The sequence below is a fragment of the Hippopotamus amphibius genome, chromosome 5, assembly GCF_030028045.1.
Source record: "Hippopotamus amphibius kiboko isolate mHipAmp2 chromosome 5, mHipAmp2.hap2, whole genome shotgun sequence".
Classification (NCBI taxonomy): domain Eukaryota; kingdom Metazoa; phylum Chordata; class Mammalia; order Artiodactyla; family Hippopotamidae; genus Hippopotamus; species Hippopotamus amphibius.
Genome location: NC_080190.1, coordinates 35,084,882 through 35,337,007, shown reverse-complemented (window position 1 = coordinate 35,337,007; position 252,126 = coordinate 35,084,882). Strand labels below are relative to the sequence as shown.

The 252,126-nt window shown below is 41.0% G+C and overlaps 5 protein-coding genes across 8 annotated transcripts; 3 read left to right on the top strand and 2 right to left on the bottom strand.

Annotated features, from left to right (window-relative positions):
• The first annotated feature begins 2,798 nt into the window (after positions 1-2,798).
• FFAR4 (free fatty acid receptor 4) lies at positions 2,799-27,845 on the top strand. Of its 2 annotated transcripts, none has more exons than XM_057736360.1 (3): positions 2,799-3,400; positions 12,100-12,228; positions 27,182-27,845. In XM_057736360.1, exons 1-3 carry the CDS (start codon positions 2,834-2,836, stop codon positions 27,569-27,571), a joined length of 1,086 nt encoding a protein of 361 aa, XP_057592343.1. In that variant the 5' UTR covers positions 2,799-2,833; the 3' UTR covers positions 27,572-27,845. The 2 variants fall into 2 exon arrangements, with proteins under 2 accessions (XP_057592343.1, XP_057592342.1); XM_057736359.1 differs by having other exon boundaries at positions 2,823-3,400; positions 12,100-12,272; positions 27,166-27,571.
• A 2,835-nt stretch (positions 27,846-30,680) lies between these two features.
• On the bottom strand, positions 30,681-36,995 carry RBP4 (retinol binding protein 4). The gene is made up of 6 exons (XM_057735568.1): positions 36,428-36,995; positions 36,143-36,271; positions 35,911-36,047; positions 35,650-35,756; positions 32,457-32,669; positions 30,681-31,005 (listed from the first exon to the last, which is right to left on the bottom strand). The coding sequence occupies exons 2-6, from the start codon at positions 36,251-36,253 to the stop codon at positions 30,968-30,970; spliced, it is 606 nt and encodes a 201-aa protein (XP_057591551.1). The 5' UTR covers positions 36,254-36,271; positions 36,428-36,995; the 3' UTR covers positions 30,681-30,967.
• Positions 36,996-45,407: 8,412 nt separating this feature from the next.
• PDE6C (phosphodiesterase 6C) lies at positions 45,408-107,144 on the top strand. Its single transcript, XM_057735387.1, has 22 exons — positions 45,408-45,908; positions 51,823-51,975; positions 52,082-52,171; positions 53,128-53,268; positions 57,830-57,904; positions 58,918-58,982; positions 59,087-59,153; positions 63,312-63,359; positions 67,626-67,775; positions 68,372-68,515; positions 69,704-69,772; positions 74,779-74,925; positions 75,166-75,273; positions 75,672-75,781; positions 82,768-82,855; positions 97,679-97,779; positions 101,581-101,688; positions 101,772-101,835; positions 103,989-104,063; positions 104,179-104,262; positions 104,649-104,802; positions 106,813-107,144. The coding sequence occupies exons 1-22, from the start codon at positions 45,429-45,431 to the stop codon at positions 106,872-106,874; spliced, it is 2,583 nt and encodes an 860-aa protein (XP_057591370.1). The 5' UTR covers positions 45,408-45,428; the 3' UTR covers positions 106,875-107,144.
• A 3,573-nt stretch (positions 107,145-110,717) lies between these two features.
• Positions 110,718-205,063, bottom strand: LOC130853265 (protein FRA10AC1). Of its 3 annotated transcripts, none has more exons than XM_057734900.1 (14): positions 204,931-205,063; positions 203,812-204,042; positions 154,343-154,419; positions 152,923-153,018; positions 152,771-152,816; positions 149,738-149,814; positions 148,588-148,671; positions 147,912-147,996; positions 132,808-132,853; positions 130,736-130,849; positions 129,574-129,616; positions 127,659-127,777; positions 113,094-113,172; positions 110,718-110,887 (listed from the first exon to the last, which is right to left on the bottom strand). In XM_057734900.1, exons 2-14 carry the CDS (start codon positions 203,830-203,832, stop codon positions 110,845-110,847), a joined length of 930 nt encoding a protein of 309 aa, XP_057590883.1. In that variant the 5' UTR covers positions 203,833-204,042; positions 204,931-205,063; the 3' UTR covers positions 110,718-110,844. The 3 variants fall into 3 exon arrangements, 2 of the variants coding, with proteins under 2 accessions (XP_057590883.1, XP_057590886.1); XM_057734903.1 differs by lacking the exons at positions 203,812-204,042; positions 204,931-205,063 and adding exons at positions 156,192-156,261; positions 156,448-156,597; XR_009053708.1 differs by lacking the exons at positions 129,574-129,616; positions 203,812-204,042; positions 204,931-205,063 and adding an exon at positions 156,192-156,597 and having other exon boundaries at positions 110,831-110,887; positions 152,923-153,020; positions 154,344-154,419.
• A 58-nt stretch (positions 205,064-205,121) lies between these two features.
• Positions 205,122-239,600, top strand: LGI1 (leucine rich glioma inactivated 1). The gene is given in 9 exon segments (XM_057734899.1): positions 205,122-205,244; positions 205,246-205,808; positions 206,210-206,281; positions 223,162-223,233; positions 223,339-223,410; positions 232,055-232,126; positions 234,680-234,849; positions 235,125-235,289; positions 238,422-239,600. Coding segments are annotated over 9 exon segments (2,145 nt in total). The 3' UTR covers positions 239,258-239,600.
• Positions 239,601-252,126: the final 12,526 nt, after the last annotated feature.

The window sequence follows — 252,126 nt, the reverse complement described above, 5'->3', positions numbered from 1 at the left end:
AGTGTCCCCTGGATGACTACTGTGCTAAGTGTGTTACAGGTAGGAATTTCACTTAATCCTCCCAAACCCTGTGAGATGGTACTATTATTATGCCCTTTTGATACATGGGAAAATTGAAACATTTAAAGCTAAAATAACTTGCCCAAGGTCACACAGTAAGTAGTACAGTCAGGATTCTGGTCCTGGCAGGCAAGTTTCCAAGCCTGTGTTCTTAACCACTGCCCATGTGTACTTGGCGGGGGCGGGCGGGGGGGGGGTCCCAGGGAATACAGTGCTACTCGACATTCACTGAACTCCACATGGACTACTGAAACAGGAGGGAAGGGGGCAGGGTACAACCTTTAAAAGAATGACATAGCTCAAGGACATGACATAAACTGATTAGAACCAAATAGGTCCAAGATGGTGGACAAGTCGACTTCCACTAGACCTTATGCTCATTGTAACGCATCAGCAAGCTAAACGACACACCCACAGGTGCCATGACAGTTCCAAGGCTAATCACAAAGGTAAAAAAGTAGGTGGTGGCTCAATTTCTGGAAATCCCCACCCCTTTCCCAGTATAGCTGGAATACTCTCATTCATTAGCCTATGAAATTACCCACCCCTATAAAAACTGACGACCCCATACCCTGGTGCCACTCTCACCTTCTCAGATGGCCCACACTCTGTCTATGGAGTGTGTTTCTCTCTAAATAAATCCATTTCTTACCTATCACTTTATGTCTCCCTGAATTCTTTCTGTGATGAGACATCAAGAACCTGAGCTTCATTAAGTCCTGAGACAAGGTGTGTGATCTCAGTTAAAAGACCGTGGGTTCAAGTCCCAATCTGACTTACAGGGTTTCACTACCAGCTGTGGGTTATTCATAGTTTCAACATTAAACCCATTGACAAATCTGGGTTGTCAGGGGTTCCTGTGATGCAAAGCAGATCCATGAAGATCAATGTGGAGCAGGAGATGAGAGCGGTGGTGTCCTATCCAATTCCCAGCTTGGTAGAGTTCAACAGGGGCACCCATCCCATTAGGAAGTCATTATTTAAGAAAGAAATGAAACTTTTATATTTTAAATTCACTGATTTATTGTTTTACCAGATGGCTACTAAGTTGTTAGGACATAAAGTCTTGTTAAGTCTTTGGACCCAGCTGCTTAATAAATGGAACTACTAGGTTTTTTGTTTTTTTGTTTTTTGTTTTGGCCTACAGATGCCATGAAGGTGATGTGAAAGGAGAAAGTGTGGGAACTTCTGTACTCACCATCTTGCCATCGGGAGGACTCTGGAGGATAATAATGGAGAAGGCTTTCTAGCGCAGAGAGCCCACTCCGGTTATCCTCTCTGGGGAAACCTCTTCCTGTCTCCATGGTGCGCACACACACACAGCTCTCCTTTCCCTCCCACAAAAGCTAATGTACCCTGGCTCCAATCAGACAGTTGCCAAATCCCACTTGTGTTCCCTTTATTTCAATCTCTTGCCCCATTTCAACTGTGTCAGAAAGCAAACTGCTTCTCTTTTGCTACCTGAATGTAGTCAAGGTTCAAGTTGAACATCTCCCACTGACATGCAATCTGCCCTTCAGGTCAGAGGTCACATTGTCATCTCAGACCCTGAATGCCACAAATGCACCCCGCCCCTGTGCCAGAGAGCACTTCAGGCTGGTGCATCAAATTTTTACTAAATACACAGATATGATTACAAGACAGATGGCCTGGTAGTATGGCAAAGGGGAAGAGGGTGAGGGTGTGGGTGGTGGGATGGTGTCTGGCCAGGGAAGTGGTCACTGGGTCCAGGGCCACAAGCACACTTTCATTTTCTAATTTACTATAACAGAAAACTAGACAGCAGAGGTGTGGCAGAAACGTCTGGTTCAGGGCTTTTATTACTAACCGGGGCCACTCTGGACAAGTCACTTCTTGCTGTGCCTCAGTTTCCTCACCTGTAATGAGGGGATTGGATATCCAGTGCTTTTCAAATAGGAGTGCCTAAGGCACATTCACCACCTGTGTGTGCACTTGGAGTGTTTGTCTTTCTGGGGTGCCAAGTTTATTCAAGAGTTTGGGGGGCCCACTCTTTTTACATTAAAGCATTTTATATCTTTGTTCAGACACAGAATTAACATGGATTTTAATTATGGTAACTAATAATTGATGATGTTTCATGAGCAATTACTGTATGCCAAGTGTGAATCCCTTTATATGATCCTTACAATTACCGAATGAAAGATTATCTCCATTTACAGATTTTAAAAAAAACTAGAGCACAGAGAGATGAACTAATCTACCCAGTCACACATTACTAAGCAATGATAAACAACCACTTCCCTCCCCGCAAAGATCTGGGTCCACTGCAAGGTGCTTTGGGATTTATCCCCAGAACCCTGAGACTTCTCTGGTGAAGCCTGAAAAGCACAGTCCAAAATGATCTCCAAAGTCCAGCTCCAGCACTCCCAAATCAGTTTCAGCTAAATTAGTGGATTAAGGTTATTTTCCGGGTGCCCCTGGAGGATGAAGTGGGCTGGTGAGAAGTCGCGGGGTTTCTGGGGGTTCGCTAGGTGGGCTTTCCCGGCCCTCGGGCACTCCTACTCCTCCCGAGGGCGGCCTCCGCCTGGGCTGCCGCCTCCCTCCCAGCCTGGGTGTTTCCAGCCGGCGTCGCCCGCACTTCCTCGTTCCCGTGCGCCCCAGGCTTAGCTCGCAACGCCCAGCGCCGGCGCTGCTCAGGCGGGAGGGGGGTCAGAGGGGAGATGTCGCAACCGTTTCCCTCCCTCTTTCCCCGCCTTGGCACTCAGTCGCCTCCCAGATGAGCCCGCTCGCAGACGGCTGCGGGGTGCCGGGCATGTCCCCTGAGTGCGCGCAGGCGGCGGGCACTGGGCTCGCGCGCAGCCCAGAGAGGGCCAACCGCACCCGTTTTCCGTTCTTCTCCGATGTCAAGGGCGACCACCGGCTGGTGCTGAGCTCCGTGGAGACCGCGGTGCTGGCACTCATCTTCGCGGTGTCGCTGCTGGGCAACGTGTGCGCCTTGGTGCTGGTAGCGCGCCGACGGCGCCGCGGCACCACCTCCAGCCTGGTGCTCAACCTTTTCTGCGCGGACCTGCTTTTCACCTGCGCCATCCCTCCCGTGCTGGCCGTGCGCTGGACCGAGGCCTGGCTGCTGGGCCCGGTTGCCTGCCACCTGCTCTTCTACGTGATGACCCTGAGCGGCAGCGTCACCATCCTCACGCTGGCAGCAGTCAGCTTGGAGCGCATGGTGTGCATCGTGCACCTGCAGCGTGGCGTGCGGGGCCCGGGGCGGCGGGCGCGGGCCGCCCTGCTCGCGCTTATCTGGGGCTACGCGACGATCGCCGCGCTGCCCCTCTGCATCTTCTTCCGCGTCGTCCCGCAGCGGTTCCCCGGTGCGGACCAGGTGAGCGCCGGGGTGTGCGCGCCCGGCAGATGTCCGGGAAGGGCTGACAGGCTGGATGTGCCGGAAATGGTGATCTGGGATGGTCATTAACAAAAACAACAAAACAATAATAGGACATTTGTTGCATTTAATCGTTGTGTCACCATGCCCGGCACTATTAAGTTTTATCTGTGAAATTCACTATAACCCTACGATGTAGACAGATCTCATAAACGCCCTCCAAAACGTTGTAAGTGGAGTCCCCAAAATGCCTGCAAAGTGCACTATTGAGAGGTTAATGGAGTAACGAGGGCTTAGCAGCCAGACAGACGGAACCTTGGGGACCCGGAATGACTGATCACGTTATTGTAAATTCTGCTTTCTCGTAGTGCTCTTATTATCACACCTGTTTACAAATGAGGAAGCTAAGGTACTCTTGCTCAGTGTATCTCACTTTCAGTGCAAGGAGGAGCTGAGATCGTGCTCAGCAGATTCAGTGCAGGCTGGATGAGGGTCCTGCTTTGAAAATAGCGGACAGGTGTGTGTGAATGGGCCGCGGAGAAAGGGCATTGGAGACCCAGAGACCCCGGACCTAGTGTTGCCTCTAGGGGGCTTGTGACTTCCTCTCCGGAGCCTCAGTTTTTTCAACTGCAAGACGGCAAGATTAGACTAGACCACGGGATCTTACCCTGGGAGCTTTGGATGAAGAGTGGCTTCAGAATATCTTGGGCGCTCGAAATGTTCGGAAGATTCCAGAGGCTAAGCCCATGAGCTTTATTCTGGGCAGCACACCCAGAGTTGTCATAATAATCATTGCGGGGGTCGAGGATCTAAAAAAGATTCTGCAGACAGTTCATGACATTGGCTCAAGTCTATTCCAGTTCCAGTGTCCAAAATCGCGAGCGCAGGTCTGTTCTCTTTGCTTCCTTGCGCCGCTGCAGGGTTTGTGCGCGGAGATTCACCCGGAACACCGAACCTGGACAGTGGCCGGCGGTTCTGGCTGTTATCCTGGTGTTAGGTTCTGTGAGCCTCGCGGGGAGGGCCAGGGACAGAGGTCTGTACGCCCTAAGGGAAGGTGCGAGTCTCAGGGCCTCAGCCTCCCAGAGTGTCTGCCCGAGGCTGGGTTCTCCGCCCCCTTCCTTTTCCCTACGGAGGTCTTTGGTTTTCTGGCCGAGGGACACAAAAGCTCAACCTTGGCCGTAGGAGGGAGTGTGGGGCCTCCCCGCAGAAAATCACAGCCCCAAAGAGAGCCCTGCGCAGTAACCAGAAGGGGAGGGAACGCCGGCAAGGAGGGGGGAAGGTTTCTAGCTATGAAGTCTAACTGTGGAGGTGAACACAGGCTGACCACGGGACGTGAGCGCAGAAGTGAGCTTATCTGGACTTTCCCAGACTGGTCTCTCACATTGGCTTTTCACTGGGGAGAGAAATCTGCATCCTGTGTGATATGCATATGTTTTCTTTTCAACACAAATCGGACCTAAAAGTCGCTGGGGGGGCTGGGATTCTGCCATTAGTCTTTTGATTTTTTTTAAGTTATTTTCTCACTGAGTTACAGTGTTTCTGTATTTTTCACAGACTTGAGGGATTTCACAGAACTCAAACCATTAAAAATAAATAGAACATATCTTAAAGGTATCTTATGTTTCCAGACAGGTATCTTTGTGCCTCCCCCTTTTACAACTGTTTTTAATAGACTCTTACTTAACTGGCAAATAACACTAAAAAATAGGACTCTTGTCACCTCCCAGCCAAAAACCAAGACTAAAACTTCTTGCTGATGTGGACACCGGGATTGTTTGAGTGAGAAGGCCTTCACACAGATACCTTCTGTGCCTTGCCACTTTGTGTTTTACCCCAGGTAGGGCATCTATGGAGATTGGAGCCCTTCGCAGCACTTGTGGAATGGCTAAAGTCCATACCATAAGGTGCTTCTGTGGAGATCTGTGTTGTGGTGGCCTTCCCTCAGTCCCACGTGGGGCTTGGCACACAGACCCCTCTTGTTTCAATGCAGAAACACCTCCTTGGTCTTAAGAGCATTTGGAGAGGGATTTGGGCAAAGCTGCTGGGAGAGAATGGGTTGGCACAGCATCACAGAAGATTAGGGGCCAGGTGAGCTGGCTGCAGGAGCCCTATTCCCTGAAATTAGTAGAAGTGGGGCGAGGGAGCTTGTAATGAAAAACTGGGACAGTCCTTTCCAGCTCTCCATCCTCTGTCTTTTCCCCTACCTGCGCCTTACCCCCAACACACACATACCCACAACTGCCAGTAAGCCAACAAGCAGAAGACTCCTCGTTCCTCAAGGGCTATGACCTGAACATGCAGAAAACATCTTATTTTATAGGTGGGCAAAGTGAGGCTCTGCAATTAAAGAAATAAGTTGAAAAGAATGAGAAATGGGGCGGGAGGGAGGGAATGGGACCATTAAAAAAAGAGACAGAGAAGGATCTAGTCTAGACTGAATTGAGACTCACATTTAAAATTAGCAAAAGCTTGTTTTCTCAGTCCTCTACTCCAAGCTTCCTGGCTGTAGATTCTGCCTTCCCCCTCCTACTTGGGCACTAAATATGGAGGTTTTGGATGGGGGACATTTTCCTACCCAAACCACCAGCCTAGAGAACTAACTAAACCCAGGCACATGCTGGCTCCCTCCCCTCAAGGAGCACCGGCCAGGGAAACAGTGCCTTTCAGAGTTTTCTGCTCATCTGAGCTCCCTCCCTCCCCCAAAACAGACAGACAAACAAACAAACAAACAAACAAAAAAACCAAGATTACCTTTGTCCATTTGGGCAGTAGGTGCCAAGCAGTCAAGGTGACCAGACTCTCTAAAACTTAGATGAAATGATAGACATGCTAGAAAATGCTAGATAATTTGGTACTAGGAGTGCAGGCTTTGGAGTCAAATGTTCTGAGTTTGAATCCCATCTCTGCCATTTAGGAGCTTTAAGACAGAGGCAAGTGGTCTCATCTCTCTATACCTCACTTTCCTCATCTGCCAAATGGGCATGATAACGGTACTCACTTTATAGGATTATTGTGGGGACTAATGTTCAGTAAATGAACTAACAGCTGGCACATACACAGTTAAGTGCATCAGAGTTACCAGCTATTATTAGTTTCCTTATCTTTGGTTATAAATATTTTAAACATTTTTCAAACAGTATAATTCTTCTGATTGCTATAAAATAGAAGACTGCCATTTTAAGATGGTGTACACATTGTAGCAACTTAGACATTTCAGCCAGGTCAGCTCTGCCTCTTCCAACGGGATTCCTGCCTGTGTGTGCTGTGGCCCTAGTGGGGCGTGACCCTCATTGGCAGGTGGGGAGGACTGTCCACCCTGGTCAGAGTGTGCTGCCCATTTATTCTGCAAACATTTACTGAGCAACCCTCCCTCCTGCCCTGCCATGAGTCACATGACCAAGTCACTGTCCTCTTCAAGGAGGTGCCTGTGGATCACACAGATCCTGGTCCCAGACCCTGGCACAATTCGGTAACCCCACAGTAACCCCATGAGCTGGTGTTCTCTTGTTTATTTTCTGAAGGAGAAGATGCCTAAAGTTACAGAGCGGGCAAAGGATGGAACTGGAAGTCAGCTGAGGTCTGTCTGTTCCTCCTGGTACCTCTCCCATGAGGTTACACTCGAGAGGAGTGCTTGGTCCCATTGCTCTTCCCTGCCCCAGTGTAATACCAGGCCTACAGTGCCATGGTGTCTCTACTGAACGTGGATTGGCTGAGGAGACACACAAGTTTGCTTACATGTGTTAATATTAGAGGACACTTTTAAGATATAGGAAAGTAAGTCCATCTCTTGCGTGGGTATGTTCCTTCTTCTCTGCTGGGAAGCTGATAGGAGAGGAGATATAGAATTAGAATTCCTAGTTCTTTAAAATGACCTTGAAGTCTTCCATTTTGTTTGAAGAGGTGGGGCAGGGAGAACTGTTTACAAAGGGGTCCTCAAGGGTACTTCAGGAAGAGTCATTAGAGAAGCTGACAGGAAACAGCTGGAATCAGGTGGCATTTGCAAATGAGTCAGCCAGTGGGGGGAGGGTCAGCCCTTGAGCAGTGCCTGTAGATAGATGTCCCCCCGTCTGAAGGAAAGTCTTCCTGGAAAAGAACGGGTGACGTGGGGGCCTGGAGGGACATTACAGGTGGAGGAAATAGCCCACGTCAGCCAGAGACGGTGCTGAAAGGGTTGATGGGGCCAACTAGAGAAGGGCCAGTTTACACATGCTTTAGGGCATTGGGACTGATGAGGTGAGAGATGGCTTGGTCTGGGGGGCGGGGGGGTGGGGGTGGGCCGTGAGAAGGAGCTTGTGGTGGGTTGGATAGCTATTAAGGCAGAACCTAGGAATCCCCTCCGAGTGGAGAGGGAAGATGATAGAAGGCCAGCACTCAGGTATCTGACAGCTCGCAACATGGCAGCTCCGTGCCCAGAGTCGATGATGCAGGAGGTGGAATCTCTGGGGTGGAGCGTGGGAGGCTAGACGTGCCTGTGAGGCATCCTGCAGAGACCCCCTCAGGGCGGTGGGGCCAGTCTGGAGTTTAGGAGAAGACTGGGCTGGAAAGAGTAGATCGCAGCAGCATCTGTAAAAAGCCACCGTGGAAATGCATGAGATTGCCAGGGAGAACTGAAGCTTGGGACGAGCATACACACAGTCGACAACAGACAGCCACACTTCACACCATTGTACGTGGCCTGCCATCTACATCCCTTCTGGTCTGGACACGGAGCTCCAGCTTCCCCGTTCCCTTGACGGAAGCCCCATCCTTCCAGGCCCAGCTGACACAACCCGTCCTGAATGCTGCTTTCCCAGTGACTCCACAATTCCATCACCTGAAGCTCTCTGGGCACTTCCGGCTCACGGCTCTGTACTGAGGTTTCCGAGTGCTTTTCTCCCTCCCTGACTGCACTGTAGCCTCCTTATCCATCCCCACTGTGGCCCCGAGTGCCTCAGCCACCATGGCTTGAGTCAGCAAGTGGTTGGACGAATAGACTAAAGGACACTGTCATCGGCTCAGCCAGCTCTCCTTCTCTAGCTCAGTAACAAAGCAGGCCCAACACTTTTGGTTTTCAAATTTCCTTTTTAAAATCAGGAAACGTTTCAAATATGCAGGAAAGGTACAGAGAATATTATAACACTCACGCCCCGACCTTCCAGATTTGACTCACTGCCAAGCTCCTTCTACAAGTCGTAGCGTATGAGAATACCTAGAAGCAAAATGACTTATGTCAAATGGATTCTCCCACAGAAACAAAATTATAACACTAGGTTAGATCTTGGAGTGTGGGCCTGATGCCTGTTTTGTTTTTTTTTTTTTAGATGAGAATAAACACTGCATGTAACCAATGATACCATATAAAGCCTTCTAAAGAACATATAGTTACTCACTGAGTCCATGTAAGCCACCCACACTGTCTCTTAGTTCATGTATGGGAGTGCTGGGCAGAGTTCTTATCTCACTTCCTTACATACTCCTACCTGGAATGAGAGCCACAAATCAAAAGGTGAAGAGCATCTCCATCAGTGTCATGGAATTTGAGAGGCTTCCTGGGATGGGTTCATTGTCTTTGTTGGAAAAAATAGCTGTTGAGGTTTCCCAAACTATCGCGGTAATTTGTGTTTCATATTTGATCATCATTTCTCTTAAAAATTAACTTTTACTGCCCTTTTTTTCCTCTTAGAAAAGTAACATAGACCACACTATAGAAAATTTAGAAAATTCAGATAAGCCAAAAGAGTAAATATAACTTGAGTCCCACCTAGAAATAGACACAATTTTCTAGAGTGTATCTTTCCAGTCTTTTCTCTGCCTGTGTGTGTGGGTGTGTGGGTAGCTACCTGTTCATTCACACCTACACATTTTCTTCAACAATATGAGGCTAATACAGGTATATTATTTAAGGATCTATACTTTTGTCCCTAATGTGGAGGGAACACCTTTCTCTATCATTACACATTTTTCTACAAAGGGGGTTGGGCAACCATTCTGCAGAGGGTTTCTAGAAAAAGTTGGGGTCTTTTGGGGGTTTTAAGAAATGGTTCTGTGGTCATCTATTTCTCTGCCCTCCTTCCCTGTACATTTTTCCCATCACGAGCATAAAGATTAGAGACTAAGTTACACTCAGGGCTGGAATCTGTTTCTTCTGGTTGCTGCTTCAACATATCTGCTGATTAGTGTTGCCCATCAATGTACTGGAATGAGGGGGTCCTTGGTGGGTGGAGCTCTGAGTACAAGCAAAGGCTGCGTGGATTTCCCAAGAGCTTGGTCACTGCACTGCCAATATTCAGAAGATCCTCCAGAGACACAAATTTCTTTCCAATCACCAAAATCTATTGCGTTGACCAAAAGTTTGTTTGGTTAGTGACTATATTGTTCAATAAAATTCTTGGTGAAAACGAAAAATATGTCTTGTATTTTTACTTAAAACAGAACAAACTTTTTGGCTAACCCAATAGAAAGCTCTAATAAACTTTCTTCCATCAGGTGTGCACAGTGGGGATGGGGATGGAGGAGCACGTTTTTAGAATGTCCAGTGCATTGTGAACCTTCTAAACAAAATAGGAAAAGGAAGCAACATTCTCACCCCCAGCCCTGCCTCAAGGTACAAATATAGCTAAAACATCCTTTCCTGCCTGACTTGCCTTAAAGTTTTCTTGTAGGTCCCTGGATATCCTTTATAACCACTCAGCTCCTTGGAGATGATTAAAAAGGATTACATCTTTAGTGTTTTAGACTATTTTAGGAGGATGTTTCTAAGCCTTAGTTTCCTCCTCTGTGTAATGTGAAAAATAACTATGCATTTCAATAAGGTTGTGATGAACATTCAGTGAGATAATGTATGTAAAGTGCTTCCTGGCAAAGAATAAATGCTCAGTGAATTTTAGATACTGAAGAGGAAAAGGAGTGATTATTTGACTGTATTTTGAGTTCAACCATACAATTATGATACGTTGGGAAATGATAAAAATTCTTTGCCTTTGCTTAGTGTAGCACTCAATAAACACTGGTTAAATGAATGAATGAATGAATGAACGATGCTATGGCTAATGATACTGCTTCTGGACAGTGGTTAAGATGCCTTGTCCACCAAAAATCAATAACATGGTCTTTTTACACAGAACGTGCTCTTAAAAATCTGTTTTATGTGTCCCGAAGTATGTAGGTCTCTTGTTTTCTAAACAGTTTCATCCTATAGTCAAGCAGGTGCTGGAGATTTGTGTTTGGGAGGATAGGTAGATCTCTTTTCATTAACCTATTTATTCATTGGAAGACATTGTTACAGCAGCTCTTGGTAACCATCCAGTTAGGTCCCAACATGTTTCGAGGTTTGTATGAAGGTGAGTCAAAAATTATCTGCACTCTGGTTATATTAAAACTTCTGTTGGCCGCACTGCCTTCTCAGTGCTTTCTGTTCAAGGCTACTGTCTCCCCTGTCACTGTTGTGCAGGTGTGAACATGCACAGTTCATTTGTACATTAGTTACATCAGTTCATTTGTACCTGTGGTGCGAGCAAAAATGGATGCCGCACTTGTGATTTGCACAAAAGAGGAGCAGCGTGCAGTGATTTGTTTTTTGTGGTCTGAGGGTGTGCACGTCCGCATACTTCTGCCCACACTGTCTACATGCTGCAAAAACTTCATTTTGAGGTGTTAAAGTATCCTGCCTGTAGTAATGATCTTGCTGCATCAGACTTTCATCTGTTTGGTCCCCTGAAAGCAGCCCTACAAGGACGAAGATTCACTTCTGATGAAGAAGTGAAGACAGCGGTGCATTTGTGGCTGGCAGCTCAGCCTAAAACATTTTTAATGAGGGAACACGAAAGCTTGTTGACAGATGGACAAAGTGTATTGAAAAGCAAAGAGATTATGTCGAAAAATGATGTATTTGTCTTTTCTAAAAGTTAATTACATTCTACAGCCAGAGTGTGGATAATTTTTGACTCACCCTCATAGTGAGTGTCAAACATTTGCATTCAACACAATATAGTGATAGCAGCAAGATCACAAACCTGTAAGCTCTTCTGCCCCATCCCAGGGGTTATATATCTTGAACTGATGGCCGTGGCTGCACCTTTGCTCTGGGGCTGTCGCGCGCTCCCCTGGAGGAGAGGCACACAAGGACAGGGTTCCCGAGTCTGGACACCAGCATTCTTCTGGAGTAAGCCATGGCCGCCTTGAAGCAGCTTGACATGGTTCAGACATTTGAACATCCCCCAGATGAACACTTAATGCCCTAATGGGGACCCTGTTGCCTTCAGCAGCATAACTGCACTGAAACCTCGCTCCTGGTTTTACATGTTTGCGTTTAGCACATCACTTTCAATCTATGTAAACTTTCAGGGGTCAGATTTTTCTCCTGTAAAATGAAGGACTTGGAAGGGAAGGCTCAAGACCTCTTTGCAGCTCAGTCTAGGAAAATGGAAAAAGCACTGGACCTGGAGTCATGCCTGGGAACTGACTCTAGGTCTTCCCAGCCTGGGACCCTGAGGCCCATGTGGAGAATGGGAATAATACTTATGGTGATTCTGACGGTCAGCGGGGAATGACTTGTAAGTGGGGTTGTGTGAGCAGTGGAACGGATTCTGGGGTTTCCTGTCATGCCAGCTGTATAACAGCAAAGCACAACACAGCAGTGTAACAGTGCCAGATAACCCCAACTGAGACTGAGTCAGATAATAAGCCGGCATTAAATGACCTTCTTTTCCTTTTGTAACCAGGAAATTCTGATTTGCACCCTGATTTGGCCCAGCGTTGCTGGAGAAATATCCTGGGATGTGTCGTTTGTTACTTTGAACTTCTTGGTACCAGGATTGCTTATTGTGATCAGTTACTCCAAAATTTTACAGGTATGTTTGCTTCAAGCACCGTGGCTGAACTTCACTCAGGCTTGGGGTATTTTAGATGGAATCTTAGCATTTCCAGGTCAGAAGTTACCTTAGAATTCACACCAGCCCGATCCTAGTTTGGTATTTTTTAAAAAGTTCTATCTTCGTTATTATTGTTTGTTTTTGCTGATCACTAAAGTAATATAAACTCGTTATAAAAAATTAAAGACAGAAATGTGTAACACAGATACTAAAAATCTGGTCTACCCCCACTGTTGACAATTTAAAGTACATTTTTTCAGGTTCTTTTTCTTATAAATTTATATATATATATATGTACATACTTCTATGCAATGTGAGTACATATAAACACACACATACACACACACATATATATATAATGAACCATATAAAAAGGTCAGCTATAAAACATCAACTGTTACCATGGTTCAACTCAATTTTTTTTTTCAGATTTGAGATAATGCTATCTGCTTTGTAACTTCCTTTTTTCGATTAGCACTGTATCGTAACATCTTTCCATATTGGTTCCTATATCTCTGCCTCATTATTTTTAATGGTTTCATGGTCCTCCATCATACAGTGGTGACATAATTTATTTTATGGGCTTTTGGGTTGTGTCCATTGTTTCCCCATCACAAACAGCAATGTGGTGATAAAGAATGTACACTTTTAAAAACTTTTATTGAAGTACAATATAAACAGAAAAGCACACCCTGCATACACGCACAGCTCACAAGCTGACCACACTCCCAGAAGCAGCTCCCAGAAACCGAATGAGAAACAGAGCATTACCAGAACCCCTCCTCTATCCCTCTAATTGCTGCCTCCCACTCCCAGGGCATGTGCCTTTCAAAAGTGCACTGAAACAGGAAATGATCTCTGCCTTCAATGTGACGATGTCCAGGGACATAAAAAAGACCTGCCGGCCTGTTTCTCACTCCTTGAGGCAGTATATTTGCATGTGAGGTGCTGGCCCGCAGACAGCATCTACATGTATTCATGCTCATTTTAGAAGGTTTAATCCAAAACCTCTGAGTCCTCTGCGAGGTTTACCATTGTTGAATCTTGGTTTTATAGCATATAATGGGTCATGTGGCAAACGAGCATATTGAATGGGGCCCTTAGGTCCTGCTTGCTGTCTGGCCACTTTTATGGCCCTTTCGTTGTAGCTAAAGCTCTGTGAATTTCTTACATGCTTAGAATCCAAAACCAGGCCAACCTCCATCCAAGTCTTCTAATCCCTGGATCCTGTGTGAGCTGAGGTCTGTAAACTGCTTTGCAAGGGAAGCCTGGCATGTGTAAATGCTATGTAAGCATTAGTTACTATCATTATGTTAAAAGAAAAGAAGCGAGGAAAAAAGGAAGAGAAATGTAGCATGCATTTGTAAAAAATTATTTAACAAATATTTATATGGTGTTTTACAATGTGTCAGGAACTCATTTAATCCTAACCAGAATTACAGATGCGGAAACAAGGCACAGAGAGGTTAGGTAACTTATGAAAGGTCACACAGTTCATAAGCAGCAGCATCAGGACTGAAACCCAGGCAGTCTGGCTCCAGAGTCCCAAGCACTTTAATTCCTCAGACATTTGTTAAGGATTTGCTGTATGCAAAGTGTTGCTGGGGAGTAGAGATTGGTCAAGAGTGAGCAAGTCACATTCTCCTTCTCTATCTAGAAGGAGGTTTAACACAAGAAAGGGAAGGGGGAGACAGACAAAGGTGCTGCTATTCAATGCAGTGAAACCCTGAAGTTAAGGAGTGATGCTGAGGCTAAGTGTGAAAACATTTTGCGAATTGTTAAAAGAGAAAAAAGAGGGAAAAGGGAGAAAAGCAAAGGGCCATAAAAGACATGGAGATCTGAAAGGATTATTTTAATAACCTGGCTTTGAGTCCTGAATCTGCCCCTTACTTGCTGTGTGCCCTTGGCAAGTTACTTACCTTCTCTGAACCTTAGTTCCCGCATCTGCAAAATAATGATCAAAAGTCCAACAGTTTAAGATTTTTGTGAGATACGTAGGAGATACTCCTGGTGGAACAATGGTGAATGTTATGCCTCCCTGTAGCAGGGGATGAACAAACTACAGCTGTTGTTATTTGTTAGGCAAGGCTGTTCCTCTAACCCTCTCACAGCATGCTGGGAAGAGGTACCGCTGAGATTTTTGAGAGAATAAACAGCAGGACCCAGATTTGGAGCATGGCAAGAACAAGGAACTGGCACTAGAGCAGGGCTGGCTGGCTAGAGGAGGGCTGGGCAGAAGCTGGCAGTGGCATCCGACCTTTCCTGCTTGGGCGGCCCCACTTCTGAGTCTCTTAGAGGCCAAGAGGGCTCTGACCTGCCCCTTTCTGCTCGTGCCTCATACTTCTCAGCCGCCTTCTGAGGAAGGGCTGACTTATTCTAGGGAAAGGTTTCCCACCCCCTTTATCTTTTCCTCAGGCCAGGGCCCTCCTGGAAACATCCTAAGAATCCTCAAGCCCTGATGAGTTGGGGGAGGTGTCCTCTTATCCATCTATCTCTACCTGCAGTTCCAGACACTTTGCATATAAACTCTTGGCCAGCCTTCTGTTCTTCCCACCACAGACCCCAGGACAGCTCCTGGATGAGTCAGCATGTCCATCATGACTCACAGTTATGAAACGGTGCTCTAAGCAATGAGTCAAAGATATAATTTAGAACCCATCACTTCCCTCACACATGGAGGAAAAGCTCAAACCCTCACCGTAAGGCCCTGCCTGCCCCCCTCGCCTCATCTTCTCCCTCTGCTCGTGTCCTTGGGGCTGTTCCTCACACAAGACGACACACTGCTGCCTCAGGGCCTTTGCATCTGCCATTTCCTCTCCTGGAGCTCTCTCCCCCAGACTTCTGGGTGGGCCACTCCCACACTTCATTTAGGTCTCTGCTCAAAAGGCTCGTCTCCGGAGAGATTCCGCATCATTCTCTAGTCCCTGACCCTGGTTTATTTCTTGTCAAAGCACTTCCAACCCCTGTCATATTCCACATGTGTGTATTTATCTGCTTATCATCTGTCTTGCCCACTAGAATGCAAGCTCCCCGAAGGCAGAGACTTCGTTTTGTTCACTGCCATAGTCCTGTGCCTAAAACAGAGCCTGGCTTATTTACTGTAGGGTCTCAATAAACATTCATTGAATGAGTAAGACACAAACCTGCACCGCATTGCAAGGGCCAACAGCATCTTCTTCGGGGCAGTGGGAAAACCACTGGGCGAAGAGTCATAAGACCTGGATTCTAATCCAAGCTTTATTACTGTGTGACCTTAGGCAAGTTGTTTAATGAATATGGGCCTCAGTGGATAATTTAACACAATAAAATGAGAGTGCGGGTATGATAATGTTTTGAACAGACTTCTAGACTGTAATATGAAAGAGATCTAATGTGATTTTGAAAATTATAACATTAAAGCAAATATAACACTTTCAGAAAATTACTTTCCACTTTACTGGCAAAACTGACTATTGCCCATTTCCCAGGAGGACTATGACATCTGTCCTCACTCTGTAGCTGTGGGTAACTTGGAAGCAAGTAAGCTGCCAGGTGGAGAGCCTGGGCAGGGCCTCCTAGCTTGCGTCTCTCTTCCTCTGAAGACATTCGTAATTCAGAGACACTGAATCAGCCTTTCTGCAGAGCTTTTTCTGTCAAGAGCATAACTCTGTAAAATCAAGTGAACATCAATGTTAATTGGCTATTTTCATAGAGACACAATTAGCAAGTCATTTGAATCCATAGGACAGGTAACCACACCACCCACCCCTTTCCCACCAGCCCCACCTCTCACCTGTCACTGCTGCCTCTAACTTGGGTACCATCTCGAGGCCTGAGAAGTGTCTCTTTCAGATCACCCTGACTTTTATTCCTCACAAGCATAGTCTCCCCTAAAGCGTTCTCTAGAACTCCATGGGATGTTAGATGTTAGAAAAGTTTCCATGATCAAAGAAGTCTGGAAAATGCTGGGTTAATCAAAGTTAAATGGGTTTCTTTGCTGCAGGCATTCTTAGAGCCTTTATTATGCTAACAAACTTCGAGAATCTCCAACTCCAAGAGTAGGCAGTGTTGGTAAATCTGACTGCAGACCACCTTTTCCCCATAGAGCTCTCTCTGGGCTGGCGGCCCACAGACTCTCCTTTAGCAACCACTGCTCTCAAGTCCCCACCCTGGGTGCTGGCTCTGCCCTGGGTGAGCGCTGAGAGCAGGTTTCACGGGGGCTCTTCCTTTCTGGGGCTGCTTCAGTTGCTCAGGGCAATGGCCTTTTCCACCCTCTGCCTTCCCTGCTACCTCTTTCCTCCTGACTCAGGCTTTCTGTACATCTCCAGTGGCTTTTTCCAGTCAACAGTTTCCCAGGGTAATAGTCTCCAGGCCACTCCCCAGTGCCTTCGATCAGGCTGACCATGCTCACTGGTGGGGCTTGGTTTACACTGTCACCCAGTAACCATCACCATGGCAGGCTTTGCGACAGCTGGTAGGTTTCTTGGTCCCTCTCTCCCTTAGCCCCCACGCCTCTCCCCCCAAACACTAGAATGGAAGTGCTGGGTGCGCAGTGCTACCTTGTTTCTTGCTGTGCATCCAGCACCTATAAGAGTGCTGGCCACATAGTAGGGGCGCAATAAATATATGTTGAATGAGAGAGTGAGGGTCTGGACTGAAGTTGGAAAACTTTCACCTATCTCAGGGCTTAACTGAGAAATGAAATCCTTTTCAACTAAACGTGAAGGTGTCAGGTAGTGATCATACAGCCCTTCCTTTCTCCATGCCTGGCCCTTGTTCCCCAGCTTTGGAGTCTGCTTGCTGGTGACGGAAGGGGAGGTGAGTCCTCTGGAGAGTTGGAGTCTGTTGTCTGATGATTCTAATTTGGAGGTTGCAGATTGAGCAAACGGTCCCCAGAGGAGACCCAACCCCAGGGGCCAGAGATGGGTCCGTGGGAGTGACCTCTCCCCACACGCACCTGTCCACAGTTGTGGTCTGGTGGTGTGGTGTGGCAGAGGGGTGTGGGGTGGGGAGAAGCATCGCTCGTAGCCTTCAGATTCTCACGTGAATGTGAAGACAGTGTCTCAGACAATTTAAATGACTCTTCAAAGGACTGGGGGGGAAAACTCCAAGCCTGTTGTCCTAGATGAGTAGTTCTTATATTTTATTGACCGAAAATCACCTGAGGAGTTTATGAAAAGTGTGGATTCCTAGGCCCACTCAGACCCACAGAACCTAAGTGTCTGAAGGTGGGTCCAAGCATTTGCATTTTATCGAGTGCCAGTGACCCTGATGGTGGTAGTTGTGGACCACATTCCCAGGAGTTCTGTCCTCTGTTCTGGCAGTGGCCATGCTGTGCGTGGTGGTAAAGAGCATACTCCCTGAGGTGCCCTTCCCCTACTTGACCATGAGACCTTGAGCAAGTCACTTCACCTCTCAGAGCCTCCATCTCTCCTCCCCAAAATGACGGAGCATACCCCCATAGGCTTGTTTTAGGGATTAAAGTTAATCCTCAGAAATTAATCAGGCATTTAATTTGATCTAAAAGCACAACAAGCATTTAGCGCAATGCCAGAGACACTTTAAACCCAGAACAACAGTTGACTAGTCTTGTCATCTAATGTGGGGAAGGGTGCAGGGAAGGAGCTACGTTTAATTATAATGGGCCCATTTTCCTTCTCACTCCCTCAAAGCTGTGGGAACTGCAGAAGGAAGGAAATGGTAGCATCAGTCAGTGCTAAAAAAAGAGCCAACCACATATTCACTTGGCCCATGAGTCAGTCTGTTTCGCTGAGAGCTTACAGTCATTGTCAGGCACTTGCCAGAGCCCTGGACCACAGAAACCACAGGGCTGCCCAGCCCCCAGGGAGCTTCAGTCTGGTGGGAATCAGAGGTAAGAATGATGCTTCAACATCTACTGTAGGATATGTGGCAAGTGCCACATGAGTACCTGAAATAAAGCGCCATAGGATGTCAACAGGGGATGAACCAGGATGGCTTCTCGGAATTCCTGGCATTAGAGCTTGGAGTTACAGGCTGGACAGAAGGATTTCCACTGACAGAGATATTAGAGGGTAGGAAGGAATTAGTCTAAGATTAAGCATGGACAGCAGTCAGAGTGCCAAGGTTTGAAGCCCGGCTCTGCTAGTTACTGTTGGGCAACTTCCTTAACCTTTTTGAGCCTCAGTTTCCTCCTCTGTAAAATGGAGATCATCAAAATACATATGTAACAGAATCGTTGGGAGAATTTAAAGAGATAAGCCAAGTGATATGTACAAGGGCTTGGCACATAGTAAGTGTTCAATAAACATGAACTTCAGTCATTCAAAAAATATCTAGGGAATTCCCTGGAGGTCCAGTGGTTAGGACTCCACACTTTTACTGCCAAGGGCCCAGGTTCAATCCCTGGTCAGGGAACTAAGATCTTGCAAGCCGTGCGGTATGACCAACACAAAAACAAAAACAAAAGAAAAAACAGAAACAGTGGAAAGATGGCGGTGAAGCAGAAGGACATGGGATGCATCCCTCTCCACAGATGCATCAGAAATACATCAAAAGATGCAATAATTCCCACAGAGAACCAGCTGAACACCAGCAGACGACCTTGGACACCAGAAAGTACTGCAAAGATCCTGACATAACTGGTATTTGTTTGACTCAACACTCTGCAATTAGTCTGGGGCTTGGACAGTCTTCTTTAAACCCCTTTATTGCAGGGACAAGCAACCTCTGAAGTCTGGACTACTCCATCAGAAGTCAAGTAGGAGGTTCTGAGGAGGGAACACTGAATCCAGGATGTTAGACTACTAGGGAGTCCTCAGACACAAGAAAGATTAATTGCAGAGAACTCTCATGGAGCCCTGTATCAGAGTCTAAGACTCAGGTTCATCTGACTGTCTGCAACTGCCAATGCTGGACACCTCACACCAAACTACAAACAAGACAGGAACACAAACTCACCCATCAGCACACAGACTACCTAAAGCCATATTAACCTCACAGATACCCTAAAATATACCACCTGACACGGCCCTGCTCAGAGAGAAAAGACACAGAGCCACACATCAGAAAGCAGACACCAGACCCCCCCCACCAGGAAGCCTACTAATGACACTGGACAAACCCCACCACAGGGTGCAGAGAGCAGAAATAAGTGGAATTACTACTAGGCAGCATAGGGAAGGGAGACAGCAAATTCTATAAATTAGACAAAATGAGAAAACAAAGAAACACCATGCAGGCAAAGGATCAGGAGAAAAACCCACAAGACCAAATAAATGAAGAGGAAATAGGAAAATTGCCTGAAAAAGAATTCAGAGTAATGATAGTAAAGATGATCCAAAATCTCGACAACAAAATAGAGAAAATATAAGAAACAGTTAATGAGGACTCAGAAGAACTAAAGAGCAAACAAACAGTAATGGGCAACAAAAGAACTGAAATTAAAAATATTCTAGATGGTGTAAACAGCAGAATAACTGAAGCAGAAGAACGAATAAGTGAGATGGAAGATAGAATGGGGGAAATAACGGCCACAGAGCAGGAAAGAGAAAAAAGAATAAAAAGAATGGAAGACAGTCTCAGAGACCTTGGTGACAACATTAAGAACACCAATATTTGAATCATAGGAATCCAGAAGAAAAAGAAGAAAAGAAAGGGTCTGAGAAAATATCTGAAGAGGTTATAGTGGAAAACTTCCCCAACATGGGAAAGGAAATAATTAATCAAGCCCAAGAAGCGCAGAGAATCCCATACAGAATAAACCCAAGGAGAAATACACCGAGGCACATATTAATCAAACTAATGAAAATTAAACACAAAAAAATATTAAAAGCAGCAAGAGAAAAGGAACAAATAACACATAAAGAAAACCCATAAGGATAACAGCTGATCTTTCTTCAGAAACTCTACAGGACAGAAGGGAATGGCAGGATATACTGAAAGTCCTGAGAGAGAAAAACCTACCGCCAAGAATACTCTACCCAGCAAGAACCTCATTCAAATTTGATGGAGAAATCAAAAGCTTTACCGACAAGCAAAAGTTAAGAGAATTCAGCACCACCAAACCAGCCTTACAACAATTGCTAAAGGAACTTTTCTAAGTAGGAAGCACAAGATAAGGAAAAGACCTGCAAAAACAGACCCAAAACAATTAAGAAAATGGTAATAGGAACATACATGTCAATCATCACCTTAAATGTAAATGGATTAAATGCTCCAACCAAAAGACACAGACTGGCTGAATGGATACAAGAACAAGACCCTTCTGTATGCTGCCTACAGGAAACCCACTGCAGACCAAGGGACACATATAGACTGAAAGTAAAGGGATGGGAAAAGATATTCCATGCAAATGGAAGTCAAAAGAAAGCTAGAGTAGCAATACTTTTATCAGACAAATTAGACTTTAAAGTAAAGACTATTACAAGAGACAAGGAAGGGCACTACATAATGATCAAGGGATCCATCCAAGAAAAAGATATAACAATTGTAAATATCTATGCACCCAACATAGGAGCACCTCAGTACATAAGGCAAATGCTAACAGCCATAAAAGGGGACATCGACAGTAACACAATAATAGTAGGAGACTTTACACCCCACTTACATCAATGGACAGATCATCCAAGCAGAAAATAAATAAGGACACACAAGCTTTAAATGACAGATTAGACCATCTCGACTTAATTGATATTTATAGGACATTCCATCCAAAAACTACAGAATACACTTTCTTCTCAAGTGCACATGGAACATTTTCCAAGATAGATCACATCTTGGGTCACAAATCAAGCCTCGGTAAATTGAAGAAAATTGAAATCATATCAAGCATCTTCTCAGACCACAACGCCATGAGACCAGATATCAATTACAGGAAACAAACTGTGAAAAATACAAACACATGGAGGCTAAACAATACTCTGTTAAACAACCAAGAAATCATTAAAGAAATCAAAGAGGAAATCAAAAAATATCTAGAAACAAATGACAATGAAAACACAACAACCCAAAACCTATGGGACACAGCAAAAGCAGTTCTAAGAGGGAAGTTTATAGCAATACACACCTACCTCAAGAAACAAGAAAAATATCGAATAAACAACCTAGCCTTACACCTAAAACAATTAGAGAAAGAAGAACAAAGAAACCCCAAAGTGAGCAGAAGGAAAGAAATCATAAAGATCAGAGCAGAAGTAAATGAAAAAGAAAGGAAGGAAACAATAGCAAAGATCAATGAAACTAAAAGCTGGTTCTTTGAGAAGATAAACAAAATTGATAAACCATTAGCCAGACTCATCAGGAAAAAAAGGGACAAGATGCAAATCAATAGAATTAGAAATGAAAAAGGGGAAGTAACAACGGACACCTCAGAAATACAAAAGATCATGAGAGACCACTATAAGCAACTATATGCCAATAAATTGGATAACCTGGAAGAAATGCATACATTCTTAGAAGAATACAATCTTCCAAGACTGAGCCAGGAAGATATGGAAAATATGAACAGACCAATCACAAGTATGGAAATTGAGACTGTGATTAAAAATCTCCCAATAAACAAAAGCCCAGGGCCAGATGGCTCTACAGGCAAATTCTATCAAACATTTAGAGAAGAGCTAACACCTAACCTTCCCAAACTCTTCCAAACTCTCCCAAACTCATTCTACAAGGCCACCATCTTCTGATACCAAAACCAGGCAAAGATGTCACAAAAAAAGAACATTACAGGCCAATATCACTGATGAATATAGATGCAAAAATCCTCAACAAAATACTAGCTAACAGAATCCAACAGCACATTAAAAAGATCATACACCATGATCAAGTGGGGTTTATCTCTGGGATGCAAGAATTCTTCAATATACGCAAATCAATCAACATCATATCAACAAATTGAAGGATAAAAACCATATGATCATCTCAATAGATGTGGAAAAAGCTTTTGACAAAAGTCAACATCCATTTATGATAAAAACTCTCCAGAAAATGGACATAGAAGGAAATTACCTCAACATAATAAAAGCCATATATGAGAAACCAAAAGCCAACGTCATTCTAAATGGTGAAAAACTAAAAGCATTCCCTCTAAGAACAGGAACAAGACAAGGGTGTCCACTCTCACCATTATTATTCAATATAGTTTTGGAAGTTTTAGGCACAGCAATCAGAGAAGAAAAGGAAATAAAAGGAATCCAAATTGGAAAAGAAGTAAAATTGTCACCCTTTGCAGATGACATATTATACATAGAAAACCCTAAAGACTCTACCAGAAAACTGCTAGCACTAATCGATGAATTTAGTAAAGCAGCAGGATACAAAATTAATGCACAGAAATCTCTTGCATTCCTATACACTAACAACGAAAGAGCAGAAAGAGAAATTAAGGGAACTCTCCCATTTACCATTGCAACAGAAAGAATAAAATACCTAGGAATAAACCTGCCTAAGGAGGCAAAAGACCGGTATGCAGAAAACTATAAGACAGTGATGAAAGAAATCAAAGACAATACAAACAGATGGAGAGACATACCATGTTCTTGGATTGGAAGAATCAACATAGTGAAAATGACTGTACTACCCAAAGAAATTTACAGATTCAACACAATCCCTATCAAATTACCAACGGCATTTTTCACAGAACTAGAACAAGAAATCTTACGATTTGTATGGAAATGCAAAAGACCCCAAATAGCCAAAGCAATCTTGAGAAGGAAAGACGGAGTTGGTGGAATTAGGCTTCCTGACTTCAAACTATACTACAAGGCCCCAGTGGTCAAGACAGACACAAAAGACACAAAAATAGAAAGGAAGATCAGTGGAACAGAACAGAGAACCCAGAAGTAAACCCAAGCACACATGGGCACCTCATCTCTGACAAAGGAGGCAAGAATATACAATGGAAAAAAGACAGCCTCTTCAATAAGTGGTGCTGGGAAAACTGGACAGCAACATGTAAAAGAATGAAATTAGAACACTTCCTAACACCATACACAAAAATAAACTCGAAATGGATTAAAGACCTAAATGTAAGGCCAGACACTATAAAACTCCTAGAGGAAAACATAGGAAGAACACTCTATGACATCCATCAAAGAAAGATACTTTTTGACCCTTTTCCTAGAATCATGGAAATAAAATCAAGAATAAACAAATGGGACCTCATGAAACTTAAAAGCTTTTGCACAGCAAAAGAAACCATAAACAAGACCAAAAGACAACCCTCGGAACAGGAGAAAATACTTGCCAATGAAGCAACGGACAAATGATTAATCTCCAAAATATACAAGCAGCTCATGCAGCTTAATACCAAAAAAGCAAATAACCCAATCCACAAATGGACGGAAGACCTAAATAGACATTTCTCCAAAGAAGACATACAGATGGCCAACAAGCACATGAGAAAATGCTCAACGTCACTTATTATTAGAGAAATGCAAGTCAAAGCCACAATGAGGTATCACCTCACACTGGTCAGAATGGCCATCATCAAAATATCTAGAAACAATAAATGTTGGAGAGGGTGTGGAGAAAAGGGAACTCTCCTGCACTGTTGGTGGGAATGTAAGTTGGTACAGCCACTATGGAAAACAGTTTGGAGGTTCCTTAAAAAACTACGAATAGAACTACCATATGATCCAGTAATCCCACTCCTGGGCATATATCCAGAGAAAACGATAATCCCAAAAGAAACGTGTCCCATAATGTTCATTGCAGCACTATTTACAATAGCCAGGACATGGAAGCAACCTAAATGCCCATCAACAGATGAATGGATAAAGAAGATGTGGCACATATATACAATGGAATATTATTCAGCCATAAAAAGGAATGAAATGGAGCTATATGTAATGAGGTGGATAGACCTAGAGTCTGTCATACGGAGTGAAGTAAGCCAGAAAGAGAAAAACAAATACTGTATGCTAACTCATATATATGGAATCAAAAAAAAAAAAATGGTACTGATGAACCCAGTGACAGGGCAAGAATAAGGATGCAGATGCAGAGAATGGACTGGAGGACACGGGGTTGGGGTGGCGGGGGTCGAAGGGGAGGCTGGGACGAAGTGAGAGAGTAGCATAAACATATATACACTACCAACTGTGAAACAGATAGCTAGTGGGAAGTTGCTGTATAACAAAGGGAGATCAACTTGATGATGGGTGATGCCTTAGAGGGCCAGGACAGGGAGGGTGGGAGGAAACAGTGGGAGGGAGGGGATATGGGGATATGTGTATAAATACAGCTGATTCACTTTGGTGTACCTCAAAAGCTGGTAGAAGAGTATAAAGCAATTATATTCCAAGAAAAAGCTTAAAAAAAATGTTGGTAGTTATTAGACCAATCACTTAATCTTGGTATTTAATGTATTAATAAAGAATCATATATTTTAAAAAAAAGATCTAAAAGACACTGTACCAGGGACTCCATCCTTCTTGGCAGAGCACTGTGGACAGCACTAACAATGAGGCTGCTGCTGGAATCATCCTCAGGTGCCCTCCAGGCTGCACTTAGGCTACTCAGGAGCGGTGCCGTTTCCCCTGCAAGCCTACCCCCCTGCCCTGGGCAGCTGTTACGCTCCCAGGTCTCAGGTTAACCAGCTTTCACCTGAACACATATTCTAACTTTCATTCTAGCTTGGATGTGCCAGTGTGACTTCTAGCATATGCGTCTGAGATGGTGGGTCATGTCTCCTGAGCAACAGTCCCGCTGCAGAGCAGGAGGGCTGAAGAGCAAGGCAACCCTGTTGGAGCACTTGTGATATCACTAATCTTCAGCTCAACCAGGCTGGATTTTCACAGATGGGGGCTTTGACCATTTATCATCAGTAGAGTGACCTTCAACAAGCTACTCAAATTTCCTGAGATTCAATTGCCTCATTTCTGAAGTGCAGATAATAATAGCACAAATCCAAAGAGCAGTTTTGAAGATTAAATGTGACAATTTATAAAACAAATGCATAGTACAGTGCCTAGCACACAGGGAGCCATCCATGAAGCTCAGTGATCCCGTTCCAGTTGTTCTTGGTGGGGAGTAGCTGGGGAGGAAGGGGTTCTGTTTGTGCAGCGTCTGTTGCCTGGGTCTCCGTCACCTAGAGGTGGACCGAAACTACTACACAGAAGCAACTGCATTTAATCATAAGACGATTAAACAGCTATCCTCTAATTAGCTAATTAGAAGTATTCTTAAGAGAATATTTTAAGCCATTCAGATCTTAGAATTAATCTTGCCCAAAATTTGAATGATTCTGATTTCTTTCTAATTGCTTCATCTCTTGAGATTCAAGAATCTTAGGGGAATGGTCCTAGGAAGGCCCGGGCAGAGCTAACGATAAGACTTTTGGCTACTGAAATCTCCAGATATGTAAGCACTCATTGTGTGGCCAGCGGTCTGCTCCTGCAGAAAAAGCAGAAGGACGCAGGGCCAGACTAAGCAAAGGAAAGTTAGCAAGCACCACGTATGTGGCAAGACATTCGGCATTGGATCTCTTCCTTGGGACAGAGGTCACAGGCTGGAACAAAGCATCAGGCTAGTGAGTACAGGGACCCATCACATCCCGGGCTAACTGTGTAGCAGTCTGCCCCCTCCCCCCATGCCACACCCATCCTCATCCCCCCAACTCCCCACCTCTTGGCTCTATTAAAGCTGAGCAGGTGATAGGGGACAACAGGCCTTCTGCCTTCTCGCTGTGCTTAGAGGAAAATTAGAATTAGGCATAAGGACAGGATTCTGTATGTATCCCCAGGGCAGCCTGAGCCTGAGCACTGGGGTCTTTAGAGCCTCTGAGGAGGCCCCACCTTCTCTCTCAGAGACTCAGCTTCTGTGGGACTTTTGCTCTCTGATGTGAACAGTTCCGAGGCTCCTGTTTTCAAAGTACTTTGGCTAAACCCTCTCTTGGGGGGCCTGTTTCCTCACCTGTAGAATGAATGGGCGGAGTAAGCCATGGCTACTCAAAGTGTGATCCTTGGGCCATGCAAAATTAGAATCTACATTTAAATAAAATAGTGCAGAATGCCTCACAGGCAGAGTGAAGTCTGAGAAGTGCTGCTTCAACCATGCATGGGCCTGTCTAGCTCCAACACTCTGGTTCTGAGATATTATGAAGCATTTGTCTGTTCAAAAAGTACTGTTTTTATGTGGGGCAGTGGGGTGAGAGGACATACAGGGCTTTATTTTAATCTGGTTAGCCTGCCTCAGTTGATGGGCCGTTTCCATGTCCAAGGCTACCCATTGCCAACTAGTAACCAGCCTCCCTAACTGACGAAGCAAAACCTTCTCACTGAACAGAACAGGCTGGGCAAAAGACTCAGAGAGCAATGCCTGCAAGGGCTCCTGAAAGAAGAGTCCAGAATGCCCTTCTGAACCGATATCATCAGAGCTGCCTCCTTGGCCGCCAGCTCTCTGCTTTAGTGTTGACCCTGCCCATTGGTACAAAATATTAGAGGTGCTTGCAGTTCCACTGTTGGGAATTTATTCTACTGATATGCTCATCTAGGCGTGGGAAGATATGCACGAGGATGTTTATCCTACCAGTTGTCACCTCTCACCTGGGGCATAAATAGGAAATGATTTCTAGCAGTGCTCTGACCTTTATCTTACTGGGAAGGGGAATCTTGAATGACACCTAAATCTGTGTTCACACATCTCTCTTCCAGACCATCCCATTCTGGCTTTTCGCTTCCCCTCATCAACCCTGTTCACAGCATGGATGATCTTCTGCCTTATTTCTCAGGAGGCCAGCTGCCCCACTTCTTCAGCTCATCCCCAGCGCACACGTGGGGCGGGGTGGGGGCGGGGTGAGCCAGGCCTCTGAGAAGGGAGCTCCCTCCACACAAAGCTCCAAAGCCAAATAGTCCCAGTGCAGGGAGGATGGCGGGTTCCAACTCCCAGGCCTCCTTGGCCCCCCTAGGTCACCCCCCCACACCCCCAACGTCGTGCCATAAACTGTGGCTCCGGCTCTTGTGTGTTTCTGCAGATCACGAAGGCGTCGAGGAGGAGGCTCACGATGAGCCTGGCGTACTCGGAGAGCCACCAGCTGCGCGTGTCCCAGCAGGACGTGCGGCTCTTCCGCACCCTCTTCCTGCTCATGGTCTCCTTCTTCATCATGTGGAGCCCCATCATCATCACCATCCTCCTCATCCTGGTCCAGAACTTCAACCAGAACCTGGTCATCTGGCCGTCCCTCTTCTTCTGGGTGGTGGCCTTCACCTTCGCCAACTCGGCCGTCAACCCCATCCTCTACAACATGTCCCTGTTTAGGAACGAATTGAGGAAATTTTTTCACTGCTTCTTCTTCTCGGAAAAGGGAGCCATGTTTACAGACACCTCTGTCAGAAGAAACGACCTGTCTATTATTTCCAGCTAGTTAATTTTTCTCTAGAGGCATCTGTTTGTCACTCTATGGCAAGCCCTGGTGTGTTTTCAAACGGAGTTCCTTTCCAGGACCCGTGTACCAGGGTACCTGCTTTAAGAAAATGTAACCTATGCAAGTGCACATTTACAGCACCAGTAAATTAAGGGGTGATCATTCAGTATAACAATTTTATCCTTTATAAAAGGATTTGCTGTGGGTTCCTTTTTAATATGAATTTTTTCAGTGTGTAATATGATTAAATTGAATAATTTTTATTTGTAACTGTAGAGCAAACTCATCTCCTACATGTAAAGCCACACCTTGCTGGTTCCTGAAGTGAGTCTTGAAACTGGTCCAGGACCCAGATTTTTCCTCTGAAGAGTCATGGCCACTCTAGCTCCCCAGTCTGGACTTGCAAAGCTGCAGGAGCACTGATTAATGTCAAGAGCACTTGAGGAGTTTCCAGGCACAAGGATTTAATTTCCAAGGAATTAAAGGTGACTTTATTTTTCATTTACAAAGAAGTGCCATGGACCCCTTTAGGAGAAGCTTTGCCATGAAGTCAGAGAGGAGGTCGGATGACTCCAAATGTTTGAAAGTGAGAACAAGAGTGATTCCCTTCAGGTGCCTCTTAAGCACGTGCTGTGGCTGGTGTTCTTGGTGGTGGGAATACAGCAGTGAACCAGACAGCCATGGCCATGGCCCCTGCCCTCATGGAGCTTACTTACCTTCTAGATGGGGTTGGAGAAACACCAAGCATAAGTCAATAGACAATATAGTATTATAGAATGAATTAGCATCATGAAGAAAATAGGACAGTGATAGTAATTAAGATGGGGTGTTGAGGGGTCTGGGAAGACCCTTCTGAGGGGTGATATTTGGCCAAAAGGTAAACTACAAGAAGGAGCCAGCCATGTGAATCCAAGGGAATGGGGCTTTGCAGATGGAGCAGACACTGGTGCTGGTGCAAAGAGGCTTATGTGCTTGTGGGACAGAAAGAAGATTGGTGTAAGCAAAGCAAACTTGACTGAGTCTCCACTATGCCAGGCACTGTCCTTCATGCCAAGACAGAGGGATGCTCTGCTGGAGACCACCAGTTGAGACCAGAGAGGCTACAGGGCTGGATTACATGGAGTCTGGGAGGCCACCATAGTGGGTTTATTCTGTGTTCAATGGGCAGCCACTGGAGGTTTGCAGTTGGATGCTGATATGACCTACTATATGTTTTTAAATATTACCCTGGTTTCTGTGCAGGGAATGAACTTTGTGGGGCAAGAATAAAGATGGAGACCAGTTAGGTGGCTGCTGAAGCAGAAAGAAGATGGGGAAGTTAGAGGTGTGTGGCATCAGTGGGGGATTGTGAGAAATGATCTTGGGACATAATTTGAGAAGGCAGAACAAACATGATTTATTGATGGACAGGATGTAGAATATGAGGGAGAGGATTCAAGGCTGACTGCAGACAGTGATTAGATGGAGAGCAGACAACAAAAATGGGGAAGACTAGGAGAATGGGAGGTAGAAGAATCAAGAGTTTCATTTGGGGCATATACATGTGAAACCCCAGTGAGATCCAAATGGAGAGTAGGCAGTTGGATGCAAGGATGTGTGGTGTGGGCCTGCAGATCAGTGTTGAGAGTCATCAGATAGTGTTTGCAGATCTATGGTTTTATGAAATATCCCTGGGGGGAGAGAGAGAGAGAGAGAAGAAACCAGAGCCAGAGAGAACCCAGGGACATACCAGCACTTGGAGGTTGGGCCAATGGCTGGAACAGTAGCTGGAGGCCCAGCACGTAGTATGTGCTCAACCAATCTTTGTCACCCAGTAAATCAGAGCCAGCAGTTGTCTTTGCTGGTGGAGTTTCTGGAGCAGCTTGCTTTTGAAGTAAGATTTATCTCAAGCTTGAGGACAAGAGGACAGGGATCTTTTGTTCACCTTTAGTTAATAAATTTGGTAAATTAAAGCTGCTTTTTGAAGTGACGTGTGGCTATCTTATGGGCCCCTGGGGTGACAAGTGCAGCTGAAAAGCCTGGCTCTGATGGCCCCTGTTCCATGTGAATGACAGGTAGACCCTTCCTGTGCATGGTCCTCTGCCTCCTCCCTTTCTGGTGGGAGAAAAAGCACATTGATTTGGGGGCCCAGGAGCCTCCATAGTCCCCTGATATGCCAGCACCCAGGCAGAGCTCTCCGCACACACAGGAGAGAGCTGCCCTTCCCCACCTCCCAACGCTTCTCATAAATGTCAGCCTGGCATGGCCAGTGTTTGCACAGCTCCTAAGTGCTCTAACTGAACTCTCCCTGCGGCCCATCAGGCAGGCACAGTTTCCCCATATTTCACAAGAGGAGAGTGAGGCTCAGAGAATCCATACAACCAGCCCCAAGTCATACAGTGAATTATGCATGAACAGAATTTTAACGTAAATCCAAGACTCTGGTATCAAAGCCTTGATGCCATTTCAAGATGATAAACTGAGGCTCGGAACTCCTGGGAGACGGAGGCACATGGCTTTGTATGCAGTTACATATGTGTTCACAAGTGCTGCTAATGGTGTGGGACACGGGTGCCCTGCCCCAGACCCGGCTACTTCCACCCCCGCCACGCCCTTTGCTGCACACTGTAGGTAGGGGTCACCATGAGCCATCTCCTAACTCCCCCAGGGAAACCCTGCCCTCCTCTCCCGCCACATTTTGCCCACACCTGAAATAAGAAGTAAATTGGGTGTTAGAGACAGTGAAGGGCTGGGGGCGTTTCCTAGACTCTCCCTGACCCATGCCTCTCAGCCTCTCAGACCAGCGGGGGATGAGCCCGCCATCCGGCCCGCCTCAAGGGCCTGGGGCTGACTGAGGCTGGGGTCACCGGCCTGGCCCAGCCTACACTCACCTCTTTTGGCCTCCGTAGTTAAGGCCTTCCGGAGTTAATGGGGAAATCCCTTTTTCAGGAAGTTAAGAGAAGCCACGGTCATTAATAATGGAGGTTAGGCACTAGAACAGGCTGAAGGTCACGAAGAGCCAGGAGAGAAGAAACCCTCCTGGGATGTAGGGGTGCGCTCTACCCAGCCACCTACAGAACTTCTCACTTTGACACAGATGTGAACACAAATAAAAGCCCAAATCATAAGAAATGGGTAACTATACATATTTTAATAAATCAAAGTCTGGAATCCTAAGCCTCAAATGATTCCTTAGAAAACTCCAGGGAAGACAGACATTTGAATGCAAACAGATTCACTTATCCCTACATATATTGTTACGTGTACTGAACTTTTTATGTTTATGGGAGGGGGGGAGGGGGAGGAGGGGAGGGGAGGGGAGGGGAGGAAAGCGGTACAAACTAAACTCCTAAGATAGAGTTGAAGGCTGAGTGGGTTAATGGGAAGTTTCCTAGTGAAACGACACCCTCCATGTTGCTACAAAGTGTTTCTTTCTGATTTGCCATCACAGTAACCTGAAACATAGAAAACAAAGCTGTTAATGGCAGAAATATGGACCCGGTATTAAATGTCGATAGTGAATATTAGGATGAACTTAGGGCTTGTCTTTGTTCAAATGCTTCCTGTAAGGTTACAGCTAGATGTGGCTGTAATTCATAAACGCCCCTGCTTTCTGAAACCCTCTGCATTTCTCTGGTGGTGATCCAATGGGGGCCAAGAGCACAGGACCTCCTGTATTAAACAATGTTCTTTTTATTTGCCTTAAATTTGCCTCCTGCATTTCAAAGGGATAGGGGTCTGTTCTCCTGTTTTGGGACGTTTGGGCCAGGTCAGCCTGACCTCAGCTACTCTGTTAGCAGTTTTATAGAATGTTCACCATGTCCTGTGTCCCATGTCACCAGGGGGTGCCACAAGGGGCTTCAGAGTCACAAAACAACCTTGGTTTGTATCCAACTCAGTTATCTATTGAAGATCTTGGGCAACCTTCATAATCTTTCTTAGCCTCTGTGTTCTTAACTCGTAGAACGTGGATAATGAGAATACCGACTTCGTAAGGTGTCTCCAGGATTAAGTGAGATAAGGCAGGCAAAGGGGTTGGTGTGGAGCCTGGCTGGGCTGAAATCCTGCCCTACATTTAGGCTGCCCCTGGGGTGAAGCATCAAAATCTTACTTATTTACGTGTTTGGTCTGGGTTCATATCTGTTTGGTGTAGTGTGGGTTGGCTAGTTAGATGACCAACAGAGAAGTTCATTTCTGTTCTTTTTCCCTGCACTTGAGCATTACCCTATTTGGATTTTGAAACCCAGTTTCCCATGGGAGTGAATGTCTATTCAAAATAAAATGTGCACTTTCCTCCAGAATGTTACTGGTTTTAAATCAAGATCAGACGAGTAATATCCATAGAAAGATTCAATGGGTGTTCCAGGGGATCTCAAAAAAACATAAGTGAGGAAAACCAGCTAGTCGACTTACTGGTTATTTAGTTTCATATTAGAAACTAGCATTTGTTGAAATCACTCTCTTTTGAACTTACTATGGTGGTGTCTCTCTTTTAAGTTTTCACACCAACGGTCACATTCAATGCCCAGCTCTTCACCGGGGCCACTCAATCCCCAAACGATATTAATCTAGTCAAAATGGTTTTTTGGTTAGTGCAGCCAGGAGCAAAATCATGTGACCACAGACTGGGCCTAAGTAGCAGATAAAAAGGAGGAGGCTGTCCCCAGCAGTTGTACTGAATTGAAAGTGCCAGGGTTTTGGGAAAAGGCTTTTGCCCACTCCTTCTGCATCAGCCCCATGATAACACCCGTGGAAGATCTGGTCAAGAAGGACACAGACTTGGGCTCAGAGGAGCTCCCCAAACCCCCTGTTTCCTCTTGCATGTAGATGAAATGCATCTCAGGATGTTCAGACCCAGGGGCCCCTCAGGGCAAGCAGCCGGTGCCCTGCTCCACCCACCACTCACCATTGTGAACAATCAGCCGGTACTGCCTGGCCAGGCACAGCTCCTCCTGCCTCTGCCTCACGATCTTCTGCACTTCCGGGGTAAAGCCGTTAGGGTCGCGGGCAAACACGAAGGAGTAGCTGTCAGCGCAGGTGCCATCGAGGTTCAGGAGGCGGCAGGAGTACTGCACAGCATAGGTGTCGTAGTCCGTATCGATGATCCAGTGGTCATCATCTGCCAGGCAGAAAGCCACGGGCCCACTGCATCTCCCTCAGCCGCTCAGATGTCAGGGAAACTTACCGCCAGGCCCCAGAAACTAGCCACTTCCCGAAACTGGGTTCAGGAGTTAGGAAACAGGAGACTGCAGAGAATTCTGACAGCTCTTAGAAAATTGGGACCATGAGAAAGGGTCTTGTCCTTTACAGGAAAAAATCCTGGAGTTGGTGGAGGTGGGGGTACCTCATTCACTGTAATAATGCTTTCTCTCCCTGATAATAAATGCGATTGTATCTTTCTAAAGAGCAGCCAAGGATGCGGACCCATCAAAACTACAGACGAGACCTTTCTACTCCCGTCTTCTCCATCTACCCTCTGACAATATCTATGACTTTGTGGCTGATACTGACGGCCACCAACGTATGTTATCCCTAACATCAGCACGCGTCTTTTGCACTGATCTGTATCAGCTACAGATCCCGGTCATCTCACTATCCACACTGCCCTCCTGCCTCTCAGTTCCCTGGATGATCGGGTTCACGGCTTTTCTGGCTCCATCCTAATTCTAGCTGAGTAACCTGACTCACTTCTCCAGGCTGGCAAAAGCAGGTAGGTTCTGCCTTGGAGGCACAAGATGCCCCCTGTCCGACATCAGATATTCTTTCTTAGAGCTTGCACTCATCAGAGGTCTCCAGACAGAGGCAGAGCTGAGCCCTTGAAGAACTGAGATTATCTTTCTTCCTGAGACTGGGATGTAAGCCATGAAGGATAAGTGTAAACAAAGGTGGTACTAATGTCAATAAAGGCAGGATGGGAAACCACGTTAATAAGAACGTATGTGAGAGGTTTGCCATGGAGAAACAACAATGCGGATAACAAAGGTGTTATCCGAACACCTCACATTTGGTAAAATGTGTCATATCTCTACTTAACATTCTTGTTGATGTATAACCATGACCAGGACTTTCTGAGCACTTCGTTACGTGTCAGTCACTGTGTGGACGCTTTCCATGCTTTCTCAATTATTTTTCACATTGACCCAAAAGTGCACTCTATCATCCCCATTTTCCAGATAAGGAAACTGAGGCACAGAGAAACTAAATAATTCACCCAGGATCAGAACTGAGCTTCAATCTGACTCCAGAGCCCCCATGCCTAGCCTCCATACCACACTGTATTCAGGAAGTAAGTAAACTGGGAGCAACAGGGGACAAGAAACGAGAAACACAAAGCCTCTGTGTCTCCACTTCACACCCAGGTCATGAAGCAAGTGATGATCTCTGCTCTATGCGTGTTCTGTGCTGGGGGAACGCAGAGGAACCCGGATCCGCCAGCATTAAGTATGTAAGGGAGATCTCTAATGCTTGCCTGCGTCACCTCTCGGTGTGCCTCTTGGCTCTGAGAACCCCGAGAGTCCCTGCCTAGGAGGGGCTCAGCCCGAACCCAGGCCCTGCAGGAGAGCTGCACAGGCGAGGGTGGTGAGCCCCTCTTCAGCTCACTGCAGGCCCACCAGAAGGAAGACTGAGCCACCCCTGCACCTCCCAGGCTTTCCCACGGGGAGAGTGTCAGATGCCGGGGGTGGGGGGGGTCCAGACATACGACTGCTCAGCGGTGGCCACGCTCATCTGTTTGATAAGATGCAGATTCTAAAAATTAGTAATGTGGTGCCAGCTGGCATTGATTTTTGTAATCCATTATCAGAAGTTTATCTTTTACTCTAAATGGATCACTTTAGGAAGTTTTGCTGCATTATTTGAAATAATTTTTATTACCTCTAAGGATAAAAGCTTTTTTCCCCTTGTTGAATAGCAACTCCATATGTACAGTGTAAATCAATACTGAAGATGCAATTTGATAAAAAGATAAAAGTTCATCTAACACAATAGTAGAGGAAGTCAAGGAGCTCGTGCCCCATGTAGATGGGCTACCTGAAAGGACACTTCTGCCCTGGCTCACCAAGCTAAGAGTGAGCCTGAAGAGCCCCCTGGGGCCCATCTCCCAGGAGAGCTCTGACAAATTTTGTAAAATTGTAAAAGCTGGTTTGTATTAGGAGTCTCTGCTCTTCAGGGCCACCTAATCCTGACATGGGAGCTGGAACCCCTGGCTTCTGACACTGGATCTCACAAACTTGTTGCATCACCTTGGACAAAGCACTACCTTCTCTTGACTTCAGTTTGTTCATCTGCTTATTGAACCCCCTTCATAGGGTTAACTCTCCATCTCTAAGATTCCACGATATGCCTCCCCACCCCACCCCCTCCACCCGCCCACCTGCATTATTCTCTAGGTACCAAGTAGACTCCAGATTTGAAACTTTAGGAGAAATGAAGAAAAAGTAGAAAGAGTATGTATGTGTGTGTTCTCAAACATCTGCATCAGGCTGAATTTTAGAATGCTCTTCTGACAGCCCTCAACACCCTGCTCCCCATATGAGTTTCAGGGCTTGGGAGAAAGGGAAGAGGTCACTGTCACCCAGAACAACTCCCTGCCTGGCTCAGAATCTCAGCATCGGCAGGTGGGGCACCTGGGAGTGAGCCAACCCTGAATAATGCTCCCTCCGTCCTTGGATGAGAGTCTCCAAGCCTCTGCTAGGGCTCCTACTAGTCAAGCTGTTGCAAGAGATTCAGCCCAAAGAGATGGAGGAAATGCAAAACCAGGTTGAGTGCTGATGTGAGGTGGGTCTTGAGGAGGTGGGAGGTCTCAGCATGGAGAAGGCCACACACCCTAGCACACTGGCCAGATGGGTAAATGGCAGGAGGTCACGTGACAGGCCCAAGGTCCTTTTGAGCTTGGGCCAGGTTTCTGAGCTGGTGGATGGGGTGGGGGTGGTGAAGGGGCCTGGCTACTTCCAATCTCACCCCTCTAGCTTCAAGCCGGGCTGAGTTCTGGTTTCTTATAGACCATTCTTCCCAAGGCTGCCACTGTAGAAAAAAACCCAGCCATTTGGCTAGGTATGTCTCCCCTTCCCCAAGGCAGCCCCAGTGAGCTGACTACTCACTTCCTTTCTGGAGGAAGGACGCTACGCCCCAGTACTTCATCTTGAACTTGGCAGGGTCCTCGGTGTCTGTGAAGGTGCCCACCATGTCTGCGCACACGTCCCAGTTACTGCAAAAGCCAAGGGGATCCTGAGCCGGGCCGGGCGAAGGGCTTCCTCCCTGCATCCCACCCCGGGTGCTCCCGTCCCTCCCCAGCCAGGGTTTGGCGCTCTGCCCTGGGGCCCCTGCAGCGCAAAGAGCTAAGGCCCCCAGAGGTCACTGACTTTAAAAGGCGGACTCGGCCCTTGGCTGTGGCGCTCATGTGGCCATTCTCATCCACGGAGAACTCGGCTATGATGTTGTCCTGCAGAAAGAGGCCCTCGGGGTCCTTCTTGGCCATAGCGTACCAGGTGCCGGAGAACTGGGGAAGAGAGGAGAGCAGGGTTTGGTGTCCGGGAGCGCACGGCCGGCCTCCGGGAAGGGGGAATGCGGGGCATCCGGGACGCCGATACCTACGCGAGCCTTGTCGAAGTTCTCCTTGACTCGAAAGCCGCTCACCCGGCAGTCGCGCTCCGCCCGGGCGCTGCCCAGCGCCGCCAGTAGCACCAGCGCCCACACCCACTCCATCTTGCTCGGGAGTCCGCCCTGCGGGAACCGCGCGCCGTGAGCGCCTGGCGGCCGGACCACCCGGGCCGCCACTGCCCGTCCCCAGACCGCGTCCCGCCCGCGCCGGGCCCCCGCACCCCCATCCCGCTCATCCCGGCCCCCCATCCCTCCGGCGCCGGCCGGGCAGTCGCTCACGGTCGGGAGCTGTGTGCAAGCCTGGTCGCGGGTCCGGGCGCGCGTGGAGCTAGGGAGGCGAGCGCGGGCCGAGCGGCCGCTTTATAGCTCCGGGGGGAGGGGGTCGCGCTTTCGTAACGGCGCGGGGTGAAAGACCAAGGGGGAGGCGCCGGGGCCGGCGGGCCAGCACTTGCATAACGCGCCCTGACTCACTGCCGCCGGGCGCAGGGAGGGTGCCTTTGGGCGAGAGCCTCACCTCCACCGCCGCCCGGGGCTTTTGGAGCTGCCGCGCGGTGTGGCCTCGGCGGGGCCCAGCTCTCCGGCGGCGGCGAGCCGCGGGAAGCAGCCCTGGCCTGGTTACCCAGCACCAGTGCCAGCGGCCGCCAGCTGCGGCCTGGGGTGGCCTCGGGGCCCAGTTGCTCTGGCTGGAGGCTCAGGTCGGTCTGGCGGGAAGATCGTGGCCTCCCAGAGCGAGGGCGATCTGCGATGCTGCCCGGTGCGGTATTGCCCGGGCCTGGCCGTGCCAAATTGGCCCCGCGGCCCTCTGAGGGCTAGTTGTGCAGGGGTTTGGGACTGTTTCCGCCAAGTAGTTTTTCATTTTATAAAGGATGTCTTTTACTCTCTTTCAGGGGAGCTGTGGTGCCCTCTGGATCAATATTTGTTCTTTAGTTTCAACATCTTTAGAAGCATTAAAACCCTCCCTGTTAAATATTCTCCAGAAACGCAATCCTGCTCAGGACAGGAAATATTTTAGCAACCTCGGTGGTCGCCTACTTATTCTGTGGCACTTCCCTCAAACCACTTTGAAACACACCTACCAATTGTTTATGCTGCAGTTTTATTTCAAAGCCAGAGTGGAATTTTGTTTCCTTTCCAAAACAGCTAAGGTGAATTGACTGGGAAGCGGAGCAGAGGGGGAGGTGAACAAATGTCCATAACGTCAATGGACAATGAAGTCGAAATGCTGTGACCGGTTGTGTGATTTTGCCCAGTCATGGAACAATTTACGGACCATGTTGTTCTCCTTCTATTCAGAGTGAAGAGTTCCTCTAATCTGATCAAAGCAGTCAGAAGATGCAGCTTTGGACTGAATGAGTATGAGGGCATGTGGCAAAGAGACATCATCTTTTTGTAACATTCCTACTATACAATATCAGTTCTGTCTCCATGGCCCAAACTGGAAAGGACTGAGATGAAATTGGTCCATTTTGCTACCACCAGACCTGAAATAAGAGCGGGTGGAGGTAGAGGAAATTGGCTGTCACGCAGAGAAATAAAGACTGGATGGTCTTTACAGGGCATTGGGGTTACTTCTGAGCCTCCTGAAAAAAACACCTGTGGCTCCTGCCCCTTTCCTGTGGCTCTTTGGGCATCTCCTTGCCTGGTTCTCTGCTTCCACTTTCCACCTTCGCCTGCACTTCTGGTCTCCATTTGAGTCTTCAGAGTGTCTCTGGAGTTGACGTCAACGATGATGCAACCAATTAACTCCTTATTGCCCCCTCCTTCCTGCTAAGAACGCCCTGTTTTAGGCCTACCAGTTAAGTAGGAAGTCTTCTGGTGAGGTCAATTTTATCACAAGATGTATAATCCCAAACAGCTCAAATAACGTCTGCTCCAGAGCTGCTCCTGCAGGGGCCCTGTGCGCAGCCATTCATGTGGTAGTACCTATGCTCCCCAGGTGGCAAAGACTTTTAGCGCACATCCCTAACTCCTGTCCAATGCGTGGATCCCCTCTTTGACATTCCAAAGTAGAGGTCTATCAGCCTCTCCTCCAGCATCTCCAGTGATGGAGAGCTCCTGGCTGAGCCCAACTGTCTCTGGACCGTTATGACTGCCAGAAAATTTCTCCCGATACTCCCAGCCCTTGTTAACTGTTTCTCCAAGAACATATTCTTGTGGTCCTTGCTCGCACCATATATTAAATAAATATAGGGGATTTCAATGCATTTTTATGGTGATTGTTTTTGCGGCAGCATGTTTTTATTTATTTGTTAGATGCTTAAAATTTGATGTAACTGTTCTTCCTCCCCACTCCACTCTCTTTTAATGATAAATCATGAACTTCGGTGTCCCAGATACCAGCAAAGAAAAACAGTTTATTTTGGCGTTCTCACTCGAATTTCTTCATGATTCCAAACATGTGAGTACAGGCCAACGGGTGTTTTTAACTTCAGTGCTTTGAAGTTTATCCTCATAAAATAATTTTTCAAATATACATATGTGTGTATAATAGCAAAGGAAAAGTATTCACAGTGATTACTGTGTGATAGGATTAGGGACATTTAAAGGTTTATTATTGATTTGTACCTTTTTGTAGTTTCCTACAGTGAAAATATTTAATCAGAAAATAAAACAAATATTCTCTTTGCAAACATTTTTCTCTTTTTCTTCTAGAAGTAAAATTATAGTCTAAATTACACCTTACAGACTGTATATAATATACACAAAAGTTCATTTCCTTGTCATACTTCATGGAGAGACAGACCATGTTTCCTTCATCTTGGTATCCACCCCACCCCTCAGTTTTCCACAGGATTTATCAAGAGATTTACACATAGTAGGTGCTTGATCAATAGATATTGATTTAATTTGTTTTATTTAAATCAGTCACTTTAGGTAAACTTTATATTTATTTAAAAAGACCTGGTCAGAGGTCCCTCTTTCTAAAATATAATTCCTAGTCTTTAACAATTGTAGCAAAGATGGCTAGCTGTCCTTTCACGAAAAAGTTTTCACTCCCCTTCCATGGTGTAGAGTTGTTGGAAAGAGGCTGCCCTGCCAGAGGGCACCTCCCCACTTCCTGCAGCTCTATAAGGCCACACACCTATGTTCTGTTCAGTGGAATGTGGATGAAAGTGCTGTGTATCATTCCCAGACAGGGCTTATAAAAACTGCCCGTCTAATTGTCTTTGCTGTCTGTCTTCCCTCATCTGCTGGCTGGTGAAACCTCCGTCAGCCTGGGACCCCACCAGTGATTGACTTCACATGAACAAGAAACAAACTTCCATTCGATTCAGCTGCTGAGATTTAGGGGTTACCTTTAACAGAAGCTAGTGTTACCTTAACTAATACAGCAGCAAGCAAGTCACTAACTCTTAGGAAATATTGAAAAATGTTTTACCCTAATTGGAAAAAGAACTAATGCATGAAATTTATGTCCTTAGCCTCATAAAAATTAAGCATGTCCAACCAGCTCCATTTTGTACAAACTGACATTTACATCCACATCCTGACAGAGAGGCCAAGAAAAATTAAAAACAAGGAAATTGGGTAGCATTTATCTTCTGATTGCATTTAAAAGATGCCAAAATAATTGGTGGGAAAATGGAAAGATTAGTTATTCAGCCAATGTTTTCAGATACAAAGAGTCAAATTAATTTTTTAAAAACTATTTACTTATCTATTTAGGCTGCCGCAGGTCTTAGTTGTGGCACTCAGGATCTTTGTTGGAGCATGTAGACTCAGTTGCGGCACGTGAACTCTCAGTTGTAGCATGCATGCGGGATTCTAGTTCCCCAACTAGGGATCGAACCTGGGCACCCTGCATTGGGAGTTCAGAGTCTTACCCACTGGACCACCAGGGAAGTCCCCAAACTAATTTTTTTAATAAGAATTTTTTCAGTGATTAGAAAACCATCAGTCAGTTTCATCAATTTAGTTGAAAATAACATGGATTCCACCAAATGAATTATCTCTGAGATACCTGGTCATACCCATAATAAGGTGCAGGCAGAAACTCTCATGAGAGCAAATGTACAAGGTGAGAGGGCCCTTTGCGGTTGACTGCCAGCATATGCCTGAAATCCCTGCCAAAACGAGGTGTCTTTTGGTGATGAATAACGGTAGGAGCAGAGAATTTGGCTAAGATGGAGCTGAAGAGCTGGTCCAATAATGATCCAAAATACACTTGGTTAATCCAGCATATTGTTTTTAGTTTTATGTTAGTGCTTTAACCTCATGTGCATATATTTTTTTGGCTGTTAAATAAGCATTATTTCCTGCAGAAATAGTCAACTGCAGTGGAAAATTTTAGCAATGATGCAATTAAATATTACATGTGTTCATGAATATAGTATACTATTGAAAAATGTAAATGTGTTAAGTAGAAAAATTAAGGAAGTTAAACCATTCTTTGGTATATCTGTAGGCTTTTAAAAAGAGTTCCTGGAATTTTAATTTAATTCTTGTATTGGTGTTTAACATTTTATGTTATAGGTCTAGACTTTAAATTGCTTAAAGGAAAAGTCTTGTATATTCCCCTGTAGCAGCTACTGTGGTAACTTGTACACCTCATGGGTGCATTTTTAAATTTATTCCTATTTAAGCTTGTAGTTTGGGATAGGTCACTATCACTAGCTGTGTGACCTTGAGCAAGTCATTTAATTTCTCTGTGCTTCAATTTCTCACCTGTAAAATACAGATATAAGAGTACCCACTTCATAAAGTTATTGTTAGAATGAAATGAGATAATATATATAAGGTTCTTAGAAGGGTGCCTGGCTCAGGTTATATATTATAATGTTAGCTATTCTTATGATCACTTTTTTATTATCATTACCTGTGGCTTATCTTTCTAAAACTATTCCGTGTAAATGGAATGGAGTTTTCACATCAACTTAGTTATTGTTTCTGAGATGCTTTATCCATATAAATAACTGTCAATGTTTGTAACGTCTAAAATATTGGCCTTTTTCCTCATTCTTCCTACCAGTTAATGTTCTATTTTTTAAAAACTTATGCTTTAAACAAACTGGAAATGCTGACAGAAAGAGAGAAATTTAAAAAGTCAACAATTATTTTGTAGTGTTAAAAATTTATTCTAAGTGTCTGGCCATTTTTTAAATATTACATTTTCTTAAATTTTGCTTTTTCAGTTTCTAGGACAGAGACAAAAAAGTCTTGTCAGCACAGGCCAGAGACTCTGCAAAGACTACCCCCAGAAAAAGAGCACCAGGGATTGTGGGGGTTCAGTCAAGGGCAGGGGGGGAGGGGAGGATATTTGTTTGTGCACTGAAAGACTGGCTTCCAGTATTTCCCTTAAAAAAATCTTTGTCTTCATCGAATGTCATCCAATACTCAAAATAGGCAACAGTGATCCCTCTTTCTCGCTTGCCTTTTCTAACTAATCCGCTCCCTCATCCTGTCAGTTGTTGCCTGAAATTATGTCTCACATTTATCCCTTCCTTTTTCATTCCCAAGCACCCTCACTCGTAGCCTGTGAGAATAGCCTTAAAAACTTTGTTTATGAATGAATGAATTTCTTTACTATGTAAGTTATATATGTTCATTGTAGATACTTTACAAAAATCAGGTAAGCAAAAGAAAAGAAAAAAATTATTATATTGAACTCACTTTGGAATAATCACTTTGGAATAATCACTGTTGACATTTTGGTATATACACCTCCATATGTGTGTGTGTGTGTGTGTGTGTGTGTGTGGAATCACACTGCAATAGAATCTTACAACTTACTACACATCATAAATATCTGCTCATATCAATAAACAGACATTTACAATAGGATTATTAATTAATGTATGGTTTCCTATTGTGTGACTAATTCCATTTATTTACTCAACCTCCTGGGCTATTTCTAATTTTTGCTATTTATAATTGTGCTTTTGATGCACACCCTTGTACCTACATTAATCATATATATCCCTAATTACTTTTGTAAGATAAATTCATAAAAGCAGCATTGCAGGGTCAAAGCCTATATACATTTTTAGGGTATTTGATAATGAACCAAGTGCAATATAGCTTCTTAATTAGTATCCTAATGCCCAGTATTTCTTTTTCTTTTAATTAATTAATTAATTAACTTATCGGCTATGTCGGGTCTTTGTTGCTGTGCGTGGGCTTCTCATCACAGTGGCTTCTCTTGTGGAGCACGGGCCCCAGACACGCAGGCTTCAGTAGTTGTGGCATATGGGCTCAGTAGTTGTGGCACACAGGCTTAATTGCTCCACGGTGTGTGGGATTTTCCCAGACCAGGGCTCAAACCTGTGTCCTCTGCATTGGCAGGCGATTCTTAATCACTGTGCCACAGGGAAGTCCCAAAGTCCAGTATTTCTTTTTTCCAATTCACCTTTTTAAGCACTACCAGATTAAGTTTGTAGAGAAGAACCCTAATGTCATTTCTTATCCCTAAGAGTTTCCAGGGTTCAGAATCCTCAGCTAGCCTTTGAGGCCCCTGTAATCTGGGCCAACCTACCTTTCTAGAGTCATCTCTCACTAGCCCCCTGGTTACTCTACACTCTATGCTGTTGCTTCTGTTGTTACCACTGGCTCACACTCGATTTCTATTCCATCTCCACCCACTCCAGATATGATCCCACATCCACATCACATAAAGTCTCATAGTTATATATTATGTACCTCACTTCTGGCTTTTATCCTATTCGGGTCTATGCTTCGTGACTTTTTATGTCCTAGCCTTATCTCCTTTGCTACACCACAAGTTCTTGTAAAGCTGGGACCAAGGCTTATTCATCCCTTGTGTTCCCTGAAGTAGAAGTATAGCGGTCAGGACTGATTCAGTTATGCCGTGGTAACAAACAACCCTCACATCTCAAAGGCTGAACACAAGAAAGATTTCTTTCTCACTCATGCTGTGTGTCCATCTCAGGTCAGCAGGGGGCTTTGTTCCATGATACCCTCACTCAGGGATTCATGAAGCCCCCCCCCATCTGGAACTGGCTTGGCAGCAGGGAGAAGGGGGAGCTCCAGGGTCTCACTCTGGCAATTGCTTGTTCCTACCTGGAAGGGACATGTATGCTCACAACCCATTCGCCAAAATTAGTCACATGGCCCTACTGGGGGAGGAGGGCAGAGAAGAATAATCTTCTCATACAACTAGGAGGAGACAAAAATCAGAAAAAGGGGAACATGGAGTCTGTACCACAGGAGCTAGTATGATGTCTTGCTTATAATGGACCATCAATAGACAGGTGTTGAAAGAACAAGCAAATGAATGAATCTAGAAGCAGTTATCAAAACAGAGAATGCTGACTATAATAGAATAAACTTCACTTAAAAATTCATTTTCATTTTTACAAGTAGAGGAATGTAAAGATATATGGGCATTTTGTTTTTCCCATACACAGATTTATACCTCTTAAGATATGGATATATGTTTTTCTCTGTGTGTGTAAAGAGGGAAGGATGGCATCAGGGAATTGTGAGCACACACATGCTTTTGAGAGAAGTGGGAACTGCACCATTGTCACACAGAACAACCAGGGACAAAGGGTGTCCGCAACTGTGTTAGAAGAAGATGGATGGTGGTCCCATAGGAGTGACTCAGCTGACTCAGCTCCTTTCTCTTAGGAAATAGACCTCTGCATTATTCTAATTATAATGAGATGCTAATAGGATATTATGAAGTGAACAGTAATCTGAGGAGGACCCCCCTGAGACTAGACTTGGGTGTGACAGAGGGAGATGCAAGAAAGGGTATGTGCTTGACAAGACCGTTTGAGGGAGCAAGGGGACTCAACCATAGGAAATGACATGGCTCAGCAAATGCCAGCGTGGGTTTTGTTCCCCTGAGAAAACCATGTTTCCATCAAGAATCTATTTCATGACCTAGAAACTGCAGCCTCAATGGACCTCTTTTTCTTTTCTGTCTAGTAAGACCATTATCACTCTGGCAAAGTAAGCTTTAAGTCTAGAGAAGTAAATGAAAGCCATAGCCTTGCCATTTTTGAAGTGGATTTAAATGTGAGTGTAACAGTAACTTTTAGAGTCACTGTAACTGTTATGTATGTTTTCATTCAAGAGAATTCTCCATATAAAGTTTGTAGCTTTATTGAAATGCTTGAAAGAATTTTCATTAAATTTGAAAGCAGCTTGTAAATATTCAAGGAAATTGGTTCATGAAATGTGTAGTTTGGCTTATTAGTTGCATAATAGTGTTTAAATATTTGGGAAAATGTGCTTAATCAATGTAAAACCTTAATAACCTGATCATTAAACAAAAGTAAGTAGTGTTAAGTGTTTTTCCCATGCCAGAAGCCCCTGAGATGTGAAAGATCCTAGCAACAGACAAGACAGGTATTATCCAACAGATTTAACCAACTGTACCTTGGAGCAAAAAGGCATGACTTCTGACTATTACTATGGAAAACAAAATCCAAATGAATATGCTTAGCAGGAAAACCCAGTTGGCAGCTAGCTGCATGGGTTGCCTTTTACGATCATGTCTTTTGACAAGGATAATTGTATAAGTTGTGGCTTGACAAGGATTATTGTATAAGTTGTGGCTTGATTGGGCTTGAATCATGGGCAAATATTTTCCCATGTTCACCTCTCTAGAATAAGCCCAGGGTTTGTTCCCTTAAAACATTTCTGAGGTCAGCTTTTTAAATGAAGGGAACTGAGAGGTGGGGATTTTTGAAAAAGAGTAGGCCAGGTAATCTGACTGATCATAGGACTTTTAAGAAAAGGAAAGATAAATATTTGATTTTATGCTGTGTTATGCTAAGCCCTTCTTTCTCCCCCAAATGTTTATTAATGTTGTCATATAAATGAACAGATATTTCCGAGGTCGTTTCATTTCATAGAGCTGTCATGAAAGAACAAGTCGTATTTTCAATGCCTGTGTAGCATAATTAATGGATATATGGATGATTCTTCTTGTTGCCGACAGCAGCTAAGGTTCAGCTGTTCCCCTGTATTCTTTGACTTGCCACTTGGCTGGCTGATCTAAGATGCTCTGCGGATTCTCTGAGGACTTAGGAGCTAATAATGCTTAGGGATTTCGTGTCCTGAAGAACTCTTTAATCCCATGCTTCCCGAATCCCACTCTAAGCCAGGACCTTCTGTCACATCCCAAGAGTTACAGGTCATTTGAAAGCTCTGCTAAATAACCTTTCTGCTCGGCCTTTGGGGGTCCTGTGAGGTGCCCCTCAGGGCTTTGCCGGTAACATTGACCAGGATGTATCTCCCTCTTGGCACTCTGCCTCTGGTGGTGCTCTGAGAGCCTTCCTTTCTGGACAAGAGCAGCAAAGAAAGCCACGACATGGGTGAGATCAGCCAAGAGACAGTGGTGAAATACCTGGAGGACAACCCTCAGTTTGCCAAGGAGTATTTCGACAGGAAGCTGCGGGTGGAAGCACCGGGAGAAATCTCGGAGCCCGGCGGGGCGCAGGCGCCGGCCAGCGCATCCTTCCCCGGCCTGACGCTGGCGGAGGAGGCGGCCCTGTGCCTGGAGCTGCTGGAGGTCCTGCGGGAGGAGGCGGGCAGCGTGGAGCTGGCGGTGCACAGGGCCCTGCAGCGGCTGGCGCAGCTGCTGCAGGCCGACCGCTGCAGCATGTTCTTGTGCCGGGCCCGCAACGGCACGCCCGAGGTGGCCTCCAAGCTGCTCGACGTCACCCCCTCTTCCAAGTTTGAGGACAACCTGGTGGTCCCCGACAGAGAGGTTGTGTTTCCTTTGGACATCGGGATAGTGGGTTGGGTTGCTCACACGAAGAAAACCTTCAATGTCCCAGATGTGAAAAAGGTAAGTGGCCTGATGATGGCAGGAGGAGAGGAGGTCTTGGTGGTGTCTGGGAGGAACATTGGGAGAGAGAGCGAGGGTCCCGGGGCACCCTCCTTGAGGCATTGGTTTGGCTATAACCTGGGGAGTGGGTGGTGGGGAAGAGGATCACCCAGGCCAAGCATTTCCAGATTTAGCAAACAAAATTACAAGATGCCCAGTTCAATCGGAGTGTCAGGTAAACAGTGGATAATGTTTCAGCGCATGTCCCATGTGATGTTAGGCAGCCTTACCTGGGCCTGGTGCAGTCCACATCTGCTCCCTTACACACCTCCTCTGTGCTCTGGACACTGTCCTGACCAACAGGGCAAAGCAGGCTGCTCAGTGGTGAGATCAGCCAACACACCAGATGCCAAAGCGCCTGAACTGCTCCCCACGCCTCTCACCCACAATCCTTTGAAGACACTCAGCTCTTTGGGGGTGAGTTGGCTCATGAATGATTCTCTCACCTGTAGGTGAAGTATGCAAAAAGAAAAATGACACCCTCTGAAAGTTCAGCTGTTCCCTTCTGGATCATTAAAAATGTGAACTTAGGTGATGATTAAGTACAATTGGCCATCTCAACCTCTTGTAACGCAGATCTATCAAGAATTTCCAGTCCTATAAATGGGACATTTGGACCCTCCCGAGGACCAATTGTATATTGCATAAATTAGTATGCTCTTTTAAAAGTAGAAAAATTAACTTTCTCTTTACCACTGCAATGCTTGTTCATCTCAGAAAAATTAGAAAATACAAATAAACAAGAAGGAGGAAATGCGAATCACCCATAATCCCCCCACTCAGCAATAACTGTAGGTCCCAGCCTGGAGTTTCTCCTGCCAGCCCTTTCCCTACACACAGGTCCCATCATTTTGATTTGCTGTTAACAACGGGGTGAGTTAGATGGTGATGGAACAGAACTGATTGGGAGCAGCCCCTGAAATGCTTCCTGTGTAGAGGTTTATGGCCGGCTTGTGGGGGAGGGGGCATCTGGAGGCGGGAGGAGATAATCCCCTACATGCCTCCTGAAGCTGATTACAGGAGAGGGGCCCTGAGGATCCCGAAGGCACAGAAGTTGTCAAACATTAGCAACTCAAGGCAAACAGCCACAGAACAGCCCGGAGGGGCAAGGGTTGCTATTGGGCAGCAGAGAGTCCTCTGTCTTTACCATCCCTCCCTGCAGTGTGTTTCAGCTGGTTTAAGTAGGATTCTGGGTCCACTGCAGCTGCTTCCAGTGACTAAAGGCCCTTAAGGCAAAGCTCTTGGGCCCCACTGAAGAGGCTATGCCCACACACCCTGAGGTTTTCTCACAGGAATGTGCTTCTTGCCAGTCTCCGACTGAGGCCATCTTAAAAATGACAAGGACAGCAACCCTAATTTAAGAAAGTGACGTGCAAGGTTTTTTTGGGGGGGAAAATTTATTTTTTAAAGAAGAGATGGTTAAAATGACTTCTGTTATGTTCCTTTATTAATGAGCCCAGTTCTGTTGAGGACAGAATGATAGAAAGGAGCTGCTTAAGAGATCAGGTGGCCTGGGTGTGCTGCCGTCCATGATGGGTGCCGCATAGGCACTGGGCGGTGAATGGGGGGCGGGGTCACGTCTCTCTGTTCTCCCTTTGACTGAGTATGTGTGAAGTCAGACGCCCTCCCACCCTCCTGAGCTCAGAGGAGAGACAAAGGCCCTATTTGCTCTCCGTTTCTACTGCTTCGAAGCATTTTTTTTTCCTCCCAGAATGGTGCTTTTCAGCTCTGGATGCATATTAAAATCAAACTGGGAGCTCTTTAAAAATACGGATGCGTGAGACTCTCAATAGACCAATTACTCCAGACCCTCCGAGGCTGGGATGCAGCCAGGAGTATGTTTTAAAAGCTCCCCAGGTGATTCTAATATGCAGCCAGGGCTGAAAACCACTGGTCTGCTGGGTGAACAGTTGCGAGAGCAGGAAGGTAAAAGCAAATCAACTGTAGACGATTCGATGGAAGGGGCTCCTGGAGTCTTTGGGTTAGTGCTTCCCTTGGGCAGACAGGAAGTTGAGGTCATGGGGGCGGTGTCTCTCCTGGATTCCAGGGTCTGGTCAGTGACTGAGAGGGGCTGGAGAGGATGAGGCCTCCTCGCTGTGTTCTCACCCTCACTCTACCCCGCAGCCCTGCAGTTTCACCACACTTAAGTTGCTGCGGTAAAATCTGCAAAGAGAAAGGAATTGCAAGCCGATGTTTTAAGTGACATTTCTATTAACATTTCACCTTCTCATTGCACTTGACACTTGATGAAGATGTCTCTCGTTCTATATCTCACTTGATTCTGGCCAAGACCCTGTGCAGAGGGCAAGGACCATATTTTTATTTCCATCTTGTATACGTGAGCATCTTCTCAAGGTCAGTTAGGCAGGATGTGGTGGGTCTGGGCTCCTAGCCCAGGTCTTCCAAGACCTCCTTTTTTTTTGCCACAGCAGTGACCGCACATGACTCCTCCCTGGTTGGCAGTATGGGCACAGGGAGGGAAGGACTTCTCACACATAGGCAAAGAGGCAGAGCCAGATACTCCCAGCTTTGGCAACAGGGAAGCCACATGGCACTGGGTGAGAGCTTTGGCATCAGGTGACCTGGGCACAGATCCAGGTCTGTGACTCGGTAACTGCATGAACGCTTGTGTTTCTGCCCCTGAGAAATAGAGGTAACCAAATGTACAGATTAAATGTACATAAAGTGCCTGACTCCTAGTAGGTGCTCAATAAATGACAGCTAAGGTCATAATATGATATTAATGCCAAAAGAAGTTGGGGGCTGGGTGTAGGTGGCTAAAACTGGGTCAATGATTATTGCCTGTTTTTAAAACAGGTTAAAGGCAGGGGAACTTAATAACAGGAAACTGAGACACAGCCTGCTCAAGTTAATCATTTCTTATTTTATTGGGAAAGCTGGTGATTAACTCTATGGGTGGTTCTCCTGACTGTGGTTTAAAAGAAAGCCATGCGAGAATCCTAAGCTTTCAATAATTAACAGCGTGCTTATAGCTCCCTTTCACCCTTCTCTCTTTCTGACTCTGGATCTCGAGATGTTTAATCAGAATTTAACAGTGCTGAGATTGGATGAGGGATCCAGGCGGCCCGCTGCTCTCAACAATGTTCCAGTTGCCTTCACTGGCTTCTTTGAAGAAGGACCATTGAGGGGAGTCTGTGAATCCCAAAGATACCAGATTTACTCAAAGAAACTTCACCAAGGGTTGGTTGAACTAGGGAAAATCAAAAATCAAAAAACCTCGCCTCACCTGCCCTGTAATTTAACGGATGATCTTACCCAGGATTTTCAGATGCAGGCATAAGCAAGCACTAAATTCTGAAGCTTATAAGTCATTTTCTCAAAACAGCCAAGCGAATGTAAGAACATTTCCTTGTGTTTAGGATCTAGAGTAAGATAGCAGCAAGTTTTGAAGCTTCAGAGTAAAGTGTGATTGCCAAGAGATGCTGCCTGACTCTATCCCACGGCGCATATTTTGGGCATTTTGGTTATTCCTTTAGTGCCTAACATCCCTGTGTAAATGAAAGTGATCATGTTCTGTAATGGATAATAGGTCCGGAGGAAAGTGGACAGCAAGCCGGCCAGTGCATTAAGAGAAAGAACCTCCCAAAGTCTGGAGATATTCTGGACTGAGTGAAGATGCTACAAGAGGGAGAGCGGAGTCACAGATACAGCAGTTAGGGAAAAACTGCAGCTCTTGTTGGTGTGGGGCAAAGAGCTGGCCCTCGGGAGGGAGCATGCTACTGGGCATAGGAGGCCTACATCAGCTAAGAGCATCTAATTTCTTCAGTGATTGCAATTGTTTAGAAAAACTAGAAGTAGAAGCAGAATGGTAGTGCAAAACCAGAATGACTTATCCAGGGAGGCCCCCAAAGTCCCAGGTGTCTCTTCCTAGTATTTATTGAGCACCTACTATGTGTCAGACTCTTTTCTAAGTGCTCTGCCCACACTGTGTTATTCATTCTTTGCATCAGGGACTCTAGACAGTAGATGATACCACTGTTCCCATTTTCAGATTAAAAATTGAGGATGCAGAGGGTAAGTATCATGCCCAGGGTCTCACAGCTAGTAAGTCAGGATCTGGTTTCCGTCCAGGAAGTCTAACTCCAGAACCTTCTTCACCGTTGTACAGTGCTGCCTCCTACATAAGTAGTTGGTTTCTGCGGATCCACTCTGGGAAGCTATAGAAGAGATCTGGGGTCAAGGGATGCATCTGACTCCCACATTTCTAAGGATCCTCCACAGAACTGAGTCATCCATTAAAAGTATAGATTCCCGGTGAAGACAGATTCCACTTTAGTAGATTAGGATTCAGTAGGTCTGCTGTGAAGTCTGCGAATCTACATCAATCTGCAGGTGATTCTGAGGCACAGCCTGGGTCTACTGCTCTGAGTAAAGCTGTGATTCTGTTGATCAAGCACCCTGTTCCCTGGTGGAAATTTTGGCTCAGAAGTCATATACCAGCGGACTGTCACATTTTTACTTTGGGAAACTGAACAGAGTCCAGCCTCCACGATTTGTGCTGCTCTTAGAAGCACCATCAACATGGGGAAATGCACATAGTACAACTTGTGGAAGGAACATCACATTAATTTTGGCCACTGAGTTTCAAAGTCAGGTGGGAAGTTCAGTACTAATTGAAGAAGACTCAGAGGGGAAACAGTCAGGACCCACAGCAGTGGTCCAGCTGGAGTGGGTATTCCTCTGAATTACAGCTAATAAGATAACTGCCATCCTTGACCTTCTTCCCAAGCCCTTCCATTTGTGCACTTCTCCAAACTCATCACTCTGCCCCTTCCGTGGTTAGTGTATTAGAGTCACCTCTCGCTTCTACCACTTGAAGCTTGTATCTGGGATGATCCACTTCATTTTCCCCAAGGAAACAAATAAAAAATATGAGTGAGAGATGTTGACTTGGTAGAACTTTGAAAAACTACGTATCTGGTGCTGGCACGAGGGTGGTCCTCTCATACGTAACCAGTGGAGGTAAGAATTTCAACCATCTGTAAAAGTACTGTGTGTAAATAAAAACTGCATATACCTGTCGATCCAGCAAAAGGCATTTCCACTTTAGAGAATCCATCACATAAAAGTAAAAGTGAGGTGATTTATACAGTATTGTTTGCAGTGGTGAAAACTGTAAACAGACTGAACCAGTAGAGGCTGGTTGAGCAGATCCAGAGCTCCCACACTGTGGCACGGTCTACAAGAATCCAGAAGACGTGTCCCATCCAGATGCATCGGTCTAGAGGGAAGTTCATAAGATAGTGTTAAGTGATGAAAGGATTGCATAAAATTAGAAAAAAATTTGTTAAAAAAGAAGAAAAGAAAACCCTTTGTCCAAGCATGGAGAAAGACATAGGAGACATACTAAGCAGGAACATAGATTTCCTCAAGTAGGTGAGATTAGGAGGATTTGGGGGTATTAATAGTTTTTTTCTTTATATTATCATGGGTTGGGTGGTTTCCAGCACACATTTTACTTTTGCGATGAAAAAGAAGAGCTCTATGGAATCCCAGCCGTGCTCTCCTTTCTGCCTGTTGTAATCCTGCAGCTGTCCCTCCCTTCCTCTTAGAACCTCACTTTCCACTTGGCCACAGCATCACCTCTTTTCTCCTGGCCCAACCTCAGCCTAACCTGAATAGGCTATAGCTCAGTTGGGAGGTACTGTTCGAAAATGGGCGGTTGCATTCTGTGCTTCACTCATTCTAATTGAGTTTGGGAGGTGGGTGGGGAACGTTTGCTTGGGATCACTCTGCTGCAGCCCTGGCTGTCTGTTGGTAGGACTTGGACTAGAGAGAATGATCTACTGCCACTCCTGCATCCACACTTGATGGTTCTGTGCTGCTCTGGCAAATGTGTGAATGTGTCTTTCAGAACAACCATTTCTCTGACTTCGTGGACAAACAAACCGGGTATGTCACTAGGAACCTGCTGGCGACCCCCATTGTGATGGGCAAGGAGGTTCTGGCTGTGGTTATGGCAGTTAACAAAGTAGACGCGTCCGAATTTTCCAAACAGGATGAAGAGGTAATGCTAACCCTGGGCATCCCTGCCCAGAGGCTCAGGAAATTTATTTGTTGTATAACTGAAAGAAAGATGTCGCACCTAATTTGTTTTTCTCTGTCATCTGTAGGTCTTTTCCAAATACCTCAACTTTGTTTCTGTCATCCTAAAGCTTCATCATACCAACTACCTGTACAGTATTGAATCCCGAAGAAGTCAGGTAAAGAGAAGGTGACGTTAACCACTGCATGCTGACCTGTCTGACAAAGGGACCCAGAGGCAACAAGCCCAGACCCTCCCTATCCCTTGTGGAGGTTTAAGCCACGTGGAGCAGATCCTCCAACTTCCATCCCCAGTGTCCTCTTATGATCCACTCCCTTCCTGTCCCTGTATCTGTAGCTACAACTGGCTTGCTTTCTTCAGTCTGTATCCCGGGTAGCCATGGTTTCTTCCTCTACGAGACGGCAATGATAATTATAGTACTTAAGACACATGGTTGTTGTGACTATTAAATGGTTGTTAAATGAATTAGTTCACATAAAGCTCTTAGCAGAGCTATGTATTCCTGGTGCGTAGTAAAGGTATTAATTTGAGAGGCAAATTGCTCCTTTGTTGCCTCCGTGAGCCAGAAAAATAGAGAACAACTTTAGTAGCCAGGACACCTGAGGTGGACCACTGTGTGGACCTCAGTTTCTTCATCAGTACAATGGTGAGAGGGTGGTTGTGATGGAGGACCTCCAGGGTCCCGTCCCGCAATAACTGTCCAGGTAAGGTAACCTTTGACTAGTTCAGCGTGCATGGAGGCAGGCATGTGGCTTTCTTCCCACAAGGGCCAGTGGGAGCCAATGGGCCACCAGTACTGGACCCTCTGCCCAGAAACTGTCTCTGCATTTATTGTTAGATCACTTGCTCTTTGGAGCCAAAACATTTGGACGTGGAGACCAGTCATGGCTTCTCCCCTTTCATAAACCCACAGACTTGCAAAAGGTCTACTCGTCATCTCACTCAGAGAATCTGAGTAGTTTGTTGGACATGTACATGTGCAAAAATGGAATTGCCTTGTTTAGTGGCATGTATTCATTTTATTTGATGCACCTCCTGTTTTCTTCTGACTAATGCTCTAGCTCCTCTAGTGTATTTTATTCTAACTGTTTTCTTTTTATTACCTACTTTCAGATCCTTATGTGGTCAGCCAACAAAGTATTTGAAGAGCTCACAGATGTTGAGCGACAGTTTCACAAAGCGCTGTACACTGTTAGAACATATCTGAACTGTGAACGATACTCTATTGGACTGCTGGACATGACCAAGGAGAAGGTCACTGTTCTGTCCATCTTGTCTCACCTAATACCACCTATAAAATGCACATCACATGAAATGTGATCCATTAAAGAAAATGGATACACTATGTAAACTACCAGTCACGATAGATCATAAGACTCAGTGCCAAGAAAGTATGGTATAGAGGTAAACGTGTACATTTTTGGAGCAAAAAAGATCTAGGCTTGGCTTTTCTACTTCCTAGCTGTATGTCCTCAACAAGTTTTGTTTCTGTTTTTTTTTTTTTAAGTAATTAATAGATTTTATTCTTTTAGGGTAATATTAGGTTTGCAGAAAAAATGAGCAGAAAGATGAGAGAGTTCCCATACACATCCTATTCCTTCCCCTAGCCCACCCTTTCCCCTATTATTAACCTCTTGCCTTGATGTGGTACATTTGTTACCATTGATGAATCAATATTGGTACATTAATAATAACGCTGACATTGAGGTTCAGTTCTCTGTATTGCACAGTTCTATGCGTTTTGATGAATACATAGTGTCATATATCTGCCATTACAATATCATACAGGATAGTTTTCCCACCCTAAAAACCCTCTGTGTTCCACCTATTCGTCCTTCCCTCTCCCCACCCTAACCCCCCGGCAACTACTGTTATTTTTACTCCCTCTATAGTTTTGCCTGCTCTGTAATGCAATATGGTCGGAATCATACAGTTTGTAGCTTTTTCAGGTTAAATTATCTCCCTTAGCAATATGCATTTATGTTTTCTCCATGTCTTTTCATGGCTTTTAAAAAATGAATCTATTTATTTATTTATTTATATTATTACTTTTTTTTGGCTGCATTTGGGTCTTCGTTTCTGTGCATGGGCTTTTCTCTAATTGTGGTGAGCAGGGGCTACTCTTCGTTGCAGTGTGTGGGTTTCTCACTGTGGTGGCTTCTCTTGTTGCAGAGCATGGGCTCTAGGCTCGCAGGCTCAGTAGTTGTGGCACTCAGGCTCAGTAGCTGTGGTGCACAGGATTAGTTGCTCCAAGGCATGTGGGATCTTCCCAGACCAGGGATCGAACCCGTGTCCCCTGCATTGACAGGCAAATTCTTAACCACTGTGCCACCCAAGGAAGTCCCTTTCATGGCTCGATAACTCATTTCTTTTTTTAAAAAATAAGTTTATTTATTCATTGGCTGCGTTGGATCTTCGTTGCTGCGCTCGGGCTTTCTCTAGTTGTGGTGAGTGGAGGCTACTCTGTTGCGGTGCACAGGCTTCTCATTACAGTGGCTTCTCTTGTTGCCGAGCATGGGCTCTAGGTGTGCAGGCTTCAGTTGTTGTGGCACATGGAATGGAAAATGAAATAATATTCCATTGTCTAGATACACCATAGTTTGCTTATTCATTCACCTATTGCGGGACATCTTGGTTGCTTCCAAATTTTGGCAATTAATGAATAAAGCTTATATTAATATTGTGTGTAGATTTTTGTATGGATGTAAGTTTTTAACTCCATAAATACCAAGGAGGGCTATTGTTAGATCACATAAAACTTGTAAGAAACAAGACTGTCTTACAAAGTATCTGTACCATTTTGTATTCCCACTGGCAATAATTGAGAGTTCCTGTTACTCCACATCCTCACCAGCACTTGGTGTTGTCAGTGTTTCAGGTGTGTAGTGGTATCGCATTGCTGTTTTAATTTGCATTTCCTGATGACATGTGATGTGGGCATCTTTTCATGTGCTTATTTCCCATCTGTATGTCTTATTTGGTGAGGTGTCTGTTTAGATCTTTTGCCCGTATTTTAATTGGGCTCTTCATTTTCTTATCATTCTCATCAGTTTTAAGAGTTTTATATATTTTAAATACAAATCCTATATTGGATATGTGTTTTGCAGATATTATCTCCCAGTGTGTGGCTTATCTTTTCATTCTCTTAACAGTGTCTTTTGCAGAGAGAAGTTTTTAATTTTAATGATGTCTAATTTTTCTGTTTTTTGCTGTTGTATCTAAAACATCCCATGAAACCCAAGTTCACCTAGATTTTCTCCTATGTCATCTTCTAGAAGTTTTATAATTTTGCATTTTACGTTTAGGTGTACGATCCATTTTGAGTTGTTTTTTATCCCACTACTGGGCATATACTCAGAGAACACCATAATTCAAAAAGATACATGCACTCCAATGTTCATTGCAGCACTATTTACAATAGCCAGGACATGGAAGCAACCTAAATGTCCATCAACAGATGAATGGATAAAGAAGATGTGGTACATACATACAATGGAATATTACTCAGCTGTAAAAAGCAATGAAACTGGGACATTTGTAGAGACATGGATGGACCTAGAGACTGTCATCCAGAGTGAAGTGAGTCAGAAAGAGAAAAACAAATATCGTATATTAACACATATATGTGGATATAGAAAAATGGTACAAATCAACCGGTATGCAAGGCAGAAATAGAGACACAGATGTAGAGAACAAACATATGGACACCAAAGGGGAAAGTGGGGAGGGTTGGGGGGGAACGAATTGGGAGACTGGGATACCAAATTGTACACTCTAAATATATGCAGTTTATTGTAAAAAATAAACAAATAAACAGTTAAAAAAAAAAAAGTCGTAAGATCTACGTCTAGATTCATTTTTTCGCATGTGGATGTCCAGTTGTTCCAGTACAATTGTTGAGAAGACTATTCTTTCTCCATTGCCTTTGCTCCTTTGCCAAAGATCAATTGATTGTATTTGTGTAGGTCTGTTTCTGGGCTCTCTATTCTGTTCCACTGATTTTTTTTTTTTAGAAATTTATTTATTTATTTTTGGCTGCGTTGGGTCTTTGTTGCTGCATGCGGGCTTTCTCTAGTTGTGATGAGCAGGGGCTACTCTTCGTTGTGGTGCAGTGGGCTTCTCATTGAGGTGGCTTCTCTTGTTGTGGAGCTTTAGGCACGTGGGCTTCAGTAGTTGCAGCTTGCAGGCACAGTAGTTGTGGCACATGGGCTTAGTTGCTCCATGGCATGTGGGATCTTCTGGGATCAGGGATGGAACCCGGGTCTCCTGCATTGGCAGGCAGATTCTTAACCACTGTGCCCTCAGGGAAGTCCCTGTTCTATTGATTTGTCTATTATTTCACCAGTATCATACTCTCTTGGTTATGGTAGCTATATAGTAAGTCTTGAAGTCAAGTAGTGTTAGTTCTTTGACTTTGTGCTTCTTTTCAGCAAGTTCCTTTAACCTCCTTGATTCTTGGTTTACTCATCTGTAAAATGAGAACGTCTCTCATAAATTGTGAATTTTTGGGATTATTTAGAAATTATCTATCCATATCTATCTATCTATAACTATATGTCTAAATCCATATCTATATAGTGTTTAGCACATAGTAGGGCATAAAAATAAATTATATTTTTATTGCCAGTTTGAAAATTTGTATTCTGAAAAGTTAAAATTATTTTAAAGTAGAAATAAAGAAATATTTAATATTACCCGCACACAATCTAATGCTCATTTCTCATCTTGCTTCATTAATTCTGTTGGAGCTGTCCTGGTTCAACATAACTAATGAATACCCTATCACTTAAATTTATTACTCTCCATATGATTGGAAGTTTTTTTTTTTTTCTTAATAATTATTCTAAGTGGGTAAACATAGGACCAAGTGTCAGGAGGGCTGAGTTCTGGTCCTGGCTCTGGGACTTTCTAGCTGAGTGTATTGGTTAGGATGCTTTTGGCTGCAAGTAACATCAGATCCAGCTAAAAGCATCTTTAATAATATGACAGTTATCTCATTTAACGAGAAGTCCCAAGGTAGAGCAGGTCTAGGGCTGGTTAATTCAGAGCTCAGGACAGGCAGCAGAGTCCCAGGTGCTTTTCATTTTTTCCTGGTAGTCTCTGCTCCCTTCAGCACTGTTGGTGAGGTCTCTTCTTGTGGTATTGCAGCTCAAGGTCTGGTGCATAGACGTGACAACATTGGGAGACACTTGCTACAAATAGCATTTTCATCACCTTTCGTCTAAGGAAAACCTGTCCCCAGAAGCCCCTTGGCTGACTTTTCCGCCTTTGTTGTCCAGAACCGGGCCACATATCTGCCCCCAAACCAATTCCAGGCACCTTATACAGACTACTTGTGGGCTGTGCAGGGAGGGCCCATCTCCCTTGAACAAATTACAAGCTGATAGCTAAGTAAAATCAGGTTTTGTTAGCAAGGAAAAGGGGGAGATGAATGTTGGGTAAGGCGAGCAAAACTGTTGGCCACTCTGCGTGACCTTGGCCAACCCTCTTAACCTATCTGGATTTAGCTAATTGCCTATAAAGGAGCTGCTGTCTATTAAGTACTTTTAACAACGGGTCAGGGTAGGCGCTCTGTATTATTCATTTAATCCACACAATGAGCCTATAGTATAAATTTCATTATTGTCCCCATTTTACAGATTTAAAAGGTTGACTTGTTCTTAGTCATAGGTTCATAAGCAGTATTGCTGAAGAAGAGCTTTAAAATTCCAGAATTATATGTTAACATAAAATATGCAAACCAATGACATTCATATGAGATATGGTAGGTCACAGAACAATTTGCTTAATAATGTTTAAATATAATTGCCTCCAGGAATTCTATGATGAGTGGCCTGTCAAGCTTGGAGAAGTCGAGGCTTATAAAGGTCCAAAGACACCAGATGGCAGAGTGAGTGCAAACATCTCCGTTGATGATATCTGTGCATGGTACCAGGTGCTAAAACCAGAGGAGGCCATGGGTAAAGGAAAGAGCTCTGGCCTGAGAAGGACTGGGCTCTAGTCCTGTGACTTCCTGGGGGAACTTGCAGCAGTAGAAAGAGCACTGGACAAGGAGTTTGAGGTTCAAGTCCCAATTCTGCCCCAAACCAGCTGGGTGGCCCTCGCCTTCACTCATTGTTTAACTTCTCAGTTTCATTTTCTGTGAAGCCAGGTCTTGGTAAATCAGTGCCTCTCAACAGGGAGGGATGCATCAGAGCCTCCTGCACAGTTTTTTTTAACACTCTGAGCCCAGGCTCTTCTTCTGACACACTGGACTGGAATCTCCAGGGAAGGGTTGGTTTAGATTTAATTCCCCCCTTGACTGCAAGCTTCACAGGAAGCTTGTTCCACCACCGTATCCCCAGCACACAGGAGAGGGAAGGCATGGGATGGAATGTTTAGGTTCTTCATCTGCCCAAAGAAGTAGAGAGACTAGTTCTCAAGTCCCTTGCACCATTGACAGTGTATCCACTGAATCCTGCTTTGGCGAAGACCCCCATTCAGATGAGAGGGTGCTGGAAGGGGTAAATGCACTGTGCAGCTGGGAAGGGAAAACATTGACTGAGGTTGAGAAATTCCATGATTTGTTCCACTGAAGTGATCAGTCAGGTACTTCCAGACAATAGAAAGAAATGAAAAGAAATTAATAGAAAGAAATGAAAAGAAAAACCAACATTCCCGTAGAAACTGTTTGGGCAAATTCAACTTTCTAAAATTAGTTCAACAGGCTTGTTCATGTAAATAAGTGGTCAATGATAACTCTAGATTTATTACAAGCTTGTAATTAGGACATGAATAGTTTGGTATTTATGTTATGCAGAGAAATGTGGTTGGGAAATGAGCTGCTATTTAAATTTTAAAATAAGGAAAAGTGTTTTCTTTGGGAGGTAAGATTTTTCTCATATTCTCTCTCATTCCTCTTAGGAAATCATCTTTTACAAAATCATCGATTACATTTTACATGGAAAAGAAGAGATCAAAGTCATTCCGTGAGTATTGCCATAAAGCGGCTGCAGGAATTGCCATTTTATTTTTGTATCCAGTGCATTTCTCTGTATAGCAATGATTTTTCTTTCTTCTAATCTTCCTCAAGGGCCCCTCCCGCGGACCACTGGACTCTCGTTAGTGGGTTGCCAACATATGTTGCTGAAAATGGATTTGTGAGTTATTAAACAAATTCAAATCTTAAATGATATTGGATGAAACTCTTATTAGCTAAGAGATGGGAACAATTGTGAAAGCAAGAATGCACCAGGTGAGGGTGAGATGGCTGCTTTGGCACAGGATGTAGGAGAGAGGAATCTTGGCAGTCACATGTAAGTGAACTAGAAACTCCTAAACTCTACAAGAAAATATGTAGTCAGCGTGAGGAAGATTGATCCATCTCCCAACCCCCCGACACACAAACTTCAAAATCCTTTGGCAGTTCATGACGATGATTCATTAAACCATGCTGCGTTTAATTTGATCTCCAGTTCCCTTGGTCAAGACTTTTGACGCATGGAAAATTACTGACGAAAAAGGAAAAATATATAAGGAAAGAATTTTGCTGCTGACTGCAATGCAAGATGTAGTGAGCTGATAGAGGAAGTGAAGATTTTTGCCGTGGTCTCTCAGGTAGGGGTGGGATGGCGCGGACAGTAGGCCAGGTCTGGCTGAGAGAGGTTGAGTTGGGAAGACAACAAACATGAGGTCTCTGGTAGGTCCCGTAGGCCTCAAGGCCAGAGGACCAGGTCTCCCTGTAGCTTTCCCTCTCGGCCTTGGCCATGCTTTCCTTCCTTTTCATGATTGACTTCTCTCCCTCGTTGGGCTTCTCCACCATCTGTGTCTTTTCTTTTTTTCTTTTTTTTGGCATCAAGATTCCTCCCTGCGAGAATGTTCGGTGCTTTTAGCATTTCTTTATGTTGGCATTTTTCCTTCTTCCCCCTTCAAACCCAAGTTTCTAAAAACAATTTTTTTTACAGCATTTATTTGCATAGTTGTTTTTTCTTTAGTGTTATTGTTTTGTAGTGTTCCTGCAGCTTCATAATTTAGTAAATGGGCATGTGAGTCACAGTGACAGAAAGAGTCACCCAAGGGTCACAGGGGAAGTGAAACAAAATCTAGGTTGTCCAGTCTTTTTACTTTTACCGTCACAGATTTGCCTCTGCTTAGTGTGAACATTTCTGGGTTCAGAATGGCGACAGAGTAAGGAAAATTCTATTGTGTCTGCAAGATCATCTTTCTGTGTGGAGCTGATTTACCCTAGGTGTCAAGGAGGGTGCCTAAACTCTGGGGTTTGTTGGTCACAGGACCAGGTGGCCTCACCAGGTGACATGATCTGTTAGTCTAGAGACGTGCCAGAGGAGAAGAAAAGAAAAAGAAGAGAGATGCAGTCTTATGTCTTTTAGGAGTAAACAGCTGTATATACTATACATTTCCTGGGACTCCAGAATCGGGGTGAACACACATCCCAATTTGTATGGGATAACTATCCATTTACACCTGTTGTCCTCATGAGTTATTAAGTCTTCCTTTTCAGTCCCAAATGTGTCACCCTATACTGTGTACTTACAACAGGCAGGATCTATTAAAAATACATTTTTTTGTCAGGATTTCTCAAACTTGCCACTGCTGACATTGTGGGCTAGATAATTCTTCGTAGTGGGGAGCTGTCCTCTGCATTGTAGTGTTTTTAGCAGCCTCCTTGCCCTCTACCCATTAGATGCCAGTAGCACCACCCTTCTTGTGACAATCCAAAATGTCTCAGATGTCCCCTGGAGGGTAAAATCAGCCCTGGCTGAGGACCACTGGTCTAGAGGATAATAGCAAACATTTCAGCAGACCCCCAGAGCAGTGCCATTCCTGGGGGGGGGGGGGCTGCTGTGATACGATGGTGGGTTCTGCTGAAGAGAGCAAGGGGCTGTGACTCAGGATCCTTGGGTGCCATGACTCAGCCCTGCCTTGGGCAAATCCGTTTGCAAATCCTTGACTTTGGGCAAATCCCTTGACCTCTCTGGGTTTTAATGTCATCATCTGTAGAATGAGGTTGTTGACTTATTTAAGAGACAGGGCCTTCGAGAATCTTTAAGTGCTGTTTTCTGGATAATAAAAGTGATGTGAAATTTAAGTCATAATTAATTGTATATGTATGATGCCCCTCTAAACTGCTTGAAACTTTTCCTTTTAGCTTTTCAAACTTTTCCCTTGATAATCTTCTCGCAAACCCTTTCTAATAAAGGCAGGCTTTCAGGTGAGTGGTCTTAGAGGCCCTTCAGCTGGACCTCGCTGGATTTAGGGAACACGTGCCCACAGAGTTCTCATCAAACCCGTAAAACCCAGCTCTGAATGGGAAGAGGCAGACTTCAGTTGAGTGGCTTTTTAGAGTTGAAAACATTAGACATTAAAAATGAAAATTAGTTTGTAGAATTACATTTGTAGAATTGGAGGCATTATATACAGTATCAGACCAAGCTGGAATCAAGATACCTGTAAACTGAGAGAGAGAGACTGAGAGAGAGAGAGAGAGAGAGTGATGGGGAGGGTAGAGAGAATTTTTGAATATTGACTTAAAAGCTTGGCCTTGAGGACCTTGACCCATCTATAGATGTTCTCTAACGGCCGGAAAAGCCTGGACCAAAACAGATACTGTTGACAGAAAGGTCAGAAAAGAGAACTAAACTGCTTTTTGTCTCTTTCACACATACCCGAAGAATGCTCAGCCAATCAGTTCGTTATTTATTCAATTTAGATCATAAAATTCATGGATAGCGCAAATGATTCCTTAAATTCTTAGACTGCATATACTAACAAAAACTTTGAAAGATGGTCCCATTTGCTTTGTAAGAGTAGTACAAAAAGAGTTGACATGGCTCAGCCACTCTCAGAAAGCACTTGCCTTGGGCTGGAGGGGCCCCAGAGTTAGTGCAGTAGGGGGAGAGTCCAGCTCCTACCTACTCACCCGATTGTTAGAATTTGGTGAGCAAGTTGTTAAACCGTTGGCAACTTGAAATCCCCCGTGGTGGGAGTATTTACAACATGAAAATTGGTGAATGCTACAAATTCAGGCTCCCCCCCACCCCAGGAGAGCTGATTCCATCAGCACCCTAGCTGGAGACCTCAGTTCTCGTTTCATCCCATGAATCTGGACAAAATCACTTAACCTCTTTGGGCTTCTATTTCCTCATCTTTGGAAAGAAAAGCCTAAACGATTATTAAAGTGTCTTCTAACTTTAAAATGCTATGATTTAAAGTATCTAATTTGGGTGGGAAGAAAGATATCGTCTTTTATTAAGACTAATTTGTGGATTTGACCTGATTTAAATTAAAGATAATTCAAAATGACCAAAGATGGAATGATTTCTTGTTCTTATGGATGTGAGCAATAGCCTCTGAATTTAGCACTTAAAGCAATGTCTCATAGTGAGTATTTACTTTGGTGTACCTAGAAGACTGGCTTTTTCCTCTGCCCCTTAGCCACCTTCTTCCAACCCGGATCCCACATCAGAAAACAAAGAAAAAAAGAAAGAAAATAGAGCCTTCCCAGCATTGCTGCCACACCTTCCCGGGCAGAAAGGCGTTTCTGCTTAGCCTCCTCCTCTACTTGGTCTGAAAAGCGAGCTGCTCTGAATTTGGAAGAAGAGTCCTTAGAGGCTGAGAGAATAGGAAGGAGCAGAGATGGGGCTAAATGTCATCCAATGACTTAATTAGCAGAAGAGAAGCTAACTTTGTCACCCACCCAGGTCCTTGGACTCTTTAATCAATAGCAATTTGTAAGAGGCCAGAGGAGAAATTCAGGCAAGGCTTTATTGGCATTTGTGCTACAGCACGAGAAGCGAAAACAAGAAACAGGTGGCCTTGTTTGCTCCCTGGGAGGGGCACGCTGGTTCCCTAAATGGGGTGCGGGCAGGGGCGGGTTGGTGGGTTGGGCCAGGGTGGTGGTTTAGGTGATCTGCCCACCTTCTTGGCGGTGCTGAGATCGTGCACGGTACTCTGCTTTTGCTCCCGACACCTCAGGGATGGCGGTTGGTTTGTGGCCTTTTTGTATCTTATTGTTCATAATTTGCCCCAACTAGGCACGCATGTAGTTGTTTTCAGTCCCTTACAGTTTCTTTGTATTCTGTTGCTCAAGGAGACGTTTGCTCAGATGCGAGCACCCTGGTGAAGGGGCCCAGGTCCCGGTCTGTCTCAGCTTCAGTGTGTTGTTAGCACATCTGGCCTCACCGAGGCCCAGGGTGAATAATTTGCCTGCGAGCGCTGGAAACCTTGGGAGGAAACCCTTGCTCCCAGCGTTCTTTCTCCTTCTGCTTTGTGGGTTAATGGCTCCTCTTGGTTTACAGATCTGCAACATGCTGAACGCCCCTGCGGATGAATACTTCACATTTCAGGTAACTGCTCTCTGCCAGGCCTCCCCGGTCAGTGTGGGAAGCCGGGGCGGTACTGACCCCCTCCAGCCCCAGAGTCTGCCTTCTGCTCAGCGGTGACCAGAGGGCACACACAGGGCTCACCCTGACTGGGCCGGTGGCCACCAAGTAGCAAATCCTTAGGGAAAAGGAGAATAGCGGGGAGGAGAAGGAGGATGAGAGAAGGAGACAGGGCGTTTGTCACCCTGGCATTCAGACGGGGTGGGGCTACCACTTGTCCGTTCTCTCCCACCGCTGGTCATCTAGTGTCTCAAATGGTCCTGGCACATCACAGGTGCTCAGCAAATGGTCTCTGCCTGCATCTTACCACCTGGATTCAGCCCTTTGGAGGTTTCTTGGGCCCTTCCAGGCAGCGTATTGCCGCTGTTGTCAGGAAAAGAAAATTCTCGTTGGATTCTTGGGGACCCTTCCTGCTGTCGGACTCTTGGTTTTATCTTTCCTCCTCCAACATCCAAAGATGCCCCTCCCCACCTGTCCCCTCTTCCATCCCCTCCCCACCTGACCATTGGGATGAACTGGCATTTGGCCCAGCAGCGTCTCCTTTTCTGCCTTCTGGCCCTTGCTGTTCTGTGTCCTGTTTTAACAAGTGTTCAGTTGGAGCCCTGACCCAGTCAGGAGTAGAGACAGCCTTCCCAGTGGGCACCACTCGTGTCTGTCTTCTGGTCTCACACAGACACACCCACAGAGCCCCATCTCTGCCCACATGGGGAAGCCAGTCTCGGGTGGGGGTGAGGGGCGTGCCCTCAGCAGCAGAAGCGGCCCAGGTCTGGGACACCTGTGCGTGTGCACTTGCTGAGTTACAGGGCAGGTTTCCCTCTTCTCCCCTCTCATCCCTCGGCTCACCGACATGGAAATACACAGACACCACATGATGTTTGCTCCAGCTCCTTCCTCCTTGCAGCCGAAAGCCTAATTGTGACCACACTGTGCCCAGCCCTGACCCCTCTGTTTATGGCAATTGGGTGCCAGGAAAGAGTGCACAGGCAGGAAAAAAGGACAAGGACTCTAAAGTGTCTGAACCTTAAGCTGTCATTGTCTGAACAGGGAGGGCAGGGAGCTCGCCCAGAACCAGACTGCGCTCTGAGGTTTGAGGGCCTGTGCTTTCGGGGGGGGCCTCGTGTGGCTCCCGTGGGAGCAGCCACACAAGGGCTCTGACAGCACAGAGGAGGCCGGGCACCCACCTGGAGTAAACCTCCAGCCCATAGGAATCTCCCAGCTCCCCAAGAAACATCCGTGCAGTGTCCGTGAAACACGCTTCTCAAGTCTCTGACTGTGGGAAGGCTGCAGGGCTCGGGAATCCACCGTTAGCTCCACTTCCCGTGGGCCGGGATACTAACACGGGCCTGGGAGATGCCAGACTCCTCTGACCAGCACTGTTGGTCCTAGGAATCCCCTTCAGCCCTGCAAACTATTTCAGAACTGCACTGTGGTCTAAGATGCTCCCACCCAACCCTCCATCCTTCCCTCTGTCCTTAGCCCGGGATCAGGCCTGATCTTGTTTTGTTTTGTTTTCTTTTAACATTTATGTCCTTATTTTTGGCTGTGTTGGGCCTTAGTTGCAGCACATGGGATCTTTCATTGCTGTGCGCAGGCTTCTCTCTAGTTGTAGGGTTTAGGCTTAGTTGCCCCATGGCATGTGGGATCCTAGTTCCCCGAATTGAACCTGCATCCCCTGCATTGGAAGGTGGATTCTTAACCACTGGACCACCAGGGACGTCCCAGGCCTGCATCTTGATAGGCTCTTAGCCTCCCTCTCTATTTTCCCTCACAGGTATTGCCCCTGTGGATCATTCGAAAAGGCAGACTCTGGATAGGGTGCCCATCCTCCCCAAGCCTCCACCCTGCTTGGCCTTCCCATTCTTCCTCCACCTGCTCACACACACCTCCATTCTCACTATTCCCTCTTGCACTTGAGGAGTTTAATAGAAAAACCAATGATTCAAAATGAATTATGGTCAGAACAAACCTGTAAAGGCAATGGTTCCCAAACTATGTTTCTTGGGGGCACGGTGTATGTATTAGCTTCTGTTGCTGCTGTAACAATTACCACTTAGTGGCTTAAAGCAACACAACTGAGTTATCTTACAGTTCTGGAGTCAAAAATCTAAAATAGGTCACACTGGGCTAAATTCAAGGTGTTGGCGGGACTGTGTTCCTTTCTAAAGGATCTGGGGGAGAACTTGTGTCCTTGTCTTTTCCAGCTTCTGGAGGCCACCTGCATTCCTTGGCTCATGGCTCCCTTCCATCTTCAAAGCCAGCAACTGCATTCCCCTGACCTTGCTTCTACTTCATAGCTCCTTCTCTGAGTTTTGACCCTGACTTTCCGTTTTACTTTTAAGGATCCTTGTAGTTACATTGGGTCCACCTGGGAAATCCAGGATAATTTCCCCATTTTAAGATCAGCTGACTAACAGCCTGAATTCCATCTGCTGGTTTAACGTTCCTTCCCCATTAAAAGTTCCCCATTAAAAGTAACTTGTTGACAGATTCCAGGGATTAGGAAGCAGACATCCTTAGGGTGTTCCTTGAAGCGGAGTAAGGGGCTCTTCATTTAACATCAATTAAAGTGATCCCAATTCACAGAAGAAAAAGTACATAGAATTTTCTGCGTTAAGTTTTTGTCCTATTTTTCTTAAATTTTAAGTTCCTTCTATCACTTTTCTGTGAACAAGCTCTAACTTAATAGCAAGACATATGAACATGAACAGGTAACAAATGAATATGAACTGAAAAACAGAGGCAGTCAGGAAGGCTCATTTGGGAAGCTTTTTGAAAATATATACACAGGCTTCTAGAGAAGACTTCATGGGAGGGGTGAGACTTATCTTGAGCTTCCGAGGATGACTAAATCCGCCGAGGGCAGGCAGAAGAAGGAAGAGTACTGTGTGCTGGGTGCTCGGCTACCTTCGCCTTGTTACGTGCTGTGCAGGTGCCACACCACGGTCCTCAGGCTTCAGAGAACTTCAGAACGACCCGGGGGGCTTAGTTAAGATGCATGCCCAGAGACTATGAAACAAACTAAAAAGGAAAAAATCCGTTGCCCTTCATCTTTGGGTGACACTTTGAGAAACACTCCTGAATGTCTGTGTCTGCATGCCCTACTAGACTGTTATCCTGAGGTTAGGGACGGTGATTTATTCATCGCTGCCCCCCCAGCAACTAGTCCAGGTCATGAAACATCCCGGGCTTGACAGATGTTTACTAACTGGAACCACACCACAGAACAAAAGACGATCTTGATGGATCACTCAGGAAAACAGAGGGTTTCAACAGAGAATTTAATATAAGGAATTAGCTGAAAAGGTGTTGGAGGACAGAAAAACTGAACAGGCAACACTGAGGTAACACAGGTAAATGCTTCCCATCCCTAGGGTAGGGGTGTGTCAAAGAGAAGAGGGTGGGGTTGTCATCATAAGGACACTTGGTTCTAGGACACTTAAATGTACTAGAGCATATAGTTCTAGCCATGTTCTTTATATATACACATATAAAATTTTATTTATTTTTTGTCTGCATTCATTGCTGCACTGGGGCTTTCTCTAGTTGCGGCAAGTAGGGGCTAGTCTCCGTTGTGGTGAGCGGGCTTCTCATTGCTGTGCCCTCTCTTGTTGCAGAGCATGGGCTCTAGGCACATGGGCTCAGTAGTTGTGGCGCATGGGCCTGGTTGCTCTGCGACATGTGGAATATTCCCAGACCAGGGATTGAACCTGTGTTCCCTGCATTGGCAGGCAGATTCTTAACCACTCTGCCACGAGGGAAGTCCCTCTAGCCATATTCTGATACAACATGGGAATTGTGCATCTAATACCCCCAAATTACTCATTCTTTAAATTGAAAATAACCTAACTGGGGAATAGTGAGGGGGTGGCTATAAAAGGGGTAGTGCAGTGAGCCCTGTGGTGATGGATTAGTTCTCTATCTTGGTTCTAGGGGAGGTTGCACATATCTACATGTGTGATGAATTTGCATAGAAACACTCCTATACACCCCAACATGTGCACAAATACATATAAATCTGGTGAAATCTGAATAAGCTCCGTGGATCGTACCAATATGTATTCCCTGGTTTTGCTAGTGTGCCAGAGTGGCACAAGATGTTACCATGAAGAAAACTGGGTAAAGGGTACATGGGACGTCTCTGTACATTTCGTTTGCAACCTCCTGTGTACCTATAGTTATTTCCAAAAAAAAAAAAGTTAAAAAAATAACCTGTGTCTTCATCGTTTGTAGAAAGGACCTGTAGATGAAACTGGTTGGGTCATTAGAAACGTCTTGTCCCTGCCTATTGTCAACAAGAAAGAAGACATCGTGGGCGTAGCTACATTTTACAACAGGAAGGATGGAAAGCCTTTTGATGAGTTTGATGAGCACATCACTGAGGCAAGTGCGATTATAACATAATGGAGGAAGATGAAATGCATGAAATAATAGAAGATGCATAATTATTTGTTATTCTGGAATGATGTTTCTGAAGGGCAATTAAGATGTGAGTCACACAAGGTTGCAGTCAATATGTTGTTATTGTGTCATTTCTGTTTCCTGACTTCCGTAAATTGCACTGTTTTCTACCGAAGTATGAACTTTTGGCTTAATCAAAATTCTTTCCAATACTAGGCAACTGGGGGAAAAGGTTTCTCTCTCCTTTCTCCCCACTCTCTTTCTGCTCCCTCTCATTCTTGCTGCCACTCCCAGCCCTCTCTGATTTTCAGGTCATGCTTTATCCTACTGGATTTTTGTAATTCCTCTCCTCTAATGAAGTGTTCATGGTGCATGGAGCACTTTGAAAAGCAAGGGCTTAGCCAATTTTATTGTTTGGGGCTGATTATTAGTATGTTCTTTTTTCCTTAGATTAAAACAAGGAAATGGGTTGTTGATGGTGGAAGGGAGATTGATTGATAGGAAAGCATGCAGGCTGCTGCCTTCAAATCAATTTTTCTTTAATTTTAGAGAATTGAATCATATTTCATTCATTTCAGACTCTCACACAATTTCTTGGATGGTCTCTTTTAAATACTGACACCTATGAGAAAATGAATAAACTAGAAAACAGAAAGGACATAGCCCAGGAAATGCTCATGAACCACACCAAGGCTACTCCTGATGAAATCGAGTCTATTTTGGTGAGTGAAGGATTCAGTCCTATGACAGTAGATGCTGTCTAACCATGACTTCTGGAATTCACCTAATTAGCCAGAGGTCTGACTAATGAGAATAGGTTTAGTCCTGGGCTAAAGAGGGGAGAAACAAAGAAGGAGGCGTTAGGGAGAACTTGAGTGGCCCACAGTACGCAGAGCTTTACTGAATTTCCAGGCTGCTTGGTCGGAATAGCACTTTGTTAAAAATAGCTCTGTGGGAGATGGAGTAGTGAGGTCTAGATTCAAGTGTTAAGAAGGAGAAAAATAATTCCATGGAGCGAAATGTCAGCTCTTGCCGTGTAAGGCTGCATAACAACCATAGCCTCTCAGTGGTATATGACAATACGCATTTATTTCTCACTCGTGCGTTTGTGGGTTGCCCAGGCTTCAACTGATTTTGGTTGGGCTGGGCTCCAAGCTGTGTGTTTGGTTTGCTTTCTGCATCTGTCATCCTTGATCATCAGCTACCTGATAGATGTTCTTCTCGTGGTGATGACAAGTGCAAGAGAGCAAGCCCAGCTGTGCAAGCTCATTTCAAGTCTTTCCTCACACTGCATTCACTAAAATTTTTAGTGTACAAACATGACCAAGATCAGCATCATGGATGATTGGGGAGCAAGTAGATATTTGCTAACAGTGTTCTAACCACCACCAGATGAAGGGGAAATGTCACACATCTACTATCTCTATTCCATTATTTTCCTAGCTTTCAGAGTGTGTGTGGGTGTAGTTTTCCTGGGGTATTTTTGTTTGGTTTTGGTTTTGCTGGGTGGTTTGAGACTTAAAAGAAATTTGATTTGAGAGTTTGAGATGTTGAAGATGAAAATGGAGAGAATAAAGGGAAATTGCTATAAACTAATAAAAAAACAGATGTAAGCCACTCATTTTTCTCGCCTGTATACAAACAACTGACGTCTCCCTTACCATCTCCCTCTCCCTCTCTCTCTTTTTTTGAGACAGCTACTGTTACATTTTGGGGGAAAAGAGAGATTATTAGTTTTTAGAGAAAATTTTACATCATCAAGTGCTATAGATCTTCTTTGTATCCAGAATGCATCTTTTATGGGACTCATTACAGCATAGTTTATTTTAACTATTTTTTTTAAGAGTAAAGGAATCAGATAGAAATCAACTTTATAGGAAATTCACACCTCCTTTGCTTTTACATTTTAGAAATTTAAAGAGAAGTTAAATATAGATGTAATTGAAGACTGTGAAGAAAAACAACTTGTCACAATTTTGGTAAGTGTTTTACTTCTATCCTTAATGCCTTTTAAATAAAATACAGTAGGACACTTCTTCTCACTTTTCAAGTTAGTGTTGAGTTTCCTCTTCTCTGGCACCTTTCAAAGCTAAAAAGGAAAGAGGTTTCTTCTACAGAGTGATCTTCTGGCTTCCCACTTTTCTTCCTCTTTGTTCTCTACAGTGCAATCCACAAAGGTAACTTAGCATCACAGTTAAACTAGACTACTGCATAAGGGAATGCAGGCACAGACTCTAGGGAGAGCATGGCCTGGTTTATTTTAATAGTTTTGGATTACACCATGGCCACCCCGGAAGACACAGCAGAAGTACAGTGGAATGTAGATAGACCCTTAGAGGCACCATTTTAAAAAATATTTTTTGTTTTATTATTTGTTTATTTGATTTCACTGGGTTTATTTATTTATTTATATATTTAGTTTCAGCAGGCAGGCTCCTTAGTTGCAGCGTGCATGTGAGATCTAGTTCCCCGACCAGGGATTGAACTCAGGCCCCCTGCGTTGGGAGTGCAGAGTCTTATCCACTGCGCCACCAGGGAAGTCCCAAGAGGCACTGTTATCATCTGCCGTCGCTAGCTTCTCTTCTGGATCCTGGAGGAATTCAGTTCTTTCCTATTGTTGCGATTGGGCCACCCCTATCATATCTAGTTGAAATAGCTTGTCTTCCGGTCATTAACCCTGTATTTTGTTGCGTCTGCTATTTAAACCCACCCAAACACAGCTTCTACAGTCAGCTGTTAAACCCAGTAAGTTTTTAATTTCAGAGATTATCTTTTTCAGTTCTAGAATTATATTTAACTTTTTTTTAAAGATTCCAACTCTGTGCTGAAACTTTCCATCATTTTATCTACTTTATCTCTTTTTGTCTGTCTTCAATTATTCACCATAGTGATTTTGAATTCTCCATCTCAGTACCTGAATCACCTATATGTCTGGTTCTACTGCCTAGTTATTACTCTTGGGTTTTAGTCATTTGATCATTTTAAAGCATACTTCATAAACTTTTTAACTGAAAACCAGACATGGATAAAAACTTGTAGGGGCTTTGGGTGGTACTATCTTTCTGTTCAGAGGGTTGGATTTTCTTCTGGCAGGTGAGTGGAGTTGGTTTTAGATTTTGTTAGCAATGGTCTATTTCAGCTTTGCTCTTGCTGCTAGAGTAGAGCCCTTGTATCTAGTGTGGCCCTTCTGGGATCCCAACTAAAAACCTGGGATATTTACCCAGGCTCCTAAACCTTGAGTTTCAGAGGCTTGAATACAATCTGCTCAAAATTGAAATAATATCACATTTACTTCCCTCCCAAATTACCTCATCCTGTTTTCCACCGCCCCTTTCCAATCTGTGATATGTGTTCTTCTTTTGAACTAAGATGTACTGAATATCTCACCTTCCACATTCCCATATTTTATGGGCTCTGTCCTGCCGTCCTGGCCCTTGGCTGTACCATCACAGAGCCACTGGCCTTTGACCCATTTTAGAGGCCTCTGCTCCCACCCTGCGTGTTTTCTTATTATCTGAGGCTCTTCCTCCTTCTCTCACTCTCTTTGGCTTTACCTTTGACCACTTTCCTTTCACATGTGACACAGAAGATGACCCTTCCTTCTCCTCATTTGCACCCCCAAAAAGTCGTCATCTTGTAAAACAAAGTTTCAATTGACATCCATGGTGTGTTAGAAATTTCCTAGTTCTCTATTTAGAGGAGGAAGGGTCTTATGATGGAGAAGCAAAAAAAATGGGGAAAGAACCAACAGCTTTACAACAAAACAGCCTATTTTGAATGTAAAATATGCTCTAAGCTCATCCCAAATCATTACTGCATAAAACTTAAGAATTTAAGAAAAAAAATTTATTTCAGAGGGGTTCTCTGAAACTATCTTGGCATAATTTCCAAGCTACATAAATATTTATGCATATCCACTTACTATGATTTTCTCCAGGGATGCATTTTAATTCTCAGTTCAGGGAAGTCATGATCCTCTTTTCTAGGTGTAACAGCAGGTTTGTGTTGCTGTGCTAGGAAGGACCCAGGGAGCAGCTCAGTAACTCGGGCAAAGAAAGTAGGGAAAGTCATCCTCCCATCTTCCCCCTTTCCCAGGACATTTCAGGTCACTCGTAGATGCCCTGCAGCTCGTGTTTACCAGACCACAGAAGATGTGAAGAGGGCTTCCCAGAGAAGTACCTCATTCACTCCTTCTTCATTCAGTTTTTTTCATTCATTTAGTAATTATTGAGATGTATGATGATACAAGGAACTGTTAAGTCCCAAGGGCAAAAGATAGTGTAGTCTGGTTCTTACCTGGTTCAAGAAGCCCCCTGTTTATTGAGAGACAAAAAACACAAGCAATGACACTGCTTTGAATGAATGGATTCACAGGGTGTGAGCACCAAGGGCCCTGGGGAGACCAAGGGCCTGATTCTACTCGCACAAGATGATAGAATGCAAGATGAGGGCCATGGCATGGAGGCCTGATGGGAAAGCAGGAGTTGGCTGGGCAGAGATTGATGATGGGGCCTTGGAGATGGCTGGAGGTGGGAAGGGGAAGTAGGACAGTCCAGACCAGGGCGTGGGGACACAGGAGAGCATGTCAGGGAGACCGCAGACAGCTGGATGTGGCCAGAGCCCCAGAAAGCAGAAGAGGGGAGCAGCCCATGAGGCCTGGCAGGGAGGTTGAACAAGACCACAACAGCCTGGCACCCGGGAAGGGACCTGATCAGGTGCTCAGGGGGTCCTTCCAGGAGCAGAGGGAGCGAGCCGGCCTGGATGCAGCAGGTGGGTGGGGCCATGTGATAGTCACATGGGTGGCAGCAGCTCTCCCCTCTCATCCCACCTCAGCTGTGCGTTCCTTCAAAGAGGAGAAAAGCAGCCTTTGGTGCTAGAGTTCCTACTTATCAGACCAATCAAAAGCCTTTATTTCTGTCAACCTCTCCATATCACTGCTGTCTGACTGCTGTTTTTCAAAACCTATGATTTCTGTATTGTAGTTTTGTTTTATTGGTTCACCTGTAATTGCAAATGGGGCCTGGGAGTCATAATACTGAGAACTCCTTACTTTGTTTCCTGCTAAAATGCACATTTATGCTTTGGTGTGACTGACCCTGTAATGCGTTAAAAAGCATTTTCACATTTGATCTTTACATAATACTCTGAGAACAGCAGGGCAGAGGCGATCTCCAGCAGGGAGGTTCTGTGGCATGGAGCACCCCCGCTGCATCCCATAATTATTCTCTGATTTTTAAAAGATGTGCTTATTTTTTGCCTCTCCCCATAAGAATGTGTGTTTCAGGGGCAGTGACAATGTCTCCTTTCTTCATTGCCTTATCCACAAGGCCTACAACACAGATAGGAACCAATAAATGTTTGTTGAATGATTAAAAATGAATGAAAGGAAAAAGAGCCCCCATGGGCCAGGAATCTGGGAGGATCTGGAGAGAAAGTGATGAAAAAGCATAGCAGAGGACATGAAAGGTCCCATGAGAAGAGAGTTTTGTGAAGGGGCCATGAGTTGAATCCCCTCTAATTTTCTTTGACACATGCAAATAAAATTGGCACTGCTTTTTCATTAAAACAACAAAGACAAAAATGTTACTATCATTATTCACAGATGAGAACAGTGATGTATTGAGTAACATCCTACGGAAAACCTGAATGAAAGTTTTGGCCAACCCAATAGCTAATACCAACCCAGAACTGAATACTAGTCTCCAAGCTCCAAATTGTAGCTTTGCAAGAGAGAGATCTCTGCCTAAAGTGACAGTCTGAGAGTGACCTTTGTGAGAAGGGGGCACAGGAGGACCAGGAAGCCCCCTGAAGAGAAGGGCATGGGTGTGAGGGGCCAGCCCAGACTCGGGGGCTAGGGGAACAGAAACCATAATTGTACTTAAAAGCCATATACCATTTGGTGTTGAAATTTGTACAAACAGAGCATGAATCATCCTCTGGGAAACCTTGAACTTACTGAGGGACGTGACCTTAGCGCAGTGTTAAGGATTTACTGTGGGTCAGTAAACACCCAGTGAACTGAATTGCTCCTGCACATCCATCTGCTGGACCCACTAGCCCTCACCTGCTTCTCTCCTCCCGTGGGATTGTCTCTGCCCTGGCTGGTACCAAATCAGCTGGATACACACCCCTCCAGAATCTCTCCTCCTTCAGTTCCCCAGCCTGCCTGCAGTTTCTCCCACAGCCCTGGCACTTGACTTGGTGCTCTGTGAGCATTCTAAGCTCTCACCTTTCACTGGTGTGTATTTTATAAGCATTTCAGTAAGTTAAGTTCCTCAAGGCCGAGATCCACATTTTTATTTCCCAAGCCATGCCAATATTCATGGGACTAATTCACTGTTTTTTTCACCTAGTCCTAAATCCTGACAAGGGGTGGGTTAAATGAGATGTCTGCAAGTGTCCCAGTACACTGTGGGGCATTCATCCATTCATTCATTCACTCAACAAACATTTACCAAGCGCCTCCTTGGGACAGGCCCTGCAGGTTCTGAGATACCGCAGCACATAAAGCAGACCAGATTCCGTCTTTATGGAGCCCATGGACTAGCAGGAAAGCACCACTGAGCAGGTAAAGAAAATACAATAGAATTGAATTAAGCCATCATTTACTGTTTTCTAAATATTTTTGGAATAGGAACAAAGAGAAGTTGAGTATTGAAATGGGTTAGGTGCTGCAACTCAACATTTTATTTTGCATCAAAGAAAGAAAATAGCCACTGGGGTCTGACTTGGAATTGAATGCCATTACCTAGAAAGCTGCTTAGTAGAGCCAAGCCTCAGTTTCGCCATCTGGAAACAGGGTCATGGTGCAAGTTTGTTGTGAGGATAAGAAGGCATAACCCAGTACCGGGCATGTAGAGGCTCCGTGAATTGCACGTGGCATTCTTTTATTGTAATTTTGTTTTACACCAAATGTCAGATATGTGAGACTAAAGGGGGGAAAAAAATGAATGTAATCTGGAATACTTGGTCCTTGTTTCAACAGAAAGAGGACCTACCAGACCCACAGGCTGTAGACCTGTATGAATTCCGCTTCAGCGACTTCCCCATCACAGAGCACGAACTGATTAAGTGTGGACTTCGGCTGTTTTTTGAAATAAATGTGGTGGAGAAATTCAAAGTACCTGTGGAGGTCAGCTGGTATTTAATTTAAAAACGCTGTGTGATTCTGTGGTTGTACTCCACTAAAATTTCCTGTGATTCAAAAGATTCCCTGCAGTGTGGATTTTAAATTATCATTAACTTTGTCAATATATCCGCTTAAACCCTGTCAGCAAGGCCAACCTATCTTTTCAGATAAGGTTGTCACAGACCTTCTAACCTTTAGAATTCTATTCCAAAGTCTGAGTGGTGTTATCTTCTCTGGTGGCAGGTTCTCACCAGATGGATGTATACTGTGAGGAAGGGGTACCGTGCTGTCACTTACCACAACTGGCGACACGGATTCAATGTGGGGCAGACCATGTTCACTTTGCTAATGGTAGGTACAGAGCCTGTGAATCACCATAAACCTGTGCATCTCCCTCCTGAGCGTGGTGACAAATGGAGACAGTCCATCACTTTAGATCAGTAATTTTGGAATTCATGGATACAATTGCATAAACCCCTGAGTCCCCCCGGAGATGATGCCAGGGCACATTGGGTATCCCTGGGCCCTTGGCCGGATTATCACTCTAACATGCACAGAGTTACATCCATAAAGGAAAATTCAACTACCTTCTGGGTTGGTAACTGCCCAGGATGAGCTACAGTCCTCAAGAAATAAAGCCAGCTTGCTCTAAAAACACGGCAGAGCCCCTTCTGCATTGCAGGCAGGCCTCATTGCATGTGCTGCGGAGGTGCATTAATCCAGGTAAATATATATGTTTATTTTTTTAGACAGGAAGACTGAAGAAATACTACACGGATCTTGAAGCCTTTGCCATGCTTGCTGCTGCCTTCTGCCATGACATTGACCACAGAGGCACCAATAATTTGTATCAGATGAAGTAAGTGAACACATGCGGCCACACTGACGTTTTCTGGTGCCCCCATCTTATTTGTAAACTCCTTCACTCCCTTTTTCACCTTTGTTTCATCAAAGTATTGAATTCATACATTAAAGTGCATTGATCTTTGGCTTGCACCTGTACACACCTGGGTAGCAGCCCCTACCTCAAGCTAGAGACCATTTCTTCCTGGGCTCACTACCTCTCACGTCCCTGGTCCTTATGCTTCTGCTAACTGACCTTCAGCTGACGTTGCATCTTAACATCATCACCATCTTCCTCTCTTTCCCAAAAAAGGAAGTGCAATTATAAGGGTGCAGCCTCTCAGCTCAGATTTGGATTCACTGGGTTCACAAGTTGTTTAAATTTTCTAAGCTTCGAGTTCCTCACTGAGAAAACAGGAATTATAATAACAGTACCTAACACTTAAGATCATTGTGAAGATTAGATGAGACTAGTGCCTATAAAACACTCAGCTCACGGTTGGCTTTCTGCAGTTAATAATGATTAGGTATTATTGTCATTACTGTTATTATGTCATTGGCACTTTTCAAAGTTCATCATCGACGCCATGGCCAGCCTAGCTCCTTGACAGTGACATTTAGGAAGCTCTGTCTGCCTTGGCCACACTGTATCCTCATCTCTGACATATGACCTACCTCTCTCCAGAAGTACCAGAGGAAGTAAGACATTTTAGAGAGAATGAGCTTTGAAGTCTGGGTTTGTGGGATCCAAATACTTCCTGGTTGAGGGACCTTGGGCAAATCACTTTATCTATTTGAGATTCAGTTTCTTAACTGTGAAATGAGTACAATAGTGACCTCTTAAAGACTGCTATGAGAATCACATGAAATTGTATATGTGAAACTTCATAGTAGATGCTCAAGAATTTCACTCAATGAATGAAAATCACCTTGTGAGCAGTGACTTTTCACCTTCAGCAACTCTACCAATCAGGCTTTTCCTTCAAAAGGAGATCCCCACTCTGGGTTTGGTCAGGCAGACATCTTCCTCCCGAGAGCTCCAGCCCGCGCTGACTGTTCCACATTCCTGAATGCAGGTTTCCTGACAGTGACTGAACTCTCTTCCTCCCTCCTAACTGCTTTAGCCAATTCACTTCCAAAGGAACAAACATTTATTGAGCACTTCTTGTGTGCTAGGGACTAGGCTGACAACTTGATCCCGTGGCCTCTTTTAATCCTCACAGCCCTCCCATGTGGGAGGCACTATTAGTCCCCTCTTTTACTGATGAAGAAACCAGCTCAAAACAATCAAATCTAGCTTGCTGTAGATGAAAAGAAGTAGCCAAATTGGATATGGCACCTCGTCTCCAGGTTTGCAGAAAGGATGGGGCCACATCCCAGACTTCTGCTTTGGCCTGGTGTTGGGAGTCTGCGTGGGTCCCTCTGTTCATCAGCGATGGGCGTGCTGACCTTCTTCCATTTCTCTCCGTGAACTGGACAGCAGGAACATGTGGTGATGGGAGCACTGGGACCCACGTGAGAGGTTCCCAACTGCAGGTGCCTTAGCACAGGTGTACATGGTTCTGGTAGCTCCGCTAAGCTGCCATGATCAAGTGTTGCACCCTGTCCTCCATAGTGATTTTTTTTTTAATTGGCTGTGTTGGGTCTTCATAGCTGCACATGGGCTTTCTCTAGCTGCGGTGCGCGGGCTTCTCATTGTGGTGACTTCTCTTATTGTGGAGAACGGGCTCTAGGTGTGTGGGCTTCAGTAGTTGTGGCACATGGGCTCAATAGTTGTGGCTTGCAGGCTCCAGAGCACAGGCTCAGTAATTGTGCACGGGCTTAGTTGCTCTGCAGCGTGTGGGATCTTCCTGGACCAGGGCTTGAACCCGTGTCCCCTGCATTGGCAGGTGGATTCTTAACCACTGTGACACCAGGGAAGTCACCATAGTGATTCTTGATGAATCTCTTTATGTGCCCTGATTGTGCTGGGGGAATTGCTTAGGAGTCCACGAAGATCTGGAGACATTATGTTGGCGAATGCAGTTAACAGAAGTTTGAATAAGACTGAATTATTATTCTCATCTTGATGGTACCAATCAGGCTACTGTGCAGTGTAAGCTGAAGCTGTTGGGACACAGCCTTCTGGCCAGACCTTGTGTCCTTGGTCTGATTAGTTGTCTCCAAAATGTCTAACCCCCTTGGCTCTGGTTTCCATCCTTATCTCCCAGCTTTAGACTAAGCCTTTTGGAATTCCCTAGAAACCTTGCTATTTTCAAATTTTTATTATTCCCTTGAGTTCTTTTGTTCTCTTTGTTCACTTTTCTGGCCATTTTGTTTTCTGCTTCATTCTTTTATAGGGCCATAGATTTCTTTGTTCTTTCATCCCCCTTTTCTTAGTTTTTCAATTCTCTCATCTTTCAGTCTCCTTTACTCACCTCCTTTTTGTCTCTGAAGAGATGCGGTTATCAGAAAAAATCTGAGGAATTTTAGCATTTATCTCATTCCCCCCCCATTCAACGCAGGCCTCTCCTCTAACTGTATTTCTTCCTGAGTTCTCTAGTCTGCATTCCATTCTTTTCTATAATGGCTCACAAGGCAGACTCTTAGATTTTTAGGTGATTCTAATGGCTGAATGTTCTTCATGATTTTGAATTGAAATTGGTCTCCTTATAATTTCTGTTTGTCCTAGTTCAGGTCTCTGAAGCTGTGAAATGTGTATAATTTCTGATCCACAGGCTATTCCTTCATATATTAAAGAGAATTATTATTTCCTCCTCTTCTTTTCCTGATTGTATATGCCAAGTTTTGTTTTAATCATTTCTAATTTAATACTGTCTATACATATAATTTTATCTGTTATTCTTCTGTGAACCCACTCCACTGTTTTTATGTTGTTCTTAAATGTGGGTCTTGGGGTTTGACATAATAATCTAAACATGATCTGAAGTACCTTACATTTAATTCTAAGTAAATTTCATCTTCTTAATTTGATTCTTTTTTAAAAATGAAGTTGATTTACAATGTTGTGTTAGTTTCAGGTGTACAGCAAAGTGATTCAGTTACATGTATATTTATATATATATAATGTATCTTTTTCAGGTTCTTTCCCATTAAAAGTTATTACAAGATATTGAATACAGTTCCTTGTGCTATATAGTAGGTCCTTGGTTATTTTATATATAGTAGTATGTATATGTTAATCCCAAACTCCTCATTTATCCCTCCTACCTCTTTCCCCTTCGGTAACCATAAGTTTGTTTTCTATGTCTGTGAGTCTATTTCTGTTTTGTAAAGAAGTTCATTTGTATCCTTTTTTTTAGATTCTACGTATAAGTGATATATAATATTTGTCTTTCTCTTTTTGACTTACTTCACTTAATATGATAATCTCTAGGTCCATCCATGTTGCTGAAAATAGCATTATTTCATTCTTTTTTATGGCTCAGTAATATTCCATTGTATTGGGTTGGCCAAAAAGTTCATTAGGGTTTTTCTGTAAGATGAACTTTTTGGCCAGCCCATTGTATGTGTACCACATCTTCTTTATCCATTCTTCTGTTGATGGACATTTAGGTTGTTTCCCTGTCTTGGCTACTGTAAATAGTACTGCTACAAACGTTGGGTTGTGTTTATCTTTTTGAATTAGAGTTTCTGTCTTTTCCAGATATATGCCCAGGAGTAGGATTGCTGGATCATATAGAAACTTTATTTTTAGTTTTTTAAGAAACCTCCATGCTCCATACTGTTTTTTCACAGTGACGGCACCAATTTCCATTCCCACCAACAGTGTAGGAGGGTTTCCTTTTCTCCACATCCTCTCCAGCATTTATTATTTGTAGACTTTTAAATGATGGCCATTCTCACTGGTATGAGGTGATACCGTACTGTAGTTTTGATTTGCATTTCTCTAATAATTAGCAATGTTAAGCCTCTTTTCATGTGCCTGTTGTCATCTGTGTGTCTTCTTCAGAGAGATGTCTGTTTAGGTCTTCTGCCAGTTTTTTGATTGGGTTGTGGGTTTGTTTGTTTTGCTTTGTTTTTTATATTGAGCTGTATGAGCTGTTTGTATATTGGAAATTAATCCCTTGGTGACTGCATTGTTTGCAAATATTTTCTCCCATTCTGTAGGTTGTCTTTTCGTTTTGCTTATGGTTTTCTTTGCTGTGTTAATCTGATTCTTTATTCCACTCTTAATTGAAATTGTCTTTTAAATCACAGTCTGTCAGCCAAAGGATAATTTTTTCCAGATTTTTTATCATCTGAAAATTAGATAGTCATGATTTGCATCAATATGCAGTCAAGTCATTGATAAAATTGTGTATCAGGACAAAACCAAGGGCAGAGTTCTGAGACTCAGGGCTATATCCCTGAGGCTGAAGGCAGTTAATTAAGCAACACTCATTGGATGCTGCTGTCCAGTATTTGTCCACACTCAATATTCCAACTTGTACAGAACATATCTTGAAGAGTCTTCTCAGTTGCCTTGCTGAAATCCAGACACACACTGTTCCTGGCCTTTCTCACAAACCCTATCACAAACAGGTTCATAACATCAATTCAGCATCATTTTATCTTTCTAAACTTTCTCTGGAATTTCCTAGTGATTACTCTGTGAGTGCTTGCAGACTGAAGCAGTTTAAACTATTTTAGAGATTAATGTCAATCTCCCTGTTCTTTCATCTACAGATTGTACCATTTTCTACTTCTTAAATTTTAGGATAAAATTTACTTGTATCCTGTCTTCAATCATCTTCACCACTGCAAAATCCCCCAGAATATACTGACAATGGACCCCCACACCCACCCACCACCCCCTGGTCCACAAATTCCTTCAACTGAGTTAACAGATATGTGTATGTGTGTGTGTGTGTTTGTAAAATAATTGTTTTTACTGAACCATTTGCAAGATAGTTGCAAGCCTCATGACATTTCACACCAAAAAATATTTCAGCATGTATTTCCTAAGAATGTAGGGGACATTTGTTTGTGTAAACACACTATGAAGATCACTCTCAAGAAATTTAACATTGGTACAATACTATTATTTAATATAGAATGTTTATTTCAATTTTCCCAATAATGTCCTGTATATCTTTTTTTTTCTTTGATTTGGGGTCTAATCAAGGATCACACAATGCCTTTAGTTGTCAAATATCTTTAGTTTCCTTTAATCTGAAGTTGTTGTTTAACGTTTTTGTGTCTTTCAGGATGTTGACATTTTTGAAGAGTCCAGACCAGTTGTTTTGCATAATATCCCTCAATTTGGATCTGTCCAGTTGTTTTCTGATAACTAGATTCAGGGTAAACATTTTTGGCAGGAATTCTATATAGGTGATGTTGTGTCCTTAGTGCATTGCATCAGGAGACTCATGATATCAATTTGTTTCATTAATTACAAGGTTAAGTTAAACTATTTATGGATAATATTCAGCAGATCTCTTCATGCAAAGGTACATTTTCTCCTTTGGATTAATATGTACTCTGTGAGGTGTATTTTGAGACTGTTGAATATTAACCTCCCCAGTAACCTTTTTTGAGTGATGTTTTTAAACCTTAAGGAATTAAGATACCACCCATTTCTCATTGAAATTGAGCTTTATTTATTTGTTTCAGTCTCCAGTGCTGACACCGTGAAGGTATTTGAATATGTATTAAAATTATGATCAATTATAATATGGATCGGACATGGTCTGATTATTCCCCAACTAGAGTACTTGGTTTACCGGGCCTGTTATTGACCTTTTAATGACTCATCTCCTCCCTAAATTTCTGTTCTTTCTGAAATTAAATGAAACTCCACTAAGGCTGCCACCCATATTTCTGATTTCTCCCTTCCTTAAGATTATTTATTCCACATTTCTATAACAAAGTCTTCATATTATCCATGTAGGCTTTCACCTCAGCTTCTCTCCATCTTTTCTTCTTTTCACCTTTTTTTTTTTTAATTTTTGTTTTACATTGGAGTATAGTTGATTAACAATGTTGTGTTTCAGGTGTACAGCAAAGTGATTCAGTTATAGATGTACATGTATCCTTTTTCAAGTTCTTTTCCCATTTAGGTTATTATAGAATATTGAGCAGAGTTCCCTGTGCACACCTTTTTATTTTCAATGTTGCTTCCCCTTCCTTGAACAGGAACAATTGTAGAAAGACAGGGTACCAAAGACCCCACTTACATAAAGCTGTGACCTCACCACTAACAAACAGGAAATTTAAATTTATGTTACTGTCTTGGAGAAGAAAAGAAATGTTAATTTATCATCATTTTCATTTTGGATCCTGGAATTCTTTTATTTTTTATTTTTTTATTTTATTGGCTGTGTTGGGTCTTTTAGTTGTGGTGAGTGGGGGATACTCTTCATTGTGGTGTGCAGGCTCCTCATTGCCATGGCTTCTCTTGTTGTGGAGCACGGGCTCTAGGCGCATGGGCTTCAGTAGTTGCAGCACATGGGCTCAGTAGTTGTGGCTCATGGGCTCTAGAGCACAGGCTCAATAGTTGTGGTGCATGGGCTTAGTTGCTCTGCAGCATGTGGGATCTTCCTGGAGCAGAGATCGAACCCGTGTCCCCTGCATTGGCAGGCGGATTCTTAACCACTGCGCCACCTAGGAAGCCCGGTTCCTGGAATTCTTAATAAATACTTTCTATGCAAATAAACTTTGGGCTTCAACAAATATGCTACATTTTCTATGTCATAGTAACCTCCATAAGCTCCAGGGAAGTTAACGATTTTGGATTCATGGAGTGAACCAAACTTCATAGTTTAAACAATTCAATCATGTTAGGCATTTAACAAATTAGGGTTTTTTTTGTTGTTTTATTTTAAGAATTTTTTAAAAAGAGCATATTCTTCTGTTCTAAATCTAAAAATTCTTTTCCAATATGTTACTTCTGACTGTTTCACAGACATTAGAGGAGAGGGAAGAAATGGAAAAAAAAATCCTCAGATTGTAAAGATTGGAAAGGTCATGTGTGACCTCATGTATAATCTTTAAATAGCTAAAATTATCCTTTCCTCCTAGATCCACATCTCCATTGGCAAGGCTGCATGGATCTTCCATCTTGGAGAGGCACCACCTGGAGTACAGTAAGACTCTCCTGCAGGATGAGGTACGTGGCTCTCTCTAGGGGAGCTCACAAGCTCTGCATGAAAGCACTAACCCACAGAAAATTCTTAGAAGGAGGATGGCCTTGAGTTCTGGCATTGACAGTATATACTCTTATTGAAGTTAATTGATAGAAGTTGCTACACTGCAATAGTTTCTGAACAACCAAGTTGGAAGCAGCTGAGATAGAGGAGGAAAGAGCCATAGAAAGTCACAGAATCTCTGTGTGTCTGTGGAGAAAGAAGAAAAAGCTTATGGTAGATGTGAGAGGGCTCTGTGCACCCTAAGGTATGTATAAAGGTAAAGAGAAAAGGAGGCTACACAGCCACTGATTTTCTTATTCACGGCACATACACTGTAAGGCATTGTGTGTGTCTTTGACTTTGGTGGTTGGGGGTAGGCATGAAATCAGGCTGTAAGACAGATCAGACAATTGCCATTAGAGGCACTGAGTAAATCTCCCAAGAGTTCCAGAGGGAAATGACACATTCAGGAGTGGGCGGGGCATGGGGAGAAGAGGGGCGGGATCAGGAAGCTTTTCACAGGAAGTGGCTTAAGATTGGTCTTGAATTCATTTTGATTTACACAGTATCATGTACCACTAACATTCCGAAGAAGGCAGTCATTCTTCCTTTTATCGATTTTAAGGGGTATATAGGCTTGTGCGAACAGTTGTGAATATAATCTAGTTATGCTTAAAAAAAATCTCTTGAGAAAATTCAAACCCAGAATGAATCGTTATTAGATCAAGGGGAAACACTGTTTTGTCTCAACAGAGAAACTGTCTAGAACAACACAGCTCATTAGTATAAATAAGCCCTCAGGAGAGTGGAGCTTTTTTTAGTTTTGATAATAATCATTTATTAAAGGCTCAGGGGAGTGGTACATGGAAATACGTCCAAGTTTAGAAAGATAACACTACATTCCTCTAGGTAATCAAAAGCCAAGTGGGAAAACTTGTAAGACAGAGCAACCAGGGAGAAAAGTGGAAAAAGAAAACAAACACATGATTTAAATGTTTTTAGTAGCCTGTGATTAATGCAGCATCCAAATGGGGACACAGACCAACTTTGTCAGAATCATTGATTTCACAGGGGTGGCAGGCTTTTAAAAACATATCCTGGGCTTCATCTTGGCTTACTGGGCTCCCTGGGGATTGGATCCAGGAATCTGCATTTTTCATAAGAATTTTCATAATTCTCATGTGTAGCCAGGGCCTGTCCCTGCAGTAGGATCATAAAAAAAGGATGATGATATCTGTTCTATAAGAATTAGAAAGAGTAGAATTGAAAGTAGTTCAGGATGATAAGAGTAAATTGTTATTACCCAATTTGTTATGAGTCTTTGTTTTATTGGTTGGGACAGTCTTATATTTTTGGGTAAGAATTTTCCATACATCCCACTGATCACATATACCACAGGCAGGTAGTATCAAAAATAATTTCTTAAAAAATTTATTATTTAATTTTACATTTACCTACTCATGCAAAATAAATGTTAAAACCTTTACAGCCAAATATTTAAATGCTTAACTTTGGAAGGCTCCTAGTAGCTCATATATTTTTCCTTTGCTGGGATTTGAGAGTTTATAATAGAGTTGTTGTTTTCCATCTTAATTTTTTTAATGTTATTTACTCTGCAGTCTGAACTGGTTTTGAGGGCTATATAAGGGCTGCTTATTCTTTCTAAAAAGGAACAGTGCATCTGAGTAATCCATACCACCTTGGCAAGGACCTGTCCACAATGCTATGCGACCTGCTAATTGCAAACTTTTAAGGGTTGTAAATAGAGTCGTTAGGCAATAAATGCAATCACAGAGCTTTTTATGATCAGGTAAATTGAATGCTGAAAAAAAAAAGAAATTTTAACCATCAGATATTCTTTTCACATTTTTGAAACACAATACAGTTTTCATTTATTTATTGTATAAAGAAAATATTTACACTTAAAACTTTGTTTTTACGTAAGAGAAATCCTTAGGATTTATCTAGCAATTTTGTCATATTGTGGACATTGCTCATTTTGTTTTGTATGTTATCAGGCTTTGAACTAAAATATCTTTATGTCCCAGTAGAGCTGGATTCCCTGCTTTGAGGACAGAACCATCTGTACTCTAAACTAGTCAGAAATCCACCCTTTAACCTGACGAACAGGTGGAAAAGCCTTGTTAGCCAAATTTGTCAGAATATAAACTTTAATACTACAATGTACTGTTGGAATGACAAAATGCATTGCTCAGCATAAATAACAGAATATTTTTATTATTCAAAACACTTGTTCATGAACTTTATGCTTTTTCATATGGACCACATGGTATACAAAGAAGGAATGAAGAAGAAATTAAACATCTTGTGTATCGTCACCAGCAAGCCACAAACATGTTGGCAGTCTTTTCTTATGGGTGTTGCCCATACCACATTGAAGACTAGAACTCACCTCTCCTGAGAGCCCTCATCAGGATGAATTGGAGCCATTTCTATTTTGGTGTGCTACACAGAATTTATATTTTTATGGCCATTTTCATGGCACTAGGAGAACAAAAATGGCATGTTATTGGTAAAGGGGGAGCAAAGTTAGACTCTGTCTGCAGGCAGGTGAAACCAGCTGAGCACTGGAGTGGGGCTGGGACAGAGGCCTCCTCTCTTGTTCTGTGCACCTGTCTCTACATCATGTTTCCAGCACAATTCCCCAGAAGAATAAATGGAATATTATAGACTTATCTATATTTTAAATTAATGATAATAGTGGTTGTAAAAATTACACATGCTCACTATAAAAATTCAAGCAATAGGAAACATTCCAAAGATAAATATTAAGAAATCATCTTAAACCCTACCATTCAGAAATAGACATTTCATTAATATTTAATGAACTTCATTGTAGCCCGCTGTGAATATATATAGGCAGGATGGATAGAAACAATTTTAGAAAAATGGGATCTTACTATCCAAGCTATTTTTTTGGTTAGAGTTATTTTTTTAAAAATTAAGTTTATTGAAGTGTAATATATGTACAATAAATGGCATTCCTTTAATGTGTAATTCATAAAAATTCTGTAAATTCTATTCATACACCTGGGAACCATCACACTCAAGATACAGAACACTTCCATCATCCCAAAGGATCCCTCGTGCCCCCGGCAGTCTATGCCTCTTTCCCCTCCCAGCCTGAAGCAACCACTGAGATGTGTTTAGTCACTATAGATTAGTTTGAATCTTCTAGATTTTTATATAAACTAGGTTTTATATAAACCATGCAATAATTACTCTTTTGTGCTGGCTTCTTTTATATAGAAAAATAATTTTGTGATTTGTTCATATTGAATGAATGAGTCAGCAGTGATTCATTCCTTTTCACTGCGGAGTGGTGTTCCAATGATCTTAAACAAAAATGTTAATTTTACTTGAATTTAACAGAAGGAACATTTTTTAAGGGAAGGGACTATAGAACTTAAGAGAACTCTGTGCTTACCACAAGAGATATTCGTTCTTAAAGAGAATGCTAAAATCAATAACCAGTGATTATGGAAAAGTATGAAAAGTTATAACTGAGCATTTAGATGTTTGATTTTAGACTATATGTGTCAGCTTTACACCATCTATAAACCCCCTGTTATGAAACATGAAGCAATTATAATACTTATACTGCTTCCCACATCTCCACCTCTGTTTGGTAAGGTATTTATTAATCATTTGTATTTTTTTACTGTTATCAGTATTTTTAAAATTCATTTTGCTCTATAATTTCCACAATCGTGTATTTTTCTTTTTTTAAACCAGAGCATTTATTGCATGACTAATGCTTGAAATCCCTAAGATGAACTGGATGCTGCCCCAGTGGCTCTCTTGGGTTTGGTGGTGTTCTCCCCAGAATCTGTGCCTTAATCTTCAGCACACAATCTGTAGGTGCCTCACTCGCCCAGCCCCAGTGATGTTCTGTCTTCAGCCTGGGCACTCCAGTCACGCTTCCTCTTCTGCCTGGCAGGGCAGTCACGTTGGTCACAGGTCGGCTTCTGAAGGTGGGAAGCCTTCGAGCCACAGTCTGTGTCTCATGATGCTTTCCAAATGACAATGTTCCCTTTGTCATTTCTCTTCTGTGGCCAAGACCAAAGAGGCACAATTGTTTATTCCTAATTCTACCTTTAAATGGGCCTGATACTTAACCTCAGTCTTTTTACCATGGTTTGTCCATTCCTGTGTATTTTATTTTGACTCTTGATTAGCTAGATTTGTGTCATCTGGTAGTTTTTCCCAGAGAGTCTAAGCTAAGTACATGCCTACTAAGAAGCTCTGTTTGTTACATTTAGTTTTTTTTTTTTTTTTTAATTATTATTTTTTGGCTTGCGTTGGGTCTTTGTTGCTGTGTTCAGGCTTCCTCTAGTTGTGGCGGGCAGGGGCTACTCTTCATTGCGTTGCACTGGTTTCTCATTGCTGTGGCTTCTCTTGCGCAGCAGGGGCTCTAGGCGCACAGGCTTCAGTAGTTGCAGCACATGGGCTCAGTAGTTGTGGCTTGTGAGTTCTAGAACGCAGGCGCAGTAGTTGTGTCACACAGGCTTAGTTGCTCTGAGGCATGTGGGATCTTCCCAGACCAAGGATCGAACCTGTTCCCCCTGCATTGGTAGGCGGATTCTCAACCACTGCACCACCGGGGAAGTCCCTGTTACATTTAGTTTTGAAAGTCAACCTGGCAGAGTATAAAGGTCTTGGGTCACACTTTCTTTTTCTCAGAAATTGGAGGAAATTGCTCCATGTCTTCGGCATTAAGGTATTTCTCCCTCTCAGGTGACTTGATTTTTCTGCATAGATGTTCACATGATTCTTAATTCTTCATATTTTAGTAACATGGTCTGAATGTCTGGGTGTTGACCACTCTGCATCTATTTTTTTCCTTGTTATGGGTTATACTTATGATCCATAGAATTCTTTTTTGTTTTTAATTTCAGGAAAGTTTTTTTTTTCATTGTATCATTGTACGTTTTTCTAATACACTGGGAATACCAAATATGTATATATTGTCATCTTGCCATTTATTTCTATTATGTTCTGTATATACTTTTTATATTTATCCTTTTCCACTTTGTTTTAACTTCCTCAAGACTGTGGACTATGTCCCTTGTTGCAGTTCACTTGCTTATTCTATTTGAGTATAGTTTAATGTAGATTTCATCAATTATATTGCTTTTAGATTCAATTCCATTTTTTTTTCATTCTACTGCTAGTTCTGCTAGTTCATTTTTAATTTTACTTTTGCCTTCCAATCTCCTCTTTGAGTTCCTGTGGTTTTGAAGCTATAGATATTATTGGTGTGAACTTTTCATGTTCCATTGGGTATTTCCTTTGATATATTTTGCATTTGCCTTTTGTATTCCTTTCTTCCGTTGCTGTGTGTACACGCTGCATTTATGTATTCAGTCAACTATTGAAAGACATTTACGTGATTTCTGATTCAGGCTTGTTACGTATGGTGTGCTGTGACTCTCTAGTAGATGTCTTTTCATGAACACACGCGTGCATTTCTGTTTGGTATATACCAGGAAATAGAGTTGCTTGGCCATAGGGTGAGCATATGTACAACTCTGGTGAATGCTGACAAGCAGTTTTCCAAAATGGTTATACTAATATATATTCTTACCAACAGTTCCAGTGGCTCTCCATCCTGTCCATTTGGTACTTGCCATCCTCATTTTAGTCACTCTGATGGGGATGAAGTAACATTGCATTGAATTTGTGTTAAAAAGCATTGATTAACACATATGAACTATATAGTTTTTTATTTTTATTGACCTTTTGAAATTCTGTTTGGGGGTTGCTTGACTTTGTTCTCAACTTTATTTGTAGGAATTCTTTATTCTGGTTTATATATCTTTTGTCAGAAATACGTATTGCAAATATTTTCTTTCTGTGATTTGCTTTTTTACTCTCTTAATGTTGGATTTGGGTGAATAGAAGTTCTTAATTTTAATGCAGTCCATCTGATTAATTTTTTAAAGATTAGCTCTTTTTTCTCTTCTTTTCTTTTTTTTTTTTTAAATATTGCCTTGGATTTATTTTCTTGCTTTCATTTAGCTTTTTGAGTTTGATCTAAGTTTATTCATTTTGTTATTATTTCTTTCTTTTAAATAATGAAATCATTTAAAGCTATTGATATTCTGAATATAATTTTAGTCATACCCCACTGATTTTTTTTTTTTGAGCCTTATTTGTGTATTTCTTTTTTTTTTTTTTAATTTTTTTGAGGGTACACCAGGTTCAATCATCTGTTTTTATACACATATCCCCGTATTCCCTCCCTTCCTTGACTCCCCCCCACCCTCCCTGCCCCAGTCCTCTAAGGCATCTTCCATCCTCCAGTTGGACTCCTTTTGTTATACAACAACTTCCCACTGACTATTTTACAGTTGGTAGTATATATATGTCTGTGCTACTCTCTCGCTTCATCTCAGTTTCCCCTTCACCCCCTGCCCCCTCCCATACCTCGAGTTCTCCAGTCCATTCTCTGTATCTGCATCCTTATTCTTGCCACTGAGTTCATCAGTACCATTTTTAGATTCCGTATATGTGAGTTAGCATACAATATTTGTCCTTCTCTTTCTGACTTACTTCACTATGTATGACAGATTGTAGTTCTATCCACCTCATTACATATAGCTCCATCTCATCCCTTTTTATAGCTGAGTAATATTCCATTGTATATATATGCCACATCTTCTGTATCCATTCATTTGTTGATGGGCATTTAGGTTGCTTCCATGTCCTGGCTATTGTAAATAGTGCTGCAATAAACATTGTTTCTTTTGGGATTATGGTTTTCTTTGGGTATATGCCCAGGAGTGGGATTACTGGATCATATGGTAGTTCTATTTGTAGTTTTTTAAGGAACCTCCAAATTGTTTTCCATAGTGGCTGTACCAACTTACAGTCCCACCAACAGTGCAGGAGAGTTCCCTTTTCTCCACACCCTCTCCAACATTTGTGGTTTCCAGACTTTCTGATGATGGCCATTCTGATTGGTGTGAGGTGATACCTCATTGTGGCTTTGACTTGCATTTCTCTGATGATGAGTGATGTTGAGCATCTTTTCATGTGTTTGTTGGCCATCTGTATGTCTTCTTTGGAGAAATGTCTATTTAGGTCTTCTGCCCATTTGTGGATTGGGTTATTTGCTTTTTTGGTATTAAGCTTCATGAGCTGCTTGTATATTTTGGAGGTTAATCCTTTGTCCGTTGTTTCATAGGCAATTATTTTTTCCCATTCTGAGGGTTGCCTTTTAGTCTTGTTTATGGTTTCTTTTGCTGTGCAAAAGCTTTTAAGTTTCATGAGGTCCCATTCGTTTATTCTTGATTTTATTTCCATGATTCTAGGAAAAGGGTCAAAAAGGATGTTGCTTTGATGTATGTCATAGAGTGTTCTATGTTTTCCTCTAGGAGTTTTATAGTGTCTGGCCTTACATGTAGGTCTTTAATCCATTTGGAGTTTATTTTTGTGTATGGTGTTAGGAAGTGTTCTAATTTCATTCTTTTACATGTTGCTGTCCAATTTTCCCAGCACCACTTATTGAAAAGGCTGTCTTTTTTCCATTGTATACTCGTGCCTCCTTTGTCAAAGATAAGGTGCCCATATGTGTTTGGGCTTACTTCTGAGTTCTCTATTCTATTCCAATGATCGTCCTTTCTATTTTTATGCCAGTACCATACTGTCTTGATCACTATGGCCTTGTAGTATAGTTTGAAGTCAGGAAGCCTGATTCCACCAACTCCATTTTTCCTTCTCAAGATTGCTTTGGCTATTCGGGGTCTTTTGCGTTTCCATACAAATCGTAAGATTTCTTGCTCTAGTTCTGTGAAAAATGCCATTGGTAATTTGATCGGGATTGCATTGAATCTGTAAATTGCTTTGGGTAGTACAGTCATTTTCACGATGTTGATTCTTCCAATCCAGGAACATTGTATGTCCCTCCATCTGTTTGTGTCGTCTTTGATTTCTTTCATCAATGTCTTATAGTTTTCTACATACAGATCTTTTGCCTCCTTAGGCAGGTTTATTCCTAGGTATTTTATTCTTTTTGTTGCAATGGTGAATGGGAGAGTTTCCTTAATTTCTCTTTCTGCTCTTCCGTTGTTCGTGTATAGGAATGCAAGAGATTTCTGTGCGTTAATTTTGTATCCTGCTGCTTTACTAAACTCATCAATTAGTGCTAGCAGTTTTGTGGTAGAGTCTTTAGGGTTTTCTACATATAATATCATGTCATCTGCAAAGAGTGACAATTTTACTTCTTCCTTTCCAATTTGAATTCCTTTTATTTCTTTTTCTTCTCTGATTGCTGTGGCTAAAACTTCCAAAACTATGTTGAATAACAGTGGTGAGAGTGGACACCCTTGTCTTGTTCCTCTTCTTAGAGGGAATTCTTCCAGTTTTTCCCCATTGAGAACGATGTTGGCTTTTGGTTTCTCATATATGGCTTTTATTATGTTGAGGTAATTTCCTTCTCTGCCCATTTTCTGGAGAGCTTTTATCATAAATGGATGTTGAACTTTGTCAAAAGCTTTTTCTGCATCTATTGAAATGATCATATGGTTTTTATCCTTCAAGTTGTTGATATGATGTATCACGTTGATTGATTTGTGTCTATTGAAGAATCCTTGCATCCCAGGGATAAACCCCACTTGATCATGGTGTATGATTTTTTTAATGTGCTGTTGCAGTCTGTTAGCTAGTATTTTGTTGAGGATTTTTGCATCTATATTCATCAGTGATATTGGTCTGTAGTTTTCTTTTTTTGTGACATCTTTGCCTGGTTTTGGTATCAGGGTGATGGTGGCCTCGTAGAATGAGTTTGGGAGTGCTCCGCCTTCTGCAATATTTTGGAAGAGTTTGAGAAGGATAGGTGTTAACTCTTCTCGAAATGTTTGATAGAATTCGCCCGTGAACCCATCTGGTCCTGGGCTTTTGTGTGTTGGGAGATTTTTAATCACTGCCTCAATTTCCGTACTTGTGATTGGTCTGTTCATGGTTTCTATTTCTTCCTGGTTCAGTCTTGGAAGATTGTATTTTTCTAAGAATGTATCCATTTCTTCCAGGTTATCCAATTGATTGGCATATAGTTGCTTGTAGTAGTCTCTCATGATGTTTTGTATTTCTGAGGTGTCCGTTGTTATTCTCCTTTTTCATTTCTAATTCTGTTGATTTGCATCTTCTCCCTTTTTTTCTTGATGAGTCTGGCTAATGGTTTATCAATTTTGTTAATCTTCTCAAAGAACCAGCTTTTAGTTTTATTTATTTTTCTTATGGTTTCTTTCCTTTCTTTTTCATTTATTTCTGCTCTGATCTTTATGATTTCTTTCCTTCTGCTCACTTTAGGGTTTCTTTGTTCTTCTTTCTCTAGTTGTTTGAGGTGTAAGGTTAGGTTGTTTATTCAATCATTTTCTTGTTTCTTAAGGTAGGACTGTATTGCTATAAACTTCCCTCTTAGAACTGCTTTTGCTGCATCCCATAGGTTTTGGGTTGTTGTGTTTTCGTTGTCATTTGTTTCTAGATATTTTTTGCTTTCCTCTTTGATTTCTTTAGTGATTCCTTGGTTGTTTAAGAGTGAATTGTTTAGCCTCCATGTGTTTGCATTTTTTGCAGTTTTTTTCCTGTAATTGATATCTAGTCTCATGGCGTTGTGGTCTGAGAACATGCTTGATATGATTTCAATTTTCTTGAATTTGCTGAGGTTTGATTTGTGACCCAAGATGTGATCTATCCTGGAAAATGTTCCGTGTGCACTTGAGAAGAAAGTGTAGTCTGTCGTTTTTGGATGGAATGTCCTATAAATATCAATTAAGTCGAGATGGTCTAATGTGTCATTTAAAGCTTGTGTGTCTTTATTTATTTTCTGTTTGGATGATCTGTCCATTGATGTAAGTGGGGTGTTCAAGTCTCCCACTATTATTGTGTTACTGTCGATGTCCCCTTTTATAGCTGTTAGCATTTGCCTTTCTTTTTTCTCTTCTTAAAAATCTTTGCCTATTCAAGGTAATGAGATGTTTTTCTCTATAAGAAAGTTCTTCCTTTCTCATTTAGATCCACAATCTTTTCACAACTTATTTTTATATATGGTTTGATGTAGAGATCAATATACATTTTTCTGTCCATGAGGAAATCCAGTTGACCCAGCACCATTTTTTAAAAAGGCCACCCTTTTCCCACTTCATTTCAGAGAGATCATTGTCATAGATCAGGTAACTGATTATAAAAGTGGACTGCTTCTTCACTCTCTATTCTATTCCACTGATCGGTTTCTCCTTTGTCACTGTCATGTCATCTTAATTACTATAGCTTTACAATAAGTCTTAATTTCTTTCAGTATAAATTCTCCAGCTTTGTTCTACTTCAAGACTGCCTTGGCTTTTATTAAGACTTTGTATTTTCATACGAACTTTAAAATCAGTTTGTCAATTTACATATATATGCACAAACCTGTTGGTATTTTGGTTGGAATTGCATGGAGTCCATAGATTATTTTGTGTTCTTGTGGTCTTTATGCAGAGGTTTTACGCTTGTTGTCTTTTAAAAACTAATCATTCCTTAATGTAACTTGCCATCTGCTGAAGAATGCTGTGAGGGGAGGGCAGGAATGCACTGAGGACAACCTCAACTTCCTATTTATTGACTCAAACACTGTCTCACCAATTCTATTTCTTTGCTCTGGGGAACACACCTCTTTGACTTGGGCTTTCCAGAAGTTGGGGAGGCTCATGTTAACCAAAGCCCATGAAGCTACAAGCTCTGTGTTGGGTCTGGCCATTGCTGCCAAACTTCCTGCCTTCACTTCTTGTTACCCAGGGCATTATCTTTAGCATAGATGACTAAGTAACAGGTGTCAGTGCAAATGTATACCTTAGCTTCAGCATAGCTTTCCCATCAACTCCTCTTCTGATGCTGCTCTGTGTTGTCAAAACTGGATTTTTGAGGGACATTCTTAATTCTCCCGAGTGCTGTCCACATCCTAAGACTGCTTGCTCTAATTAAAGATCACTGGCTCTGCCTTTGCTTACTTGAAAAAAAAAGAAAAAAGAAAATTGCATGCATATGTATGTTTAATCCTCAACTTGTTGCAGAATGTTTTTAATGGAACTTCCAAAAAATACATATATTAGAGAACTGGAAAATAAAAAATAAGATGAAGTATGGTGAAGGCCCAAAATGTGTACAGTGAGAAGTATAAACATTTATTAGACATGGGCCACAGATCTGGTCAAGTGCTTTCTAGCAACTAATACAAAACAGAAACAGGATCTTTTATGTGACTGTATATCCATAGCTGAAAAAGAAAACACTTAGAAGCTCTTCTTTTAAGAACCTTAGCTGTGAGAGAAGGAAAAGAATGAAAATAATATTGAATTAAGAAAGGGTTTTTCAATTCGAGGCTTGTACAGTGTTTTTAGATTAAAGTGAAAATGAGTGAGAAAAAAAGAGTGAAAATCAGGAATATTGTGCTATCAACAAAGGAAGTAGACTGAAAAGTTGAATATACACCCCTCTCTCTTAATTATACTAACTTTAAAAATGTCATTAATCATCTTTTTTTAAAATCCAATATTGATTTACTTTGTAAAGTGAAAGACCTTTTGACAATTTTCTTTATATACTTATTTTTTTTGGCTGTGTTGGGTTTTCGTTGCTGAGCGGGCTTTCTCTAGTTGCGGCCAGCGGGGGCTACACTTTGTTGTGGTGCTCGGGGTTCTCATTGCAGTGGTTTCTCTTCTAGAGCATGGGCTCTAGGCACGCGGGCTTTAGTAGTTGCAGCACGTGAACTCAGTAGTTATGGCTCTCGGGCTGTAGAGCGCAGGCTCAGTAGTTGTGGCATATGGGCTTAGTTGCTTTGCGACATGTGGGATCTTCCTGGACCAGGGCTCGAACCCATGTCCCCTGCATTGGCAGGTGGATTCTTAACCACTGCGCCACTAGGGATGCCCTTGTCTGCTTTCATAGAGCTGTTTTATTATTTTGGATTAGAAAAAGGTATGACTTAAGTGGAGTAAAACAGTATTAGTCATGTTTATTTTTATGTCTTTATATATAGCTTCTCTCTCTCACACACACATATATTTACCAAATAGCAACAGGTATCCAGGTTTAAAAATAAAAGCAACATGTATTAAAGTAATTGGTGCAGAAAAAATATTGATTTATTTGGTTGATGGTTGTGTAGTCTGTACAATATGGCCTTTGGTAGAGACAAGGTCTGTCCTAAGGGATTGTTTATTTAAATTCAGCAGCCTGTTTGTGTGCCCCTTCTCCCCATTTTATAATGTTTTTATTTGACCCTTTTTTCCTAACTTCTTATTTGTTCTAATTTTTTTTTTAAATTTATTGGCTGTATTGGGTCTTTGCTGCTGCGCACTGGCTTTCTCTAGTTGCAGCAAGTGGGGGGCTACTCGGTTGCAGTGCACAGGCTTCTCATTGTGGTGGCCTCTCCTGCTGCAAAGCACAGGCTCCAGCTGCACGAGCTTCAGTAATTGCAGCACGTGGGCTCAGTAGTTGTGGCACATGGGCCAAGTTGCTCCGCAGCATGTGGGATCTTCCCGGATCGGGGATCGAACCCATGTCCCCTGCATTGGCAGGTGGACACTTAACCACTGCGCCACCAGGGAAGTCCCTGTTCTAATTTTTAAAAATTACATATATTTAATGTTTACAACCTGCTGTTTTGATATACATATAGTAAAATGATTTACAGTCAAGTTAATTAACATATTACCTTTGTGTGTGTGTGCGTGGTTCTTGAGGACACCTGAGATCCACTCTTTTAGCGAATTTTCAGTATATAATGATTAAAATGACTTCATGTGCTATTAATTTGTCTAAAAGTTTAAGGCACTTCCACACATGACCCCAACTTTTTCTTAGTACAGCAGTCAAGGATGACTTTAAGTGCTATTGGATCTACAAAGTATGTCAGAATTACATAATACACATTACTTTGGGAACATAATAACGTATGTCTGAACAGAGGCAGTGACTCACTGATGTAAATATGCTACTGGGTCACCACTAGGCCAAGGGCAGGCCACCAGTGTACCAAAATCAGGGCCAGGTTAAGTGCCATTAAAATGACAAATGGCCCAGTTACTCTTCCTTCTTCCTGGTCAACCCAGACTAGGTTAAAAATAACCTGTAGCCAGATTTTGTGCAGATTAGGCCCAAGGGGCTTCTGTGCACTGTATCAAGTAAGATACTGATTTTGATCTAGACAAGCTTTCTTTTTGTTTATTGTGGTTTGGAGTGTTCAATAGCCATTTCCTTCCTTCTATCAATTAAAAAGAAAACTATAATTGCTATTATGCACTCATTATTTTAACAAGTATCAGATTTCTATTACTTATATGCCATGTAAAATACCCTTTTTTCTTGTTATGAAAGCTGTTATAAAAAGATTTAAGTGGAGATTTGTATTATGTATACTGTAATACATAATTCTAGCCCATTTCTTACTTTCTAATATTTCAGTCACCTGGAATGACAGCTATATTTGGTCTTGGGTTTGCAATTCTATTTTAACCTGGGGATAACCTCAAAACTTTATATAACAGTAATACTGGTATATAATAATTAAATAAATTTTGTAGCAATTTACAGTTCTAAAATACATCCCCAGTTACCATCTCATTTGCATCAACATTCCACAAATATTTGTTGATCACAGACTGAGTGCTAGGTGTTTAGCAGGGCAGCTGTTATTATCCCCATTTGAGAAAACAAATACAGATGTTAAGTGAGGTGTCCAGGATTATACAACTACCAAGTGAGGAAGTTGGGAACTGAACCTGGGTTCCTTGCTGAGAGTCAGTGGAGTGCCCTGCTGCACTGGTTTAAATATCCGCTATGCTATGTACTAGCTGTTTAACCTTGAGCAGGTTACCTAACCTCTCTATCCTGTGGTTTGTTTCGCGATTAAGAGTGTTCACAGAGCACTTGGAACAGGGCCTGGTAAGTAGTAAGCATTATGTGAATGTTTATTATTATTATTTGGTGCTTTACCCAGTATTCTTTTCTACATTATGCTGCCTCTATCTCTACATACATGAATAGACTATTTCCTCCTTCCCAGTGGAATTTTTCTGTATTTCATAACTGTTAACTTCATTTGGCAAAACCACTATACACCTGTCCTTTGGCCTGTATTCCTGAAATGATCTATCATACCTTTTAAAAACCACTCCCAGATTTATACTCTTGTTTTCTAGAATGCTAAAAATTGAGGCTGATCCATGTATGAAGAGATTATTAGTGAGAAACTCTTTGAAGAAAGGTATAGTTAAGTCTGTAAAATATAATTGCAAGACAACATTTTAAGAACAACTTGGAAGAATTTACGTTTTCCTATGTGTGTGTGAGTACTATTGTAATCTGCAGCTTCTGAAAGTTTTCCAACAGTTTCTATAATCACTCTGAAATTATCTGGTAAATAATTCACATCTAACAATCGGACAAATACCAGATATTCTTTATTAAAGCTCCTCAATTACTACAGAAAAATTTAAATCTATTGTTTTTGTTGAAATGGTCCTGAAAGAAAACCCTTTTATTTACTCCAAAACCTTATACGTTGATTACATGAATACTTGCTAATAGTATCTATTTTTATAGTTTAAATTACCTTACTCAAAAGACAGTAGAGGGGTAACTTAATGCAAGAGAGAAAATTGAGAACAAAAGAAGTGAAACACTTAGTTTTTCTTCTTTCTAAAATAGGATAATTATATTTTATTAAGCATAGTTTGATTTATTTGTTGAATCAAAGGCAAATTAATGATGGCACTTTATTTTGAATTTTCATCTTACAGAGTTTAAACATCTTCCAGAACCTAAATAAACGCCAGTTTGAAACAGTTATTCATTTGTTTGAAGTTGCAATAATAGCTACTGACCTGGCTTTATATTTCAAGTAAGTACAGAACTCCCTTATACTCTGCGTGGTTCTGCCTTCCGTAAATGTCCATTGCCTTAAAGTTAAAAGGCATTTATTTACACACACACGTCTTCATTTTCTTTTTGGATTATCAATAGAATACCCTTAAGATGCCTGATAGTGAATTTACTAGACATCTGGAAACATATTTTAAAAAGCTAAGCTCCTAATATTATTTACTTTGTTACCTGAAGAAATTTGAATTGAAGAACACGCAGCAAGGTAGGTGCACTGCCCGAAGAGCGACGCTACAAAACCTCATGAGGTGACTTTCGTCTTGGTGAATTCACCGTAGTCCGCAGCCTGGTATCTAGAGTTGCAGGCTCGGACATCTGATCCTGCCAGCGCCTGAGAGCTGAAAAGCCTTGGTGATACTGATGCACATTAACAAACTCAAAAAATTCTGACTTATATACAGCAGAGCGCTAACCTATTTACAAGAATAATGATTACCAAGGAGACCAGATACTCCAAGCTTCTGCACATTTTCTTGTCAGTGAACTATAAAGTTTAAAATGCATTAGAACAAGGTGAACTAGTCATAGAATCTAAATATTTAACAACTTGGGCGGTATTACGTCTCTCTGATCCTTCTTCATTAAAAATGTAATTACTAAATAGTTCAAACATGAAGACAGATATTTAGAAATATATAATTGATAGCCAAATAGCTATAGCCCAGATTCAACAAATGCTAAGATTTTGCCTTAGATCTCTTTTTTTTTTTAAGGAGAAAAAGTAATACAATTGAGGCATCCCATGCCCACTCCATCATGAAAACCCCCTCCCTTCTTCAGATACCACCATCCTGATATTGTATATTCATCTGCCCATTCATGTTTTTATATGGCTTTGTTAAGTATGTTTAAAATTTTTCCATAAATGGCATCATACTGTATATAACTTTCTGCAACTTGTTTTCACACAGCAATGTTTTGAAGATTTAGCTTGGTGGTAAATGGAGATCCAGTTAATTCTTTTAAAATGTATATTTGTCTATTCATGGACATTTAGATTATTTCCAACTTTCATCACTGCCTACACTGTGTATCCTTGTATATATATGAGAGTTTCTGTGAAGTACATATGTAGAAATGGGATTGCTGTGAGGTTTGCATATCTTCAATTTTATACCACATTGCAAAACTACTGCACTCCTAAGTACGCCAATTTAAACTCCCACCAGCAATGTACAAGAGTTTCTGTTATCCCACATCTGGACACTTCTTGATCTGGGCATATTTAAATCTATTTATTTATTTTGTTAATTTGAGCACAAGATGGTACCTTATGGTTCACACTTGTATTTTCGTATCTTCTCATGTATTTGGGATTCTAATTTTTTGTTGGTTTTATGCATTACAGTGTCTCATCATAGCCTGTGGCCTTTATATAATGATCTTTTTTTTTGTCACATGTAACTCAATTTTAATGTATTCAAACTTACCATTTTTTTCCCCTTTCTGGCTTGTGATTTTTCTGTCTTAAACCCTTTCTATGTCATGGTTACACAGCCATTCCCTGTTCTCCTCCCCTTGCCCCTTAGATACACTACAAGGATATCTGATGCAAAGTGGGAACATGAAACCTGAAAAGCACACATTAAAGACACTTTTTATCTCTGGTTTATATGCTAAAATTGCTGCAAAGCTGTATTTTTTTTTTTCTTTTTTTATTTTTTACAATAAACTGCATATATTTAGAGTATACAATTGGGTATCCCAATCTCCCAATTCATTTCCCCCCCAACCCTCCCCACTTTCCCCACTTGGTGTCCATGTTTCTTCTCTACATCTGTGTCTCTGTTTCTGCCTTGCACACTGGTTGATTTGTACCATTTTTCTATAGTCTGCATATATGTGTTAATATACAATATTTGTTTTTCTCTTTCTGACTCACTTCACTCTGGATGACAGTCTCTAGGTCCATCCATGTCTCTACAAATGTTCCAGTTTCATTGCTTTTTACAGCTGAGTAATATTCCATTGTATGTATGTACCACATCTTCTTTATCCATTCACCTGTTGATGGACACTTAGGTTGCTTCCATGTCCTGGCTATTGTAAATAGTGCTGCAGTGAACATTGGGGTGCATGTATCTTTTTGAATGATGGTGTTCTCTGGGTATATGCACAGTAGTGGGATTGCTGGGTCATATGGTAGTTCTATTTTTAGTTTTGCAAGGGACCTCCATACTGTTCTCCATAGTGGCTGTATCAACTTACATTCCCACCAGCAATGCAAGAGCATTCCTTTTTCTCCATACCCTCTCCAGCATTTACTGTTTGTAGATTTTCTGATGATGCCCATTCTAACAAGTGTGAGGTGATACCTCATTGTCGTTTTGATTTGCATTTCTCTAATAATTAGTGATGCTGAGCAGCTTTTCATGTGCCTCTTGGCCATCCGTATGTCTTCTTTGGAGAAATGCCTACTTCAGTCTTCTGCCCATTTTTTGATTGGGTTGTTTGTTTTTTTGATATTGAGCTGGATAAACTTTATATATTTTGGAGATTAATCCTTTGTCTGCTGATTCGTTTACAAATATTTTCTCCCATTCTGAGGGTTGTCTTTTCGTCTTGCTTATAGTTTCCTTTGCTGTGCAGAAGCTTTGAAGTTTCATTAGGTCCCACTTATTTATGTTTTTATTTCCATTATTCTAGGGGGTGGGTCAAAAAAGATCTTGCTGTTATTTACGTCAAAGAGTGTTCTTCCTGTGTTTTCCTCTAGGAGTTTTATAGTGTCTGGCCTTACATTTAGGTCTTTTATCCATTTTGAGTTTATTTTTGTGTATGGTGTTAGGAAGTATTCTAATTTCATTCTTTGACATGTGGCTGTCCAGTTTTCCCAGCACCACTTATTGAAGAGGCTGCCTTTTCTCCATTGTATATCCTTGCCTCCTTTGTCATAGATTAGTTGACTGTAGTTTATCTCTGGGCTTTCTATCCTGTTCCATTGATCTATATTTCTGCTTTTGTGCCAGTACCATACTGTCTTGATCACTGTAGCCTTGCAGTATAGCCTGAAGTCAGCAAGCCTGATTCCACCAACTCTGTCTTTGCTTCTCAAGATTGCTTTGGCTGTTCAGGGTCTTTTGCGTTTCCATACAAATCGTAAAATTTCTTGTTCTAGTTCTGTGAAAAATGCCATTGGTAATTTGATCGGGATTGCATTGAATCTGTAAATCGCTTTCCGTAATATAGTCATTTTCACAATGTTGATTCTTCCAATCCAAAAACATGGTATGTCCCTCCATCTGTTTGTGTCTTCTTTGATTTCTTTCATTAGTGTCTTATAGTTTTCTGAGTACAGGTCTTTGACCTCCTTGGTTAGGTTTATTCCTAGGTATTTTATTCTTTTTGTTGCAATGGTGAATGGGATTGTTTCCTTAATTCTTCTTTCTGATCTTTCATTGATGGTGTATAGAAATGCAAGAGATTTCTGTGTGTTCATTTTGTATCCTGCAACTTTACCAAATTCATTGATTAGTTCAAGTAGTTTTCTGGTGGCATCTTTAGGATTTTCTATGTATAGTTGTCATCTGCAAACAGTGACAGTTTTACTTCTTTTCCAATTTGGATTCCTTTTGTTTCTTTTTCTTCTCCGATTGCTGTGGCAAGGACTTCCAAAACTATGTTGAATAGTAGTGGCGAGAGTGGATATCCTTGTCTTTTTCCTGATCTTAGAGGGAATGCTTGCAGTTTTTCACCATTGAGAATGATGTTTGCTGTGGGTTTGTCATATATGGCATTTATTATACAGCTGTATCTTTTTTAGGAAGAGAACCATGTTTCAAAAAATTGTTGATGCCTGTGAAAAAATGGGAACTGAAGAAGAGGCCATCAAATACGTAACCATTGATCCAACCAAAAAAGAGATTATCATGTGAGTAGTCAATTTTATTTATCTTTTGGCAAAAATAACTTGTTTTTTATTTCTAATTTAACACTTTTTGTTTTCCTTTAAAGGGCAATGATGATGACTGCGTGTGACCTGTCAGCTATAACCAAGCCCTGGGAAGTACAAAGTCAGGCAAGTAGTTCCCCTTTTCTATTGCACCCTTGGGCTCAGTCTAGGTTGCATGTGAAGGTGAACATGAAGGTATCTGGTGACCTCAGAATTTAGTGATAGCTATCAATTATATGGCTATATATTTTGTAAGCAATTATCTTCATTACCCTGGACTTGTCCTCTGAAACAATCAGTTTATAATTTATGAAGAAGAAAAAAGGAATTTAAGAAGTTAAGACAAAAGTTCAATGTTCCTTGTTGGGTTTCTGTTAGTGAAGAAAAGCAAGCAGCTTTCAAGAACTCACAAATGTCAGTAGGAAAATAGGTCATTGGGTCAGAACAAGACAAAAAGAGGGAACCTTGGAAAGAAAATGCTTTCTGAAGAGAATTCCTTTATCATTGGACAGGCTGTAAGAAGTTTATATAAAACTATTCAGGGAGTGTCTGTGTTTTTAATAGAGGATATAAAAACACGAGACAAGGATGAATTAGTACCTTCATCCATCAATGGTGGTTTTGCTCCCACAATCTCCTCTTCAGTATGCTGTCAGTTATTAGCACTATCTGTGGGTTCATGTTTAAGGGCATCTTCTAAGGAAGTTCTTCCCCAACCTTGGGGACTGAGAGTGGAAGCTATTAGTTTACCACTTGGTTTCTTACTAATCAATGAAAGAAGCTTCTCCTTCTTCCTCAGTTAATTCACAGGGAAAACCCTAAGCAGAAGAGGCCAGAATTCACTGGGTTCAACTATAAATGTGGACTGTATTTGTGAAGACAACAATTGGAGCCATCAAGCCCCAAACTGAACACTTGTACTCCTTCCATGCTGCTTGCCTGCTCTTCCTCCTCTATTCTTTATCTACAACAATCACCCAAGCCAGAAACCTGGGTCTTGTTTGAGTCCCTCTCCCTCATTTCAAAACCATTCCTGTTCATCACTCTTGTCACCACCTTAGTTCATACTTTCCCTCTTTCATCAGAACTATGGGGGCAGCCTCCTAAGTGATCCTCTTATCATGAACTCTCCAACTTTCCTCTGAACTGCTGCTAGGACTGCTTAAAAATAGAGCTCTGCTTGGCCACTGCATTGCTTAAAAAGCCTTCTAAACTCCCCACTGCTGGGGGGTTTTCAACCTTTTTAAAAGAAAGAAGCAGAGTCTATTTTTCTTGCACAAGAAGTTGTACATAGATCAAGAGAAAAAAGCAAAGTTACTTTAGCTTGTCTCTCTCTTGGCATCCACTTTTGTGCCACTCGTGCACTTTTGAGGGACCCTATGGCTCAAAGAATAAGAACCTCTGGCCAAGAGAATCAACTTAAACTTCCCAGCAAAGCTTACATGGCCTGTCACTACCTGTCCTTAACTCCTGCTCCCCAGTTTCTTTCTTTTCACTCTTTCCCATGTCACTACCTCACACTCTAAGCTCCTACATATATAAGTTCTGAACGTTCAATTTTATCTGCACAGTCTTCCCCTTCTTTATTGGCAAACTACTAGTCATCCTTGAGAATACAGCATAAATGCAGCCTCCCCTATCTTTCTCCCTTCTGCGTGATCACAGCAGTTCATACTGTTACTGTTATAGCATTTACCACATTGTTTACATGACTGTCTTCATTAGACTGTGAGCATCTTAAAGATAAAGGCCACATCTTACTCCTCTTGGTAAGCCCGGCTCATGCCAACGTAAGGCAGCTAGCAGGTGTTCAATAAACTTGATAAATATTGGTTTTTAAAAAACTATATAAATGAACCCTCACACCATAATCAGGTGAAGCTGTGTTCTAAACTATGCATGTATGTGCACAAACGCACATGCAGGTACATGCCAGATGGTAACAGATAGGGCAAGAGGAGGATCTGGGAAACTTTAGAGTGTGAAGCATAAGGTAATGGAATTAGACATTCTCCCATCTCCCCTTTTTTACTGTTGAGAGGTGGTGGCAATAGCGAATAGTAGATAGGCATTCCCAGCATGAGTCTACCACACTGAAGCAGGAAGAGAAATTCCCTTTTCCCATTTCAATATAATCTGTAAATGACATCTTTTTAAAACCAAAGAGCATATGGTACGACAATACCTCAAGCGTTAATTATAAATTCTATTCTTAAATCACTCATACCAATAAAATGCAAATAAGTCACTTTCATGAATCATGTGCTTCATCTTTGCAGGTAGCACTTCTGGTTGCAAGTGAGTTCTGGGAACAAGGAGATCTGGAGAGAACAGTGCTGCAGCAACAACCAATTGTAAAGACTCTGACATAAAAATGCACTACTTATTAAAAATTATCAATACAAATCCATCTATTTTATTCACTGAATCTTAGGAAAAGGTCTTTAAAGAATTTATTTCTCTTTCTAGCCTATGATGGACAGAAACAAAAAAGATGAACTACCTAAACTTCAAGTTGGATTTATTGATTTTGTTTGTACTTTTGTATATAAGGTAAGTAAACAAATTGATTATCTGAATGAAATATATCATCTTCTGGATGAGAATTTTTCTTTCAAACTGTAACCAAAATCAAAGTCACCCTCAAGGAAAGTCATTAGAGGTGTTCTTGTTTCTCTAAGGTAATTTGAGGTATTACCCTAATCTCTCATTCAGGGGTGGAATGAAAGGAGAGAACCCAGACGTAAGCAAACTGAACAGAGTTACTCAGCCAGGCAGGAAAGACAGCAGCTACCTTTCACTCTTTCAAGGCACTGAGTTAATTTCATCCTCGCAGCCCTGAGCACTATAATAATTCCTTACGGGTCCTTCTATGAGTAAAAAAGTACTGAAAATGAACTATCTGATTTAAGTAGTTTCTGACCTAAAATTCTCTCTAGGAGTTCTCACGGTTTCACAGAGAAATCACACCTATGCTGAGTGGTCTTCAGAACAACAGAGTGGAATGGAAGTCCCTAGCTGATGAGTATGATGAAAAGATGAAGGTAACTGAAGAGATGAAAAAGCAGGAAGAAGGAAATACAACTGAAAAAGGTTAGATGAAATCTGTTTTGGCTTCTTGTAAAGTAGCTGGAAGTCAAGCAGAGCTTAATCTCACATGACAAAAGCATAAAAAGTAAATGTAAACAGGAAATTTGCTTTATAGCACACAGACTGGGAATTATAGGAAGTTGATGAGTGGTTTTCAGCGTTTTTATCCCCCCCAAACAGGATCTTACTTTATAATTCCAGATGGAAATGACTGGTCCAGTTGAAGTAGGGGTTAGGGCTAGGTTTCTTCATCCACTCTAGAAGGTGGCTTCTGAGGTACCTCTGCAGAATATTGAGTTTTTAGAAATAATATGAAAACCATAGAATCAGTGGGATCAGTCAGGATTAGGTGAGAAAATAACTTTAGTCCTAAGATTGTGCACATTAGCTGTGATACTTTGGGCATCTTACTTAACCCCCGAGCTTAATGTACCTCTCCATATAATGAGAAGGTTTTACAGATCTCCAGCCTTACGTCCAGACCTAAGGAAGCCCTAGATGTAAAGCTGGCCAGCTGAGTGGGGTGACTTGACAGGTAACCCAAGACTTAACCTGTGCCTCAGTTGTCTCTATTTAGTGCTGTTTATCCTGATGAAATTTCTACTCCTAAAGTCACTTGGTTAGGTTGAATGTAATCTTCAGAAAGCCTCTGTTAAGATGCTTAGGATCACCTATTAGTTCATCAGATGACTCAAATGTCATCTTGAAAGTGGAATACTAATGTCATGATTTCATATTTTGTCTCGAGAGCTCAACACTCAAAAGGTTTTGTAAGAAATCCTGAGTGTTTAACAAAGAAATCATCTCTATCTGGAAAAGCCTTGTAAAAAAAGAAAAAAGAAAGAAAGAAGATGCAACATTATTTTTAGATGGTTCTTTTTAGTGGTATTTTTAAAGGACTCATAGAGGGAGAAAGCATTTTGTTTAAAGGGTGAAGGATATCCTTCAACAGAATAAAAACAGGAGTTACTGACTCCGGAATATACATCCACTTACATATTTATTGGGTGTGTATTCTGTACAAGGCCCTGTGTTAGGCAGGCCCTGGGGAAAGATGGAACCACCTGGTGGGGGAGCTAGACATTAAACCAACAAATGAACAATTGGTTATCTAACTTGAATTATCAGAGGAAACAAGAGGTGTGTACCTGGGACATCAGGAAGGCTTTCCTGAAGGATGCTTATGCTAAATTGAAGACAGTAATCTTTGCCTAAGCAAAGAAAGGAGGAGTTGGAAAGGAAAGAACAGAAGATACACAAAGGCCTTGAAGTGGAAATAAGCTTGGTACAATTAAAGAATTTAAAAACTGGTATAGCTGGAGTCTAGAGAGCAAGGAGGGCAAAGTACCAGAGGAAGCCTGGAATGCAGGCAGCTCTGCTAGACAGTGTTGCCTTGAGGCCTTGCTAAGGATTTGTCCTCCAGAGTACTGGGAAGTCCTTAAAGGGATTTAAACAAGAAAGCGGTAAGATCTGATCTGCACTTCAAAAAGATAACAAAAAATGGTCATTTTTTTACTGAACAAGTGAAAAGAAAAAGTGTTTCTTAGTACAATTAATCTCTATCTCAATTTTATGATGAACAGGTTATCAAGGCCTTTAAATGGCTCCTGACATTTTTTTTTTAGTATTCAGTATATTGGATGTGGATCTTTTATACTTTACATAAAAATTACTTCCGAATTTTTTTCCTACTACACTAAGTCTCTGTAAGCTAAGAATATTATTTTATCTCCAGGCAACAAGCTTTGTGCCTGGCACAAAGCAACAACTCAGATTCCTGGACTGCACAGTTCAGTGGTTCTTTTGTGAAACTGAGACATTAATTGGCTAATAATTTATTAGATTTTATTTTCTAAATGGACTAACTGAATTCAAGTTTTTAAATGGTCATACCCTTAGTACTTGCTATAGGTTAAAACTATCAGGTAGTCTATAAAGTTACACTAATATTAGGAAAAAAACACTATATTATCCACTGACTCCCAATAATACTGCTTTTCTCCTTTTTACTAGCTGCAGAAGATTCTGGAGGTGGTGGTGATGACAAAAAGTCCAAAACATGTCTAATGTTGTAATACAATGAAACTGGTCTAAATTTCAAATATTGTTTCTACATTTGAAGAAAACAAAACATTCAAAAGAACATCAGCAAATTTCATTCATCACACCATCAAGTAACAGTGAGAGGATCTTCAGAAAAGCTACCTGTGACTAGCATGAGAAAATATACTGCTAGCCTGAAAGCCCTCAGGCTAAAAAAAAAGTTCAACAAAAGTGCAAAATAAGACAAAAATAAATGCATTTTTGGTGCCAATTTGTTTTGAATTAAAAATAATATAATCCTGAAGCTAGTCACCAATTCTTTTCTTAAAGTTCTTATTAACCGTATTCATTTACTAGGGCTACTATAACAAAATGCCCCAGACTGGGTGGATTAAACCACAGAAATTTATTTTTTCTCACAATGCTGGAGACCAGAAGTCCAAGATTAAGGTGTTGGCAGGGCTGGTTTCTTGTGAAGCCTCTCTCCTTGGCTTGTCAATGGCTATCTTCTCCCCGTGACGTCACCTGGTTTTCAGTCTTCCCTATTGTGTGTCTGTGTCCTAATCTCTTCTTCTAAGGACACCAGTCATATTGGTTTAGGACCCACTCATATGATCTCATTTTACCTTAACTACCTCTTTAAATGCCCTATCTCTAAATACAGCCACATTCTAAGGTACTTGGGTCAGAATTTCAACATAGGAATTTTAGTGTGACATAATTTAATCCATAACATTAACAATCATGATTCATACCTCACATCCCTTCCAGAACCAAAAATCTCTCATCAACATGTCTTAATGTAGGAGTAACTACAGTATAGAATGTATAATGTATGTAAGTACTATATAAGAAACAAAAAGGATGTCAAATGTTACTCTATCTGAAATGCTTGCCTCCACTTTTCATCCCTGGTGGAGCAGTGAAGACGAAACCACTTTTAGCAACTTCACAGTATGTCCTCATCCTATGTGCATCCCTTTCCCCGAGTCTGAAATCAACTATTTCACATGTAACTAAAAATATATTCTTATATTCAGAACTATTCTCATTGAAAGAATTTTCAATTTATAAGACATTACGGGGATAATCCTAATGCAAGTTAAATCAGCTAATAAATATTATGCATTATTAAGCATGTGATTTGATTATGCAAAAACTTTACTATCAAAAACAGTTTAGAAGGGCTTCAACAGAGGTTACTTTAAGAAAAAGATTACTAGGACTATCCACCAGGCTTTCTAAATATTCACTTGTCAAGAGAAGCTAAAGATAATCAACTACACTTCTACTACATGGTACACATCCGTACATCACAGAAGGTTTTTTTCTTATCTATAATGACCAAATTATAAAACAGACCAAATATTAATTATACCATAGATTTTTCTTGTAAAACATATCTAAATTATAATGAATTGATCTATATAACAAAACATTTGCGGTTCATAGACGATAGTGTTCAATTTTAAGCAGCTGAGAAATAAATCACCATTCGCTATATTTTTACAAGTAAGTTAAGTACTTAGAATCATAAGATTCTCCCTCTCACATTAGAATATAAGGTCCATAAGAGGAAAGATTTCTTTTTGTCTGTTTTGTTCACAGCTCTATGCTCACATTTAGAGTAGTGCCTGGCACAAGGTAGGCACTCAGTAAACATGAATGATTAATATTTTGAATAAATATCCTAACAGACAGGTACAATTGAAGAGTGCCTGGAAGTTAATAAAATATTTTTAGAGAGAAAAAAATTCAACATGTACACCTGAATGAATGCTGTCTACATAAGTTATCACCTTGGGTGATACATGTACATCTTATTTTCATTGCTTAAAATAATTCTGAAATTCCACTTCTAGGATTACTTTAGAAACTACATAAGAAACCCTCTTCCTTTAAGCCCTACATAATTTTGGACCCCAAAATATCAGTCAGCTCAAACAGCTTCCTTTCCTCATTTACTAGAAAACTGAACTGAGAGGCAGAGATGAGCCACCACTGAAGGTCTGGAAAAGAAAAGACACTTTGCTTAAGAGCAAGTATAAGAAAGTATAACTTATCATCCCAAACCAATGGTCCACTGAACACCACTGACTACACTACAGCCAAGTTTAAGATAGGTTAGTTGGAGAATTAATCTTTAAACTCTAGATAATAATCAACAGGGACCTACTGTATAGCACAGGGAAATCTACTCAATATTCTATAATAACCTGTTGGGAAAAGAATCTGAAAAAGAATGGATACATATATAACTGAATCACTTAGCTGTACACCTGAAACTAACACAATGCTGTAAATCAACTACACTCCAATATAAAATAATTTTTAAAAATCTTTAAACTCAACTTGAGGCCTTTCAAAGACCCCTTTAAAATATGACTCCCATTACCTGCCATTGTGTATGAATGGGTTAAACACTGTGATTACATACAGTGATCTAAATTTATAAACTTAATGTCCATAAACCATACTTGCAATGCCAAATATATGGATCTATTTTTAAAGGGTCTTTAAATATTCTTCCTAGTCATTGTTTAGTTTTGCAGAAATTTTATTTTCTGATGACCACTAAACTATATTTTTATCATAAAAATGTTTACCTTCATATATTCTATTATTAATATCAGTTTTGCTGCTGGACGTTTCAACACTTTTTCCTCAGAAATCAAGATTCTTTTTCACTAAAAGTAGTGAGCTGAAAATGACACAATTGTTTACTTATTTGTTGATTAATAAACCAACACTGATTTCCTATTTTCTGATGGTTTAAAAATGACTGCCTATTTCCTAGACACTTCCTTTGTAGCAATGTCTAGCACAGTGTCTCACACATAACAGAAGTGTGATAAATATTTAATGAATAACAATGAAAAGAAAATCTCTGATACTATTTAAAAATTATACTATAATTACCTATTTTACAGTTTAAAGCCAATCATTCCATGTTTAAATGTCATTTAAAATAGCATATCTTCAACAAAATAATTGGAATGCTATGATCATTTTCTACAGGTCCTCTCTTACTCACCAAATCATGCATCTTCTCTATTCATCTCTTTGCTGTTTATAAAAATGGGTCTGACCTTTGGAAAAAAAAATCAATAAATCCCTTTGAAAATTTGATGAAAACTATGGACCCTTTCCCCAAAGAACACACATAATCACAGAAGTTTACACAGATTCTAGGTGTGTTTAGATCTCCCGAAGCACATCCACTGACTCTTGCGAATATGGACCCTAAATTAAGAAGTTACATTTTATAATATATCTGCATATAAGTATATCAATATCTGTATGTATCTGAGACAAGCTCTATGCACACGGTATTGTTCAGCTAAATTATATTACTGTTGGAGAGTCAAATTTCATGAACAAATCTGCTGTTTCAGACTACTGGGATCTCATTTGGCCCCCTGTGGTATTAATTTACTTTATAATAAATTACCTATACACTAGGGTATCAAATTGATTATAACAAACTCCCTTAAGTGGTAGAGGTGAAATGAAAGCAAGAAAAATGTAAGGAAAAAAAGAAAAGGCAGCTAATGACAAAATGGGTACTCAAAAGAGGGGAGCCAATGTATCACAGGAAAGTAAAAATGCTAGACATACTTAATCTACTTTACAATTTCGTGAGACCTCAATAATACTAAAATTTTAAACTAATTGAGGCAAGGGAAGATAAATGTGAATCAGTGGGAAAAACAAACCTACAAAATGTAGGAGCAATGGATCTCTGTATTAGAGGATAGGTCCATCTTCTAGGAGCTACAGATGGAAAAGAGTTGTAGATAAGCAACTGAAAAGATATGTAAGGAACAGGGGAAGGTGTCTCCAATAAAAGTGAAAAACTTTCAAAGCATCTGACATTCTGAGAGTAGCTCCATTTTTATTTCCAAAGACAAACTACTGAAGTTGCAACTTGTAGACAAAACTTTTGTGAAGAGTTTCAAAGTATACTTTCACATTAAGGAATGTAAGCATCCCTCTTCCATCTCACAGAAACAAATCTTGAAAATATTCATCAAATTCTTCTTCCCTATTTAAAAGAAAAAGTATACATATTGATTAAAATCAACAATTAGAGAAAAAACTTAGGTGACATTATATGAGATTAAGAAAAATAAAATATTTTAATCCAACATATTTGCTGATTCTTTTATATATCAACATATTTCATGATTCAGCTATAATAATTTTTGGCTTCTAAAATAATCATAACTACACCCAGACTAATTAAGTTGACAATGTTGTATATGTTGGCACATCTCTCTAAACGTATTTATTACCTAAAATTTTACTTTGAAGTACTCTGTGAAATGTCATTGCTTCTCTTTACTTTTTTGTTGACTTTATAACTTACTCTGTTCATTCTCGTTTCAAATTATAGCCTGATCAAAAAATGAATGAAAAAAAACTACTTTGAGGAAAAATATGTCTTACTCCTAGGAATAGGGAAAATCTGCTTAAGCTGAAGGTTTTATTACTCTGAGAAGAGTAAAAATGTATTTGTAGCAGTGAAGATTATGTCTAAAACAAAGAACAGAACTCTAAAGGAGATATTAAATTACAATGTGTTAAAATATTATAAAATTTGTGAAGTAGTAAATAAATACTAGGCCAGGAGCCAGAGCAGTACAAGGGAAATAGCACAGGTTTTCACGTCAGGCAATGTTTAAGTCCTAGCTCTGTCAGTTATTAGCTGGGCAAGCGAGTTATTTCACTTCTTTGGGCTCAGTTTCCTTATCTATAAAATGAACATTACATTTCCTCATATTCATAATCTTCCTGTTATGAAGATTAAATGTACGCACAGGTGCTTCTCTCCCTTCTGGGAGCAGAGAATCAAGCTGGATAAATTGTCTACCAGTCTCTTTAGAAAATGTTTGTTTAGATCAGAGATTCACAATGGGACTCCATCATTTGGTTTTAAATAACTGTGAATGCATAAAGCCACCACAACCGTGTTCAGATTTTCAAAAAATTAATTACAGAATCAGATAAAGTTGTTTTAAGAATTACCTACAATTTGGTATTCTCCTTGCTACTGTCCTTTTCCCATGCATGACAGCAAAAAGCAGTAGAATTTTTTAAACTGTAGTAAGAACTTAAATATATGAAATCAGCTGAATCTGTGTGGACTTAGATGTCAAGTTTTTATAAGGTCACAGAGTTTTGGATTATGAAACCCCTCTTAGGCTTTATTCATGTATCTTTACTGCCAAAAAGGTGAGTTGACTCTAAGACCTATTCTGTCATTTTCAGCTCCTCAAGGAGAAGTTATATGGTCAAAAGTTCAGTTGATAGTTTGACCAGGATAGCAATACCTTTTTTATAATCTGATTTATAATGACCACTCATTTGGGAATTCTTTATTTGGCTGAAAAAATTGGTTAAGATCATCGAAAAACAGTAATCTTGTTTAAAACAAACAAACAAACAAACCTCTTTCCAACACACCTGAATTCTATTACACTGAGAATATATTATAAAATTAGCAAGATGTTTTATAATCGGCTTACATTAGTGAATTATGATTGATTCAACAAGTCTCTTATTATGAATCAATATGCCTAGACTAACAAAATGAGACTAAAATTTATTGAGAACTTACTATACTGGTAGTTATTGTACCAGGTGCTTTACAGTCTTTATTAAATCTTCACAATAAACTCTATGTAGTAGGTATTATTTTATCCCCTTTCAACAAATAAAGCTCAAGTGGTGAACATCCCAGTATATGAGAAGAACTGAAAATACTCCAGCCTATATCCAGACAGCTCATTCAACCAATAGCAGAGAACAATGCATGTGTAGAGTTGTCTGTCTTTGGGGGCTAAGGTGGCTGCTGGCAAGAAAACTTTTACACCTCCATATATCTTCAAAGGGCTCTCCTGTATAGGTTTATGATAATCAGAATATCATGGAGAGGCTGCTCTGGAAGCTAGCAAACAGCACCTCTCTGAAAGAATCAAAGCGAAGACTAGGAGGTCATCTGTCAAGGGAGCTGAGGATAGATTTACTCACCAAGAGGGAGCTGGACAAGCTGGCTATTTATGGTCATAAGCAATGGCTGGGAATAAACCCTCATCTTAGCAGGCTAGGTGGTCCTTGGCTTTAAATAGACATTCATGAGGCTAGGTTTTTCATTAACTGTTATCAAAAATGGCTGTGGTCATAGCTTCCTAGACTGATGTAGAAGGTATGCATTATCATTATCTATTAACATTATCATCAGGACTTACTGTGATTTTTCCTCTGTCTCTGGTAATGGGCCCTTCCAAAGTTCGGATGCTGAAGTACTTTCTTCCTCATCAGAGCCTCCTGTTCATTTAAGAGATTTTTTAAGATGTGCACGTTACATTTAAAACATATTTTGAACTACCCACCAACGAAACTAATTTCAGATTTAACTGTGGTTAAGCTTCAACTTTTATGGCTCTCTGAAAATTTAATTCACTTTTCCAGACCAATAAAATTCTTTTGAAAAATAAATAAGCTGAGATATACCAAAGGGCCTCAGAAAATAGACCAAGGATTTAAAGTCTCATGGGAAACTAAGTTATACTGAGTTAAAATAACAATTCCAATATTAACTCTATAATATAAAGGAATTATCTCCTGCAATACAGTTGTCTTTAACTTAGTTTCTTATTTTTATCGATCATACAAAAGACATGCAGGTCAAGATTTTGTGGAGAGTACATTTACATTAGTATCAAGACCTTAAGAACTGAACTAGTATATAGGATGTGCTAGTTAAATTATGAAAAAAATATTTGTCAGGCTTAAAAAAATTAATGCTGATTACATTAATTAGAAGAAGTCCATTTCAATGAAGAAACAGACGTTCTCATACATTGTCAGGAGTAAATACCTTTCCCTCGAGGAAAATCTGACAATATAGATCACTTTAAAATATAGATACCCTTCTGAGACGAAGCGAGAGAGTAGCACAGACATATATATACTACCAACTGTAAAACAGTCAGTGGGAAGTTGTTGTATAACAAAGGGAGTCCAACTCGAGGATGGAAGATGCCTTAGAGGACTGGAGCAGGGAGGGTGGGGGGGACTCGAGGGAGGGTGGGGGGGGGAGTCAAGGGAGGGAGGGAATATGGGGAAATGTGTATAAAAACAGATGATTGAACTTGGTGTACCCCCCCCCAAAAAAATTAATAAATAGATACCCTTTGACAAGCAATGATGCTTAATACAGGAATTTAATTATTTACTTAGAATAAATAAGAACCTCAGATATATATACAAAGATGTTCATTGTATAAAAACAAAAACAAAACAGCTTAAAATCCCCACCAACTAGGGATTAAAAATTGGTTAAATAACTACTATACAGCTGTTAAATAAAAAAAAACCTTAGCACGTATTACCATAGAAAAATGTGTATGCTGTATCAAAATTTTTAAGTTACAGAAAGCATGCATAGTATAATACAATTTGTATTAAAATGTATCTACATATATATAGTATTATTTATGTATGTATGTGTGTATATAAATACATGTATATAAATACATCAAAAATTATCCATACTCTGGCTGTAAACTTTATTTTAATTGACTTTTAGAAAAGACAAATACATCATTTTTCGACAATCTCCTTGCTTTTCAATACACTTTGTCCATCTGTCAGCAAGCTTTCTTATTCCCTCATTAAAAAATGTTTTAGGCTGAGCAAGATAAGGAGTTAAGATCAGGACTACAGGGAGGATGCTTTAACACCTCAAAACGAAGTTTTGGCAGTGTTGACAATGTGGGCAGAAGTGTGCAGACATGCATTGTCATGCAAGATCACAACGCCCTTGGACAGCAGTTCTCTGCATTTAATCTGAAGTTTAGGCTTCAGTTCTTCAGTAAGCATCTGACTGTAACGAACACTGTTGATTGTTGAACTCTTTTCCTGATAATGTTCCAATACTGGCCCTTGAGAATCCCAGAAAACTGTAAGCATCAATTTTCCAGCTGATGGTTGACTTTTGAACGTTTTCTTGGTCGGCGATGGAGGACGTTTCCATTCCATACTCTGCTGCTTACTCTCAGGCTCGTAGTGATGAATCCATGTCTCATCACTAGTAATGATTCTCTTCAAGAAACTTTCGCCTTCCTTAGAGTATCGGTCCAAATTTTGTTTGCAGATATCTGAATGCTTCTGTTTTTGCTCTTCCGTGAGTTGTTTCGGTACCCATCTCGCACAAACTTTTGAAACCTGAGTCTGTCTGTAGATTACTTCGTTTTTAGGTGTTAAAGGATCCTCCCCATAGTCCTGATCTTGCTCCACTGGACTTTCACTTGTTTGGTCCCCTAAAAGCAGCCCTAGGAGGATGAAGATTCACTTCTGATGAAGAAGTGAAGACAGCAGTGCATTCGTGGCTTACAGCTCAGCCTAAAATATTTTTTAATGAGGGAATACAAAAGCTTATTGACAGACGGACAAAGTGTATTGAAAAGCAAGGAGACTATGTCGAAAAATGATGTAATTGTCTTTTTTTTATGAAAAAAGTGATTAAATTTTATTAATTCAAACATGAGACCTATGATACTTTCTGAATAAAACAGCAGCAAAATGTAATAACGGCAGTTAAATGTGAATCATACACACAGAAATACTATTCTGGTTCTTTTGATTAAAATTTTCTCTCAAGATAACTGCTCTCCTAAATTTCCAAAAAATAAGACTAATTTTTCATTAATCATATATAGGAACAGCTATTTCCATTCAATGGAGAAAGCGACCAAATTTCCCCTGCAATATTTCTACCAGGTAATCAGTCCCTCCTAACCTGTCACTCTCCTCCCATGAAAAACCCCGTCCCTTCGTGTCCTGCCTGCTCTGTTAATGTCAGGCGGTAGAGCCTTCTTTCCTGTAACCCACACTGGCCTATCTACGGATGGGCACCTGAATATAATAAACATGGTGAGTCAGGTCATAGTTTTACATTATTCTCTGCCCCTTCCCGATGCTAATTCACACAATATTAAATCTGATCACTCAACAGGGAACTCTACTCAACACTCTGTAATGTCCTGTTACAGGAAAAGAATCTAAAAAAGAGTGGATATATGTATATGTATAACTAACTCACTTTACTGTACACCTGAAAGCAACAACATTGTAAATCAACTCCAATAAAAATTCAAAAAATTTTTTCACAATTCAGCATGGTTTTTCCAGGGAACATGGGTGTGAATGAACCACACCTAATGTAGTCAGTCCCTTCATTCAATTCCTTCCTTCCAGAGACCACCATTAAAGGCCTGTAACGAAGGCAGAAGATCAACAGACTTCAAACTTCAGGTTGAAAGGCATGAGTAGTAATGTAGCCTTTTTAAAACAAAAACGAATAATTAAATATTTATACACTGAAGATAATGGGCTATTTTCTCACATGTCCTTCTTCCTGTCATATACACATCACGTCATAAATTTTGGCATATTGTGACTTTTAATGACTCTGCAGTATGTAATATCTGAGGCTGCCCTCAGATAACTGGAGAAGTTTTTCCTAGTATGAATTTTCTGATGTGTGAACTGTTGTTACAAATGCTTAAAAATTTTTTACAAATTTAAATACTGGGAGAATCCTTAAGAATCCTTACATTAGTAAGGATTCTCCCAATATGAGTTCTTTGGTGAACCCTGAGGACACTGTTTCTTAAAGGTGTTTCCATGTTCAGTATATCTGTATAGTTTCTGTCCTGCATGAATTCTCTCAGGCCAAAGGTATGGATACTTGATGAAAAAATTTAAAACACTCATTACATTTGTAAGGTTACTTTTCAACATCAATTCTCCTTGTTCCAGTTTCGATCTTCAGATACAAGCCTTATCCTACTGCTATTGTGTGCTGTCTCTCAAAGATATTCTGAAGTCTAGTACATTGTGAGGCCTGGGAAAAAACCTCTGCCCATAGAGTTTCATGGTTTCTCTTCAATATGGATTCTGCTGTTGCAGAATACTTGAAATCACAGAAAAGTCTTGCCACACTCATGGTTTTTAAAGCATTGCTCCAGCATGTTCCCCAACTTGGGATCTTTGGCAGAATCCTTGCCACACACATTACATTTGTGTAGTTTCTCTCCAGGATTAATTATTCCTATATCTAGTGACAACTGAGAAATAATTAGACACTTTGCCACAATCACTGCATTTTTAAGTATGAAGTATTTGATGAAATCTGAGTTTAAGGCACAACCTAAAAGCTTTTGCCACATTCAGCATATCTGTAATGTTCAGTCCAGTATGAACTGACATGACTGGCGAGATGTGAGCTACGAGTAACAGTTTTCCACAAACATGGTATTTATGGGGTAATCTCAAGAATTATTTGCTGAATGAATTCCTTATCTAAAGGCCTTGTCACACTAAAGATACTTACCTAACTTGTATCCAGTATGACTTTTCTTATTAAACATAAGGTGTAAACACCTGCTAAAAGCATTGTCACATTTATCACATTTTAAAAGTCTCTCACCAGTGTGGATTTCCTGATGGTTAAGTTCGGCTTGAAAACACAGTGAAGTACTTGCCACACTCATTACATTTGTAAGGCTTCTCTCCAGTATGAATTCTTTTGATGATTTGCAAGAAGTGAATTTTGACTAAAGGCCTTGCCACACGCATTACATTTGTAAGGTTTCTCTCCAGTATGAATTCTGCGATGAATTGCAACTTGTGAATTTTTATTAAACACTTTGCTACATACCTCACATTTATATAATTTTTCCCCTGTGTGGATTATCTGATGTGCAGTAAGATGTGAGCTCCTACGAAAGGTTTTGTCACATACATGACATTTGTAAAGTTTCTCTCTGGTATGAATCCTGTGACCTGTGACAGAAACACTGGCCACACACATCACATTCATATGGTTTCTCTCCTTTATGAATTACCTGATGGTCAGTTACGGATGAACATACACTAAAGGCTTTGCCACACGCATTACATTTGTAAAGTTTCTCTCCAGTGTGAACTTTTCGATGAACCACAAGGTTTGAATTTCGACTAAAGACTTTGCCACATACTTTGCATTTGTACAGTTTCTCTGCTATGTGGATTACTTGATGTCTAGTGAGGTAAGAGCTATGATTAAAGGTTTTGCCACACTCATTACACTTATAAGTTCTCTGTGTGCTTCCTGGTCTTGTGTCTGTACTGATGGATGCATATCATTCCCACAGACAGCAGATATGTTGGTTTCGACACTAGGAGGAATTCTCTGAAGTGGTGAAGATGAGAAACTGTTGGTAAACGTCTCGATTTCATTACATTCATAAATTATTCCTTCAGTTTGAAATACGGGCAGTTTATCCTGAAATCGTAATCCAAGCCTATTTTCAAGAGGCTTATTTCCTGCATCTCTTCTACCATGTTGATCTCTTGTATCAGTGAGATCTCCTTTCAGGGTTACAGGCAACCCTTTGTCATTTCTTTCATCATCTCTCCCCCAACACTCAAAGTCATAGGGCATATTTTCCTGGATTTTCCCAAGGTAAAAATGCTGGAATTCACAGCTTTCATGTATTCCCAATATGACTGTTTGGAATACGTCTCCTGTATCACTGTTCACTTGTGGTTGAAATTTCTTGATCACATGTGTATCAGAGACATCCAGGGAGAGCAGGTTCCTGTAGGTCTCCACCATCACGTCCCTGTACAAGGCCCTCTGAGCAGGGTCCAGGCATTCCCACTCCTCCTGAGAGAATTGTATGGCCACATCCTTGAAGGTTAACCGTGCCTGAGAAAGAGCGATTCCTGATCCCTTTTCTTTCCTCTTCCTCCTCTTCCGGGTTTCTTCCTCAGGCAATATGAGTCTTTAGAGGTCAATCTGTAATGCCAACGTCTGGATTTACTTGGGCGGAGGGCCGGGTGCTCGGATTTAAGGTTCGTAAAATGACTCCCAAGACCCTGAGGGTGGAGTTAGGGGGACTGCACAGCACAGACTTATACTACACACCAGAAACACGTTGCACAGCGCAATCTGCACCTACTTGTCTTTTCTAAAAGTTAATTAAAATAAATTCTACAGCCAGAGTGCAGATAATCATTGACTTACCCTCATAAATATATATATTCATAAAAATAATAAGTTTGTAAGGACCAACCAAACTTAACAGTGGTTATACTTACCTGTGGGCCTGGGGTATTTTTACTCTCTAAGCATTTCCAAATTTTTTTGTATTTTAAACAAAAATCATGTACTACCTTTAAAGATCAGTTAAAAACAATATACTTTTATTTTGAAAATATAACAAAATAGAAATGTTTCAAATGAATCACTCTATATTAGTCAACTAAAAATTATCAAATACTGAAACCTGTATTATGAGACAATAAAATTATATGCCACAAAGTAATTATGTTAGCAAATAATTCCTCTCCAATAATGACCACCAGTCTGGAAAAGAAGTGACACAAGTTTTGGCCTGTCAATACAGAATATCCCTTAGTTAAACACAACACAAAAATAAAACAGCATTGATCTGCCATGGTGGTTCTAGCCTTTTACCTGTTGGACTTTAATCCTTGAATCAATATGTGTGTCTGAACTTTGGTCCTAACCGAATCTATTCTAGCACAAATTCTTAAAAAAAAAAAAAAAGTGGCGAGTTGTACTTCTAAATATCTACACACAAAGATGATAAAATTATAAAATTTTGGGAATAAGATTCCTACTCAGTGACAGCCAGCAATGGAACCGCCAGTGTCCCAAACTGAATACACAAAAAGAAAAAACAAAAGTCTCCTGTTCTTATTTTTATGAAAATTTACTGAGATAAAGAAAGCACACAAAAACTAATTAGGCCTAATAAACTTATCACCATGGTGTTATCCTGTTAATGATGTCAGAGAACAAACCTGCAAGGCCTTTGAAAGTGGGCAGCTAATTTCAAAAGGCCTTAAAACCACCCGTTCTCTCATTCCCTCTCAAGAGTACTTCCTACGTGCCAGCTTTCCTTCACCAGTTTTCAAATATCAGACAATTCAGTTTTACTAAAAAATATAATCAGTTTAGAACAGCATTATAAAATATCTCTCTCTGAAAGAGGACATGCTGAAAAAGTGACCAAATGGAGAATCAAATCTACAAGATTGGATTATATGAACTTCAAGGCCCCTTACAACCCTATGAATCTATAATATCTATGAATCTAAAATAGCTAGTTTCCTGGGGTTGACAGTAACTACAAATAATTTCTTTGATAACTGCTACAACCTGCCAGGGTGTTGCTAGGGAAATAACAATTAGAAGAATGGGCAACACAAAATGATGCTTTCATTTGCATCAGTGTCAAATCTACATAGTAACTATTGGCAAGTGGGAGAACCAGAATTTAAGTCACTGACTGTATTGGAAGGGGAGCTTGGAGGTCCAGCCCTTATCCAATGAATGACCGACTTACTGTAATACCTCCAATAACAAGTGGCTGTCCAGTCTACACCTAAACACCTCACTGCTTCCCGAAGCAGCCCATTCCTTCATTCCTTTCTTCAGATAGTTCTGACAAATTTTTCCTAAGGCAAAAATCCATCCTTAGGCTATTTTTATCCATAGACTCTAGTTCTGCCAACCAGCCACCAAAAATAAGTCTCCTACATAGTAGCAGTCTTGCAAATATCTACAGTTTCCATGTCTACCTCCTTACCCCTTCCCTCTTCACTTCTTCCTAAGCTAAATGTTTACAGTTCCTTCAACCTTTTCCCTATAAGTTCTGACAACACTTGGGTTGTGCTATTCTTGACCTGCTTTAAGCTTTCAACGTTCCCTTCAGAATGTAATGCAAACTGCATATAACTTTCCCTATATGCTTTGAATAAGGAAAGCAGGTCTATTATCTTGGTTTTTCTGGCTATTATATGATGCCTAAATAACTTGGCCTACTGAAGAAGTGGCAAGTCTCTAATTATGAAAACAATGGACAGGTCAGACTTTTAGACTTAACTTTTGATCTGACCAACTGTAGAGAACAAACACAAAATCTAATGTCCAGTATTTTCCTTTTCTCTGATATAACAATAATAGCTACAGGTTATCAAAGACTTCACATCAGATGCATGCTTTACATGCTTATTATTTCACTTGACTCTGATAATAATCCAATGAAGTCAAGTCTCTTTATATCCATTTTACAGACAGCACTGAGAAACAGATCAAATCATTTAATGTGGATTTGTAATAATATATCTGCCAAAACTGGGGTATAAAGAGTGGACTTACATCTAACTCACTGATGAACAGTTACTGATGATACAGGTAAAAGGGCAAAGACTCTGGAGTTACAAACCTGTGTTTAATCATAGCTCTGCCATTAACCAACTATTTGACCTTAGGCAATTTTTGTAAATTCCCTGGGTCTTGGTTCTCTTATCTGCAAAATGGGATATTATATGCCCATTACTAAGATTAAATGAGGTACACAACTAAACCACTTGCCATTATGGCTGACAATCAACAAAAGCAAGTTAAAATTCTTCTTCCCATAGAAACTGGGCTTTTCTTTATGGATTTGGTGTTAATAATCCATATGTTAAATGGGGGTAAAAGGGTAACTGAACATTATCCAAATGGAAATGAAATATGGAAACAGCAAAACTGAGTTGTGAAATTGCTGAGACCACCTAAGACAGGACACTGACCACCTGAGAAGATACGTGGGTCTGGAAAACTATAACAAAGTACATGTCTCCTACTTGAAATGGTTCTGCTTCAAGAACCAAGCTAAGCTAGAGGTTCTTCAGGTTGGCTACAGTATTCTCTCCTCCCTACCACCAGAAGTTTGACCTAGCTGAGGAGGGTGAAGAGACTTAGGCTATTTCTGGGAAACAAGGGAAGATTAAGAGGGTTGGGGGAAGGACAGTGGGAGGTAGAAGGAAGGAAGAGGAAATGAAAGAATGAATATAAACAAGTAAGTCAAGACCTTCCCTCAAAACACTTTAATAATGAAAAATTGGAATTGGAAAAGGGCAATGTTTTTTCTACATTAAATAGGCCTTTACACCTCTCACTGCGATGTATAGTTGGAATAGGCAAAAACTCTAAAATTTCCCATTTTAACTGTATATGCTTTCTAAAAATATATATACTTACTACCCATCCTCAGATAGCTTAAATCTATCATCCCATGCCTGGCTATGTTCTATAAACTGTCAGGAAACTTAACCTAATTTAGAATAAGGAACTACTGATAGATAGAATTCATGTGGCAAGAAAGGAAGTGTTAGTGCTTTAGGACACTGCAAATGTGTATGAGTAAAATAATTTATAAGGAATATGCTGTATTCCTAAACTAGAGGAATACTCCACTGGTATCTCCCTCTTCATTAAATTATTAAATAGTAAATATCTTAAAAATTCTATTTTTCAAAATTTCTGATTACTGAACACTTAGAAATTCTCCTTAAGAATCATATACTAAAATGCTAATAATGTTTAAATTGAATGGTGGGATTTGGAGTAATTACTAAATATTTTCCTGAGTTTGCCACATAAATACATATTACTTTAAAATCAGAAGAAAATTAATTCTTAAGTTTATGAATTTACAAGTTAAGGCTAGAAGTCTCAAATCTCTGAATTTCTATAAAATAAGTCCAGATATTAGAAAATAAATTAGATACATTACTGAACTACACTTTGTTAGACCTTAAGCAGATTTATTGCAAGGTCTTTAAGAAATTCGACTATTACTCAATAGTATTACTACTGAGCGGCAAGGTTACCGTTTGTTATATCACAAATGGATACCCCCTTTCATGAACCCACAGAAGAGTCTGCTCTCAAAACTGCCTGGAAAAAGCTGAACACCTTGTGAGTTCTCTTTAATATTGTATGGGTACAATTAATCATTCTGCTGGTGGTTTCCTTTCTTTGGTTTGGTTGTTAGGAAGAACAGCGACAAATCTGTGATCTACCTTTGCAATTATGCAAGACTTTTTGGTAAATGTTTGTCTGTATTAATTTTACCTCTAGCTTTACTTTCCTATTCTACCTTTTCCATTATTTTGATTTTCACCTTTAAAAAATCTTATTTTATTGTATATATTTTTATAAGTCATTGTGAATATTTTTTGGAATGTTGCAGGGAAAAAAACAATAAAATTTGTAGCAAATACTGAATAAAATCCAATTTGATGAAGACTATAAGACTTATTAAAAAACTGACCAGTAACAACCACTGCTAACATTTTGCTTTCTATGCACAAACCACATATTTAATCTGATGAATCAAAATCACCAAGTGATCACTCAATCTTATGCAATGTAAGCAACATTTCTTAAATTTTAATCCACTTCTCCAATTCTTTTTCTATTCCAAGCTCATCCCTCTGGTTTTCTTCCTTCATACTCTATAATGTGAAGTTAAAACGTGTATCCACTGTATTTACTGAAAAAGAAAAAAATCACGCTCTTCTATACTTGAAATAAGAAACTTTTAAATGTCCTAATTTGGGGAAGAAATACACTTTTGGTCTTTTTTCTATTATTTTTCTAACAGTACAAAAACAAACAAAATCACATCAAAACAAGTCACAGTTTGTTGGAAACCCAAATTGCAAATAACTTGAATCTGTATATTTTTATTAAATAAAAACTTGATACTTACTGTTGATAGAATTTTCTGATTTCACTGAGGGTGAATGTGCTGAAAAAAACCCACCAACAACCAGCCAGCACCGTTTTGTCAAGAATCATCTTACAGTGGTGTAACAGCTGTGGCTGTAACCAGATTCTTTCCAATAGTGTAGTTTACTTCATAGTCTTACAGGAAAGCACTTCACTGTCTGCTAATTTTTCTTGTTCCTTAGACTTATCTCCCTAACTAAAATGTTAGGTTCTTTTAGGGAGGGGTATTTTATGCTCTTGTACAGCCTGGAATACCTAGTACAAAACTTAAAAATAATGAACACCTATTTTAAAAAAATCTCATGTTGCTAGGACAAAAAAAAACCAACCAAACAAACAAAAAACCCCTCATAGATTAGCTGCAACACAACCAATATTTTATCTACAGGTGAGAACTCTCGGTAATTGAAAATCACACCAAAAACACATCATAAAAAAAACATTTTCAGTTCTACAATGGTTACCCAGTGAGGGAAACAGAGGAGTATACTAAAGATCTATTAAAGTAATTTAAAAAAATCATTATTACACAATCTCCTGCAGCAAGACCTCAGGGTATGTTATTGTTTCCTTACTCCTACTTATTTCCTAGTCATCAGAGAACAAATAAAAACAGCTAAACTTCCATCTTTTCTGTCATGTAAGGAACATGACAATGCTTCCAAGTGTCTATAGCTTAAAAAAAGGACACAACTGGAACCAAAGGGATGAAGCTGTAGGTTTGGGCTAAATGTTAAGAGAAACCTGCTAGCAATTACAGCTATCTGAAATGTAAAGGAATATTTTGGATAATGGGTTCCTTTTCCCTGGAGATGCTGAAGCTAAAGCAGAACAAGTGGGAACTTAAAGTGCAACTCCAATTCAGGAGATCTGGAAGGGTCTGAAATTATGCATTTCTAACAAGCTCCCAAGTAATGACAATGCAGAGGACCATATTTTGAAGGGCAAAACCATAGAATATCTTTTTGATCATGATTTCAGGGCTGATCTCTGATGTTCCCTTCAACATTGAGAAACTGGCTGATTTCACTGACTCACTCACCTAACATTTACTGAATGCCTACTATATGGAGCAAGCACTGTGCTTAGGAGTTGGGGATAAACAATTAAACAAGTCACATAGTCCCTTCCTTAACAGAAAATAAATTATTCCAAGAGTGATATGCATTTCCAAGGGAGAGTACACAGTGCTATCAGAATGTGCTAACAGAGACCTAATCTTGCCTGGAGGAGTGGGGTGAAGGGTATCAGAAAAGGCCTACCCAAGGAACTGAGTCTGCAGGCAGGGTAGAGGTGGGAGTGGTAAGATCTTGAACTTCCTGCCAAGACAGTTTACCCAAATATGCTGTTCTGTTCATACCTGCCAAAGCAGACTGACTGGTCCTCAGTCAAGCTATTGATCTTTCTTACATTTTCTCTCTATCCATTCAGCCATTTAGCCATCCAATTCATCCACCTATTTAACATTTTGTATGATGGTAACATGAGGCTACAGGAGTTGATGGGATCACACAGGGAGAAAAGGGAGAATAAAGAGAAGTTCTGTAAGAGCCCTGAGCAATTCCAACACCTAAGGGTAAGACTGAGGAAGAATTATAGTCAAAAGAGACTGAGGAGAGGCCAAAAAGACAGGAAGAAGATCAAGAAAGTAGATTGTCTTGAGGAATGTCAACTGTCCAAATGCAGCTGAGACAGTAAGCATTTATTAATTACTATTGAAGTCTGGGCCAAATTAAGGTGGCCTGGCAAGAAAGTATCATACCAAGATTAACCTGTTCCAGATGATCAATCCCAGATAAGAAGATATTAAAGAGGTCTACATGGTCTTCCTAAAAGTTTGCTAAAATGTTGTCATTTTCTGCTTTATACCAAAGAAGCTGAAAAAAAGAACTCTATCCTGTACTCTACACTATCAATGGTGCTCTGAATAAAGAGTAAATAAGAAACAGATGTCTCAATTCCTTTGCTTTGGTTTTCTGTCTGTGAAGTTGCCCTGAAACAGTCTTCAAAAGTCTTTCATTTTCTTAATTCTTTATTATTTATGCCTTACATGTGCTAATGGGGTGCCAGAGATAAAGCAATGAACACAGCAGATAGAACCCCTGTTCTCCTTGTGCTTTTATGTAATTGTCATATGTGTAATGAAGGAAAAGTTCCAGGGTTGTGACAGCATTATAAATGGGAGTCCTAATTTAGATTCATGGTCAGGAAAGGATCCCTAAGGAAGTGACATTTAAGCTTAGATCTGATGGATGAGTTAGAATGGGACCAGAGGTTTTAGAGAGAGGAGGCAGCATCTATATAGTTCTTAAGTGGAAAGAAGTTTGGCATCTTCTACAAACTGAAAGGCTATGTGGGTGGAGTGTGAACGTAAGGTGGAGAGTAGTGAGAAACAAGCCTCATATAATGGATTATATAGAGTCTCTGGGCTTTGTTCAGACATCAGCTATATCCTAAGAACAACTACTAGATGGAGAATGGATTAAGGAGAAGGAGGTGAGATGACAAGGCAGTGTTACCAATAAGGATAATGTAGTAGTAGCCTAGATGAGAAAACAGGGTAGTTTGCACTAGAGTAGAGAGAACCTGAGAAACATATACCCTGGGGGTAAAACTGATAAGATTTACATAAATAATGAGAAAAAAGAAGGCATCAAGGATAATTTCGATTTCTGATACTAGTTTTTAGGTTGACAGAAGTATCATCTACTGAAATATAGAACACTAAAGGAAAAACATCTATGAGAAGATCACATGCATACATGTTATAATTTGAGGGGTGCAACCCCATCCCTAGTCCCGAATATCCAGCAATCTAATTGTCTGTTTTGGAGGTACTGAATACACTTTTGCAGGGCAGGGATTAGTTCTTCTTTAATTTGGAATATGTAATGATTAACATGATATCATACTATGATATACACACAACATCATATAATAGTGAATGCTATAAAATCCTCAAATATAACACATTAGATATTTTACTTGTGTGTGAGGATAAATAAAAATTTTTGAAAACTCAAATGAGATTCTCATGTTTATTCATTAAAATTTATTTTGAAGTTTGGAACATGATTTAGACAAAAAAGGCATTCTGTTTCAAATACCATTTCTCATTAAACAATAGAATATCAGTATTTTTCCTCTCACCATCTGTCAATCTTACCAAGTCTAAAACTTGGCAATACTATATGCTTGAACATATCCTGACACATTAGAAGAAAAAAATGTACGTAAGAAGAGAACATATCTAATGATCTTCATAGCTGGAGCAAGGGAGCCCTCTCCTGTTCAAGTATTATGTTAACACTGGCTGGAATCTAATTCAATCTACTATTACCTACCTAATTTAAGTCCAATTCGTTCTAAGTTATAGTCAGTTTGACTCTATTATGGACTGAAAAAGCAACTAGCAGTAATCTTCATAAAAGCTAACTATGTACCAAGTACTACGCAAACGGCTTACACACATTATCTCATCTCAACTTCTGAAAAATCCTAGGTACGATTATCATGAACATTCTACAGGTGAAAAAAACTGAGGCTTAGACAGCTTAAGGACTGCTGAGGAAGAAGTAAGCAGTTGACTTGAATTTGAATTTAACAATTATTTACTAATTATACATGCACAGCACCATGTTAGGTTCTGAGGATACATACATATCAATCTCTATCATTTCAAGAAGCTCATAAACTAGAGAGAAAAATCACACAGACCATGATAATTGAAATCAGTGTTTTAACTTTAAACTGACTCATAGATTATGTACTGATTTACAGTGTTCAAAGTGCCTTTCTGATTCTCCACAATAAGCACCAGCAGTATAGAGAGCAGGTATTCACATCACCACTACATACGTGAGGAAAGTGAAACAAGAAATTCAGTGACTTGCTCAAGGTAACAAGTCTATAAGTAACAAACCCAGAAATTAGAAAGCTGCTGTAATATTATACCATCTGCCAAAAATGAATCAAAACCAATCTGGTTCTCGAAACTCCTTTAAGTTACTGTAAATTCATATCTAAATTCTCCCACCAGTTTCCTTTCAACTACTATAAAGCAGAATTCTAAATGCATTTACTAATTAATTCAACACTTGAGACATATCACAGATTACACTTCATGTTCAGAAATATGAGTAAATATTATATTTTAATTCCCTTTTACCTTTGTCCTTTTTCTTAGAGGTCTCTTCTACAGAAGATAATCCAGATCTTTCATGCGATGATTCTTGAGAATCTCTTTTGGCTTTATCCTTTCTTTTTTTTGATTTGACTTCTTTCCTCCTTTATGTTGAAGAATATAAAATTAAAGTTAACTTTTTCAACTGACTTTTACAAAAAATAAAAATCAATGGGCAAAAAAGTCAAATCAGTTAAAGTACTCATTTTTAAAGTGTAATATACATAATAAGGAACCCTTAAATGAGTCTGTAAATATTTTAGGTTAGTATACTAATTAAGATAATTCTATAAGATTATGAAGTCTAAACACTCTGAGACAAAGAATTATTTTTTATAAGTTCTGTATACAAACCTTAGTAAATGTAAATCATAGTTTTACTCATTTCTTCTTTATATTCTATCATTTAGCCATTCTAGAAAATTACGAAAACAAATCTCACCTCCCTCGACATAATTCAAATCTACCTACACTCTGAAAAAACACATACAAGAAGAAACCACTGTAACAGTTCTAAACCACCAGTAAATAGAAAATCCTTCTCTTAAGTAAAAGTATAATGGAATGAGCATGGAAGGGCTTATTGTTAACTCATATGTCTACTTTAGGCCACTTATCCTTTAACTGCTGTAGCTTTATCTCTTCTAGGCTAGGTTTATAAGGTTGTCAGTATCATAGCTGGCAAACAATTGATTTTAATTGGTTAAGAATAGAAACACTAAATAGAAAAAGGTGATAATGCTGAAACTGGGACTGGGAAAGAGGATGAAGAAATAACAGACTGGATTACTTTCAAGAAACCTGCTTATCAGACCTTTCAAATTAAGATACTTATACCAAATATTACATTACTATTTAAGACAGTAGTAACTTTTTGCCTCTTTTAAGAATAATTTCAATTTTGAAATGAAGCTCAAAATTCAAGGTCAAAAAAACATTTTGTTTTCTTTCAGTATCATTAATGGAGAGAGAAAATCAAGTAATCTAAAAAACTTTGCTAATTTTAAGAATTTAAAATACTAGATAAGGTTCATTTAGAACACCACTGACTTTAAATTAATATACTAATATATATAATATATACATTTTATAAAGTTGTAGAATCTTACTGTTAGACTTTCAAGTGTTACTCAGGACATGAAACTTGACCACCACAATCATGTGAGGTTACACAGATTCTGTCTGAACGTCTTCAATGCCGGGAACTTCATTATGTTAGACTTACCATATGCCAGACACTGTGTCAAGCATTTTATATGCATTTTCATTTAATCCCCACAATAATCTCAGTATCATTTTTAGAGATAATAAAATTGAGTCTCACAGAGGTTAAAGTAGCTTGCCCAAGAAGAAGACTAGTAAATGGAGAAGCTGAGAGGAATACACAGGGGACTGATTTCAAAGCCTATGATCTATACATATTGCACACTGCAGAACACTGATATTCCTCCCCGACTCAACAGGGCAGACGCAGTCTAGCTCATTCAATAGGAGCCTGATTTTAACATCTGAAATGAGCTTAGAGGTATAATCTTTTGTAATAATGACAAATTCTTAATTAAAACACTTAAATGAGACATAGGAGTCACTTTATGAAACCTGCTTTACAATATAGTTTCTAAGAATATTACACTATCTGAACACTGATTCCAAACCAAAAATTCTAGCATCCATCTGCCACCCTGCCCAGGCCTTCGCATTTAAAACTGCTTGGTTAGAGTTAGGCATGACAAACTTCCAGTTCCCTGGTTTATGTGGTCATATGGTAATGCTGGATTTTATATACAATCAACTAACTAGATCATCAACCACTCAAGTCTACTTTAGACATCCAATGCAGGTAAGTGACTACATCCAAGACTACTAAAATTAACAACCCCATTTTAAAAGATCACATTACCTGTGATGAAAATTTAATTTAAAGGAACATTCTTGGCATAATCCTAAAAAAAAAAAAAGTAACACCACTGAATTGCTAAATTTTAATAACTGCACTGCTACTTTAATATCATACATTCCTTTACTGTAAGAGAATAAACAATCTGAAGAAAACAATCTGATTCTCTCCTACCTCAAAAATGTATATAATAAAAACTATTAGAATGCTTGAGAAATTGAAAATATTCTGCCATTGCTTTAGAAAATGGTGCTGTCAAATTATTCTAAAAGCACACTGTTTCACAGGCAGCATTAATGTGTATCTCACATGGAAGACATCTAATAACAATAATGCGGGTATAGTCATTCCTCTGAAGTACTCTAAGAGTTTTCAAATGGAAAAGCACTTTCAAAAAAGTTCTACAATTGTGGTCTCCTTTTTGCTTTAATCTCAGTTCACACTAGTTGACTCTTATAAGCACTTTCAGGAGGAACTCAGAAACCAGTTTTCACTGGTGTGCACCAAGTAGCATGTGAGGAAATCCTTGACTTCTGGATTGGGCAGGACACTCTAAAGGCACATTTGTTTAGGAATCAGAGAAGGCTGTTAACATGATGCAGAGAGGAAGCTGACACATAAGGACTAGCTTAGGAAAAAAAAAAGAATGAGCAACAGATTCTAAAACATGCATATCAGGAGAAACTGCTACATTCTGGGTTATAATCCTAAACTTTTAAGACTGATATCAAGAATAATCTGCCCTCCTAAAAGTTTTTCTTTATTGACATAGTCAAAGAGAGCGTATTTATTTATTATCCACACTATAACAAATTGGCTATTCGCTAATGTGAGATTTTACATCTCCTTCTCTGATACTTTGCATTTCACTCTGCTTTGGTGACATTCTCAAATTAACGGAAAGAGGACTTCACAAATTACTGGTTTACATTTGGCATTAGAACTATTTCAGTTAAATGTCACTGACATGCTGAGAATATAAAAGTTTTAGGCTCAAAAGTTCTTTAGGCTCAAAAGAACTTTCAGAAGCTCTGAGAAAAAAAGTTTCCAAGAAGATACATTAAAAATTTTACATTGACTCTTAAATTAGCCTACATATTTAAGAATCTAAATTACTAGATAAACATTGAAGAAATCAATCTTATCCCACCTAAAGTCAACTTACTTAATTTAACAAGCGCATTTCTCTTTTCACCATGCTCAATATAACCAAAATTAACCTCCCAACTCTTTAAGCCTTCTTTTTTATCACAGCATTTATTTCCACAGCAAAACTGGCCTGCAAATAAAGGAAGGAATATCAGCTATAATGGCTGATGACAATATTTACAATCTAGTATTACCTCTGAAATTTACTCCACGTGCATACATAAATTACATGACATACACACATAAATTCTTAGTTCTATAAAGTCATCATTAAAAACATTAATTTTGGTACGTTCAACAAGCAAATCAAACTGCTGAATGAACTATTTAAAAAAAAAATCAGTTCCAGGATTCTTACTTGATAGATAGTTGACTATCTATCGAGTTGACTTTATATTTAGATACAGAGTTTTAGCAACTCTGTGTGAAGGAATCTTACACTTTGGAAAATGGAAGTACTAAAAAAAGTGTACTCACTAATACCCTAGAAGAATATTTTCCAAAGTACATGCACTTATGCCTGGGTCAATCTTTTTCAACATTTAATAATATTAAAATTGATAAAAATTGATATTTTAAAGTATTAACATATGGCATTTATTTAAAGTACCAGCATAAAATGCTAGCATTTTGAGATTAAGTTGAATAAGTAATCAAACCTGATGCTCTAAATTTTAGAATCACAACACTAAAATCAATGCCACATTATATCCATTGTATATTAAAACCTTCTGCAAAAAAGGACTAATATTGATGATGCAAGAGAAAAAAAAAACTACTCAACGATTATTAGCTCTAACAGAAAAAGACAAAATCAAACTTATTTGTACAAACTAAAAAAAAGCACTTAGAGCTCAATAATTTGCACTAACAGGAACAAACCTGAACTTTTCATAAAAAAGAAACTGTCAAAATGAATTTTGAAAATTATCAGTCCAAAGGCTAATAACTTTTCTAAATTGGCATTGTTTTACTCATTCCAAATGAATACTTCATTAAATTTGTGTTTAGCAATGGCTCTACTGTTAGAACAGAACAAGATTATAACTTCATAAATCACAGCAAATAGCTTTCTTTCCCCTTCTCCACTAAAACTTTTTTCAATTATATGAATTTAGAGAATGTCCATCAATTTTTTTAAAGGCAGCAGTACTTACCGTCACTTGAAAAATTCCATTCAATAAAAGTACAAAATTTTTAAATCGTGATAGACATTTCAACATTTCTCATTGTTTCAGGTAAAAGCACAAACTAAAATACCATGCTAAGAAAGTTTAAAAAATAGCTTTAAAATTATTCTTTTTCCTTCTCCTCTACAGTACCTTTAGGGCTGTTCCTAATTTATGGAAGTTGTACACGAGCCACATTGATGGCATAAATGTTTAATCATTTAAAAATGAAACCTTTATTTTCAGTTTAAAAGATTTTTTAAAGCTATTAGTTTAAAATTATTTCCTTAATGCTCCTATGTAGTCTTCAGAAGCATTAACACTTAAAATGCAATTACCAATAAAGAGCTAATTTTATAGCATGAGAGAGTACAGAGGAATTAAATTTTCAGAAAAATGTTATGAATAGATTACAATGCATAGAAAAAGCATTCACTGATTGTCTACCAAATGCTTGTTCTTTTGCTGTTAGGCTAAATATTTGGGCTCAAACTCAGTGACTCCCTAAGAACTAGCCTGTCTAAAAATTGTATTAGGTTCAAAGTAATATTTAATTTCTACTTGAAAAATGTGGATTTGACTGGAATACAGTAATACCAACACATATTATTATTAATAAAGAAAAAAATTCCAGTATTCATCTGTCGATATTTTCCTTCCTAGGAAACTTTAAACATTTTCTACTTATATGCAACTGAATATCCTAAAAGCAAAAATTCTAAAGGTAAAAACCATTAAAACATTATATTTTGATCTTTGTTAGCAATATATCATTAACACACCTTCTCTAATTTCACTTTGTATTTTGTAGATAATTACTTATTGTATACCTTAGGAATAATCTTACCCAATGACTTCAATTCAATATTATAACAAGATAACCTTATCCTATTAAGAATTAAAATAAAAAAAGAATTACCTTTTCCTGAAATTACTTCTTTTTCTACGCGCCACCTAAATCCAAACTGACAAGAAAAAAAAGCACATTTATGCCAGAGTAAATTTTAACATTATTTAAATTGTATATAAATCTTAACATGCAGCCAACAATTGACATAATGACAGTTACTAATCTAAAATGTAAACCTAAATCCCATCGTGATAGTTTTTTCTCTCCTTATAGGATTTCAGGTACTTAAAAATACATCTGAACAATTACCAACTTCTCTGTTAAGGTCTTCTTTAAATTTCCTATTAAAAGTTATAAATAAACTTCCTATTAAAAGTTAAAAAGTATGTAAATTAATAAAAAAATACATACTGTTCTATGACAGTGACAAAAAAAGAAGTTATAGTACAACAGCAGTATACTATAATATGAGAGTACAGTCTTTGGAGTCAGATTGGGTTTATGTCTTAGCTCTACCACTTGACAGCTGTATATACTGGACAAGCTGTTTAATCTATTTGTGGCTCAGTTGCCTCATATGTAAAGCAGAGATAATATGAGTACTACTTCTTCAGATTAAGAGGTTTAAATGGGATAATACATACGAAGTACTTAAAACAGTATCTGGTACATAGTACACCAGGGGTTAGCAAATAATGGTCCACTGGTCTGCTGCCTATTTTTATAAATAAAGTTTTACTGGAACACAACCACACCCATTCACTTGTATATGGCCCTTTTTCCATTACAACAGCATAGTAATAAACAGGAAAGAGCAATGGTATCAGTCTGGAGCCCTAAAATGGAAAGTTGTTAAATTTCCCTCCAGATTCCTAAACATAACTTTATAGTTGACCCTTGAACAACATGGGGTTTAGAGGAACTAACACAGTTGAAAATTTGAGTATAACTTTACACTCAGCTTTCCATATCCAGGATTCCACATCCGCAAACTCCACCAACCACAGATTAGGTAGTACTCTAGAATGTATTTAGTGAAAGAAATCCACGCAGTTCAAACCCAAGTTGTTCAAGAGTCAACTGTACTTGCTTTTAGTCTAAAAATGATACAATGACAAAATGTCTTCCTCCACTGTCTTATAAGATTCATATGCTAAATTACTATAATTTTAATAAATGGTTTAGTTTTCTATTCAATTTACCATAACAGTTAAAAGCTCAGCTCTAGGATCATGCTGATTCAATGCAAGCTCTATCATTAACTAGCTCGATGAGGCTGGGAAAGTTAGTTTCTCAGTCATTTCCTTTTTATGAGTAAAATCCTAACCTAACAGGTTGTTGTAATTAAGAAAGATAATTCAGATGAAGTGTTCAATGCCTGTTAACTTTGCTTATTTTTATTTTATTTTTTAATCACCTCTTATTTGAATTAGGCACTTTTGTATTTTAAACGCAAACGAGGGCAAAACATTTCAAAATATTCTGATTGAAATCCAATGAAAATAAAATCCCCCAGTCTAGGAAAAAAAGAAATAAAAAATTCAAAATAACTCTGTATTTAATTCTATTTTTAAGCCTATATATCTATGTGAGAATTCTTTGTCATCCAACATATGTTGGAATGTCTACTGGAGCACAGTCAAATGTGTACAGCAACAGTTTCCAAAGTTTTTCTTTCATTCATTAATCTATTCAACAAATAATTATTAAGCAACTACTTACTGGGCTTGGAACTCTGCTGATAGTATAAAGTGATTATTAAGTGTCTGTCACCAAGGTTATAATTTTATGGGGGATAAGAAATGTAACAAACAACTACCATTTGTCCTACTAGTTGAAGATTGCATAGAGGTTTTGCCTCAATATGTTTTTCTATTCTTTCCTGACAAATATTCCTGTTGATATGTTGGATTAAACACTTGAATTACTCAGGGTTTGGTGCTTTAGCCTCCTTTTCTTCTCCCCTCTATCCTCTAGAACAAGGAGGTCACACATGCAAGCAATAAGAGAGAAGTATACAGACTTCCTGAAAACATAAAGTTCCATGACCATCCACTTGTACTTTTATGTGAAAGGAAAACGAGCTTGTAGCTCATTTAAGCCATTGTTATTTGGGAGTGCTTGCCAGTCCCTGTAGCTGAATCTTATCCCAACTGATACAATGATCCAACCAAATTCTCAATGATGAAAGGGAAAAAGCAACAAAGAAGGAAATGGGGGTGTGCAACAAGCTGGAATTTACTAAAAATGCCCTAAGTATCTACTGCATACATTAGGCACTTAGCTAACAGCTTGTTAATTAAAAAAAGAATAAAACACTGTCTTTCTGTAAGTAAAACTATGAGAAAATGCATCCTAGCAAAAAAAGTCAACAGCACTACCCTTTCCCCAAAATAGTATGTATAAGGGACTTCCTAGGTGATGTAGTGGCTAAGAGTCCGCCTGCCAATTCAGGGGACATGGGTTTGATCCCTGCCCCAGGAAGATACCACATGCCACAGAGCAACTAAGCCCATGCACCACAACTACTGAGTCCATGTGCCGCAACTACTGAAGCCCACACACCTAGAGCCTGTGCTCTGCAACAAGAGAGGCCACCACAATGAGAAGCCTGCACACCACAACGAAGAGTAGCCCCCGCTCACCGCAACTAGAGAAAGCCCGTGTGCAGCAATGAAGACCCAACACAGCCAATTAAAAAAAAAAATAGTATGTATAAAACCAGTCATCATCTTTGCCAAAAAGACCCCCCTGATATGTATGGAGCAGAACATGGGAAATCTCTGTACCTTTCCCTCAATTTTGCTGTGAACTTAGCTCTAAAAAACAGCCTTAAGGAAAAAGATCCCCCTCTCTCCATATTTCCTATTTCTCTAGTATGTATACTCAAAACCTGCAAGTCATATCTGATTTCTTACCTGCACTTACCCTGCTATCTAACTAACTCATCATGTTCTAATAGGAAAACATAATTTGCTTCAAGATTATGCACTTTAAAGTATGACTTCTAGTAATATACTGTGTTTTTATAAATGGGGAATACAAATATTTATTTATGTCCACTTTCTTCCCTCAACTACAGTCTTTTTTGAAGGGCAGACACCATGTTTAAACCCACAGCACCACCCACTCCACTGTAAATACTCAAAAACAATCAACAAATGAACCAGGGTTGAAAAAGTTGCTTTGCTATGTGTGCCTTGAAAGACTTATACTTCACCCTCAACTTGCAGTATAATACCTTCAAGTAACTTCAACTGCTGTGGTGCTTTTTGGGTTTGATATGGTCAATAACTATCACAGAGAGGACAGCTAGTTTACAAGAAATTGAGTAAGTTTTGGGGATACACCATGTGTTGGAGCTTGTAAACAGGGCTATAAAAATGCATATTACTACTATCTATAAGAATATTGTGAAGCAACCCACATATTAAATGCACTAGTGAAAAAACTATTAAACCAATTATGGTTCTGTGATTTAAATATTTAAATAAGAAGAAATCCTTAGGATAAACCAATGTAAGACAGCTTTTTAAATAGGTTGTCTTTCTTAATACAATTCAAATGTACAGTATTCAAAATATACAAATTTATGCAACATTCCTTCCCCTCCCATTTCAAACTAAGTTTCTGGGTCAATTTATATATAAATAGCTAAAAATGTGAAAAGTGAGATAGGAATAAAAATCATTTTAGAGAAGGCGATAAGATGGCGGAGTAGAGACATGGAGCTCACCTCCTTCCACAAATACATCAAAAACGCATCTACACGTGGAACAATTCTCAAAGAATACCTACAGAAAGCTTGAAGATCTCATACAACCAGAGCTGCAAGAAAGAGCCCCACATAACTGCGTAAGACAAAGGGAATATGGAGAAGAAGAGTTGGGACGACATCTACACCCAAGAGGGATCTGTGAAAAAGGAAAGGTCCCCTCATGCTGGGAACCTCCTTCACCAGCTGGGAGGTCTGCTGGGACAGGTAGGGAGCTTCAGACCCTCAAGAGGACAGTGTGGGAGCTGGCCTGCAGCCCTGCAGGGTAGAGAAAGACCAGTAAAGATGGTCCCTGCCATGTTGCTGCACTTCCTAGCTGTGCAGCGACTGGGTGCTGAAACTCGGGCTTCAGGGGACAGACTTGGTGAGAGGGCTTGTTTTGGCTGTGTGGAGACAGTCTAAAGGGCCTTGAGTGTGGCCTGGGCCGAAACTTGGGATGTGCACAAGACTGAGAGCAGTTCTACCATAGCAGCCTCATTATCAGCATGCCTACAGTGGGGCACAGCTCAGGCCACTGCAGGTTTTGCATACTTTGTGCGTGCGCACATGTGGAAGTGGGGCTGAAATTTGAGCGAATTACTGGAGCTCCCACAGTGGGCATGGGGGCATGCCTTCAGTGGATTTTCACATCAGTGGCTTTGTGAGTGTGCATACACACTTAAAGGACCTCCATGCTGATTACCGGTACTCCCGCAGAGGAGCCAGCCCCTGAGGGCAGTGCTAACAACAGTGATCTTTGTAGGCACACACACCAGGTGGCAGGCACATCACAGAATTGCATGTCCCAGTGGACAGCTCCTGGGGAATAATAAACAGCAGCTCCTTTCCCAGAGAGATTGCTTCAGTCCCACCTACCTCACTCCACAGCTTAGAACGTGACCTGGGGGCTTCTACTCCAACAACTGGGGAGCAGACCCTGTCCCTGACAGGGTTGTGACAACCACAAAGGAAAGAGGAGGCCCTGCCCAACATTCAGTGCAGACTCTGATCACAACAACACCAAACACACCCCCATCAAGAGGACAAGGGCCAACATACCCTGAGGAAAGATGTGGCAAGAATCCTACCAAAACGACGCTTGCACCAAGAATACTGGACTCACACAGTCTACACAGGATCGCTCCAACATAAAAACAGCTCTTCAAGACCACAGTAGATAACTGTTTCTCCTAAATTCATAGAATCAAAGAAATATAAGTAAAATGAAAAACCAGAGGAACTATTTCCAATTAAAAGAATAAGAGAAATCCCCTGAATGAACAATGAAACAGACTTCTCAAGTCTACCAGACCCCGAGTTCAAAAAGGAGGTAATAAAAATGCTAAAGGAATTAAGAAAGACTATTGATAAAAATGTAGATCACTGTAACAAGGAACTAGAAACTATAACAAGGAGCCAAAGTTAGACAACTCAGTTGCCAAGATGAAAACTGAGCTAAAGGCAATAAATAGCAAACTAAATAATACATGAGAATGAATAAGTGAACTGGAAGACAGAATGGAAATCACCCAATCAGAACAGCAGGCAGAAAGACAAATTAAAAAAAAAAAAGAAAAGAAAAGAAAGCAACATATGACATCTATGGGATAATATAAAGCATGCCAATCTATGCATAAAAGCAATCTCAGAAGGCAAAGAAAGAGGAAAGGGGATCAAAAATTCATTCGAAGAAATTATGGCTGAAAATAAACTTAAAGAAGGAAACAGATATCCAGATACAGGAAGTACAGAGAGTCCCAAACGAGATGAACCCAAACAGGCCTGCTCCAAGACATCATAATGAAAATGGCAGAAGTTAAAGACAGTAGACTTCTAAAGGCAGCAAGTTAAAAACAGAGAGTCAGTTACAAGGGAACCCTCATAAGGGTATCAGTTGATTTCTCTACAGAAACTCTGCAGACCAGAAGGGAGTGGCAAGATATATTTAAAGTCCTAAAAGGGAAAAACCTGCAACCTAGGATACCCTACCCAGCAAGATTATCATTAAGCATGGAAGGAGAGAGAAAGAATTTCTCAGACAAGCAAGAATAAAAAAATACAGCAACACTAAACCTACTGTAAAAGAAATACTGAAAGGTGTTCTCTAAATAGAAAAGAAGCAGGAAACTACAGGAAATGGAAAATCACAATATGAAAGGTAAAATATATAAAAGGATTGAAGATCACTTAAATAAGCCAGTACAAAGATTAAAAATCAAAAAAATTCTGTGAAAGTGATTATAATTACAATAAACAGCAAAAGGATAAAGATGAAGATGCAAAATAGGATATCAAAATCACAAAATGTGGCAGAGGGGAGTAAGAAAATGTAGATCTTTTAGAATGTGTTTGAGCTGATATGATTACCACTCTAAAGCAAGCAGATATAGTTATGGGTTAACATACTTGAAAACCAGGGTAACCACAAACCAAAAACATAAAACAGAGTCACAAAAACCAAAAGGAAAGGAACTTAAGCATAATAGAAAAGAAAACCATCAAAGCACAAAAGGAAAAACAAAAAGGAGAAAGGAACAAAGACAAAACACAAAATCAACAGGAAAACAAGGTTTAATATGGCAACAAATTCACTTACCACTAATTATTTTAAGTGTCAATGGACCAAATGCACTAATCAAAAGACAAAGAGTGGCAGACTGGATAATAAAACAAGAACCTATAATATGCTGCCTACAGGAAACCCACTTTAGGGCTAAAGACACATATAGATTGAAAGTGAGGGGATGGGAAAAGATATTTCATGCAAATGGGAATGACTTTAGGTTTTATTTGCTCTTCTTTTTCTAATTCTTTTAGGTGGTAGGTTAGGTTGTTTATTTGAGATTTTTCTTGTTTTTTGAGGAAGGCCTGTATCACTTTAACACCCCACTCACATCAAAGGACACATCTCCCAGACAGAAAATCAGTAAGGCAATAGAGATCCCAAATGACACAACAAAACAGTTAGACTTAATTGAACTCTACAGGACACTACATCCAAATAAAGCAGAATACACATTCTTTTTCAAGCACACATGCAACATTCTCTAGGATAAACCACATACCAGGACACAAAACAAGCCCCAACAAATTTAACATAGAAATTATTTCAAGCATCTTTTCTGACCACAACTGCATGAAACTAAAAATCAACCACAGAAAGAGAAATGAGGAAAAAAACCAATTACATGGAGACTAAACAACATGCTACTAAAAACCAATGGGTCAACAATGAAATCAAAGAGGAAATAAAAAATTTCTCGAGACAACAATAATGAAAACAAAACCATACAAAATTTATGGGATGCAGCAAAAGTAGTTCTCAGAAGGAAGTTCATAGTGATACAGGCCTTCCTCAAAAATCTCAAATAAACAACCTAACCTACCACCTAAAAGAATGAGAAAAAGAAGAGCAAATAAAACCTAAAGTCACCAGAAGAAAGGAAATAATAAAGATCAGAGAAGAAATAAATAGAGATTAAAAAACAACAGAAAAATCAATAATATCAAGAGCTGGTTTTTTGAAAGGATAAACAAAATTGACAAACCTCTGGCCAGGCTCACCAAGAAAAAAAGAGAGAGGACCCAAACAAATAAAATAAGAAATGAAAGAGGAGAAATAATAACTGATAATGTAGAAATACAAAAAATATAAAAAAACATAAGATATTATGAACAGTTATATGCCAACAAAATGGACTACCTACAAGAAATGGACAAATTTCTAGAAATAGCCACAAAAACTGAATCAAGAAGAAATATAATCTGAACAGATCAATCATTAGAAGTGAAACAGAATCTGAAATTTAAAAAACTCTCTGCAAACAAAAGCCCAGGATTGGATGGCTTCATTGGGGAATTCCATTAAACATACAAAGAAAAACTTATACTGATCCTTCTTAAATTCTTCCAAAAGACTGAAGATGAGGGAACACTCCCAAAGCCATCCTATGAAGCCACAATCACCCTGACACCAAAACCAGACAAAGATAGTAACAGAAAAAAAAATTATAGGACAATGTCTTTGATGAATACAGATGCAAAAATCCTCAACAAATATTAGCAAACTGAATCCAACAACACAAAAAGGATTATACACCATAATCAAGTTGGGTTCATTCCAGGGTCAAAAGGATGGTTCAACATATGCAAATAAATCAATCTGATACATCACATCAACAAAAGAAAAGACAAAACCCACATGATCATCTCAATAGAGGCAGAAAAAGCATTTGATACAATTCAACATCCATTCATGATTAAAATCTCTCACCAAAGTGGGTATAGAGGGAACATATCTCAACAAAATAAAAGCCATTTGTGACAAACCCATAGCCAACATAATACTAAATGGTGAAAAGCTGAAAGCTTCCTTGCTAAAATCTGGAACAAGACAAGGATGCCCACTCTCACCACGTCTACTCAACATAGTGCTGGAAGTCCTAGCCACAGCAATTAGACAAGAAAAAGAAATAAAAGGTATTCAAATCAGAAGAGAAAAGGTAAAATTGTCATTATGTGCAGATGACATGATACTCTATACAGAAAACCCTAAAGACTCCACAAAAAACTACTAGAATTGATAAATGACGGACCTCCCTGGTGGCACAGTGGTTAAGAATCCACCTGACAATGCAGGGGACATGGGTTCGAGCCCTGGTCTGAGAAGATCCCACATGCCAAGGAACAACAAAGCCCATGAGCCACAATTACTGAGCCTGAGTGCCACAACTACTGAAGCCCATGTGCCTAGAGCCCGCACACCACAACGAAGAGCAGCCCCCGCTTGCTGCAACCAGAGAAAGCCCACACCCAGCAACAAAGACCAAACACGGCCAATAAAAGTGAATAAATTTATAAAAATAAATAGTCAAGTTCAGTCTAAACCCAGCTTTAAAAAAAAATTAAAAAGAAAGAATTGATAAATGAATTCAGCAAGGTAGCAGGATGCAAGATTAATATACAGAAATCTGCTGTATTTCTTTATACTAACAATGAAATATCAAGAAGAGAAAGTAAAAAAAAAAATTCCACTTAAAATTGCATCCAGGGCTTCCCTGGTGGCATAGTGGTTAAGAATCTGCCTGCCATTGCACGACACACGGGTTCGAGCCCTGGAGGGGGAAGATCCCACATGCCGTGGAGCAACTAAGCCCATGCGCCACAACTACTGAGCCTGCGTTCTAGAGCCCTCATGCCACAACTATTGATCACACACACCACAACTACTGAAGCCTATGAGCCTGGAGCCCGTGCTCTGCAACAAGAGAAGCCACTGCAATGAGAAACCCATGCACCGGAAGTAAGAGTGGCCCTGCTTGCTGCAACCAGAGAAAGCCTGCACAGCAATGAAGACCCAACACAGCCAATAAATAAATAAATAAGTAAATAAAATGGGTTTTAAAAAATAAATAAATAAAATTGCATAAAAAAAAATCTAGGAATAAACCTAATCAAGGAGGTAAAAAACTTATATGCAGAGACCTACAAAACACTGATAAAGGAAACAGAAGATGATTCAGTTAAAAGGAAGGATATCCCATGCTCTCGCATTGGAAGACTTTATACAGTCTTTATATTTTACATGGGAATACTACCCAAAGCAATCTACAGTTTAATGTGATCCCTATCAAATAACCCCTGACATTTTTCACAGAACCAGAACAAATAATCCTAAAATTTATATGGAACCACAAAAGACCCAGAATTGCCAAAGCAATCCAAAGGAGAAAGAACAAAGTGGGAGGCATAACCCTTCCAGACTTCAGACAATATGATAAAGCTGTAGTAATCAAAACAGCCTGGTACTGGCACAAAACAGACACATAAATCAATGGAACAGAATACAGAGCCCAGAAATAAACCCACACACTATGGTCAATTAATCTTCGACAAAGGGGGCAAGAGTATACAATGGAGAAAAGACAGTCTCTTTAGCAAGTGGTATTGGGAAAGCTGGACAGCCACATGTAAATCAATGAATTAAGAACTCCCCCTCACACCATACAAAAAATAAAGTAAAAATGGCTTAAAGACTTATAAATATAAGACATGACACCATAAAACTCCTTGAAGAGAACACAGGCAAAACATTCCCTGACATAAACTGTAGCAGTATTTCCTTAGGTCAGTCTCACACGGCAAAAGAAATAAAAGCAAAAATAAACAAATGGGACCTAATTAAATTTAAAAGCTTTTGCACAGCAAAGAAAACCATAAACAAAATGAAAAGACAACCTATGGAATGGAAGAAAATATTTGCAAATGATGAGACCAACAAGGGCTTAATTTCCAAAATATATAAACAGTTCATACAGCTCAATTAAAAAAAAAAAAGCACAATAAAAAAAATGGGCATATTTGATTTATTTAAATAGACATTTCTCCAAAGAAGACATACAGATGGCCAACAGGCACCGGAAAAGATGCTCAATATTGCTAATTATTAGAGAAATGCAAATCAAAACTACAATGAGGTATCACTTCACATCAGTCAGAATGGCTATCATCAAAAAGTATACAAATAATAAATGTTGGAGAGGGTATAGAGAAAAGGGAACCCTCCTGCAGTGCTGGTGGGAATGTAAATTGGGACAGTCACTATGGAAAAACAGTATGGAGGTTCCTTAAAAACTAAAAATAAAGTTACTATATGATCAAGTAATCCCACTCCTAGGCATATAACTGGAAAAGATGAAAACTCTTAATTCAAAAAGATAAACACATCCCAATGTTCACAGCAGCACTATTCACAACAACCAAGACATGGAAGCAACCTAAATGTCCACTGACAGATAAATGGATAAAGAAGATGTGGCCGAAACACAAAAGACCCCGAATAGCCAGAGCCATCTTGAGAAGAAAAAAGAGCTGGAGGAATCAGGCTCCCTGACTTCAGACTATACTACAAAGCTACAGTAATCAAGACAGCATGGTACTGGCACAAAAACAGAAATATAGATCAATGGAACAGAATAGAAAGCCCAGAGATAAACCCACATACATATGGTCACCTTATCTGCAACAAAGGAGGCAAGAATATATAATAGAGAAAAGACAGCCTTCACTAAGTGATGCTGGGAAAACTGAACAGCTACATGTAAAAGAATGAAATTAGAACACTTTCTAACACCATACACAAAGATAAACTCAAAATGGATCAAAGACCTAAATGTAAGGCCTGACACTATAAAACTCTTAGAGGAAAACTCTATGACATAAACGACAGCAAGATCTTTTTCGACCCACCTCCTAGAGCAGAGGAAATAAAAACAAAAAGAAACAAATGGGACCTAATCAAACTTAAAAGTTTTTGCAAAGCAAAGTAAACCATAAATATGACAAAAGACAACCCTCAGAGTGGGAGAAAATATTTGCCAATGAAGCAACTGACAAAAGATTAATCTCCAAAATATATAAGCAGCTCATGCAGGTCAATATCAAAAAAACAAACAACCCCATCCAAAAATAGGTGGAAAACCTAAACAGACATTCTCCAAAGGAGACATACTGATGGCCAACAAACACATGAAAAGATGTTCAACATCACTAATCATTAGAGAAATGAAAATCAAAATGACAATGAGGTATCACCTCACACCAGTTAGATTGACAATTAACAAAAAATCTAGGAACAATAAATGCAGGAGAGGCTGTGGAGAAAATGGAACCCTCCTGCACTGCTGGTAGGACTATAAAGTGATACAGCCACTATGAAAAACAGTATGAAGTTTCCTCAAAAAACTAAAAATAGAACTACCATATGACCCAGCAATACCACTACTGGGCATATACCCGGAGAAAACCATAATTCAAAAAGATACACATACCACAATGTTCACTGCAGCATTATTTACAATAGTCAGGACATGGAAGCAACCTAAATGTCCATCGACAGATAAATGGATAAATAAGATGTGGCACATGTATACAATGGAATATTATTCAGCCATAAAAAGGAATAAAATTGAGTTATTTGTAGTGAAATGGATGGACCTAGAGCCTGTCATACGGAGTGAAGTAAGTCAGAAAGAGAAAAACAAATACTGTATGCTAACACATATATATGGAATCTAAAAAAATGGTACTGATGAACTCAGTGGCAGAGTAAGAATAAAGATGCAGTTGTAGAGAACAGACTTAAGGACATGGCGGGGAGGGGGAAGGAGAAGCTGGGACAAAATGAAAGAGTAGTATTGACATTTATACACTACCAAATGTAAAATAGATAGCTAGTAGGAAGCAACTCTGTAACATAGGGAGATCAACTTGATGACTGATGAGGACCTAGAGGGGTGGGGTGGGACGGAGGCTCAAGAGGGAGGGGATATGGGGATATATGTATAAATATAGCTGATTTGTTTTGTTGTACAGTGGAAACTGGCATAATAATGTAAAGCTATTACACTCCAATAAAGATTGAAAGGAAAAAAAAGTACCAAGAGAAAAAAAAAAGATGTGCTAGATATATAATGGAATATTACTTAGCCATAAAAGAGAATGAAATATGGGCTCCCTAGGTGGCGCAGTGGTTAAGAATCCACCTGCCAATGCAGGGGACATGGTTTCAAGCCCTGGTCCAGGAAGATCCCACATGCCGAGGAGCAGCTAAGCTGGTGCGCCACAACTATTGAGCCTGTGCTTTAGAGCCTGTAAGCCACAACTACTGTGCCCATGTGCCACAACTACTGAAGCCCACTTGCCTAAAGCCTATGCTCCGCAACAAGAGAAGCCACGGCAATGAGGAGCCCACGCACCGCAAAGAAGAGTAGCCCCCGCTCGTCACAACAAGAGAAAGCCCACGTGCAGCAGCAAAGACCCAACAGCCAATAAATTAATTAATTAAAATAAAAAAAGAATGAAATAATGCCATTTGCAGCAACATGGATGGACCTAGAAATGATCATACTAAGTAAAACAGAGAAAGAAAAATATGAGGGTGAGTCAAAACTTATCCACACTCTGGCTGTAGAATTTAATTAACTTTTAGAAAAGACAAATACATCATCTTCTGACATAATCTCCTTGCTTTTCAATACACTGTCCATCTGCCAGTAAGCTTTTGTATTCCCTCACTAAAAAATGTTTTAGGCTGAGCTGTAAGCTACGAATGCACTGCTGTCTTCACTTCTTCATCAGAAGTGAATCTTTGTCCTCATAGGGATGCTTTCAGGGGACCAAACAGGTGAATGTCCAATGCAACAAGATCAGGACTATAGGGAGGATCCTTTAACACCTCAAAACGAAGTAACCCATGACAGACTCAGGTTTCGAAAAGTCTGTATGAGATGGGTACCAAAACAACTCACGGAGGAGCAAAAACAGAAGCATTCAGATATCTGCAAACAAAATTTGGACCGATACTCTAAGGAAGGTGAAAGTTTCTTAAAGAGAATCATTACTGGTGATGAGATATGGATTCATCACTATGAGCCTGAGAGTAAGCAGCAGAGTATGGAATGAAAACAATCTCAATTGCTGACCAAGAAAACGTTCAAAAGTCAACCATCAGCTGGAAAATTGATGCTTACAGTTTTCTGGGATTCTCAAGGGCCAGTATTGGAACATTATCAGGAAAAGGGTTCAACAATCAACGGTGCTCGTTACAGTCAGATGCTTACTGAAGAACTGAAGCCTAAACTTCAGATTAAATGCAGAGAACTGCTGTCCAAGGGCGTTGTGACCTTGCATGACAATGCACGTCTGCACACTTCTGCCCACATTGTCAACACTGCCAAAACTTCGTTTTGAGGTGTTAAAGCATCCTGCCTATAGTCTTGATCTTGCTCCATCAGACTTTCACCTGTTTGGTCTCCTGAAAGCAGCCCTACGAGGACGAAGATTCACTTCTGAGGAAGAAGTGAAGACAGAAGTGCATTCATGGCTTACAGCTCAGCCTAAAACATTTTTTAATGGGGAATATGAAAGCTTGTTGACAGATGGACAAAGTGTATTGAAAAACAAGGAGAGTCCTCTGTTTAGTTTCTCATTGGATTGTTTGTCTTTTTACTATTGAGTTCTAAGTATTCTTTTTTTAAAAATAAATTTATTACTTATTTAAAAAAAAGAAAAGCAAGGAGATTATGTCGAAAAATTATGTATTTGTCTTTTCTAAAAGTTAATTAAAGTAAAATCTACAGCCAGAGTGTGGATAATTTTTGACTCACCCTTGTATTATGTGACATCACTTATATGTGGAATCTAAAATATAGTACCAATGAACTTATGTACAAAACAGAAACAGACTCACAGACACAGAAAACAAATTTATGGTTACCAAAGGGGAATGTGGGGAGAAGGATAAATTAGGAGTGTGAGATTACAGATACACACTACCATATATAATATAGGTAAACAACAAGGATTTACTGTATAGCACACGGAACTATATTCAATATCTTGTAAGAACCTATAATGGAAAATAATCAAAAAAAAGGGAAAAAATATATATATAGCCAAATCATTTTGCTATACACCTGAAACACAGTATTGTAAATCACCTCTACTTCAATTTTTAAAAAATCACCTTAATATTAACTAAAATAAGATGTAAAGTGAGAAAGGAAATTTGCCATTACTAATCAGCACTGATAGCGAATTTTACTAGAATACACATTTATGTAACAAAAGATGTGCATCTGCCTCTTTAAAAAGGGTAATCAATTTGAAAAAAAAGCCTATCAATTTCAAACATTATTTGTGAAATAACATCATTCAAAATATCAAATCAGGGCTTCCCTCGTGACACAGTGGTTAAGAATCCACCTGCCAATGCAGAGGACATGGCTTCCATACCTGGGCTGCAAAGATCCCACACGCCTCAAAGCAACTAAGCCCATGCTCCACAATTACTCAGCCTGCACTCTAGAGCCTGTGAGACACAATTACTGAGCCCACGAGCTGCAACTACTGAAGCCCATGTGCCTAGAGCCTGTGCTCAGCAACAAGAGAAGCCACCACAATGAGAAGCCTGAGCACTGCAACAAAGAGTAGCTCCCGCTCACCACAACTAGAGAAAGCTCATGCACAGCAACGAAGACCCAACACAGCCAAATATAAATAAATAATAAAATAAATCTTTAAAAAAACAAAACAAAACAAAACAAAACACAAAGTGTCAAATCATTATAATTACTAGAGGCTCTGGATTAGAGTCAGGATAAAACAAGATTCAGTAACCACTTGTGTTTAATTTTAGACTTTTCATATCTCAGCTCATAAAGAAGCACCCTTGACTTCGGGGTCCTTTGTAAATTCCATAGCTATAGAGGTTAAATGGTCCAATTGATACTTCATAGATGCAGGACACCCTAGATCTGAATTAGCATCTTAAAAGAATAATATGGGACACAACAGTATATTAAAAAGTAATACTGTGTGTGAATAAGAACTTTCTTCTATAAATATATGGAAGGCATACCTTATTTTCTTTGTACCTGCTGAGATCTGCTATGCAGTATTCCTTAAATAATTTATCATAGTATTTCTTTGCAAGTCTCTTCTCCCTAGATCCATTAAAAAATATAAACCTTATACATTTAGAAATTCAACCATTGTTTGCTACTTAGAAGCAATGTCAAATAAATAACGCATATGATATAAACATTAATGTTTTAAAAGAGGTCTCTTACTTACATGTGCATAGAATATCTGATGATTAACTATTAATAGTGGGTCTCTAGGGAGGGAAACTGGAAGACTAATAGTCAAAGATGAGAAGGAGACTGACTCTTCACTTTTTACCCTCTGCAGTGTTTGAATTTTTAAACCGTTTTCAGGTTTTACATTTTCCCAAAATACTTTTAAAATTTAAAAAGAAGCATATTACAAGACAACAAATAATATTATAAAAATGTTATAAATTATTTTTTAACGACAATGTCAAGAAATGAGAAGTCAGTTAAAATTGTTAAAAATTACCAAAAGAATCAAACCAGATTCAATAATAGTAGGCATGGTTTTATGTCCTAGATTCAGAACTGTTCCATGCAGGGGCCAAATGCTTTGGACATGTGACAAAATAAGAAAACACTCAGGGAGCAGGAGAGATAGGACTACAGCATTTAATGCATTATGTCTCACATGGATACAATTACCAATTCATGTCCATTTCATCCTCCTCATTCCATAGGAATCTATGATTTTCTCGTATAACATCCATGTCTGTTTTGTCATTTTCCCTGAAAAATAAAACAATTTCAATTCAATAGGAAAACAAAATTAGTCAAATTTGAGTTAAACAGTTGTGTGAGATTTTTGAGTTCCTGAGTAAAAATAAGATACACAAAGATAGTTTCACATGTAAGTATATACATATATGTATTTATAAAAAGTATTTCAGTATTTTCAAAAGGCGGTTATAAAGAGTGCTGCTACATAAACAACTTAAATGGATAAGGAATCCACCTACCTCTAGCGCCGGTTCAATTATACAAAGGGTGCTAAATTACCAAAACTAGGATGAGAAATCTGAATAAATACTAAATGGATAAGGAAAATGAATGAAAATAAGTTTCAGAATCTAAAATAAGTCAGTAACACCATCCTGTTGCAATCTAATTTTAAAAATAGAGAAAAAATTTTTCCACACCTCATTTTACTACAGCTTCCTAGGAAGACTGAGTAAGGAAGGAAGAGAACTGAAGGAGATCATTTTTCAAGATGATAAAAGATAGGGGGTAGAACAAGGATTTGTTGGGGAACACAGGCTAAACTGAGAGGAGAGAGAAGTCTGGGGTAGATGAGCTGGTATAAAGTTTTTTAGGGCTCTACCAACTCAGAAAATTGTTAAGTAAAGAGAAGAAAAACCACACAAAACCAAGAGGCTCTGAAAGAAGAGCCTCAGATATAAGAAGGAATTTTGTGTGTGAGAAATATTAGAGTGAGGTCTCTTGTTTGCCCTACCTTTTAAAAAGCATCCTAAACCTGAGGTCTAAAAAGTTCATTATTTCAAAGATCCTTATGGAAAAGAAAAATAAAATCACTGCATAATCAGGCACGTGAGTATTCCTCACATACCCTGTTATTGCCAAGACCAGCAGGCTGCCTGAGGCTGCTGCCAGAGAAATGGGGTTCATGATGAGCTGCTTAGCTAGAAGCTATGGATGGCCTTTCCACCTTATGATATAAGAAAACCAGAATAGAAAGCAGGGGAAAATGACAGAATCAGAAAATATAGTAGCTGTGAATCTTCAAAGACACCCATACTTACCTCCCATTATGTAAAATAAACTTTATGACACTCACCCCAATCGCCTGAAGTCTTCTCTTTTGCCACCATAGTATAAAATATAGTCATTTACAAACTTTGTATGCCTTTGATACTGAAATGCAAAAAAATTAAGGATTTTATTTGCTCAGGAGTAGTTCTGTGTCAATGACACATTAGTGAGTAGGGGGGGAAAAGCACAGTATGAGTCTATTTAGTTTTTTTAAAACATGCAAATATATACTATACATGCTTGTAAATTAAAAAAGATCTAAAAGGGTAAATATTAAACTGTTAAGAGTGAACACAGTAGAGTAGAGGGGCTCTCACTTTCTACTGAATACTCTTCATACTGTTTTGAACATTTTTAAGCAATAACACTTGGGGAGAAGGACCGCTTCCTATTCTATTGCTGAACTACATACAGTTTCACACCACCACTCATTTTAATCATAAAAATATGAAAAATAAATTAGTTTCTAAAGTTAAAGGTAAGGAGTAGAATCTTTCTTCCATTATTATAAAATATAATTTAAGGACTTCCCTGATGGCACAGTGGTTAATGCAGGGGACACGGGTTCTATCTCTAGTCCAGGAAGATCCCACATGTCACGGAGCAGCTAAGCCTATGCACCATAACTACTGAGCCTGCACTCTACAGCCCATGAACCTCAACTACTGAGCCCACACACCACAACTCCTAAAGCCTGCACGCTGCAACTACTGAAGGCTGCCTGCCTAGAGCCCATGCTCGGCAACAAGAGAAGCCACTGCAATGAGAAGCCCGTGCACTGCAACGAAGACTAGCCCACGCTTGCTGCAGCTAGAGAAAGCCTGTGTGAAGCAACGAAGAGCCAAATGCGGCCAAAAGTAACAAAAATAAATAAATATATAAATAAAACATAATTTAGCTATTTCAGTAACAATAAAGCCTCCCACATAGAAAATGTAACTTTTATAATATTAAATCCTAACATGAGGCTTTCAAAAAGAAGTAAATATAAGAGATCAGATGTTATTTTTTTATACTTTTCATATTCAAAGAAGCTACAGTTGTGTTTATTTTCAATGAAATATAATAAGACATGAGCATTTTACTTTGTTTTGAAAAGCTCAGTGGTACTCTCTCTAGAACTGAACACACATGTAACAGAACTAACATTAATATTGTCTGTGACTACACCCTATTATATTAAAGATAAACAGTGATTTAATTGATCACAGTGTGTTCTAATAGAATAGTGAATCAAAACATAATTCCAAAATTAGCAACAAAGCAATTGACATTTCAGAAAAGAAAAAAGAAAAAAGCCAGATACCCAGAGATCTGAGTTCTAGCTCTTGGTCTGTCACTAACTGGTCATGTGACACTTGGCAAGTCACTTAAATCTTTCAGAGCTCGAGTCAGCAAACTTTTTGTGTAAGTGGTAAATATGCTGGCCATAGGTCAAAACTACTCAGCTCTGCCATTTTAGCATGAAAATAGGCACAGATAATACCTGTGAGCTGTGCTTCAATACAGTTTTTCTTTACAAAAACAGGTGGCAGGTGGGACTTCGCCTCCTGGAAGATGGAGCAAAGATGTACAGTTGACCCCTGAACAACAGGGTGGATAGAGGCACCCACCCTTTGCGATGTCCAAAACCCACACATAACGTACAGTCAGCCCTCTGCATCTGCAGATTCAGCCAACCACAGATCATTAATATTATAGCAAAATAAATATCTGTATTTATACAAGTAATATGGTAAAATAAAATTCCTTGTATAAGTGGACCTGCACGGTTCAAACTCTGTGTTATCCAAGGGTCAACTGCACTTCTTATTCCTCCCACTGAGAACAACTAAAAACCTTGGAAATTATATATAAAACAAACATAAGAAGACTCTGAAAAGTAGAGAGAAGAAGGCAGACCAGCTAGGGACCTCTGGACCCATGGTATGACATGGTGGTGAGTTCTTGAGGTTTTCTTTTTGCTTAACAAATGCCAGACTTGGAGGAGAAGCTGGCTACCTGGAAATACCAACAAGCACAGACAAAAAAAGTCCCAACAAAAGTCTGTTCCCTCTAACAAAATAATCAGGAGAGAGGCAGCCTAATAAGAAAGATAACTTTTAGGCAATAACTACTCTACTCCAGCCAAACATTCCAGGAAATCTATGGCCCCACCTCCACCCATGCCACAAAAGGGGATCTAGATTTTCACCCTTACCAGGCTGTACCTAGATGCCCCAACACCCCCAACTGAGTGGTGCAACAGAAGGCACAGCAGATGTTGAAATGCTGAAGGAACAGTTGCAGATGAGATCCATGGGAAAGCTAAGCTACTGGGTTAGGAGATAAGAGGAATAAATAAATTGGTGATGAGAACTTCTGTAACTTAAAGAAAAAGATCAAGAATGATAAAGTGATGACTATAGGATAGCAGGTATATCTAATTGGCATTGTCTCCTTCTCCCTATCCTGACAGTAGTAATAAATACCCAGAAATACTTTCATTCTACAATATTACCAACAGTAACATGGATGGCCAGTGGTGGCAGCTTGTGTAATAAGCCAGTCTTACTAAAAAGTTGAGCTGAGAGATGGCTGTAACAGGGAAACAAGGTATAGCTTAAAGATAGTCCCAAGTCATGCCTGAAAGCTGAAGCCATAGCAGGCCTGAGACAATTCACAAACAGACCTATTATTAAACACAAGTTTTACAAAGACCTTAAATAGCCAAGAATCAGGTAGGAAAAGTTAGAGTTAAAATGAGACTGAAGATAACAGTATAAAAATGAGAAATGTTGAAAGCTTGGCAAAAACAGGTTGGAAAAAATATCTGCAAGTTCATGGACTTTGTAAACCTATTTATAGAAGATTAGTAATATGTTTCATTATTTTTTGTCTCTAAATCTTTCTTACATATTAGTAAAAGAGAACTATACTCAGAAGTATAAATGGCAAAATTCCATATCAATAAACACATCTTTAAATATAAAATCTGTCTATCTGACTTCACAAGATTTTATAAAATAGATTTTAAAACCTGTATTAGTCATAAAATCTAGAAATATAAAAAGGATACAGCATCCATAGCTATGAGATGAAACCTTCTATTTCTTGCTTCTTCCCTGTTAAGAAAAATTTTAAGCAAATTCAAATGTCTATAATTAATTAATATAAACAAATCACCAATACCTTGAACCAAAAAAAGTAATTTACATTGAAGTATCATACCTATCCAGCAATTCCACTGCAACTTGTTTATGGACCACCTTTCCATGTTTTTCTTTCTGAAATGGCTTTTTGAGCAGTAAATCATCTTCAACTTTCCTGGTTTGTTAAGAAGAAAAATTATTAGAAAAGTTCATTCTTCTCAAAGGCTGTTTCCTGTTATTTTGATAATTGGACATGTTTTAAAGAATTCAACTCTTAAAGACTTACTGATCTTTAATGAGACATTTTATGTCTCCTTCAATAGTTTCATTAATATCTTAACTATTTAACACCTATAAAATGGAAAAGATAAGACTAACAAATGCATGGGTTCTGGTGTCATACCACCTGGTTCAAATTTTGGCTCTGTCATTCACTATCTTAATCTTAAATTACTTAATCTTTTTGTGCCACAATTTCCTTGTTTGTAAAGTAGAGATAATAAGTCTTTCAGTAATTGATAATATGAAAAAAGAAGGGCTGATTATAGATGATGTAGACTATAGGTGATCAGCCCTAGTTACATAAATAGATACAATCTTAGAGCACACAAGACTATCCAACTAGATTGACTCAAATTCTATTCTTATGAAGTAATATTTTTGAATGAAAAACCTTGAAAATGTAAAGTATTTTAATTACATTTCATTACATAAAAATGCAATTTATTATATAATTATTTCCATTCTTTTGGTTATCCATGAAGATTGGGTACCCAACAAAAATCTTCAGTCCCAATTAGTATGCTTAATACAATATATTGCTTTTGGTGTGAAATAATAAACCAATTTTTATAAGTGTGGTTAATATGAATCAGTCCACCACTCCTAAGTTAATGGATAAAATCAAGTTTCTAAGCACTGAAAGCTGAAAACAATGCCCCTCCCTAAACACAGCCACTCCACCAAGATAAAGCCTTCTTCTAAGGCTCAGGCTTTATCTGCTAACAATTTTTATCCCTTCCATTCGATAAAAACCTCCATGAACTCCTTCCTCTGGCCACTTAGTCTGCTCATTCACAAAATCCTAAGAATTGTGCTGCATCACAATCTCATCCTCCATACTAATCTCATGTTCAAGTCAAGTACTAGTAAACGGACCAACAAGCAAGCCCCTTCTCAGCTATGACTGTTGCAAGTAGAGTCCTCGACAGCTGAATAAAAAATAGATGCAACAGAGAAATCTAAGAGCTTTAACTGATCTCCTTTTTACCCTCATGCTTCCCCTTCCATTAATCCAGTCACAGCATAAATGTTTTCTTACCTTTTACACAACTGTTCTCAAATTTTTGAATCAATTCATTATAGTTTAATAAACAAAAATTCAGGAGAGCATTGTCTTCACAAGTAAATACAATCCAAAAACGTTAAATATTATTTATTTATACTTCATCTCAATTTAGAAAGGATCAGAAACACACATCAATAAAAAAATTACTTACCTTTTTTTCCTTTTGTTAGATTCTCCACAGTGTTCATCATCACTAAAATCAGAGTCATAGCCTCCGTGACCATGCATCTGCAAAGAAGTATAGTCAGTTACTTAGAACCTAAGTTGTCCATACTTCAGGAAACAGAATCGTTCAAAAACAAGTTATCTTTAAAAGCCACAACAGGTTTAAAAGATTACGGTGGGTATATCTGGGGTTAACTAGCCATCTAAAACTTTGAGTCACTTTGAAGTAACAGACTTACCCTTCAGAAAATTAATCAATGTTTTTCACCTTAATTACCAACAAGGGAGATTACTCTTTGACCTTTCCACTTAAAACCAGGTCTAGAAGCTGCCATGTCACTGCATACAAGGTTCAGCAAAGCTTTACTTTTATTTGATTCAGAGTAATAACAGTTGCTGTGTATTTATCAACTTTGTTCCAGGCATTATGCTAGGTAGGTTCTTTATAAACACTGCTTCTAATTCTGCAAGTTAGGAACAATTACCTCCATTTGAGAGATGAAGAAATTAAGGACAAAGTTAAGTAAATTAATTATACAGAGCAAATATGTGGCTAAGCAGATCTACTTGATTCTTCAGCCCATAATCTCAACTACTACAAACTGCCTCTCCGGAATATGCTAACATTTTGATTACTATATTCCATTAGATTTAATGGATTTGTGAACAGTACACGACCAATTGATAAAAATTTTCCTATCTTCTTTCAACATACGTGATTTCCTTTTTCTTTTAAACAAAGTTTCTTCAAGGTAAACCACCTTGTCCTTTGTTCTAGACAACTTTATCTTGTTTCTATTCATTTTTAAATCAAAATTCTTAGAAAGACTGAAAGATCTCAATTGTCACTCAGTTCTGTTAGAAGCAGCTCCTGGTTTCACCGTTACATTGAATTTGGGACAGACATTAATGGGGGATGGATGGATTATTTGACCACTCTGTCATAAACATCCAATTCATGGCTACAAGGAACCAGTTCAGGTCAAACGACACATCAAAAATTTTAAACTCTAATATTCAATACAGCAAGTAGAGCAGAAAGAGGAAAGAACTCCCTAAACTTTACCGCATTGGATCCAGGACAAAAGATACGTTTCTAGTCCTGGCTACCTTGAATAAATTACTTCATCTCTCTGAGGTTCATCAGCTAAATAAGGTGGCTACATCAAACAATCTTTAAATCCCGAGTCTGTGATCTTTATAACTCCATTTTCAAACTTACGTACATGGGTGTATATCTGTCTTCCCTGTCCCACAGAATTCGAGAGAGGGAGGCCCTAGCCAAGGTTGAGGCAAAAGTTTAGGTCACAGTCTCATCTCTACCCTCACTTACATATGTCAAATAAGACATACCTGGATCTCACACCTTTTATCAAGTCAACTCCTTGCTTCAGCTGTTTTATCACATCTATTCAAACCATACCAGCCTCTCACTCCTTGTCTTATGTCCTTTCTTCACACCTTGATGGGGGACAACCACTGTGGGGAGCTTAGAGATAAGTTTTGGGGTCAGCCTGCCAGAATGCAAATCCTGGCTCTACACTTTTCATATCTTTCTTTGGGCATGCTCCTTAACCTCTAGGAGCCTGTCTCCGCTTCTATAACGTGAGGCTATTATTATTATTTATTAAAGTAACGGCATTAAATGAGCTATCGCTTCAGAACAATGTCTGGTACAGTAAAAATCCTATCAATTTTAACTACTATTACCATCATGATCTTGTTCCTATACCCTGGGACACAATCTCCTACCCTTGTCCCTCCTGTCTCGTTTTTTCCTCATCCGTCCCAAACCCATCTGAACTCAGTGGTTGCATTAAAAAGTTCTCACTCACTTCAGGCTACGAATCAACTGACAAGGACCGAGAGAAATTCGAGACGGCAGATGCGGGGTGTCTCCAAAACCTGGCATCAAAATAATAATAATAATCAACTAGTAGCACATTAAGAACAAGTTTCGAGGTGTTTCTCCCCGACCCTAAATACACTCTCGGCCCCTCTCACACACCCCTTCCCCTCCTCCCAGCTCTGCCAAATGCTCCCGTTGAGTCGTCGCTCCCTCCTTTGCCCGCGTCTGCAGCGACGACCCACGGCCTGAGCGAGCCGCTGCAGCACCAGCCCCGTCGCCCCGGCCGCGTCAGCCTCGCCACAGCCGCCACCGCTGCCAGAGCCACCACGGCAGCCGCCGCCGCCGCCCGTCGCCCGCCCCCAGCCTCTGCCAACGGGTTCCGACTGAGCGCTGCTTCCGGTCCGGCACGGCCGTGCGTCTCACTTAAATGACACCGTCCCCGGGCGCGTCGACCTTGTGCTACAGCCAGAACAGCCCCGGGAAACAAAGGCAGCGGGAGAACAGGCCCGGGAGGGAAGGAGGAGGCTCCCTGCTTTCCCTAAGTGGCAGCTCTCGCTTTTTGCCTGTGCCTCCTTCCATTTCCCTCTTGGAAGCCCAGCATCTAACATCGTGTGGCACTGCTCATACTAAGCCCACGCCCCTCGTTTGAAAATGTGTTTCATTTTAGAAAAACCCTGCCTGAATATCACCTGCCGTCCTCTTTCTAGCAACCTTAGTAACGCCTCCTCGGAGCATCCTCGCTGAGCATCTGAGTCTCCGATCTTCCTCTCCTCCTTCTCCCCCCCCCCCCCAATAAAACAGTTCTCATAATTAGAACAAAAATAGCTTTCCAACGCTTCACCACCTACACAGTAGGTGCCATTCCAAATGCACTGCTGGTGGCAGAGGAGCTCATCGAATATGAGAGGAGAGGAAGAAGAGGAAATGGGGCGATTTCACAGGGTTGTGAATCCTCTGCAGACAAGTGGCTTGGCACAGGTGAAAAGAGATCCAAAATAGTTAAGGGGGGGCGGGGGGGGAGAGAGAAAGAGAATGAATGCAGGCAGGAAAAGTTAAAGTATTTTAAGCTCTGCCGGGTTCTCCCTGTGTTTTACCTTTTCTAAATTATGATGCCCCATTCTGCTGGGTTCCTGTCTCGTCTCCTTCCGACTGATGCTACTCATGTTTGCTTCCTCCTCGGTACCCAACACGGCTCGTTGGAAATCACAAGTGCTAATTAAATATTTGTTGAATTGAACTGGCACGCCACTGACTTTCATAGTGGGCTCATGTTAATGAAAACCTTAGCACATAACACTCATTTTACATCTTTTGCACTAAACAGTAGATAACAATATCTATCAGTTCAAGCCTCCCCTTCTATTCCTGATAGTAAATTACAGATACAACCTGCTTTACCCAGTGCGGCGAATATAATCTTAAAAATTCTGTAAGTTAAATTATTGTAAATTCAATTATTTCAAAATGCAATCGGACTAAACTTCAATAAAAATGTTTGTTAAAATATGTAAAGCAGTAGGAAGCCTCACGATTTAACATTATACTGTATTGAATTGTTTTGTCAAGCAGTTCCTTTTTTAGTAAATATCTAAAATATCTATTCAGTTCTTTTATTTATTGCTGATAAAACCAAACACACCTGTACCTGGTATTCAATTTACTTTCTATAAATATTTGACCTATAATAACATTTTCTACCATTATTAATATTTTTTTGGCTGTTGCTTCATTTTACTCTTACAATAAGCCTGTGCTGCATACAGTGTTATTAGCCTCATTTTGCACTTAAGAAATAGAAGCAAAGAACTCAGAGCCACAGGCCTGGTGAGGGTCTAGAAACTGGGAATACTTGTTTCTCTACAAGACCCTGTTTTCTCTCTGTGGCTCTCTGTCTGTCAAATTCTGTCTTTCTTTCTCTCTCTTGCTCTCTTTTAAGCTCTTTATTGGAATATAATTGCTTTACACTCTTGTACCAGCTTTTGAGGTACACCAAAGTGAATCAGCTGTATTTATACATATATCCCCATATCCCCTCCCTCCCGTGACTCCCTCGCCACCCTCCCTGTCCTGGCCCTCGAAGGCATCACCCATCATTGAGTTGATCTCCCTTTGTTACACAGCAACTTCCCATTAGCTATCTATTTTACAGTTGGTAGTGTAAATATGTCTACGCTACTCTCTCACTTCGTCCCAGCTTCCCCTTCACCCCCTGCCCCCCAACCCTGTGTCCTCCAGTCCATTCTCTGCATCTGCATCCTTATTTTTGCCCTGTCACTCTCTCTCTTTTTAACTCATCAACTGTGCGAGAAACAGCTTCTGGTTCTAACATTTTAAGAATGTCAGATCTGTTGCTACCAGATCATTCAGCCAAAAATTTGCATTTCTCCCTTTGAGGTAGCAGTTATTGAAAGAGAGAAAATAGAAAATATATGTTAGGGATAGATCACATGATCTGAACTAAAAACAATTAATACAGGATAGACAACCTACTTGATCAGGAAATCTCAAGTTAGCAATTACAGCTCAACAACTATAAAAACTGCAAATATTTATTAGGTGCTTTCTCTGAACAGAGCACTGTCCTAGTCATCAGGATTACAAATATATAAAAGTCACTCCTTACTCCCAAAGACTGACTAGTAAGAAAGAAAGAATATATAGGAAAATAACAACAAAATATTCTATCATATATGAAGGGCCAGGTAAATTGCATGAACCTATGATTTCCCATCTATAAAATATGCTGTTTTAATGAATATAAAAATTTACATGGACACCAATGTTGTATAACTCAAATAAAGCAACAAAATACTATGATAGGTATGTGGTGGGGGGTGAGGGAAGTTGGTCCCCACTTCACTCCATCACCCTTCTCCCACACACACACCCTTATTCCCCACCAATGCTCCCCCCTGCTCCCCCCAAAAATGCTGCTCTGGGAAACAGTATAGTAAAGAACTTCACTTCAAAATCAGTCAGACCCACAATTAAGTCAGGTTTCTGTCATGTACCAGCTAGGAGATCTTGGGCAAGTTTTTAATTGAGTAAGTCAATTTCCTCAACTATAAAATGGAGATGATAGTAGTACCTATCTCATAGTGGGTTATGAGGTTTAAAATGAAAGGATGCAGCAAAAATGCCTAGAATGATGCATAGTTCATAATAAGAATATAATAAATGCCACTTGAGGAAAGTAGCATTTCTTGAGGAAATTCTTGTGATTAACTTTAACAATTAACTGCTTCTTGACTATGGCCCAGAAACAGATCCACACTTATATATCCCATGATTAATGGCATAAGTTTAAGTATGGACTTCTCAGTAAATAGTTCTGAGCCAATTTAATATTAGAGTGAAAAAAAACCCTCAATTCCTAACTTGATTCACACCAAACACATTAGTCAACTTCAAAGAAAACACAGGAAAACCTCTTCATGATATTCCATGATGTCTTTGTTAGGGCAGGAGAAATCTTAGATAGGACACACAAAGGGCTAACCATAAAGGACAAAAATAAATTACAGACTTCTGTTTACTTAAAAGACTTTATTAAAAAACAAAAAGTTAAGGGGAATTCTCTGGTGGTCCAGTGGTTAGGACTCCGCAATTCCAAGCAGGGGGCATGGGTTTGATCCCTGGTTGGGGAACTAAGATCCCACACAGTGAGAGAGGAAAGAAAGAAAGAAAGAAAGAAAGAAAGAAAGAAAGAAAGAAAGAAAGAGAGAGAGAGAGAGAGAGAGAAAGAAAGAAAGAAAGAAAGAAAGAAAGAAAGAAAGAAAGAAAAAGAAAGAAAGAAAGAAAGAAAGAAGAAAGAGAAAAAGAAAGGAAGGAAGGAAGGAAGAAAAGTTAAGTCACAGAATGGGAGAAAATATTGCAGTAGACACATTTAACAAATTGTCAGATTATATGAAGAACTTTAAGTAAAAGGCAGAAACCCAATAGAAAAATTAGCTAAAGACTTGAACAGACAGTTCACAAAAAAGATGTCTAAATTGCCAATGCACATAAAACAAAGTGCTCATCTTCACTGGTTATCAGAGAAATGACACTTAAGAACACAATGCACACCATTACACACCTATGAGAATGGCTAACTAGAAAAGACAGATCTAGTACTGATGGAGATGTGGTAAGACTATAACTCTTAATACTGCTGCTGGGAGTGTAAATTGGTACAATCACCTTGAAAAAGGTGTTCAATAGTACCAACTAATGCTGAATGTGGGTATATTCTATGTCTCATATATTCCACTCCTCAGAGTACTTTTAACAGGAAAGTGTACATATATTCATGAAAATACCTGAATTAGAAAGCATTATTTATAAGTCAAAAACTGGAAGCAACCCAAATGTTCAGCAGCATTAGAGTAGTTACATAGGGACTTCCCTGGTGGTGCAGTGGTTAAGAATCCACCTGCCAACGGAGAGGACATGGGTTCAAGCCCTGGTCTGGGAAGATCCCACATGCCGTGGAGCAACTAAGCCCGTGTGCCACAACTACTGAGCCTGAGTGCCACAGCTACTGAGGTCCGTGCACCTAGAGCCCGTATTTTGCCACAGGAGAAGCCACTATAATAGGAAGCCTGTGCACCGCAACAAAGAATAGCCCCCACTTGCCGCAACTAGAGAAACCCCGTGCCCAGCAACGAAGACCCAACACAGCCAATAAACAAATGTATTAAAAAAAAAGAATAGTTAAATAAATTGTGACTTATTCACATGATGGAATAATATACAGCAATTAAGACAAACTACAAGTATATGTAGCAGCATCGGTGAAGTTCATCAATGTACCGCTGAACAAAAGAAGCACTGTATTTGCAAAAGAACACATATGACACAATACTACTCATATAGAAGACAAAAGCAAAAGTAATCTATCTGTGACAAGTCAGGTAATGATTTCCCTGGTGGGTATAGGGGAGGTGACTGGAAGGGGCCACAAGGCCGTGGCGGGACAGGACTTCTGGGGAAATGGTAATATTTTGTTTCTTGACCCTGGCATTCACTACATGAGTGGTTAATTTCTACCTATGATTTGTGTACTTTTATGTATGTATGTTATGCTTCAATAAAGAATTTACGTTTACAAAATTTAACTGTTCCTAGAAGTTTTTAAAACTTTGACCCTGGGACTTCCCTGGTGGTGCAGTGGTTAAGAATCCGTCTGCCAGTGCAGGGGACACGGGTTCAAGCCTTGGTCCGAGAAGATCCCACATGCCACAGAGCAACTAAGCCTGTGCACCACAACTACTGAGCCTGCGCTCTAGAGCCGTGAGTCACAACTATTGAGCCCACGTGCCACAACTACTGAAGCCCACGTGCGTAGAGCCCGTGCTCCACAACAAAAGAAGCCACTGCAATGAGAAGCCTGTGCACCACAACAAAGAGTAGCCCCCACTCGCCGTAAGTAGAGGAAGTCCGCATGCAGCAACAAAGACCCAATGCAGCCAATAAATAAATAAAAACTTAAAAACAAACAAACAAAAAAACAAAAAAAACTTTGACACTGATCAGTGGAAGTGCTGGTGATTACAGTGATTTCGGGCATGGCAAAGTAGGTTGGGGTGTAGACAGGGGGATTTCCTGGGGCCTCAGGAAATGCTTGCACAGCCAAAGACTATATCCACTGAGATGGAGGCAGACAGGGGGCTCTATAAGTGCTAAGAAAGACTCTAGTCAGCATCCAAAGGACGGAGAGTGCTCAGGCCTTGAACACTTGGCATGGGCAGCCGTACTTCCTGTACATTTATAAGCCAGGACCTGGCAGAAGGCAGCTCCACAACCTCCATAGTACAGCTCCGCCCATGAACAGAGACACAATCTACTAGATCTTTTGCAATCTGGTCAAAGGTCAGTCACTAGCTAGGGTAAGTGCCTGCAGGAGGCAGCCAGAGCACGAACGCTGTGGTTGGATGGATGTTGGGCAGCAAAATGGAGAGACAGCAATATCCTGGTTAGCCAGATAAATTGATTGTCATTTTTAGGCCTGCTCCCAGGAGGCGAGAACAGAGACAGGATGTCTGTAAAACCCCTTTCCGAGGCAGTGGCGGATAAGTAGCCTTGTGATTAAGAGATAGGGAGACACTTACCAGGTCAATGAGATGAGAAGCAGAGACCAGGAGTACTAAATGTCACCGGAAAACTGATGCATTTATTTTTTGTCATATAATATCTGTGGGTATCAAGATTTCAGGCCTCATTCAGGAAACTGCAAAGCGGGGAGACCCATTAAAATAATGAAAGATGATGGCTGCTGTAACTCCGGATCCTTCTTTAAGGACTGGCTGGGCCTATAATCATGGAAAAGACACAACTCTCCTCATCGAGGCTATAGAGGAGAAAAGAAAACTTCTACCCTTCTAAATTCTTCTAGCTGGTCTAAGGATTAAATTGACATGAGACAGATTACTAGGAGAAAGTCAAATTTAATTACATATGTAGAGGGTTTCATAAGAATACACATCACATGATTTCGCAATTTGTGAACACAAGTGAACTGTGTAGAGAGCATGGTGTATAGTCAAGCGAAACATCCAGTGAAGCAGGTCTGTTGCGTATTTAAGGATACATGCCATCATTATTATGTGGTCAGGCAACTAGATGTAAATAGTAAGCAATTTTCTTAAACGATGCCTTAATTAACATATTCTCTGACAGTAGAACCTCTTTGACTAGCTGTCCTGATACTAGGAGGTGATAACTGGTTGTAGGAAATGGAAATACTTAAACACAGAGGGATAAACTAAATGACTGAATAGGTTCTGAGAAACAGTGGTAAACAGGAGATGGAGGGCTCATGCCTCTCCTTTCCTCGGCCATATGAAAGCAGCAGCACCCAAAGTAATACTGGGATCTGTAAACAGAACTTTCTCAATGGCCCACTTTATTGTCAGGAGTTTTGTTCAACAGTATAGGAGGCATACAATAGAAATGTAGGCCAGAATTGCTAGAGCAATCCATTTTTCTAGAGAAGTTGGCAATCTGGATTTTTAGATTCAATATTCTGATTTTTAATATTGGCATCCAATTCAAGTTTAAAAATCAAAGCAAAACACCCTTCGGACCAAAGCACTTCTGTGAGCTGAATTCAGCCCATGGGATGCAGATTTCCAGGGGGGTAATCCATTGACCTAAGGACTGCGGTTTGGAGGTGGTGGCTTGGAAGCCGAGGTCCTGAGCCTATCTTGGATGCATCTCTTGGGAATAAAACAGGCTCCTGGTAAGTCAGGCATGGACACTATTTCAAGGAAGGAATCAAAAGCCTTAAATAAATACCCAGGAAAAGGGTCTGATGGCCTGGTCACCTCACGGGATAATCTGTAAGTCCCTGGGCTGGAATATCTGTGCCAACTGCAAGGCCCAGGGTGTCACCCAGACTGGGGGCATGGAACTTGCATCCCAGAGCACACTAACAATGCTGAATTTTGCCTGAGCCCTTTGCTCCTGGAAAATAGTGCCAGTTGAAGGAATTCCCTAGTTTTTGTGATCTGGAAAACAGCTTACTGCAAAGAACCGCTCTTTCCTATAAGACTTACATAAGCCTCAGATGCCCCCTGTTTAACCTATGACAAAGCTACAGAAGACTCCCCAAATTCCCATTCTTTGCCTCATACATGATGAGCTGAACTGCTTGTCCCCACTGATCAGTTGGATCAAAATGCTTGTTAACCAAACTTCAGTTGAGCTTCTTTCCTTCCTCCAAGCCCCTGAACTTTGGCCCACCCTCAGCCTGAGCCACCAAACAGAGAACAGACTGGCCTCGGCATAAAATATTTTCTGATCTACTCTTTGATCGTGCCACCTTTTCATTCCAATTTCCCACATTTGGTTCTTTCTAGCCCTGTTCATGCCTCTCTATTAAAACAAGACCAAAAGCAAACAAAAAAAACCTGTGTTTGCCTGACCCTTGAGACCCCCGCAGGTTCTCCCCGTTGCAATCTTCCTTCTTCCCTCCCTGTCACAATAGTCCCTTTCCCCCCCTTGCAAAAATTTTTTTGAAAAAAGTCTCTCCCAACTAAGTCCAGATTTGTTTCTTGCTTGACCATGTCCTTTTGCATCCTATATTAAATATTTTGTATAATTTCTGACAATAGAATGTGCTGTTGAAAATATTGTTTATGAACAGAATTAGTATCTAGTGGATGATGCCTTCTCACAGGACAAGAATTAAGCAGGCACTGAAGTGACCCAAGCCACTGGACAGTGAGCTGCTAGACATCAGGAGTAAGGTCACTAGTCCGTCTTGGCTTCCACGATACCACACTCGACTTTTCCCTCTTCTTCAGTCTATGCTTTCTCAGGCTCTGATGTTTTGCAGGGTTGGGGCTGGGTGTTCTTCTCTCCCTACACTATCAGCCATTCCCATGGCTCAGAGGACCATCTGCATGCTTATGTGCCCCAGTTTATATCTTTTTAATGGCTTAATAATATTCATCGTATCTATCTTCTATCTATCTATCTATATCACATTTTGTTTATCCATGCATCTGTTGACAGACACTTGGGTTGTTTCTCCCTTTTGGCTCTTGTGAGTAATAATGCTATGAACAGATATCTGTATACAAATATCTGTTTGAGTCCCTGCTTTCAATTCTTTTGATATATTCCTAGGAGTAGAATTGTTGGGTCATATGGGAGGTCTACGCTTAACCTTTGAGAAACCACCAATCTGTTTTCCACAACAGCTATCATTTAATATTCCTACCTTCTCCACATCCTCATCAACACTTGTTATTTCCACCACCCTCCCCTTTCTTTCTTTTCTTTCTTTATAGCCATCCTAGTGGGTGTGAAGTGGTATCTCATAGTAGTTTTGATTTGATTTCTCTAATGACTAATGACATTGAGCATCTTTTCATGTGCTCATTCACCATTTTATATCTTCTTTGGAGAACTGTCTATTCAAGTCCTTTGCCTATTTTTGAATTGGGTTTTTTGTTTTTTTGTTGTTGAGTTTTAGTTCTTTACAGATTCCAGATATTCTTCTCTTTTCAGATAAACAATTGGCAAATATTTTCTCCCATCCTATAGGTTGTCTTTTCACTTTTTGATAGTATTTTTGGATGCCTGAAAGTTCTTGATTTTAATAAAATCCAATTTAAAAAGATAATTTTTATGGGACCTCCTAGGTTGTGCAGTGGTTAAGAATCCACCTGCCAATGCAGGGGATAAGGGTTCGATCCCTGCTCCAGGAAGATCGTACATGCCACAGAGCAACTAAGCCTGTGCACCACAACCACTGAGCCTGTGCTCTAGAGCCCAAGAGCCACAACCATTGAGCCTGTGTGCTGCAACTACTGAAGCCCAAGCACCTAGAGCCTGTGCTCCACAACAAGAGAAGCCACTGCAATGATGAGTCCACACACCACAATGAAGAGTAGCCCCCCTGCTTGCCGCAACTAGAGAAAGCCCGTGTGCAGCAACAAAGACCTAAAGCAGCCAATAAGTAAATAAATTTATTTAAAAAAATGAAAAAATGGAAAAAATAAAAAGATAATTTTTAAAGGCTAAAATCATGACTCTTGTACAAATATAAAATTAACACACATCAGATATTCTTACCTAATTCATGAGGCAATCAGCAAGATGTTACCACCCAGTTCAAAGGAGAATTCAAAGAACACACATAAGGGACTTCCCTGGTGGCGCAGTGGTTAAGACTCTGCCAGCCAATGCAGGGGACATGGGTTCGATCCCTGGTCTGGTAAGATCCCACATGCTGCAGAGCAACTAAGCCCATGTGCTACAACTACTGAACCAGAGCTCTAGAGCCCATGAGCCACAACTACTGAGCCCATGTGCCACAGCTACTGAAGCCCATGCACCTAAAGCCCATGCTCCGCAACAAGAGAAGCCACCACACTGAGAAGCCCACGCACCAAAACGAAGAGTAGCCCCGCTCTCCACAACTACAGAAAGCCTGTGCATAGTAACAAAGATCCAACGCGGCCAAAAAATACATAAAATAATTTTTAAAAAGAACACACATGTATAGGCAATCAAGAAAGTTAATATGAATTTACAAATGGATATAAAACTGATCAATATCCACAGGGCAATCATCAATTGCACCTCCACCAGACAAAACTCATTTGCGTCACTGTTGACACGAATCATTTGTGTTGCTAGCAGTTTTATACAACTTAAAAAGTTGTATAAAATAGCTCAAAGAGAATGAAAGTCTCATAACTTGATTGGTGCTAGACAGGATACCTAGTCATCCATTTTGTCTTTTTCAAAGTCTTTCATAAATGTTCCTGATGCCACCCTGAGGCCACCCCCAGCGTTATCCCAGCAGTGAGGTGAACTAGCTGCTCTCCAACTGCCTCAAGTCTTTCAGCACTGGGATAGCTACCGGGGGCAGTTAGTTCAGTTCCAGGACTATTCATTAAGTTCCAGGTGGTGGAGCTGTAGCAATCCAGCCACTTCTGCTACAAACACTGAATATTTACTGCAAGCCAGCATTATGCTACGAGCACAGTGGGGAACAAGGCCGACTGGTCTCTGTCCTCTTGAGCTTTACTGTCCAAATGGGGACTGGAAGAACAAGTAAATAAACAAGTAGAATAATCACAAACTGTGATAAATGCAATGGAGGAAAACAGCTGCCAACACAGAGAATCACCCAGAGGAATCTACGTAAGTAGGGTGGTCAGGACGGGTTTCTCAGAAGAGAACATTTAAGCTGAGACTTGAAAGATGAAGAGAAGCCAGCCATTCCGAGTGTGGAGCGTGGCAGGAAGCCAGCCAAGTAGCTGACCTGCAGTCTGCCCTCACCCTTTGCCCTTCTAGGGACAGGTCTGAAGCAGCTGTAATTACTGTTTACCACTGCTCGGGTGTGCAGGAGGCAGGAAAGGCCAAGGCCTGCCCTCCCAGCTGCCTTTGAGTCTCAGGCTCAAAAAATTTTCAAGAGGAAGAGAAGGAGCCCTCCCAAACCAACTCACCATCCTTCCTCTTCCATCCCAATTTCCCTCTAAATACCCCCTATCTGCTAAGTGAAGCCTGAAATGTCTTCAACATGCAAACAGTTGAACCCACAAAAAGAGAAAAAAGGCTTTAAAAATGCAAATAAGTGGGGAAATTAACACATTAGCATGACTGTGTAAAATAATCAGCTCTTTTACTGAACTGATTTGATCTGAAAGCTGCAAAGCACAGGGATCTTCTGGGCAAGAGGAAAGACCAAGGGTGGCCTGGGGCGATGCGGCACCAGAATCAATGTCACCTGCCTCACTTTTTTGTCCAGGGTCTGGACAATAGTTCGTCACTGTTCCAAAATTATGTCATGCTGCTCCATGACTCTCACCAGGATGTTGGCACGAGAATGGCAAGGTTGGGAACCATCTGCCTGAGTTGGAGCGCTGCAAGTGGATGGGCTTGTAGGGACAGGCGAGAGAGGGAGGAGAAGGTGGAGGGCAGAGTGTGGGCCATTGATCTGGGCAGGAGATGGAGAACAGCAGACTCTGAGAGCCCACGGAGCCAGAGAAAAATGTTGTATCATAGCAACCAAGGGAAGTGTTTAAAGAAAGGAAGTGGCCAATTATGTCAATATAGAGGGACTGTTTCTCAAAATGTATGTGCCTCTGGGAATACCCACCTCAGAACCAAGCAGTGGTGGGAGGTTGGTTATTAAGAATTCAGATTCCTAGGCCTCAGCCACACCTGGTTTGGAACCTCTGTCACTGGAGCCAGGAATTGGCATTTTAATAGGTGCTCAGGGATTCTGATATATGTTCCAGAGTCGTGTTCACACACATGAGATGTGGAGTTAGAGCTGGGTCTGATTCTGGTTCCTTCATTTCAGCTGTTGGGCAAATTATTTAACCTCTATGAGCCCTAGCTTTTTAAAATCTGTAATGACACCTTCTACACAGAATTGAAATAAGGATAATCTTCACATGAGACTATATATATATATATATATATATATATATATATATATATATGCAGTGCTTAGCACAATGCCTGGAACACAGAAGTCAGTCAATATTAACTGCTATTATTACATAATAAAGAAAGGCTGGGACTTCCCTGGTGGCGCAGTGGTTAAGAATCCACCTGCCAATGCAGGGGACATGAGTTCAAGCCCTGGTCCAGGAAGATCCCACATGCCACAGAACAATTAAGCCTGTGTGCCACAACTACTGAGCCTGTGCTCTGGAGCCCACGACCTACAACTATTGAGCCCTCATGCCACAACTACTGAAGCCCACATGCCTAGAGCCTGTGATCCACAACAAGAGAAGCCATCACAATGAGAAGCCTGCGCACCACAATGAAGAGTAGCCCCAGCTAGCCACAACTAGAAAAAGCCCTTGCACAGCAACAAAGACCCAACATAGCCAATGAATAAATAAATTAAATTTTTTTTTAAAGGCCACTGAATTTGGAAGAGGGTAATTTAAAATTTTCCAGATAGTTTCAGTAGAGCAGCTTGGGAAATTTCTGGGAATTAAAAAGGAAATACATAGATAAGACATAGGAGCAGCAAGTGAAGATCAAGTTCAAGTTCAGAAAAATTTGCAGCAGGAGGAAAGACATGTGGGTTGGTAGTTAGAACTGGGTAATGTTGGTAAGAGAAAGGTTGTTACTAAAATAGCACTGATGGGAGGGAGCTTGAAGGATGGAGTAAAGGAAGTTTCAATGGTGCAGACTGAAGGCATTAGAAGAAAACAGCTTAGCAGTAGCAGCTCAGTCGTGGAGAAGATGGGAAGGTGGTTCAGAGGACAGGTAGTGGGGTGGATACAAGTTAGAGAAGCTAACCCTTTCCCCTGATATCTGAGGAAAGAATTAGGGCAGGAATTCACCAAGTGTGGACCCTGGTCCGGCAGCCTCAGTACCACTGCAGTTTGTTAGAAATGCAACTTTCCTGCTCCACCCCAGACCTACTGTGTCAGAAACACAGGGAAGAGAGCAGCGATCTGTGTTTTAATAAGCCCTCCAGGTGATTCAACACACCTGGAGTTTGAGAACCACTGAATCAGAGAATAGTTGAAGAGGCAGGGACCTTTGAGACAAAGCTATGTAGTGCCTTAGACAAGGCCATCTGCTGAGTGTAAGAGTGGCGGGACTAAGAGGAGGCTGAAGACACAGAGAAGGAGGTCTGGGACATCCATTATACATGGATGCACAAGAGTCAGCTAGGGGTACGTGCAAGGGTTGCCAAACTACAAGATGCCGTAAAAATTTTATGTCTTACAATAACAATGCATCTGAGTTGACTAGGAAAATAAAGCAAAATATTCAAAAAGTCACATGTACTGAGATATTTATGATATTGAAAGACTCAACAATTGCCCAACAGTAACAGGGGAAGAATTAGCAGAGTCCCAAGGCATTCATTAATGCCCTGTGAAGACTGTGAGACAATGAGGGAAAACATCTACGATACAGTGTTGAATTACTGCACAATGATAATTATGATTTTTTAGAAAAGCACTCTTGGGGGAATGATGGGGAGTTTTAAATACATATATATTGCCAAAGGCCACTGAGACCAAGGATATGGCTATTGAATTTGCCACCACGGAAAGAAGTGGCCATCGTTAGGTGTGAGTACCCAGTGAGGGCATCTGGATTAGCTGGGCTTTAATCTGGAAGTTGACTGCTGTGGGATGGTATAGGGGACCAGGAGTAGCTTCCTGGCAGTTGCAGTGGCTCAGAGCATTTAGGTTTATGCAGAGCTCTTGAGACTAGAGACTTGTCCGGAACAGAGGAACTCTATGGAGAATAATAGGAGACAGCCTTGAAAAGCCAGCATGGTGACATCTCCAAAACCAAAACCTGGGGCCCGAGGCCTGCCAAGTTTGTAAATGCCATTGGGATTGTGGGCCAGCATATTTGAATCTGGGCACTCCCAGGTAGTGTGAGATCAGGAACATCCCGTTGGATCCATAGTTCCAAGAGATCATTTACAGTTGGAGACCTCAGTCCCCAGTCATCTTTTGGACAAGGAAAATGAAGGCAAGGGAGGTTTAGGAACTTGCCCAAGTCACACAACTTTAATGCTGCAAAGCCCAAAGCGAAAGTGAGGTCTCCTGTTTTAATACCATACTTCCTGGATGAAGGACCCCGAAACCTGGGCTGAGGGGAGATGCAATAGGTAACCGGGATTCATGATAAATCACCACGTTAGAGAAGCAACAGGGTGAGTGGAGTGTTTGAGGAAGGACAATGATGTGTGAACTGGACAAGAAAAAGTCTGAAGGGAGGGGATCGTTGGGGGACCAGAAGCAACCTCTGGGCGTGTGGCCAATTAGGGCCTGGGCATGATTACTGGCTGTGAAATGAGACAGGAAAGAACCATTCAGAGACATGGCATCCTTCACACCACACTTTCCTCAATTTCCTTCTGTCTGTTCCTCAGAACTCACTTCATTGCCTTCAAGGCTTATTTGTGGGCACGACTCAGCACAAACTTTAGCCAGCTTGTAGATCTTTTAGACATGTTTTTGCTAGGCCATGTTCTACATTCTTCAGAGCCAGTGCTATATCCACTGAGAACTGAAAGGAATCAGGCTCACTATAAACTGTGGTGGTTTATGGTTTTCTACAAATACTGTGGTGTTTAAATAGGAAGCTGAGGAAGCAGAGAGGCCGAGAGTGTCTCACCCAAAAAGCAGTCTTTCTGTCCTACTTCCAGCACCTCTGATAAGCTCTCAAGCCTCCAGTATCCTTTGCTCCCAACAGCACAAGAAGGGAGGCATCACATTCAGACCATTCAGACTGAAAGAGACCTTGAAGGTCACCTGGGCTAAACCCCCAGGGACCAAGGAACACAAGCGACCGAGGTGAAAACAAGATCAGAACCCAGGACTCCTGATGCCCTCTCTGGACGACAACCTTTCTCTCCTCTCTCATTCCCCTTCCCTGAAGTGCAACCTGAAATAAAGTTCCAAAATTTAAAAAAAAAATTTCAGTTCAAAACTGTATTATACGTTTTTTCTGTATACATATATATGTATGTGTGTGTATATATATATATAACTGTGCTTTATGCACATTCAAACACAGATTAGAGCTAGTAGAAGGAGATAAAGTTCCGGTAAATGCACAGGAATCAAATATCACCTTAAATACAGTAATTGAATAGCATCCACTAAGTCGAATTCCCTTAATGTGCGGGAATGAAGACCTTTTTCCTTCATGCTATAGCTGCCATCAGAAGTGACTGGTCCCTGTGTTCTTCATTGTATTACTATTCCTCCCCTCAGAACTGCATTGTGCTATTCCTTGTTCTTGTCTCATTTTCTTTCAGGACCAAACCCACTGGAAAGAAAAGACCTTATCGCATTTATCTTTCAATGCCTCATGGTTCTCGGTATTGTTTCAGGCAAAATTTTTTGTTCTTCATAAGGTTCTGGCTCGGTGTTCACTCTTCATAAATATCTGCGGAATGACAGGGCACCAAATAACTTGCATTCAATATTTTTTCCATTCACCACTTAAAGGAGAAAAGTCCCATAGTAAAATGAATGTGCCACATCAACTGGTGAATTTAACAACCTGATTTTTAAAGAAAACACCTGAGGAAACTATGGGCTCAGACCTACAATTCTGCCATCCAAATCATACAGATGAATCTGAAAGCTGAATCAAGTCTTGGGAAACAAATTAAAAATTCAACTCATGGCAATTTAGGCAGAATCAAATAAAATGTCAACTTGCATGTAAACCAATTTCCTTTTCCATAATCAATGAATCGTTTTGAGGCAAAAAAAAAAAAAAATCCTCAGCATTGTGCTTACTTACAATATTTGTAAGGAAACTGCCTGCTTGCTTTCCTGTAAAAGTAAGAGGGGTAGAGCAGTTCCTAGACTCTTCTCAGATGCTTCAGCTAAAAAGTTAAATAAGCACCAGTGCCAATAATTGGAAACAAGAAAAATTATGCCACCAGCTGCAGCAATTAAGTGAGCACCTGCTTTATGCTTTATCTGCTGTCACCCCCTCCCTGCTTCATTTAGGCTGGTTTCTGGGGTTTTTGTGAATAAAAGCACCTGACTGCACAAGCACACAAACCTCTTTTTTTTACTTTTCTTTTTTTCATTTCTTTCTTTTTTTTTGTTGGCTGTCATTAACTGGCATAAAATGAATGGCAGGAAGATCCAGACAAGAACAGGGTAGTAAAGACACTTAAATTTCCAAAATCTAGAGTTTTCGGGCATACTGGGGGCAGATGTAGCCATAGCGATCAGCTCTGGTAGGAGAGTACCAATGTGCGCTGCTGTACTGAGCAGCAGATCACACCCTGTAGCAGGGAGACCCTGCAAATGAAGATGTGGATTTGATTTCTGGAAGCAAGATTCCTACTGGCTTCATCGTGAACCTCAGCTATGGCAACCAAAGCAAGTTCCTCTTGCAGAGATTTAGGCTCGAAAAAAGATACCATCAAATAGTTCTCAACTGTTATCAGTACAAGGCTAGTATGAGCATCTTATGAGATGTGAACAAGGTGACAGTGCTTTGAAAAATTGAAAGGATTATGCAAATGTGAGACAGGTATTAATATTAAAAATGTTTATTGAAATCCATCAAATAGAAACTAGACAGTAAGCCTTTTCATCCCCTGGAAGTGAATTAGCACTTTTCAGAGCCCTGAGCGAATATTTCCTTGCTTCCATTTTATCTTGTCTGAAAATGCTGGCTATTGATGCCTACCCCAGAGGCGACTGGGAGGCTTAAATGAGACTAAATGAGATAATGTATGTGAAGCACCTTGCTCCATGCCACTTTTACAAAAGACACTTAATAAATGTGAATCGATTTCAAGAAGGAAAATCAAGCATATTATCCTGAGAATTCTTTGCACTCGCAGCCCACCAATGATGCTTCACATTAAATTACATGTTCCGACTCCTCGGGACACCTCAGACCCTGAAAGATGTGCAGGGCATCTTTGCAGTGCAGGTCACATGCTGATGTTGCCCTGTCTTCCCCAGATCCAGGAAGGGAAGTGGGAGGATCCGAAGAAGAACAGGTTTCCAAGCAGAGTCAGAAGGAGAAGCTTCAGCATCATCACCTTTAAAAATGGCAGTTTGGGGCATCCCTGGTGGTACAGTGGTTAAGAATCCACCTGCCAGTGCAGGGGACACATGTTCGAGCCCTGGTCCAAGGAGATGCCACATGCCGCCAAGAACTAAGCCCATGCACCACAACTACTGAGCCTGCACTTTAGAGCCCGTGAGTCACAACTACTGAGCCCACGTGCTGCAACTACTGAAGCCCATGTGCCTAGAGCCCATGCTTTGCAATAAGAGAAGCCACAGCATGAGAAGCCCATGCACCGCAACAAAGAGTAGCCCCCACTCACCCCAACTAAAGAAAGCCTGTGTGCAGCAACAAAGACCCAACACAGCCAAAAAGTAAATAAATAATAAATAAATAATTAAATAAATCTTAAAAAAAAAAATTACATGTTCCAAGACAGAAAAATGGAAAGGTCACCTCAATAGTACATAATCAGTGAAGCCAATTGCTTCTCACATGTAGAAAACAGACGTGAAACAAACATTCATCCTTCCATTCATAGGTGTCAAAGTCGCAATTCCTTTCTTTCCATACTGCTTACCACTGCTTTCAGGGAAAACATTAAAGCTGCTTTTGAATTCCCTCTAACACAGCCAAATGCCCTCAAAGGAGAGATTCTGAGAATGGAGTAAGAACTTCTGCTTACGGACAAGAAGCTCCTTCCTTGAGGGCAGAAACCTCTCTACCTGTTCCCTGCCACATTCCAGTGACCGGCACATACCAAGCACTCAGCCTACATTTATCTAATGAGTTCAGCACGTGGGTGATATGAAGAAGAACATAAGATATCACATTAAAGGGACCTTGCTTCATCAATTTAACTGGCATGTTTTGTTTCATCTGCCTTTGGTGCAAAATGAGGCCACATTTGTTTCAGTGCTCAAACTGTAATGATTCTAAGGTTTTGTCTTGTTGATCAGGAGATCTACAAGATATCTACTCTCACTAGTGTATTTGTCCTGCTAATAAGAGCAAGAACTCCAGGAGAACGGAGTCCAAAGTGGTTAACATATTAATTGCTAATTAGTTAATACTGCCTGACAGAAGAAGAAACCAGAAAGTCTGGTCAGTCTACCAAGGGGCTCTGCTGTCTGCTGTTTGTATTGCTTCACATTAGTGCAAAAGAAGTAAAACTCAGTTGTCTAGAGTGAGCCTCTGTTCATTTTGGATATTGCTACAGTGCCAAGACAGCCAACCATTGACAGTCCTAAGAGATGCTTCGGGAATGTCAGATGATGTCTCTTTCTCTGTGTCCACCTTGCAACATCCGCACCAAACAGGCCTGTGCTTCTGGTGTTACAGTGCCCAGAACTTTCAGTGTACACACACACACACACACACACGCACTTAGAGCCACCTTGTCCCTAAGGTACGTCCACGGTACTGGTGGCTGGAGCAGCAGGCCCAGTTTCACCCTTACAATGTTCCCAGAACACTTTCCTTGATTCTCTTCTCCCTGGAGAGTTTAAGAACTCCAAGTTCAAGGTCAAGGAGATAATATTTGAATAGAACCTCAAGGATGGGGAGGAGAAGAGGAGGTGGGCATACTAGGAAAACAAACTGTATCGCCAAAGACAGAGTAGGTTTCTCCCCCCAGGTTTCTAGCAAATTGAATGCACAGGTCTCAAAAGTTAATGGTAAGGGAAAGGTGAATAAAATAAAAACGGGTTTGGGGCACACATAGGGAGGGGCAACGAGTGCGTGGGTCAGCACCTGGAGCAGGGGGAGGTCTTTCCTTGGGCATCACATTCTACCCAACCCACAGTCCTCCACAGGGAAGTCCCCTTCTGTCACAACTGATGGCTTAACAAGAGTGCCATACTTGGCCTGGCATTCAAAGTATTATTTTCCACTCATACTGCCATCATTTTCCCCTAGTGGCTCATCACAGTGGACACCAATCCAGTAGCCAGGCTTGAAATCTGTGAGTCCTGCATGTAATACACGATGGTTCCCCAGTGAGGGGGCTGCCCAGGCATCCATACCTCACTGCACTGCCCACAGGGATGGCACCAGCCTGGGCCTTCTCCTCAGTGAGGTGCTGGGTCATCTTGGCCCCAAGCAATCTTCATTCAGTTGGACATGGAATTCATGCAGGAATAGGGCACTGGGGACATCGTAGAAAGGCAGGGCCACTCGTGGAAGGTCTAAAATTGGGGGGCCTAGGGGAATACAGAGGGGTCAACATTTTAAAACGCAGTCATTCTTTCCTTGGGATATAAAGATACCCCGGAAAGGCACCATTTGCACTACATTTCAGACTTGGGGCAAAGAATCAGAACCCCCCGCCACCACTTCTGTGTCCTGCAGAGCAGTGGTAGCCTCAGGGAGGCTTTAGAGAGCTACCACAGCACACTGGGAATACCATGTGGGGAGCATCATCAAACTGTTACGGTAGCATCTCCACGGCTGGTCTATCGTGTAACATGGACTAATTAGATCTTTGACAGGAATAGGTTAAAGGTATTATAGGAGCCCTTGAGAAGACACTCAAGCCAGTCTAGGACAATCAGGAAAATAACTGTGGTCATGAGAGTGAACTCCTCAAAATCTTATCTATCTTGGAAGGCAGCTATGCTCACCACTATACCACCAACGCAAAATCTTATCTATCTTGAATGTTAAGGAGTACATTCATTTGTCCATCTGGCCAAGGAGAATGTGATTGGCCATGATTGGCTTAGACCAATCCTTTTGTTTGTCCTCTTCCCTGGCCATAACACAAGACCACCTAGAGAGTGAAAAAAAAATCCCAATGTCTAGGCCCACCCCAATGATTCTAGACCCATCTGGGCTGAAGAAACAATGAATGAGAAGGCCTGGAGAACAGGGTGAGTTTATGGTGATATTCATAGTTCTAGATGCCTGGAACACACAATAGGGAAGTAAAAGCCTCAGGTGACACACTGGGGCCACCACCGCTCAATGGGACATGAAAGTGGTAGTATAGCTTCTAATTCCCTGTTTCCTCAAGTCTAAAACGTGGTAGATGACCCCATAGCTATATCACAGCAGATGCTATTAAATAAGAGAATCTTAAAGAAATCTTTGAGAAAATATGCACTGGTTAAGAATGCAGGTTTGCAGCAGCACAAGATGGTCTCAATTCTATCATCTAACACCTGGGGACCAAGCCAGAAAGCTGGACCTGCACCTCTGGGGGGAATCAAGCACATTACAAAGGTATCACCATTGGATTATCTTGTCCTCACCCACTATTGTCTTTCCATTTTAGTCTTGAAATCCATAATGTCCACATGTTACCTTGAAAATCTCAGGAAATGCCCAGGCTTAGGGAATATGCTCAGGAGAAGAGATAGTTTCTTTTCTAGTTGCAAAGTCTAATAATCTGCAGTCATGTTCTTGGGCTCCACCAAGAATGTATCATACCAAGAACTTACCCAGGTTCTACCACTCAATTGCTATGTTCTGTTAAGCAAGCTACTTCACTTGTCCAAAACTCAGTTTCATCTGTAAAATGCGGGTAATGATGAGGTGTTATGGCAGAGGCTATGTGTTCAGCAAACCTTGTTTCCTTTTCCTCCTGGTCATACGCCTAGTGGACATTTTCCAGCCTCCCTTGCAGTTAGGTAGGGCCATGAGATGGAGTCCTGGACAATGGAATGTGGACAGAAGTGATGTGTGCTGCCGGGAGCCGTCCGGGGATTGCCTAAAGGCTCAGGCAAGGCCGAGCACTTCGGGAATAGCCTGCAAGGCGGGAATTCCGATGAAGGCATCTTCGGTTCGGGAGAGCTGCAAAGCAGGCATCTTGGAAGTACCGGAGTTCTCCGAGATTTAGTTTCACTATGAGTCTCCTTTGTGTACTTTTCTTTCTAGGAATGATGAGCTCTCTGGGTGAGGGGCGCCAACGCTGCCTTCAAGAATGGTGGCTACCCCCCGCTTTCTTGGTGTTGTGGAAATTCTATGGGCCGCAAACAAATCACATTTAGACCCTTAGGGGGCTCGGGTAATGGAGGAATGTTTAAACTTATTGTCCCCACCCTTGGGCCCTGCTGGCAATTTGGCCGTAATGGGCCATGCATTGTGATCAGGAATGCTGCCTCACCCAATCACAATTATCCCAAACCTCTGAAGTGAGGGTCCGTCAAACTAAAGTTGCCTATAAAATATCCCATGCACTCTTCCCTTATAAGAACGAAATATTACGGGTATCTATGTTATGTCCATGTCCTGTATGTCTGCTGTCATGTAGCATAGAGACTGTAGCTCACTAATTAAGCTTAACCTGCTAACAATGTTTGTCACTTCAAGCCTGGGCGCCTGAGAGGCCTGCCCTTAGAGATTGTTATCCTGTGCTCCCCTCCCCCTTGTAACCACTGGAGGGTTAAAACAAGAATGGTAATGTTAAGCATGGGGAAAAAACTGTTCGATTGTTTATGGGCAAGAACGTGAAGAACTGATGAGAACTGATGATTACATAGAAGACTCGTCACCTGACTAAGGACAGGCCCCCGGCGGAGTCATCGGGACATTTGGGGGAGGGATATGGGGCCCCTAATGGAAAAATCCACAAAGCAAGATGTAAGATATATAAGACCCGAGCAAAAATAAAAGTTACTCTCACTCTCTCACACTTTCACTCTCACTCTCTCACACTTTCACTCTCACTCTCTCACTCTCTCTCACTCTCACTCTCTCTCTTTCTCTCCTGTCTCTGTCTCTTTTTTTTCTCGCCGACTCTACCCCTCCCAAGGGACTCCCTGGATCCTGCCTGGGCTGGACCCCGGCAGTGTGCCACATCCAGGCCTCGAGCTTAAGAACCCTCCCATGGGATCCTCCCCATGTGCACTCTTTCCCTCTCCCCTCATCTGCTGGAGGATATAGAGTCCAGTAAAGAACTCCAAGGTTCTGGGGAGATGGGGACATGAATAAGCAATTGGCCTTTACCTTATTAAGTCACTGAGATTTGGGGACTATTTGTTATGGCAATTAGCCTACCCTGACAAACACAGCAATTGTGAGCTCAAACAAGATCATTTATTTCTAAGCACAGTGTCAGGAATATAGTAAATGTTTAATAAGTAATAGCCATTTATTATTGTGTAACATCTGTCCTACTTTAGGTACATGGACTTTTCCCTTCCGATCTTTCCAATGCTACTTCTTCCCTTTTGTCCAGTGACCAAGGCATCTCTCGATTTTTATCCTTGCTTTGTCTTCAAGCCCAACCACAGTGTTATTGGGCTGCTTCTCTTTGGACCTTGCTTTACTAATAGCATTTCCTTGTAAAAAATATGGAGATGGAGGGGATGTTTCTATTGACATGATAATGGTTCTGAAATGAGTCAGAAGCATGAGGCAGTCCAGTTGGCACTGTTCATAACAGCTCCATTTTTGCCTCTGTAGGCTTTCTGCATGAAGGCTACAGAGATGAGAGTTAAATTCATTTGAGAACTGATTCGGATGAGCAGCACAATCTGCTCCACTGGAGGAAACATTTCATAAAAACCTTTCCTGGCGAGTTTTCATGAAACTTCCAAATTTAATTAGAAATTGGAGAACCAGATGGGTGGCAAAAGAATTTAAGGTAGTGAGGGAGCAAGTGCTCACATGCTAAGGTTAAAATCAGTAGCCATATGACTAGGTGGCCACCTAATTAGCATGGTTTGAGGAGTTCTAGGGGCTCCTCCTGTGGTCCCCAAACATCTCCTCCATTGCATGATGGCAATACCTGAGAAACTGTTCATAGCGATGCTTCACAATCACATGTCATGATCACATTTCATGTGATCTCTCAACACTCACAACTCTCTTGCAAGGTAGGGTTATAAATATGGACCACAAGACTCTATGAGGGACTTCCCTGGTGGTGCAGTGGTTAAGAATCCACCTGCCAATGCAGGAGACACAGGTTCAATCCCTGGTCCAGGAAGATCCCCCATGCCACAGAGCAACTAAGTCCATGTACCACAACTACTGAGCCTGCACTCTAGAGCCCATGAGTCACAACTACTGAGCCCACATGCCACAACTTCTGAAGCCCACACACCTAGAACCCATGCTCCATAACAAGAGAAGCCACCGCAGTGAGAAGCCATGGACCACAATGAAGAGTAGCCTCTCTCACCGCAACTAGAGAAAGCCTGCACACAGCAATGAAGACCCAATGCAGCCAATAAATAAATAAATAAATGTATTTTTTAAAAAAAGACTATGAAATCAAGTAATCTGCACAAGATTACACAGGTGGTAAAGGGCAAAGCAAGGATTTATCACATGTCCTAGCATCAGGATTCTTTCCATTACACCACAGTTGCTTCTGCCATCATTAAAACTTCATATCTTTGGGTCAAATGCATCTTCTAAGAAACTGACCATTCAAATGAAATCTTACCTGAATCTTAGTGTATAAATGGAGTTGCTCTGGCTGAAGTGTATTTATGGGGAGGAGAGGCAGGGAGAGGGAAAGTTTGGGGAAGTAGACGCAAAGTCCAAGAACTACAGTCCAAAAACCACTAGGTTAAAGCTTCCATCCCCTGTGTCAATACAATTGGGCTTGGAGGAACCTCTTGATATCATTCATTCCTTGTATCCTATCAGATATTTCTCACCACCTGAGACAAAGAACTAGAATAACAAACCCAGATTAAAGGGCTCTGTCAGCATATGGCACGGTGGGAAAGCAAGAAGGAGTAAATAAAAGATGAAAACTAACCTGACATTTGGCTTCAAGTTTGCTCTGCCTGTTGAGGGAATCAAATTTTTCTGTAACTAATAGATTATTGTGCTTCCTGACCCTTGGTGCTTTAAAACTGCTAATACAGAAACAGAGAAAAACTAGAAATAAAAAAGCAAATTACAATCCAAGAAGGCTTTATATCACCTTGAAGTATGATCTTTATATTCTAGAAATACTGGAATTCCTTGCACTTGTTAAAGTATACTCTTCAAAAAGTCAAAAATATGACTCTTATACAAATATAGAATGAACACATGTTGGAGATTTATTCAACTCATTAGAGAAGGGTGGTAAAACTGATTCCAAAGAGAATTAGAAGGATTGGAATTATATAGGCATTGGAGAAAGAATGCTGGCATAAGATGATTAGACACAAAATTGGTTGTCCTACAAGCAATACAACCGTAACTTGAGGATTATATCTTCTACCTTTCAGAATTCATTTATATCTCTACTGGGCACAATCTATAGGTTCTGATGTAACTTACAAGTGGCCTTTGGTCAATAGTAAACAGAAACTCAAGCAAAGGTCCACTCTTCAGCCTAGATCATTCAATAATTCTTGGCAGGCCTATAAAGAATGTTTCACTCTGACACTGAGAAGACAGACTGCCCTCCCTTTGCCTTTTTTCCAAGTTTTGAGTCCTAGTGGCTCAAGTTGGGCTCAAGCAGGTCAAGTTTTTCTAGTTCAAATTCTGAGTTGCCTTTGAATGTGTGAGTGTGTTCAAAGAACAAGGGAAAAAAAAAGTAGAATTAACATTTGCATTAGTCAGTTAGGGCTGCATAACAAAATACTTGAAATTGGGTGGCTTAAACAACAGAAATTTGTTTTCTCACAGTTCTGGAGGCTGGAAGTCCAAGATAAAGGTATCAACAGATTCGGTTTCTTCTAAGACCTCTCTCTTGGCTTGTGATGGTCACCTTCTCACTATGTCCCCAAATTGTCTTTTCTCCATTAATGCTCTCCTAGTGTCTCTTCCTTTTCTTATAAGACAACAGTCATACTGGATTAGGGCCCAACTCTTATGAACTCATTTGTGCTTAATTCCCTCTTGAAAGACCTATTTTCAAATATAGTCATGTTGAAGGTTAGGACTTTAACATCTGAATTTGGAGGGTAGGGGGACACAATTCAGTCCATATGACATTTATTTAGCAATTTTAAGACTTTCAAATATACAAGCTTCTTGAGTGTTCACTCCAACCTGAAGAAATGAGTACATTTTACAGACATGGTCTGGGAGGTTAAATAACTGCCCAAGATCACCCACGAAGCAAGTGGCAAGGCTATTGTCTGACTCTGGGAAGACAATGCCATAGGGAGTCAGGAGCTAAAGGTGGGCCATTTGTGGAGGATCTTGGGAAGGTTCCACAGCCTCTGTAACTTCCTGATATTTGCTATTTATTGTTATCTTCTGACACTTGAAGTGAAAAGTCCTATGGTCTCGTCTTCCAGGGCAGCATCATCTGGAGGAGCCACGGGGACTGAGTCCCAGGCACACGCAGCACTATGAGAATATGATTTCAGGGACTAGACAGAGTAGGGGAAACCAGCCACCAAGTTCTCCAAATTCCTGGGAGCTATAAGATGCAAGAGAAGAATATACAGCCAGCTGGCCGTGACTGGGATTGGCAGGAGAAAAGCCTGTCTGATAAGTTGAGAGAGACCATCTGAGGGGTTCACTCATTCCCTCACTCCATTCTCCATGCCCTCCCTCACTGTTTTACTCCATTCATATTTATTGGGCTCCTCCTGGGGTCAGCACTACCAGATGCTGAAGGATTTACAATTCCTCCCAAGGATCCCTTTCTTGATTCTCCCTAAAGACCCCTTCTAGGGAGAATTTCACCTCCACTCTTACAAAAAAATTGCCCTTACTAAAAAATGATCAATTAATTTTTTCATTTGCCTAGGTTCAAATCCTAGCTCTGCCATTGGCTAGGTTTATGACCTATTTATTTCACCTCTCTAGCCTCAATTTTCTTACCTGAAAAATGGGCGTATCAATAATACCTATCTCATAGAGTTATGAAAAATAAATAATATGTGATGTATCTATGAGATGATGGATGTTCACTAAACCTATTGTGGCAATAGTGTCATGATGTATGTAAATCAAATCATTATGTTGCGTACCTTAAATTTATGCAGTGCTGTAGTCAACTATATCTCAATAAAACTGGAAAAGAAAAAAGAAATGATATAATGTAATATACATTTAAAGTTTCTAAGCACAATGCTCAATACTGAAACAAGGCTCAATGAAGGTGATCAGAGTATGTAACCCCAAAATATGCCACTTTTTTTTTAGGATTGTTTTGAGCTGAGAGCAATTATCTCTCTGCCCTTTCCCTTCCTACCTAAAGGCAGAGTATAAATTTTCCTCTGTAAAGGTAACATAAATTTCCATTTCTAAACGTGTCTCTGTCTCCAGTACCAGGAAAAGAACTACTTGGGAGACAATTTTTATCACCTGAGAGAACCATTATCTGCATAACAAACCTTACTAAACTACTCATTTACCATACATTTCCTAGTCACCTCCCAGAACTTACCCACCCCCCAGAGGCCCTAAACTCCTTTTACTTTGTTTAGCCTCTTCTCCATACTATATCACCCTTTACTAAGAAGATATATAAGCCCCAAATTCTTACACCTCCTTGAATCACATTTCTTTATGAACTCCTGTGCATGGTATGTAATTACTTTTTTTTCTCTTTTATTAAACTGCCTTTTGTCAGTTTAATTTTCATGGCCCAGGTACTGATCCTAAGAGAGTAGAGAAAAAATTTTTTCTTCCCTATAGAGGCATGAAAACTTTTTTTCTTGCACCTTTTTCTTTGCATTATTCTCCTTGTTCCCTGATTTTCCCTAGAAACTATTTCTTAGAACCCTTGGCCCATGAGGATTTGGAAGCAAAAAAGCGAAGAAGTTTCCTGGGTCCTTGGGAACAGAGGGCCTACAGTGAGACACTCTCTACTGCTGCAGCTATCTGACATCCACAGGGAGGCTGAGACCCTGGGGAGGCTGCTAGGATAGAGTAAGGCAGAGTTGGAGCCCCTTGTTTAGTTTAAACTTTCCTGACACCTTAGTTGGGATTCTGCTATTGCTGCCCCACCAGCTGGAATGTCCCCTAACACAGCCTTGTCTCCTCATTTAATTCTTCTCACTTGTTTCCTGGTTTAATTCTTGTCTCCTCTCCTAGACCATGCGATGCTCAAGGGCAGGAGCTCTTTGGGTACCATGCTGTGCCTCCCATATGGAGAACACATATTGAATGAATCAACTGAGACAACTATGCTGAGTAAGAAATAAGGTTCACTTGTCCATAGTAAGAAAAAATCCAGTGTTTACTTAGTTCTAATCTAAGCAATATAATTACAGTCGAATGACAGATGGTAGACAATCCACTTAAGTCTGTGTCCATCACAGCTCACCTCAATGTTGGTCCAGAAGAGGAACAAAAGAGGGAAAGTGTTATTTTCCTGAAAAGAAACTTTAACAATCAGTTCAGAATGCTGATGCTCTCATTTAAAAGCCCCTTCGAAATCTGACTCTACTCTAGGAGGGGGACAGAAGAAAATGCCATCTCTTGACTGTGATTCACCCTCACACTAGAATTAGGGTACCTATTACACAGGCTTGGTGTTGAGTGATATAGTCTGGGTCAGGTAGGCAGCCATTCTAGTCTGTTCTCCCCCATCCTCAGGCCTTCTCCTCTCATCCCCCTCCCTCAGTCATTCCGACAGCTTCAGGAAGTGGGGGCTCTTATAAAGAACTTGACCAGGAGACAGATCAGAATGATAATAGCTTTCTATGTGCTAAACACTTCTTAAGTTATCCCATTTCCTTTCCCAGCAATTCTGTTAGGTGAGTAATTGTATTATCTCCATTCTACAGATGAGGAGAACAGAAGATTGACAAAGTATAAAAACTTTCCCAAGGTCACTTAGCTGGTAAATAGCAAAGCGAAGACTAGAGTTGTAGCCACCACACTAGACTGCATCCTACTGGACTGGGATGACCAGGAAGTCCCCCAGGTTTCCCCAGAGAGCCTCCAGAGCCAAGACTGGGTCAGCCTTGGTCATTTCTGTGCCTTAAACAATATATATAAACAAAACAGGGATTTCCTTGGTGGCGTAGTGGTTGGGAGTCTGCCTGCCAATGCAGGGGACATGGGTTCGATCCCTGGGCCAGGAGGATCCCACATGCTGCAGAGCAACTGGGCCCATGTGCCACAACTACTGAGCCTGTGCTCTAGAGCCTGTGAGCCACAACTGAGTCTGCGTACTGCAGCTACTGCAGCCCGCATGCCTAGAGCCTATGCTCTGCAATAAGAGAGGCCACCACAATGAGAAGCCCGCACACCACAATGAAGAGTAGTCCCCGCTTTCCACAACTAGAGAGAGCCCACGTGCAGCGACTAGGACCCAGTGCAGCCAAAATAAATAAATAAATAATAAAATAAATCTTTAAAAAAACCCAGAAAAACAGACCTTTTACATAACAGTTGCCTCACACAGACAAGGCCTCAAGAACTGTCTATAATTTCATATGCAACAAAAGTAAGAAATGACATGATAAACGTTTGGAAACAGAAGTCAACTTGAAGCCAAGCTATGTGGTCTTGGGCAAGTTGTTTAATCACCGTAAGCTTCTGATTCCTCAGAGTGAGGATGATAATGCCTCACTTGCAAGCCAGGTAAGATGATCAATTGAGCTTCTGGCCCATAGGAGGCCCGGCAAGTGCTGACTTCTCCATCTTCCTAGCTCCACTGCTGGGAGCAGTAGGGGCAGTGCCACATGTGGGGCCAGGATGGGGGCTCGTGTGGAAGCCCATCCCTGCACTGGACCAGCAGGGCACTAATCCTATGGTCAAAACCAGTTCTGTCGTTCCCTTGTCATTTTTCTGGGGTCAAATTCCAATCTTCTTGGGTCATCATTTCTACCGAAACAAATGAGTGTAATATACGCCACAAGTCACGGGCAGCAATGGAAAGCTCTTAGTTCTTCCAGAATAAGAGTATAAAGCCAAACAAAACAGAGCCTTTCTAAAGAGATAAGACAAAAGCAACAAGCCTGGAATCCAACATCATGAAGTTCAAGTTTCCAGCACGAGTAGTCTAGTTACATGTTTTTCCTTTTAATTTCAGAATCATAAAGCAAAACAAACAAAAAAAGCAGTTAATAGCCTCCTTGAAAGGATGGAGTGTCTCTTTTAAGAAAAAAAAATGAGTGTTAATAACTATTTTGGGAATAATTCAGGCATAAAATAGAAGAAGGAAGGAGCGTAATCATATTTTCAACTTTACATTCTAATAAACAAGTCCCACTCTGAAATAACACCTCTCAGAGACACAGCTTTCTGGCCCAATTATGTTTACCTTGACCGTGACTTGGAATTATGCTTGTTTTATTCCCTAACAACATTTTTTTTTAAGCCAGTAGGAAGGGTGGCCTACCATGGCCTTGCCTGCATTTTTGTTGCTTGGCTCTGAAAAATTCAAATATATTTCCAGAGAAAATGCTAAACAGCTAAAATCATACTTTATCAAAAATATTCTAGGATCATTTGCTTCTGTACACTTTTTTTTTTTTTTTTGGACACACCACCCAGCTTGCAGGATCTTATTGACTAGTTCCCCTACCAGGGATCAAACCTGTGCCCCTGCAGGGGAAGCACGGAGTCGTAACCACTGGACTGCCAGGGAATTCCCTTCTGTCTACGTTTTTTTAAATCGAGGTATAACTGACACATAACATTGTATGGTTTCAGGTATGCAACATAATGATTCTTTATTTGTATAGATTACAAAATGATCACCACAATAAGCCCAGTTAACGTCTGTCACTATACATAGTTACAAAATTTTTTTTCCTGTGATGAGAACTTACAAGATTTACTCTCTTGGCACCTTTCAAATATGCAACACAGTATTATTAACTATAGTTGCTATAGTCAATAAAGTATGCTTCTGTATACTTTTTTTTTAGCTCTTTATTGGAATATAATAGCTTTACACTCTTGTACCAGCTTTTGAGGTACACCAAAGTGAATAAGCTGTATTTATACATATATCCCCATATCCCCTCCCTCCTGTGACTCCCTCGCCACCCTCCCTGTCCTGGCCCTCGAAGGCATCACCCATCATCAAGTTGACCTCCCTTTGTTATACAGAAATTTCCCCTAGCTATCTATTTTACAGTTGGTAGTGTATCTATGTCTATGCTATGCTTCCAAAACTATGTTGAATAATAATGGTGAGAGTGGGCACCCTTGTCTTGTTCCTGTTCTTAGAGGGAATTCTTTCAGTTTTTCACCATTTAGAAAGATGTTGGCTTTTGGTTTCTCATATATGGCTTTTATTATGTTGAGGTAATTTCCTTCTATGCCCATTTCCTGGAGAGTTTTTATCATAAATGGATGGTGACTTTTGTCAAAAGCTTTTTCTGCATCTATTGAGATGATCATATGGTTTTTATCCTTCAATTTGTTGATATGATGTATCACATTGATTGATTTGCGTATATTGAAGAATCCTTGCATCCCAGAGATAAACCCCACTTGATCATGGTGTATGATCTTTTTAATGTGCTGTTAGATTCTGTTAGCTAGTATTTTGTTGAGGATTTTTGCATCTATATTCATCAGTGACATTGGCCTGTAATGTTCTTTTTTTGTGACATCTTTGCCTGGTTTTGGGATCAGGGCGATGGTGGCCTCATAGAATGAGTTTGGGAGTGTTCCTCCTTCTGCTATATTTTGGAAGAGTTTGAGAAGGATAGGTGTTAGCTCTTCTCTAAATGTTTGATAGAATTCACCCGTGAAATCATCTGGCCCTGGGCTTCTGTTTGTTGGGAGATTTTTAATCACAGCCTCAATTTCCATACTTCTGATTGATCTGTTCATATTTTCTATTTCTTCCTGGTTCAGTCTTGGAAGATTGTATTTTTCTAAGAATGTATCCATTTCTTCCAGATTATCCAATTTATTGGCATACAGTTGCTTGCAGTAGTCTCTCATGATCTTTTGTATTTCTGCAGTGTCAGCTGTTACTTCTCCTTTTTCATTTCTAATTCTGTTGATCTGCATCTTCTTCCTTTTTACCTGATGAGTCTGGCTAATGGTTTATCAACTTTGTTAATCTTCTCAAAGAACCAGCTTTTAGTTTCATTGATCTTTGCTATTGTTTCCTTACTTTCCTTTTCATTTATTTCTGCTCTGATCTTTATGATTTCTTTCCTTCTGCTCACTTTGGGGTTTCTTTGTTCTTCTTTCTCTGATTGTTTCAGGCATAAGGTTAGGTTGTTTATTCGATATTTTTCTTGTTTCTTGAGGCAGGACTGTATTGCTATAAACTTCCCTCTTAGAACTGCGTTTGCTGCATCCCATAGGTTTTGAGTTGTTGTGTTTTCATTGTCATTTGTTTCTAGATTTTTTTGATTTCCTCTTTGATTTCTTTAATGATTTCTTGGTTGTTTAATAGAGTATTGTTTAGCCTCCATGTGTTTGTATTTTTACAGTTTTTTTTTTTTCTGTAATTGATATCTAGTCTCATGGTGTTGTGGTCTGAGAAGATGCTTGATATGATTTTAATTTTCTTGAATTTACCAAGGCTTGATTTGTGATCCAAGATGTGACCTATCCTGGAAAATGTTCCATGTGCACTTCAGAGGAAAGTGTATTCTGTAGATTTTGGATGGACTGTCCTATAACTGTCAATTAAGTCGAGATGGTCTAATCTGTCATTTAAAGCTTGTGTGTCCTTATTTATTTTCTGTTTGGATGATCTGTCCATTGATGTAAGTGGGGTGTTCAAGTCTCCTACCATTATTGTGTTACTGTCGATATTCCCTTTTATAGCTGTTAGCATTTGCCTTATGTATTGAGGTGCTCCTATGTTGGGTGCATAGATACTTACAATTGTTATATCTTCTTCTTGGATGGATCCCTTGATCATTATATAGTGTAGTGTCCTTCCTTGTCTCTTGTAATAGTCTTTACTTTCAAGTCTAATTTGTCTGATATGAATATTGCTACTCTGGCTTTCTTTCGACCTCCATTTGCATGGAATATCTTTTTCCATTCCTTTACTTTCAGTCTATATGTGTCCCTTGGTCTGAAGTGGGTTTCTTGTAGGCGGCAAATAGAAGGGTCTTGTTTTTGTATCCATTCAGCCAGTCTGTGTCTTTTGGTTGGAGCATTTAATCCATTTACATTTAAGGTGATTATTGACATGTGCATTCCTATTACCATTTTCTTAATTGTTTTGGGTCTGTTTTTTTAGGTCTTTTCCTTCTCTTGTGCTTCCTACTTAGAGAAGTTCCTTTAACAATTGTTGTAAGGCTGGTTTGGTGGTGCTGAATTCTCTTAACTTTTGCTTCTCTGTAAAGCTTTTGATTTTCCCATCAATTCTGAATGAGATTCTTGCTGGGTAGAGTATTCTTAGCTGTAGGTTTTTCTCTTTCAGGACTTTCAGTATATCCTGCTGTTATCCTTATGGGTTTTCCCTTATATGTTCTTTGTTGCTTTTCTCTTGCTGCTTTTAATATTTTTTCTTTGTGTTTAATTTTCGTTAGTTTGATTAATATGTGCCTCGGTGTATTTCTCTTTGGGTTTATTCTGTATGGGACTCTCTGTGCTTCTTGGGCTTGACTATTTCCTTTCCCATGTTGGGGAAGTTTTCCACTATAACCTCTTGAAATATTTTCTCAGACCCTTTCTTTTTTTCTTCTTCTTCTGGGATGCCTATGATTTGAATGTTGGTGTGCTTAATGCTGTCACCAAGGTCTCTGAGACTGTCTTCTGTTCCTTTTATTCTTTTTTCTCTTTCCTGCTCTGTGGCAGTTGTTTCCCCGCATTCTATCTTCCAACTCCCTTATTCATTCTTCTGCCTCAGTTATTCTGCTGTTTATACCATCTAGAGTATTTTTAATTTCAGTTATTTTGTTGTCCATTACTGTTTGTTTGCTCTTATTTTCTTCTGAGTCCTTATTAACTGTTTCTTGTATTTTCTCTATTTTGTTGTCGAGATTTTGGATCAACATTACTATCATTACTCTGAATTCTTTTTCAGGCAATTTTCCTATTTCTTCTTCATTTATTTGGTCTTGTGAGTTTTTTTCCTGCCCCTTTGTCTGCATGGTGTTTCTTTGTTTTCTCATTTTGTCTAATTTACAGAATTTGCTGTCTCCTTTCCCTATGCTGCTTAGTAGTAATTCCTCTTGTTTCTCCCTTCTGCCCCCTGTGGTGGGGTTTGTCCAGTGTCATGAGTAGGCTTCCTGGTGGGGGGGTCTGGTGTCTGCTTTCCGGTGTGTGGCTCTGTGTCTTTTCTCTCTGATGAGCAGGGCCGTGTCAGGTGCTGTGTTTTATGGTATCTGTGAGGTTAATATGGCTTTAGGTAGTCTGCGTGCTGATGTATGGGTTTGTGTTCCTGTCTTGTTTGTAGTTTGGTGTGAGGTGTCCAGCACTGGCAGTTGCAGACAGTCAGATGAAGCCGAGTCTTAGACTCTGATACAGGGCTCCATGAGAGTTCTCTGCAGTTAATCTTCCCTGTGTCTGAGGACTCCCTAGTAGTCTAACATCCTGGATTCAGTGCTCCCTCCCCAGAGCCTCCTACTTGACTTCTAATGGAGTAGTCCAGACTTCAGAGGTTGCTTTTCCTGGCAATAAAGGGGTTTAAAGAAGATTGTCCAAGCCCCAGACTAATGGCAGAATGTTGAGTCAAACAAATACTAATCAAGGAAACACATACATGTATAAGTCAAATACTGTATCCAATAGAACATAAGGCAGTAGAAAGACCTGACAGAAGAACCCCAGTATGCCATCAGACAATCAAAGAGAAAACCAACAGAAATTCAAAACCAAAAACAAATAAACAAACAAAAAAACCCAAAAAACCACACACACACAAACACAAATCCAGGGAGATTTTGAAAGCTAGGATCAAATATAATAAAGAGCGAGAGTACAATCAGACAGACTGAAGATTCCCGAAGCAAAATCAGACAATTATAATCAGAACTAAGATAAAGACCAAACCTAATAATGAAAACCAAAGCAGTGTGTCATCTCAAGAAAAAAGCAAGGAAACAGAGCCAAGCAATAATATTGATTATATTAAGATAAAAGAAACTAAAAAAAGATAGAAGACAGGGGAACAGAAGAGCATAGTATGGCTGGAAATAAGCAAAGAAAAAGAAAGAAATAGAAATGTATAAAAGATAGAGATGAAAAGAAGGTAGGAGAGATACAGTCAGCACTACAAAAAACTTAGCTAGAAAAAGAAATATATACAAAGGCTAAAAATAAAAATAGAATAAAAAATATGTTATAAAACGTGTAGATCACTTAGGACCAAGATTGTAATTAATAAAAACAAAAACAAACAAACAAAAAACAAAAATAAACTAGAACTGACCCCAGAATGGACCAGATCAATTGAATTAATGATAATATTTCTTTTTCCTTGGGGTCTCAGCTGTAAGTATCTTTCTACCCACGTTGGGTTTTTTGTATTACTCTGTGACCAGCAGGGCTTCCTTTATTGCTAATCTGTAAGCACCGGTATGTGGGGAGAGAGAGGGTACAATAGTGGCTCCTTCCTCTGGGGTTGAGTGAGCAGTGACTCCCTGCCTGGGTTTCTGTGGCTTGGGCAGCTCAGGCAATGCCTGTTGCAGAGGGACACCGACAGCTCAGGCCAAGAGAGTGACTCCAACCGTGGCTCCTCCTCCTGCTACTACTCTGCCGGGGTGCCCTGCCTGGGTCATGGCAGCTCAGTCAGCCATGGCGGTGCCTGTCACAGAGGAATGCCGGCAGCTCAGGTGTAAACACAGTGTCTCCAGAGCTGGGCCACTCTGCGGGCTTTTGGCTCTTGGTTGCAGGCACTCTAGGCCATCCCCGCCCAAGGGCCTTTGTTATCCTTGAGTGTGTTAGCCAGGCCCAGAGGGGTCCCTTCTTTGTCTTTTGCAAGTGCTGAGAAAGAGGCTACACCCGCAGCTCCTCCCCCCTGCTTGTGAGTCAGCAGTATTGAGCGACTGCCATGGCTGCCCAGCTTTCCACAGTAGGTATTCTCTACTGTGGATTTCTTCCCTCCTGTCCTCTCAGTCTGTCTCCCCACTGTCAACAATGTTTCTCACCCTAAACCACTTCTCTGGTTCCCACATTCCAGCTCCCAGACCCCCTGTTCAGCTGTGAACAGATGTCTCAGTCTGGACACGCTGAGCCGTGGTGTGGACCCTCTGTGTGTTTCTCACTCTTTCCCATCTGCCGAAGCTCAGCAGCTTCACCCTCTCTGAACAGTCCCAAATGTCTTCCTTCTGACCCAGGGAAATTCCCTGTTGGAGAAGGGGTTTCCCCATCAGATAAGGGATGTTTCCATGAATTCGGCAACCTCCCCTCTGTTTCAGATCCCCCTGCTCCAGGATGTGGGACCCATCCTTTCCTTTCTTCTCCTCCTCTTTCTGCTTTTTTTTTTTTTTCCTTCTGTCCTACCCAGTTATGTTGGGATCTTTTCAGTCCTTTCTGGTGTCCAAGGTCGTTTGCTGGTGTTCAGCTGGTTCTCTGTGGGAATTATTGCATCTTTTGGTGTATTCCTGATGCATCTGTGGAGAGGGATGCATTTCATGTCCTTCTACTTTGCCACCATCTTTCTTCTCCCACTTCTGTATACTTTTGATTTAAACTTTGCCATATACGTTTTGGTTAACTGCAGTATGTGTTTCTACCATACAGAAAATGAGAAAAACAAAGGCTTTCCAAGCCTTGATTTTTACAAGGTATTTCTCCTTTCTGAGGAGAGGAATTAGGAAGTTATAGAATGTTAGTGCTATGAAGATGGAGTAAATGACGCTTAAGGAAATGAAACGCCTTGTCCAAGGCCACACAGTCTCTCCAGAGTTCTTGCCAGAGGATATCTGTCAGTTTGTTTTGGATTCTGTATGAAGAACATTCAGCTTCCCTGAGTTAATGGGTTATTGATTAATGTTCAGAAAAATGCACAAAGAAGTTTTTTATGTTCCCCACTATGAGAACTTCTTTTATTCTTCCTCAGTGGGAACACTCAGAGCATTCTGGCCTGGACAATTCTTCGTTGTGTGTGGAGGACCCAAGAGTTTCAGGATGTTAGCATTTCCAGTCCAACAACTGCAGCCAGGGTGAGAGCAGAAATGTCCTTATCCATTTCCAAACACTTCTTAGGAAGGCAGTACTGACCTTAGTCGATATCCACGGGGGTATTCTGAGACCAAAATAATGAAAAGTCCTCCCTCCGTACCGTGCCCTCCCCAGTGTCTTCTGTAATATTATTCTCACTAAATAATCATCCTTTCCTTCTTTCCAGGTTTTCTGAACATCCAGGAATAGCCACAAGTGATGTTATCCATTCTCCAGCCATAGGCATATGGTGCAACATGAAGCAGGAGGCAACTAAGCCCCAGGTTTTCAGAGCTCCTCAGGGCACCCAAACAGCTATCACCTATTTACGTTTGGATGTTTAAGAACCTGCTCAACACTCTCCTTGCCTTTCCAATAATCTACCCTCCAACAGGATTTCTGGCAAAGGCAGTTGACATGGACAGGATCCTTAGAGATTATCCAGCCCAAGAGCTCCCTTTGAAAACCAGAGCCTAGATGTGAAGAACTGTGCCCAATGTCATACAACTCATTCATGACAGAACCAGATCTTAGCCCATTTCTCTTTCTTCCAAGTCCCTGAGACGAACTTCCCATATGCCACAGCTCTTCCAAGGATCAACCCTATTACACACCACATCACAATACACATCACCTCATTGGGGTTCTGCACTTACACAGCTCTTGCCTGCTCTCATGTGAATAAGCTGAGATCATCTTTGTTTCAAGAAACCACTTTGAAGCAAGGAGACGGTTTTGTGGAGTGATTAGGAGCATGGATGCCTCAGTTTAAAGCCACATTAACCTCTTAATCTTGGGCAAGCTGCCTAGCCTCTGTGCTTCAGTTTCCTCACTTATAAATTGGGAGTCAGGACTTCCCTGGTGGCTCAATGGTTAAGAATTCACCTGCCAATGCAGGGGACATGGGTTCGAGCCCTGGTCCAGGAAGATCCCACATGCCACAGAGCAACTAAGCCCATGCACCACAACAACTGAGCCTGTGCTCTAGAGCCCGTAAGCCACAACTATTGAGCTCACGTGCCACAACTACTGAAGCCCATGTGCCTGGAGCCTGTCCTCTGCAACAAGAGAAGCCACCTCAGTGAGAAGCCTGTGTACCACAACAAAGAGTAGCCCCCACTCACCTCAATTAGAGAAATCCTGCACGGAGCAATGATGACCCAATGCAGCCAATAAATAAATAAGTAAATAAATAAATAATTTTATTTATTTAAAAAAATTGGGAGTCAATAATAGCCAAACTATCTATGTTATGATTAAATGGAGTAATAGTTCTAAAGCACCTACAACAGTGACTACCACATTATAAACACTTGTTCATTGTCATTTTAATCCTCCTCCTCCTTCTCCTTCTCATCATCAGTTACATCCTTTTTCCTCTCCTGAAAATTCAACCAGGGAGAGAAAGCATGGCTGGTTCAATTTCTCCCACCAGTATGAGCCAGAAGGGGCTCTTCCTTAGGGGACATAAGCAAAGGTCTCCCGTCCATTGCTACTTAGGTTTCCACTCAAAATTGAAGACAGTTACGAAAATGTGTAAATTCAGCATACTTAACTTTGGGAATAAAAATTAAACAAAACAAAGTTTGTTTGTTTTTTTGTTTGTTTGTTTGTTTTAATTTAAGAATAAAGAGAAGTACCAGCCCACATCTCTATCTTTTCTCTTTTACAAGGCCATTTTAGCTGCTTTCCCTGCTGAATGATCATTCATTCACAGAAATAGAAAGTTAAATAAATCGTGGGTCCTGCCTTCAAGGAGGCTTTCATAAGCAGTACAACTTGCTGTCTTTCATCTTATTTACCTAACTTTCACTCTGTGATGGGCTTGAAATCTTGGTAAACTAAATAGTGCCAGGGCTGAAATGCTGCTGGACTCACTGACCTTCCTACTCCCTTCCTTGAAGACCACCACTCCTAATGGGGTGGTTACCCAGGCTTCCATGTTGTTCCCTGTTCTCTTAGAGCCCAGTCAGTTGCATCCTATTGAGGAATGGCTGGAAGGGTGTACTAAGCATGTCTTTTTATTTTCTTTACTCTAATGGTCTGACATCTGGTCCCTTGTTGACTTTGGAAGGACTGCCCCTCCCAGGGTTAGCCAATTCCTAGAGATAGTAAATGACTCACCTGTGAACATATCTTGCACACGCAAACCAACCAATGCAGAGTCCATATCTCCAACCAACCTCCTCTCTCACACTCTGGACCACTGATCATCTCAGAGGCAGGTACCAGATAATTAGGGACAGCTCTGATGCCCCAAAGCCCACTGAGATTATTCAAATCATTGCCATAAAGGCTCTTGTCCACATTTTTTCCTCATACCCTCTGCCTCCTGACCAACCCCAGTGCTTCCTCATATGGCCTGCCTGCATGGTGTGTCATGCCCCCTGTTGTATACTCCAGGAAGCTACCACAACTTCTTCCTTCATGACAGTTATTTCCATGTCTGCATGTCTTATCACACCTGATTAAAACAAATCTTGGGTACCCTTATGACAAAGGGAAATAAAACAGAGGAGGAAGAATCAGAGACAAAAGCCAGTTGGAGAGGGAGGGTAGAATTTAATTCAGTAAACAAGATTAGAACAGGATAATAACCTCTCATACTTAGCTTACTCATATCAAATGCTTTCATTGACACAATTGCACCCAGCCTTTGTCAAAAGCCTGTGAGATCAGCATTATTAGTCTCATCTTACACAAAGAAATGGAGACCCAGAGAGGTTGAATGATTTGAACAGGATCCCATAGGCAGTGGTGGCAATGCTGGGATTTGAATTCAGATCTATCACATTCCACAATCCTATGGCTGCCTCCCAAATAAGCAGAGAGAGTACAGGATGGAGAATATGACTGTCTGTGATCTTATAATCCAAGTATTCATTCCATTTACTTCTAGCTCATGGGCTTACAGAGATCTCTGAAGACAAAGACTTAGTCTTGTGCTTCCTTACCTTCCCCAGTGCTTTGTGCAAAATACTGTATTCAGAAGTACACGTTGAATGAAGAGAAATCAAAAGGAGGCAGGTGAACAACTCCAAGCCCCCTGGAAACCCACTGACTTTCCCTCCACTGTACTTGGCTCTGCCACACCAATGAAGTATTGATATATCAAGTTGATAAAGGAAATCGTGAGATTCTTCCTGTATAAGACATTGACGCTTCTGCCAGAACAATTTTAAAAGAGGTGGTCAAAAAGACCCTTCTGCAGAGTTTTGGAGAGCTAAAGGCCAAAAAAACTATTCTGGTCTGGCTTGTATCTGGCCTTGTCTTTTCTTAAGCAACTCTGCTGAGGAAGCTCACTTCTGGGATTGAGAAGTTTGGGTCTAAGTTTCTCAGAATGGCTAAATATCTAACTACTCTTCATCACAGATGGCTGGACCTAAGATTAACTATTAGTGTCCTTCGTTTTACCAAATACATGTAATCTACCAACTTTAGCTGTAATGTGCAGTCTATTTTTCCGTGCATTTTTCCATGACTGCTATCCTAAAATTGGAGATGCATTCTTGTACTAAAACAGCACATTTTATTTGCAACCAATGACAGGTAATAACTCTTCTCTGTTACCACTTTTCAAAACTGAGCTACTATTTGGTTTTTCTGAATAGGTTGGCCCTACTGTGTGCTTAAAGGCTTAAATTTGGGAATCAGACAAATATGGATTGAGTTCCAATTAATAGTAGCTATGTGACTTTAGGCAAATGGTTTAACCTCTTTGCTCTTTCATTTCCTTATCTGTAAAATAGGGTAATAATAATACTTATTATTCAAACTTGTTGAGAAGAATCAATGTATAATTCAAATATATATAATTACATAATATAATATATATAATAAATTATTTATATATTATATAATGTATATTATAAATATATAATATTGTTAGTGAGCACTAATAGAGGAAAAATATTTCATCTACATGCCTGGCATGTTATCAGTACTCAGTAGGTGGTAGCAAGAGTTAGTACCTTTAGGAACCCTCCTACACTGTTGGTGGGAATGTAAATCGGTGCAACCACTATGGATAACATATGGAGTTTCCTCAAAAAACTAAAAAAATAGAGTTGCCACATGATCCTGCAACCCCACTCCTGGGCATATATCTGGAGAAAACTATAACTCAAAAAGATACATGCACCCCAGTGTTCACTGCAGCACTACTTACAATAGCCAGGACACAGAAACAACCTAAATGTCCATCAACAGATGAATGGATAAAGAAGATGTGGTACATATATACAATAGAATATTACTTAACCATAAAAAAGAATGAAATTATGCCATTTGCAGCAACATGGATGGACCTAGAGATGATCATACTAAGTGAAGTAAGTCGGAAAAAGAAAGACAAATACCATATGATATCACTGATATGTGGAATCTAAAATATGACACAAATGAACTTAGCTATGAAACAGAAACAGACTCACAGACACAGAGAACAGACTTGTGGTTGCCAAGGGAGAGGAGAGGTGGGGGAGAGATGGATTGGGAATTTGGGATCAGCAGATGCAAACTATTATATATAGGATGAATAAATCACAAGGTCCTATTGTATGGCACAGGGAACTATATTCAATGTCTTATAATAACATATAATGGAAAAGAATCTGAAAAAGAATATATATATACATATATAAGTACACATATACTTGAATCACTTTGTTGTATACATGAAACTAATACAATACTGCAAATCAACTATAATTCAATAAAATAAATTTTAAAAAAAAGAGTGAGTACCTTTAATTCTCTTCTTGGCTGGGCATTGTGAGCCGTTGCTGTCTGGGTATGGTTATAGCATTATTGGTTTCTGGTCAAAATTTCCTTCTCAGCCACCCTCTTAATCAACTGGATAGAATATCCCTGCTTTCTTTCTAATTCCTGTTTTCCCTCCTTTGACAAAGGAGAGAGGCTATATTCAAGTTCCATGTCCCTACAGCACTTTTACCCATTAATTCAACAACTTATTTATTGAGCAGTGTTTCTTTCTTTTTCCTTCCTTTCTTTCTTTCTCTCTCTCTCTCTCTTTCTTTTCTTTCTTCCTTCCTTCCTTCCTTCCTTCCTTCCTTCCTTCCTTCCTTCCTTCCTTCCTTCCTTCCTTCCTTTCTTTCTTTCTTTCTTTCTTTCTTTCTTTCTTTCTTTCTTTCTTTCTTTCTTTCTTTCTTTTCTCTGTTGCTGCATTAACAAACCACCAAAAAGCTACTGGCTTCAAACAGCAATCATTTTATATGCTCACAGCTCTTCAATCTGGTCTGGGCTCAGCTAGGAGTTTCTTCTGCTGGTCTTGCCAGTGGTCCCTCTTGTGGCTGCATTTACCTAGAAGATCCATTTGGGGCTGAACTCAGCCTGGATGCTAGGGTGGCTGGATCTCTCTCTACAGTCTCAGGATTTCTAAGTCTCTATATGGCCTTTTCACAAGGAGGCTGACATCTTACATTGCACCTCAGGGCTCCTAAAAGCCTCAAAGCATTAGCTGTTGGGTCTTCTTAGGACTCTGGCCTGGAACTGGAACAGTTCACTTCTGTTGGTTAAGGAGAACCAGCCTGACTTCCAGGGAAGGGGGCACAGGGCATGGACACTGGGAGGTGTGGTTCATTGAGCGCCATTAACATAACAGACTTAGCACATTCTAACACTTTGCTAGGCTTGCTGGTGAACCTGTTAGACCAGGTTCCTGCCTGGAGCCTACATCCCAAGGCAGGGGTTCTCAAAACTTAAAAGTGTATCAGAATCACCCAGAAGCCTTGTGAAAACACAGACTGCTGGGGTGGGACCCAAGAACTTGCAACTCCAACAAGTTTCTGGGTGATGCTTATGCTGCTGATCTGAGAACACACTTTGGGAACCACTGTTCTGGGGCTGCGTCAGCACCAAGATACATTCCCAGAGATTTTGATTCCATTGGTCTGGGGGGAGGTATCTGTCCTTTTCAAAAAACATTTCCTACGTGATCCTTATGTACAGCCAGGGCTGAGAACCACTGCTTTTAGAGTCTGTCTCCCTCTCTTTTTTCTTAAAAGCTTCCTGAGCTAGTCACAATTTGATTCATCTTTATGACCACACCTGAATATTTCCCTTCAAAAACAAAGATTCTCAAATTTTGCTGCACTTTAGAATTTAATGCAATTTTTGAAGTCTCCAAGTTAAGGTCGTGCTCCAGGCTAATTAAATCAGAACCTCAAGGGATGTAACCTAAGCATTAATTTTGTTTTTTTTTAATTCCCCAGCTGATTCCAAAGTGCAGCCAAGTTTGAGAATGGGTGCTTTAAAACACCCTTATTGCCATTTTCCTGGTACACATTTCTAACTTAAAAAAACAGTCTTTCCCATGGTAATCTGCAATGTCTTCCTTCAAACACTAAAAACTGCAGAGGATATTTTAACCTAGAATCTTACCCTCTCCTCTATTTACTCCCACTGACACCTGCATTCATGCTCCCATAGCATAATCATGCTTTAGGGAAACCAGATTTTGCCACCTTTGCCATTAAAAAACTTTTTACCCAAGACAGGGAGGAATTTTTGGTGAGGAAGGGGTTAAGATGATAGCTCAGTTGCATGCTGGGAATTGTAGTTCAATAGCAGTCCCTAGCCAGTGAGACGCTATGGGCCTCCAAAGCAGCACCCAGTATCCCACATCCCACACTGCCCGGTGGAGAGGCAGCATCTAATAGTGACTAATACCTTGGGCACCAGAGTCGGAATGCCTAGTTTAGATCCCACTGCCACTCCTCGCTAGCTGCAAGATCCTGGGCATGCCCTCTAACCTCCTGGACCTCCTTTTCTTCTTCTATAAATATAGAGGAAATTAATAATAATAATAATAATAATAATATCTAGCCCACAGGATTGTTATGAGGATTAAATGAATTGATATACATAAAGTGCTTAGAGCAGCAGCTGGCACATAATATGCCTTCTATAAGTGTCAGTTTTTGTTATTGTTGCCTTTTCAACTCCCCTCTTGGCCAAACTTCTATTCTCTTGGACCACAAAAGTTGAAAATCCACTGATTCCACAGTCAGGACATAAGAGTTCAGCTGACTTTTGGGAAATTATTCATATCGGTTTGTCTAAATTGCACTGGTCATTGTGTTTTAAAATCCTGAGGATGGGGACTTCCCTAGTGGTCCGGTGGTAAAGAATCTGCATCCCAACGCAGGGGATGTGGGTTTGATCCCTGGTTGGGGAACTAGGATCCCATATGCTGCGGGTCAACTAAACCCAACTACTGCTACAACTACTGAGCCTGTGCGCCTCAACTAGAGAGCCTGCATGCTGCAAACTACAGAGCCCTTGTACTCTGGAGCCCACGCATCACTAGAGAGAGAAAACCCACACGCCACAACTAGAGAGAAGCCCACGCATAGCAACAAAAGATCCTGCATGCTGCAACAAAGATCCCACGTGCAACTAAGACCTGATACAGCCAAAAATAAAAAATAAAATAAATATTTAAAAAAATCCTGAGGATGGGTTTGGGATGATAGCTGCTATCTCTTCCCTCTTCTCTAGCCTAAGAGACCGTGGCACAGGTCCCATAGTGAGTGTCCTATGGTTTTGCCTGCCCAGAGTCCATCCTCTCTGCTTCTGGTAGCAGCACTTTAGTTTCCTTTGGGGAGCCACCCCTCTCCCACAGTGCGCACTCTTGGTGGGATTGCCAGTCAAGGTGCCCTGGCTTCTCATGGCAAATGGGAGGGTACCTGACTCCAGCTGAGCCCACTGGACTCTCTCCTTTGGGAGGAATATGTGGATAAGAACTGGCTGGAGTGGATTCACCTGAGGACATTGCCCATTAGCTCCTGCTGCCTAGATCCCCAACCTCCTACAAATTTCTCTATTTCTGAAGCCTGCTTGGACAGCCCTTCTGTGAGTCACTCCATCACCATGGCAGTAAGGTCCTTTTATGCTTAGATTGGCAGAGTCAGTGTCTGTCACTCTCTAACAAAGAGTCCTCGGTGACACACTACTTCTAATCTTTAAGATCTGTCCCTCCGCTCACTGTCCTCTCCCCGCCTTCCCATTCAATTCTGGGAGAGTTATCAGAAATTGAATGCTTTCTTTGTGACATGCTTTCCACATGCATTGTCACTCATCCTAATACCAACAATGCAAAGGAGGTATTACTTCCACTTTACCAGTGTGGAAAATGAGGCACAGAGAAGCTAAGCAATTTGCCCAAGGTCACACAGCTAGCAAATAACAGAAATGATATTCCAACAGGTCTGATTGCCGTTCTAAATCAGTAAGTGACATTTACTGAAATTGAGATCAATATTTCTGTCATTTCACAGACTCCTGGGGTAGGTGAAGATCTTTAACATCCTGTAAGGTGGTGTTTTCTTTTTCTCTCTTTTTTCTGGGGGTGGGGGGTGGGGGTGGGGGAGAGGTCATAAACTAATTGTAAGAAATACATTTTAAGACACAACCTTGTGTGTACACCTCCCCCCCATAAAGAATGGAAACAAAGGCTTCACAAAGCAACAGCCACTCTTATAAGTGCAACACAGTCCAATTGTGGATTCAAAACTATTTTATTCTTTAAAATTCTGCGTGCACCTACTAGACTGATTTTGCAACCCACGAATACAGCTGACTTGCCACTTCGAAAACCCTGCTCTATTGAGAAAGCTGCTTAAACTGACACCAGTTTGCATGTCTGAGTGTAAAAGGAGGCAGGGCCAAGCTGGATCTTTTAAGGCTCATAATAATGATTTGTTTACTTGTACAATGTGTGTTTCCTAGGTCACACCAGCCTGAGGGGAAAACTGGGATCAGAACCAGGGCACAGGCTGTTCTCTCTCTCTCTCTGCTTTCATCAACTCTCCCAGAATTGCCCGCCCCTCCTCAAAGACCCCTTCCGGTTTCTGAGAATGCCAGGGAACTTCACGCACATGCTCCCGAACATCCTTATTCTCCTTCCCTTCTGCTTAGGCTCCCTGCTGGGATCCTTTGCCACTTCCAACGTCTGTGGGGCTGTCACTACGGTGGGACACTAAGGGCGAGTTGCTCCTGGTGGAAAATCCAGCGGTTTTGGTGATGTCTGAGCCATGGGCCTGGATGGGGACACTGTTGGTCCCATATCTCTATAGCAGCTCCGGGTGCCAGAGCACTGTGTGTGGTCCCCATAGCACCCACAAGCAATGCCATGGTGCCCACCAAACTAGAGAAAACGCTCTCTGTTACAGGGATCCCAAAGTAGACTCTTCTTATGCCCTCAAAATTACACATGTTCAAGAGCAAGGAATGGATTGAAGAAAAAAAATCTCCATCCCATGTTCATAACCACCTTCTTTTTCTCCAGTCTTGACTCTTATTCTTGGACCAAGCTTGGGTTCTCCTGCTCCCACCCAAACTGGAAGAGAGCTCTTTCTTCCCCAGGAGGCTTCTTGGTTCCCTCGTGTGCAGAGACTTGGCAAGGCCACCGTCTGTCATCCTGCCCAGAAGTGCCTGCTTCCTAGAGTGAACATACACTTAAGATAAACCCATTATTATTTGAGAGCTTTGCTTCCCAGGTATCAGAAGTCACATGTTCAGAATTCAAGTCCCATTGCAGTGATGACAATAATGCTGGTGACAGCAGGGCTTTCCCATGGACCAGACCCCACGCTGAGCACTTTAGAGGTATTATTGTCTTTCATTCTCTCAACACCTTTATGTGATATATACCATTATACATACTCTCATTTTACAGAGGGGAAAACCAGCATAGAAAGGTTAAATAGCTAGCCTATGGTCACATGGCTGGCCAAGTGCAGAGGCAGCCCTGGACCCCCTCAGCCACTCTTCCAAAGCTGGGATTAGGCAGTGAGCCGCCTCAGCCAGGTCTCCCAACCTTCCTGGGCCTCCTTCCAGCTCTGCTTTCATCCTTTCTAGGCCCCTCTCCCAAGGGCCCCCTGTAATCCACAGGTGGGCTGCCAAAACTTATATAAAGGCTTCGAAGCTGGTGGAGAGCCCTGAGCTTCTACCCTCCTACTTCCCACACCCTCTCTGTGCCTTACCAGGGCTTCCTGGAGGAGGGTAGGGAAGCTTGGTCAGCAACAGGGCCCCCTCCCCAGGCCCCTCAAGACTTCACTGGAGCAGCAACCAACCTGCCCTCCTCTCCCTAGCTCCCACCTCAGCCCAATTCTGGAGCCTGGAATGGTTTCTCCTCCCTAGAAGAACATCAGCAATCTGTACTATACAGTTACAATTGTGCCTGATGTTAGTGGGTGTTTTAATTGAATAGGGAATTCAAGTCTGGGCTTTAAATGCCATAGAAAAAGAAAAAGTTACTGTCTTTTCAGAATGCCCATTATAATTTGTCCTTAGAGAACCCCCCCCCCTGCACCCCCCCCCCCCGCCCCCCGTCACCACCCGCCACGGTCCTTTTTCCACTTGAACTGACAAACTGAACCACCAGATAAATACAGCTGCAAAGTGAAGTTATGGCTGTGATTTCCTTCCCTCATTCATTTGGCCTCCCAGCTTAACCAAGTCAAACATGAAAGACTGCTCACTCTTTCTTTGACCACATATACAGAACACAAAGCCAAGGGCTGATCAAGTCGTCTTGATAATTTGATACATTTGAAAGTGAAACGGAGGGAGGGAAGTATCTTGCTTGCCTACACAGATCAGTTTAACCAAATACTTGCCAGAGTGTCACCCCATGCAGAGTGGTGGCTCTACCACTTACCAGCTGTTAGACCCCTCAGTACCTCAGTCTCCCCATCTGTAACACACAGTGATTGGAGCCGAGAACTCTGAGGTCCCTAAAAGTTCTCAGGATTTTCATTTTATAGTTACAAAATGCACCACTTACAAGACAGAGAACTCAGGGTGTGGGTGATTGTTTGAATAAAAACCATCTTCTATAAAATTTTTGCCACATAATTATTTCACAAAGCAAGTTTCCACTGGGCACTCGAAGCAGGATTCAGGTTACAAAAATCTGACTTGCAGCCAACTTTTAAGTGACACTTTTACTATTTCAAGTGGGGTTTGCCCATAGGTCATGGTTTCTAAAATCACTGTGATAGACTCCCTCCTTCCATAGAGCCCTGGACAGTGAAGCCAAGAGTAGAATGTACTCTAAAATCATTACTTTTAAAAAATTATTTATTTATTTATTTATTTATTTATTTATTTATTATCTTTGGCTGCATCAGGTCTTAGTTGCAGCTCACAAGATCTTTGTTGTGGCATGCAGGCTTCTCTCTAGTTGTGGCTTGCAGGCTCAGTAGTTGCGGTACATGGGCTCTCTAGTTGTGGCACATGGGCTCCAGAGCACACGGGCTCTATAGTTGCAGCACACGGGCTCTCGAGTTTTGGCTCACATGCTCAGTGGTTGTGGCACGAGGCTTAGTTACCCCTCGGCATGTGGGATCTCAGTCCCCCGGCTGGGGATCGAACCCGGGTCCCCTGGGTTGGAAGGTGGATTCTTAACCACTGGACCACCAGGGAAATCCCTAACATTGTTATTCTCGTGGACTTAGTTTTTTCTTTTCTACTTCTGTAAAAAAAAGAAAACCAACATATTTACAAGCCCCCCAAAACTGGCTTAATGATAATAACTTACTGGTCCTTTTGAAACACCAACCAGATTCTATCCCTCCTCTGCCTGAAACTCTGCAGAGGCGTCCAAGGTCCTCTGGGTGGTGGCCAGGCCTTTGCAAATGCTGCCTGCTCCACCTGGAACGCTCCCACCGACCCTCTCTGTCATTCCCCCTTACCTTGGAACTCCGCTGAATCATTGCTTCCCCAGGGAGGTGTCCTTGACTTCTTTCATGATAAGTCTGGGGAGCCGTTTGGAGTTTCTCGGAATGAGCGTGTCCCGACCGTGGGGAGACTCCAGGCTCTGCAGCTGCTCACGAGGACACCCTGGTTGCTCACGGCAGCATGCATGGCGCTGCCCAGGTACCAGATTCACCAGGGGTCTCTCCCTCCATGGAACCTGCAGTCTTCTGGATAAACAGAGAGCAATCAAATATGGGAATGACCGTGACTGCCACCGCCCTCCCCTCACAGAGCTTACAGAGATGTAAACAAGGGGCAAGTTCCCTACGGGAGGGAAAGGGTAGCCTGTCAATGCCTCAAGCTCTGTGTAGGATGAGTTTGTCATAATCACACATTTGCTTAAACAGTCCTTGTATTCCTTTCAGTCTAAGAAGCTGAGAGAAAAAGGACTGTGGACTGACATCCTTGGCCAACTGTGCCAGCTTGAAGGATGGCCGCCTGCACCATGGGAAGAGGACCAAGCGACTATTCCTCCATCCTAAGCGTCTCCCCGCTCACATAGCTTATACCTCCCTGGCCCAAAGCCAGAGCCTCTTGTTTAAGTGAATTTCCTTCTCCAAGGGTGCATCCTCTTTCCCATGATATAGGACAGTAACATAGCCTACCATTTGGATTTAATGTTTGTAATATTTACGGAACATCTGCACTGTCATACCCATTTTACAGATAATAGATCCAGAGGCACCATCAGCTAGTTCATGGCAGAACTGGACCCTCAAAAGCCAGGTCTCTGGTTCTTAGGTGGGCATTTTTCTCACCCTATCTCAGCCTCCTGGGCTGAGCCAGACCTTTTCCAGAACCCTGGAAGCCAAAGTTGGCTGCCTCTTCCTGGCAAGGAGTTCCTTCGAGGCTTCTGGTTCTAGTGCTGAAGAAGGGGAAGTGTGAGAGGTGAGGAGGGCGGGTTATACACAGAGGCAGGAAACGCTTCTATCTCCCTCCCTCAATGCAGGAGGAGGCAATGGCTTACACAAGGGGGGGGGGGGGGGGGAGGGGGCGGGGGGATTATGAAAATCAATAATTTATGACAGTTAAGTGTCAGAAAAGTATTTACTCACATTCATTCCCTGAAAGTCACATTTTCCATGTGTTCTTGTTTGTCTTTCAGCGATGGCATCAGTCAGGTGGACTCAGCAAGAAATACCAAGGTTTTAGCCAAATGCTGCGAAGGGAGAGAGTTTCATTTCACTTCATTTTTCCAGCCAGGGCTGGCTCCAAAGCTAGTTTTTCGTACTAGGTTGTTTGCCACATGAAAAGCAAATTCCCAGCGGTTTCCGAGATTGCTGAGATCCGATGCAAGATGACTGCTCCCACCCACCCGCCCACCCACCCACTAATAAGACATAATGCCGTCCTATTTTTGGTAACAATTAAAGGGCCTCCCGGTGCAAGCAGAAAGCTGTTTATTTTCTGTTACATCACTTCGCTTTGCCTTCGAAGGCTGGTCTGTGCTCAGTGTTTTCGTGGTGATGCAAGTCCGCTCTCTCCTCCAGCAGTTGGATCCCTCCCATCTCGCAGCACCTCACAGGTCTCTTCCCCGAGCAGTGCATCGCTGGAGCGAGGAGCAGCTCACGAATCAGCTGCAGGTCCCTGTTTTGAAAAGCAGAGAGACAGAGGCAAAGGAAAAGGGTGGACTCTTATGTGACCTGGTCTTAGAGCAAGACAATCACCATCTGAATTCCAGAAGCCCTGTTCATGTTTGGGGATATTTTTTCGACTGCACGGAATCAGAGAGAAGCCAAAGGATGGGAAATGCCTGCATTCCCCTGAAAAGAATTGCTTATTGCCTATGTCTCTTATCTGCGCTTTTGCTGACTGAGGGGAAGAAACCGGCGAAGCCAAAATGCCCTGCCGTGTGTACTTGTACCAAAGATAATGCTTTATGTGAGAATGCCAGATCCATTCCACGCACCGTTCCTCCTGACGTTATCTCATTGTAAGGCCCGTAAGCATTTTGATATCTAATTTACGATTTAAAAATTCCAGCCGGTGTATTTGGGGCTTTGTATGGAATTGGTAGAAGGGCATGGGGAGAGAGATTCCTCTTGCACGCTTGGCCATTTGACAGGGCTAACATTTTGCTGCATTTAGAAATTTTGATTTTTATTAGCTGCTACAGGACATGCTTAGATATCTTCCAACCCTGAACATTTTTATGAGAAACCTGTAGCAGATTCATCTCTCCTACTTCATCTAGGAAGGAACAGTGTCATACTTCATAACATAGTGTCAAATAGTGACTGTTTTGCTAAACTGGATTAACATAAGGTTTGTTCTGTGTGTGTGTCTCTTTGTGTGTGTCTGTTTGTTGTTTTGTTTTGTTTTGTTTTCTTTCAGATCCTTTGTGAGATCTGGTTTTACTGAAATCTCAGAAGGGAGTTTTTTATTCACACCATCGCTGCAGCTCTTGTGAGAAATATTTATATATTGCCTATTTTTAATATAGCATATATTTGGATAAGCCCTCTAGTAAAATGATCTCAATATTAATTTTGTCAAATGTGATTATCTTTCTGGAGAGGAAAAGAATATCAGTAAAGTGAGGGGTAGATGGGTTTGTTTGCGACTTGACACCCAGGGTGCAGGTTGATGCTTGCAATGGTAAATCTGCTAACCTGTAATGCTGGTGACTTTCATGGCTATTTATGAAGTTGTTGGAATGTTGCAACAATGGTCCTCCCTTCATTCCACCCTTTTACTTTCATTTTTGACTTGGGAACTTTGGTTATTTTACCCTGGAGTTTCTGAATTAGTCAATACAGAACCCAGCATAACATATGCGCTCAAGATGTTGTCCTGGGGGACCTGGGGCAGGCTGCTACTCTGTATGATTTACCATGTGGGGAAGAAAAATCTCAGTTCTTTCTAGGTAATTCCTTAAAGTATTCATCCTCGAGTGACTGCTTTCTAATCTCACCTAATTTATAGCTTGTCCCCTTATAAGGAGGCAAAGAAAATATTAATATAGGATAGTGCAAAGGATTAGTCTTTGCTGTGTGTTTTGAGTTAGCCATGAGGGAACCACATATTCAGCCTATGTCTGAAAATGGTCAAAAAATAATATTTGACTAAGAAATCAGATCTCTCCACAGGCATAATGTAACATGGATAATTTGTTCTGACGTGTAACGTTTGCAATTGGAGTGCTAGTTTTCAGAGCAGGACCACGTGGGGGGCAAGAGGTCCCCGGGTGCTCAGGTGTCGGGCCACAGACTGGGCTGTAATTACCGGTTCCAGGGGAGAATCAGCCAATTGTCCATCAACCGACTTGTGGTTATCTCAACTGCATGATCCAGGACCCAAGGTTTTTTTTGCTTGTTTGTCTTCTGGCTTTTGTTTTCTCACCTTAATTGGCCATTTTGGCTGTTTGACTTTTTATATACAGAGGCAAATAGCATGGATTTAAAATGGGAGAGACCTGTGTCTAAATGTCACCCCACCACTCACTAAAAACTAGACATGTAATTGTGTGCAAATGACTCTCTCTGAGCCTCAATCTCCTCATCTGTAAAATGGAGGTGATGACACCGTGAGGGGCTGTTATCAGAGAGAAATAAGATTTAAGCAGATAAAATGGTTGGCATAGGATATGACAAATGGTTACACATTTTATGAATGGGAGGGTTTTAACTTTTTACATAAAGCTAAAAAAGCTTAAAAAAATCACTTAATCTATTGTTTTGTCTGTATGAAATCCCCAAACGGGTTTGACTTTCATCTCACAAACCTAATCAAGTGTTTTGACATGTAATAACATTGGCTAATGTCCTTCTACTAGCTAATGTCTTTGAATGATTAACATTTGATAGAATATTCCTAAGTGATTTATCTGTTTGATTGACAGCTAATAATGTGATTGGGGAAGTGTTAGTACATCAAACAAATTCAAAAAAGACAGTCTTTAGCACATAAAGAGGTGAAGTCTTCAGTGCTGGGATCTTTCTGTAGGAAAAGAACTGGTTGTATGTGAGAAAGTGATCAATTGTGCCTATGTTATTAATTGTTAAATACATAAATGGCTCATTTGAAAAGCATCCTTTCCATGAGCGAAGGCACTTCTCTTTCCCCAGGATAGTTAAATAGATCAGTCCTTAAAATCCAAGAAGTGTCAGTTGACCCTTACTACTCATATTGCACCACTGGATGGTCATTAGCTGTGACACAGAAAGCCTGGATCGATCAACCTCATCAGTTAGCACCTCTTCACTCTGTGTTTTTGCTGGGTGGACCCAGCCTTGGCAAGCACAGATGCTGGACAATGTTATAGAAATAGTTACCGGCTGCTGCAGGGTAATGTGATTACACGTATTTAGAATCACAGAGGGAAGCCAAAGAACTGGTTTTTAAATAGCCCACACCGAGTGTGTGTGCCATGCCCCTGCGTTCCATGCTCCGAGTTCCTATGGAACATTCCAGCCCTTATTTCTAAAAGCAGTTCAGATTTCAGAAATAACAAAAGGGCGAGTAATTCTTGCCCTGGATGTCCTTACTTAACTCACATTGGCTAACCTCAACATGGCAGATTTGTGCCAGGGCTGATCTTTATGCAAAATTGTCAGGGGTCAAAGTTGATCTCTAATCTTCAGGATCTTGTTTCCTAAAGATTTTGCTCCCTATTCTTCCTGTCCAATGTTCTCTGTTTCCTCCTGTCCTCGGGAAAGGGTCTAATAAGTGCATTTTCACTGAGGAGGAAATAAGTGGAAAGGCTCCAAGTGTGAACAGTGCCATAATCCTAGCAGTGGTGGGAATGCGTGGTTCACAGTTAGGAAGAGTTCTTCTGTGGGACAGGGCCATCCAGTGCTCTGATAACCCCCCACTGGAACATGGAGACCCAGCGTCTGATTTGTCTTTGCGTGACTTTTGCCATTAGACCAGACCTGGGTCACACCAGCCATTGCTTGAAGTTTGCAATGAATTCTAATGGCATTCGTGACCACGGATTACCAAACTGACCTGTCATATCCTGTGAAGAGATAAACTTCAGAATTGATTCTGCTTGATTGATGTACAAAGGCAGCTGGTTTCTTGCTAAGTTGTGGAAAAGGGAAAAGAAGTGACCATTCCCATCACACACCCTAACAATCCGATAATTTCATTATGGCCCCAAACACTTTTTCAGACCTCTGCAGAAGGCATGATGAGAAATACTTTTTCAAATGTCAGCTTGGGTACTGAGGGAAACAGACATAGTACCTTCTTAAGTTACATGCAGTGTTTTTGGGGGAAAGATCCTGGGAGGCCGGGGCTGGCAATGTGTGTTGGAAAACAAGAAAAACAAAAGCCCACACTCTGTAGAGAGGAGAGAAAGAATAAAATTATCCAATAAAAATTCATCAGATTAGTTATATAAAACAATTTTTAAAACACCTATGGTTTTAAACAACAGCAATGAAACCTTTCCCAAGCAAATGTAATTTCATTCATGTTTTCCATAGGACTGCTGCGAAACATGGGAATGATTATTCATTCTAGTTTGCTTTTAGTGATAGGGAGTGGTTCTTGTAGTGAATGTAATTTACAGAAATGTGTTTTTACACAGGACAGCCCTGTTCTTCTCAACCACAGACTAAAATCCCCAATGATATAGTCTCATTACAGAAGTAAAATTCAAATTTAAGAGTATAAAATGTGGCCACATTGCCATTTGGCGATAAAATCTTTAATCAACTAAAGCTATCCAACTCATAAGAGAGTTGTATTTGCAGGGCGTAAGTTACAAGGGTTAGGTTAGTATTATGCACACACAAAAATCTTTACACAAGAATTCAGTGTAACCAAAAAAATTCTGCTTATTCCAATGAGATCTGATCTTGTTTGAAACAATAGAATTGATCCCTCTGGGGAGAAAATATCATTTCATCTATTAATCCACAATCAACACATAAATACATACCCCGTAAGAAACCAAAAACTAAAAAACAGAAAAGCAAACAGCATGAACAAGATAAATAATAAGTCCCTTCTTACTAAGATTTTATCATTCAGTTCTTCAAAATATTATTTGTCCAGGGAAATATATCCATAGCCTATCTCACCTTTACAGTGATTGGCCTCTTCTCCTATTCCTCCTTATATGACAAGTGTAAGAAACATTTAGCAATCTTCAGTGACTACTCGAGCCAAACCAATCAGCTAAGAGGGCTTCTAGAGGAAATACTGGCTGTTTATGGAGGAGCACATTTTGGTTTGTGCCCAGCTGATGGCCCACAATGGACCAAGAAGTAAAAATATCAGTCAGCTCGGCTGTTTTGTCTACAACCTGCCCAATGACCCACAGCTCTGATTTTTAACCTCTTAATTAATTCATGGTTGTGACTGTGCACACAGCCCTGTACAGCAAATGTTTTCTCTGAAAGTGTATTTCATCCTCTCAATTATTCAAGCAAGAAACTTAGGAGTTACCTCTCCCTCATGTCTGTTTTCAACAGGAAAAGTCCCCCCTCAAATAGCGTGAAAATCTGTCATTGCCCCTTCACCCCAGGACCATGGTCCTAATTGAGGCTGCAGTCACTGTTCCACAGGCTGCTGGGAGATCTTCTGCACTGGTCCCCCTGCTTCCGGTCCCCATCCTCCCCACCTCCATCAGTGTTACCTTCCTGAAGTGCAGATCTCATCATGTCACCCTCATGCTTGGATGCCTTCAGTGGTTCCCTAGAAACACAGAAACATCTGAACATCTGAGTTGGTATTAATAGAATCTGGCTATTTGTCTAGGGTCATCTCTCACAGTATTGTTAACACACACACACACACACATACACACACACACACACTGCAAGCTCCATCCATACCAGCCTGAAGTACCTACTCCCTGACCTCTATTTTCTCAAGCTCTATAGACTTTACTGATATCTCTTGTTCTTCCTGTCATTTTAAGAGCTATTTGTGCTTGTATCTGCCCTTGTCTTTCACGGAAGATTCTCAATAGCCAAGGTCCTAGAGAAGAGCCTGGATGTTATAAGCTTAGATCTTGCTTACTATATAATTGTTGAATTCAATTCATATTTTCATATATTTTATACTAGAGATTCCTGTTTTCCTATCGGTAGATAGTCTTGGTCGCGTTCATGCTCTTTCTTATGTTTGGTGTACACGATCAGATTTCACATAAACTAATAGTGTGGATGTCTGGAAAGTGGGTTGAACCAAAAAAAAATGTGAAGAGATATTTGCTCATGTATGATGTCAAACTTCTTCAACAGATATTTCCTGTGTACCAGAACTTAAAAGGCAAAGCATCCAAAATCTTTCTTTAGACCCACCGCCTGAATCCCTTTTGTCTCACTCTGATTTCCTCTAGGTCTTTGACAAGTACAAAATCATACTTGCCACCCAGGTTCTTTCCCAGGTTTGACTAGCCTCTCTCCTGTGAAGGGTAAAACTTCTCCTTCATCCAGTCTGATAGGACATCCAAAGAAAAATGTTGGTTAAGCATTACTAAGATGAAGACAAATTTGTGAACACAAAGAATGTATCATAAGGTAGTCATGATAAGCTCTCGTTTTGTTCAAAGTGATATTCAGTTGGTTAGTGAGAACGATGACTCTTGCCTATTGTTGAGCCTATGGCTGATCTAGGCTACAACATGATCACAGGGCATTACAATCACAGCTGTGATGTCAAAATTGCTCACCCTGGTGAGCTGGCAACGTGGCATGTAGCAAAGAACACAGGTTTCGTGGTCAAATAGACTTGGGTTCAAATCCTCACTCTGCTGCTTCCTAGTTCTGTGACTTGGCACCAGCTTAACCAAGCCTCATTATCTGCATCTACAAAGTGGTAACCACAGTACCTATCATACAGGATTACAGTCAGGATTCAATGAAACAATAGATGTAAAGCACTTGGCACAGTTTCTGTAACTAGATAAACATTGGCTTTTATTATACTTCTGAAAATCACTTTAATTTGAACGACCATAACATCGGATTAGCATCTGATTGTATAGGCTAGGTTTGCCTACAGTGCTAGCTTTAAAATTTTATTGTTCTACACATAGGTCTCCATCAGAACCTGCTAAGAAATCTTTCTTCAAATACTTCTCACAAGAAACAGGAACTATTTACCTTCCTGAGAATGGGAAGGGAAAGGGAAAGCAGAACGCTTTCACTTCTTCCTCATGAAAAAACAACTGGAACCATATTTTGTAAACATGTCAGGTTTTGTTAAAAATAATTAACACTGGCTAGTCTTCAGATGAGTAGTTTTGTGGTAATATGAAAAGAAGCCTGAAGTAGAAGTCAGGAGACATGGGTCTGAAATCCAGTTCAGGCAGTAATAGGCTGTGTGACCAAATGTCTCTGGGCCTCAGATTTTATATGTATAAAATACCAGAGATAGATTAATTATGGTTCTCAAACTCAAATGCCCTGTGGGGGTTGGGGTGATAAAGTAAATGAAGGAAACAGTGGGGTATGAGACACTAGGGAGTGGTGGTGACTGGGGCAGACCAGACGAGCCATGTCTTACCCAAAAATGACAACTTCAGTTCCAACTGATTATTGCTGATGAGAATGTGGCACAAGAAGACAGGGTCATATTTTTTTTAATTTTCAGGGGAAGGCAGAAATCTTGAGGCAGATTTTTAAACAGGAGAAACACCAAACAAAACATAATTGGCATTTTGAGACCTTCATGTTCAAGTAACCAAGATCTCTTTCTGCTTAAAAATTCTATTGTATTGTATTCTATTCTACAAACAGAGTACTTTAGTGTAATATAGAAAATGGCCTTGTGAAAGAAATGGACAAAATTTATTGTATCAATTCTAACAAACCAATAAATTAGATTGTTAAATGAAAGAGCCTCATACTATGGAATTGGCTATTATAAAGTTATTATTAGAATAATAATATAATTCCCAATGTCCCAAGCAGGTCCATTGGGACTTTACCAGGACCTCCCATGGCAGCTGATGGTAAAACGATGTTTCAATATCCCTCCCATTGGGGCAAGGACTGGAAAGGAATTGTTGAGCCCATCTACAAGGCAGGATGACAGGTGTTGCCAGTGTAAATTGTGATTAAAAAACAATGAGCCTTTAAAAAATAAACAGACTAGGAGTTATATGTACAAATAACTTTTGACTTGCAGAGAATTCCTCATGGGAGATCAGAGATTCTTCCTAACTTTGCTTCTATAGCTAAATATTTCTAGATCTTTGAGAATTGTCTTCACTGCCCATTTACAAATCATATAATAAAACCAGGCAAAGTTTTGTTAGGGGACATTTGTCATTTTTCTATTGCCTGATGCTAGGTACTTTATACCTCTCATTTTTTATTTCATCATTACAGCAGCCCTGTGAGGAAGGATGATTATGTCTATTTTGCAGATGAGGCACTGAGTCCAAGAAGGGTTAGGTAATCTCCTCGATGTCACACCCCTCGTAAGTGGCAGAGCTGGAGTGTAAACCCACATCCTCACTTTTAACTACTTCTGTCTACTTCCTCTTGAATATGAATAACTGGGCTTAACTTTGCATAGTTTTGTTCCCCAAATCAAATCCCCTCTCAAAGGGTCAACCTTTGCCATTAATGAGGATATTCAGGGGAATGTGTCCTGATTCCTGGAGACAATCACTGAAAAGGAGTTTCAAAAGCCCTTTGAAAGAGTGGCAGCGTTGCTGGCAAGAACTTCGAGTTTCCCTAGGATTCAGCTCTCATTTGTATGTGTACGCTCCGGTCTCTTTGCTTTAAAAAAGAGAGAAGCAGAAAGAGAGAGAGAGAGGAAGAGAAAATGGAAAAGGACTTACATACTTTAAAGTTATATCTTAGACCAATGTTTTCTAAAATTGTGTCATATGGAACAGTTGTCCTGAAAAAAAAAGTGTTCTGTGTTCAAATAAATCTGGGAAACTGCTCATCCCATCCCCGCTTGGCTACTCACTATGCACCTCGGCTTAGAAAAGCCTCTGGAATTATTTTATGTTGTTTTCCTTTTCTTAACCTCCAATAGGATATTGGGAGTCTATGCCTTTGGTGCTTGGTTTATTTATTAGCTTAATTATTTATACCTCACCTTGTGCTAGAGAGGCTTGCTGGCAGAGTTTAGGCGGGTAGAAAGAGTCCCACCTGAAAGGATATGTTAAACCATCTATGACTATATAAGCAGTGACTCAGACAGTTTTGTTAGTGTGGATTCATTGAGTGTGATATCTCTGAGCACACCTCACTGCCAGGCTCTCCACCTGCTTCTCTGGGGACCTCCCAGTGGATGCTCCATTTTCCAGAGGAAGTAGATTATCACTTGCAGCCCATCCAACAGGAAAAAGCCTCTTGAGCTTAAATTTACACTCTCACTATTTTTGTTTTGAGCGGGTTCCTTCACAACTATTTCCCAAATGGCTAATCCAGCACTTCCCTGGGTATATTCATTGTATATCAAACTCAATGATAAAAGGATCCCATTATTAATAACATTGGGAAAGTATATATCTAAATCCCTTTTGAAGAGTCTCAATTTACTTAAGGATAGAAAGATTTGTGTAATGAGGAACCCTGATTAACTTCCCTTACCCACTTTCCCCAAATTTATTTGTTTGGTTTTTTTGTATTGTTGTTCATGTAAACCCCATGAAGGCCTTGTGTTCCAGGGGCTACACTCTGGGAACTACTGGGCAAGGCTAGCCTAGATTTGCAGCAGATATGGGGCAGATCTGATGGGACTAAAACGAGGAAGCATGGCCTTCCTGACCATTACCAGTCTGGGGGAGACCCTGCCTGAGCACAGAATCCGAGCTCTGCCAGTTACAACCTTCGAATCCCTTTACCCCTCTCACCTCAATTTCTTTGTATTTTAAATGGAGACTATAAAACCTACGTTATAGTGTTCGTTGGAAGATTAAAATGAGTTAATAGAGGGCAATCTGATAAAGATGAGGCTTGGCATAGAATAGACTAAATAAAATTTAAGTCCCTTCTCCTCTGTTTTTTAGGAGCAGGGAAATGCAGACTGAATTTATAAAAAAACATCGTAGGGTGGGCTTTTGACTAGTTATGCCAACTCCTAGAAAGGAAAAATTTGGACTATCCATAGTGAACTATAAAACCAAAGGGATGGGTCCATGCTCAAATTTTTGCTAGTGTGCAGGCCAAGAATATGCCCCAGGGAATCCCTGCAAATTTAAAATCTACGTTCTACACCTGGCCCCGCTGCTGACAAAAGATGTGACCTTAAGTAAGTCACTTACTTCTTCGGGCCTCAGTTTCCTCACCTGTAAACAGAGGAATCAAATGGTGTATCTCTCTAGGGTGCCCCACTGCTCAGATTTACATGGAGCAAAATTAAGGTTATTCTCCATCAGTCCAGATTGAAAAGGTGGTGGTCTACTTAAGGATCAGCTGAATTACATTGAAAATGTTTTCTAAGGATGAGAGTCAAAAAGAACTGTGACAGAGACTTCTCTGGTGGTCCAGAGGTTAGAACTCCGTGCTTGCACTGCAGGGGGCCCGAGTTTGATCCCTGGTCAGGGAACTAGGATCCTGCATACTGAGCGGCGCAGCCAAAAATAAATAAATAAATAGAAAACGGGTAAATTCTACAATGGATTCTGGCAAACCAGATGTTTGTGGAGTTGTTCAAGGTAAATAAATTGGCAAGGAAGTGTGTCCATCAACCATGAAGAGTGGTATTTGGACAGGTGTAAGAGCAGGAAATCAACTCCATATTTAAAAAAAAAAAAGAATTGTGACATAATGTGCTCCTATGTGATGCTTCCCATTTTAATGCTTTCCTACCTTAAGAGCATATTTTAAAATATTCACATGTAAATTATTCCCGTGGCACATGCGCTTAGAACGTGTGCATTTAACTAAAGTGAATCATCAGGCTGTTATTAATTATCATTCAACCAGCTCTATTCTTTTGGATAAAGGAGAATATTAGTAACAACTAGAAGGTCTGAATCATTTAAGCAGAGGCAGCTGTAAACAAGTTGGTCAGCCCCTCCAGCTGTGCCCTCAAATCTACCAACAGCTGTAACCCATGCATCTTGTTTTCTCATTTACATATATATGCATATATACACATACAGGCACACATATGTACTTGGAAGTGTGTTTATACACACTGCCCATGGCCGCCTAATTCCCTGGACAATTCTCATAACCGTTCTCTTAGGCAAGTGACAATCTCACTGGACCTCAGTTTCCCTCTCTTTATAACTAAAGTCCTTCACTAGATCTAACAGCTCTTCCAGCTCTGATATTTTATGTCTGTGCTGTTTGCTGAGATATTCTTTGGCAGAAGCATTGGAGACATGCTTTGATACATCACCTCATGTAATTCTTAGAATCTTCCAGGAAGTCTTTTTGTTATTCTCTCTCCTATTTTAACTGATGATGAAACAGATTGACCTGCTTGATGTATCATGTACATAGTAAGCAGCAGCCACAAGCTTAAAAACCAGATTCTCTTCTCTACGTCTAATCAATGCCATCTTTAAGTGACAGCCCGATGCTGGCTGCTCACTCTTCTCTTCTTCATCCAGAGCAGCCCTTATGGAGGAGGGTTGCATGGGAGAGCCCCCTAAATCACCCCCCCTCCATAGCTGCAAGAATCTGCTTTGGGCTGAAAGACAAGATGCAGACCACTTGTGGACCCATAACAATTCTGATGGCAGTTAAGATGTCACAGGTGACTAGAGAGAGTCCAAAGAAGTGTCATTAGAGCCAGGGGGCCCTGATGTGACCAGATGAGCAGTCCAGTTTGAGACAAGGGGAGATTGTCTCAGCAGGGTTACTCCTCCCATTCAGCCATCTGCAGACCTGCCGCCCCAGTTCTCCCCACTCCTCACGCAGAGGCCATGCCTACTCTTCCATGGATGAAGCCTGCAGTGCTACAAGCCTAGACTCATACATCTTTCAAGCTAGAAGTGACCTAAAACGTTATCTAGTTTAGACCCCTCATTTGACAACATAAAGAGGAGAAGTGATGTGCTCAAGGCCACACAGAGGATTTATGGACGAGTAGGAATTAAGACCCAGGCTTTGCGTTTCCCTCTTCAGCATGCTCCCTCCTTGGTCCCTAGAAGGACCCTGGTGAGAAGCCAGGGTAGGAAACCACTTCAGCAGCCCATCAGCCTTGGCAGTGACACGTGTCCCTGCCTGGTTATTTCACTCTTGTGGACCTCCAGCTGGACACTGGGCAGCCTTAGCCTTGACCTCCTTCTAATGCAGCTAGATCCTCATTCTGTGATCCTCTGCTTCTTTCTTTACTTCTCTATTGCTGACCCCAGCACTCTGAGCTCCATGCTAACCCTATCACACGCTTTTCTGCTCCTTTTGAGTTAAGTCCTGCTGGTCCTAGTTTTTCAACTAGGAACCCTCTAATAACCTTACAGCCTTGGTGTTAATTTATTGCTTATGAAGAGATATGACCCAGCCCTACAGAAAGTTTGATGTAGGTAGTTAGAAGGAGAAACTGGAGCTCAGGGTTAGAAAACATTTTACAGATCTTATCCTCTGGTTCCAGTGCAATATTAATTTTAAATCATGAAAGCTTTTTTTATTAAAAAAAAAAACTATCATCAATAGGGAATGTTAAGAATATTATTCTAAACACTTGTTGAAATCGAATATGGAACTTTAAGAGATTACCTGTTAAAACTTACTAGATGCTTTACATAGAGGTAAAGTCATATTTCTAAATATTTTAAATCAGAAAGAATAAAAACATATGAATTGAGCATGAAACAATACATATTCTAAGGAACTCAAGAGAAAATAAATAATAAATAGATAAAATAATAAATTAGGAAGCTGTAGGAATAATAAGTAAATCCAAGATTCCATTTTTGGAAAAACCCAATAAGATAGCAGACATTTGAAGGAAGTAATGTGTACTCAAAAGTGGAGGGAGGGGCATTAATTATTCAACAACAGGCTTTGGCAAATTTAGTAAATATCTAGGAAGGAATCAAGGCAGTGTCTCACCTCATATCATAGATAACAGTAAGTCCCAAATAAATTAGAATAAAAAAAAAAAGCTTAAGGAGGGAGGTGTAGGTAATATTTCATTAATATCAAGGTATGAAAAACATTTAAAAAACTATAGCAAAGAAAGAATATATAACAGAAGTTGATATACTTTGTTAAAAATGTAAAATGTCCATATGTTAAAAATCATGATTCAAAAGGCAAATCATAATCAGTAGGGAAAAACTCTTAGCATCAAAAAAGAAAGGAAAAGAACAGGTAACATACTTAGTAATAAAAGATACTTAGAAAGCAACAAAAATGGTCAAAGGATGTGATTTCACAGAAAAAGAAACAAAAGTGATAATACTAAATGTTGGTAAGGATGTGGTAAGATAGGCATTCTATATTCAGAATTGAACATGTAATTTTACACAAGTTAGTAACAAACAACTAGAGACATAAAAACCATATACAATCCAATAATGCTACTTTAAAAAATCTATCCTAAGTCTGTTCTAAAGAAAGAGTTAGTGATATGGAAAAATACTTGCATGTGAAGGTGGTTATGGTAGTGTTTATAATAGTGAAAATTGGAATCAACAATAAAAAAGTTAGATCCTAATATACCTATAATACAAAACTTACTCATATGTTAAAATTATACATTGAAAATTTATTGTCATGAGAAATTGTTCTTGAAAACAAATACATGAAAAGGAGGACATTACCTTGGTCAAAGCTTTAAACAGCCCTCTCAGCCTCAGTTTCCTCCTGTCAAACAGCTATTAACACCTGCTGTACCACTTTCACAGAGTTGTTTCAAAGACCGAATATGGTAATGCAGCAGGAGTCTATGAAATACAGACTATTATGGAGGCAACAATCATCATGTAAAGAATGAGCTATTGCCTGCATGGAATTGATAGTTGATATGTATGGTCTTAATATCTTTCTTGGTAAGAAAATATATACTCCCTTGGTTGCAGAGGAAAAAAATCCTCCCCACTCCTCCTACACTCTGTTGTTTTCTTACTGAATTCATGAGACTGATAGATAAGAGATCCAAGTGCAGAGCCCTTGAGGGGAGAGTACAGAAAGGTCAAGGTGCATCCCTGTGTCCACCTCCACCAAAATTCTAGGGAACAATGCCTGCCTCCCTCCCCCCGCCCCAGCTAAGAATAGAGGAAGTGGCAGAGACCTCAGATGTTCCCATAGGATCAGGACAGAGGGCAAATTCTACATTATCTCTGCACCAACCCACAGGATGGTTGCTTGGCAAGTCTATGGACAGAGGTCTCTGATTTGTAGCTCAGGGTAACCAGTTCATTCAGACCGTACATTGATCCCCTCCCACCCTTCCATGTGCTACTTTTGTGAGGACAGTTGTCAAATCCAAGTCATATCATTGCGGACTCCTGCTACCTGTAGTTATGGAGACAGGACATTCCACAGCACCTCCATGTACCAGAGCAACTGTTCCAGCCACACTTGCTGCAAGGAGCAGAGGCATCCTCGCTCACTACATGTAAAGGAAGGAACTGACCAGAAAGTTTACCATATGCGGCCCTGGCTGCATGTAAGAGACACCTGGGGAGCTTTTAAATATCCAATGCCCAGGCCACATCCCAGGTATAGAATTTAACCAGAATCCCTGAGGGTGAGAACCTGGTATCAGTGTTTTTAAAGCTCCCCAGGTGATTCCAAGTGCAACTAAGATTGAAAAGCAGAGGTGTAGGATCTAACATAGATCTGGGCATCTCCCTGCTCCAGCCTTCACACACACCTCCCTTTGTGAGGTCTCCTCCACATTCCACTCTCTTCTGAGTATGCCTTGCACACAGTTTGCCTGCCATGGAGCTAACTCAACCCTAAAGTATCTTTTCTCCTTCAGCTCATCTGCTGGCTGGCTCCATCTCTGTGATTCCAAATCCCCAAAAAGTGATTCATCTCGAGCCCAACGCACCTTTCTGAACCAGACTAATTGGGCCATGGGATGCTGACCGACCTCAGGATCAGCTACTCTGGATGTTCTAATAATTGTTTTAATAATTTATGAAAGGGGACAGAGGTCATGAGGTATAAAACATGGCCACCCTGGTTTGCCCCAGGTCTGTTGTGTGTGATGATAGGTTGGGGTGACACAGTTTCCCTTAACAGGGACTATGGGATTCTTTACCATATCGGGCTCAATAACAAATCATGATATTGGAATCAAACATTTATAAAGGAACCCATAAAAATTAAAGATTGGCATTTTACTCTCTTTATAGAACAGGATCTTTTTAAGTCTTTTTAAGTATACATAGGATAATGAAATAGCCTGCTCAACTATATTTAGAATGTATGTATAGATTTACGAATCTTTGTCCATGGAATCTTTGTCCACAGAAGATTACAATTGAATTTAGAATCCAAAGACTAAGACACTCATTATTATCTTAGCCAGGAGGATTTGTTTTAATTTTTATAAGAAAACTTTTTATTGAAACATAATCTTCATAAAGAAAAGTGTGCATATCCTAAGTGTACACCTTGATAGTTTAAATTAAGACTTAATTTTTTTAGAAAAGTTTTAGGTTCACAGCAAAATTGAAGATACAGCACAGAGATTTCCCATAGACCCCCTACCCTGACACATACATTAGCCTCCCCATCAACAACCTCCTCCATCAAAGTGGTACGTTTGTTACAATTGATGAATTTACTTGATCACCCAGAGTCCATAGTCTACATTAGGGTTCAGTCTTGGTGCTGTACATCCTATGGGTTTGGACAAATGTATAATGACATGTATCCATTATTATGGTATCATACAGAGTATTTGCACAGCCCTAAAAATTCTTTATGCTCTGTCTATTCATCACCCCCACCCCTGCCATGATTTTTTATAAAGTTAACGCCCTAGTAACCAGCACCCAGGTCAAGAAACCAAACATTATCATTATCAAAGACTCCCTTTGTGAGCCCTTCCAGTTACTACTCACCTTCAAGGATAAACGCCATCTTCGCTTCTGCCAGCATAGATTAGTCTTGCGGGGTTTTGTTCTTTATATAAGTGCTATCAAATAGGGTGTACTTCATTGAACTCTGGCTTCTTTCCCTCGACTTAGGTTTGTGAGATTCACCCATATTTTTGTGTGCTGTTGTAGTTTTAGCCAGAGGTTTTGCTCCTTAAAAGCTAGTTCAGCAAGCACAATTCAGCCAGGAACTGTGCTCGGGGCTGAGGACACAAAAGTCAAAAAGGATAAGTCCCTGCTGTAAGGAACATTCAATCTAGTAATGTAGTAATGACCAGAATTTAATGTAAAGTAAATCCCCCTTTATTTAACAAATATTTATTCAGTGTCCACTATGGGACAGGCCCTATTACAGGTGCTACGGATAAGCAATGAACGAGCAGATGAAAATTCTAGTGGAAACTCTGTTTTATTTCCCTGACATGTGTGGGCTAGTTCTGCCTGCTAATATCTATATTCTGCTCTGTTTTGCATATTATTCAACATAAAGAGAACTAGTGTTAGAAGCCATTTCTTCCAGTGACTTGGAGTGAATGATTTTGAAGTCACTGGTCCAACCATGGGAGAGTTTGCAAACCAGTGAGCATGGGAGGTATTTCTCTGTATCTATTTCTGCCTTATTTCATTCTCTCCATCCTTGATGCTGCCTATACAGAATGAAACGAAAATCTGGAACCTAAGGAAGACTTTGGATGGTAGCTTACCTTGGAGTAAGGCTGAGCAAGCCTCTTGTTTCCCAGAACCATGAAGTAAGAAGAGACAATTGCCAAAGTTGTGACTGAAATCATAAAGCTTTGAATTTGTTTGAATAACTATGGGCATCTAATATGTATGACTATTCGATAGTGCTGACTCAGAGTCTAGTGAATCCCCTGAGTATAAATCAAGCTATGATGTTGGAAGGAGAAGGGATAGAAGAGAATCCAACATCATCCCAAGAATGATAGCTTAGGAAGAAATGCAAGAGATCATCTGGTTTTGTTTGTTTGATTCGCTTTTTCCCCCATTTTTACGGATATATAAAAGCAGAGATAATAGTAAAATTCACTGCCATGAACCTAGCTTCCAGCTTCAGAGATTACCACCTCATGCTCAATTCATCTCTAACCTACTGCTACCCCCCTCCTCTCATTATTTTGAAGCAATCCTGGATAGCAAGTAAGGTATTCAAAACTGTTCAGAAAGTGAGATCTCCTAGTTTTAATCCCCTTAGTTAACAGGCTCAGAGAGGGTAAGTCACTAAGCTAGTTAGTGGCAGTTATTTTTAATCCCTACATCTCAAAAATAAAAGTCAAAAAATTTACTAACAGAGAATATTGGGCTTACAGTACATACGAGACATGAGTCGTCAAATTATGTCAAACTTCTGGTCTGTCCCATGACCACGGTCACATTTTGGACTCTAATTACAAGTGAAATATGAGGTTCCCCCATAGAAGAACTTTAACAGACTGAATGTCACTTGAACCCATTATAAATTTGTCATCAGTACATGTAAAACTTTATTTCCAGTTTATATCAACACTCTATCTAATGAATTCCATAAATTAATACTCACTCTAAAAAAATAACTTTGTATTATTTGGCCTATAATCACCTCTGTTAAGCCTCCCATTCAAGAAAAAAAAAAATTCTTCGCGGAATTCCACAGGATGTGGGGATTGCTGTTTGATGTTTCTTTTCATCAGTTATTTTGAAACCAAATCCCTGTGGATTTTGAAATTGCAAATAAATTTGTCCAAGTAAAAGTGTTCTTTTTCAAATATTTAGTAATAAAATGGATCTGAGACTCTTCCGAAGCCTCATCGTTTCTCATCTTCAGCCTGTTCTATTTTCAAAGTAGGAGGTTAGTTGATTTTTCTTGAGCCAGTGTCAATGGCTTATCTACTATGAGATATCACAGCATAACCAGGCACGGAGCTAGTTTTCTAGGTTTCTCAGCCTTGAATCCATGACACCATTATTTGGGCTGGTCATAATGTTCCAGAAGTTTCTAGAGCAAGAGGGAAAGATTCTGCTAGTGTCTTTGTCATGGAAACCTGCAACATGTTGATTTGGCTGCTTCAACGGTCATACTTGCCCAATTGTATCTCAAAATGTTACCCAGGGCATGTGACATCCATCCCTGTGAGGAGAGGGGCACAAGGCACCCCCTCAATGAGTGTTTGATGAGAATAATTGAGGGTAAAAAAAAAAAAGCTGCAAAAATTACGTGAATAAATAACAGTGTAGAAGGCAGACATCCAGACATTCTTCCGTGCACAACTCCCACTCTTTTCTCTGAGAGATAAAAGCAGCAAAGATCGACAATCTGTCAGTTTAACCATTTTCATTGTGTACTTTTCTTGGGCAGGTTATTCACATCGAACTCATTTGATGTGATCAGTGATGATGCTTTTATTGGTCTCCCACATCTAGAGTATTTGTAAGTAAAATAACCTTTTTTTTTTTTTTTAAACACAATGATTCTGGACAAAGGCTCTGAGTTTCCTACAGCTTGTCTGACCAAAAATATTATAACCTATTGCAGATTCATAGAAAACAACAATATCAAGTCCATTTCAAGACATACTTTCCGGGGACTAAAGTCTTTAATTCACCTGTAAGTATGAATGTTGCTGTCACTTTTTAAGCTTGCCAGTGGACAATGCAGTTTGATAACCTGTGGTTAAAGCACCCACTTTATGGGTATCCATGAAAATTTAAGAAACCCAAATGATTTCTCTCCAAACACATTTGCCTTCTCTCCCTGCCATCAGCCAGTGTGTATCCAGGAAACAAGTTACTATTAATATTTGCCCAAATCCACAATAATTAGGAAAACAATTTAATGCAAGGAAATTGTGTGACTGAAATAACGATTTTAATTATCTACCTTATTCCTCACTTTGTGAACTGACTATATAGCTTAATTTGATATTTGCTGTTTCTCTTTTTCTGTACAAGCCCTGACTTCATATACATTTAAACATACACTAGCACCACAGGCCACGACTACACAGCACCTGAACAACTTTTTTATAAGTGAAATATTGAATTATTCAATGGGTGATTAGAGCGACATCAGTTGTTCTTAACAGAGGACTATTTTACCTCCCAGAGCACATTCACCAACACCTAGAGACATGTTTGGTTGTCACAACTAAAGGATGTAACTGGGATTTAGTGCGTAGAGGGCAGCAATGCTGCTAAACATCCTGCAATGCACAAGACAGCCTCGCCACAGACAGTTACCCAGCCTAAAATGGCACAGTGCTGAGGCTGGGAAATCCTGAACAACAGGAACTGAATAATTCCTCTCTCTTAGCCTCTTCCACCCCCTACACACCACACACACACACACACACACATACACACACACTCACATACAGACAGATGTACTTTTAAGGAAATGAGAAGGGCATGGGAAGAAAAGGCACTAACATGTGTCAAGTGTCTACTACTATGTTGGTCAGTATACTTTATGTGAATTTCCATTTAATCCTTTCAACAATCCTGCCAGATAGTCACACAACCCTCATTCTAGAAATGAGGAAACAGAAGCTTGGAGGGGATATATGACCAGTAAACTGAGTAGTAATGGAATTATGACAACATCAACTCAATAGCTGAACCGCGATGGCTACTCATCCCGTCAGTAACTGTTTCTCAGGTGCTTACTATGTGTCTCATGAGTGTTAGGTAAAGATGCAAGCCATCTAAGCATCACAGTCATTCTGTCCATGTTAACCTGTTGCCTCACAGTACCTCATTTCCAGCTCTGTTCTAGACCCTAGGAGGTAGCAGGTAACAAGGCAGACAAAAATGCCTGCCCTTTGAGCCATTATTCCGGGGTGTCCACGTGGTCATTCTGCCGCCTCTACTAGTCCCTGTCTCTACTGCTGTTTGGATGTATAGCACCAGGGAGCTGATGGCCAGATGTATTTTATAAAATCGCTACACCTTTCAAGGCTCCTGTGTATAGTCACTATAAAATGATGAGGAAAACAACGTTTATAAAATAAACAGTTGGCAACACTGCTTTCCACCTCAATGGTATAATATGCTGCAAAACTGGTACAAATGCCATGCCATTTGATTACAGAGCCAAACACCACCAAGCCTAATCTTTCCGACAAAAACCAATAAAAGAAACGAATAACTGGAAAGATCAGTGGAAGTTCACGACTTCAACTTGAAATCTACTTGATTCACATAAATCCATTCGACACGGCCTGTGTCTAATGGCTCAGTATCAAGAGGAGCTGAAGGAAGGATGTAAGACCCCGGTGTCCTCTCTGGGAACCTGGACATAGGACCCTTTAGTTCAACCACGTGTATCTTCTCTCCAGCTTAAAGGTCTGCCTCACCTAGAGGGAAGAATGGAAAGAAGGGAGGGAAGGAAGAAGAAAGAGAGAGACAGGAAGGAAAGAGGGGGAAAGAGAGGAGGGTTAGAAAAGGGAGGAAAGTGGGGAAGAAAAAAATTTATACCACACCCTAGTGAAGAACATCCATTTCATTTGACTAGAGCCTATTATATCCATCAAATGAAATGGAAATATAAATTTGGGTCATTATGCGGCCCCTTCTTTAGAGGTATGAAGAGTGTAAGAAGGCACTGGTACAGCATGTGCTTAATATCTAGAAATTTTCAAGCTCAAGGGAACCCAAAAAGCAGGCTTCAAAGAGAGAGGTATGAATCTTAAGGGTCAAACAGGCAATGAAAGGGAAGTCCCACCTCTCTGACCAGGTGCTGGAGGTGGGAAGGAGGTGTTAGGTGGGAGCAGGTTAAAGTTGATTGACTGTGACCCTTAGATCTCTTGCATCTTTACCAAACACTTGGGTTGATTCATGTGGCATTGCCAGCATGAGACTGTTTTCCATCTACAAAAATGGCATTGCCATATGGTTCATCCTAAATAGTCTCTAGGATGTGCCACCAAAAAATGAATAAAATTCAGCTCCAACCTAGAGGAGCTCAATCCAGCAAGAGGAGTTAGATGGACAAATATTTCCTCACTGGGTGCCTTGTCCCCAAGTCATGTTCTCCTTTCTAAGTATGCTGCTCTTCCAGGTGTAGTTCCCTCCTTCTTCCTTCCTTTCTTTTTTCTTTTCTCCTTTCCTTTTTCCCTTTCAAGAAGAGATGGGTAGGGAAGATTTCAAGCCCAAATGTCCCTCTGACTGTTCAACACATCAAGTTCGTTTTCCATTATTTACCACTTATAAATAAATCTGTCACTTGTTTGAGCCATTTATTTTCTTTTTTAAGATTTTAGGTTTCAAAGTGCACTTTTCTCCACCTCAGACCAGTTCTTCTCAATTAAGGCAAATATTCAAGTAGCAAATAATTATCACCTTGCCCTCTAATCTGCAGGAAGAATTTACAAAACTTCTTCATATTCTTGACCTCATTACAGTCTCTTGATGACCTTATGAAAGAGGCAGGGCAGGCACTATCCTCACAGGCGAATGAGAACACGGAGACGCACCCTGAGTTTAAGCTGTTCCCCAGTTAGTAGTGGTGAAAGGCAGACGTCTCCCAAGGTCTTTAATGAGACATCTCGTGCCCTCTCCACCATATCGATTATAGCAGGACCAGAAAGCTTTATGGTTGCCTGGATCCTTCCACAGGACATGACCTGGGGAACAAACATGGCTGGGAAAGGAAGAGACCATCCTAAAGGGAGGAGCCCTACGCGCGCCCTTATTCTCCAAATGCAAATAGTTGGGATTAGACATATACTTTTAGATCCAACTGGTTCCCACTCCGGCCTAACATTAAAGCTGCTCCAAGGGACGTAGGTGAGCATTGATAGAAACTCAGTTCATTCCTAAAGAATCAATGAACGTATCTCACCTTCTTATACATCTGTCTCAGTAGACTTACCTTCTAAAGAGACATTTATAGATAACTTAAAACTCACTGTATAGACTCCCCTCCCCCTCAAGCCAACACCCCCCCACCCCTGGCAAAAAAAAGATAATTCCTTAAAGTCCTTACAAAGCCCACCAAATTTCAGGATCCTCTCTTGATTATTCTGGATGACTGTCCTAATATTATACATGATTAACTTAAGTGTTTGAATAGCTAATACATTTCAGAAAGGTTTGAATTTTTCTGATGACCATGTGTTACTTCTGAAATCAGAGAAAAATGAATTAAAAAGTAGTTTATGGCCAACGATGACAAAATCTCTAAACATTTTGTATTGGTTTCTGTTAACACCCATGAGGTTTCAGTAATGATTTCTTTGGGCATCACATATGTGTCATCGTGGGTAAGGCCCAGTGGAGGCAGGATTATTTGCAAGCATGTGTAAAAGTAGTGTTGGCCAAAAAGTTCGTTCTGTTTTTCCCGTAAGGTATGGAGAAACCCGAGTGAATTTTTTGGCCAAACCAATATTTGGGCGAAAATGTCATCTATCTCTATGCATTGTGGAGCTCCTACTGGTTACACAGCACTGCGGAGGTGCAAAAGACGTGTACAACAGTCCCCAAACTCAGGGTGCCTGTGTGCCCCCAATCAGTCAGACAGGATATCCTCATTTCAGCCTTTACAATGACATGCACATGAAGAGGGCAGTGCAGTGTACTGGCTGAGGGAGATCTCTGCCACCAGACTGCCTGGGTTCAAAGCCTGGCTTTACCCATTAGCAGCTGTGGGACATCAGGCAGGTCACTAAGCTTCACGGTGCCTCCAAATTTCTTATGTGTAATGTGTAAGTGATAACAATTATCCGTAAAAATGAGAGTAGAGATGAGATACTTAAGAGCACCAAGATCCTAAGGTTTTCATGAGATTAAGTCAGTTCATCTATGCAAAGCGCCTAGAACAGTGTGTGGTATGCAGTAAATAACATCATGTAGGAATAAACTAAACCTCACTGCCTAACTTCTACTGATCCTGCAGCAGGACTTCAAATGCTGCAGTGTATTTATCCCCTTTAAACATTTTGTATGAATTTAAAACAATTGCACTTGAAGTACTGCAAATTCAGTGGGACACCAACTCAGGCTGAGAATCTGCACTGCAGGGAGGCTAAGAGCACCCCAGATGGCCGTGGGCGATGCTTTCTTAGCAGCAGAGCCCAGTGGCACTGAAACAAACGTGCTGTCTGAGCCAGTCTGGTCTGCCTTACAGAGAAGACTTTCCAGTAGGTTCCATACCCCACAATTAGAGGTTTTCTCAGATAACCATGAAAACACCAAAGTGGAGGGAATGGTCATTAATTCCATTGAGAAGAAAAGCCTGCCTGCCATTGAGAATGTTTGACCCTTCTCAGCTAGTCTCAAGGCAGCTAGGTGTTCAGTTCGGCAGTTTCCCTGGTGTTTTAAAGAATGCTTCTTAGGTAGACTCTGAATCAGGACCTAGAGATGGAGCTTAGTTGCAGGCACACTTTAAAGAGCCCTCCTAGGGAATTCCCCAGCTGTGCAGTGGCTAGGACTCAGTGCCTTCACTTGCTGGGTCCTGGGTTCAAATCCTGGTTGGGGAACTAGGATCCCGCAAGCCACGTGGCATGGCCAAACTGAAAAAAAAGAGGGAAAGAAAGAAAAAAAGCCCTTCTATTGTTTAGGGATTATTACCACAGCGAGGCTCAGAGGAGGGAGGGCGCTTTGTGAACATTGGGAGCACGTGATGTGGGGGTGAGGCCATGGTAATTCACAGGGCTCTGCACTTTCTCCCTAACTCAGTGTCTCGGTACAAGGGGCCTAAAGAGAAGCATTCTCTGCTCTTTTCTTTGTCTGGATTGGTACCCTTCCTCTTATCCACTCCAGCCTGCCCCATTCATTCATTCATCCATTTACTTAAAAGTAGCTGTTGAGGACTTACATTATGCCAGGCACTGGGGATACAGTGGTAAGAACAACATCCTTTCTGTACTTACTACAGAGTCATCCTAGAAAAAAATGAACATCGATGAAATGTTTTCTCAAACCTCTCATTGCCCTTTGTTCTTCTCCCAATCAGCTCTACCCCTCATCAGATACCCGGATACAGTACATTCCTACCCCTTAGTAAAACCAGTGGTCAAGCTCATTGACTCCTTTTCTTTCTCCTTTCTTTTTCTTTTTTTCTTTTTCTTTTTCTTTCTTTCTTTCTTTCTTTCTTTCTTTCTTTCTTTCTTTCTTTCTTTCTTTCTCTTTCTTTTTTATTTTTTTTTTTATTTTAGAATTCTTTCTTTTTTTAATCTTTTTTTTTTTTTTAAACAAAGACAAAGACACAGTTCAACAATTTCTCCCACCCACCAACCCCACCTCTGGCAACCACAAATTTGTTCTCTGTATCTATGAAGCTATTGACTCTTAACACCTTAGGTATGTGAGGCTTAGAGCTCTATTTTTTGGGCAGGAAGCATAACCCTCAGATTCACCGGCTGTTTAAAAGAACTGCCTGGGACAGTGTGGCAGTTAGCTCACATCATGTTCAAAAAAAAAAGAACTGCCTGGGGCAGCAACAAAAACACAGTGCCTCTTCCTGTGTAACCCTAGTGGCTGCAGTTAATTCAAGACTTGACTGTTTCATCATTTCACTCCCACTATCCTGTGACCCAGCCTCCTCCAAACTTGTGCCCTGCAGCCAGTTGCACTTTGTGCTGGTTTCTGAGGGAGGGACGTCCACTTAGGAGAAGTTAGCATGAGGGCTTTAGACACATTGTGCCAGAAAATATATTGAGACACGTAACTTGAGAGTGATTCTAAATTGGTCCAAGACACCAAGAAATCTCTTCCTTTAACCACCAGTAAGTAAAATGAATTATGGAGATGTTCTCTTGAATAATCTTCTTTAGCAGCATTTTATTTATACTATGTAGGTGGACAGTCACAGCAGTTCATTTGTATGGGCAGTTTTCTAAATGCTGTTTCTTGGGCAATGACCATACAGAAGCCTTTCTCCTTCCTGTCCCCTCCTCCTCCCAGCTGCCCTTTATTGAGAGTGGTCTAGATGCCAGCTACCATCCTGAGTTATCGCATTTACCTTTTCTAACACTGTTATATGAGGTATTATTACCTCCACTTAAAAATGAAAAAGCAAAGTCACAGTGAAGGTACATAACCAAAGTCACACAGCCAGTAAAGAGTGGAGTCAGGATTCAAGTCGAGCTCAGAATGACTCCTAAGCTGTGCCCTTCATCACAAAGTGAACCATCATTGAGATTGGAACCTCGTGATTCAGTTAAGACAAGGTTCATTGAAAAAAGTTTTCTTATCTAGTGGTAATTTCTAAAACTCAGAAAAGCAACATAATTAACTTAAAAATAGGTTTTAAAAGTTTTGAATACTTGCATTTGAGAAATCTCATATTAATTAGAGGAGGTGGAAAACAGAAGACTTTTGAGAGTGTTTTGAATGGAATTTGAGAGAACTTTCAAGGGCTTTGGAGGCCGACAGTATAGGCTTTTTTAGTTTCAGTTTTTAATTTTTATTGTGAAAATTCAAAACACTCTGAAGGGGCTTCCCTGGTGGCACAGTGGTTAAGAATCTGCCCGCCAATGCAGGGGACACAGGTTTGAGCCCTGGGCCAGGAAGATCCCACATGCTGAGGAGTAACTAAGTCCATGAGCCACCACTACTGAGCTTGTGCTCTACAGCCCCCGAGCCACAACTACTGAAGCCTGCGCACCTAGAGCCTGTACTCCACAACAAGAGAAGTCCCCACAATAAGAAGCCCCCACACCACAACGAAGAGTAGCCCCTCTCACCGCAACTAGAGAAAGCCTGTTCACAGCAATGAAGACCCAACGCAGTCAATAAATAAATAAATAAATATATTTTAAAATTAGGGTGGGGGGGCAGGGGGCAAAGGGGAAGCTGGGATGAATTGAGAGAGTAGCATAGACATACATACACTACAAACTGTAAAATAGATAGCTAGGGGAAGTTGCTGTATAACAAAGGGAGATCAACTGGATGATGGGTGATGCCTTAGAGGGCCAGGACAGGGAGGGTGAGAGGAAGTCACGGGAGGGAGGGGATATGGGGATATATGTATAAATACAGCTGATTCACTTTGGTGTACCTCAAAAGCTGGTACAAGAGTGTAAAGCAATTATATTCCAATAAAGAGCTTAAAAAAAAAAAAACACTCCTAAGAAAAGTATATAACATGTATATGTATAATGCTGGTTAAAAATAGAAAGTTACTGGGACTTACTTCCTAGGTGGCGCAGTGCTTAAGAACCAGCCTGCCAATGCAGGGGACACAGGTTCGATCCCTGCCCCAGGAAGACACCACATGCTGTGAAGCAACTAAATCCGTGTACCACAACTACTCAGCCTGTGCTCTAGAGCCCATGAGCCACAACTATTGAGCCCATATGCCTCAACTACTGAAGCCCACGTGCCTAGAGCCTGTGCTCCACAATAAGAGAAGCCACCGCAATGAGAAGCCTGAGCACCATAATGAAGAGTAGCCCCCACTCACCACAACTAGAGAAAGCCCGTGTGCATCAACGAAGACCCAAAGCAGCCAATAAATAAACAAATAAAAATAAACATTTTTTAAAAAAAGAAAGAAAAAAGAAAGTTACCAGTACCTAGTACCCTTCCCTGTCATACAGCATCTGCCCCTTTGTATGTGCACATTTCTGCAGTGTGGACACATGTACCTTTTCTTGATACTATCAGGACTGTTTCCTACTCATTACCTTTGATTAGAATCAGAATCATTTTAGTGATATGTGGAAGAACAAATAGAAAGAGAAGGAGAAAACAATTCCTGTGATAATAGGGCAAGAACTGGAAGAAGGGAAAAGATGATTATAGAGGCTGGCTGGCTGGCTGGCTGGCTGGATAAATGGATTTATGAGGAATCTATTTTCTAAGGAGAAATGAATGAATGGAGCTAAAAGGGAAAAACTGTAGAAAAAGGAGGGAAAAAAAAGAATGTGCTGGAGTGGGGACAGATTAAACAGGCCCCCAGATTTGAAAGCTATTGGTACTAAGAGTTGGAGGTTGAGCTGCTCTCTAGAGCAAGTTGGGCGGGTGGGGTGGGGGCAGGGGTGAGGAGAAGGGAAGCCTGAGTATGAGGGGAGAGACCCTGTGGAGATGATGGACATAAGACATCCCTTGGACAGAATGTCTGCGTATGTGATGCTCATATTTGGTGCTAAATAGAAAGACCAATGCCCAGGCATCATTTTGTTACTGGTATTTTGGAGGGTTTGCTTGTTTGTTTGTTTAATACCATAATATACAAAGGGCCATAAAATGCATTTATTTCATTTATGACTACAATTTACATCACTCTTTTTTTTTTTTTTTTCCAGGAGCCTTGCAAACAACAATCTCCAGACTCTCCCAAAAGATATTTTCAAAGGCCTGGATTCTTTAACAAATGTGTAAGAGAATCTAAGAAATCACTGATTAATTAATTAATTTGCAGTAGTTAACAAAGAAGCCTGGTGTTGAGTATTAAATTTTTAATTGGCTTTACATTTAAATTAAATGAGAATTTTTAAATTTTAATTTTAAATTGGCTTAGATTTTGAATTTAGTTGGACTAATGTTTAAGTCTCCTATGGTACCTACCCCTGTATTCTGAAAATATAGTCCCCAGCTTTCCTTTGACAAAGTGCGGGTCTGTATGGGAGGGACTGATGACAAGGGACTTGGAGGGGGTTGGGAAGAGGAGGGCTAGATAGAAATTTCAAGATGCCTTTTCTTTCTCATGAGGTCCAGGAAATGGGGCTACAAAGGAAAAACATAAAGAAGTCTGGGAAACTGACAGAATAAAGATGAAAGTTTACACCCATGGGTTGGTCAGTCAACAGAGAAATGGAGCAGGAAGTGGGGGAAGGGAGGAAAGTTTGCCTTTTCTCTCATTAGACTGAACAACAACTCTAGGCTTAATCCCCAGGAATTTGGCTTAAGCCCCAGGAAGGGAACGAACTTAATTATTTTTGACCCTTTTTCAAACAAAAGAGCTTTCAAACTTTGACTTTTAAGATTCAGAGTGAAAGATCTTTGTAAGGAATGTGTATATTTTGCAGTAAGCAAAGGAAGTAATATATGCCTAACCCTCTCAGAAGCAATTTAGCTTCAGTAAGTGCCTTCCAGAACATTAGAAAGGTATTTAACTGTCACAAGGTAGAATACAGGAACAAACGAAAGAGGTATGACAAGAAAAGAGTTCTTATTTTTTCAGGTACTTTGCTGTAGAATATATATTCAAAACAACTTTTCTCTAATAACCAAAAATTTGAGTCAAGTATGTTCTGCTAAACCCAGTATTTAACTTCAAATTAGCTAATGAAAAACTTTCTTTGTTCCTTGTAGTATTGCCCTAGCCCCTCCTCCATGCCTATTACCCCAATTCCTGAAAGATGGTTTATTTCCAAGAGAGTGTCAGAATCAGGACACTTCCAAAGAGTCTTGGACAGACCACAGTTATCCACTCTGGTATACAACAGCCCAGAAGAGTTGACACTCATTATTCTGGGTCAGAGTATTCTTAGGGTATGAGGTCAGTCCCGGGAATGTCTTGCAAGTTAGATGATTCTCCATGGCGGACTTGGGGATACAGCTTATTTGGGGACCCTCTGGCTCAGCCTTGTGTCAGCCTATACCACACACTAGCAAAAGGAAAAACACTTGAAATTGGCTCATTCTCTCCTGGGTTTGGCCTCTTGGGCATACCTTGATATGCCCAAATCAAGAATTATCTAAAAAGTGGAAGGATCCATGCCAACTTGCTTTTTAGTAGATTTCTTGGTTTTCTTGAATTATCCCCTAAAACACATTTTTAAATGCTTCGACATTTAAAAATTATTCATGTGTTGTGTGAAAAGTAGGCAGTACCTATCTTAGGAATTTTGTGTGAACAAGAAGGGTTTTAGGAGAGAGAGAGTTTCCCAACAGAAATCATGCAAATAAACAGAAAACTTGGTGAGTTGGGATCACATGTGGAAATTTAAACCATCTATGCTGTGCAGTTTATTACGGACATGAGCTATTGTATGTCTGCATTAACTCAGCTGTGTCGAAGTCATTTCCTATTAAAATTGAATTTGTAGACCATGGAATAGGATCAGGATTAATTATGTCTGTGAGGAAGAAGAAAAGCAAATAGCTCACCCAATTTAATTAAATATGGTACAACAATCATTACATTCTGTCTTCTAGAAGTATGCTGCCCAATATGGTAGCCACACATGTGATCACTGAACACTTGAAATGTGTTCCTAGTGTGAGGAACTGAATTTTAAATTTTACTTAATTTTAAAAAAGAAATAAAAAACTAAATTTAAATTTAAAAACTGATTCTCTGTTCAATTATTGGAAGACCTTTAAGTATGTTTGGAACAACTTGGGCGTATGAATCTATTTTTTTTAATTGTAAATTTTATTAAATCTAAATACAAATCAGGAATTTCTGCTGAAATTTTATTATCCAAATTGAGATACACTGTTGGTATAAAATACACATTAGACTTCAAAGACAATACAGAAAGAGAATGTAAAATATCTCAGTGATTTTTATGCTGACTACAGGTCAAAATGACAAAATTCTGTATGTATTGTATTACATAATATATGCTATTAAAAATAATTTCACCTGTTTCTTTTTGCTTTTTTAACGTGTCTATAGAAAAATTTTAACTACACATGTGGTTCATGTTGTATTTCTATGGACAGCACAGTTCTAGACTGAGCTACCTTTGAATCCAAGAGGGGGTAAGTTATGAGGTTCCACTGACTGCGGTGGCCTGCAAGGCTGCACTGTGGACATTCTCTGAGCCCAAAGTGAATGGTCAGTCAGGTGCAAGGTAGATTATGAGGCATGATATAAAGCCAGGTGGGGTCATTCTGCACATGTTAATTGCTAAAGTAAAAGTCGTGCCTGCGAAGGAAGGGCCCTCGTATATCAAAAGCAGCTGAAGTTTGTCTTTCAGGGACCTGAGAGGTAATTCATTTAATTGTGACTGTAAACTGAAGTGGCTGGTGGAATGGCTAGGCCACACCAATGCAACTGTCGAAGACATCTACTGTGAAGGCCCTCCAGAATACAAGAAGCGCAAAATCAATAGTCTCTCCTCCAAAGATTTTGATTGCATCATTACAGGTAATGTATTCTAAATCATTCCACTTCATAAAGTTAAAAATAAGGGCTACATTTTTTTTTTAACATTTGCAGGAACTGATATTTTTTATATATTAAAAGCCAACTGAGCAATTTAAAAATATTATAAAGCATTAAAACTTCATGTGTTTAAAAGCAAAGTAAAATTGCCATTTCACTGTTTCTCTAGAATAAATGTATTTCTTACGGACATTTGAGATCTAGGCAAGGAATGAGGCATTAGCACAGCTACTCGTCATCATTTTCAATTTTTGCAGAGTTTGCAAAGTCTCAGGACCTGCCTTATCAATCACTGTCCATAGACACTTTTTCTTATATGAATGATGAGTATGTAGTCATCGCTCAGCCTTTTACTGGAAAGTGCATTTTCCTTGAATGGGACCATGTAGAAAAGACCTTCCGGAATTATGACAACATTACAGGTATGAAAAGTCTGGTCATATTTTGAGTGGAAAGTTAAGCTGCTTGGGCCAAGGGCAACAGGAAAAAATGAGTGATATCAGGGAATGCTTTGAGCAGGTTTAGAATCATTTGAATCCCAAACCTACCATTTACTGAGTCCCTGGGATTGTTCTCTAAAGCTTAATTTCCTCACTTGTAAAATGGGAATAATAATACATAACTTGCATGGTTGTTACAAAACAATGAGAGCATATGTTCAAGAAACTTAGCTGGGATGAAGTGAGAGAGTAGCACTGACATATATATACTACCAAATGTAAAATAGATGGCTAGTGGGAAGCTGCTGCATAACACAGGGAGATCAATTCGATGATTGGTGATGACCTAGAGGGGTGGGATAGGGAGGCTGGAGGGAGGCTCAAGAGGGAGAGTATATGGGGAAATACATATAAATACAGCTGATTTACTTTGTTGTACAGCGGAAACTGGCACAACAGTGTAAAGCAATTATACTGCAATAAAAATCTTAAGAAAGAAAAAAAAAAGAAGAAATTTAGCATAGAACCTAGCTTAGTAAATATGCAATAAAAGGTGAGTTATTTTTCTTCAAAGAAAAAGTACTGGACTAAGAATTATGAGTTCTAATCTAGATTCTGCCACAAGCTAACTGGTCAAGCCACTCATCCTCACTGGGCCTCTCTTTTTCTTAACTATAAAATGAGGTTGTTTTAGATCAATGAGTCTGAACTGTATCGTAAAAACATTACTTCCACAAAGTGTTCATGTATGCCTTGTGACATAAAGCGTTTTGTGGTCCAATAAATGTGGGACCCATGTCTTCCTCTTGGAGATTCATAATAACACACATTAGAGCTTTGAGAAATCCTGTGGTGAGGAAACAAACCTCTTTCTATCAATAGCATTTTTTGCATTTAATTTGACCACAGAAATCCTTTTTTTTTCCTATGAAAACTTTTACTTAGGTGATCTCTTAAGTTTCTTTCTCATTTCAACAACTTTTAAATGTTTAAGTCATAAATTAGAACACAGGGCTCCCTCTGAAATCACCTTTACATCACCTTTAGCTTCTAATACCTTTAAATTTGCTCTTAAGAGCACTCACACATCCCCATAGAAGGTCACCCATTAGACAAGGCTGGGATGGTTATACTTAGATTTTGTTGGTGGTCATCAGCTCCATTGGCTCAAAGGATCAAGAAAGGTCTGGGTCTTGCCTAAGACTGAGGTGCCCAGATGACGGAATCCCCTCCAAACTGAGACCCTCCCAGAATCCTCCTTCCTTCTCAAGGAAGAAGGCTATGCTTCCCTTTCTCTTGAAGTCCCCTCAGTTTTCCAATGGATTGCAGCAGGGCTTTGTGCAATCTAGACCTTACCTTTGTGTAAGGTTCTTCTTACATGTGTACAGTCTATCAATTGCTTTGAATGAATCTTTAGATGAGCACTTAAAAGAAAAATGAATCCTATATTTGCAGACTTTCAGATGGTATCATCTAGTCTAGGATGACAAATATATGTCATATATACAGTCACTACCCCCACCTCATCCTAGACAGACGCTCTTTCTTGCAGAGGACAGAATCCCTCCTAACACAGTTTTCCAGGCAGTCACAATCAATCAGTCAATCAATATTGGTACATGAAATGTAACCCAGTCATTCATTCATCCTTTAATCAGTAAATACAAACCAAACACCTAATATATAGAGAGTGCTACATTAAAGAAAGGGGATGTAATTGTTAACAATAAATAAAGAATTCCTTAAAAAAAAAAAAAATATTGGTACATGGTTGAAAACTAGTGGCCATCCCTGATCTAGTTCCAACCGTTATTGTACAGAAGAGAAAACTGAATCCCAGAGAAGTGATTTTCCCAAGGTCACAGAATCAGTTGAGCCTTGAAAAGAGTCACAAATAGAATAATTTTGCCTATGGATGGAGCCAATTAATAGAAAGAGTTGATGCAGAACTTATCACCTCAGAGCCCTTAGAGCTGCAGTCAGAAAAAGCCTGGGGCTAGATTTGCCCTTCTCTCTTTGGATTTCCTAGAGTCAAGCTCCCTCTATGAGATCAGAATCTCTTAATAAATGTTAAACTCTTAACAAAGAATATAGAGCTAGGCTTCTGACAGACCCCCATGTAGTTTTCTGAGATTTCCCAAAGTAACTTTCAGGAGCATCACCCATGACTATACCCCTCTTTCATTTTTTCAAGGATTTCTCTTCTGCCACCGGTGACCTAAAGTTTCAGAAATATCACAAGTGGCATCTTTCTCCTTCCTCAGGAGAAAGTCAGTTTATTCTACAGCAAAAAAGCAGTTTATACACAGAGCAAACCAATTGCAGGTAGAGCCGTGGGCTGCCCAGACCACCACTTAAGACTTTGTGAGGTTGTTCTAGAACCTTATGGAATCCTAGCCCAAGTTGGAAGCCCTTGTACAGCTAACTCTCCACCCCCGGTTGGGTTAAAAGTATGGAGATGCTGGGTAGCCTTGGTTTGAGTCCCAAATCTGCCTTCTCCTAGAAGAACTGAACCTCTCTGAGCTTCAGTCTACTCATCCGCAAAAGGGAGGGTAATAATATTTATCTCTTAAGGTTGTTGGGAAATTTACTGAGGTGATTCAGCAAAGCATATAGTAGGTGCTCAATAAATAGCAGTTTCCACTAGAATTACTAGATATGTCAGGGAAAGCAATGCTTTCTTTCTGTAAAAATTGAGAGGAGAGGGAGGTCCCTGGCGGTCCAGTGGTTAGGACTCGGTGCTTTCACTGCGGTGGCCACGGGTTCAATCCCTGGTTGGGGAACTAAGAGCCACACATGGCTTAGTCAAAAAAAAAAAAAAAGAAGTGAAAGGAGAAAGCTCAGGCTATAGCCATGTATCCTGAATGTTTAGTGCACGTTGGACGTGACATGACAACTCAGTTGTTGATAACAAGGCTCCCTGATGTACAAAGGCACAGAACTTCAGGATCCTGCTGCCATTGGACCTGATTAGGAAATTGGCCTTGCCTAATCAACCAAGGAAATCTCTTATTTTAGGCTGATTTTGGTGGCAGTTGCATGGCTTCGGCACGTGTATTAACATGCTCTGAAAGAGGATGGCCATCCTCCTAATCTCTCATTTGTCTTTTCCAGGCACGTCCACTGTAGTGTGCAAGCCTATAGTCATTGAAACTCAGCTCTATGTTATTGTGGCCCAGCTGTTTGGCGGCTCTCACATCTATAAGAGAGACAGTTTTGCAAATAAATTCATAAAAATCCAGGATATTGAAATTCTCAAAATCCGAAAACCCAATGACATTGAAACATTCAAGATTGAAAACAACTGGTACTTTGTTGTTGCTGACAGTTCAAAAGCTGGTTTTACTACCATTTATAAATGGAACGGAAATGGATTCTACTCCCATCAATCTTTACATGCGTGGTACAGGGATACTGATGTGGAATATCTAGAAATAGCCAGAACACCTCAGATGCTCAGAACGCCTCATTTAATCCTGTCCAGTAGTTCCCAGCGTCCTGTAATTTATCAGTGGAACAAAGCAATACAGTTGTTCACTAACCAAACTGACATCCCTAACATGGAGGATGTATATGCCGTTAAGCACTTCTCAGTGAAAGGTGACGTGTACATTTGCTTGACGAGATTCATTGGTGATTCCAAAGTTATGAAATGGGGAGGCTCCTCATTTCAGGATATTCAGAGGATGCCATCGCGAGGATCCATGGTGTTCCAGCCTCTTCAGATAAATAACTATCAATATGCAATTCTTGGAAGTGATTATTCCTTTACTCAAGTGTATAACTGGGATGCAGAGAAAGCCAAATTTGTAAAATTTCAGGAATTAAATGTTCAGGCACCAAGATCATTCACGCATGTGTCCATTAATAAGCGTAATTTTCTTTTTGCTTCCAGTTTTAAGGGAAACACACAGATTTACAAACATGTCATAGTTGACTTAAGCGCATGACACACCAAATTCTGTGGCTGCCATCAGAAACTTTCCACGGATGAACTCAATGCATGATGACTCTTCTTATCACACTTGCAAATGAATGCCTTTCAAACATTGAGACTGCTAGAACCAAGCACTACCCGTATCTCCATCCTTAACTGTCCAGTCCAGTGGTGTGGGAAGTTACCTTTTATAAGACAAAACTGAATTGTGTAACTGTTCTCTGCAGTGAAGATGTGTAAATAAGCGTTTAATGGTATCTGTTACTCCAAAAAGAAATATTAATATGTACTTTTCCATTTATTTATTCATGCGTTCAGAAACAACTGCCAAATAAAATGTTTACATTTTCTTTCATATCCCAAAGGTAATTATTTACAGGAGTTATTTTGTTCTTGGTGATGGTATGTTGAGGAAAGAGTTTTATTCAATACGGTTATATTTGGATCAAGAATTTATGGTGTGAATCATGAGTGAAGATAAACACTGATATTAATGACCCATCATGTATTAACAGGTTGATCAGCTGAGTTTGAACACTTAAAGGTGTTTATAAAAGGCATGGCTTTGGGGAACACTTTGAGGTCAAACGGTGACAAATACAAAGAAGCGTAGTGAAATTTGCCTATTACGAGAAGGCCAATTTGACAGTTAGACCCATACTTTTCTATCTGATAGCTACAGCTAAAAACATCATTCAGACAACTTATAGAAGAAGCTAAAGTCAAAAATTTGGATTTTTAAAGCCCTATTCAGGGACTTTCTAAATGTCTGACTCTCGAATCATCTGACAGCTGATAGAGATTGTAACCTTACAGCACTTGCCTCAGACGTATCGCATATGAAGGCCTTTCAGTCTGATTAAGGATGCTTCGCTTGTAGACACGAGTTCTGATACATTACTGACATACTGCAGAGTGCCCATGAGGCTCATATATGATTTTCTAAATGCCTGCTCCTGGATCACATGGTATGTTAGCACTTAGCACAATGCCTGTGATAGAGTAGGCTCTCAAAAACTACTTTGGAAGATGGACGTGTCCTCCTGTTATAAACTTAATAATAAACTTTGTGAGGCCCTGTGATCTAATCAGTCAAATTTATTGAGCACCTATTAAGAACGGGGTATCATTCCTCTGGTTTGGGGAGGTAAACTGAGGAAAGAGGAGGGCATAGCCCTTGATCTGTGGGGCCTTAGAAGACTAATAGGGGGTTTAGGACACAAAAAACTACAGAGTTAGCAGTGAGTGCCAAATATCACCTGAACATTCTGATTTTAAGTATTGTGGGAGTATCTATGATGAATTCCTGGAAGAAGTGGTCCTTGTTTGAACTTAAAGGGAAGATATGATTTCAAAAGGGGGTCAGGGCAGAGAGGATATTCTTGGCACGATATAGTTCTGTGTGCTGCCTTCACGGAGGGGATCAGAGCTCCCTCCAGCTCATTGTTCCCTAAACTCTTTTGCCAAATGACTTGTGGGTGGGGGGCAGGTGGGACAGATAGCATCCCCACTGGCAGCACATACCTGGAGAACCTGAGGCATCAGAGACACACGTGATAGTTACGTAGTCTCTGGGAAGCAACATCTTGGGGACTTATACACAGGAACCAGACTCCTTTACCACATGGGGAAGATATTAACTCTGACATCAGTGTTAAGGGAGGACAAGAAGACTTAACAGCTCCTAATGCTGCACATAGGGAGACCTGGCCTTTGAATACCTGACTTTCTTTGTTCCCTTGTCCTATGAGCAGCATATGTGCTGGGGTCTGCTTGGTATGGACTGGGTTTAAGTCCAGCCCTGCCACGTACTGATTTTATCCACAGGCAAGTTACATGACCTCTCTGAGCCTCAGTTTCTTCATCTGCAAAGGGACAATGATGCCTACACCAAGGACAACAGAAGGACTAAGTGAAACAATGCACATGTGGTGGACTGAATTTTACAAATATGGCCACATCATCTCCCATCCTACACACTCTGTGAGAACCTTGCCCCAACCCCATCAAGAGGTGACGCCTAATTCCCCTATCCTTCAATCTGGATGGCCTTGTAACCATTGAATGTGGTGGAAATGATGCAGTTTGACTTTTGAAGCAAAGTCATAAAAACAATGAAGCTTCTGCCTTGTGAAACTGGGACAACGCCTTTTGGAGGCCTGAGCTGCTGCGTAGAAAGCCCTGTTAGCCCGAGGCCATCATCCTGAGGAAGCCCAAGATTTTGTCACAGCCCCAGGTGAGGTCCCAGCCAACAGCCACGTCAACCACCAGTCCTGTGAGTGAAGATGCCTCCAGGTGATTTCAGCGCCCAGCTGTCAAGTCACCACAGACCATCAAATCTTCCCAACTGAGGATCTGGAAATCATGGAGCAGAGACAAGTCATCCCTATGATGCCCTGTCCAAATCCCTGACCCATAGAATCTATAAGCATAATAAAATGGTTGTTTTAAAAGGCCAAGTTTTGGGGTGATTTGTTATACTGCAGCAGTGATCATGTGAAGAATAGCACGTGAAATGCTTAACACCGAATGGTACAAATTAGCACTCACCAAGTGCTATTACTACTGGCTAGAATATTGTATGCTTTGGGGTCACAGTCTACCTTATTGTCTTAATGTAATTCACCGTCATTTCATTTTTAAAAGCTATCTCCTGTTTTCAATATGTTAGCAGTGTTCCAACTCTGTACCAGGCATTCTTCTGACTTCAGGGATGCAGAGATAATGGATCTAGACTCTGCCCTGTTTGTTTTCATAGAAGCCTTGGGTATTTAAGTTAGCAAACCACCTGTCTAATTTACCTCAAACCTGAGACCCAGAGATGTGAAGCAAGCTAGGTGAGGTAAGCTACAATCCAGGCCTCCTGACACTCGGCCCAGTCCTTTCTCCATCACATGGTGCTACCTTTCAAAACCTCACCCTCCCATTGGAACCTGGGATTGCAGGTGGGGAGAGAAGCGAGGAGGCTGACTGAGAAAATAAATTCAAGAAAGACTGAGAAAGAGGACATATGGTAGGGTCCACTTTTGCAGGAATTGACCAGTCTTTTCTGAGAGTTGCTATCTCTCCCTGTACCCCTCATCTACTCTACACTATACAACTCTGCCCCCGCTCCAGCCATAAATGATTGGACCTGGAGTGAACTCCTAATCTAGGTACTCAATCCAGAAGCTCGGCTGGGCTCAGCCTGAGCCAATCCATTCTGCCTCCTGGATATTTGGAATTAGAGCAGCAGAGCCTGGGCCAATTAGCCACGGGCACCAGATTTGTAAGGTGATGATCTTAAATCGGTGGGATTTACTGAAGGAGTGCTCTCAGGTAAGGGAGAGAAGGGAGCATAGGGCAGGAGAAGATGCTCTGCAAAGATGTCCTTTCAGGGGAAGTCTAGCTTCAGCTTGACCCCATGAGGAACTCTAAAGCATGAGTTGTACCACAGAGTGTGTCCTGCCTTGAGGCAAGGAGTGTGGACATTTATACCCCTCATCTGACAGTCAGTGACCAAAGAATGTGGAGCATAACCTCTCAGGCATCTCCAGATGAGATGGTTCCAATTGGCTCAGGGAAATCCTCCAGAGAAGGGTACCAATGTGAGCAGTCATTAACCAACACCCAGGCTGCAGGATGGGTGCACCAGCCTAGCAAAGGGCCTCTGGGTGGGTGAGGCACCGCTCCATTGTGGAGCAGCCGTGATGCTCCATGAACCAGAAGAGCAGAGGAAGCTGGTCTAAAAGGTGAGAAGAGAGTGAAGCAAAATCTCTGAAAGAGGCAGGGGTGAGAAACTACATAGACTGAAGGAGAGAGCGAGGGAGAGGAAAAAGAGGGGGCGAAGAAGAGAGAAAAGGGGTAAGAAAAGGGAGAGGGGAGGAGGGGAAAGGGGAGAGGGGAGAGGAAAAAGGAAGGGAAGAGGGAGAGTGGGAAGAAGGTTGGGAGGCATGGTGTTCAGCTTGGGTCACCTGAGAAGCAGACTCAGAAGTAACTTTGAGGCCAACACCTGGAAGGGAGAAGCAATTAGAATCTGGCAAAGAGAGCAGCTGAACTGTGATGCAGTGCTAATGACAGCAACCCTGCAGGGAGCTCTAGAGCTGAGATGTCCTTGCTCAGTTGTTTCAAGTTGGAGCAAGGGGATCAGACCTTTATACCTCCATTGGAGGTGTGCTGTCCCTGGAAGAAAGCATGGCCTTAGGTGAGGCTGTTTTTTCAGCTAAGGCATTCCCTAAAGAAAGCAGACAGTAGAGACCTATCTTCTGGTGGTACTCCCAGAAGCTGGGAAAATAAGTCCTTTATTCCTGAATGAGGATCTGAGCAGTACGACACAGCATACACCCCAGAGGGAGAGCGGTGAGGAGGAAGGGTGGCAGAGAGGAGAGGGGGAGAAGCAGCCCTGATTCCTAGTGATTGTCCGCTTTCCCCTCCATCCCTCATGAGATCCAATGGCATTCCCTGCCCTTGAATTCCTTGAGATACTTCTGTAGCCTCATAACAACCCACTGTGTGTGTGCACACACACATACACACACACACATTTTGTCTTGTTTTAGGTTAATTTGTGTGGCTTTCTGTGCTTTCCACAAAATTATCTTCAACTGGACTTCCCTGGTTGCACAATGGTTAAGAATCTGCCTGCCAATGCAGGGAACATGGGTTGGAGACCATGTCTGGGAAGATCACACGTGCCGTGGAGCAACTAAGCCCGTGGGCCAAACCACTGAGCCTGTGCTCTAGAGCCCGTGAGCCACAACTGCTGAAGCCCATGTGCCTAGAGCCCGTGCTCCACAACAAGAGAAGCCACTGCACTGAGAAGCCTGCACACTGCAATGAAGAGTAGCCCCTGCTCACTGCAACTAGAGAAAGCCGTCTCACAGCAACAAAGATTCAACACAGCCAAAAAAAATATTATCTTCAACTAAGTCAGAATGCTTAGGCACAATGTACTGTAATGTAGATACGATGGTGAGTACTAGATATTTTGATCTCTTTTCTCTCTGCTATTCAAACTGTATAATTTCTATTGATCTACCTGCAAATTTACCAACTCTCTCCTGTCATCTCTGACCACAAATTTCCTTAAAAAGTAATATTATTTCAACGAGATCAGAGCTTCTCAACTTTCTAAAAAGATCTCTAATGTTTAACAAAAATTTTTGGACCATGGAAATTTTAAAATCTCCAATGTGTTTTAGACCAATGTATTTCCATTATATTGTGGACCAATATTTTTGGAAATTAGAATAAAAATGAATTACTAGAAAAATAATCACATGCTTGGTTATTGTGGCAATGTCAAATTGCTATAAAAGTTTCTCAATGCTTCCTCTAAAGTTCTGGACTTATCTCATCCCAAATGGATTCCACACTCTTCCTCTGGACCAGCATTGGTCCTAGGACCACATCTATAGGTAAATTGAATGTCAATAAGAGCTCAACTCACTCATCTCAGCTCTTGCAGTTATATGTCAATCTTAAAGACTGATTGATTGATTGATTGATTTTTGGCTGCATTGGGTCTTTGTTGCTGCGCACAGACATTCTCTAATTGTGGTGAGCGAGGTCTATTCTTTGTTGTGGTGAGGGCTTCTCAGTGCGGTGGCTTCTCTTGTTGTGGAGCACTGGCTCTAGGCCAGTGGGCTTCAGTGGTTGTGGCACGTGGGCTCTAGAGTGCAGGCTCAGTAGTTGTGGCGCAGGGGCTTAGTTGCTCTGGGGCATGTGGCATTTTCCCGGACCAGGGATTGAACCTGTGTCCCCTGCATTAGCGGGCAGATTCTTAACCACTGCGCTACCAGGGAAGCCCATATGTCAATTTTGATGTGGGATGTAGATGCATTTTAATATGATTGTTATCAAGGGCATCAGGGCATCCAGACACCACAGGCCCAGGAAGACCTACAATGGCCCTATAAAGTTCTAAAGGTGGTTTAGCATCCTCCGCTTCACCCACCCACCTGTTACCCACACAACTGGCCAATCTTTGTCCATCTAAGCACCTACATGCTTCTGTGCCCAGGCTGCTCCAACCACCTGCAATGCCCTTTCCCCACTCTTTTACCTTTCGAAATCTCAGTCCTCAGATAGGATTTCTCCTTTCTCTGGCTTTCTCAGCCCATTGCTTTTACCATGAGCAAGGCTCACAATTCATTCTGCCCTGCTTTATGGTTAGTTGTTGATATGTCCATCTTTCCCACCAGTTTACATATCCCTGAGGGTCAGGACTGTGTCTTAGGCAGCTATGATCCTTCTATGCCACCCCATCCTCAATCTCCTAGAACAATCCCACTTTGTAGAGAGTCCATAAAGTTGGTGGGAATGAAATAGATTTAAGCCCAGCAGCTTCAGCCTTCATGTTCACATATCTAAGAAGCAGCCACATTCCCTATTCCCTATGTTAAATGTCCAGTCCCACAAAAAATCTTCACCATAGATTACCCCAAAGGAGCAGGACCGCATAGGCCCACCTGCTCCCCAGGGGTAATCAGAGTGAGATGGAAGGTAAAAGAGACATAATTTATTTCCAGAGTTAGTAAAAACACATACTGCAGGTCTACCTAAAACCTAGTCCACCAAACTGAAGGATAGGAACTGATTTAATTAATGCGTGGAGACCCAAAGGACAAGAAGCTTGATACTCTTGGAAAGCCTATGCCCTTTACAATTTTCATCCCCAGGTAGGGATCCACAGCCATGGTCAGCACTACTCAGAGATGCCCAGGGGAAGCATCTTCCCTAGCTGAAGCTTTTAACAATAACTCCCAGCAAAACTGTGTCCCAGAAATCAGTCCCCTTAATAGTGCCAGATCCCAGGACACTTGTCCTTTGTCCTTCATTTCCTTGACCTTGTCAACCCACACATATTTAACAATTCTATCTTTAATTTAGGAAATATTCTTTACTATTTTAATTTCATTGTAATAATAGATGGCACTTATTGAGCTCTTACTATGAGCCAAGCACTATACTATGTACAGTATCTGCATTACCATTTTTATCCTCTATAATTCAATATAATAGTATTATTTTACAAACGAGAGAGCTGAGTCTCAGAAAAGCTAAATAACTTGCCCAAGTCAAATAGCCAGTTAAGCAAAGTCAAGATTCATTTGGATAGTATTCATCAGTGACACCATGCTTTGAAGTGCTTAAAGACAAAGCATATTAAAACTTCCAAACTCTCTAAACTGCCCAATAGGCAGATAATCCACTCAGGAACCTAGAGTGCCCCCAGTAGCCTCAGGCTATCAGATACCTACTCCTATGGACACAGCAAGTGCAATTTCATTGAAGATGTTTATTGATAACCTATTATGTGCAAAACACTATGGTAGATGACAAAAATAAAACAAAAATGAGCAAGAAATTGTCCACTCCCTTAAAGGATTTGTACACCACTGGGGCTTATTTCCAAAAGGCAGCATGCTAAAACATAAGAGGCAAAAGTAAGTTCTATAGTGAGATGTGACCAATGTTTTCCCATTTTTGCCTGTAGGTCTCTCCTAACAGTGCCCACATAAATTCTCTCTTGGGGGCAGTAGACATAGTGGTTAACAGAATGTGTTTTAGACTCAAGCAGACCTGGGTTTGCATCTCATTGTGGCCACTTAGTAGTTCTGTGACCCTGGGTAAGTTAATCTTGTCTACAAAATGTGAATAACAATTACATAGAACGGGTTTGTAGTGATAGGTGCCCTTATTTTTTTTTTAAGTGTATTATGTTGTTGCTGTTTTTTCTAAAAGAAGACAGAATCAGGTTCAGAAGGGGTTTCCTGTATTGAAGCTATGTGACTTTGGCCAAGCTTCCTCAATTAGCATGAGTCATTCTCAACTACTAGTGGTCTAGTGAGGAAAAGCATAGTCCCATTTCCTGTCTCCAAACCCTGTCCACTCTCAATAGGTGTATCAGAAATATCTGTGGGTGTATTTCTAAATACACATGACCATTTCTCTACCCCAGATTCTGATCCCTGAGGGGACACAGTGGTCAGGATTCTTTTGGTTGTCAGTTGCTGAAATCCACTGAACTAGTTTAAACATAGAAATGCATCTAGCTTCAGAAAAACCTAGACCAGATACTCAGATGATATTTTCACTAATCTGTCTTTCTCTGACTCTTGGCTCTATTTTCCTCCATGTTGACTTTTTCCTAAGGCAGTCTCTCTATTCATGGCAGAGATACCCACCAGTAGCTCTGATGTTGCTTCTCATCAGTTTAGCCATGCCCAGTAAGAAGATCTCTTTCACAGTAGTTTTAGCAAAGGTTGGAGGATGATGCTTATTGGCTGGGTGCCCATCCCTGAAGTAATTGCTTTGGCTAAAGATAGAGTGCTCTGATTGGCCAAGCTTGGGTCATGTGCCCATCCCTGGAACCCATGGATGAGAACCACACGGAATGAGAGTGAGGTAAGGGTGATTCCCTAAAGCAAAATTAGAGTGCGGGGTGGGGTGGGGTGGGGGGGTTAAAAAGAAGGAAAGGATGCCTCACAGGCAAAACAACAAAAGTCATCAGCAAGAGATGTGGTCTCTACTGAGATCTTCTAATTAGAGAGATAGAGTTACCAGAGGAGAAGCCACACCCTCAGATGTGTTTGGAATCCCTTCTCTAAAAGCTTTGAAAGAGCCCTTCCAGCTCTTATTTTGGGAAACTTGACAAAACATAACCTCCCATCTTTGTCTATTATTCATGATGATTCATTATTACAATTTCTATATACATTTTTAAATGGTGTTCTCTCAAATATTCTGTTTTAAAATATTGAAGCGGATAATCTTTATTTTAAAAGGATGTTTTCTCAAGTGAAGTCAAGCTGCCAATTCTGATTTAGTGGCCACCCATGCCTGGGAGAGGAGACCAAGTGTTCCTAGATCACTTTCTGTTCTCCTGGATGTGTTTCCATTTCAGATCAATCTCCATCTGGCGATCTCTCCTTGCTCTAATTACCTTGAAGTTGGGTTTGCAGATTAAAATCTTAGAGGCTCCTTGATGGCCCAGGACTTTCCCTGACTAAGCTTTCCCATAGGCATCTCGTCATCAGCTGGAAATTATCATAGGCCAGTCTCAGCAGAGAACAGAATATAAAGCGCTGACTTCTGTTAATAATGGTTCCCCAATCTGGATGTCCCCCACAATCGCCTAGAAAGCAAACTAACTATACAGATTCTGGGGCCCTCACCTCAGACCCACTAAAACTGAATCTTCAAAGAATGGGATCCAGGAATTTTTATTTTTAAACATCCTTAGATGATTCTGATGTTGATAGCTCATTACCAGGCCACTAACCAGGACTTGGGGTCTCCTACTCTAAATAACCACATTGGACTGACCAGTGGCATGCCAAAAGCACCAAGCCTATGGTTACACAAGTTGGCCCAAGCTCTAGAATATGCTGACTGTATTACCCTGGGTGAGACATTTAAGTTTCTTTTGGCCTCAATTTTCTCTGCAACTTATTGGAACTGGGTCAGGTCATCCTAAAGGTCTTTCCAGCTCTGAAAATTCTGTTAGCTCTCTGTTAGAATGGGAAAAAAATTAGCTTGGAAGTTTGGAGATCTTGGCCCAGTACCACCACCTTGACATTTTTGTGACCCTGAGAAGTCATTTTCATTCCCTGAGCCACAATTTCCTTTCTTTAAAAATGAATTTGTTGGAGTACATGAGTTCTTTATTTTTATAATTTAAAATAGCTCTAAGATAACAATTAAGCCTTCGATAATCCTTCAAGATAATCTGCTGAGACGTATAGTATGAACAAGCTGCGGGTGATGACAATTTCCTATTGAGGTGGATTTGCTGGGTTGAGGATCTGCATGCAGCATTTGGTATGTTGGTGTTTAATGGATATGACATTTCACTGCACCAAATGGGAATGGAGTATTTTTAGCGCAGAATTCATCAAGGTTTCGTAAAAAGGACTTGTTCTCTGAATGGGGTGTGAACAAGCAGAGATACTATTTTAAAAGACCAAATATAAAGGCCCCTTCCCTTCCACTGTCACAAAATAGTCATATGTGCATTTATTTTCACCACGAAGCTTGAAGAACTCACTCCTTTCTATATCTCCTAAAAGGCAGTATTCCATCTAGTGCAATAACTGCCAGCTCACACACATTCCTCCGGTATTTATATTGCCTGTGAACTTATGTTAAATAGGCTAAAAACACTGTTAATCATTGAAAGCTACCACATACTGAGGACTTACTATGTGCAGGACATGTGCTGAATGTTTTACATGTATTTAGTCATCCAAGCCTTGCAACAATTCTACTATTATCGCTGTTTTCTAGAGAAGAAACTGAATTTCAAAGCGGTTCAGAAGTTTACCTAAGGCATATAGCTAGGAGACAGCAGAGCCCAGATTCAAATCCAGGTCTGTCTTTCACAGACATAGAAAACAAACTTGTGATTACCAAAGGGAAGAGGGAAGTGGGGAGAGACGAATGAGGGGTGTGGGACTAATAGATACAAACTACTATAGGTAAAATAGATAATGAACAATGATATGCTGTATAGCACAGGGAACTATGCCCATCATTTTGTAGTAACCTATGATGGAATATAATCTGCCAAAATACTGAATCACTATGCTGTACAACTGAAATTAACACAATATTGTAAATCAACTATACATCAATTAAAAAAAAATAAAAACAAAAATAAACATGTGGGACCTAATGAAACTTCAAAGCTTCTGCACAGCAAAGGAAACTATAAGTAAGATGAAAAGGCAACCCTCAGAATGGTAGACAATATTTGCAAACGAATCAACAGACAAAGAATTAATCTCCAAAATATATAAACAGTTCATCCAGCTCAATATCAACAAAACAAACAACCCAATCAAAAAATGGGCAGAACACCTAAATAGGCATTTCTCCAAAGAAGACATACAGATGGCCAAGAGGCACATGAAAAGCTGCTCAACATCACTAATTATTAGAGAAATGCAAATCAAAACGACAATGAGGTATCACCTCACACCAGTGAGAATGGGCATCATCAGAAAATCTACAAACAGTAAATGCTGGAGAGGGTGTGGAGAAAAGGGAATGCCCTTGCACTGTTGGTGGGAATGTAAAGTGATACAGCCACTATGGAGAACAGTATGGAGGTTCCTTGCAAAACTAAAAATAGAGTTACCATATGACCCAGCAATCCCACTACTGGGCATATACTCAGAGAACACCACAATGCAAAAAGACACATGCACCCCAATGTTCATTGCAGCACTATTTACAGTAGCCAGGTCATGGAAGTAACCTAAATGTCCATCAACAGATGAATGGATAAAGAAGATGTGGTACATACATACAATAGAATATTACTCAGCTGTAAAAAGCAATGAAACTGGGATATTTTTAGAGACATGGATGGACCTAGCGACTGTCATCCAGAGTGAAGTGAGTCAGAAAGAGAAAAACAAATATCTTATATTAACATATATATGCGGACTATAGAAAAATGGCACAAATCAACCGGTTTGCAAGGCAGAAATAGAGACACAGATGTAGAGAACAAACATATGGACACCAAGTGGGGAAAGTGGGGAGAGTTGGGGAGGAATGAATTGGGAGATTGGGATTGCCATATATACATTACTAATAAGAAAAGAAAATACTAAATTGTACACTGTAAATATATGCAGTTTATTGTATGTTAACTGTATCTCAATAAAAGTTCTTTAAAAAAAAAATCTAGGTCTGTCTGAAATGAGAGCCCTAGTGATTGACCACTGTACTTGCACTGATTGTATCAGTCAGGATAGGCTGGGGTATATAGTGATCCTTTGGTAGAGCTCAAATATTACTTGCTTAAAATAATAAAGACTTCTTTCTTATTCATGCTACTGAGAGCACTATTCCAAGTCACCATAGTCTTCATATACTGATGTGTGCATTGATGGAATAGCCGCTATTTGGGACATTACTGTGTAGCTATATTAGAGGGGCAAAGACCCCCACCAAAGCATGCACTGGCTGCTACTACTGTTTTTATTGGAATTCCTTTATTTGATTTTTTTAAAAACTATTTTCATATAATACTTGAATAACCTTTTAAAAGGAAAGTTTTCCCAAAAATGAAGATTAAAGGGGACTAAGCTCCCTTACTGCCCCACCCCAGCCATCTCTTAGAGATTGCCAACTGTTGGTTTGATGAGGATTTTGCTGTCTCATCCTCCTAATCTGAGGCCAATATGCCCTGCAGTCATCAATGATATGAGCCAGATGTTAAACATCAATATTGACACCTGTGTGGGGGCAGAGTGCAGACCACTTTTAAATACGCACATCTGCTAAAATGCTTTTCCATGGCAAACAAAAAAGGCTACGTGGTAGGTGGATCCTCCCAGAAGTGCATCCCAGATACTGCACTGCTAGCCTGCTTTAGTGTGCTGGGAAGGATCAAAGGAGGCCAGCCCAAGACTCTGAAGATGACTACATTATAAAATAAAATTTCACATGTATTAATGGTCCCCAATAACCCAGCACGTTGGGGTATCTAAACCTAGTCTCCTTTATTTCTAGGATACCCAATTTTACCCCTATCAGCATCTTTCCAAATATTTTTCCCTTTGTTTTCTGTTTAAAGGGTCAACACGATGCTGATATTTGAAATTTCTGCAATGCTCAGCTACTACTTCAAGGATGCTGTAGCAGATAAAGCATAACAATAACAATTATAATATTATTATGCTGTGGTGAGTGGCTTCATGTTTAGAGGCGCCCCAAATAGGAACTATCACAAAATGTGGGGGCAAGGTCAAGAGATATTACCGTCTGACAACAAATCGAATGAGAGGCAGGGCAGAGTGGATGAGCTCAGACATTTTCTGGTCATATTTCAGGGCCCTTCCCAGAAATAACCCATTATCCATGACGATGGGTGCCAGAATCATTCAC

What these genes read in the sequence shown, in the direction of transcription:
- LOC130853265 (XM_057734900.1), bottom strand. Translation starts at nt 203,832, where the DNA reads ATGATTCAGCGGAGTTCCAAG. An exon ending in GATGAAATGGACATGAATTG is followed by an intron (nt 147,997 to 148,587) that starts GTAATTGTATCC and finishes TAATGGATCTAG; the next exon opens with GGAGAAGAGACTTGCAAAGA. An exon ending in CTCTAAGAAAAAGGACAAAG is followed by an intron (nt 113,173 to 127,658) that starts GTAAAAGGGAAT and finishes TTAAATGAACAG; the next exon opens with GAGGCTCTGATGAGGAAGAA.
- PDE6C (XM_057735387.1), top strand. Translation starts at nt 45,429, where the DNA reads ATGGGTGAGATCAGCCAAGAGACAGTGGTGAAATACCTGGAGGACAAC. An exon ending in ATGTTGCTGAAAATGGATTT is followed by an intron (nt 59,154 to 63,311) that starts GTGAGTTATTAA and finishes CTTGGTTTACAG; the next exon opens with ATCTGCAACATGCTGAACGC. An exon ending in ATGAAATCGAGTCTATTTTG is followed by an intron (nt 68,516 to 69,703) that starts GTGAGTGAAGGA and finishes TTTACATTTTAG; the next exon opens with AAATTTAAAGAGAAGTTAAA.
- RBP4 (XM_057735568.1), bottom strand. Translation starts at nt 36,253, where the DNA reads ATGGAGTGGGTGTGGGCGCTGGTGCTACTGGCGGCGCTGGGCAGCGCC. An exon ending in GTCCTTCCTCCAGAAAGGAA is followed by an intron (nt 32,670 to 35,649) that starts GTGAGTAGTCAG and finishes TCTGCCTGGCAG; the next exon opens with ATGATGACCACTGGATCATC. An exon ending in CCGGCTGATTGTTCACAATG is followed by an intron (nt 31,006 to 32,456) that starts GTGAGTGGTGGG and finishes TCTATGTTTCAG; the next exon opens with GTTACTGTGATGGCAAATCA.
- FFAR4 (XM_057736359.1), top strand. Translation starts at nt 2,834, where the DNA reads ATGTCCCCTGAGTGCGCGCAGGCGGCGGGCACTGGGCTCGCGCGCAGC. An exon ending in GGTTCCCCGGTGCGGACCAG is followed by an intron (nt 3,401 to 12,099) that starts GTGAGCGCCGGG and finishes TTTTGTAACCAG; the next exon opens with GAAATTCTGATTTGCACCCT. An exon ending in CTGAACTTCACTCAGGCTTG is followed by an intron (nt 12,273 to 27,165) that starts GGGTATTTTAGA and finishes TGGCTCCGGCTC; the next exon opens with TTGTGTGTTTCTGCAGATCA.